The sequence below is a fragment of the Rhinolophus ferrumequinum genome, chromosome 2, assembly GCF_004115265.2.
Source record: "Rhinolophus ferrumequinum isolate MPI-CBG mRhiFer1 chromosome 2, mRhiFer1_v1.p, whole genome shotgun sequence".
In the NCBI taxonomy this organism is placed as follows: domain Eukaryota; kingdom Metazoa; phylum Chordata; class Mammalia; order Chiroptera; family Rhinolophidae; genus Rhinolophus; species Rhinolophus ferrumequinum.
In genome coordinates, this window is record NC_046285.1 from 45021322 (window position 1) to 45254576 (window position 233255).

General features: G+C 41.2%; 4 protein-coding genes and 1 pseudogene across 5 annotated transcripts; 3 read left to right on the forward strand and 2 right to left on the reverse strand.

Moving 5' to 3' along the window:
* The first annotated feature begins 25334 nt into the window (after positions 1-25334).
* On the forward strand, positions 25335-125627 carry ARHGAP31 (Rho GTPase activating protein 31). 2 transcript variants are annotated; one of them, XM_033129178.1, is made up of 12 exons: positions 25335-25979; positions 83181-83283; positions 86359-86503; positions 99159-99241; positions 100216-100323; positions 101017-101159; positions 106946-107144; positions 109534-109658; positions 114763-114825; positions 116689-117264; positions 117982-118262; positions 121954-125627. In XM_033129178.1, exons 1-12 carry the CDS (start codon positions 25880-25882, stop codon positions 124369-124371), a joined length of 4344 nt encoding a protein of 1447 aa, XP_032985069.1. In that variant the 5' UTR covers positions 25335-25879; the 3' UTR covers positions 124372-125627. The 2 variants fall into 2 exon arrangements, with proteins under 2 accessions (XP_032985069.1, XP_032985078.1); XM_033129187.1 differs by having other exon boundaries at positions 25851-25979; positions 116749-117264.
* Positions 125628-134292: 8665 nt separating this feature from the next.
* On the reverse strand, positions 134293-165671 carry TMEM39A (transmembrane protein 39A). The gene is made up of 9 exons (XM_033089996.1): positions 165339-165671; positions 163963-164149; positions 156776-156998; positions 151201-151284; positions 146733-146887; positions 140893-141241; positions 139932-140119; positions 137919-138039; positions 134293-134771 (listed from the first exon to the last, which is right to left on the reverse strand). Exons 2-9 carry the CDS (start codon positions 164073-164075, stop codon positions 134538-134540), a joined length of 1467 nt encoding a protein of 488 aa, XP_032945887.1. The 5' UTR covers positions 164076-164149; positions 165339-165671; the 3' UTR covers positions 134293-134537.
* Positions 165672-171107: 5436 nt separating this feature from the next.
* POGLUT1 (protein O-glucosyltransferase 1) lies at positions 171108-187349 on the forward strand. The gene is made up of 11 exons (XM_033090199.1): positions 171108-171261; positions 172009-172099; positions 173224-173367; positions 177606-177741; positions 179287-179408; positions 180818-180877; positions 182280-182379; positions 184025-184083; positions 185130-185297; positions 185994-186050; positions 186500-187349. The coding sequence occupies exons 1-11, from the start codon at positions 171111-171113 to the stop codon at positions 186654-186656; spliced, it is 1245 nt and encodes a 414-aa protein (XP_032946090.1). The 5' UTR covers positions 171108-171110; the 3' UTR covers positions 186657-187349.
* A 4190-nt stretch (positions 187350-191539) lies between these two features.
* Positions 191540-222272, forward strand: TIMMDC1 (translocase of inner mitochondrial membrane domain containing 1). Its single transcript, XM_033091889.1, has 7 exons — positions 191540-191981; positions 194596-194761; positions 197425-197513; positions 198020-198087; positions 215402-215480; positions 218908-219018; positions 221735-222272. The coding sequence occupies exons 1-7, from the start codon at positions 191773-191775 to the stop codon at positions 221883-221885; spliced, it is 873 nt and encodes a 290-aa protein (XP_032947780.1). The 5' UTR covers positions 191540-191772; the 3' UTR covers positions 221886-222272.
* Positions 203873-212957, reverse strand: LOC117014099 (S-phase kinase-associated protein 1-like; annotated as a pseudogene).
* Positions 222273-233255: the final 10983 nt, after the last annotated feature.

A 233255-nucleotide genomic window follows, 5' to 3' on the forward strand; every position in this document is an offset into this window, starting at 1 on the left:
TCACTCACACTGGGTTGGGAATAGGGCCAATTTCCATCAGCCAGACTGGAAAAAGTCATAATTCACAATGCACTGGGTAAAATATTCAGGAAAGTCTCGCCTTGCTAATAGAGCAAAATTAGTGTTACAAAGAACACTGCTCCAGATCTGCCTACTATATTGTAAAAACAAGACCCAAAAGGACCAAACTATGTCCAAATAACTTAAGTGTCTCCAAGAACCAGTTCAAGAAGCTTTATAGAGCTACAAAAATGTCCAGCACACAGCAAGTTAAAATTCACAATGTCTGGCATCCAAACAAAGATTGCTAGTTATACAAGGAGGCAGGAAAACATTACTGATAGGGAAAACACATTGACAAGTAATCAATCAAAAGTGATCCAGAACTGATATAGATGTTAGAATTAACAGAGAAGAACATTAAGACAGTTATCATGACAATATTCCATAAATTTAAAAAGTTAGAGAGCAAAGATATAAAAACCCAAATTGAACTTGTAGAGATGAAAAATAAAGTGCATGATAATAATAGCTTATAGGACAGAAGGGGGCAAATGAAAGAATTCTATTATAAGGTTCTTACACTACACATGAAGTTGTATAATGTCACTTTAAGGTAGACTGCGAAAGATAAATAGTGGTAAAAGTGAACTGGCATCTTTAGATGATTAATCATAGAGCTGGGAGGACTATGGTTATAGCTGGGCCCTTTGTTAACTCTCTAGTCCTGACTTCCTGTTAAACTTTGTGGTAACTTCTTGGGGAGGGATTCATATAAAATATAGAGGTCATCTTGGGAAGGCTCTCTTTCTTTTTGCATGTGGGCAGCCAGTTGAAACACTGGCTGGGAAGTGTGCATTCACACATTCCTTGGTGGTTTTGTTTCTTTTTCTTTTCCCGAATAAACTGCTCTTCTGGTGGACTACCTGGAGAATTATTTGTCTACTCTACAATATGTATATCATAAACCCTTAAGCAATCATTAAAATAACAAAATAAAGAATTATAACTAATAATGAATCAAAGAAGATAAAATCAAACCAAAAAAAGAAATTCAATTAGTCCAAAAGAAGGTAGTAAAACAGGAAAAAGGGAAAAATATAAAACAAATGAGATAAACAGAAAGCAAATAGCAAGATGATATAGTCAAACCTAATCACATTAATAACCACATTAAATTTGACTGGTATAAATACCCTGATTAAAAGGCAAAAATTATCAGATTGGATAAAAACGCAACACCCAACTATATGCTGCCTACAAAAAATGCACTTTAAATATAAAAATAATATAACAAATACATTAAAGGTAAAAGAATGGAAAGAGATATACCAAGCTAATACTAGTCAAAAGGAAAAAAGATTAGCTACTTTACAATTAGAGCAAAGAATATTACCAGGGATAAGGAGTTATTTTATCATTATAAGGATAAAGGAATCAATTCATCAGAGGAAGTAATAATTCTAAACAATTATGAACATAATAACAGTTCTTCAAAATACATAAAATAAAAACTGGTAGAGTGCACAAAGAAATAGATAAATTAACAATTACAGTGAGAGATTTCAATACTCCTCTCTCAATAATTGCTAGACCAACTGTACAAAATCAGTAAGGATATAGAAGATTTAAACAACACTAATAACAACCTGACCTGATTGACATTTATAAAACACTACCCAAAAGTAGCACAATACACATTTTTCTCAAGTGCACAGATAACTATTCTGAGTCACAAAACAAGACTTAATAAAATTCAATAGAATTCAAGTTATACAAAGTATGTTCTCTAACCACAGAGGAATTGTTAATAAATTAAAAATCAATAACCAAAGATCCTTGGAAAATCCCCAAGTATTGGAAAAATAAACAACACTATTCTAAATAACTGGGAAATGGAAGAAGAAATCAAAAGAGAAATTGAAAAGTATTTTGCACTGAATGAAAATGAAAACACAACATGTCAGAATTTGTAAGTGCCATTAACACAATACTTAAAGGAAAACTTGTAGCACTAGATGTCTATATTACGAAAGAAAGGTCTCAAATCCATGATCTCAGTTTCTACCTTAAAAAACTAGAAAAGGAAGAGTAAACTAAAGTAAGCAGAAGAAAGGAAATAATAAAGATAAAGGCAGAAATCAATGAAATAGAAATGAAGAAAACAATAGAGAGAATCAAATAAAGCAAAGGCTGATTCTTTAAGAGGATCAATAAAATGGATTAAACTCTAGCTAGACTAATCAGAGAAAAAGAAAAACAGAAAAAAATTATCAATATCAAGAATTAGAAATGTGACATCTCCACAGATTCTACAGTATTAAAAAGATAATAAGATTATTATGAATAAGTTTATGCCAATAAATTTCACAACTTAGATAAAATGGACAAATTCCTTGAAAAACATAAATTACTACACCTCACACAAGAAGAATTAGATAACCTTAACAGCCTATATTTATTAACAAAATTGAAATTGTACAATTGATCTTTGAACAACGCGGGTGTTAGGGGAGCTGACTTCCTGCACAGTCGAAAATCCACATATAACTAGTAATTAAAACCCTTTGACACCGAAAACTCCAAGCTCAGACAGCTAATGAATTCTGTAATTCACTGTCTAGTAGAAATAATACTAATTCTACACAAGATTAGAAATAATACTAATTCTACACAAATTAGTATTTGTACTAATAGCAATTCTACACAAGAAGTAATAATACTAATTCTAAACAAGATTTTCCCCATGAAAATGAAGAGGAAGAAATACTTCCCAACTCATTCTATGAGTATAGCATTACCCTGATACCAAACCCAGATAAAATATTACAAGAAATGAAACTAAGATTAATATCTCTCATGTACATAGAAGAAAAATTCTAAACAAAATTTTAGCAAATTGAAACCAACAGTGTGAAAAAGGATAATACAACATGACCAACTAAGGTGGGTTTATCCCAAGAATGAAGGATTAGCCAAACATTCAAAAATCAAACAACAATTCACCATAAGAGAACCAAAAGAGAAAACCAAAAGAGAAAAAAAAACATGTAATTACCAAAAATTGCATCCACAAAATTCAATATCCATTCCTGATAATTCTTAGCAAACTAGAAATGTGAAGGAACTTCTTCAACCTGATAAAAGACACTTAGGAAAAACCTAGAGCTAGCATCGTCTTCAATGGTGAAAGACTGAATGCTTTCCCACTAATATCAGGAACAGGACAGGGATGTCCTCTGTCATCACTTCCATTAAACATTATACATCAATACAAAAACTCTCAATATAATTTTAATATCAAATTCAACAGTATAAAAAAAGGATAATACATCATGACTAAGTTGAAATCATTCCAAGAACGAAGTGTTAGTTTAACATTCAAAAATCATATTAATAACTAAAAAGAAAAATCAGATGAAATCATATTTCTAAAAAAGAAAGGAATTCAGATTGGAAAGAAATAATAAAAACTGTCTTTATTCATAGATGACATGATTTTCTCTGTAAAAATTCCAACGCAATATACAAAAATGTTACTAAAACTAACAAATGAATTTAGTGAGATTGAAAGATATAAGATCAATATAAAAAAAATGAACTGAATTTCTATATATTAGCAATGAACAAGTTGAAACTGAAAATTTTAAATACCACTTAAATATTGTCAAAAAATATGAAAGACTTAGGGATAAATGTGACAAATAATGTCAAAGTTCTTATACTGAAAGTGACAAAACAATGCTGAGAGAAATTCAAGAGATCTAAATAGAGATATATACATTGTTCATGGGTCAGAACAATCAATATTGTCAAGATGTCAATTTTCCCCAAATTGGTCTGTAGATTCAATGTACTTTTAATTAAAAATCCCAGCAGGTTGTTTTTCTTCAGAAATTGACAAATTGATTCTAAAAATCATATGGAAATACAAAGGACTTAGAATTCCTTAAAACAACCTTGAAAAAGAACATTATTTCAAGAATTACTATAAAGTTACCATAATTAAAACAGTATGATATAAACATAAAGATAGACAGATTAGTGGAACATAATCAAGGTTCCAGAAATGAAACCATACATATATGGGTTTTTGACAAAGGCACAAATGCAATGCAGTGAGGAAAGGATGACCTTTTCAATAAATAGTGCTGGAACAACTAGCTCTCCCTTAAAAAACATATCTTACCTCACACCATTTACAAAACTTAACTCAAAATGAACCATAGACCTAAATGTAAAACCAAAACCTATAAAATGTCTAGAAGAAAACATAGGGAAAAAAATCTTTTAAACTGGACTTAAAAATTAAAACTTCTGCTAAGAAAATGGAAGAATGAGTCAGACTGAGAGAAATTTTTTTCAAAGAACTTGTCTCATAGAGGATTTGTATACAAAATATATAAAGAACTCTCAAAACTCAGCAACAAGGAAAACAACCAAGTTTTTAAAAATGGGCAACAGATAGGAGCAGACATTTCACCAAAGAAGATATAGGAATGCAAATAAGCATATGAAAAAATCCTCAACAGCATGAGTCATTAGAAATATGCAAATCAAAACCATCACTACATACCTATTTAGCATGGCTAAAATTAACAAGGCTGCCATACCAAGGATATGGAGCAACTGGGACTCTTATACACTTTTACAGGAATGTAAAATGGTGTGACACGTTTGGAAAACAGTTTGACAAGTTCTTAAAAAATTAAATATACACCTACCATATGATCCAGCCATTTCATTCCTATATATTCACCCAAGAGAAAAGAAAATATATGTCCATACAAAGATGGACATGAATGGTCTTAACACCTTTATTTGGAATCACCAAAAACGAGAAACAGCCCAAATGACCATCAAGGCTAATTAACAAACAAATTGTGCTATATCCATATGATGGAATACTACTCAGTAATAAAAAGAAATGAACTATTGATAACTGCAACAACATGGATGAACTCAAAATTATACTGAGTAAAAGAAGTCAGGAAAGAACGAGCACATACTGTGTGATTCCATTTATACAAAACTCTAGAAAATGCAAACTAATCTACAGCAAGAAAAGAAATCAAGTAGGAAACAGAATAGTTGCCTGCGGTTAGGACCTGAGAGATACAAGAGGGAGGAATAACAAAGAGGTATGAGGAAAATTTTAGGGGTGGTGGACATGTCCAATATATTGATTGTGATGATAATTTCACATGTTACACATATAACCAAAACTTATCAAATTGTGCATAACACTACGGAAAAACATGGGAGAATATTTTATTATCTACAAGTGTGGGGGGTTACCTTTATAAGTATGATTCAATATTCAGAAATTATAATAAGAATATATGGATAAATTCAAAACATTAAAAAAATTGCATGGCAAAAGCATATAAAAAGTCAAAAGACAAATAAGTTTGGAGGAAATATTTATAATTCACATTACAGAAATGGGATGAAATTCCCTGATGTAAAAAAATTACAAGTCAGTAAGAAAGATCAACAAAGAATTCAAAGTTTAAATATAGTATTTAAACTTATAATAATAACTAAGAGAAAAAGGGGAAATAATATAATTAACAAAGCACATGAAGCGCGGAAAAAATGTATGGTCTCAGTGAGCTATATTTCTCATCATTCATAGAATGGAGTCAACAGACACCGAATAAAATACAGTTATGCATCGCATAATGATACTTTGGTCAACAATGGACCACATATACAAATGATGGTGGTCCTATAAATTAGAATGGAGCTGAAAAATTTCTATCGCCTAGTGACGTCGTAGATAGTTTAACATCGTAGCTCAACGCATTCCTCATGTGTTTGTGGTGATACTGGTGTAAACAAACCGACTGTGCTGCCAGTCGTATAAAAATACAGCACGTACAATTATGTACAGTAAATAATACTTGATAATGATAATAAATGACTATGTTACTGGTTTATGTCTTTACTACACGTTTTATCATTATTTTAGAGTGCACCCTTTCTACTTATTAAAAAAAATGTTTGCTGTAAAACAGTATGCTGTGTTTTACTGTTTGCAGCAGTCTCACCCATCTCATGTTTACCTCATCTCTTTTTTCTTTGTTTTTTCTTTCAAGTGTGTTTTTCCAGGACCCATCAGTTCCAAGTCAAGCAGTTGTTTCAATCTAGTTGTGGAGGGTGCAGCTCACAGTGGCCCATGTGGGGATCTAATGGGCGACCTTGTTGTTAGAGCACTGCGTTCTAACCAACTGAGCTAACCCGCTGCCCTGTGTTTACTTCATCTCTTGATTGCATTCTTTTCTCCTGCGCTTGATTTAGTCTCATATTGTTTTATAAATTTAGTGTAGCCTAAGTGTACAGTGTTTACAAAGTCTACAGTATTGTACAGTAGGCCTTCACATTCACTCTCCACTCACTGATTTACCTAGAGCTACTTCCAGTCCTGCAAGTTCCACTCATGGCAAGTGCCTTACACAGGTACCTATACAGGTGTACCATTTTTTATCTTTTATACCATATTTTTACTGTACCTTTTATATGCTTAGATACACATATACTTACCACTGTGTTACAATTGCCTGCAGTATTCAGTACAGAAACATGCTATACAGGCTTGTAGACTAGGAGCTATACATACAGCCAAGGTGTGTGGTAAGCTATCCCAATAGGTTTGTGTAAGTGTGCTCTATGATGTTCACACAATGATGAAATCAGCTAACTTTCTCAGAACATGTTCCCTTCATTAATAGGATGCATGACTCTAGATAAATCAAGAAACAGTGGTGTAAATATAGAGTTTATAATTACAGTGCTAACCACCAAAAGAATTAAAAACGAACTTTCATAGGTTTACCTATGGGTGGTAAAACATGGAGGTGAAGGAGATGGTTAAGGAATGAAGCAGGAAATTTTTTTCTTTTTCCATTTAATACCATTCTATACCTTTTGAATTTTTTAACCAAGTGTATTACTTTTATAATAGGTATTCCTTATACACTGTTATCATTTTAGTTTTGGTTAATTTGGGTTTTAAGGCCTATGAGGAAAACATAATGTATCTATTTTTTAAGTTTTATGGTCTGAACGTTTATATTTTCCACATAAAGCTAAGCCAATTCCACAGCCTGTCTCCACATAGTCTATTTTCCAAAGAAACACTAACCCACATCCAAAAATAACAGAGGCAGTTTAAATCTTACTGCAGTGTCATGAAAACACCAAAGGGGGATTCCACTCATAATACATAACAAAACCTCTTAAAATCTCCTATCCCTGACCCTCTCTCAGTATCTTATTCCATATGGTAGGTAGCTGCTCCCAAATCTCTGTCCTTCTCCTCAAACCTCCACAAAACAGCTCCCACATGGACTCTCATCTCCTTTTCCCTACCTCCCTCCCTTCCCTTTCTGGGCCTATATCCTCTTCTAAGTCTCTACCCATTCAAATATAAATCAAGCTTCTCCTGATGTTCATTTCATCCCTTACCACAAGGATCTTTCTTCTTATTCTGGGAGAGCTAACATTATTGCCATGTTATTTCTCAAAGAAAAACAAATTCTAATTTCCAAAAAAATCTATCCCAAATGAACATTGGCGACACATCCTGCTGGAATTTAGTTACAAAGCTCTAAGTTTCTCTGCTGTAAGCATCTTATTAAAGACAGGAGCTGGGTTTTATTCATCTTTGTACGTGCTGAGCCAATGACTTGCTTCACATTGACAAAATGCACATTCACACACCAAATGCACATTGAACTGCTGAACGGTAACTTGGAATTCAGCTTTTATGGGAGAGGGTAAGGGAGAAGAAGAGGTAAGAAACAAATATTTACTGAGTATCTGCTAGGGAGCAGGCACCGTGCCTTCATGGTGGCAATATATCTTTCTACCTTCTTTTCTAGAACAGTAATTCTCAAACGGGAGCAAGAAAACAGACGTGGAGGAGTACACGTAGTTTGAAAGAGCCCTCCACGTGATGCTATTCCTGACTGTGTGTGCAAGCACACACATCAGAAAGCATTCTCATACCCCTACCACATATAAACTAAGACAGTTTTACAAATAGCGATGTGTCCAAAATACCTGTTGACCTTTAAATGTTGAGGATGGGGGAGAAAGATTAAGAACCATTGATGGAAGCTGTGTGTGGGTGTGTATGCGCGCTGTATGTGTATCTGTAAAGCATACACACTCAAAGATGCCCACTAGATGGCAAACCCACATCTCAAATGTTAACGATTACTGGGCTGCCTGTTCTGGGCATTTTAATAACTCAAGCCAAATTCCTGTAAGGCCAATATATTACACACAGTCTAAGAAGTATGCAAATTAACTTTGTGATGATGGTCTTACAAATAATTTCTAGGGATAGAGGTTAAACTTATAGCTCCACAGTTCCTAGAATCTACGATGGCTTATTTTCCATGCAAAATATAGTATTCATGCAGATAAATTAAATGGCCTTACTAGACCCTCTGATTTCATATTTAGGCTTCAAAACAAATTAATTGTGGGACTAACGTACATGACAAGGCCAGAATCTGACCCCAGCGAGTTTAACTCCAGAAGTTAGGCATTCATCATGATGCATTTCCACCTCTCACTTAGAGTGAGAGGTAAGGAGAACTGTCAGTACCCTTCCTCTGGTTTTGCAGCCTCCCTCTGTCCCTCCTCTGACCCCACATCACTGCCAGACTTAGGTGACACTTTACAGACTCTCTGCTCAAAATTCTCCCGTGACTCCCCACTACAGGATCAACTCTGGACTAGCACACACTAGATAGGCCACCAATCTCTCCCACACCCAACACTGTCTCTTGCTTTCCATTCCCTGAACAAGACACACTTCTGTGTCTCTAGAAACGCTCTTCTTGCTGTCCAGAAAGTCTTCTCCTTATTATCTGCAGGAGCAATTAGTCACGCTTCAAGTTTCCACTGTGGTCACCTCCTCTAAGATGCCCTCTCTGACTTTGCCAGGCAATCAGGCCCTCCGACTTCAATGCTCTCAGCATGCCATTTATCTCATGATATGACAATTGCCAGTGTACCCGGCTCTCCACAAGGGCATGGAGATGCTGACTTTCTCACTTAGTGTCCTCAGCACCAAACCCAGTGTCTGGCATATAGAAGACACACGATAAATTTGAGTGTAAATAGTCAGACTTTACAGACTCTCTTAAAAACTGTAGCCTTGGGGCAGACAGGTGGCTCAGTCTGTTAGAGCACAAACTCTGGGCAATGGGGCTGCCGGTTCGATTCCCACATGGGTCAGCGAGCGGTGCCCTCTGAAACTAGAATAAAGTCAATGAGTTACCACTGAGCTCCCAGATGGCCAGATGGCTCAGTTGGTTGGAGCGTGGGCTCTCAACCACAAGGTTGCTGGTTCCACTCCTCAACTCCCTCAAGGGATGGTGAACTGCGCCCCCTGCAACTAACAACAGCAACTGGACCTGGAGCTGAGCTGGGCCCTCCACAACTAAGATTGAAAGAACAACAACTTGACTTGGAAAAGTCCTGGGAGTACACACTGTTCCCCAATAAAGTCCTATTAAAAAAAACAAACAAACAAACAAAAACTCTAGCCTTTAGTTCCTGGGATATGGAAGGGATATAACTTCTCCATGGAAGCCCTTGCAGAGGTGTGGAAGGGGATGAAGGAGCCAGAGAGGCCCACTCAGGAAAGCTACAGAGCGGCTACAGTGGCCCCACAGAGCTTCCTTTCTCTGGCATCCCAAGAATAGGCCTTCAAAACATTGAAGTGTTGTGAAAAGGAGTCCCCCCATTCTGCACATCACACCATCCTCTACAATCAGGTGAATCCCTGGCTGTTTTTGTAACTATTCTCCTTGACCTCTATTGGAGCTCCTTGCTGAAATGAGCATTCATTAATGCCAATGCCAGGTAGAGATACAGATTTTACTTCCTGGGGCTCCACCCAGAGATTTCTTCTGAGATTACTTAAACTGTTACGAATTTGATCATTAGAGTAACATGTTCCAATGCAGGACTGAGGGCTAACTCTGCTCCTTAACTGTGTTGGCCGTATTAGTTTGCTAGGACTGCCATAATAAAGTACGTACCACAATCTGGGTGGCTTGAACAACAGAAATTAATTTTCTCACAATCCTGGAGGCTAGAAGTCAAAATCAAGGTGTTGGCAGGGTTGGTTCCTTCTAAGGGTTGTGAGGATGGATCTGTTCCACACCTCTCCCCTAGTTTCTGGTGGTTTCTTGACAATCTTTGGCATTCCTTAGCTTACAGAACCATCACTCCAAACGCTGCCTTTATCATCACATGACATTCTCCCTGTGTGCATGTCTGTGACCAAAACTCTACCTTTTATAAGGACATCAGTCTTATTCATCAGGGACCCATCTTACTCCAGTTTGACCACATCTTAACCAATTACATCACAACTACCCTATTTCCAAAGAAAGGTCACATTCTGAAGTACTGGGGGTTAGAATTTCAACATATGAATTTTAGGGGGATACATTCAACTCGTAACATCGGCCATATTCTCTAAAGCAAAAATCAGGACACGTGCATTGGCATATGGTTTAATAGTAGGACAGAGTGTTTGAAACCAGGACTGTCTGAGAAATATAGGGGTTTAGGGAGGATCCTTGTTAAGAGTAAAGCCAGGCATACACATGTTACTTTGAAAGGTTTTAAAACATCCCTAGGCAGATACCCAATTGAAGCAGTTCTTCTAAATACCTAGAATTAGAGCAAAAACCTGTGGCTGCTTTAAATAATCAGGTCCCAGGAAATCAGAGAGCACTTCCCATGAAATCGATTCAGTGTGAGATAGATAGATGATAGATACACACACACACACACACACACACACACACACACACACAAACACACAAACACACACCTTACTTTGAAAAAGTACACAAGTAAATGAGATTTGTTTGCATTTGACTAGCTGCTTTAAGGATCAATATGGAGAACTAAATATTTATGCATTGAGGATTGAAAAAAGCAGAATGTTCCCTGACACATATTTAAGATTTTTCAAATGCAATTTTTATTACAAACTATTAATAGTACCATTTCCCCATCACCACTAACCCCCACAAACTTGGAAACATATATCCAACAGGTATTATGAAAAACAACAGGTCTATATTATCCAACTTAAAAATGTTCACAATTTAACGGTACAATTATATACTGAGGGTAACATATCTGTAACCTATTATTAATATAATTCCTGTCTTCAAACTAATTTCTGCATACAGTGTTCTCAAGATAAGAATAAAGGGTGGCCGGATGGCTCAGTTGGTTAGAGCGTGGGCTCTCAACAATAAGGTTGCCGGTTTAATTCCCACATGAGATGGTGGGCTGTGCCCCTGCAACTCGATTGAAGGACAATAACCTGTCTTGGAGCTGAAGGGTTCTGGAAAAAACACAATATTCACTAATAAAAAAAAAAAACTTAAGATAGGAACAAAAACAGGTCTGGGGACACCAAGGATGTAAGAAAAGTGTGAGCCGCAATCAGAATCGCTTCCTAAATAGCTCACCAAAGGCACTCTATCTTCTGTGTCAGAAAGCTATTTCACAAGCGGCAAACTTACCCTTTCTGAAGTTTTCCAGGTTCCAAGCACTTAAATAAAATGTATATTGTGGGGACAGAGCCCCAGAGAGCAGTTTCCAGGCTCTTGGCCTCACGTGGAGGGGTGCTGGCTCAGGTAGTAGATGGCCATCAGCTATAACCATTTAGCCACTGGCCACTAATATAACTGCCATGGCTACGTTGGGGAGTCGAGGAGAGTCGAGGAGAGTCAAGGAGAGTCGAGGGAAGTCAGAGAATCGGTCGGTTGACAGAAAAGCAGACAGCAGGTTGCACGTCGTGTGAATCCAGCCTCCAGTGAGACTACAGTGGTATGATTCCCCTACCTATGGCTGCATGGGTGTTCCTTTTTGGCTTCACCATATCCTGTGTTCTTGTGTGGGGAGCGGGAGCTGAGACCCCGCATGACACCCCGCATGACAAATGGCGCAGCGAGGAGGGTATGGTGCCAGCTGAAACTCACCAAAGGATGGTAGAGCACTTTATGAGTACAAAAGTTCAGCTTCGGGAGGCTCACGAGGAGCGATGCCGGGAGCGGGAGGCACGGTCTGCCTGGGAGACTCGAGCCTCCAGATGGCACACCTCCCTCTTGGCCAAGGAAGGCATTGTCCTCCTTTTGTTGATCTGCTTCTGCTGTAGGCTCTGAGGATTGTGGACATTATACACCGAGGCCACCACCCACTCACACACCTGGCACGGCGAGCAGGATTCCGACCAGGTAGGAATGGAGTCTGACTCTGGGCAGGAGGTCATGTGGCCCCCACACAGTGTATGGTGTCTGGTGGCCACAGTTCTCAGGAGTTAGACCCCCAAGGAGGGGTGGGAGGACATGGATGGCTCTCCAGCCAGTGTGGAGAGCATCCTGCAGGCTCTGGCTGAGCGGTTGCCAGAGGAGGAGAAGTCTACAGCCGGCCGCGTGGGCTGGATGTTCCTCACAGCCTTGAGTCTCAACACAGAAAATGTGCTTAATGAAATGGCCCAGGTGCAGGACCAGGTGTCCCAGTTGGAAGTGCTAGAAGCTTGGGTCCGCCTGTTAGAAGAGGGGCCCCACAGTGGAGACTCTGAGGCAGAGGCAGAGGAAGCGAGTAGAGACAGCGTAGCTCCCAACCCCCAAGCCCGGCCAATCTTGAAGCAAAGGGTAAAACGTGAGCAACCTTTGGGCCCCAGGGGCTGTGACTGAGTTCACAACCTACACCCCATACACTTCCACTGAGTTGCAGGAGCTGGGGAGGCGGTACAGACAGAGCCCTGGAGAGCCAGTCTCGGCTTGGCTACTACGTTTATGGGATGAGGGCGCAGACAACATTCTCTGTTCCCCAGGCGAGATGGAAAAGCTAGCCTTCGTGACAGCGCATGCATCCCTGCAACAAAGGTTACAGAACTGCCATAGGTTGGCCCACGACCAGGGCAACCATTCTCTAATGGAGTGGCTCACTGCTGCTGTATGCACAGTATGGGGACAGGCTGGCGAGCTGCCAGACACTGTGAGTCAATGGCAGTCATATACAGAACGTATGCAAATCATCCGTGAAATGGGTATGAGACATGCTATTTTTAACCTTAACATGCAGGGGCTGGATGATGAGCTATTTACAGCCAGCATGAGAGATCTGGTTTTGGATACTGCACCTGCGAGTGCTTTTAGATCTTTGGTTGCTATTCTTACACCCTATGTAGGGCGACGGATCCATGAAATTACAACTGCCATGGCCACCCTAGGGGATGTTGAAAGACAGAGGCGAAGGAAGTTAAGACAGGAGGTCCATGCAGTTGAGACCTGGAAGCCCAAACCAAAGCTAAAGGGGCGAGGTCACGGGCCTCAGAGAATAACACGCGCACAGATGTGGTGTGATCTCGTGGCAGCAGGGGTCGATTGGAAGAAAATAGACCGACAACCCAATGCACTCCTGCTGGAACTTTGGAAACAGTTGCGTCAGGAACAGCAATTCCAGAGAAGCCTAAAGGAGAAGTCTGGGAAAGCGGGACCCGGGTCTCTCCAGGACTTCATGCAGCCGCTTGAGGCCGACTCCTTCCAGCTTGATTAGGGGTGGGGCCAAGGTACCTGGTCAGAGGGGACGAGCAGGGACTGGAGGCCCCACGTGGAACTGTCCATACATTGGTCCCCTTCTAATGTGCAGAGGGTTTTGGCCCTAGTTGACACTGGCGCAGACTGCAGTCTTGCTTCTGGGAACCCAGAATTCTTCCCCGGACCAGCAATCTGCATTGATGGCTACGGGGGAAAGACTGTGACTGTGAAAGCTGTTTCCTTACCACTGGGTATAGGAAGGCTTCATCCCCCCCCCCCCCCCCCCCCCCCCCCCCCGGTACCTACAAGGTGTATGTCTCCCCCGTTCCAGAGTATACTCTAGGGGTGGATGTGCTACATGGCCTCAGCTAACAGACGTCGGGTAGGAGAGTTCCGTCTCCGGATCCGGGTGGTGAAAGCGGTGACACGCGGGCATGCTCACCACCCTCCTCAAGTGTTGTCACAGCCCTGGCGCACGGTTACAGTGCGACAGTACCGCCTGCCAGGAGGGCAGGAGGAGATTGGTCATACAATATTGGAATTGGAGAAGGCACATATTGTGAGGCCAACACACAGTCCCTTTAACTCCCCAGTATGGCCTGTCAAGAAGCCAGATGGGACCTGGCGAATGACTGTGGACTATAGGGAGTTAAATAAGGTGACGCCACCCTTGCACGCTGCAGTGCCTTCAATACATGATTTAATGGATCGTCTGACGTCCGCCTGGGGACATATCACTATGTAGTGGACCTAGCCAATGCTTTTTTCTCCATTGACATTGCACCCGAGTGTCAAGAGCAGTTTGCTTTTACTTGGGATGGGCGGTAGTGGACTTTTCAAGTCCTTCCGCAAGGATACTTGCACAGCCCCACTATCTGCCACGGGCTCGTGGCCCAGGATTTGGCACAGTGGGATCGCCCACCCTCTGTGGCCTTGTTTCATTATGTCAATGATATTCTATTAACATCAGATTCTATTTCTGATTTAGAGCAAGCAGCTCCCTCTCTTCTCCACCACCTGAAGTCACGCGGCTGGGCGGTGAATGAGGAAAAGGTCCAAGGCCCTGGCTTATCCGTCAAGTTTTTGGGTGTTGTGTGGTCAGGTAAGACAAAGGTTATACCTGAGGCAATTGATAAGATACAAGCCTTTCCACTGCCGACCAAAGTCTTCCAACTACAGACGTATTTGGGACTGCTAGGATATTGGCAGGCATTTGTACCCCATTTGGCACAAATGGCAAGGCCCTTGTACAATATGATAAAAAAAAGGGGGCCTCATGGGATTGGACAGAGGCCATAGAGCAAGCCTTTGTTGCCACAAAACGGGCAGTGCAGCAGGCACAGGCTCTGCAAGTAGTGGACCCTGGCCGCCCATTTGAACTTGATGTTCACATAACCCAAAAGGGGTACAGATGGGGCCTCTGGCAACGGCAGGAGTGTCTCCAGTTGCGGGATTTTGGTCCCAATTATGGAAAGGAGCGGAGGTCCGCTACTCTCTAATAGAGAAACAGCTGGCTGCTGTGTACGCAGCCCTAGTGGCCACAGAAGCCATCACAGGAACGGCACGGGTGTTGGTTCGAACAACCTATCCTGTCCAGGGGTGGGGACTCAGGGACCCAGGGACCCAAAACGGGGGTGGCACAGACCATCACCCTCGCCAAGTGGGGTGCCTACTTGGAGCAACGTAGCACCCTTAGTTCAAGCCCTTTGAGCACAGAGCTACAACAGGTCCTGGGGCCTGTGGAGCTTGTAGCCCAGGCTGAGCCCAGCGCTCTGCCTAGGGGGAAGGACTTGGAGCCCTCGCCCTACAAAGAAGTACAGTCCCCAGTACCTGAGGATGCCTGGTTTACCGAAGGTTCTAGGCGAGGGGCTGCAGCTGTTTGGACGGCTGTTGGTGTGCAGCCCAAAACAGATACCATTTGGTTTGATACTGGGACGGGCCAGAGTAGCCAGTGGGCTGAGCTACGGGCTGTGTGGATGGTAATCAGCCACGAGCCCGGGCCCCGAGTTATTTGTACTGACAGCTGGGCGGTGTTCCGTGGCCTAACGCTGTGGATCCCTACATGGAAACACCAAAACTGGTTGGTAGGACACCGTCCACTGTCAAGCCATGTGGCAGGACCTCTGGGACCTATGGCAGAGAAAGGAGGTGACCCTAATGCATGTCACAGGTCACTCCCCCTTAGTTTCCCCAAGTAATGATGAAGCAGATGCCCTAGCACAGGTCCGATGGTTAGAACGGGCTCCTGCCACTGATGTGGCCCATTGGCTGCATAGGAAATTGCAGCACTCTGGAAGCTGAACCATGTGGCAGGTGAGTAGACGCTGGGGTCTGCCTTTGAAATGGCAGGAGATAGCAGATGCCTGCTATGACTGTGCCATCTGTGCCCAGGACAGCCCCCAAAGGCGGAGGCTCCCCTGGGAGACACAGCAGATTACGCGAGGGAGGGTGCCCCTCACTCGCTGGCAAGTGGATTACATTGGACCCCTTCCTAAGGCCCGCAATGCAATATACGCATTTACAGCAGTGGACACTGCTACAGGGTTGATGTTTGCTTGGCCGTGTCCAGCTGTGGATCAGCGGCATACAGTGGTCGCTCTTACACAGCTGTGCGCCCTCTATGGTCGCCCCCAAGTCATTGAAAGTGACAGGGGTACCCATTTTACGGGGCAAGAAGTGCAGCACTGGGCTGCCGGGATGGGACATGAAACAACAAATGGTTGTTTCATGCTCCATATAACCCACAAGCAGCTGGCATGATTGAACGCTATAATGGCCTTATGAAGCAAGGTCTCCAGGTGTCAAAACACCCGGATGCGTGTCAAAACACTCCGGGTGTCAAAACACTCCGGGTGTCAAAACACCAGATGCGTGACTGGGCCTCGCGTTTATGGGATGTCCTGAGAGTCCTGAATGAGAGACCACGGAAGGGAGGGCCCGCACCAGTAGAAGCTCTGCTACATCAAACGGCCGCTTCCATTCAATTACAAGTTACCACCAGTGAGACTCTGTTAAAGCCAGGCTACGGCAGAAATGGAAACATTTTGCTGCCAGCACCCACATGCTTGAAAGCAGGGGAACAGCAGCAATGGACTTGGCCCTAGCAGGTCAAAAGCCCCCACTGTCGGTGGTTGGGCCTGATAGGCCCATGGGGTTTGACTCATGATTTGCAAGTGACGCCAGGGGTTGTGGCTGAGTGGCCACAGCAAGTGACTGTAGTATACGGAGGTCCCGATACTGGGATGATTTTGCGGGGAACCTATGTGCTCTCACTATGGCCTATTATGGGGTCCCCTGTTCTGTTACATATTAAAACTATGCAAGGGACCCCAAACTCTGCCATAAAGGTCTGGTACCACAAACCGGGAAAGGTGCCAGTGGCAGCCACCCTCCTTTTCCAGAACAAAAAGCTAGCGTGTATCCTCCCAGATGGAAGGGATTTGCCATTGTTGGTTCCTAAGACTACTGTTTCTTTTCGTCCGTAGGTGCCGATAGGCTAATATGGCACAGGAACCCTCGCAGAAGCGGCTTGTCGCGTAGATTGTGAGGCGAGACCCTCTAGGGGTGGAGTGTGGGGACAGAGCCCCAGAGAGCAGTTTCCAGGCTCTCGGCCTCGCATGGAGGGGTGCTGGCTTGGGTAGTAGATGGCCATCAGTTGTAACCAGTTAGCCATTGGCCACTAATATAACTGCCGTGGCTACGTTAGGGAGTCGAGGAGAGTCGAGGCAAGTCAGAGAGTCGGTCAGTTGGCAGAAAAGCAGATAGCAGGTTGCACGTTGTGTGAATCCAGCCTCCAGTGAGACTATAGTGGTCTGACTCCCCTACCTATGGCTCCGTGGGTGTTCCTTTTTGGCCTCACCATATCCTGTGTTCTTGTGTGGGGAGCGGGAGCAGAGACCCCGCATGACACCCCGCGTGACATATATCATCTCAAACCATGTTGGAACTGGGAATAACAGAAATAAATAGAATAAAATAAGCTTACAGTCTTATAAATGTGTTTTATATGGGACAAGGGACCACGATGAGGAAATGGAAAAAAGGACCCCAAGAAATTGGATAATGATAGAGGAAACAGAAGCATTGTTGGGTAAGAAAATAAAAAAGACTCTCATTTATGTATTGAGCACCCACCCGAGTACAGGCAAAGTGCTAGGCGTTTTCCTTATCTTATTTAATCCTAACAACAAGGTAGGTATTTTGACCTCGATTTAATCACAGGTGGGGTAAGTGAGGCTCCAAGAGGCTAAGTAATTTGTCCAAGCAAGTGGACAGGAAAGTAAGCAGCAGAAGCAGGCAGGGCACCCATGTCAGCTCAGGGCCAGTGAGCCCAGAGCTGGTGAGGGGCCTGTGGGGGTCCCAGCTTCCATCAAGGGCCCCTACAACTTCTCTGTCTCGGAGGTGACTGAGCAGGAATACCAGGCTAGTTGGGAAAAGCTGGAGGGGGTTCAGGGGTGGGAAGTGCGGAGGTAGATTACGGCGCATCAGGCCTAACAACAACTGTGTATTGGGAAAACAATTTTGTTCAAGAGGGCTATTTTTAGGGATGTTTTTCCTCAGTCCTCCCTCCCCCATCTCCTCCCTTTTGTGTTAAAAGGCGCCTGGCAGATTGGTAAAGGGTTACAGGCAATGCACAGGAAACTCTGGAACACAATGAGCGGGGCGGGGACAGATCCCCACCCACCTAAGAAAGTCATTTGCTCCAGTATTCAGAGACCCTGGGGGAGACAGCTGGAACTCAGAACCACCCCTCTGCCTCTTTTAAAGAAGGCAACATGCCCAAAGGGGTGATGAATGGAGTAAAACTGGGAGCAGAGGAGGAATAAGAGGCTACAAAACAAAACAAAACACCAAGGTAGTTGAAATCAAATAGCCACGTCTTCCCCTATCCTGGGGACTCCTACATTCTATGAGGAATTCAGGTTTTTCTTCCCAAAGTTTCTGTTCACCTTGGCAATTATAAAGATACAGAGCAGGGAGTGAGAGAAGTGATTCCACACCCAGCTGCTGACAGGGACCCCAGTACCTACTGCTCTGTCCTCAGGACAAACCCAGCCAGGCCTCTGGGGGCCGCCACTTACAGGAATAGCCCCTGGAATCTTTCCCCCTTGGGCCACCAAACAGAGGCCTCCAGGCAAATGGGTCCCAATCAGACTTGGAAGCTAAGGCCAAACCCTGTACAGACTTAGATGTGAGTATAATAGTGATTCAACGCAGGGCACTTGGCTCTCCCTCTGGCCTTGTGAAGTCTCTTCTCTGCCTGTGATTCTAGGAAGGAAGTTTCCCGCTGCTGTTTGGCAGCGTTCAGTGCCCGAGGTGGAGTGGAATAAGGGGGTCTTGTGCTGCCTGCTTTGTGCATCATTTTTGAAACACTGACGATTCATTTAATGCTACACTGCAATAGGGGTCAAGGGTCATTACAGCTTTTAAAAACGCTCTGCAGAGCACACAAAATCTCCAAACCTCTGGGTTTTAAACAACATTCAATGCAAAAATAAATCAGAGTAGAACTAAAGTATTGGCGGGGAAAAATGTATTTCTGAAATAATTTCAAACTTTGTGTGCAGATGTCTCACCTAAGCTCTAATACTAACCTCTCAACTTCTACTCTGTCATGCATTTTACACTATCAAGGCATTTCCTCCTAAAGGCTCTGATATGGCCTGTCTTGCAGGATGCCATGTGGGGTCTCAGCTCCCACTCCCCGCATAAGAACGCAGGACATGGTGAGGCCAAAAAGGAACACCCACGGAGCCATAGATAGGGGAGTCATACTGCTATATTCTCGCTGGTGGCTGGGTTGGAGACACAGGAGGCAGTAGCCACATGATCCGCAACCTGCCGTCCACTTGTCTCTGCCAACCAACCTCACTTGCTAACTGCAATCCGCCTCTCTGCAATCCGCAACCCACACTCCGCTGCTTGCTAGTTCAGTCACCATCTTCTTGCTAGCCCCCCATTTTCTGCTAGCGTAGCCACAGCAGTTATATTACTGGCCACTGGCTCACTGGTTACAGTGGACGGCCAACTAGCCACAACTGATGGCCTTCCAATCACAGTTAACGGCCATTTACTACCCGAGTGAGCCTCTTTCCACGTGAGGGCAGGAGCCTGGAAACTGCACTCCTGGCTCTGTCCCCACATGGCCCTTGAAGTATAGAGAAGTATATTTTATCTTTCTCTAAAAAACAAAGTCAACCCTAACCAGCCCCCAATCTTACAAACTGGGAGTCATCTTGAACTCTCCTACATCTAGTTTTTAAACAAAATTTGAGTTTCTGAATTAGCAGATAGGTGGCACTGATCAATAATGCCATTTTATTACAAAAGTTTAGTAAGACTTCATTTTTTTGTAACCAAGTCTTTTTCATTCTTACTATTCCCTCACCTTCTACCCTTTTGACTCCCAAATGCCAAGTTGATGGTGAAGCAAATGAATCACATTCTCAGCTGGGAAAGTGAGGCTGTAAAGTAGTGTTTCCCAATGCTCTCTTTTCTCCCTGAGTAACGCAGTCTTATAACTCAAGGAATTTAAAGGAAACTGACATACACAATGCTTCAAAGAGAGAGACAGAGATAATATTGTGTATAATAATAACTATGTCTGTCTTCAACTCTTAAGTGGGGAGTGGGACCCTTTAAAGTCCACCTCCTTCTCCATTTTCATCACCACACCTGCTTGCTCTTAGAAGTCCATTTAAAAGCAAAAGTGGCTTTCGTGGTTGCAGAGGTGGTGGAGCAATGGAAGGTCAGATGACAAGTTTCAGGACCTATGGCTGGCAGGCTAAACGTTATCCCAGGTTCTAGGATTGGAAGACTGGTTAGGGTTCTTGTTCCTTCTCTCCCATCCAGTTGACCTTTCCTCCCCTCTGTTCTGTTTGATTAGAGATTGTTATTAGGACCTCCCCAACCCCACTAGGCATGCCTATTCACCACATTTGAATACTTACAAGCAACAATTTACAGCATAACCTAAATCTGGGAGTCCACAGCACAGGGAAATGCAATAATGGAGTGTGGGCTACTGACTTTCTAGAAGTCATTTTACTCTGGACATTCTCATCCGCTATCTGTTTCATACCCTCAGGGCACTGGTGCTGGGCTCAGTGTCGGGGAGGGGGCATAAGGCCTCGCCTATAGCAGAGACTTATCCACTATATTAGTCTGCTAGAGCTGCCATAACAAAATACCACAGGCCACATGGCTTAAACAATAGAAATTTGTTTTCTCATAGTTTTGGAGGCTGGAAGTCCAAGATCCAGATGTCAGCTAGTTTGGTTTCTCCTTGCCTTGCAGATGACCACCTTCTCACGTGTCCTCACATGGCCTTTTCTCTGTGGTACACATCCCTGGTGTCCTTCTGTGTTCTAATTGCCTCTTCTCACAAGGACACCAGTCAGATTGGATTAGGGCCCATTCTGATAGCCTCATTTTTAACTTAATCACCTCTTTAAAGGCCTTCTGTCCAAATACAGTCAGATTCTGAGGTACTAGGGGTTAGGGCTTTACTATATGTATGGGGAGGCACAATTTATCCCATAACACCCAACAATCAGTGACAAACTAGCTTCTTTAAACTGGGAAAAGGGAGGGGAGAGGAAAGGGGGAGAGAAAATGTACCCAACAGGAAGATGAGCTAATTCAGAACATATTAATCACAGACCATGGACAAGGAATCATATAAGAGTATTTAATTAGTTAGGAGAGAAGGGAACTCTAAAACTGTTTATTGCTAACTCTAGTTTCATGGACAAACCTTATAAAAAAAAAAGGCTAGATCACAGTGACATTAAAAGCTCCCAATACTCACTCTGTCTTCGGTATCTATTTCTTTAGAGGAGAGAAGATTTCTACCATCCTTGGTGAGGAAAGGAAGCAGAGGGCACAGTTTGATAGACATTAGTCTTAAACAGTTGCAGATAAGATAAATCACAGGCAACAGGCGAACTCTAGTGTGGGAGCTCCATATAAGTGAAGTAATTTTTACACCATGATATCCTGCTAAAGGCATAATTTATATGATCACCAAATAACTTAATTAGTCCTCCTGTTAACAGTCTCCAATTTCTATCTCTAACTTCTCTTTCCTAGGAAATCCAGAGCCCAACAGAAAAACACTTTGGAACCCAAACCTGACTTTCTTTCACAGACCCAGGGAAAGGTACATATCTTAGAGTAAGCAAGGAGAGAGAGAAAAATGGGAAGAGAAAGAAATAAGTAGAGGAAGAAAAGAGAAAGAAAAGTAGAAAAAGAGCATCCAGAACAAGATTCAAGTTCGGCACCTATCACAGGGCATGCTCAGAAATGAGAGCCGACAGGGAGCAAATGGGGAGGCTGACAGCTTTTCCGCTCTCTGAGTCAGTCTGTCACTATCTGGCTTCACTACCTGGCTTGATAAATTGTGAGTTCTTCTCACCATAAGGTGTAGATAATTGAGCATCGTCAACTAGAGAAAAAGAACCACCATGTACACATTTTGAATAAGGTTTGTTCAATCAGCCCAGGCGTAATGGATGCTTTGCCCGGTGCTCTGCATTATCTCAACCATGAACCCTAAATAACTTGAACCCAACTCGTCATGAATCAGGGACCAAAAGGTCTCAGGCTGTTCCAGACTGAAACTTCTATGATTGTGGAGTCCCTTTGGGGAATCCTCAGTGAAGCATAGAAAAGTATTAAGGCTGTGTCAAGGTCACTAGCTTTACTGATTCACCTAGGCAGTCCTGTTGTGTGACAATCTATACCTCTTGAGTTTTGATGGTGATTAAGGAGATCTAGTACATAGCTAATATTATACTGGGAAGTGTTTTGAGAATTCCCTGTAAATGACTGTTTCTGTACTTAACTGGTGAACTTTAATGTGAGAAAGGCCATTATTTAGTAAAAAAATGTAATTAGGGGCCGGCCTGGTGGCTCAGCTGGTTGGAGCTCCATGCTCCTGACTCCGAAGGCTGATGGTTCGATTCCCACATGAGCCAGTGGGCTCTCAACCACAAGGTTGCCGGTTCGACTCCCTCAAGGGATGGTGGGCTGTGCCCCCCTGCAACTAACAATGGCAACTGGACCTGGAGCTCAACTACAATTGAAAGCACAACAACTTGACTTGGAAAAAATCCTGGAAGTACATACTGTTCCCCAATAAAGTCCTGTTCCTGTTCCCCAATAAAATCTTTAAAAAAAAATTGTATGTAGTGAAAAATTAATTCATATTTCAATAAAGTCATTTAATTAGTTAATATTATTGTATCAATATGAATTGATACAAAAACATCCTAATTTTGATAATTATATTCTGGTTACATAAAATATTAATATTTGGGAAAGATGGGTGAAGGGCATATAGGAATTATTTGAGTATTTTTTTGTGTGCAAAATTTGTATAAGCTAAAATTACTTCCAAATAAAAAGAATGTTTTAAACTACGTACAGCGTCAGATGGGTAATATTGGGGTTATCACTTTGTGAGGTATATAAATGTCTACAAAACACTGCATTTTTTTGTACACCTAAAACTAATTTTAAAAAATTTGTGGGGGAAAAAAAAGAATGTTTTTAGAGATTTAAAAAGGTAATTCCCAGGGTTTGACAGTTTACCCATAATTTGTGACCGGGGGGCTGGACCCATAAAAAAGTACCTCTTCAGCCTCTCTCCTTTGCTGGCAAAGTAATAAAATCCACTGTGGGTCAGATGAAATAATGAAAGTTGTGGCTATAGTAAACTCTTAAACAAATGTTAATGGTAATAATTACAGTCTCATGTGGAGATGCTTCTCTATAAATAAAGGGAGGAGCAAGCCATTATACTAAGTACCCTACCAATATTTTCCAAGTAGCTTACAAAGTGCTTAGAAATTGCAGTCCTGGCAGTAGGAAGCAGAAAATCATTGCTGGTTTTGAGCAAAACAGACATATAACAACAACAATCCCTCAGGAAGATTCATCAGGCCTCTAGCACATAGGGTGGATGACGTGGGAAGAGACCAGACTCAGCAAACCCCACGAGGAGTTAGTCTAACAGTTGAGGAGTAAACAATCTCACTGAATGGGCCTTGAGAGGAAGAAAGCTGGAGGACAGTCATTTTGAAGGACTCATGGATTTGGGCAGGACTAGCCTGGAGGTGGGGGAGGAAGGAAAGAAATGAGTCAGAAGTTACTTGAAGATGTCTCACCAAGATGACTGGGCAATGTGGTGGTGTCACTGACAGGCAGATGGAAAATGGAAGGAAGGAGACACCATACATAGAGCTTGGGCTGAGAACTCAAGAGGCTCCACAGGCCATGCAGGTGCAAAGAGGGGCTGTGGAAGGCTGCGAAACTGGAAGACTCGTCTCTCTAAAGAGGGTGCCTCCTCCAAGGGGGCTGACATTAAGTTGGCATCAGCAGTCCTTGCCTTGTGGGAATGCACTTTCGGTGTTACCAAATCTTCCATTATTGCAAGTGAAGTCAAAAATACAGATCTGTTTTGTGAAATTTCTTAATTCTTTAATGTGGGCAATTAATTTAAAAAAATTTTTGAAGCATGGCAAGTGCCAAGCTAAACACATCTGTTGGCCAGATTCAGCAGGCAGGCTATCAACTGTGACCTCTGACAAAGAGAGAAGGTCAAGGGTCGAAGTTCATAAACTGTCACGATGATACATAGGGAGATAAGTAACTGTAAAGGGATTTAGTAACTAAAATAGTATACGTAAAGCTTTTGTCAGGTATCTGAACTGTATGAATGTCCTTAGCCTTCAAGTCTATATATGGATTTGAATTTATACGGGAAGTTTAAACCTCAAATGGTTAAATCACAAGAATTTGAGTGCTTACTGTGTGCTGAATACACAGAAGTCAAGGAATTTCAAGCCTAACTGGGGACGAAAAAATATGCCCTCTGGAAAACTTGAGACAAATTATGAAACAACCTGGGAGACTGCTTTCTCCACATTATGCTAGAATATGAGAGTCACCTTAAATCCTGGATTCCTGCCCCCATCACTTCCATTTAGCAAATTTTGCAGTAGTGTGTGTGTGTGTGTGTGTGTGTGTGTGTGTGAGAGAGAGAGAGAGAGAGAGAGAGAGAGAGAGAGAGAGAGAGAGAGAGAGAGAGAGAGAGAGAGAGACTTGAATTTGTAACCAGAAATCTGACTTCCTGGACAGTGGTTACAAAGCCACAGCCTCTTATCCTCCCCTCGGCGTGGGAGGGTCGTTAGCTGGGCTGGGGGTACCTGGGCGCCGAGACGAGGATGAGTGGCGGGCGGAAATAGCGCCCTGTCACGTTTCTCTGCGGGAATCCCTGTTTTGGTGTGTGTCATTACTCTTTTAGAAGAGTAGAAGAAAGCAGGCACCGAAATAGAAAGTGTCAAAGAGATGATGAGGAGCAGGATAAAAACGGCAGAACTTTCTTTCAGTCCCACCTAGCCTCCTCCATCCAGAAAGCCTGCGAGCCTCCTCCGGCCTCATCAAAGCGCCGTCGGTGGGGCAGGAAGCCGGCGGCCCGGGCGGCTCGGGCGCGGGTCCTCGTCGGAGAGCGGCGATTTCCTCCCGAGCTGCCCAGTTATCTCCCCCGTCGCCGAGCAGCTCGGCGGGGAGCGCGTTCTCTCCCCCACCCCGGACTCCTCAACCCACCCACCTACTTCCTCCGCTCCATACACACACAAGCACAGAGCTGCCAAAAATTTCCACCCTCCGCCCCCCTCCCTCGCTAACTTCCTTCCAGCATTTCCTGAGCTGGATGATCCTAGGATTTGTAAGAGGGGAAAAAAAGGAAGGCATTGAGGGCGGGCGAGAGAGACAGGATGCTTGCTTTTCGTTTTACTGAAGCCGTCTGAAGGCAAGATCGAGGGCGCCGGGAAGAGGACCCACGCAGCCCGGCGCGGTCCCCTCGCCTCCCGCGGCGGCCTCGGTCCCCGCGCCCGCGTCCTCTCCCGAGCGTCTCGAAAGGCGGAAAGCAGAGCTCGCCCTCTATCCCAAGCGGGGCAAAACTCCTGAAGACACCGCAGGAGCCTGTGAAAGTCCCTGGGACTACAAGTGAGGAAGTGACACTCCCAAGCGCGCCGGCCCGCAGCTGCCATCTCTGCACGGCCTCCGGCACCGCGGCCCTGGAGGAGAGCGCCGTGGATCTCCGGCTCCGCGCCGCGCGGGGTCCGTGCGCACTGCCCCGGGCCGGAGTTCTCCTGGACGCCCATGCGCCCCCCCAGAGCCGCGCTGCAGCGGGTGATCTAACCCCCGAGACCATCTTCGGCGCGGTGCCAAGCACAGGGGAGGGGGAGACGGAGGGGCAGCCTCTTTGGGACTAACTCATGAAGAACAAGGGTGCCAAGCAGAAGCTGAAACGAAAGGGAGCCGCCAGTGCCTTTGGCTGTGACCTGACCGAGTATCTGGAAAGCTCAGGACAAGATGGTAACGTACCTTCGCCTTTTTTTTTTTTTAACTTCTTTTTGTTTGAGGGAGAGGTGGACTCTCCTGGGGTGTGTTAGATTCAGTTCACAAGTTAATGTATTCCAGGCCTGTGTGCTCGTTTTACCATTTTTTTTTTAAAGAACAATGTGATTTTTAAGGTGCACAGCGCTGCCACCCCCCCGACGTGCAGAGGTGGGGTCAATCCTTTTCGTTTGTCTCACACAAGCCGTTAATGGGCAGTACTGCTGCAAGTACAGCTGGCTACCTCTGGGGGTGAGGGGGGGGAGCTCGAGAGGTCTTGATCGCACACTGGATATTGGGGAAGAGGGGTGAGGGCTGGACGTGTGGGGTAGTGATCAGTGGGCTTCTCTGGGTCCGCAATTATGACCACCTTGGTGTCCCTCCCGGGATCTCCAATTTCATCGCTCACATCTTTTTTTATTAATGTGCTGGAAGGCAGGGGGTGCGGTGGATCCTGGCTGGGGGAGTGGTTGTACAAACATTTTCTGAATTTCTGAACTGATGCCAAATATATAGTACCTCCCCCCACACCCCTTCCCAAACCCCAGACCCTTTATCTCCTCTTGACTTTCCGATCAGCATTTGGCGTGTCAGACAAGAAGAGAGTTGTATAAAGGTCAGAGGGCCTCGATTTTAAAATAGTTGAGGGTCTGCGAAAGGAAAGGAGAGGGTCTCTGTTTGCAAAGTCAGATTGGAAAAAAAGAAGGAATCCTGCAGAGTAGAGATAATTTAAACCTTTGTTGGGGGAGGGGGAAAGAAAACAATCCACACTACAATAACAGCGCTTGAGGTGAGAAGTTTTTAATCATAGGAAAGTTGGGGGAAATGAGCATTAAATGACTCCTTTTGGAAGGTTGACTGGCCCTGCATTTACCCGTGACAAAAAGGCCTTTTCTTCAGACACTTCAGTGAGAGAGCAGTCGTCCACTATATGGGCTGTGTGTTGATACACAGATACAACAAAAGAGGTAACTGAAGGGCTGTTTAACTGTTGGGAATAATTCTGCCTGCAGGAAAATAATCTCAAAAACTATGTGATTAGCTTCTATCAATTGTGTATCTCAAAAACAGCGCGAGGCTTTTGTTTTAGTTCCTTCTTTTTTTTTTTTTTTTTTTTTTTTTTTTTTAAGAGACTGAGCACCACCTAGTAATTTGCAGTGGTGTGATACTCCTGTGGTATTCTAGAGTTCAGAGTCTGCTGTGTCATTAGGACAAATGGCTTAGTATTTTAGAACTAGGGGGACCACAGGTTTCAAAACTGCGTCTTTTGACAGTGAGGCATCACGGAGTCAATTCATTTCATCCTCTCCAGCAACATGGAGAGGTAGATTTGAAGTAAAATTGCTTGGACTGAGGTTTTTTGAAGGTGAGAGAATTCAAGTATGCGTCTTAACCAGTACCCGCAGAAGTTCAGAATAAATGTCCTGAACACCTGTTTGTGGAGGAGCCTTCAGGTTACCATCCAGGGACTACTACCAATGCTCCTAGGACTCCACCTTCCACCACGTGCGTGTTACTCTGGGTCCTCCCTCCAAAAGCTCTGCGAGTTGCATTGCAAGGGGTGTCGGCCAGTCCTGCCCCATTCTCACAATGTTGTAGGTCGTAGGATGAGCCAGGAACCCCAGGGTTCTGTGAAGACACCTCGAAGGAAGCCTTAGGCAGCTTTTCTCTCATTTGCTTTATATTTTGAGATTATATATAGAGAGATATAGATAGATAATATATGTCTATATCTGTATCTATATTTCATTTGGGGAAAAAAGTAAGGGTTACAGCTTAAAGAAAAAGATAGAAAACCAGTCGGTCCCAAGGCTTCTTGCCCTGGGGAGGAGGGGAGGAAGCCCAGAGGTAAGCTGACCTGCGTAAGGTCACACAGTTAATCATGCAGGATGCGGAGGGCCTTGGCCTCTCAGGCTCCTCTCCCCTCCCTGGCTTCCATGCTTAGGCCAACATTCTCCTCTAATGATTTTTTTCCCCCTAAATTGAAAGCAGACAGCCCTGCCATAGGATCAGCAAACTTTCAAGACTGACTGGCATACCTGAATTGGGTTCAGGTTTGAAACGAAAGGAAGCTGACCCACTTAATGATCCAGGCACAGTTCTTGTGCCACGTGGGAATTAGGCACACAAAATAAATAGCTTATATAAATAAGAGTAATTAGGATTTCTTTTTTCCCACATCTAAAACCAGTTAGGTCGTTATTTCTTATTTTTGTTACAATGTAGCATGACTAAATTGTTTTCCCTAAAACAATGTGTCCTCTTTGTGGACTTTCTGAAACATGTATCGGTAAATAGACAATTAAGTCCAAGGCCTAGACTCTGCTTCCAGGGAGGAAAAGCTGACCTGGGCACTGCCCCTTTGCCCACATGACCTTGGAAGTTCATCCCAGAATCCTGAGGGTGATGAGTCAGCATGGTAACCAGGAGCCAGGAGGCTGGGGAGGGTTTCAGAAGACGGACAGCACAGTTACTTAACATTGGAGGACAAGGGTAGAGTGATGGACTCTAGAGACAGAGAAAAATAGATTCAGGTCTGGGAGTACAAGGCGGAAGAGAACAGAGATAAAGGGTAACCAAGAGAGCCCTTGTGCTTGAACAGGGAGGGAAAGCCCTGAGCTGGGGTGGAGGACAAAGCTGGTGACAATAAGCTCTACTTAGGCCACCTGAACATGGGGAAGCTATACCCCTGCGGCTGAGCACAGAGGATGAATGTCATCTATTCTGTAATTTGCTGTGACCCAGCCCTGCTACTTTCAGTTGGACAAATCTGACAGAGCAGGGTGTGTGGGTGACAAATAGGTGTTCAGCTTGGAGCGGATGTTGCTCAGGGCCAGTTGTCATCCTTAATCTTTTGGAAGCTGATGAAAAACAGAAACCCTTTCCCTTAGAAAAACACACACACTCAAATTGTGTATACAGTTTCTGCAGGCATCCACATAGATGCCAAATTCATACCCTGCTGTTGATCGTCCCTAGCTGCACACAGGCCTCATGTGAAGGGCAATTTTCCCCTTTTGCTTCTTTAACAACTTTTCTCCCGCCTGGTGAGAACACCCAAGAATGGCATGAAGTCGCTCCTGGCCAACTTGGCGGAGGCTATTCCACTTCCCTTGCAGCATAGTGGCGGCTGCCCCAACCCCCAGCTCTCCCCTGGGAACCAGATAACTTTCTCTTCCTGTCTGGAATAGAGGGAGAAGATCATCCCTTCCTCACCGCTAATGCTGAAAATAGTAGTTTTCCTTTTTTTCTTTTTGACCACTGTATACGAAGGCCCTTGCTTGCAGCTATGTAATGAAAACCACATCATTTTGTCGCTGGTGGCTGGGAGGCTGTGCATGAAGTCCTGTGAGGCCAGACTGCATCCATGAGCATTTCCTACCTCTCCCCTCTGACCCAAGTGCGCTGGGTCTTCCCACAGTGCTGGGAGATGTCAAGGGACAAATCAGAGCGCATTGTCAGGAAAGCTGTCTTCTGCTTCTGTGCTGGCCCAACTCGAAGCATTGAGGACTTTCTTACCTTTCCAAACAATCTTTGTCATGTTACTCAATTCCTGGTAAAAAGTGATATTGCTTTGGCCAGTGGTTGACCATGATGGTGGCACATTGGAATCACATGGGGAGCTTTAAAAAAAAAAAAAAAAAGGTGATGCCCAGGCCTTCTTTCAGACCAATTAAAGCAGAATCTCTTGGTGCCCGGGCATGGGTATGATTTGAAATCTAGATGATTCTGAAATGCAGGCCCAGTTGAGAACCACTGCAGCCTAGACCATTCAGAATGCACCCACTGCATGTTTGATAAGAATCGTGAGCCTTTTTATTCCTGAAGATTTTTTTCTAGTTGTTACCAGACTGAAAAGGGAAAGAAAAAAAGAAAAAAAACTTCTTTTTGATTTGAGCGATGGAAAAGGTTCGTAACAAAATACATCAATGCCCATTATAAATATAATTTTAAGTTTGATGAGAATAGGCTAGCCCCAGTATTTCAAAGACCATGAATAAGGCAATGAGCACTTTTGCATGTATCTGTTGTACATTTCTTTCACTTTGTTTATTCATTCACTTAACAGCTATGTATTAAGACACTGTGCTAGGTACTCTGGGAGAGAAAGAAACATGCTCCCCAGACTCAAGACATTTACAGTCTAGGGTATGTGAACAAACTTTCAGAAACTAGTGGCTCCATTAAGCTTTGAAGTTAGCTGTCATACCTGAAGGGAAAACTGAAGGAGAAAAATGTGAATGCTTGTTCCACAATTAAATAGACGAGACACCCAAATATAAACAGGAGCAAAGTCTTAGTAAGGAAAGTAAATATTTTTTTGTTCGCGGTAAGATTTAACAAATGGAGAACCAGGACCGGATATTGTCTTCGGCTCAGTCATGTCGATCCCAGCATCTTGCCTGGCACGTGACTATCCCCCCTGTCCTGGCTAATTCTTCATCCTTTGGGTCTCAGCTGCTTCTGGAAAACTCACACGATCCTCCCAAGTCAGGTGCCCCTGCTGGGGAATCCTGTTAGGAGTTCCAGAACCTTACTGCCTGGGGTTGGATCCCAACTTTGTCTGTCCCCAGCTGAGTGACCCTGGAACAAGTTCCTTAACCGCTCTGGGCCTCAGTTTACCTATACGTGAAATGTGGATAAGAGGACTGATGTGAAGATCAATGAATTAATATAGGCAAAGCACTTAGCAGAGGGCATGCATGTGGTAAGCTATAAATGTAGCTGTTGTTATCATAACAACATGACGCCTGGATTTGCCCTGGCGTCACCATATACCATCTGTGATTGAATGAATGAGGGCTCCAATGAAATGAGTAAATGATACAGTCAGATGAGTTCATCAGTCAGCAAGAGGGATGAGAAAAAGAATTGCTGCCCCACGGAATAGAGAGGCCAGTTCATGCAGGGCTTTCCACTGGGGAGTAGGCCAGCAGTGTACAGTGGTGGAAGAGCAAAATGTCAACCTGAAACTGAAGGGCTCTCAGAAGGATCTGAGAAAGACACCTGATCACTCCTGCACCCACAGGGAACTGAAAGAGTAGACAAGGCCTGGAGGTGGAGTTTGCGGAGACATTACAGCAACCTTGTGGGCTGAGGGGCATCCCCAAATCTGGGCTCCAAGAGTGAAACAGGAAGAATCAAAAGAGGAGACTTAAAACTCTAAACCTGGAGCAAAGTGAAGCCGAACTGTAACTTACTCTGTATAGTCTGGATATGACAAACAACCCACGTAGAGGATAGAATCCGCTCCTTCCACCTACCCAATCCCTCCCTCCTGCCCACTCTCCAGACCTCTGCCCAGAGCCCCTTGTCCACAGGCAAAGCCTCGCCCTTCCTTCAGCCCTCCCCTCCCCCACTGGCAGCTAACCTCATGCCTTCCAGCCTCAGGAGGCCCAGATGTTGGAGCTGCTGAGGAAGCCCACTCTCCTGTCACCCCAGACCTGCCCTGGAGCCAAGAGGGCCCTCTGCTCAGGCAGGAGGGAGCTGGAGGCCTGGGGCAGAAGGAAACATGTTGAAGCTAGGAACACGTTTTCCCATAGCCAATGCTTTCAGTGGTGGATAGGCTCCCGAAAGCCGTTAGAGCTGTAGTTTTTCATGCATTCTTTTTCTTTTACTCCTAAATCTATTAGACATCTGTGGGCTAGCCTGGAAACCTTTTTCTGTGGGAGTGGGGAGGAGGGGAGAACACATTGTGAATTCAGAAGTGGATTGACCAGGGCGGTTCTGAAGCACTTGCTGGGGACTGCTTGTTCCTGGGAATTCACCTCACTGCACAGTTTTCTGTGTGTGGGTGTGTGTTTGTGCAGCAGTGGGTGGAAGAAGGGGGCGGGGCTGAAAGATCCAGGACCCAGTCTGGGGATAAGAAGCTCCACCCTACTCCTTTTCCAATCCGTATTGTAACTAATTATTTTTTGAAACAAAGTAGTGATAGACCCTCTGGTTGGGACTACCTGGTTCTCATTCCCTCCAGAACAGACTGATCAAGCGTAGGCACAGGCCCAGCCTGGTCTTTGGGTTTCCGGACTCCCCTGCCCTCTGTGTGGTTCCTTTACACCCGTCTTGAGGCCCAGGAACGTGGATCTACTTGTGCTTTTTATTTTTTGCTTTGTTTTGTTTTTCACTCATTGCTTGCCATGTGTTTAAGCCAATTTGGCATTTCCCTCCTTATTCCCACCCTTCATATTTTCTTTTTGCTTACGGGTGCATGTCCCACCCAATTTTCTGAGCTATTTCTCTCTATGCCCCAACACAAATGCCACGCTTGAGTTTATTTAACTGGTCTTGCTGTTCCTTCCTCAAAGGGCTGGCCTCAAATCCTGATTGAGGTGGGATCACAGCCTGATGGGACTTCAGGAGCCCAGATAGCAACCCTTGTTCCTCTCAGCATACCCAAGATGCAATTTTAGCTAAGGCTTAAAAATAAGAGACCCCTGGGGAAACACACTGACTGCAATTCAGAGGAGCATAGATACTGGTACTAGATTTTTTTCTAAGAGCAACCTTTGGTAAAAGCATTAGGCTGCTGGATGGCTCAAGGAAGAAAGAGGAAGAGGACCTCCCCATAATAAAGGCTGAGGCCCAAAGCAGACCTGCTTATTATTTTTATTAGTAGTTAGTGTTACTATCTGCATTGGTTGCTTACTATGTGCCAGCTACTTTATACACACAAAGTAATATTTTTTGACATCTGTAAAATGGTGCATTTTAAATCCCCATTTTACAGAGGAGAAAAGTGAGATGGAAGAGGTGAATCACTTGCCAAGATTATAGAGATAGGAAAGATAGGATTCAAATCCAGGTCTGTCTGACTATCAAGGCCATGGTCTTAGGCATGACCACAATCTCCCAGTATATTTCATAATTTGGCATTTACTCTACAGTTTGCCCCCCAAAACACACACACACACAAAACCATCTCTACAAAAAATAGCTTTTTCTCCCTCTGCTTTGTTCTTCCCCCAGCTTAGATAATTAATAGTAGTAAAAACAATTCACATTTGCATAGCATTTTACCCTCTGCAAGGAGCTTTTCACACACCAATTCTAAACCTACCAGCTTTCAAGTCTAACCAGACCCCACCTTTACCTCCCAGGCCCCTCCCTGCCCACTGCAGTCACAATCCTCTTTCACTCTGGAACACCTGCTGCTTTAGAGTCAGAGGCATCCAATTTGGTCTTCCTGCTACCTGTTCCTCTGTTTTCTAACTGGTTTGGTGTGCACAAGTGGATGATGCGCTCCACTGAGGCAGGTGGCATTCGGCAGCTCACACAGATTGGCAGCTCACTGTGTGACTCAGGGTGAGCCCGTGGCCAACCCCACAGCAGTTGATTGATTGACCCTATTGCCTACATAGGAAGCCAGTGTTAGAGACCTCCTAGGAATGTTGGAACCAGGGACATTGTTGATGTGCTGGAATATCAGGACTCTAAGATTGTTTAAGAGTCCCCTCAAGGGCTCATAGCTACTCCCAGATAGAAACTGAGGCTAGACTTTGCACAGGACGCCCCAGAAACACTTTGTCTTTCCTAGTGCCTCACCAGTCACCCCTTGGAATGAGCCACATTCTTGGCGGGGGCCCCAGAACCAACTGAGTTTCTGGGATCGAGTCTCAGGCACTCTTTGTTTTAGTGCAAGCCTGGCTGATGCATACCAGATCTGGTACCACGCCCATGTCCTGATGCTGGCCCAAATGCCTTTGGGGCCCCCTCCTCACCGTCCCCAGAGGGAGAGGGGTGAATGTACCTCCCAAAAGGCAAACATATACCAGCTTTTACTGTTATAGACACCAGAAAAGAGTTTGACATATAAAATAGGATGCTCACAAACTGTACATAAATCTATAGCCTTCATGAAAGGCAGTGAGCTAATTTGTGTAATTATGCATATTTCTTTCCCTGTCTCTTTTTATGTTTTATTCAGAATCCATCCTGTGTCGGGCTCTCAGTTCAATGCAACAAATATTTAATGGGACGCTAATGTGCTAGACACTGTTGGGTTACAAGGATGCTCTCACGTTGCTCTCAGCCTAGTGAGCTTGGGGTTGTAAGACAGAAAAAGAAGTACGAGGAAGGATGAAATGAGGGCTTTGGAGGATGTTAACATGTGAGACAGGCAGCTGAGTGAAAAAGAACCATCAGCCAATGGGCTGTTTATAAGGGGAAAGTCAATAAAATGATAAACAAATATCTAACCGTGAATGGAATGACAGAGATATGAGAAGATGGGGGTGGGTGGGTTTTTGCAGACAGGAAACCACATGGTTTTGCCTGACACTCGAAATTGGTCACACCGTCTTGCACAGAGGAGGGGTGGGGGTTTGAGGGTGGGGAGATGATGCTTAAACTCTGGAAAAGGTCGTTGAAAGTGACTTTTAATGGCCAGGCTTGGTTAGGGGGACCCTGGCTGGGGGGACTGAAGCTGTCTTCAGTGGCAGGAGTGTGAATTTACCCTCAGGAGAAGGCAGAACAGCTGATACGAGCAAGAGTGGCAATTGGTTTGGCTGTGTCTGTGCCCTACCCAAGGGCAGGACAATGAGGGATTCTGTTCAAAGTCAAAACTTTTCTAAATGATGTTAACTGGTGACCTTAATTATGTTTCTTGATGAAATCTAGCTGTATGCCATACATGTGAAACCTCGACCTCTCCCCCCGAGGAAAGTTCTGTTTTTGCCCCCTATTTTATATATGTAGACCAACTTAGAGAGGTTAAGTAACTTGCCTAATGTCGCCTAGCCAGGAAATGGGAGAAGCAGGACTCAAAGGGAGTCTGGCTGACATTGAATTCCCTTTCCATGGCTTTGCCTCCTCTGGACCCAAAGAGCTACATGTCTGCTGGAAGTACATCAGGGTCTGATATGCATGGCTCCATTTTACCATGCATTGCCAAGGTGCTAAGTTAAGCAGGATTTAGTTAGACTTTGATAAAACTTCTGGCAATGGAGTTCACATCCCCAGTGTTTCAATGTAAAACATTTAAGTTCCAAATGGCAGTGCTGTAAACAGAGAGCATGCCCTGTTACCATAAGTAGCCCCTTCCAGCACTTCTTTCCCATCTGTTTCCTGCATGCTGAGTATTATTGGGAAACAATGATGTCAACTCTTCCATATAAATCTACACCTCCCTGCTTACCCCTCCCCTACAATGCATATTTTTGTTCCTCTTTCTGGCTTTTGTCTTGCTGTTCTGTTCTTTAAGGACTCACGCTTTTGGCGTCAATTGTTGGCTTTCTTTTTAATAAGTTTTAGCTATTTAAGCTTCCTTGTGGCCTTCAAAGTGCACATGCTTTTTTTGGGGGGGTCCATATTTGGAAAATCCTTTGTTTGGCTAATAGCTAGAACATGGGCCTGGTGTTAGTGGAGAGGAGCCATTTTGCTTTCTGGAAAAGCAAAGCTAGATGCAGGGTTCTGAATCCGGCTCACAGCTGAGGACACAACCCCTGTGGGGGGGCCTTCAGGGGCTGCGTTAAAGCTGTTTGGACCCTGGGCACAGAGCCTGTAGCTGAAGCCAGGAAAATATACCCATCGAGTCATCTGGTTTCCCTCACCCCAAGCCTGACTTTCAAATGGGACATGATTTCCTCAGTTCCTCTTTCTTTTCTGCCCCTAAAGACAATTTGGTTTGCAAAAGGAAAGGGGAGGGGCACTCTTGGAGGTGGGGGAAAAATGAGTTTTAAATTCTGGATCCAAGGATTCTGGACCGCTCTTTCTAAGCCTAGGGCAGAGATGCTCAATCTTTACTGGGCATAATAACTAAATATGTAGTTTCTACTTTTAAATTTTAATTTCAAAATGTAAAAGATATTAGTTAAATTTAGTACACTGTTAGTACACTATAAGGCTTAGGAATACTCTTTAAATTCCATTTCGGTCCCTTGAAACAAAAGGGACATCTAACAAAAGTTTCAAAAGGGCATTTGCGTAGGTCCTTTTTTTGGAGGGATCGGTGGAGAACATGGGGTCCCACTGCATGAGTTCCACAGTTGATAGGACTGCAAGCTGTGAAGTGTGGCTGCATGGTAGTCCCCCAGAGATTCTGTTTTCATAGGTTGGGTAGGGCCTAGGAATCCACATTTTTTAAGATTAGCTCCAGGTGATTGTGATATCTTTGGCTTACTTTGAAAAACATTGACTTAGCCCGTAGAAAGAAGCAACTAAGTGAAACCACATGATTTTTATTTTCTTCATTATACATTTTAGGTTGCCCAAATTTTCAACAGAGAACATGTATTTTTACTATTTAAATTGGAAAAAAAAATCTGTTAAAATCATTAGGGAATGGGGTGTCTTAATTCATTGCATTTTTCATAAAGCCCTTTTGTTTCAATCCTTATTTTAAACAAATCTTCATAAAGTCTGTTAGTTTGCTTTTCTGCCGTATTAGATGCAATTTAGTGAAAGCAATTATACTCTCCTATGAGAAGCAGTATAGTAATGTGGTTAGCATGCAGCTTTTTGCTGATAGTCTGCCTGGGTTCAAGTCCCAGGTCTACCATATGCTACCTTTGTGAACATGGACAAGCTGCCAGACCTCTCTGTGCCTCAGTTTCCTCATCTATAAAGAGGGAATTATGATAATAACAGTACCTATGGCACAGGGTCATTATGAGGATTAAATGAACTAGTGCACTGAATGGATCTAGTAAACCTTCCGTAAGTGTTAGCTTTGGTTATAATTTCCTAGGTGATTGGAAACCTTATCTTGTTTCAGCCTCATTACTCAGAATGTGGTTCCTGAACAATGCTATGATGTGGAAGTTGAGAGAGCTGAGAACACACATTCCAAGGAGCGCACATGTCCTTAGGGGCTTCTTCTTTTTTAAAAAAATTCTCATATATACACCCTATTATTTATTTTCTTTGATCAAATGCAGAAAAATGCTAGTTTTGAGATTCTTATTTGTTGATAAATATTTCTGGGGTGGGTCTGTGGCAAACTTTCTAAATTTTACATTTCATTAGTAATCAGAAAAAGAAAATGACCTGAAAACAAAAAAAGAAAGAAAAAAAACGAGGGTTATGGCAAAAGACTAGAATCATAATGACAACCTTCTAGTTTCCATCTGTATTTCAGGAGAGTTATAAATCTGGAAAATGAGCCTGCTTCCATCATTGATGGAACCGTGCAAGGGCTGGATTTTAGCTGTATGACATTTCCCATAGGCATATTTCTTTGCACCACAACTGATAGTTGACTGAATGACGTAGACCTGGTTCAATCTTAGCCTATATGAACAGAATCTTAGGCTAGAGAGGAAACGAATCGAGGGATCCCCACTGCACTCCTCACGGGTTCAACCCAGTATGGAGTCTGTGTTCATTTCTCGATGCTCCATTTGAAGATGGAAGCTTGTGCATAGACGTATTTAGGAAGGTGATCAGGATGGTGAAGTTAAGTCCTTTGTTACCTTTCACCCCCAACCACTGTCACAGGTTCCTCCATTATCTCTTCCCCGGAGTAGAAAGAAAATGAGCTCCTTGAAGACGGGCACCATTCTCTGTTCATCTGTGTGCTGGGTGTCTGCAGGGCTGGTTCCTGTCTAGAGGGCCTCAGGCAGGATCCATTTCCTCGCCTTTCCCAGCTTCTAGAGGCAGCCCTCATTCTTTGGCTCATGGCCCTTATCACATTACCTTTATGCTCTCTGCGCCATCCTCATGTGGTCTTCTCTCCGATTTCTTGCCTCTCTCTTATAAAGACCCTGTGAGTACACCAGAAAACCAAGATAATCTCATCTCATGATCCTTAGCTTGATCACCACATTTGCAAAATCCCTTTAAACCATATAAAGCAACATTCACCAATTCCAGGAATAAGAACAGGGACTTAAGAATGTGATTTTGGAGCGGCATTACTCAACCTACCACAATCTGTTTTCGTCACAGTGCATGGTTGGCGCAATGGATACTAATAATGTAAAAAAAGGGAATAGGGTGGTGATTATGGGAGAGGAGGAAAAGATGGACATGAGCACTTAGGAAGCATTTACCACGCCCCAGGCACTGGGTCAGCTGAGACACAGGGATAAAGAGGCATGGCCTGTCCCTGTGGGGGCTTGCAGTCCCAGGCAGGAGATGGACACATTCTTAACCGATTCTCCTCACACAAACCACGATAGGAAGTACATGACGTTACCTCTGACTCAGAGGAGCTGGTTCTTCTAAAATGAATGGAATCTGAGTAGTCTCTGCATGAAGGGAAGATAATCCAGACAGAGGGACCAATATATAAGCAGAGGTGCTGAGCTGTAAAACAGTATGGCAGGATCCACATTCTAAAAAGGAGAACAAAGAGAACAAGGGTGAAACGTGAGCCACCTATGTGCCTGGACTAGGTTTATGGGAACAAATGGCTTATTTTAAATCTTGCAGGGAAAAAAAGTGATGAAAACAAATGTGCCAGTTTAAGTAACAGATTGATAAAGGAAGAAGAATCTCAAGCCATGTTTAAAGCTACTGTGTCCTTTTTGGTATTTTTCTTACTGCTGTTGAGAAAGAATTGGGCCCCAGTCTAGGAATAAACTTCCTCCAGGTGGAGGAAAAATGAGGTGTCCCAACTAGTTTCCGAGTTTATTCCACCTAGTTACAATCTGAGGAAATTTAATTTCTCTTTGTCTTGTGGACGAAAACCAGAGTGACGTTTAACATTTCAAATCCAAGTTTTATTAAGGTGAAAAATTTTGTAACATTTCTTCCTACCTGCCTACTGGTCACACCCCATTGCACCTCTTTTTCTTCTGGTTTTCTCTTCATCCTTGTCATTCCTCCAGTTTTAAGAAACCATGGAGCAGATATCAGATCCATCATTCTTACCAATTCCACTCCCAGGTGCCATTTTGAGCCTTGCTCTGTATACTCCCATTTCACTATGGGATGACCATCCCCTCAGACTCCTGTCCTCCCCCACCTTCATACACGTAGGTCCCCATCTCCGAGAGACCTCAAGGTCCCTTAGAGGTGGGCCTCCATGTCCAGTGCCTGCCTCACCCCTGCCAGATTCCAGGACTCCAAGAACTAAAAATACTTCGGCTCTGCTTCTCCTGCTGGCAGGCACTCAGACTGATTTTGTCCCCTGTGACTGAAAAGCAGAGGCCCAGAAGGGAGCAAGACTGGCGCAATAGTCAGCCACTGCCTAAGGGGCTCCTCCCAGACTTGTGTTCACTCCGGACAATGGTCATGTCCTTTACCCCTCACCAAAATAGCTCCTCTGGCAATGCTGTGCCATCCTTTGACTCCTGAGTGGGATGGCAGGAGTCATGACAAAATACAGGATGTGATTTTAATGAGGAATAAACACCTACCACAGGTGCAAGCCATCCTCTTTCCTTCTAAAATTATAAAATTGTAAAAAAAAAAAAATTCAAACAATGAGGAGATATACAAAGTCACTTCTCACATCCTTGCAGTCCCATTCATTAGTGAACAGCCTGGGCTGGATTCATCTAGACCAATTCTCTTGGCAGAACTTTCTACACTGAGGGAAATCTGCTCTTTGCACTGTCCAAGATGGCAGCCACCAGCTACATATGGCCATTAGCACTTGAATGTGGCTAGTGCTACTGAGGAACTGAAATTTAAGTTTTATTTAATTTAAATTTGGATAGCCACACATAGCTAGTGGCTACTGTTCTAAACAGCACAGAAACCTTTCTGTGTATATACTAAAAAATACACACATCAAATGATTTTCTTTTTTCCCCACAAAGATAAAGTTACAAGATACATATGTTCTGAAATGTGCTGTTTTAAATAGCAGTGGATCTTGGAGAACTATCCATTTTTATAATTACAGTTCGATCTCACTCTTTTTATTCACTCCATGGATTCTGCTGAATGCATAGTTTTTTAAGTTTAATTTTATTTTTTAAATCAGATAGCACATTCCCGTGGTTCAAAATGTAAGAGTTTAAAGGGTATAACAAAAAAAAAAAAAATCTTCCTCCTATCCCTCCTGTCCTCAGCCTCCGTTTTCCTCAACCCAGAAGCAGCTAGTGTTAATTTTCCATAGATAATCTGTGCATGTATAATCTGTGCATTTCCATAGATAATCTGTGCATGTACAAGCAAATATATATACTTTCTATAAAATACTATAATTTAACCATTTCTTTATATGGAAAGTTTTTTATAAGTTCCATTTTTTACAAGTTCCTTATCATCTAAATACAGATCAATTGATTTAGTGTTTATTGAATATATTGTGTGAGCCGTGCATCATTTTTGTTGACAATTTCTGTTATCTATTGAATATTAATACTGCTTCCCTTTGCTTATGGAGGGTGGAATTTGTTAGCCATGTACTGTATATCTTGCTTTCCAGTATTTCTGAGGAACGTTAGCTTGGTTAATCCCTATTCTGTCAGCTAGAGTGTAGGATCCAGGTTAAGCCTGGGAGCAGGGAACATTTAGAAGCTGTTTGGTCCACACGCTGGCATATCTGTTGCATCTCAATCACAGTGCTCTGGTCATTTCAGCCAACGTGGCACAGACCACAGAGACCAAGGATGAGTGGCGAAGCAGCCTAAACAGGAAAAGTATCTGAAGTTGAACATCTATATTTTTGCGGAGAACTGTTGCCTGAGTCTTAACTAAGATCGGAAGTCAGTTAGGACCATAGCTTCTTGTGGTGGACAAGGAAAATGTCTTGAAAAGATCTTTTCAACTAGTGTCACTAAACCCTTCAATGATTTCCCAATGCCCTCAAGTCAAAATCAACTCCATAAATACCAAGAGGGTTTACCAACCCATCACACTCAGACACCTGCCTCCTCTGCAGCTTCAATGGACACCCACCTCCCCACCTGATGTACACGCACAGATAATCTACGGAAATGCACAGATTATACATGCACAGATTCTCTATGGAAAATTAACACTAGCTGCTTCTGGGTTGAGGAAACAGAGGCTTGAGGACAGGAGAGATAGGAGGAAGATTTTTTTTTGTTATACCTTTTAAACTCTTACATTACCCTGGCCCCACTGTACTTCTCGTAGTTCCTCAAAAGTGCTGTGTTCCTCTTGCCTCCAAGTGTTTGCCCATGCTTCCTTCTGTCCCACTCTCTTTTTAGCTCCACTTCGGGCCTTGCCAACTCCAGCCCTCTTTTGGGTCTCAGCTTGGATGTCTCCTCCTCCAGGAGGCCCTCCCTGACCCCTGCGAGGAAGGCCTAGGTGCCTCTCCCATATGCTCCCACTCTACCCTATACCTCCCAGTACTGCTCTTATTACACTGAATGCACCACTCTCACTCCCACCCTATTGCTGCCCCATTCTAGACTCTAGGTGACCCTGCATCCACTTTGTGAGATCAGGAACCATGTCTTCTTGTTCATCATTTTATCACCGGTGCCTCGCACAGAGGGTAGACGATGCTGTCTTGGGTCTGCGTGGTGGGATGGGATGGGGCAAATAATTGTCTGGTGTTAGGCAAATCCTCACACAAAAGGCAGGAATGAGAATTATATGAGATAATATATGCAAAAGGAATTTTTAAATGGAAAACAAATACTGAAATTATCCTGCAGTGTAGACACTTGTGCTCAAGAAGGGCTGAATTGCCCCAAAGGCTGTGTGTACTGATTGGCTATGAATTTGGTGCTTCGTTGTAGACATCACCAACTGCCACGTTGGAAGGAAATCAAGAGAGCTGTTTCCTTAAGGTAACCCTCCCACTACACACTCTGATGCCTCCCCCAGCCCTGCCAACTTCGACCATCCACTACCAGCAGAGGTTCTTCAGGGCCTTTAAATACGTCACGTGGGTGCACAGCTGGGGCTCCCAAGGTGCCCTTGTCCCTCAGTGCCAGGATCGTCTTGTGCCAAGACAAACACAGAGATAAATGAACTAGAAGCTAATGTATCATGTTAGAGCTGAAAGAGTCTTAGAAAATTGCTGTCTAAACCTCATTAAAGACTCGGAAAACCTGGGGCCCTGGAGAGTACAGTAATTTGCCTGAGAAGATGCAGCTGGCCCAGTGATGTGTTCTGGATGCTTGTTGGAGCTGGCTAGAAATAACAGGTCTGTGTGTTTCTGAGAACCATCCAGCCTCAGGGAGCCCTGAGAGGGTAGAAGAGGCTCGGGTGATGGTGCTTTTAGGAGAGAAATAGGATACCTAGGACTACCTCACAGCTTGAGAAAAATATCCTTTATTCTACAGCTGGTTAAAATTATGACATATTTACTGGTCTAGAAAGAGACCCAGCAACGTTAAAAAGTTTACAAAACAGCATATACAGTATAATTCTATTTTGGTGACTACATCCGTAAGCAAAGGTCTGGAGGAATATACTCAAAACATTATCAATGGCTTTCTCTGGATGGATGCTTTTCTCTTTTTTTGCTGTGTTGTCTGAAGTTTTTTTTAAAATGACAAACATGTATAATGTTCACATTTTGAAAAGACAAGAAATTTTCATTTTGTAAAAAGCATACACATTCCCCTAAATTATTCCAACTTTCTTTGCTCTGATTTTGTTTCCTCAAACAACTTCTGTCCATCTGCAACTTCCTCTCCCGAGTCAGGCCCTCATGTATACAGAGCCTAGACCCAGTTGTGAATTCCTATAAAATGATGCAATTGCTACTTAGCTTTACAAAGTCATGCTCTCAGAACTTGGTTGCAGAGAACAGATCACTCGTAGATGAACTTGCCAAATTCAGGTTCTGATTCTGCCAAGGAGATGACAAAGACCCCAGACCCTGGCCTGTAGTGACCACACAGAGCACCAGCTTCCCTCATGTACACACCCCTTGAAGCCCACCCTAAGACATCAGCTGGACCCACAGTCTTAACGACCAGTGCCTGTGGTTCGGGGTAATGCAGTCTTGAAAACCTTTTGCAGTGCATCCTTGTGAGGACAGAGTCCCAGAGAGCAGTTTCCAAGCTCTCGGCCTCCCATGGAAAGGTGCTGGCTCGGTTATTAGATGGCCATCAGCTGTAATCAGATGGCCATCCACTGTGGCTGGGTGGCCATCAACTGTAACCAGTTAGCCATTAGCCACTAATATAACTGCCGTGGCTATGCTAGGGTGTTGGTTGGTTGGTTGGCAGAGAAGCGGATGGTGGATCGTGGCTAACAAGTGTGGTTAGCAAGCGGATTGCAGTGAGCAAGGGGTTGTTGGCTGGCAGAGAAGCACGGATTGCAGCTAGCAAATGGGGTGGGTTGGTTGGCAGAGAAGCGGATAGCGGATTGTGCATCGTGTGGAGCCTGTGTCCTGTGTCTCCAACCCAGCCGCCAGTGAGAATATAGTGGTATGACTCCCCTATCTATGGCTCCGCTGGTGTTCCTTTTTGGCCTCACCATATCCTGCGTTCTTGTGCGGGGAGCGGGACGGGACCAGAGACCCTGCATGACATCCTTGAATCTGAGAGAGAGAGAAAGAGAGAGCTTGGATTTGAAGTTGTGCAACAAGCATGTCTAGCTGGCTGCTCTCACCACCAGCTGACATTCATAAGAGACTTACACAATACCAACAGAGAGAGAGACAAATTTTATTTTGGTTTGTAAAAGTGAGGTCCAAGTTAATAGAAGGACAGAGAACCTGCCAAGATTGTGGAGAGAGGAGAGGGGCGTAACTAACCCTTAGATGGTACCTCACAAAGTACTTTCACCAAATCATCTCATCTGTCCTTCACAAGCCTGTCAGATAGATGGAGCAGGTAATTATTACACGTGCTGTATATGAGGACACTGATGTTCCCCAAGGACAAGGAACTGGTAACACCAAACCTGTGGCCTTTACCTAGTACTTACTAGGACGCACGATTTGTATATATAGCCTGCATGTTTACAGCTCTGGATTAGGGAATCAGAAGACCTATGTATGTGTCATGTGACCTTGTGGGATTCCTTTCATCTTCCTGAGCCTCAGCTTCCTCATCTGTAAAAAGGGGATAATAGATGTCTAGCTTGCCTCATGGTGTGGGGATCTGACAAGATAATGGACACAAAAATTGTGTGCTTTGAAAATACTGAATTGCTCAAGGAATAGAAAGTATGATTAATTAATCCCAGTGCAATGCTGAGGGATATGTGTTTGAGAATAACTTTCTTTAAACAGAACTGTTATTTTAGGACTGCGTAAGCTTAATACAGCCCACAACAATCCAGCAGCCTCAATCAGTTCCCTAGGAATCTAGACCTTCTATTTTCACATCCCCTGCTTTGGGCAGATTCTCAGCTTTGAAGGTAGGTAAGTAATCAGGTTTCCAGGAAAGAGAGGTGTCCCTGACCAACTGCCTTTTCTCGCTAAACACTCCTGAATCGGAGTGAGCTTGAGTTAGGGGCTCTTCCTGAAGTAGTTGCTTGGGGACATGTATTTTAATCCTAAGAAATTGGGCTTGCCTGCTTATTTTGATGGGTATTTAAGTTCAAATAACCTTAAATCTGCACTATGCTTTTCCCATGGCAGGAGCCACTAGAGAAGCTTAGAGGGAGGGCTCCAGGGGCCCCCACCCTGCTTAAGCCAGAGCACTCTGCTTTCTTTAGTGCTATTATTTCTTTTATGCTTCCAGGTGAAGTGTATCTGAACAAAGCATTATGTGCTTTAAAAAGTAAGTTTGAAAACCACTGCTGCTTAAATCTGCAAATCAGAAAACCTGTTTTGTCTGAGGGGCACGCACCCAGCCGAAAACATTTATCTCCCATTGCCCCCACCTCACCTCCTCCTAACACTTCCCTGCCGAGATCTGTTGCCCATAGATTTGCTTCAGTACCTTTCCTTGGGGCATTCCAGGTGTTGTTTTATTTTGTTTGGGGATAAGATATTTCACCGAGAGCCTGCAGAATACACAGGCAAAGTCAATTCTTTGGCAAAAAAAAAAGGTCAGCACTCATATGTAATTTTATGTTTTATATGATATGTGAACTTTCCATTTTTAATGGAAACAGTAAAGAAGGCAGCGATGAAGGGCTTTATTATGAAGGTCATAATTTATTATGAAGGGCATTAATGCCACTTCTCTGGATTTCTGTGACTAGTTCTTAGTCTTTTTACCCTTGTGGCTATAAATGCTTCGTATGTGAACACTAGCAACATAGAATAATTTCTGGCACCACCAATGCATCCTAATGAATGTGGGAGGAAAAGGGAAGAAGAAGAAGAGACAGGGAAAAGAAAGGAAGAGGGACAGGAAGGAAGAATGGAATTGGAAGCTGGTACCGAAAAGTAACTTTAGATTTTCGGAAGCTGCCAACGTAGGTGGAAGAACCGCCTTTGCAAAAGGACGCTTTGTGCAACATAGAGTAAGAGGCCTCGATTTCCCTGTATGTAATGTAAGAATAGAAATATTTGCTTCATAGACCTCACAAAAATGTTGTGGGGGTCTGCTGAAATAGTGAATAGGAAAGGAACTTACAGATTTAAGACTGTCATCATTTTTTTTCTCTGTTCTTTGAACAGATGGTTTGAGGGATTAGCATCTTTCCCTCTTTCAATTTAATTTTGGAGCTTTGAAACTAAACCCAGCTGTTTCTACCAAGTTTTCAAATGCTAGGTCTCAATGGTTTTTCACCGGGTAAGATTCAGAATCCATATAAATTATGCCTACTGGAACTCTTAAATAATAACTCTTGTAATGAGAATAATTTAAAGATAGCACTAATGACAGCTTATGCTCTAATCTCTTTTTTAAAAATATCATCTAATAATTTGAATTGTGCCTTAAGTGTGATTTTTGCCACTCTGTAAATGCAGGTCTGCTTGATTTTTCTTGAACCTCACATTACTTAGAAAAAAATGAGTTGCTGGTCAACTAATTTAGTGCCGTTTCACAGAGCCTAAAGAAATGATACTTCCCTCTTTTTGGCTAAGGTAGCAAATTTCCAAATGATAATAGACTCTTTACATATTTTATTTACACTTCCGAAGACAGCCAGAACCTTTTTATTCTTGCATACTCCTAATTGATACTGTAGAATCAGTCTCTCAGTTATGATTATTTTGACTTAAACTTTCAACTCTCTTGTCTAAAAATTCAAAAAAACAAGCTCAGCGAGTGTGGAATGCAGTAATAATTCAATGAACAAATATGTCTGGGGAGAAAAATTGAAAATGGTAAAAGCAAGCTAAACTACATTCCAGTATTAGATGGACATCTATCCAACGACCTGTCCATTATTTATTTATTTATTTTTTTACATACAGGTCACATTGCACCAAAAAAAAATGCCTTTTCAAAATAAGCAATGCTGCTGATTTAGTCTATCTTGGGACTCATTGTTAAAAATTCTTCCCTTCTGCAGCCTTCTTTTGGGCAATACCAAACAAACATTAACAACTGTGGAACAGATGTTCTTACTAGAGAAGATTCCAGAGCTGGGCTCAAACATATCCCCAACCAGAATGAGACACCGACCACAGAGATTAATCTTCTGGTATGGGTGTTATGAGATAAAAGCACCTTCTGGATTTCATCACATATTTTTATAAAACAGTCTCTAAGAGGGTATTGGGTTTTTTTCTTTCTTTTCTGTTTTCAAGGGAAGGACCAGAAAGTTCTTCCGTTTTGTGAGCCCAAGTGTCATATAAACGCTCATTTTTGGTGTTTGGATTTTAGTTACAATAAACAGATATGCTTTCTGTTCCACTATTGTAATTTTTAAATGACATGATTTCTCTGCTGCGCTCTTTGGTGTTGATGGAAGGTATTAAGAACTCACCGCATATTGTAACATAAGACTCTTTAAGAAGATAACATTTCACTGCATTCCATGAGTTGCAGGATATCAAGCAAGATAGTTCCCATTTTCCATCTAGGTACCAATACAAAGACATATGTAACCCAAACATCGTGCTCCCAATTTCTTCATTTAACCTACTAGTATTTGTAATATTGTCCTAGTGCTGAAACATCCTATCTCCTGGCTCTCAGTAGCCTTTAATTGTAAAAGTCTGAAAAGAACCATGAGTGGTTCCTCCTGTCCCCTTATAATCTATTCCAGTGATTGGAAAACAGTGATGAGTTTGGGAGACTAGAGTGTTGTGAGAGGAAGGCATTGAATCCACGAAGGTCCAGGATCTAGACCTCAACCTAGCGGATCTTCCACCTTATTTCCAGGGAAAGGTGTACAGCTTTCAGTAAGTTGGGGAGGGAAAGTGAGAAAAAGTCCACACATGGTGAGACCAGCAAGAGAGATGAAATCATCAAGGGATCTCCCAGGCAGGAGAAGAATCAGGGAGGGGAACCACTCAAGACATCCTTAAGCCCAAACAAAGGGCTTTCTGTGTATGGTGTGGTAAATTCCACATTCATCACCCACGGAGTCTAGATTTTGATCGGAGAACAAGAGCTTCTACCATAACATAGGTTCTCAACATAGTTTATGTCCCACCGGTTGTTTCATACAGTATCTAGTATTAGATTACTTGAAGGATACTGCTGTATTCTTCATTCCACCAGGTCTTCAAATAAACCTGGACAGTTCCCAAGTCAGAGGAAACCTGCTTTTTGGTATATTTTCTGCTGAATAAGGAGCTCTATGAACACACAGCAGGTAGATACGAGGCTTTCTTAATTTTCTCCCCTTCCCTCCCTATACAAGAGGAATAGACCCCAAATAAGGGTTAGGCATTTTCCAACCCCAAATGAGCATAACTGTCTTCTGCTTGGGGTGCAAAATACTGATATCAACAACCTTGGCCCAAACACGAACCTGTTAAGTAATTATGTTTATGAACATATTCTTACCTTTGCCATTAAAAGTTCCATTCCAGTCTCTTCCCTTCCACCCACGAATCAGCATGCCCTTGTCAATCAGCTATGATCCCATCATTTTCTTTTTGTGTATCCCAAAGCTCAGATATTTGTCCCTCCTTGGCCCAGTGAGGCATGTGTATCCCTTTTGTTAATGTTTTAGACATACAAAAATTACCCCATTTCCTTTAACATATACCCTTTTAAATTATGGAAAATTTTTCAACTAATGGAAAAATTGCTCAAGTACATCTTCTTTCACCCAAGCCTGGTGACATCCTGTTCAGTAGCAATTTCATATACCTTATTTCCCACAAAATAAGACCTAGCCGGACAATCAGCTCTAACGCATCTTTTGGAGCAAAAATTAATATAAGACCCGGTATTATATTATGTTATATTATGTTATATATTACACCTGGTATTGTATATTATATTATACCCGGTCTTATAGTAAAATAAGACTGGGTCTTATATTGATTTTTTTTTTAATTTCTATTTGGTTTCTACTTTAAATACATGTGTATGTACAAGTACTTATTCTTTTTTTTTTTTTTTAAGATTTTATTGGGGAAGGGGAACAGGACTTTATTGGGGAACAGTGTGTACTTCCAAGCCTGTTTTCCAAGTCAAGTTGTTGTCCTTTCAATCTTAGTTGTGGAGGGTGCCGTTCAGCTTCAAGTTGTTGTTCTTTCAGTCTTAGTTGTGGAGAGCACAGCTCAGCTCCAGGTCCAGTTGTTGTTGCTAGTTGCAGGGGGCACAGCCCACCATCCCTTGCGGGACTTGAGGAATTGAACTGGCAACCTTGTGGTTGAGATCCCACTGGCCCATGTGGGAATCGAACCGGCATCCTTCCGAGTTAGGAGCATGGAGCTCTAACCGCCTGAGCCACCAGGCCAGCCCCTATATTGATTTTTACTCCAAAAGACACATTAGAGCTGATTGTCCAGCTAGGTCTTATTTTCGGGGAAACACGGTGTATGTGTATATATATGTTTTGTGAATATATATATATATAATATATGTAAAGTTTTTTGAAATAAATATTTTAATATTTTATTTAATAAATGCTTATCCTCATTAGAAAAGATACATGCTTATCCTCATAGCGAAATTGGAAAATATGTAAATGTTTTAGAAAGAAAACATGCTTGCATTAATTCTACCAGAGAAAGATGTAATTTACTTCCAGGTGTTTTTTTTTTTTGGTATGTATATTTTCCACATAATTGTGAATATATTATACACACACACACACTCACACACACACACACACACAATCTTGTCTTGCTTTCTCACTTAACTAGAATGTTATAAAACCTTACATTTAATATTATTTTAAGGCCCTGTAATATTTTATCATATAAATGTACCAGTTTATTTACTCTTTCCCATTATTGGACATTTAGATTATAATTTTTTAATAGTATAAAGAAGGCCACAGTGAATATTTTGATGTATATGGCTCTTTTGTTATAATATTTCTTTGGAATAGACTCCCAGAAGTAAAATTACTTGATTAAAAGGTGTACTATTAGTCAAGACTTTTTTTGGTTGGAGGTGAAGGAACTGGAACTACACAAGAAAAAAAGGAGGTGGTGGTTATTGATTCATATAAGCAAACCTTGTGGGGTGGGGGCTGGCTTTGGGGAGCTGGGACCTGAAGCTGGAATTTTAACTTTGTGATTTGGCCTTGCCTCTGGAATGGGGTAAGAGCGTTTATCTTACAGAGATACCGTAAATGAAAATAGAGATAATGCAGTTACAGCGCCTAACCCACAGTAACAACCCTGCACCATCTTACGTCAGCTTTTAGAGCCAAGATTTTGTTTATGAACTTGCCTTGTCTGGTGATTGAGCTTTTCACCCCATTACTCCTCATGGCACCTTTTCTCATTTTGGTCAGCTTGTGTTCCAAATGGGTTCGTCTTGGATGTCCCCGTTGTGCCGCCGCCCGTGCAGCCACCCGCGCAGCCACCCGCTAGCTCCTCCACCCCTCACCCCATCTTTATTTCCACTCCCACTGCTCTGCCCAGCCGCCCACCAGAGTGCGGAGAGGCCAACGTAGAAAACAAAGGGATCTCTGATCGAGAAACCGCTAGTCTGGGAAGGACGAGCTGAGGAGGGGAGTGGGCGGGGCTCGTCCTCCGTGGAGCCCTCATTTTACTCCCTTTCCCTCAAAGCCTTCCAGCTCAGGGGCCGGGTGAGCCTCAGCCTGCTCCTGTCATTTGCTCCGGGACCTGGGTTTAGGGCGGACCCTGCGTCAGGTCTCGTGTCAGGAGTGGGCTGGAGAAAGGGGCTCACGCCCTACCGGGCCCAGGTGGCGGGGTCCCGCGACACCAGCCCCCTTCACTCTGCCCACTCCCTTCCTCCTTCCTTTCCATGTCCACTCCCAGCCCGGCCCCTGCCCCTCCCGCGGCCTCCCTCCCAGCAGGGACACCAGGAATCCTTCCTAACCGACCTCGGGTGCGCACTGGCCTTGCTCGATGCCCTCGCGACGGCATCCTCAGCTTTAATAACGTCAAGGCCACGTCCATCTCATTCCTCCCAAAAGAAACAACGGCGCTTTTTTCCCGGTGCGCCTCGGCTTCCTCTCCCGCCACTCCGCCCACGGGTTTCTGATCCCCCTTTCGGCGTCGGGAACCAGACACCCTGCGGCTGCAGGGAAAGCCCTGCACCCCCGCGCGCCTAGCGCCGCTTCCCGGAACGGCTCGGGCGGGTCTGAGTCACCCACCGTCACCGCAAGGCTCCGCTCACCCAACTTTCCCAGGAGTGGGGAATTCCCCAGGGGCGACCAAAGGCTCGGACTCCCGACCGCAGCTCCGGTTGGTCCAGCACCTGCGAGAGGGTGGGGGCCTCACGCCCCAGGGTGAAAGGTGCAGACCCGCCGGTCCCGGAGCAGGAATCGAGAGGAGGGGCGTCCCTGAACATCAACAGGGGTTTTGTTTGTTTTTTAACCACATTCAGGAAGAAGGAAAACCTGTCTCATAACAGAAAAGGAAGAAATAGAGGATACATCAGAACTTATGGAAATTGTTTTAATTGCCTCACGTGACACACTGTAAATTGGGAGTGGAAAGCTTATGGAAACACCAGAGGGGGCTGGCATAGACCTGGCCTTGCCCTCTGGGGCTGGGGCTAAGCCCTGGATCTCACCAGCTGGATGGTCTTGGGCAGGTCCTGTGAGCTGCAGGTTCTCGGGCAAAATAAGCTAATCTTTAACAGAAAATACTGATATCACTTTTGTGGCTCACATCCTTACTTTCAAAGGGAGGGATGTGTTTCATCGCGATGGCCTTCGTCTATAGTGGAGAGTTCTTTTGTTCTCCCCTCCTTGTATCTGAGTTACAGTTTATTTTCAGGCTGTTGATACTGTTTCCACATTTCTTCTTCATCCTTACCCTTCCCTCCAGGAAAAGGGGGGATGGGTCCCCAAAGAGACAGAGACGGTACACTCAGGAGTGAAAAGGAAAGGTTAGCACCAGGGACCCTTTGTCACTGTGAGCAGCCTTTCTTCAGATGTAACCCATGGGGCTCCTGTCATTCCTGCTTTATAACCAAGGGATGAAGTTCCCTTTGGGTCCAACAGGGGAGGGCACTGTTACCTGTATCTGCATGTAATCCTAGGCAAAATTATTGCTGTAGAGCTTGCCTCTCTTCTTTCTTTCCCCTCTTTTTAGACTATACCATCTTCTTTAGCGCCACCCATCTCCAGGACACTAAACATTCTCAATTCCAGTTGAAATCCTCCTTGCTATCTAGTAGAGTGGTTCACATATGCAGAGCCATAGGAAAATATTTATCGGTATATATCATCACAATTTTAAGATTACAGCTGTCATTTCTTGAAAAGAACAGTTCTTTATTGAGATTATGTTCTTTATAACTTTATTTTGAACTGTCCATTCTATTATGATATAACAGTTCTTATTGTTAGTTGATACCATCTCTCAGAAAAATAAAAAATTAGTATTCCTATGTGAGTCTCCCAAATCTTTTAAAATTGACTTACAAATTCCAAAAATTCTGGATGTCATTGCTCTGTTCAATATCTAGTTCACAACAAGGTGCGAGGGCCTTCTAGCTGCCCCTCACAAGAGCATTTGCATCTATTCAAAGAAACTGCCAATATGAGAACCTCAAAAAATTCCTAAGGCGAGAGGTGGGAAAAACATATTTTGGCAGAGGGGCCTTTCTATACTCTTCTTACCTCTAGCGCTTGGTCTAGAAAAAGGCAGCACAGTTGTGTATCTGTTCTTAACTTCTGGCATTTGGCAGTTAGTATGACTTTTAGTGGACTACTCCTTTTAGTAAAACAGAGAACCTATTTTGAATGAGCCGGAGTCTCTTGCTCTTTCAGTTTGCAGATCAGCAGAATGGCTAAATGAAGATGCTATCCTTTTCCTTACATGGTGAAAATTAGGTCATGTGGGTAAGCAATGAGTAGTCCTCCTCATTTCAATAGTGGCATAGTGTGGTCTTACATGGTACCATCTTAAGTTAAGCCTCATTGGTTAGTATTTATTGAACATTCACAGGGTATTTGGTGCTAATCAAAATATCCTCAAGTCAGAGAATCACTGCTTTCTGGTAACCATGGCAACAGCAAGGCATAACTATTGAATTGTACCTACGAGGTGTGATAGAAAAACTACAGTGAATGTTTAAATTTAAAAAAAAAATTATTACAGAAAAAGACACATTGCCATTAATCCCCCTCAAAATACACCCTTTCACTTCGAACACACTTATCCCATTGTTCTTGCCACTTTCTGAAGCAGTTTTGGAAGTCCTCTTTCATGAGTGTCTATAGTTGTGCTGTTGTGGCTGTCTCATACCTGTGTCAATACAGACAGTACACAGGCACAGTCATCCCTTTTGGATGCTAAATTAAACATTTGCTTAAAATTCTTAGATTTGGGAAGTAGGGGAAAGCGATATTTTTTAGTTTGGAACAAATATTCTAGGACTACTGGACAGAAAGCCATGCCAGCTTTCATGCACATTAATACTCTACTCTTTTAAAAACACTTCCACATATGACCTCTGTTGATCTTCCCCAAGACACTGTGACCTTGTGGCAGACTGGAGAGATACTGTTTTTCTCCCTTTACAGAGAAGGAATTTAAGTGGCTTGTGCAGGGTGGCCTACCATGAGGCCACACTGCTGGGTGGGGAATCTGCTGTAAGTTCTCTCCCTCCTACTGTCTGTCTACACTCCATGATGGCCTCCGTGAGGCCCGGTGCAGGGTCCTAGAGTCAGGGGACAAGAAAGGAGGGGAAGCTCTTCTCCTGCTGCCACATGCCTAAGAAAAAATGACCTCAGGAACAAAATGACCAGGCCTGACTGCAGGCTGTTTGCCAGCTAGGGAAAAACAGCGGGGAGGGGAATTTGAGGGAAACGAGAGAGGAGCTACCAGTAATTCTCAAACTATTGTCGCATATTAGAATCACCTGGGAAGTTTTGAAAAAAACCTCAATACCCACTCAGTTCATACTGGTTAGATCAAAATCTGTAACGGTGGAACTAGGCATTGTACTGTTAAAGGCTTCCCACAGTTTTACAGCCACATTTGAAGATGAGTTGCTTGGAGCTCCTCAAACTTTAGTGGGCACACAGATCCCCCATGGGTCTTGAGAAGATTCTGATTCAGCAGGCCGAGGGTGAGGCCTGCTACTCTTTAGGTTCAGACTGAGGAGCCGCTGTGTGCTGGGTGGTCAGGAAGAGCTCCGAGAGGGAGGACAAGTTTGGGCTGGACTTGGAAGATTGCTTAAGATCTGATGCTCAAGAAGTGTGGGAAGAGCACTCTGGCCTGCGTGGTGGACAGTCAGAGGCCTGGAGGTGGGAACATGCAAGGTGTATTTTGGGGAACAATGACTGATCCAGAACAACTAAAGAAGAGAAGTTTTTCATTGATCTGATCTATATACAACTTAGCACTTGGCAGTTGACTGCCTATTGTTTTGAGTGCAGATGTGTTCTTTCCGCTTCAAGATCCTGTGTGCAGAGGCCTGTGTTTTACTTCTTCGGGTCACAGCTGGTGCTAGGCCCTCAGCATTTGCATCTGCTGATGGCTCTGCCTGGGATGCTCTGCCAGGTACTGACCCTGCTCACACGCTTGCTTACTTCCTTCGGGGCTTTAAACTCAACTGTCATCTTTGTGGAGCTCCCACTATTTAAATAAAATGTAATAGGGAATAAAATTAAATAAAATGTAATGTAAAGGGAAATGTAATAGGTTTCCACCCTATTTCAATGGAAACATCCTCTTTCTTTCCCCTACCCCTTCCACACACTTCTTCCTGCTTTATTCTTTCGTACCAGTCACCATCTAATGTATATTTAGTTTCTCTTGTATATATTTACTTTTTATCTTGCTTAGCGTCTGTCTCCTCCATTAAAAGGCAGCAGCTTCCCAGGAGCAAAAAATTTTCTGTTATTCTCTGCTGTTTCCCCAGGGCCTACAACAATATCGAACCCTCCACAAATGTTTATCGAGTGAATGAAGGAACTGAATTGAATGTATATACAGTGCTGTGGCCAACACAAGTTAATTCAACATTCCAGGATAGGAGAAACCAAAGGAATCCATCTTGCTACTGTTCCATTTTAGAAGAGGAAATGATGACAGTATTTGGTTACTAGGTAGGGAAATTTAGAAACGTGTTCATATAAATAAATTGCCCTCCCCCATGGACAAGAGATTTGCTTTCAATGTCCCATAGTAGAAATCTAGAATAAATGTTTGGCTGATCAAAAATATCAAGAACAACAACAAAAAAATATTTCAAAGAAACTTCATAAAGCCATCAATGATTAACTGAATTTTGGAGTATTGTAAAATAGAATTAATTCCAGTGAAGGAAAAATGTAAAGTCTACCAAGTATGTAGCACATTAAATGCAAGAGGTACTAGGAAGGAGAAATATAGAATCTGAGAAAAATCTGATGACATACGGGATTTGGGGGGTTGGAAGGGACTTTAAAGGTCATGGAGTCCTGATGTTTGACTCTGTTCTATCACAAGAACACCAAGTCCTGTCTCTATTTCTATATGTCCAGTGATGGGAAACTCAGTACCTCACAAAGCAGACTATTCCATCTGTGAACAGTTCCACGTACTGGAAAGCCCTTCCGTCTGTTGAGCAGTTAGTGGTATCCTTATACTAGTTTTATGACTATGTAAGACTTTCATTACCATCACATTAGAGAATGGCATTCTTCTTCTGAACAGCATTTCAAACTTGAAAGATATCTATTATATCCCTTCTCCTCCCCAACCACCCCAACTCCTCCATGTCTCTAGAAATTCCAACTCTTCTCCAAGCCAGATGACCTCAATTCCTTAATTTTTCTGCATAGGACCTTGTTTAGGGTCCACTGGCCTTCAAGGTCAGACTCTAATGAATATGTCCCAGTTTGCCTGTGTCCCTCTTACACTGTGTTCCCAAGAACAGGACATAATATTCCAGGCGTCAAGTGAGGCGTGCAGAGTGGTGTTCTCTTTCTTTCTAGACTGTACTTGTGGTAATGCAGCCTGAGATAGTTCAGCGCCCTTGTCAGCCACTTCACACTTTGGACATAGTGTGCTTCTGGTCTGCTGTAATCAGCAGGACAATGAGTGTGCCCTCAGAGATGAGAAATGGTACTCAAAATTAAATGCATTTTGTACTGCATAAAGAAATTTATAAAATATTTAAAAATTGAATGCAGTGTTTGCTCACTACATTCCCATCTGTATTTATCATTATAAAGATACACGCTTTGGGGTCCGACAGACCTAGGTTTGAAAGCTACCTCCGCCCTTCCCTAGTTGTGCGGCCTTAACCTCGCAACCTCTGTGTTCTCATTTATTAAAGGGGATAGTAATAGCCTTTTCAGGATTCTTGGGGAGAGGAAATGAAATCATGTAAGTAGGCGTCTCGCATATAACAGATGCTTTAAATGATAGCTTCTGGAAAAATAATAATCGTTATTATTCTTCCAAGAAATATCTACTGGACAATTAAATCACCCGTGGTGGGCCTTCGTGACACGATCGTGTTGCCACCTCACGTACCTTGGAAGGAATCTAAAAATCCTACAGGAAGGAAATCTGTCTGAGGATATAAGTGAGTCCAGCGTGTAGAGTCCCCGAAGGCTACACTGAGCTGGAGACTTTCAGGGTCCCTGTCATTTTACTGCCTTTTAGATCGTGGTGGCAGACAGTCACCACTATCATCTTTCTCTGCTGCTTCTGCTCCAGAACCACCTGTCAACATAGCCTGTATCAAGTCACCTGGGGTTACCTGGTGGTGCCATTGCAGGATCAGAAACACATGCATGTGCGGTGTAAACACTGCAGGCCCCGGGTCTTCCCGTGTGAAGTCCTTGCAGCCTGTGTGAGTGGGAGCCGCTGAAAGGAAACGTTCAAGAGGCCTGGGAGGGGAGCTAGAAAACCTGGAGAGCTTATTGCAGGGGACCTGGCCTGGCCTGGCCTGGATCGTTTCCTGGTGGGCCTGCCACAGTTCTGTTCCCTCTTTCCAGTTTTTTCCCCTCCTTCTTGGCCAGCCCTGAAACCCAGTTATCCACACCCTCCTTCTAGAGAGGCTCCAGTGACAGACAAAGGCCCCTCACAGAACTTCCCACCCCCATCCAGCCGTATCCAAGGTTACAGTGGGGAACTTGGAAACAGGACTTGGCGCTCGGACAGAGGATGCCCTGCGTGCCCGCTCACAGAGTTCGCGCTCATTCCACAGTGGCCAGTGAAAGGCTGCACTGTTCTGTGACTGAACCATGAGTGTATTGAGAGGCCGTGTCTGTAGTGTCCCCAACCGCAGTGTTAGCCAAGCCTCATCATGTGGGTCCCCACTGGTGCTGAGAACGGGTAAAGGAAGACCCTGTCTGGGTAAACAGAGACACTGATGAAGTCGCAGTGGAGAAGAGAATGAGGCTATGTCTAAGCAGAGAGGCATTTCCACTATCATCAGCAACCTCATAAAACCAACTGGTGTGGTAGATATTTCCATTCAGTTGACTGATTGTTTGAATTGATCGAATTGCCCCAGTTAGTATGTGGTCAGAGGCTTCAAGAAAAGGGCAGACCAGGCTCAAGGTTAAGAGCCACACATCGGAAAAATGGAGAAAATGGGGTTTGTATATTTTCTCATTTGCCTCTTCGTATCCTTAGTGGATTGAAACAGCATTTATAGAGAATCAGGGCTGCACCAGGGGTGGAGCATGGTATGGCTACTTCTACTCTTTGTGAGCAACGTTGATACCAGCACCTCAGCCTGCTGGCTTCATAGGAATGACCAGCCATCTTGCATTCCATGCCAGGATGGAATGTTCTGTGACCCAGTGTGAGCACCACCATGGTGTGTGTTGCAGCAGCCAAAAAAATGGGGCAGGGTGTGCCTTCCTTTGCTGGGATAAAAACCAGACTCCCAGCCCCTAGTGACTTTCCAGTCTTTAGAACTGTTTTGTGGTTTGCAGTGTGGATATTTTCTTTTCACCATCACATAATAAACTCTAGTTTTAGAATTGAGAAACCTGGGTTCTAGGCCTAACTTTTTGACAAACCTAAAGCAAGTCATCTCCCCTCTTGAAATCCCAGTTACCTCATCTGTCAAATGAGGAAGATGGAGATAGTCTGGAAGTGTCTGTCAGAAAGGGCATCCTATGTTTTGTGGGGAGAGGACTTGCCTCTCTATCTCTTTATCTTTCACCCCAAAGCACTTAGCAGAAGCCATTACTAAATGAACTTTGAAATGCTTTTAAATAGACAGTCATGTATACATGCCAGGCATGGAAACAGACCTATGCTCTATACGTGCAATACATATATAAAGTGTGTGCCTTTGAAAGCATCAAAAATAATCTCCACTGTCAAATGCTTGCCTCACCAGGGCACTTTAAAGCTGCTCTGCTTATCAATGGCTCCTTCAGACCCACCAGGCTGCACATTCCTTAGGAGGTGGCACGGCCGGTGGTGGGAGTGAGGTTGTTTATAATTTTTCAGAATAAAATGTCATGGGGTGCTCCTCTCAAACTGCTGACATGTTTCAAATGTCCACTTCTGATGGTCTGTCCTTGGTCAAATGAATCCAAGGGCTGCTTAGCTAAGACCTTAGGGTCCCTAAATCTCCTATAGCCCCAGGGTCCGCATGCTGAAAAGTTGAACATTGTTTGAGCACTGAATCACATTTCTGTAGTGCTCCATGCTTGAGACGAGATAAATATGTAATTTACATGGTTGTATTTGGAAAGAAAAGAAGATAATATCAGCCTTTTAATCAGTTTCCTTCTATGTGTGTGTATAGTATTTCTGCACAAATATGTTCTGAACTTCAGAACAATTTGAGAGAAAAGAATAAAAATGGAAGGGTTAGGGAAAGTTATGTTTACTATGTTTAGACTTTAAAAAATATTTTAACTTTTGGACAAAGCACTAATAAGTAGGACTCTTTGATTCCAGGTTGGATTTTGAGGGTGGGAAGAGTAGTCAGGGAAGGTACTGGGAACTTCAGTAAGCATTCATTAATTCTAGAATGGAATGAAAATTGTCAAAAGCATTCTGAATCTGATGACAAAAGGAAAACAGCTCTAACCTATTCACTGTTTCCTCTGGCTTTTAATATGCCTTCAGGCACCATCACCTTGGTTAACCATTTTGAAGAAACTGAGATTTATAAAATGTGATTTAATAAGGAATAAAAAATGTATACCAGGATTAAAAGAACAGGGCTCCATTAAGGGTTCATTGACTCAGAAGGGACCTCACTGGGCAGCGAATCTCACCCCACTCAGGGCAGGAAGACTAGAGCCAGCTTGCCTGTGGCGACATGCCCCTCTGTGAAGAGCACCATTGGCTGAGGAGAGTCCTTCCTGCTGTTGAGCCAAACAGCGCTGTCATTTCTACCTGTGGGTCCTGATTTGCCTTCTAGAGCCACAAAGACTGTGTTTTCACCTACTTCTACATGAAACCCTTCAACCATTTGGAAACAGTTCTGACTTTGTCCTAAGACTTCTCTCTGCCAGGTTAACCCCCCAGTTCCTCCAACCACTCTCCAAGTGAAAGAGTGTTCAGGCCCGCTGGCCTCCTCTTTAGCTTCCTCTGGATTCCCTGTATTTTAAGATGAGTTTCCACCCAGAGCTACAGATGTGGTCTAACCACAGCTGAATGCATGTAGAATTCCCTCTCTCTTTCTCTCTCTCTCTCTCTCACACACACACACACACACACACACACACACAAACACACACACACACACAAGTTCCAGACCCTCTGCTTCCATTCACAAGGCCTGGGCTGCGTTAGCTTTCTTGGCAGCCTTGTCTCACTGCTCACCCACATTGACTAGTTGCAGTAATTGCCATGGTTTTTGTCCCCGACGTCCTGATAGTGCAAGGCAGAGGTCAAGGTGCTTTCATAGGGACAATGAGAAACTCCATTTACTAGCCCCCTCCTTTGTGCCAGGCACTACAGTTGAAGTGTGGCAGGCATTATTTAATTCAATCATTATGGCAACTTAATCTTCATCTTCTAAGTGAGAGCACTGAGGCCGGATGAGGCTGAATAACTTGCCAAAAGTCATAGAGAAGCAGTAAGGGCCTGCTTGGAAAAGAGCCCAGGCTCGTCGGATTCCAGAGCCCACACTTTTTCTATAACCCTGGGCTGCCTTGATCAAAGGTGCTGTGTGTTCCATCTGTTGGAAACACAGCCCACCTCAGCATTCTGGTTCAAACCAGGAGTGGTTGTTGGAAAAAAAAGATTGTCCTTCCTTCTTCAAAAGGGGACTCTGAATTTCCATTAATATTAGTATTCTAGTATGGGCCTATGATCCCCATATGGGTCTTAACCTTTTGGGAAGATATTTATGTTTTCTAACTGTTGTATGATCCAGAAGGAGATAAGGTTAGCAACTGCCACTAACATATTCAAGAAGTATGTCAGGGAGCCTTTTCTTTAGCGTTTGCAGTGGTCCTGATTCTAATATACTCGAATTTGTTACCTTTACCCCAGCTATATTATTTTTAAAATAATAATGTTATTTTTCTGAGCTTCTTTCTGAATACAAACGACAAATGTTTGTTTTAGAAAATACGACTACCTTACTATTTTCTTGGAGCTATTGTCTGGCTTATATCTATGTAGTAGCACTCCACAGTCTAATGCTTGCATACGCTTATTCTGTTTACCTTCACAACAATTATTATCGCCACTGACAGCTGAGGAAAAAGAGCTCAGGGAGGTGAAGCGACTTACCTTAAGGTTCAGAGTCACCAAGAAGCAGAACCAGGAGAGAACCTAGTTCAGACTCTCATCCTGTTGCTTCTTTCTTTTCGCCAGCGTGCCTCTTGATTAGTAGGGCTTTCGATCACTACACCTTATTTATGAGAAGTGTTTTATGACAGTTACTTTGTGAGAAGTTAAGTTCGTAGTACTAAGGTAAAGGTGAAATAAGCTTCCAGTTCTAGTTAGTACTGAACATGACACTGACGTGCGCAGATGGAGGGAACACAGCCTCCGGAGGTGGCAGTGGCACTGCCCCCATTCTGCCCGGTCCTGTCATCACCAGTAGTTTTCTCAGAGTCGCTGATCAATGCTGGCACATGTGTGGCATCGTGGAGGGTGCAACCCGGATGTGCTCTAGACAGTGCCTCAACCCCCTTAAAGATGAGGAAGGATGGAGCCAGATACCGTGGGGGGACTGCTGCCCAGAACCCCTCCTATGCACAGAGTCCCATTGCCCTTCCGGCACCTTGCTGACCTCCCATACTGGTGTCCCTGGCACCTCATCTCCTGGCTCACCCTCACCTCCTGTTTGGCTTGCCATCTTGGCCCCCTCTCCAGCCTGTGGCCTGGCTCCTGCCCTGTGGCCTGGCTCTTTGGCAGGACTCCTAGCTGACCAGACACTTGCGTGACTGTTGGTTCCTTTGGCTGGGCTCCCTAAACCCTGCAAGCTCTCTTCCTGGCTTTAGACCCTCAACGGAACCCAGACACTGCCTCTGGAAACATCCAAACAGTAGCTGTCAGCTCCCTGGTGAGATGTTCTTGACAAAGGCCAGACCTTCCTATAATTAGAGAGGTTCAGCCTTGGGCCTGTGTGATCCCCTGAAGTCACAATTCTTGGGCCCTGCCAGCCAGCCATCTGCAAGTAGGGTGACCATATAATTATTATACATATTGGGGCACCTTAAAAGTGAAAGAGTGTGCTATTAATAACTTCCACTAACTCTTAAACAAAATGGAAATAAAGTCGATGGGAAATAGTTTCTGTAAGTTAAAAAATAATAATAATAATAATTTCACCTGTACAATAGGATAAACAAGGGCCATCCCTGGCCAAAGGGAACATATTCCGAGTTGTGGTCAGCCTGACTCCCCCCTGAAAACAACAAAATTGCACATTACTGCAGACAGACTCTGTACCAAGCACCACAGTCGGCACTTTATATGCCTGCCGTATTCATTTAATTCTTACAGTAATCTTATATGTAAAATGGTGCCCTCACTTTGCAGAGGAGGAAACAGAAGCTCAAAAAGGTTAAATAATTTGTTTAAGGTTACCTTTAATAAGTGATACACCCACACCTGACTCCAAAGCCTTTGTTTTTAATCCCTCCTTTGGGTCCCAACCTGTGTAATAATGGAATCAATAAAAATGAAACCTTTGGTGGAGAGACTATAGAGACATTCCCCAAATTAAAAATGAGTTATGTTCCAGAGGAACACTTGTACATTGGTGGCTTGGAATTTGAAATGCATTTTCCCATGGAAAAAAAAGTCTAAAATGGTGGTTAGGCTCAAAGACCAACCAACAAAAGTCTATGCAGACTGTAATTTCATTGTGGTCTACTTCTCTATGTAATACTGAACTGGAATAGGAAGCAGAAACCTTAGGTTTGTATCATTGTTTTTTCACTTATTGTCTGTATGACTTGGGGAAGGTTACTTAACCTCTCTGTGCTCAGGTTTGTCATGAAAATTGAGAAAATGTCTAGCATCTAAAAATTACAAGAATCATAGGAGATAATGTACATAAAAGTCCTTTAAAAAAATAGCACTTGTAACACTATGTAGGTACTGACTACCACTTACGACATTGCCAGAGGCAAGTCAGGTTTCCAAGAACCCTAACCCTGACCCTCAAAGTGGAAACAAAATCCCCTCCAGGGCAGGTGGGGTAGTGGGAGGACAGGTGACCAGGCCAGAAAAGGGCTGGGGACCTCTGGGGAAATGTGCCCTCCTCAGGTGGAGCTGGTGGCACTGCAAGTGGGATAGGAATTGGGAAGAGGGATGCAGGAGGAGAAGGGTGTGGAGGGAGAAGAACACACAGCAAACAAAGAAAGGTCCAGAGTCATGAATTATTGGGTACATCAGAGTGAATGAGAAGTGGAAGTTGGGGAGTTTGAAGAAGATGGTAAACCTGGGCCTGGGTCTGGAGTACAAAGCCACTGAGACTCCCAAACAAGAACTTTGTGGAGCTTGAGGTTCATTGTTTTGGCAGCAATATGCAGGATAAATGGGGACAACAGAAGACCGCAATGCAAATGTGAATTATAAGGTTGGTCAAGTAATTCAGACATGAACTAATGACGTTCTTCTTTGGATGGTAGTTATGGGAATGGAGAAGGAACAAATCAAAAGATCTTATAAACTCAACATAGAAAAGATGTCAGTTTCCCCTTAAATTAACTTACAGGCTTAATGCAATTCCTATCAAAATCTCAGCCAGATTGTTGTTGTTGTTTTGTTTTTTACATAGACAAGCTTTTTCTAAAATGTATATGGAAAGCCACAGGCCCTCAAATAGCTAGAAGAAGAAGAAAATGGGAAGACTCAGTCTACCCAATGTTTAGGCCTTGTACAGAGCTACACCATAACGGCACTGTGGTACTGGCAGAGAGATGGACACAGACCAATGGAACAGAATAGAGAACCGGGAATAGCCCCATGCAAGTACACCCAACTGATTTTTGACAAAGGTACAAAAACAGTGCAACGTAGGAAGGATAGCTTTTTCAAAAAATGGTGCTAGAGTAGCCACCGGCCAAAAAATGAACCTCGACTTAAACCTTATAAAAAATTAACTCAAAATGGATCATGGACTTAGATGTAAACTGCAAAACTATAAAACTTTTAGAAAAACATTTAAAGAAAATCTTTGGGATCTGGGACTAGGCAAAGAATTCTCAGACTGCACACTAAAAGCACGATTTATAAAAGGAAAAAGTTGATCAATTGGAACTCGTCAAAATTAAAAACCTTTCTCTACAGAAGACCCTGGTTAAGAGGTAAAAAGACAACCTACAGAAGGGGAGAAAATATTTGCTAACTACGTGTATGACAAAGGACTATATGTAGAATGTATAAAGAACTCTTAAACTTTAGTAGTAAAAAAAAAACAAAAAACAATCCAATTAGGAAATGGGCCAAAGACATGAGCAAACATTTCACTGAAGGGAACATGTAGATGAATAAGCACAAGAAAATATGTTCACCATCATTAACCACTAGAGAAATGCAAATTAAAATCACAATGAGATACACGTCATGTAGTCATTTCTAACTTTGCTGAGCCACACATTTATGGCGTACGTTGAGGGTCTGATGTGTAGAAATGAATAATTTAGCCGGCAAAAGAAGTGCACCGTGCGTATTGCTGCCTAAATAGTGGACCTCAAGCCCTTCTCCACAAAGTTCTTCTTTGGAAGTCCCAGTGCCTTTCTACTCCAGAGCCAGTGGCCATCTCTTAAGGTGACTTGTTCTCCTCATTTTATCATATAAATTAAGTGTTCTAGTGATATCCCCAAATTTGGATATCCACAAAGATCTCCAAGGGCATTGCTCCCTAATGCCATATACAATTCCAGTGGGTTTTAGTGACTTCAGACAGTAATTAGAGGAGTAGCTCCAGTGTCTATGAAAATTGGCGTCATTTGACCCCATCAGCACAGAGCCTGGGCCACTGACCAGCTATGTGATGTGACCAGGGACCTCTTTCTTGTCACAAGGGACTCATGTTCCTCTTCTGGAAATTAGAATGATAATGCTTACCTTACAGGATATTGTGAGGATTAGATCAAAACTCACGGATGTGAGGTACCCAGCCTCGTTCTCATCAAGGGTGTGGATATTGTTTCTGTACACAAGCCAAGGCTGCAGTCTCCAGGAGGAATTTAAGAGACTTTCTCTGGAGTAGTTTAATTTTGTTGACCATATGGCCAAGAATATCTGAGACAATCCCATATTTATTATGCTGCCTTGCTCTTCTCTTAATATGCTAAGGCTTGTCCAAGCACGTATCTCGATTGAAAAACCCATCACTGTAATAACCAGAAATCTGCTACCTCTCAGGGGTCTCCCAGATGTTCTCTCACTTTCTGACATGAGACTTAAGAGTTCTGGGCACTCCTGGAATGTTGATCTAAACCATACCAGAACCCACATAGCAACCTGGTCCCCACCACTTTCTTATGATGTTGATTGTTTTACTTTTTTATATTCATTGTCACATTCCTCATACTAGAGTCTCTATGTTTCACAGCCTGATTTCCTATGACTCAGTGAGTGTGTGTGTGTGTGTGTGTGTGTAATAGAATGTGTAGTATGGCTCTATGTGCTTTGGAAAAGCAGTTCTATCGTAGGCCAACAACTTCAAGGATTTTTCTGCTAATAAGCCCTCATCTTTATCTAGCTCTAGCAGTACTCTTCTAAAAACAGACTGAGGTCATTCATGTGTAAATGGAAACACACCAAGAAAAAAATTAATACCAAATGTACATCAAGATCAAAAGAAAAATAAATTTCTCAATGGAATACTCAAAGCTATGCAGAGACTGTTAGTTACTGATGGTTCACATAAAATTGAAGGTCAGAGCATGTTTCAGTAAAGTTCTGAAAAAGCCAGGGACCAGCCAGAGGCTATGATTTGAGAATCCCATAAAGATAACTTCCCAGAAAGCCAGATGAATCCTGAATTACACAGGGAATATGTTCTCCCAAAGCACTGTAATAAATGCAAAATATAAGTAGGAGCATCAAGATCAATGGAACATGGGACCTTCAACCAAAACATTTTCATTTAAAAACAAATACACAAAATATTGTAATGAAATTAGAGCCATGAAGTATTGGATTACAAATTAACTTTGATGAATTTTTAAAATCAAAAATATATAGACACATCATGACAAATCATTCTCCTGATGACCATTTTCGGGTGAGTCTACAGAGGTTAAGTGTGACTCCTCAGGTCTAGTTTCATTCATTCATACATTCAATCATGCATTCATTCAGGAAATTGTTATCGAGTACCTCGTAGGTGCCAGGCTGAATTCTGAAAAAAGGAGCAGAGTAATAGGCTGGTTAAGAGTGGGATTCAGGGTCAGAGAGACTCAGCTTAAATACTAGCTTCATGACATGCAAACCAAATCTCTAAAATGGGATCGTTATTACTTGGCTTGCAGAGTTGAATGGATTGAATGAAGTAATACAAACGAGATACTTAACACAAGGCCTGCTGTGCAGTTAATGTTCCTAAGGAAAAGCGGGAGGTGGTACTCCAAAAATTTATACTCACTAGATTCAGAGATACCCTGGTCTTGCTCCCTCCTTTTTTAAAAGATTGCTGCAAAGATACCCCCACCCATCCACACACTCACACAATCAAAAATATACTTGGTAGCCAAGGGGAACAGCCACCAGGAGGTGGGAATATGCAGAGTTGGGTGTAGAAGACAAACCCCTGGGAAGAGAAATCCTGATTAGATATCAGGACTGGCATCATCCTGGCTCTCTCTCCCTTTTCTCCCAGAGACCACGTCAGGCAATTAGCTACCCCTTATCTCTACAGGGAGAGGAGTCCACAGACACTTTTGGACATCCAGATGCCTCTGAGCCATTGAGGATTCTGCCTCCCTGACACATCCAGACCTGCTGCTACCTTACCCCTTGCCCAGGTCCTCCTCATGTTGGAGAGAGCTAAATCGTGAGAAGTGTCCCATGGAGAGGCCTAGGGTTGGCCAACAGGGCAAATAGGAGACAGGGAATAGTGGCTGTGGCTCTGTGAGTATAAGGCTTAAAGGGAACACTGCGGCAGAGCAGGAGGCAGCAAAGACTGGGAGATGGACTCAGAAATAAGGTTGCCGTGTGTAGCAAATAAAATGCAAGACAGTTAAATTTAAATTTCAGGTAAACAACAAATCAGGTTTTAATATATGTCCCATACAATACTGGGGACATACTTACACTAAAAATTATTCATTATTTATCTGAAATTCAAATTTTCAGTGGTTCCATTAAGTTTAAGTAAAAGAAAGTTTCCTATATACAGTAGTCCTTTTTCTTCAGCACGCTTCTTCTCTCCATTCCCCTTTGCAGGTTCTGAACTTACCTCTCTCTGAAATTCAGATTTAACTGGGTGCTGTGTGTTTTCTCTGGCAACCCTACTCAGAAAAGGAATTAGGAGAACATCCTCAATTTCCCTGTACACCCCACTACTGCTAAAGGATGTGGTCCAGGGCCTTGGAGTAGATACTGAATCAAAATCTCCATGTGCAGGGAATTGGTGCTGGATGCTAGGAATACAGAAATGAGTAAAACAGTCCCTGATGTAGGGACCTACTCACTCTAGAGGACCAAATAATCACAGTAAAATAATAATAGAGGATAATAATCACAGTAAAATTAACAATGGCAGTGGTCAATATTTATTGGGAGTTTACCGAGACATTGTTCCAAGCACTTTGCAGATTATTTTATTTAAATCTCACATCTACCCTATGAGGTAGATTTTATTATTAACTGTAGTTGATAAATAAGGAAACTGAACATTATAAGAAAGGTAACCATATAATTTTTTTACCCAAATTGGGAAACATTTTTAAGTGAAAGGGATTACTATCCATAATTATACAGAAAACACAGGCGTAAACTGGAAGTGACCCAGGACACCAGGATTATGGCATTGACTTACAGGAGATGCCTAGGTCTCAGTGGTAGAAAGCGGCAGTGGGCGGTTTGGAACCTAGGCAGAATGGCTCCAGAACTTGTCTCCTTTACCAGGAACAGTAGTGGAGGAGGTTCATGTACATGAATTCCCTCCCAGTAGACTCAGAGCCCTCAAGATGGGGCCTCCTGTTCTGCTTTCCATTGTGTCCTTGGCACCTAGTAAATAGTACCCAGGCGTAGAGTGGGTGCCAAAAAATCCTTGATGGACAAATGAATCTGGGAAGCCTTCCTGGAGAGGGTGGGACATGAGCACAGCGTGAATAATGGAAAGGACTAGGGCAGGGACCCTTTCTCTTCCTTGATCTGTCCCTGTTCCCAGATGCTTGAGGGAAGATAGGTGAGAGAGGGCCACTAAGTGAGCTAAGCAAGTGATTCTAAACCAAAATGTTGGGACGTGAACAAGGAGAAGTCTGCACTCTAGACAAAGTCATGAAGGTCTCTGTCAGCCCTTGTCCACCTCTTTTATGTGAACAGCCAGGTGCCCACTACCTGTTCTCTCCAGTCCATTTCAGATCCCCTAGATTGAAAATTCATCACATCACCTGGGTCTTGACCCGTCAACTGCCCTCCAGTGGGTCCTGTGGCACCAGGGCTGCTTGGTCCTCGATATAGAGCTGATACTCCCAGTAAATCTCTGGGTCTCTTCACCCAGCTCAGGCCTGCTTTCCTCTGTGTTCCCACCAGAGCCCCTGGCCTGAGGCTACCCCGTAACCCCATCCAGCCACCCTGAGAGGCCCCTCAGAGCCTGCCACTTCCCTCTCTCTTCGGGGAATTTAAGCCTGGAACAATCCATTGCGAGCCTACACCCTCTTTAAAGAGGAACCTTGAGGTCTTTAGAACAATAAACAAACCCCTCCTCTTTGCTGAGGATCAGCTACTCACTTTTTAAGAAGGGAAAGCAAATTTGTAGACGGGGAGAGACAGCTTCTGGCAGCTGCCTCCCTTTTCTCTCTCTCCAGAAAGATATCATTAAACCCAACTGACTCCTGCCTGACAGCTGTAGAATGAACAAGAAAGGGCTCTTCCTGACATTTTTGTTCTACCCGCAATTTAACTGCATGTCATTGAACTAACTAAACTGTAAGCTGAGGTCACGGGCCGTGTACTGTAAGTATCAGATACTTCTTTGAAGCCCCAAAGTCTGGCGCAGTGTTTTACATGTGGGCATCCAATAAACATACTTAATTCGGTTTGGTTGCTAAGAGGGCGCCTAAGTTTAAATACCCTAAATTACTTCTGACACCAAAGGGTAAACTTCCTATAGACTCATTTTTCTGGCACTGAATCATGCAGGTTCAACAGGTGGTCTTAAGGTCCCTTCTAACTCTGACATCTCAAAATTCCTGGATTCTAGTCAATCAACCGTCGGAGAGCAGGAATCGAGTAGGAAGTAGATGCTTGGGGGTGGGAGTGAAGTGGCTGGAAAGGAGAAAATAAATACGGAATTGGGAAGGGAAAAAGCACTGTAGATAAAGGAGTGCTTTGCATCTCATCTGGTCCTTCCTAAGATGATGTCCTCTTGTTGTGTCCTACGTGAGGTCCAGCTGATGCCTGTACATCTGACCCAGTCTTTCCTTTCACTTATTTGTCTGTGTATATGCTCTGTCTTGTTCCAGCTATTGCTGCAGGCACAAGACAATTAGTAGACAACTAGTAGACCAAGAGGTCGTGGGCCATCTCGTATAAGTTGAGTAAGATAGACATAGCTCTACATGGAGTTTATGGAATAGAAAAAAAGATGTTTAACAACTTAAAAACAAAAACCACTCAATTAAGTATGAAGTGTGCACCAGTTACTCTAAGACTATCTACCAAGTACACCCTCCTTTTGGGAATCAGGGATGGCTTCCCGGAGGAACTAACTAGAGGTGAGTCACACAGTGTCTGGATTTTTCCCCAGAAGGTCTCTCTGCCTCTAGTTTCTCCTCACTGTAATTGATCCTGACAGACCTTTGAAAACATTGATTTCTTGCCATCATTTCCTTTATGGAAGCTTTGCAGTGGCCGCCTTTTGTGCAAGTTTGAGGAGAGACTCAGTCTCTATTCAGAGCCTCACCTAGGCTGTTGTCCCCAGGATGGACTGTTGGCATCCGATGTCCAAAGCACCCCAGAGGCATCCCTGATGCCTTCCATGTACCCAAGAAAAGAGATCCGAACCTGAGCTTTATCATTTAAAAGCTGCCCATTCCTGTGCTGCCGTTGGATGGGATATGACTGCTGACATTTTCTATTACAAACAGCAGACAGAAGAATATTCCAATTCTGAAGCTGGGTGAGGAAAGGGTGAGGAGAACAAAAGTTAGACATTAAAGAGATCTGTTGGCTATCTAGCTCCTCTAACTCTAGAAATAAATGTGACTGAGTGGTAAGCAAGCATTTTCTTTACTAGTTGTCTACATCCTTTATATACTATTTATGACTTCCTCCTTCTTTGTGCCGTCTTCATCACTGAGCCTTCATCCTAAATATACCTACTGAATGTTACTTTTAAAGACAGCATTGAGAGCAGGGGTATAATAACCATGAGCAAGGTGAGGAATGAGCAGGTTCCGTGACTGCAATGGCTCGTTCTCCATAGGAGACGTTTCAGAGAATACTTAGTACTTTTGGAGCTGCAAAACCTCAGGGTAAAAGCTTGAGTGTTATTATCCCTTACTGTTTTAACGAACCGCAGCTCACTACCAATTTTTGCCTTATTTTACGGAAAGGATAATACATTACCTGCAAAGGTAAAGGTAACGTCTCTGCAGGAGCAGAACTTTTTGTTGGGATGTGTCAGAGATTCCAAGAGAAGGTTTGGGGAGGGGGGACTGTTAGTGTCCAAAATACTCTATATCATGTCCCGAAAAGAAACTATGTTCCCTGGGGCCGCAAAACAGAAACTCATAGAAATTAGACTATCTTGATTTGCATCATCAAATAGCGTCCAGAATTCTTGATAACACAGCAGAGATTTGTGTCCTGTTTTGGCGATTTGTTCTATTTGAGGTTACAGGAAAGGCTCTAGAGAGGACTTAGCTGGGTTCTGAAGGATACAGGAGCATGAGGGTGGGGGTGGGTGGAGGGGAGTTTGTTCTAGAAGTAGGAGAGTGCAAAGGCATGAGGGGTGGTCTTCAGGGAACTGGGGAATTGAATGAGACTAGAGAGGGTGGTGTTGGGGGAAGGTCACAAAGAATCCAGCCCGCCCTGCTGGACCGTGTGTTCTTCACTAGGAACTCACACAATCAGATCTGTGTTTTTGAAAGCTCATTCTGGCAGCTGGCAGGGTGAGAGATTGAGGAGACTCCTAGCCCTAAAATTCCCAACAATGTCACTGCTCTGCCATCTCCCCAACCCTTTCATGTTCAATTTCTCCATGAGCTCCTCCCAAATTCTTTCAACAAACTTTTTTAAGAGGACCTTTATCAGAGTTTCTCCAAGGGTAATCCTGAGAATTTACAGGGGATCCTCCTGGAGTCTGCACTTAAAGCTGCTGAAAGTCTCTTTTTCACGCCAATGTATGAGAACCTCCAGGAGGCTGGCTTCCAGGCAGGCCTCCCTGCCTGTTCCAACCATTGGATATGGTCATCCCTCCAAGCCCCGAGTCCCGTGGTAAATTCTGTGAATTCTGTAGATTCAGAGTCGTAAAGCATGAACACCAAGGAAGTTTCAAGTACTAATAGAAGGGGATGCGATTTGGTGATTTTTTTTTTCCTTTTGCTCATCTATATTTAAAATGTTTTCTACTTGTAGTACTTGTATAATAAGAACAAAAGTTAAATAAAATAAAGTTAATGAGAACCTAGTATTTGTAAGCACTGAACAAACTCATGGAAGAAATGTATTGCCCCAAAAGGGTTACATACAGCAGGGAAGTGCCGCTGTTTTCAGCAGGAAAGAGAGGCCTTGTAACAACAGGAAGCACTGGAGGCCACGGTACCCAGGCTTCCAAGCAAAGCTGTTCTGGAAACAATGGCCGCCTGTGGCTCAGGAATATTGGGCAGGAAATGAAAGGATGCTGGGAGGCGGGGGTGTGCAGGGAGGAGCTGATAAGCGCTACCTGGCCCTTCTTCACATAGACCTAGTGGGCCACTGATGAAGTTGTTTTTTTTCTAAATGCTCCTCATCTTTCATCAGCAAAATTCATTTTAAAAAAACAGAAATGAAAAAGAACCCATGGTGCCATAGGTCTGGAATCCATTAGGAAGCTGAGCCTCCTGGGAAACCAGAGGTACAATAAGCCAGAGAAGGTATTTCTTGCTCTCAGGGCATAGTCACATCAGTCAGGGGACCTTCAGATGACCTCAGTGCCATTTAAAGCTAAGTCCCTGGAAAACTCCAGCCTCCATAATAATGAAAATAGCATTGGGGTTACTAGGAGTCCAGCTATACCAAAGGAGGTTTATATGCATAAACCTTCTGAGACTGAAGTTTGAATTTATTTAACACAAATTTCCATTTAGATGGGTGGGGCAAGTTGGAGAGTCCTTGACAATACAAGTGAGAAACAAAAACACAACTAACAAACAAACAATGATGCTAATGCCTGGCCCTAGAAAACCTAGGCCTAAACCAAAACCGGTAGGAGTGAGAGCCTGAACATTGCAAGCAGAAGTCTCAAATCTGCCTTCTTAATTTCTAGCCCAGCTTCTTCTCCCCAACTTCATCCAGGAGGTTCACAGGTCAGGGGATGTTAGGCCTGAAGAAACAATAATAATCATCTAGGTCCAGAACTTGCTCCTTGGGTTTACGAAAAGTCTGAGGCTGGGAATGGCTAGTTTCTGCTGGAGGACACAGCTTGTTCCGGTGGCTTTAGATGATATGTACATAGCACCTAATACCTGTGAGATGCCCGGGGGACTTTAAAGAGAACAGTACTTTCCTCAGAGGTCTGAAATCTAGTACCTTGGAGGTCAGGACTAGAACCCCGGTTTCTTAACTTTTTGTCTTAAGTCTTTCTCTCTCGTCAGGGTGTTCTTAGACATGAAATCACCTCTAATTTTGCTGCTTTCTGGTCTTCCCCAGACCTGGTGTGTGCCTCTGTTTCCCTAGTGTGGAGGTCATGCTTATAAAATGTACTGGAAAGTTCATGAACTTGAGATTCAGATAGGCTCGTAATTGCACCCCAGGTTTGCCATTAGCTGTTGGGCTGTGGACAAGTCATCCAACCACACCACATCTTAGTTTCCAATCTATAAAATGGGACTAGTAATACCTGCACTTCACGGTTGTGAGAATTAAATGAAATAATGATTGTTAAGCATGAGACCCCACATAATATTTGGTTAGTGCATCCCATGACCACCCACTAGGCATGCAAAAAAACAAAAAAGAAAGAAAGAAAAGGTGGCCTAGACACACTCCAGTGAGAAAAATACTTACATTGCCCTCATTCTTAAGATGATTGGTGTTAGTGAAGCATATAATTCAAGAAGCAGGTTTATTTTCCCTGTTTATCTCTCATTGACCTGCTCAGCTCCCATCCCGTCTCCCGCTGCTCTCTCTGGGGCATGTGTGGTCATCCTCTTCATCCATCAGTAAGAAAGAGCCTCCATCCGTGCCATCCCAAGAAGCAGGGGGCAAGAAAGAGAGAGACTACTAGTCCAGAAAATAAAGTCTTGATTGGGTGATTCAAGCTGACTGTGATCTTTATGCACTTAAACTGAGTTTTTAAGTGATTTGTTGACAATGGAAAGGAAACTGAAGCCCATGAGCCGTGCCTGAAAGATTTTTCTGTCATCTGTGAGCAGCCCTTTGGGATGAGTGATGTCTACTCCACAATTCTCCTGAGAACAAATCCAGTGGGAAGGATGAGCCATAAAATTCTTTGTAAATGAGGCAAAGCCTAGCAGCCTCCATTTTCAGCAACGGGACAAAATCCTTCAGCACAGTTCCTGTGTACAAGGTGAACAGGGCCACCTCTAAGCCCAAGGCCACGTGGGGGCTCTTGGGAGGTTTGTTTTCTAAGTTTGAAGTTGCATCACTCATCATACCCCACCCTTTTTCTCTACTCAGCACCACCCTTCCTTGAGGCCACAATCACCACCCTACCCCAAACACATCCCCACCAGAAGCCCTTGTGACAGACCCTCCCAGGCTGTTTCCATTTGCTCATTAACTCACTGATGATGTGTGGTCCCAAATATTTTACCACCCTCAACCAGCCTGGTATCTTGAAGTCAAAAAGGCATTTATCTTCCTCAAAGAAATTTCAGGGAAAGAAAAAAAAAAGAAGATCCTTCTCTCCTCCTTTTCATTCTTGACAAAGCATGAGGTCCTTTCCACTGATCCTAAAGAGGCACCTTATTTTTTATTTTTGGAGTGATATATTTGTGGTAAGTCTTTCCTCATAGTCCTCCTGAGTGTTTTGTAGTAGGGGAGTTTTATCATAAAGGTCGTGTTCTAGAAAGATTTGTCTGGCAGTAGAGATCAAGATAGAATGAAATCTACCTAGGCTATCATTAAAAATTCCGCCAATTTATCTGGATGCTTCTCTTCCCCCTGACTGGTCTAGTCAGCATTCCTGGAATGCATTACATTATTTCTTGCTATCCCCCCATGTTTATACCCTTCCCTGCTCTGGCCCCACCGGACAGTGGGTGACATTTGCTAAGTGCTTTATGAGATGCCAGGCTATTGTATTATTGTGTCACAGGTATCGTGTCATATCACATCATAGCTTCTCAAATCACCCCTATGAACCAGTGTCAGAGTTCTTATTGCATCGCCTTCATTTGTCCTTTTTTATCCATGTATCTCGCAACATTGTGAGCCCTTCAGGGGGAGGGTCCTGTCTCAGCATTCTCTACCACGTGCCCCTCATACAGTTGGCTCTCTATAAATGCACAGTCTGTTCTTGTTCAACACTTAAAAGCCCTGCCTGACTTCCCCCACCATGTGTAATCTTTTTAGAAGAACTTCTGTCACATTTTTCGTGCCTCTCTAAGGCCCTTCACATATTTTGCTTGATATTTTCATACGGGCCAAGTTACTTAATACCTCTGAGCTTTAGTTTCCTCCTTTATAAAGCAGGCATAAATACCCTCCTCATAAGGTGGTTGTGAGGATTGCAGTGGGTACAAATCATGGGCAAATGTGTAGCACTCAGGGATTGGCACATAGCAGGTGCACAGTAATTGTCCATTCCCTTCTTGGCTTCTTGAGGACAAAGATCTTATTCACATTTTTGTAAACCCTGGAGCTACATAGGCCCTCCATACATCTGATTTGGTAGAAGGAGTAGTGGTTGGGAAGGAGTGGGTGTATTGATAGTAGAGACCTAAGGGCCCTGCTGGGATGCGTCAGGGTTAGAAGCAGAGGGAGGACCTGGCCACTTCCACAGGGCAGAGCTGACTTGATGTGGCATCTACCTGAGACCCTGAAAGTGAAGAGGGGCGGGGACTCCAGGATGCAGTCTGCCATCAGGAGCCTAGTCCAGCAGCGAAGCAGAGCTAGTCCTTGGCCACACCAGGCCAGCAGGTTAGGCAAATACTTCTATTTAACAAGGAGTAATTTCCGCAACCGGGTCGTTGGAAAGAACTTCAACAAACATTTAGAAATTGCCTCACTCACTCTAGAAAGCCCTCCGGCTTCTTTAATGAAACTTGTTTTTCAAAAACCAATTTCTTTCTTTAAAAAAAATTATTTGTGCTACATCCTCATTACAAAAAAAATTCAGAAAAGCAAAATGAAAAATAATAGAAAAGCAAACATTATTTGTTTTCTACCACCAAGATGTTAACTACTATTAACATTTCACGGTGTGTCATTTTTATCATTTAAGATATTGGGAAGGATGGCATAAAACAGAAACAGTCACTCTATACTCTTTATACTTGTATATCTCTTTCATTTTTGAATCTTTAAAATATTTTTCCTACTTTTATTGAGATATAGTTGACATCCTTCACTGTGTAAGTTTAAAGTGTATAGACTACTGGTTTGACTTACACATATTGTGAAATGATTTCCACAGATAGTTTAGTTAGCATCCGTGAACTCATACAATTAAAAAAGAAAGCAAAATAAGCAACAAAAATGTTTTTCTTTGTGAGGAAAACACTTAGGATTTACTCTCTTAACTTTTATATATATCAGACAGCGATTTGAGCTATAGTTATGCTATACTCATACATTATGTCCCTAGTACTTATTTATCTTGTCACTGGAAGTTTGTACCTTTTCCTCACGTTTTTCCAATTCCCCCTCTTCTACCTCTTTCCCCTGGTAACCACAAATCTGATCTCTTTTTCTGTGAGTTTTTGTTGTTGTTGTTGTTTAAGATTGCACATATAAATGAGATCATACAGTATTTGTCTTTCTCTTACTTACTTCACTTAGCATAATGTCCTCAAGGTCCATCCATGTTGTCCCACATGGCAGAATTTCCTCATTTTTTAATAGTATATATATGTACCACAACTTCTTTATCCATCCATCTCTTGCTGGACACTTAGCTGGTTTCCATGCTTGGCTGTTGTAAATAATGATGCTATGAACGGGGTCTTTTATAGTTACTGTTTTTATTTCCTTTGGATATTTTCCCAGAATGGACTTGCTGGATTATATGGTAGTTCTATTTTTAATTTTTGATGATTCTCTATATAATTTTCTATAGTGGCTATACCAGGTTACAATCCCACCAACAATGCACAACAGTTCCCTTTTCCCCACACCCATGCCAGCATTTGTTATTTCTTGTCTTTTTGATCATGGCCATTCTAACAGGTGTGAGGTGATACCTCATTGTGGTTTTGATCTCCCTAGTGACTATGATGTGAACATCTTTTCATGTACCTGTTGGCCTTTCGTATATCTTCTTGGAGAAATGTCTATTTAGGTCCTCTGCCCATTTTTAAACTGGATTATTTATTTTTCTGCTATTGAGTTGTATGAGCTCTTTATATATTTTGAATATCAACCCCTTATCAGATATATGGTTTGCAAATATTTTTTCCCATTCCATAGGTTGCCTTTTCACTTTGTTGATTGTTTCTTTTCCTGTACAGAAGCTTTTTCATTTTTTCATTTGATGTTTTCATTTGTTGTTTATTTTTTTATTTTGTTGCTTGTGCTTTAGATGTCACATCCAAAAAATCATTACCAAGACCAATGTCAAGGAGCTTTTCCCTATGTTTTCTTCTAGGAGTTTCATGGTTTCAGGTTTTACATTTAAGTCTTTAATGCATTTTGAGTTAATTTTTGTAAGTGATGTAAGACAGGGGTCTGGTTTCATTCTTTTACACGTGAGTATCCAATTTTCCCAGCACCATTATTGAAGAGACTGTCTTTTCTCCACTGAGTATTCTTGGATCCCTTGTTAAATATTAGTTGATTGTATATGTGTGGGTTTATTTTGGGCTCTCAATTCTGTTCCATTAATCTATTTGTCCATTTTCATGCCAGTACCATACTGTTTTGATTACTGTAGCTTTATTGTATAGCTCAAAGTCAGAGGTATTTTTCATTTTTTTAAAAATCAACATATATTGCTTTTGTAAGTTTTTCAAAAGGAATTTAAAAATAGATATTAATCACTAGGTGTTGAACACCTAAAAACCATCACCACCATAAGGTAGGCTGTAGTGGTAGAATTTCAGGCATTTGGGTAGTCAACGGCAAGGAAACAATTAGCTATCCTCAAATGGTGCCTCCATACATGACCACCAACTCATGGGACCTGCGCTCCTGATGGGAAGGGTTTTTTATGTAGCTTGGTGCTGTTTCTATGCCTCCTCAATTGTGGTACCATGAAAAAAAGTGTGGGCTTTAGAGTCAGACAAACCTGGGTTTGGTTCCCACCTCTGGCATTACTAATATACTGTATGGTGTTGGGCAGCTTACCTAACCTCTCTGAGAATCAGCTTTCACATTTTCAAAATGGAGAATTTTACCTGTTTTGTGGATTGGCTATGATTATAGAATGGAGAAAACTTTTTTTTTTTTTTTTAAGAAAGCACCTAATGCACTGTCTGACACGTAGTAAGTGTTTTCTTAAGCGTAGTAAGTGTAAGTTGAGGGACCCAGGTAACAATGGAACATGGAAAATGGGCATCTGGAGAAAAATGACCAGTCTTCTGTTAAGCAAAACATTTCAAGTGCTCGTGTTTTCAAGGCTCTTCTAGATGAATGAGACCCAATACTGTCCTCAGTGCTCCTTAGTAATGGCAATGACAAAGGTACAGGCAACACTTAACACCTACTGAAGGCTTGCAATAAATATTTGTTTAATTGAATTTTTGATGAAAAAAATTGTAGAAAAGGTAATATATTTTTATTGTTCAAAATTCAAAAATACAAAAGAATATACAAGGGGAATATACAATCTGCTTCTTTCTCATAGCCCTAGCCCCAGCCCCCCAGTTCCTTTTCCTGTAGGCAACTAAAGTTATTCCTTTCTTATGTATCCTTCCACAGATATTTAACACATATACAAATGAGTTGTATATCTATTCTTTTATGCTCTCATTTGAGAAAGTAGATGGTAGTCTAATATTATGCTGGTCTTCACCTTGTTCTTTTTGCTTAACAGTATACCTTGGAGACCGCCCTACATCAGAACATGAAAGTGCCATCATTCTTTTTAATGATTATATGGATTATTCCACTATGTGGATGCTCCATTCCTTATATAAGCAGCTTCCCATCGATGGGCAATCTTGTGCTATTACAAAAATTGCTGCAATGAATAACCTTGTACATATGAAAATGTTCTAGAATTGGGGTAGTAAAAAATGTTCTGAAATGTGATGGTTGCTTAATTCTGTAAATGCACTAGAAACCACTTAATTGCATACTTTGAAACAGTGACTGTTACAGCATTTGAATTGTATCTCAATTTTTTGAAAGGTCAAAAGTTACTCCCCCTCCCCCCCCAAAAAAAAAACAAAAAACGGAAAAAAGGAAAGAAAGGAAAAAGGAAACTTCTCTCCAAGGAAGACAGACCAAAGCCTGAACATATTCTAAATTTTTTTTCTTTAGAAAATTAAAAGGCAGTTAATTTGCTTTTTTAAAAAAACAGAGAACATTAAACTTTAAAAAATAAATAACACAAACTTTCAAATTTTTCTTTAATTCCACATTAGGCCAGGAGGAAGAGGGTAGAAACAAAATAAGGAAGAGAAAGAATCAAAGAAGGAAACATGAGGGTGTGGGGGTACAGCGACGTCTGGGCAAGCTGAGACTCATAGAGGCTGGAGTGGAGCATGACACAGAGATGCAGTTGCAGGACAGAGAAGGGATGGGACAGAAATAAAGAGCAGGGACGAGCAGAGGGGGAGAGAAATTATGGGAGCCACTGTGACAGTGCTTAGCTTCCCCGAGGAGGAAGCTAGGAGGTTCTCTGCCGACAACCAAGAATAATGAAAAAGTAATTGAGATCTTTACTTCATCTCTTGAAAAGAATGCAATAGAGCAGGCTCATTGCCAGCACAGCAAAGCTTCTGAAGTCCTCATCTCTCCCCTGTGCACAGCAGCAGATTCTCAAAAGATTTCTTCCCTGTGTAGTGGCTCATCTCCCCACAAGTATCAGTTCTTCTTCACCCACAGCTGGCTCTCTGTCCTTTCTCTCACTTCAGTCAAGATGATGAATGTATTTATCATGCCCAAGTTTCCTCGGCTTCTTCACAATACCTGCCTCCTGCCTCTTCCCTGCTTTCTCCCACTGCAAATTAGTTTGTAGTGCCTAAAGGAATCATACTCTATGTGCTCTTTTATAGTCTGGCTTCTGTCACCCATGTGATGTATCATGTCTTGTTATTGCCGAGTGGTATTTCAATGTGTGTATACACCACTAGACATTACTTTGAAGATGAGGACACACAGAGTAGATGAAATCTAAAGAGGACAAAATCCAAAATGGGGAGGGAGGGGTGCCATATATCACTGAAACACAAATGCAGTTTGCACTATGAAAGAATTCAGCTGCCATGACCACATAACCAAATAAAATTGTGTTTGTTCTAATCTCTGTCTCCAGATCTGATCAGGTTCCGGCCACACAGGGAACTGGGGCAGCTTAGCAGACTTTACTTCTTGGGGGGGGACTCAGAGAAAGGATTTAGCTTCTGGCTTTTTTTGCACTAAACCCTTGAAGAAGATACCGTGTTTCCCCGAAAATAAGACCTAGCTGGACAATCAGCTCTAATGCGTCTTTTGGAGCAAAAATTAATACAAGACCAGTATTATTTTATATTACATTATATGACCCAGTCTTATACTGTAGTAAAATAAGACCTCTCGTATTAATTTTTGCTCCAAAAGACTCATTGGAGCCGATTGTCCGGCTGGGTCTTATTTTTGGGGGGAAATGGTAGGAATTGAGGAAAGAAGGGTCCCACACTATTTATAAGTATAAAAGATCTTTTAGTTGTACCAAGTTGGATCAAATGAGACAAAGGACGTTAAAAATGTTTTGTAAACTGTAAAGCGTAAATCAAAGACAAGGTTTTCTTTTCCATCAGAAACCACATCAAGATTTATTTTGTGCTCAAATTAAAATTTAATGTTTAAGATTGCTGATCCAGGAAAAACAAAACAAAACAAAAAAGAGACTTAGAGAGCCATCAGTGAAACAATTCAAAGAAGTTATGATATTATATTATAATCAGCAACTGTGTGTACCTCTGTAGGAGGAGATTTAAAGTTCTTTGCGTCCTTGATAATTCTCACAGAACTAGCTCTGTGACTCCAACCCCAACGTAACTCCTTCTCATGCCTAATTGACAATGGAACCTTTCTTTCCATCTATAACTACTCAGCTATTTTGTATCAAGCTTCTACCCTGTTCAGAATCCTATGGTGTCCCCAGTTTGGTTGGACCCCAGGGACAATAGTGTAAAGAATTTTGAGACTTCAATAAAGTCTTAGTAGCTCCTGCAACACCATCTACCTGTATTACCTTTAGACCCCTGCTACCTTAAGTGTGGGGTTCAAAATGGCAATATCCCTAATCACCTGGGAATTTGTTATAAATGCACATTCTTGACATCTCAGACCCGACTGGAATCTGCATGTTAACAAGATCCCAGTAATTTGTACGCACATTAAAGAATGAGAAGCTCTGGTCTAGAATAGTGGTTCTTCAACTTTGGTGTGCCTCAGAATTTCCTGGAAGCAGCTGCTGCTTCTGGATCTGATTTAGGGACCACAGTCTGAGAACCACTGCTCTGAGCTATAGAGCTACGTAGGATTAACAGAGATTAAGCGGATCCCTTCCCATTTATTGAGTATGATGGGGAATTCCTATACCTTCCATCTCAGCCTGAGATGAGAATCCAGGAAAGCTGACTCTTTAGGGACTGCGACCATGCCCCTCCCATGGGTTGTTTTAATACTGGCTCCTGTTTAAACAGAGCCATGGATCAGAGGTCCTAGGGCCCCTGTACCAAAGGTAGAGTAAATTTATGGCAGAGGCTCCATCTGGGAATTTGTTTTGCCTGTCTTTAAAACAAACAGAGCCTGAGGTGCTGCAGCTGAGAGCTGTGGAATGGGAGGTCCCTATCTGAAACAGGATGGAACAGGCTTGTGACCCTGCACGGCCTCTTTCGTGGAGTGTTCTTTATGAAGTCCCTTCAAGTCCGAGGCGTTTGCCTTCAAGTTCTCCTTGGGAATGCTCAGAGTCCACTTGTGCCCGCACGGCACAACAGCCGTATGCTCTGGCACAGACACACACTGTGGAACACACCAAGGCCAAGCGTAACTCCAGGACTGCTAACTCAGAATCAGTCACTGTAGGATCCTGCTGCCTTTGTGTTACGAAGATTCACTTAAATGCATAGAAGGTAGACCTCAGGGGAGCAAAATTACCTACAAAGAGAAACATTTAACCAAAGAAGGACACAAAAGCCATTCTGAATAATAGACATGCAGGTTGACTGGTCACAGGTTGGTCAGCTCTACCTCAGTGGCTCATTGGATGAGAGGAGGCAAACTGTTTTCACCAAGATTGCGTCTCACAAATTATAAATTTACATCATAGATAAGCTTCAAATAGAAATACTGGCATTGTATAATGCTTGTTATACACCAGGGTCTGTGCTAAATTTTTACAGGTATTACTTCCACCCTAGCTATGAGATTAATGTCACTGTTATCCTCATTTTACAGGTGTGGGAACTGAGGGACAGAATTATTACATAGTTTGCCCAAGATTACAAAGGCAGGTTGGCAGCCTAACCTGTGCTCTCAACTGAGCACCTAAAATTATAATTAGTAGTTGAAGGAAATGCTGGGGAGTTGTTAGAAAGTAGGTGAATCTTCATGTGGCAGGTTACAGAACACCAGCTCGGTGTGGTGAGGAAAGAGTCAACCATTACTGTGCACAACAGGGATTGAAAAACCAAAAAACAATTTTGTTTAAACGTTGGCACTCTGCTTGCTTGCTTATTTTATTTATTTATTTATTTACTTATTTACTTACTTACGGGCATGAGGGTAGGAGACAAAAACCATGTTTCCCCGAAAAATAAGAGCTAGCCAGACAATCAGCTCTAATGCGTCTTTTGGAGCAAAAATTTATATAAGACCCGGTATTATATTGTATTTATATTATATTATATTATGTTATGTTATGTTATGTTATATTATATTATATTATATTATATTATATTATATTATATTATATTATATTATATTATATTATATTGTAGACCTGGTCTTATAGTAAAATAAGACCAGGTCATAATCAATTTTTACTCCAAAAGATGCATTAGAGCTGATTGTCTGGCTAGGTCCTATTTTTGGGGAAACACGGAACCTAACTAAGAACGCTATTTTATACAACAGATCAAAGTATAGCTCTTCTGGTTGAAGCCAGGCAGAGGCTCTGCCACTCTCCTGCCCACTCTCACATCCCCTCCATCACATCCCATGCCTAGTCCATATTTACTCAGAGGGAATGGATCCACCTCATTGGTCTTTGGCCTCAATATTTCCAATCCCAAGGCCACTCCCTGGGGGTAACTAAGAAGCTTTTCCCTAGTTACAATCCTGAAAGACAGGTGCAAAAGCATACGTGTGTCCTGGACGGAAGTGGTTCTGGGGATGCACGGCCTTTGAGAGAGGGGCAGAATACTTTAAGTGTGACAAATTTTACTGAGCACCTAAAATTATAATTAGTAGTTGAAGGAAATGCTGGGGAGTTGTTAGAAACTATTTTAATAGCAAATCCAGGAAGAATTTTGAGTCTGAATGCTTGGTGTCTACCCATGTAAAGATCAAGTCCAGTTTGGAATTGCATGCAAGCATGATTATGTGCATTAAGCATTAATAGATTGGCATTAGTCTAATCTAAGGCATTAATGCATTGGGTATGTTTTGGGGGAGTGAGCACAGTGCTAACTCAAGCACTAGTTTATGGAGTCAGTTTCCACACTACCTCTATGCTTGAAGACTTTAGAGTCTGAGGCTTGGGTAGTTTTATACCAAGCCACCATCCATAGCACTCTCCAGAGGGACCGCAGGTGGCTCTGCCCAAGGAACAAAGTGGCAAGTGACTTGCCACTCTCTCCATGCCATCTAGAAGGCTTATGGCTATCATTCTCGGTCACTGAGCTAGCTGGGCCAGTCAGGATCACCACCAAGGAGAGAACAGCATAGACTCTTCTACCCGGGACCTGAATGTCTGGAGTGGCAGAAATTCAAGAGGCCATGTTGGTCCCTTTTACATATGTGGTGCATTCAATCAATTACTGGATTGACCCATTTGATGGTGGTGGTGGGATGGGTGGTTCTCACCTTAAAAAAACAAAACGAAACAAAACAAAACACTTTAACACTTTAACCTTAAATCCCCTTTACATTCTGGCAGATATTCTTCTAGGCTCTTTTCCTTTGCAATATTTTTTTACACAGCTGAATTCACAATATGTATTTGATTTGGGGTCTTGTTTTTCTTTTGCCTACTTATAGCATAAGCGTTGTCCCATGTGTTAATTACTTTTCATAAGCAGCAAGTAATCTTGAGTGAGGAAAGTAAATTTATCTGCACCTTGGTTTCTTCCTGTGCAGAACAAGAAATGGTTCTTCAATTTTATCACACAACAGTCACCTGGAAGGCTTTTTAAAAGACAGATTGCTGGGCCCCACCTCCAGAATTTCTGATTTAGTGGGTCTGGAGAGGGGCCTGGGAATTTGTATTTCCAACAAGTTCCCAGGAGCTGCTGATGCTGCTGGTTAAGAGACCACACTTGGAGAATCAGTGAAATGAAGAGATCGAGTTGTGGGATTTCCAACTATTTACAAAATCTAAGTGTTTGTATATTTTTCAAATTCTTAATTAAAAAAAAAAACACACACTCAACTCTTAAAACATGTGAGTTTTCTGAACTTTAACAAAACCCCGTGTTTTTTTAAGAAAATACCAAAGAACATCTACCACTTACAAGTAATTGTTTCCATTTGTAACTTACATGCAGCTCTTTTTGAAGTTACCTGGATTTTTAAAAGGATATCTTTAAAGAACAGTCAGCCTTATATCTAATACTTCATTTTTTTTTTAATTTTCCTTTTCATAGTTCCATATGTATTGAAGAGCTGTGCAGAATTTATAGAGACTCATGGCATTGTGGATGGAATTTATCGGCTTTCAGGAGTCACCTCAAACATACAACGGCTAAGGTAAGCTAAAAGAATAGCCCCCAGAAGAATTCTCCCACGAGTCTTTCTCTGTCTATATCTCTGTCCTCGGGTGTGGGGAGTATTAAAAACCTGAAGGGACTGAGGGAAGTGTGGCAGGGAAGAAGTCAGATGCTGATGTTTTGAGATGCCTGTTCTTAGTCTAACCAGGAAGTCCTTTAGTCTGATGTAATTCTTTCCAACAAAAGTTCCTGAGAGCTTTCAATCTGTTTCTTTGTCTTGTACCAGATTTGCCCTCCTTAGGTGGATTCAGTTGCACTCAAATGATTTTAATTACAAGTTAAGGAAACCTGGTTTATTATCATTCACTTGCATGCCCAAAGCTCAGTTAGATCCCGTTACACAGTGTTCAGAACTTAGAGATGGATGTTAAGTTATTCTGTTGGCACACACTCAACATTTGATAGTTCATATGGTGGAGAACTCAGAAGCTTGCATGATTGTGCACGTCTCTAATTGATGCTGGTATTTTAAAAATTATTGATAGATGAATGATTTCCAATTCTATGGATTTATCCTAAGCAATTCTAAAATTTATCCTGGAATGTTTTGGAAGAAATTTCTATCACATTGAATTTAGAGGACAATAACCTTCACACAAAATGCAAACATGTGAAAGACAGTTTGGGGAATGTAATCAGTAATGTTGTAAAGATTTTGTAGGGTATCAGATGGGCACATGTCTTATGAGGGAGACTACTCCATGAACGGTGTAGGTGCTTGACCACTGCACTGTACACCTGAAGCTGAAGTTGAATAATGTTGTATGTCAACTGTAATTTAATATATATGTAGTCACAGGATATGGAGTACACCATAGGGAATAGGGTCAATGGAATTGTAACAGCTATACATGAAGTCAGAGAGGTAGTAGATTGGGGGAGGGGTGTTATCACTTTGTGAGGGGTAAAATGTCTAACTATTACATTGTTTTGTACACCTGAAACTAATAACTAAAAAGACCACACGAATATGTGTGTGTGTATTTTATATGTATTATATATAAAATAAATATATAGTATATATAGAGGGTAAACATATGTAGTGTACAGAGCATATACACTATATATACAGTGAGTGCCAAAAAAATATATATAAGTGAACGCTTTGGTCAACTAATCAGAAGTGTCTGGATGCTGATGATTTTGTAATTTCAGAAGTCAAACATGACTTGTATTCATCATTTATTATCAGTATATGTTGACTATTGACTAATTTTAATAGTTTTTTTCCCTTAAAATGTGTATATATATTTTTTGGCACCCTCTGTATATACTGTTCTAGGACTAACACAATAGGTTATGTATTTTGGATATTGTTCTTTAACACACAAAAAAGCATATTTATTAGGTGTTATTTTTATGTATTTATTACACATTTTAATTATAAGTGTAGACTTAAAACAATAAAAACATTCTTGTGACAGGTTTAGTATATAAAATTCAATAGATTGTGCAGGTAATTCATTTTTTTGTCTTCCTCCTCCTATTTGGTTTTCTGCCCTTCCCTCTCAAATTTCAATTTTAGTAAAATTATACCGAAGGAATAAAACCTACTTTTTACTTGGTGAGAAGTGATGGCTGTTTAAAAAATAACTGGTTTATTGCAACAACCATAGATTTTAACGAATCTATGTGCTTACATACTTTCACTAATTTACTAGTGTGGCATTTTTTTAGAGTTTCAACAGCAAATACTTTTTATTATTATTATTATTATTGGGGAATACTGGGGAACAGTGTTTTTCCAGGACCCATCAACTCCATCTCAAGTCGTTGTTTTCAATCAAGTTGTTCTTTTTCAATCTAGTTGTGGAGGGCGCAGTTCACTGGCCCATGTGGGAATCGAACCAGCAACCTTGTTAAGGGCTCACGCTCTAACCAACTGAGCCATCCAGGCACCCCAGCAAATACTTTTTCAGAGCTAAATACTTAGCTCTGAAATATACTATACTACAGTAGTTGATACCGTGGAAGGACACTTGGGTGGTGGCCAATTCTTTTTCGTTTCAGGACTGACCTTAGCTTGGACAAAGGAAATTTTGGGCTAAATAAATGAATAAGCTTAGATTATTATTGTTCTACCCTCTAGAAAAACACATGCTTATGAATATATGAGGCCATTGCCTGGTTTTCTTTTCAAGACCCCACTCAGTTCCTTTCGAGTTCTGGCAGTAGCAGGGATTTCCCTACCCCTCATTAAAGGGGCAAAACCAGATGACAGGAGAATGGGCAAGCCATTTTGAAATGCTGGTTCTGGGAGTCCCGTTGACACTGTCACTACTTCTTTGATCAAATGAATACTCTCAAGAAAACTAAATTCTCTTCTATATTAAAACTCAAATTTATCATTTTTTAAACAGATTTTTCACTTTCAAGTATACGTTCCTTGAGGCAATGTGTTCGTGTAGCCTTGTTAGGATATGTTTTTAAATTAGAAACGAGGCCAGGAATCTGATGATGTTCCCAAACACCCCACTATAGATTGTTTAAGAAGATATTTATAGGTTCATCTATCCTGTGGGAGTCACTATCAGGCAGCCTAAAAGGTTCAATTCAGCATCAAAGGATCGTTGATTCAAGTTCTCAAATATTGCATTTGAGTCTCCAGATAAAACAAGTTTGTTGACATGAATATGTGGAGGTGAGTGATAAGAATCTGACTCACCCTGGTTTTGGTCTCTCCTCCAAGAAAGAGAATTTCATGTAAAATAATATTTTGGAAAAACTGAAATCTCAACAGGACATTTTTGGCAATTGTTTTCTGATTTCCCCACTGTTCATAACTGAGACTGTGGATAGAATGCCATGAGAAATCCATTTGTAAATGGGCATTATATCTTTCTAATTACAGCTGCTTTGGCCGGGAAGATCCAGACCTGAAGTGGAAGTCTTCCCGTAGCTTTTTTGTGCCTGGAATAGAAAGTCTTGTCGAATCAAGGTCAAAGATATAGTCAGATCAGCAGTTTAGGGTCTTTTTACCCCTAAGCAGCCAAGCAGCTGCTGACAGGGGACACATGTTCCCGGGATTGTTATGTCTCCGTCTGTGTTGTTTCAGGCAAGAGTTTGGCTCAGATCAATGTCCAGATCTGACAAGGGAAGTGTACCTCCAGGACATCCACTGTGTGGGCTCACTCTGCAAGCTCTACTTTAGGGAGCTGCCCAACCCCCTCCTGACTTATGAGCTCTATGAGAAATTTACGGTAAGTGTTCGGATGTTCATTATGGTTCCTGGGTGGCACACGTGGATGGGCCAAAGAGAGTTTCAGCACTAAAATAACAACAGTAATACTTGCCAGAGGGTTGACATTGTCTTAGCGTGGTGATGGAAATAAGATGGTATATTGAGGAAAGTAGCGTAGTGGGACTGCTTGCTAAATGTTTCCTTTCTTAAATTTTCACAATCATGTTTGCTTGTGTTCAGAGCTGGGTTAAATTATCTCCAAGTTTATTTAACCAAACGTACCTCACTGCGTAGGGAGGAAACTAAGAACCAGAGGAGTGAAATGACTGGCTTAAGGTCACACAGCAGGACAGGACCCTGAGACTCTAGATGCTATACCCACTGCTAGTTCATTTTTATCAAGCTATTCCTTCTGTGTTTCTTTGGGGGTGGGGGTCGGGAAAGAAGTAGGTGGGTAGAGAAGGGAGGGAGAACAAACAGAAGTCAAGAGAGAGGTCAGAAAGCTGGGAAGAGAAAAGAATCTGGTAAAAGAAGCCAAGAGGGAGTGCACGATGGGCCAGTGAGCTGGGTTGGTGGAGGATGGATGGACAAGAGCAGAGCACTTAAATAGTAGCAACTGTATTGTCACCAAATAGTACACCCATAGGAAAAGTGGAGAGGAGAATAAATGCTTAAAGGATGTTTGTAGAGATAGCATTAAAAATAGGGCTTGAATATTTGCGGCAGGAGTGGAGGTACAGAGTAGGTGGAGATTTAAGTTTAACCAAGGTTGAGGTTCAGTCAGCAAAGCAGGGGTGAGGGAGATGAGAAAATATTCAAGGAGTGATTGAAATAATTGACCATGGAATTCTGTCTGAATAAGAAAGGAAATGAGGGCATAAGGCAGGTATGTAAGTGAAAAAGTAGATCAATGGATTATTCATCCCAGTGTGGTCAATAGCCTGTTGGAGTGGAGTGTGGTCAGAGGGGATGTTTGAAAACAAGATAGTGGGAGTTGCAATTAATAGTAAGGACTGGATCTAGGCTATAACCATGGGAAGGAATCTTTGTCATGGCTCTTGTAGTAAACTTATTTTGAGCATATAAAGGTTCTTCCATTTGAAATGATATAGGAATAAGGAAATGTATTTTTAAAATTGGGTTTGGGCCATTACAATATATTTAAGAGTTTTCGTTGATAGAGGGAAACACTCATAATGGTAATTGGAAGACATAGATACACAGTTGTATATGAAGACATGATTGAAAAGAAAGGCGTTCAAAAGATTAATAACCATTTATTTTAATGATGGGATTACAGATAGTTTTCCCTCCTTCCTTATACTTTAACTTTCAAAATCTTACCTATTAAAAATATATTAATTTGAGGAGATCCAAGATGGCTGAGTAGATAAACATGTGCCTGCTTCTTTCCATGAACACATTTAAATTACAACTAAATTATAGAACAATCAACCTGGAGAACCAACTGAAGACTAGCTGAACAGAAGTTTTGTGACTAAGGATATAAAGAAGAAGACATTTACACAATTAGCAGGAATCACGTTAATAATGAATGACACTTGAGTGATTCCATGGGAAGTAAATGGACCATATTAAAATAACAACAACAATAATAATACTAATAACAACAACAAATAATAACAACAGTAAATGGAACCCATCTCATGGTCAAATTGTCAAAACTGAAGAGGCATACAGTATGCCCTCAATCTATAACTAAACGTTATAGTACTAGACGCAAAATACAGAAAAGTGAGACAGACAGCAAAACTTGGGTCATGATAGCTTATAGATTAGAAATGATCCAGTGTGATTTTTTTTGCTTAGTGAAGGCCCATAAGATCTAACTACCTCCCATTTACCCACCTTTCCTTTTGAAAAAAATAAAAAATTTGGCCTTGACTGCCACGCAAGTTTATGGTCTTGCCCCATTCGCAATGGTCCACATTTCAGCAAGACAAATGATGACACTGAGACTTCTTAGGAATGAGCCTTCCTAGCACCATGGGACCACATTATCCAATCAAAAGGTTGGTCATCAGTGCATCCTTTGGATTGATTTATGACCAGAAGGGGGAAATGTGGATGAAAAAGGAGCCACATACTAAACTTGACAAACTCAGGAAGTCTAGCATGGGAGGCCCTACAAACTCAGAAACCAAAATTAACCACATAAGATGGCCTGAACATAAAAATTCCTAACTAAAAACAGGTCATAGCCAGTAGTCACATCCTTGGCCTGAAGCTTCCTTGACAAAGGTCAATCTTTACCTTAAGTAAGTCTGTCTACTATCTTTTTGCATCTAAGATAACATACCCTTGGAATGTCAGAGTAATCTCTTTTTCCAGACCCCTCAGGGCACAACCCATCACATGAGAGCACTAGACTACAGAACTCATTTTTATCTTATTCATCAAATACCATCTCTATGTGCTGTAAATGTTAATTGCTAACTATCCTGTGCCTACCAGTGTAAAAGAAGTATTGTCTCTCCATTTTAATTTTTATCCAATCCTAGAGATTTCCCCTCTTTGCTTTCTCCCATCGCCTTAAACTACCACCAATGGATTTCCTTACGTCTCCTCCTTTGATTCTAATGTATAAAATAAACTGCAAAACTACCATTCTCGAGAGCATTTTCTTAATCTGTTGAGATTTTGCTTCCTGGCAATTGCTATCGGGTTGGAAAACAGAAACACAAAACGGGCTGGCCTTAAATCTCCATGTGGTGATTGAAAATCAGGAGGGGTATCTCAGCTGTGGATGTTCCCGTGGAGGAGCAAGGGATCCCAGCCCTACACTAGGAGTACTGGTGCTGGGAAGAGGAGCCCCCACAACATCTGACTTTGACAAACAGTGGGGATTCTCACCATCTTGGTGGGACAGAAGGCCGCAGAAAAACCAGGTGTCCCCTTAAACAGCTCCTGCACAGACTCACTCGCAGGCATTCCCCTTAGCCACTGGTGAAGGGACAGTGACTTGGGGTGCGTCAGACATACGGAGGACAGACTGAGGTGTGTAGCTTCAGAGTGAGGACTGGAGGACAGTCACCATTTTCCCTGTGTGGGGTCCTTCTCCTGTGCAGCCTGCAGGCAGATGCCATCTTTCCTGTGTGGGGCCCTCCCCTACATTGCCAAATCTGAATCTGTCTGGTGAGCTCCACTGCTTTACCCTGGTGACTCTGTGGGACCTCACCCTACCCAACTCCCCCAGTGCCAGAGGCACTTTCTCTGTGAGCAGCCAGCTCCATCTGCATTGCACTCTTTCTTGGAAAACTATTGGAGTCTGCAGGACCCAGGCGGGTGGGTCCTGGCCTCGGTGGACTGGCCTCCGAGGACTGGCCTCGGTGTGCTTTGAGACTTTTGCTAGGTAGTTCCAGGCTCAGCACTGGCACCAAAACATTACATTAACCTAGTGAACAAAACTCTTCTCACTCTAGTGATTCCCTGACACCCTGCCCTCATCCAACTTGTGTATTGCTTGAGGCTTTATCAGTAGCTGAACCTTAAGGGAGCCAGCAGGTGGCAGCAGGCCTCAAGGTGTCTGGCTTTTTGTGGAGCTACCCCAGCCATGGTACTGGTGGCAGCCCTTCTTGGTTTGCAGCATGGCCTCTCCCATGTGCCTTCAGGTTTAGCATGGGCAGCGAACCGCAGATCACTTTGCATCTCCTAACAGGTAGTACCTGGTCAGTCACAGACAGTGAGTGACCTGGGCCTGCATTGGAACCCCTCCCAAGAGGCCCCAGAACCAACATACTTGGAGGTTGGCTTCAGACCACAGCAGAGCACCACCCAATTAGCCCCACAAGGTGCACACACAAAGGACGGTTTCAACAGGCACAAGAGCTCGCTGGGGCAAATCCCACTCAGTGGGGTAAGCCACCTGTAAAGCAGTCCATAAGCTGTGGACATGGCCAAACCCCATAGCCAATCAGCCTGAGGTTCAATCTTACTGATGTGCCAATAGCAATTAAGGCTCACCTATAACAGTAGGGAACACGCAATCCACACAAGGGACACTCCTGGAGCTTTCAGAGCAGGTGACCAGGGAGACTGTGCCAGGGCCCCATAGGGCACCTATTACATAAGCCACCTGGCCAAGACTGGGAGATATAGCAGATCTAACTAACATAAAGAAACAAACAACAGAGAGGTAGCCAAAATGAGGAAACAAAGAAATATATTCCAAATGAAAGAATAGGAGAAAATTTCAGAAAAAGAACAAAACAAAATGGAGGCAAGCAACCTACCAGATACAAAGTTCAAAACAATGGTTATAAGGATGCTCAAGGAACTTAGAGAGAACTTCAACAGAGATAGCAAGCATAAAAAAGGACATAGAAATCATAAAAAAGAACCAGTCAGAAATGAAGAATACAATAACTGAAATGAAGAATGCACTACAAGGAATCACCAGCAGAGAGATGAAGCAGAAGATAGATTTAGCGATTTGGAAGACAAGGTAGCATAAAACACCATTGGAACAGCAAAAAGGAAAAAGAACCCCAAAAAACTGAGGATAGTTTTAAGAGACCTCTGGGACAACAACAAGTATAACAACATTCACCTCATAGGGGTATTAGAAAGAGAAGAGAGAAAAAAATGATTGAGACCATATCTGAAGAAATAATGACTGAAAACTTTCCTAACCTGGCAAAGGAAATAGACATACCAGTGCTGAAGTGCAGAAAGTCCCAAATAGGATGAACCTAAACAGTCCCACACAAAGACACATTACAATTAAAATGGCAAAGGTTAAAGACAAAGAGAGAATCCTAAAAGCAGCAAGAGAAAAGCAACTAGTAACTAATAAGGGAGCCCCCATAAGATTGTCAGCTGATTTTTTTCAACAGAACATTTGCAGGCCAGAACGGATTGACATGAAATATTCAATGTTATGAAAAGCAAGGACCTACAACCAAAGGTATTCTACCCATCGAGGCTATCATTTAGAATCGAAGGACAGATAAAGAGCTTCCCAGACAAGTTAAAGGGGTTCATCACCACCAAACCAAGTTAAAGGGGTTCATCACCACCAAACCAGTCTTACAAGGAATCTCAGTGGGATGTCTTTAAGATGGAGAAAAAAGAAAAAGATCAAAATTATGAATAATAAAATGACAATATACCTACATATAGCTATATAGATATATATCTAGCAACAATTACTTTCAGTATAAATCAATTAAATGTTCCAATCAAAAGACATAGGAGGGTTGAATGGATAAGAAAACAAAACCCTCACATATGCTGCCTACAAGAGATTCACCTCAGATTTAAAGACACACACATACAGAAAGCAAAGGGATGGAAAAAAATATTTCATGAAAATGAGGGGGAAAAAAAACAAAAAAAGCTGGGGTAGCTATACTTATACCAGATAAAATAGACTTTAAAACAAAGGCTATAACAAGAGACAACGAAGGACCCAGTAATCCCACTTCTGGGTATTTGTCCAAAGAAACCCAAAACACAATTTTGAGGGGACATGTGTATCCATATGTTCACTGCAACATTGTTTACAATGGCCAAGATGTGGAGGTAGCCTGGGTATCCGTCGATGAAAGAATAGATAAAGAGGTGGTACATATATACAATGGAATATTGCTCGGCCATGGAAGGGAATGAGTGCATGCTATCTGCGGTGGCATGGATGGACCTGGAGGGTATTGTGCTGAGTGGAGTGTCAGACAGAGAAAGACAGATGCAATGTGATTTTGCTTATATGTGGAATCTAAAGAACAAAATAAACAAAACAGAAACAAACTTATACAAAAAAAAAAACATTTTGATGGTTGCCAGATTGGGGATGGGGGGAGTTTAAGGGGGTGAGTGAAAAAGAGGAAGGGATTAGAAGTACAAATTGGTTGTTACAAAGTAGTCATGGGGATGGAGGGTATAGCCTAAGGAATGTAGTCAATAATATTGTAATAACTATGTATGATGTCAGATGGGTACTAGACTAGTCAGGGGGAATCACTTCTTAAATTATATAAATGTCTAACTACTATGCTGTACACATGAGATTAATATAAAATAATATTGAATGTCAATTGTAATTGAAAAATTTAAAAAGGAAAGAAAAGGTGAAGGGGAATAAGAGATCCAAATTTCCAGGTAGAAAACACATAAGTCATGGGGATGTAAGGTAGAGCATGGGGATATAGTCAATAATACTGTGATAGCTTGGTAAGGGGTCAGATGGTTGCTGGACTTGTCATGGTGATCACTTCTTTAGGTCTGTAAATGTTGACTAACTATGTTGTACGCCTGATACAATAGTGTATGTTAGCTATGTTTTTAATAAAAATCTTTTTAAAAATACAACTAATTTTTTTTTAATGAAAATAATTAGGCCAAAACACACAAAAAACTTGGACAGAAATGTTGATCACTAAAGAAGACCACATATACCAGGTGAGGTGGAAGTACCAGTGGTTAGGGGACCTGAAGCTATCTAACAGGTCCTTGAAATCTAAGGCAGAAGGCAAATGAACCTCTGCGTGGCTGTCATAAATAATGGTAGGATCTGACCACTGAAGCACAGAGGAGTCTTTCCCAGGAACCAGGAGGAAAGGTTGTGGGCCTCATGTGAGTCTGCCAGAGATTATAATCACCATCAGCATATATGAGTATTTCCTCATATTTAAAGTAGTCCAACTCAATGAAAGAAAATTTGGAAAATGGGGGAAAGTAGAAAGGTACCTTTGATCTCACCTATTAAAGACCAAAGACAACTACAGTTAACATCTGGATATTTTCTTCATTCTTTTACTCCTTGCATAGTGTTTTTGTTGTGTTTTGTTTTTCCAAATCAAAATAAAATTTTATTGTAAAAGATAATGTAATACAGAAAAGTATAAAGGAGAAAGTATACATCACCCGAAAGCCTCCACCCCAGGCATATCTGCTATTAACATTTTAGTAGACATCCTTATATCTCTCTCTCTCTCAAACTCTCTCCTCACCTTCACTCCTCAGACTATATATTGCTGTTTTTGCAACGTTGTTAATTTAATAATGTGACCGTCTTTCCATATTAACAAATATAAAGACACTATTTTTACAGAGTATTCACTCAAGTGCAATGATTTCTAAAACCAGTTTCAGACTGATAGGCATTTTTGTCCATCAATGCTTTGCTTTTATACACATATTTGTATTTATATATTTATATTTATACTTTTGTTTGTTTATATCTTTAGGGGGAAAATCATTTAAATAGATTTACTGAGTAAAAAAGTTCTTATTTAACATTTTGTTACATATTACCAAATTGTTCTCCAGAAAGACAAGAGTGCTCTTTTCCCTTCAACCTTGCAAACACTGGATATTTTCAGTTTGTTAAATTACTTGCCAATCTGAATCAAACAAAAATATATCTTATTGTTGTTTTAATCTGTGCATAAGACTTTGTTTTCTATATAGTTTTAATTGTCTTGGTACAATAGTATCATCCTTGAGAATGATAGAATAGAATATCTTTGTGTAAAGAATTGATTGATTCTATTGTAACTAAATTTTATTCTATGATAGTTGTGGATAGATAAGAATTCTTATCTAGAAACTTCAGAAATATAGTTTCTTCTCAGATCTTATTTATAAGCTCAGAACAAAACCCATATTTATCTGTCCCCACTTCGGTTCCCTGACACTGCTAATCTTTCTGATCTACCACAGCAACAGAAAAATACCAAAGCAATATTATGTATTGTCAACTTGTCATCAGATTTCAAGGAAATCTAATATTGTATTTAAACATAGTTAATTGACACTAAGACATAAAATAAGAATGTTTTGTTGTGACAACTGACTTCTACATAAGTAGGATCTAGTGAAGTTAACTATGTTGTAGAATTTATCATGTAATAGGTTCCTTTGATCACAGTAATGAATTAGGATAATATAAGCAAACCTTCTTGGAGGACATTGAAATAGCTCTATTACACTGTTACACATTATTACTGTGATTTATTTAAACCCACTTGCACAGCTAAGGTAGAATAATATCTTGATGGAATAATAACAGAATTAGAAAAATATTTATGGCATAATAATAATGATAGTAGCTTCCAATTGTTGAATGCTAACTATATGATAAACTTTTCACAAATTTTATTTAATTTAATCCTCAAAATAACTCTGTGAAGTAGGTTTTATTGTCTCTCTTACAGATAAGTAAATTGAGGCTGTTGGCTGGGGTTGTACAGCTAGTAAATGGAAGTAAAGATTTACCATTCTGTCTTCATACTACCACACTATATTAAGTAGAGTTAACAGCTCTGAAATAGACTCAGGTATTGAACAACTTAATGTGAGATTAAGAAAGCATCCCAGACTAATGAAGGAATAATTCAGTAAACAAATAGTTAAGAAAGTAAACGATTTTAAAAAGTAAACATAATTTAGTTAAGAAAGTAAATAGTTAAGAAAGTAAACATAATAGTTAAATAGTTAAATAGTTAAATAATTCAGTAAACAAATAGCTATCCAGTTAAGAAAATTGGATAACTGTGGCAAGAGTGGCTCTTTCATAGTTTTCTATTAGAAGTATATATTGGGGGACATCCCAGAAAGTCATTTTAAATTACTATCAACAATTCCTAAAATGCTCATATTTTATTAATACAGTAACTATTTCTAGGACTCCATTCTAAGACAATAGTCAAATGTGCAAAAAATAGTTGATTTACAAGTATTTCATTGCAATATTTATAATATCAAAATTTTGGGAGTACCTACATGTCTAACAAGAAGGGATGGGCTAAATAAATGATAATAAATCGTAGCTGTGAAAAATCACATTTCTGAAGAGTAATTTAATGGCCACAATATAAAGTTAAATGGAAAAAAGCATAGATGCAAATAAATCGGAAATGATCCCAGTGTTCATATTTGGTGCTGGGAAGCCTGGGCACATTGTTTCTTTTATGCTTCATCTGTGAGTGAGTTAATAGTAGTTACGTCTGGATGGTGGGATAACAGGTGATTTTTTTTTTCCTTCAGATTTCTTTTTTAAATTTGGAGTACATGTTTATTAGTTTCATGTGGCTGCTGTAACAAATTACCATAAACTTGGTGCCTTAAACAACAGAAATTTAGTCTCTCAGTTCTAGAGTCCAGAAGCCTGAAACCAGTTTCACTGGTCTGAAATCAGGTGTCAGTAGGGCTGTGCTTTTTCCAGAGGCTCTGGGGAAAAACCCATTTCTTGCTTCTTCCAACTTCTAGTGGCTGTCAGCATTCCTTGGCTTGTGGCCGCATCACTCCTATCTCTACAGCTGTGGTCCCGTTGCCTTCTCTTCTGTCTCTGTCAAATCTTCCTCTTTTTAAGGAGACCTATGACTGCATTTAGTTAAATTCAGCCACGCTGGTGTTCCCACAATGGAGGTATGGTCCTCAGATGGTAATGGCCTGGAAGTGTGGCCCAAATATGGCTGTTTGGCATTTTCAAATGCAAAGCAAAACATGGACTCATTCACTTACTCATTTCATTCAGCAAATGTCTGTTGGGCACCTACTATGTATACTGTGTATGGCAGGCACAGTTCTAGGTACTGGGGATTTCATGGTAAGCAAGACAGATAAAATCCTTGCTCTCGTGAAACTCACGTTTTAATGAAGGAGATAGATGACAGACAAATTTAAAGCATAGCTCTAGAAGGAGAACTGTTGATAAGTATCATGAGGAAAATTAATGCAGGTATGGGGGAAGAGAACGATGGGGCCTGCTATTTTGGGTAGGATAATCCAAAGTCTCTGTGAGGTGATATTTGAACAGAGACAAGGATGAAGAGAGGGAACACGTTGTGCAAATATTTGGGGGAAGAAGGTGTTACGAAAAAATAACAGGTGCAAAGGCCCCAGTGGAGGACTTGCCTGAGCTTGATGGAGGGGATATGTAGAGGCCCGCATGACTGGCACGGAACAAGCAAGGAGGAAAATGATGCATTTGCAGATGGGCTTGCTTCCACAGGAGACAAAGACGAATAGGTATAAAGACCGTGGGTTGCCTCTGGAGACTGAGAGTCTGCAGTTGGAAGGAAGACTAACTTTATTCTGTGTAGTCCCTGGGGTCCTTTGCATTTTAAAAATTATGTGCATGAATTACTTTTTTATCTAATTGCTCAAAATAACTTAAAATAAAAAAATAATTTTTACACAAGTAATACAAAATAAAGGGCGAGGGCTGAGTTGTAGCTGGGGTGCAGTTGGAAGGGAGAGCCTCAGGTTGTTTGTCCACCCTGTGGACAGGGCTGCCCAGGCTAAAAATAACTGTACTTACTGTTCCAGGAGAGAAACAAGGACCTAGAGAGCTTCTGAATAGGATTGGGTGCGATGCGGAGAGGCTGTGAATCATGAGATAAACACCAACCCCAAATGGGACCTACAGGCATCAGGGGATGAGCCTGCCCTGCCTCTCAGAGACCAAAGATGACTAACAACTTCCTAAAATATTAAAGGAACTTTCCATGTGGGCTGTTAAATTCATCTACACCTTTATTCCCCAGACACATTTTTAGAATGGGGTGGGGTGGGGTGTATGTGCAAGCTTGGCCGAGCTCTTCCTAGCTTTGCACGGAGATCCCACCCCTCCCCCTTTGCAGGACAGAATGTGGGATGGTCCACACTGCATTCCGCTGCCCCTCCTTCCCCTGTAGCTTCTTTCCCCTTTCTCCCTTTGTGAGGCTTTCCCTGCTCTTGCAGCCAGAGTCCTCTTCACAAATCTTGTTTTCTAAATGACCACTCCCGGGAAGAGAGCAGAGGTGTCAGTGCGCTTACTCTGGCCCCATTCATGTCCTCACCCTCACCATATCTCAAAAAATAAGGATTGCAGCAGAGATCGTGCTTATGTTGGCTCTGTTCTCCAGCTTGCAAACCCACCAGAAGACGGGGACACTTGTGACCGTGACCCTCCCAGTCCCACCCTCCTCCCCAGTTCTGCTTTGGAAATAAACTCTAAAGTTTTCCCATGTAGAGAGTTTTGATTGCCTTTAAAAATGGTAAGCTTCTGTGTATATATTTTACTTCAATTAATAAAAAAAGTAAAAAACAAAACAACAGAAAAAAATCTTAGTAGGCAAAGCCCTGGCAGGTAGGGACATGGAGTCTAGTCATTCAACAAATCTGTGTGCCAGGCACAGAGACTCATCATGTCCCTGCAGTTAACAAACTTACGTCTAGCGAGGGGACAGACAGTAAACAGTAAGCCTAATAAATAAGTACATTATATAGACTACAGAATGGTGGTGAGTGCTGTGGGAAAGAAAATGGAGGCGAGCGAGGGTGGTTGGGAGGTCCGGGCTAGGACAGTGCCTTAGAGTTGTCAGTTAGAGCAGAGAACACACAGCAAGTGTGGTCTGGCATAGGGCCTGGCAAACAGAAGGTATCCAGTGAAGTTATCCTTCCAGAAGGTATCCTTCCACTTTTCTGTGCCTAAAAATTCTCATAACAGAGTATGGGTTTCACCCTTTGTACACAAGCGAGCAGATGACAGCTAAAGACTGAACAGAGGTGAACAATACAAGAAAACCACACCCCACAATTAGGATCTATTTTGGTAGTATGCAGGGGGCAGTATTTACCAAATTAAAGAATATATTTTATGATTATGTTTTTCATTATATAAAAATGCCACGCAAGTTTCCAGCACCAGGAGGAAATAGAAGACTATAAGTCACATAGGCCTATGGATTCAGGACCATGAGGATTGGAGTGAGCCCACGAGCTGCTTTTAAATTGTACCTCGATCTGGGTAGCGTTATGTGGTTACATGCATATGAAAGAACTCATGGCGCTGTAGCTTAAGAGTTGTACATTTTTTAAATATTTGTAAATTATACTTCTGTAAACAAAGATATGATTACTACTGATCTTGAACTTAGGTACTGCTCCCATGATGACAGTTCTCTAGCACTCAGCCACTGCACTGGGAAGGGGCCCTGGAGCCTGGGCAACGGCAGGAGAGAGTCTCAGGATTGCAGGGGTGCAGGGGAGTCTGCACAGTGACGCCTGCATGGTGTGAAAGCCCCGGACAAGCCTGTGATCACTGCCTTTACTGATGTCCCTGCCTCTCCTAAGGGCACTGGGTTGAGGGGGGAACAAAATACCCCACACAGGAAACAACCAGAGAGCAACACAGAGAACAACCAGCGGCAAAGCCGCTGGGTCTCAGGGACAAAGCTCTTATCCTGCTAAGAAGGCACATCTTCCCTGCTTCCCAGCATCTCTGACAGGCAGCGCTGAGTAACGAGGTCAAAGAATAGTCTCTGGCTAGGTGGGGAGTGGCTGTTTGCACCCAAGAAGACAGCTGGCTGAGTAAACATGGAGCCACTCTGTCATCTCCCCATCTCACCCCGTCTCCCTCTGTCTCTGTCTCTTTAATCTCTCCCAGTGTCTCTATGACTCTGCCACACAAGACACACCCAAGTTTCTACACCCTCTTTACCAGATACCTAATACCCATCTGAGGCCCCACGTAGACACAAGCAACCCACACGATTTTAGTTGTTTGTTTTTACTAGAAAAGTATACCTCTTAGAAGGATGATCTCTAGGCATGGTTGGGAGCCTGACGTACCAGAAGCCTAAGTAAAACAGGTGGGTTTTACTTAGACGCAGGTGGGTGTCCACCCTCTCGGGCTCTCACTGGGTTCCTTATGTTCTTCTCTTCAGGAAGCCGTGTCGCATTGCCCAGAAGAAGGCCAATTGGCCCGAATCCAAAATGTTATCCACGAACTTCCCCCGTCCCATTATAGGTAAGAATCCTTGGTGAAACAAATTTGTAGCCTCTTAGTGTGGTGTAATACCACAGATGCAGGCTGACATCATATAAGGGGACAAATTCAGTGGACAGTGGCTTTCTTGAGGCATTTTGAGGTGGCTAAACAGGTCACTTTTATCAGAGTGAGTTGGTGTCTGAACAGGGACATTGGAGGGAAGGGGCAGCCCGTGTCCCAGGGTACCCCTCAGAGTCCACCCTGATTCTGATCATACAGTGATATCCTCACAGTGATATCCTAGGTTCTTACCCAGATTCATAGCATAACCAAATCTATGGAACAAAAGATGATTTATAAACAGGGTTTGACGGTAGCCGTTGAGCATTCGGCTGAATGTTCTCTCTGTTCACTCGTCAGTATCATCCCTTCCTTTCATTTCCTTCTCAGAATGTAGCCCCTAATCTTACCACCTTTCCCAGGGTTCCCTAAGCCTGCCCATCTTTTACAAAGGGGCAGATTTTGATGTAAGAAAGAACTTCTAGCAATAATAGGTGTTATTCATCCACGAAGGAACCTCCTAACAAGGATGAAGTTACCTGTAGCTGGAAGAATTACAAAAAGAGATAAGAGCTGGTTTTAGAACTGTGTGGAGCGACACTGCCCTGAGCATCAGCGGAAACAGGGAGCCACTAAGAACTCTCAGGCTCTGGGTGCTGGATCTCCCAGTTCTCTCTCTGGCTGGCACTCCAAGGGCCTCAGCTGTCTTCTGACAAGACCATCCCCCTTACCCCCCCAGGCCAGTATGCTGAGGGCCAAGAAAATTACTTCCATCAATCTTCATAACTTCCTGATATCCCTCCAGAATTTATGACATAGAAATATTTAGAGTCTGTCAAATCCAAATATAGAAATTATCTCCAGATGTCAGGCTTCACACAGGCACTGAAGTTTCTAACTTTGTTGTTGTTGTTGTTGTTGTTGTTGTTGTTGTTTTAAATGAACCATTATAGGACCTTGGAATACCTGATTCGACACCTGGCCCACATCGCCTCCTTCAGTAGCAAAACCAACATGCACGCCAGGAACCTGGCCCTGGTGTGGGCGCCAAACCTCCTCAGGTAACCACCATAACCTCACTTTCTCACCACCCCCGTGGGCTCCAAGCAGCCCACTGATTCCTCTGAAGACTGGAATCTTCAAAATTAAAGCCCCTTGAAGACAAACCTGTAGCTAAGTCGTCTTTTGTACCACATGTGAATTAAACGTGATTTTAATAGCCTAAGTTCTTTGCCTGCTAACCTGGAAACTCTGGGTTGCAAAGGCATTTTCTGGCTATACCAGGATGTGGCTAAAGTGGTGGGTCTGTGTGTTATCATTTCTTGAAAAGGCCTTTCTTGTCTCTGGGGCTTATTGGCTTTTGTTGTTTTTGTTGGTTTCACAGCTGCTTATAACCTGAATCAACTGCTTCATATGACTTCATAAATGATGACCTGCCCCACAGAACAATTGGGTGGGGGTGGAAGGAGATCCTATGAAGAAAAAAATAAATTCCTATATATTCACTAGTACAGTGTTTATAGTCTTGCAGTGCACAATTCCTGGTAATTGTTTTAAATTTGTTCAGTGTGTTGGGATTCATAGCCTTTGGAGAGTCCCTTTAATTGGTCTTAAATAGTTAAAATATTCTACAGATTAACAAACCATATACATTGAGGAGGTGGGGCTTGTCCAAAAGGCCCACTGGCTTCCCTTTACTGCTTCAGATTGTAGGGCTGACTCACTCAACCGAATGTCTTCTTTCCACGATTTAGGTCCAAAGAAATCGAAGCCACTGGTTGCAATGGAGATGCAGCCTTCCTCGCTGTCCGAGTCCAGCAGGTGGTGATTGAGTTCATACTGAATCATGTGGATCAAATCTTTAACAATGGCGCACCCGGGTCTCTGGAGAACGATGGTAAAAGCTCCTCCTGGCATACACCCCACTAGCCCATCCTTGTTTCTTGCCTTAGTTATGGGGCCCAAGAATAAGTTAGGCTGGCCTTGGTTCTAGCTCTGAGTATCGGCTGTGTGTGTGTGCTGTATGTGGGTCAGTGTCTAGGGATTGGGCATATATACCTCTGTATGTGTACAGCGAAAGTGTGAGGCGTTTGTGGGTGTCTGTGGATTGCTTCGGATCAGTCGCATTCCTGGCCTGTCCCGTGAATGCGGCATGGTGACCTGGAATCCTGTTCTGTTGGTTTTCGTGCGTCCTTAAACTCTTTGAGTTATTATCTAGAAGCACTGGCAATCTTCTTCTCTTTAACTATTAGATTTCATCTTTACTTGCAGTATAATATATTTCAGAAGATCCTTATGTCTTTATCTGGAAGTCGTAAGTGAATGAGTTCATATTCATATGTATATTCAGAATGCATTTTCTTCCCAAGCATTTCTTGAGTGCTTACTTTGCTCTGCCGTGTGTACCAGGCACGATGCACACAAAAATGAGTGTGTGTTTCTGTGTTTGTGGGCATGCATTAGCGACAAAGACAGAACTATTTCAGGCTGGATGTTAATGGGATGCGAGATACTATATTTCAGTCCTATCGCTCTTATAACGGCATAATCCTAGGAGTCAATTGTGTGATGCTGTTTGAACTCATGTGAGCCTAATTTGTAAAAACCAGAATCCAGTTGGTCAAGAAGCCTGGCAACTACCATTAATGTCAGAGTGGTTTTCAAACATTAGCTCACATCATACCACCCAGAGGGCTTGTTAAAACACAGACTACTCGGCCTCAACCCTAGAGTTTCTGATTCAGCATGTCTGGCGTGCTGCTGAGAATTTGCATTTCTAACAAGTTTCCAGGTGATGCTGCTGCTGCATCAAGTCCGCATTTGGAGAACCCGTAGTATATGAGAGTGGTGTCAGCTGATCAAAGCATTCTGTTCCAGTTTAGCTAGTATATTTAAAAAAACAAAACAAACAAACAAACAGAAAGTATAATCATCAGAATAATCAATTGCAATTACCATCAAATTTAATTCCTGGTATAATTGTTCCCACCCCATTCTGTCGTCTCTGTGGTTTATGACCTTCCTCTAAAATTTTTTTTTTTGAGATAAAATTCACATACCATAAATTTCACTATTTTATCATTTTAAAGTATATAGTTTGGTGCTTTTTACTGCATGTATTCAGAGAATTGTGCAGTCATCACCACTATCTGATTCCAGAACATTTTCATCACTCCAAAAAGAAACCCCATGCCCATGAAGCAGTGATACCACATGTTCCCCTCCCCCTAGGGCCTGGCAACCACTAATCTACTTTCTGTTTTTATGGATTTACCTCTTTTGGACATTTCATGTAAATGAAATCATACAATACATGGCCTTTTGTGACTGACTTTTTCCACTTATGGTATGTTCTCAAGGTTCATCTATATTTCACATGTATTAGTATTTCATCTCTTTTTATGACTGAGTAATATTCTGTTGTATGAATACACCACATTTTGTTTATCGATCATTCATCCGTTGATGAACATTTGGGTTGTTTCTATTTTTGGGTTATTATGAGTAATGTGGCTATGAACATTCATGTAAAAATTTTTGTGAGCATATGTTTTCAGTTCTCTTGGTTATATACCTAGGAGTGGTTGACATTTATTTTATCTTTATTTTAACTCCCCATTATAGATGTATTATTTATTGTAAGCTATATAAATCTTTTTTGAAAGTAAATAAGAAGTAATGTACATTCATTCATTTGTCCTTTTGAGTCAACCAATAATTTATTGGGAACTTATTCTATGCCAAGAACTATTGCAAGCACTCCACATACATCATCTCATTGACTTATCACCACAACCGTCATAAAGTTGGTATCAACCTTATTTTATACGTGAAGAACCAGAGAACCAGAAAAGCTTAGTAACTGCCTAATATTGAACCTAAGGTCGTCTACTCTGTGCTCTTAACTCTGTACTGCCTCTGTGAGGAAAAAACAGGAAAATAGGTAAATAAACAATTGTGTTTTATTTGTTATTAATGACTTTGGGGAAATATTCTTCTAGATAGCAAATCTCAGACATGATTGTTAGTGTTAAGGTTGTTCCTAATTCTAACCTGGAAATACCTGCTTTTTTATGACCATTGCCTTAATCATCTTTTGTCTTGCATATCGAAATCCAATTTACTCTTTAAAAAATTGTTTTTTAATTGGGGAATATTGGGGAACAGTTTGTTTCTCCTGGGTCCTTCGGCTCCAAGTCATTGTTCTTTCAAGCTAGTTTGGAGGGCGCAGCTCAGCTCCACGTCCAGTCGCCGTTTTCAGTCCTAGTTGCAAGGGGCACAGCCCACCATCCCATGGGGGAATTGAACCAGTGACCTTGTTGTTGAGAGCTTGTGCTTCAACCAACTGAGCCATCCAGCCTCCCTTCTGGAAGTTCAGCAACAGCTCGTTGTCTTCAATCTAGTTGTGGAAGGCGCAGCTCACTAGCCCATGTGAGACTCGAACGTACAGCCTTGTTGTTCAGAGCTCATGCTCTAACCAACTGAGCCATCCGGCCACCCCTACCAATTTAGTCTTAAGCCTTTAACACTTGATTGCCTCCAATACTTATTATTTAATGCATTTCATTTAAATGTCCTTGTTATGAATTTGCATTGAGTTTGGTAAGGTATCATACTTAATGTTTACACAAAATGGAATAAGTCTTCCCTCTGGAATTTAAGATTTGGAACTAGAGTTCTACTGCAAACTGGGAAGATTATAAAAGTCATAGAATCCAATACCTTTAATAGATAAATGAAAACAATTGAGGCCAGAGAGATTGTGATATACCCAAGATTCATTATGGATATACTCAAAGTATGCATTAAGCACTTCCTATGTGCCAGGCACTGTTCTAGACACAGAGGACGGTGTAATCACACAGACAGCAAAGATGCTGCCCTGCCTAGAGCTATGGTCTGGTTGGGAGGACAGGCAATAAATAAGTTTACAAATAAGTACATTATCACTTCAAAGGCCATAAATGCCATGACATCAGGGTAAAAAAGACATCAGGGTAATGGGATGGTCAGTGACTTGGGGGTGTTAGTTGAATACAGTGACCATGGTCTCTGAAGAAGTGATCTTTGAACTGAGACCTGAATAATTAAAGGAACCAGTCACATGAGCAATGTTCCGAACACAAAGAACAGGGAGTGTCAAAGCTCTGAGGTGGACAGGGGCTCACAGTGGAGCGGGAAAGTAGGCCAGTGTGGCCAAAGCCATTGTGATCTCCAAAGTGGGCTGTTCCACCCTCGGGAGCACCAGAGACCAAAGTACTGAAGTGTGGGTATTAAAAGAAACGATTATAATTTTTTCATGTATTTTTATTGTAACTTTATAATTTCTATGATTTTGTATGTTTCCTATTATACATAACACTAATACAGTGGTAAATATGTATAATTTACAAATATATACATATATACAATGGTAGTATACATTCAAAAATTTTACTGTATATCTATGTCAGTGGGCAAAGAGGAGAGCGAAAGCAGACGGAAGGTCCTTGTAGGTGTTGCTAAGTGTTTGGTTTGTACTCAGTGAAAGCATTGGAGGACTTAGAGCAGGGAGTGCAGGATCTGAGCATTCTGGCCCAGATCTGAAGGACAGACTCAAAGGCAATAAGCTTTTTAAGGAGACAAGTTAAGTAGCTATGACAGAAATCAGGTAGAAAATCATGGTGGCCTGGACTAGCATGTTAGCTGTGGAAAGGAAGAAAGTGACTGGCTTTAGGATACAGAGAGGGTGCCAAAAAACTGTATACACATTTTAAGAAAGGAAAAAACTGTATTAAAATTGTAATACTCAATATATACCGAGAACAAAAGATGAATATGAGTCATGTTTGACTTCTGCAGTTACAAGAGGTGCTCAAAGTGGTTACCATCAGCGTCCAGACACTTCTGATTACGACGAACTACTGTTTGAGCAACGTTGACCAAAGTGTCAACTTGTATGCATTTTTTTGGCACCCTGGTATTTTGGAGGTAGAATTATAAGACTTGATTATAGGCTGGATGTGGGAGGAGGGGGGTGCATCAAAGAAAGGAATGGGTGAAAAATAACTTCTCCAGGTTTTGGGTTACGCGAGTGGGTGATCCATGGTGCCACTTACCAACTTGGAGAAGATAGGAGAAGATACTGGTTGAGAGGTGAAGAGCAGAAATCACAAGCTCTGTTAGGAAATGCACAGTTAGAGATGCCTATTAAACATCTATGCAGAGACGATGAGTAGGCCTTAGGATACTGGAGCCTAGAACTACGGGGAGAGGTGGGCACTGAACCGAGGCCTCCCGACCCTGCAGTGTACGTTATTCCATCGTCCCAGTTGCTCCCACAGTGATTTAATTTTTTAAGAAACAAAATAATAAATAATCTACAATCTATGAACAGATATTGAAAGCAAGTTAAATTGAAATATTTTAACCTCCTTTGGATTAAGTAGGAAAACCGAGTTAAAGTCACCAACTTGACTGAAACGTTTTTAGGATCCGAGATTCACTTCACTGCCATCCTGCTGAATGACTGCCACGCTACCCTCCCTGAAAACACTCCAGGGTCACAGCCTGCCTCCTCTTTCTACAAGGCCCTTTTCCAGTGATTTTATTTCCCTCTACCCAGAGAGGGTCATGCTCTGCAAAGAGAAATAGTGCTATCAAGGTCCTTCCTGAAAACGAGGTGAATCCTATACCAAAATGATTTCCTAGCCTCAGTGGGCCCAAGTGACCACTGAGTCTTTTCACACCTTCCAAAGTTACAGAAAACTGGCAAGGTTGCCAAAAGACTAAATTGAGGCAAACTTAGACCTCTTCTTTTTTCACTTAGATCAGGGTTTCTCAGCCTGGGCACTATTGGCATTTAGTGCTGGTTAGTTCTTGTTGTGGGGCAGTGTCTTATGCATTGTGGCCTCTACCCACTAGCGCCAGTAGCATTCCCGCATATACTTGTGACAATGAAAAATGTCTTCAGACGTTGCCAAATGTCCCTGGCTGGAGGGAGGGTGTGCAAAATTGCCCCAAGCTGAGAACCACTGACTTGGAGGAAAGAGATAACCCTGGACACCAGTGATCTCTCACCATCACTTCTATTTCTATAAAAAACTATAGAAGGAAAGGATTAGCTTGCATAAACTAGAACGTGATTGGGTAGTACGTGAATAGCCTCTTATCTCTTAGAGAATAGTATGTGCTGTAAAATGTCTTTTTACTGTAGAGATATAAGCCTGGGTAATCTAGGGAAAGTACAGGCTCCAACCTTAAATTGTCTTGGAGCCTCTGTTCTCCAGCTGCAGAGAGAAGGGGCAGTCTCCTGCCTTACTCTCGCTGAGGGAGGTACCTCTGTGGCTGGACAGACATTCCCACCTGGCCAAAGCACTAGGAAGTTTCCAGGATTAAAGACCCACTAATGGTTACTATGGGCCACAGTAAGTGCTCGATAAATATTTGCCATATGAATGAATGAATGAATGAATGGTTCCTCTGTGAAAGTACAGTAAGTGCAGTTTACCGCCTGAAACCTGTGTGCCCTCTGGCTATTCTGGCCAGGAGGGCTGTCAGTGTCGGGTGTGCAGACTCTACCCCAGTCCCTACCATGCCCAAGAGGATCTCCTTGTCAGGTCAGGAAGGGAGGGGCTGTGGCTAGGGAATCTGGCTGGACCAAGGCCTCCCAGGAGTCCATGAGCTCTTCTCTCCTCTCTACAGAAAACCGGCCCATCATGAAGAGCCTGACCTTGCCAGCCCTCTCCCTGCCCATGAAGCTGGTGAGCCTGGAGGAAGCTCAGGCCCGGAGCCTGGCCACTAACCATCCTGCTCGGAAGGAAAGGAGGGAGAATAGCCTGCCTGAGATTGTCCCTCCCATGGGCACCCTCTTCCACACTGTCCTGGAGTTACCAGACAACAAGTAAGTGGCATTCTTTGAAATTCTGGGAGATGTTGGGATGGAGGGGGACAGAAGAGTCAGCAACATGGTCTCAGGGCCATGATGGCAGCATGGGTTGGGGATGCAGTCTGGGTTGGGATGAAAGGAAACATTCCAGAAGAGAAAGGATCTATCGCCACAACTCTCACTCACCAGTGGTTGTTGCCTTCACTCACTGCCCCGTAATTATCAAGTCCCCAATCTCCCACCAGACATTCCCTAGAACCAGGATGGGAGTGGATCTCATAGGTATTAGCTGGTGCAAAAGTAATTGCAGTTTTTGCAATTACTTTTAAACCGCAACTACTTTTGCCCCAACCTAATATGAAGAGTCACGACTAAAATCTCTTACTCCTTAGTTTAGACAACACAGGCTTGACATTTTCTAAAAGCACTTTGCTAAAAAGAAAAACTTGACTCCCTCCTCCCATCCTTCACTTCCATGGAACATTACAAAAGGCATAGAGATGAAAGGAGGACAAGTTGACAAATAGTGCCACTCTAGATTGGGAACTCTGGGTGTGCAGCACTTGGAGATGCCATCTCTGGCTTCTCTTCTTCCTCTCGTACCTGTCAGAGCTGTCCCTCCCCTCCAAAAATACATCATTTTTATTCCTAGGATCAAAAACATCATTTTTATTCATAGGATCTTTGCTGTCCTCATTTCTCCCTCTCACTTCCTCCGTTGCAGTCCTGCTCTCCACATTTCCCTCTGCCCATCTCCTTCACAACCCACTATAAAAAGGAGGCAGCAATTGAAGCAGGAGTCCTAAGTTCTAGGCAGACAGTAAGTGGCGGGGCTGGAAGGCAATCTGCATTGCCACTTCTGTCATCCTCGCTATTTAGTCAGTGCAAAGAGGTATGAAAACAGACATCTCATACCTCGTCAGTGTCCTTCCCCAGATGTTTCCCTTTGGAGAAAGAGCACTGCCACATTGCACAACTGTGTGTGTGTGGGTGGGGGCAGGGAGGGTATCTGTCATACTGCATGTTATGGGAATGGCAAACCTGGAACTCAACTGGAAAGAAAGCCTCCATTTCCTGGCGTGCATGAACAGTGCTCTCTAGAGACTGAGCCCCTCCGCTCCTCCCACCAAATTCCTGGAGAAGAAGACTTCCACCCAGGGATTAGGGAGAAGAGTACCTCAGTAGGACCATCAAGTGCATTTTCCCTGTGCCTTCAACCACACCTGGGCTGCACCATACCCCAGTTTATGCCATCCTGTCAAATCCACCCCATGGCCAAGTGCTTGAAAAAAACAGGCCAGATCCAAAACCACCCAGCACTACAGATCTGTCTCTGATTAATGGTAAAAACATCTTGGGCTTGAGATCTGGGTGCTATATGAGACCTCTGTGGAGAAAAAGTTCTTCATGGAAACCCTAAGTTACAGGCTTTCATCCTGCATCTTGATGAAGTCTGAGGGCTGGGCCTCTGTGGTGACCCCTGGTGGTGACCCCTGGTGGCACCAGGCTCCCCAGATCAGTCCAGCACTCTTTTCCCGGCCTCCTACTGAAGCAGCCTGATGCCAGGTATCAGGGAAATGAGAGACCCACTGCCTACCCTGGGCATTTCTTTGCAGTGACCACTGACCTCACCCAGCAGCCTTCAGTTCTCCCAGGCCAGACTCTTTTTCAAGTTGCTTTCTCATACACCCCCTTTGCAGTCCACGAAAGTCTTCTCTAGCCCTTTCCTCACTTGCGGATGTGACAGCAGCGTGGCCCACAGTGCAGGGAGCATAACAGGACTGAGGTCTAGTGTTTACTCCTGTAAACACTAGGTACCTCTGAAAACCAAGGGCTAAAGTGCTTACCAGAATTCCCAGAACTGTGTGGTTGCTTGTGATCTCTGAGTCTCCCACTGATCCCTGCTTCTGTTTGCCCCACCCCTGCCTTTGTTCTGGGAATGTGGTCCTTTGTTCTGACTCATGAAAGTGGAGCTTGATCCTCTAGGGCAGGGGTGTCCAAACTTTTTTCAACGTTTTTTACCAAGGGCCATATGCGATAAAATACACAAACAGCCGGGCCACTCACTCGAAGTGAAGTACGTATTGCCTCACCTGGTTTATTTAAGTAAACTAAATATATTTTTGGAATCTGCTGCGGGCCAATTAAAAATGGATTGCAAAAAAAAATAAAAAAAATAGATTGTGGGCCGCAGTTGGCCCGCAGGCCGCAGTTTGGACACCCCTGCTCTAGGGCATCACTAGATAGGGTGAGAGTCAGGCTCAACTTGGATTTTAGAGAGGAATTTCCTGACGTGCCAGAGCCATACATAACTAGAACATGATTGGGATATTCCTTCTCAATTTAAAAGTCCTATTGAGATGACTAGTTACCAAACTAACCCCGTATGGCTTGGCTCTTTTAGAAGAAAGCTCTCCAGTAAATCAAAGAAGTGGAAATCAATATTTAATCTGGGACGTTCTGGATCAGACTCCAAATCAAAGCTGAGTAGAAATGGGAGTGTGTTTGTGAGAGGACAGAGGCTCTCAGGTAAGAATCAACAACAGTTATGTTTACAAGATTTTTTTCCCCCCTAATTCTGCTTCTTAAGTCTTTGGTTCAATCACATTCAACTTACTAGCCCTGAAAGAGAAACTGATAAATTAACTAGTGAGTCTTTCTGGTGTTTTCAGATAATTTTAGACTTACAAAAAAAATTGCAAAACTACGAGTATTACACAGAGAACTCGTATACTCTTCACACAGCCTCCCCAAATTTTAACATACTGTATAACCGTCATACAATAATCAAAGCCAGAAAATTCATGTCAATATAATACTATTAAATAAATTACAGGCTTTATTCATATTTGGCCAATTGTCCCACTCATGTCCTTTTTTTGGTCCGGGATCCAGTCCAGGAACCCACATTGCATTTCATGGTCATGCCTCCTTCATCTTCTCCAATCTAGGACAGTTTGTCAGTCTTTCTGACCATTTATTTTGTAGATACCTCAGTTTGGGTTTTGCTGATGTTTTCTCATGATTAGATTCAGGTTATGAACGTTGTGTCTGTCTCAGGGCATCGTATTAGGGGGCAGATGATGTCAGTATCTTATGGCTGGTGAGGTTAACTCTGATCACTTGGTTAAAGTGGGGGTTCTACAAGGTTTTGTTCCTGTTAAGTTACTATTTTTTTTCTTTGCAATTAATAAGTATCTGGTGGGAGATAGTTTGAGACTATACAAATATCCTGTTTCTCATCATACTTCTATCCATGAATTTTAGCATCCATCAATGGTTCCTGCCTGCAACAGTTACTACTGTGGTGTTTGCCAAAGGGTCTTTTTCGGTTTCCATTATTCCTTCTACATTCATGAATTGAACTCTACTATGAGGAAGATCTGTTCCTTCTCCCCTAGAGTCAAGGTCATGATTTTTAAAGAGACGCTGCCCTGTGGGAATTATATCTTAGTAGTGAATAAGAATTAAAGCAGGAAGGAACTGAGGGACCCACCTTACAATGGGGAATATAACCAATCCTGCTGAATATTGAGTCAGAAAGGGAAGACCAAATAAATTTGCCACAATGACCTTTAGTATTATAGATTAAAGGTATGATTTTTTAAAATGAGGATAGTGGTTATAAAAACAAGTTATAAAAGGTAAATGTACGAATGCAATGAGCAAAGCTTGATGGGATCCTAATTTTGTTGTTTTAAAAAAAAGACTGCAAAAGATAATTTGGGGGATGAATACATTGTGTACTAGAATTATAAATTTTCGGAGTGTGCTAATGGTCCTTCAGAGATATATGCTGAAGTTGAAGTATTTAAGGATGAATTGTCACAATATTGAAACTCACTTTCAAATGATCCTGCAAAATATAGATAAGTAGGTAGATAATGCAAACATATGGCAAAATGTCAGTATTTGGTACCGACCAGGTCTTCAACTTTTCTGAATATTTGAAGTTTTTAATAATAAAGATTTTGGGGTGGGGGGGAAATCAATGCCTGTAGGAAAAAAGAGAGAATATTTTTAAGGACTTTCCTCAATCCCAGTGATCATTGTATGCCAAGGATCATAAAGTAGAGATGTTAGAAAGCTTCACATTTGCCTATTGGAGTAATGAGGGATGACACAGGGCATAGCAATTACAGTGATTTAGATTGTAAATAATAGCAGATCCAACTCAATTGGCTTACACAATGAGGGACTGTGTAGGGACATGCAGATGTAGGGAGGGCTTTGGGGTGGCTCCGTCTCCTTCTCCATGTTTTCCTCAGCCGGGCCTCCCCCTGCGCATCGGCTTCATTCCCACACTGGCTTCCTTTGCTGTAGTAGTAGTTCTAGGCTTCACCTTGGACTATCACTATGTGCAGAAGGAGAAAGAACATCATTTATGGTACCTTGTTCCTAAGAGCAGGCACCCTTTTTCCCAGAAGCCCCTATTACACCCCTCCCTCTCCCACATCTCAGTTGTCTTCCCTGAGTCACATGGATCAATCCCGATGGCCAAGGGAGTGCCCTGTGCTGAATGGTGTGGCCTGTATTCCTGAACCAATCACTAGCATGAGGAAGGGGCTTACAGTCAGATGCACCCAAGAAGTACAAGGCCTCTGTGAGAAGGGGGGAAGGAAATGGATCCTGGGTAGGTGTCCACTATATGCATTATATAGGAAAATGTGTCTTGCACAAAATGGAAAGATAGCCCAGGTGAAAAGGGCAAGTTGCCACAGGTAGATCAGATACAAATCAGAAATTAGGATTCTCAGAGGAGAATCTGAGGGGAGGAGTACCTGGCAAGAAACTCCTGATCTAATAAGAGATTTGCTTAAGCACATCAAAGAGAATTTCAGTTACGGAATCAGTGATAACGATGAGAAAGAAGTAACAAAAAGTCAAAAACGACAGAACAAGACAATCAAGCAAAAAGAAAACAAATGATTTGGCCTTGATCTTGACTTAGGAAGATATCCACCCCCTGTGTGGTTTTCAGAAGGAAGAAGTCCAAGGTCCTGGATCAAATGGTGGTAAACTCCCAGAGTACACAGCCTGTCTCCGGCCAGGGCTGCTTCTCAGCCTGGCTCGCCCAGAGTGGGTCACACCCACAGCAGCTTTGCTTCAGGAGGTCTATGCTGAAGTCAAAGTACTGGTCTTTTTATAAAGCTCCGCAGGTTATTCTGATATGCAGCCAGGGTTGAAAACTGCTGGTCTAATATCTCATGAGCAAATTAATCAGAGATAGATCAGCAAACTGGTTGAATTTTGATGGGATGCAGGGGTGAAATTAAAGAACCTTCAGTGTCAATAGAAATGGCTGTCTGTGACCTTGACTATTGCCCGAGTGGCCGCTTTTCACCAGAAGAATGTTGCTGGAACCTTAGAAACGAAAGACTGGGGTGTGGCGGGGGGAGCTTATGGTCCTAATCCACCAGCGTGGTCTCTGTAAGTGGCACAGGGACTCACTATTTGTTGGAATATGCATGTGAGAAAAAGTGAATCAGTGGATTGATGTATTTGACTAATTTTTAAATCTTTTAAAAAAATTTCATAACTAAGGAAATTGTAAAAAATTGACTCACCACTGTAGCATTGGGGATTTTCGGGGGAGGGGGGAGCTGCAGGTGAAGGGGTGTTTATCCATATTTAGAAAATAGAACTAAAATAAGAACTGAAGGACAAAACACACTAAATGAAGATGCATGAATTCTGGGGTCTCCCAGACACTGGTGCATTGAAATTTGTATATTATCAAACAGATTCCAAGAAACCCTCCAAAGTGAACTCCTTTGAGCGGGAAAATCCCAAAACCATAGGGATAGTCTAAGAGAGGGGACTCAAGGACCCAAAGACTGCCAGAAAACTGGCGGATGCATCTCCCTGAGACCAAGGTCTCAGACAGAAAAATATAATCTAAATATAGTCATGGGCCAAGGAGCCCCGAGTGGTTAGTTACTATCCAGAAAAGGGGCCAGGGAATCCTTGGGGACTGTTCCCAAAAGCAGCTGCTGTGATCACCAAGGCCACGTGGAGCTGCACCATGAAAAAGAGTCCAACAACGGAAGGTGAACACCGATGGCGCTGTAGAACTGTCGCTCACCCTCCATGACACTCAGCGTCACGTGGTCGCTGCCCCAGAAAGCTGACATTGGAAACCCAGAGGAATTCCAGCAGTCCTAGAAAACGAAGGGAAGAGCTTGTTTTAGAATACATGAATGGAAAGGATGCTGGCCAGGCAGTTAGGAGAATAAATCAGTTTATAAACTTGTAGAAATAGCAGATCTTCATAGAATAAGAATTCGGGCTTAACTATTGCATGGAAGGAGGTTGAAGGCAATCTTGCCATCCCCAAGGGTTTGAGTAAAGATGGCTGCGTCCTCCCACAGCACAGTGGGCCCCAGGCAGAGAGAAGCCCGAAGCCAGGGAGGCCAAGGGACCAATTCAGAGCCTCTCAGAAGGAGCAGGAGGAATAGGGGGGAACTTTAAAAGAGGGACAAAATAGCCCCATGTGGGTTAAGGCCAACTCGGACTGCTTCTGGAATCATCTCCTGCGTTTCCCTTTGTTGCTGAGCCCTGGTCTATCCTGAATAACAACTATAATAATACTCATAGTTAGCTTTTTATTGAGTGTTTACCCTATCCTAGGTTAGTACAACTTACTTATTTTATATGCATTACTTAATTTAATCCGCACAACAGCTCATGTTTTACTCATTTTATACATGTGAGAAAACTAAAGTTTAGGAAAAGTTAGCTGCCTATCCAAGATCACACGGCCCAAATGTGGTAGAGTTCAGATTCAAAGCCAGATCTGTCTGAATCTAGTTACCTTAAAGCCACAAGTGCTGGGGCTCCCACTTAGCTTCCAAACTGCCCTCTTGCCCCTCCCAGCAAACTTGACCCAGAAGGAACTACCTTCCAGCTAATTCAGCTCTGTGGAAAGAGATGGTATTTATGAAAGTGCCTAATCCTGTGTCCGGGATAATTTTTTACTTATTTAAGCCATACTCTTCCAAAAAACCTGCTTAGGTGGCTTATAGAGATGCATAGAGTCCATCCGGCACATAGTGTATGCTCAAAAAAGGTTTGTTTGTTTGATATCTGCTCCAGAGTGAGGTTGGTGGGTGAGATCCTTGGGGAAATGGCCAGTCTGCAGACCTCCAGGAGCAGAGCTACACATGGGAGAGAGGTGACTCCATTTCCCCTGGTCCCTCTCAAATTCCTGGGTGCTGAGAGAGAATGGCTGCAGCCAAGAATCCTGCTCTCCAGCCTGCCAAATAGTAGGATTGCCTGGAGTCTCATGGATTCTACCCTATGGATGAATTCTTTGAATCTTTTTTGTATAATAAAGTTGGTTTCAGGACTCCTCATTTGCCAACAGCTAGTATTTGACAAAATTGTAATTTACCTACAAAATGTTAATAAAACTTTGATCTACAGATGCCCTGTTTTTATCAGGTCAGTCCATTAAGAAAGTAGGAATATCTAGGGTGGGGTGGAGGAATGTTTCCCAAAGGGGAAAACTATAAATACTTGAAAAACTTTCCTAAAGAAAATTTTCTTGTGTACTGACAGCATGACCTATTGTTTTGAATGCTTCCTCTTACTATGCATGTTCAACAGGGATATTTTTTTCTTTTGTCTTTAGTGGAAAAAGCTACTATCCGACCAGCTAAAAGCATGGACTCGCTGTGCTCAGTGCCTGTGGAAGGTGAGATTTTACAGTTGTATTTGGAACTGGGGATTACAGCTGGGAGACTGGAGGTCCCACACCAGACTTGCCTTCATAAGCCTGCTCATCCCCTGTCATAATCATGTACAATCCCCCAGTCCCAAATCCCTCTCTCACCCTTCCTGAACTCAAGGGGTTCACATAGCCCTTGCATTAGCCTCCACTACTCCGGGGCGAGGCTTAGAGGGACATCCTCTTTCTCCAGCCTTCCTCTAACCACACATGGAGACAACAACTATTTTACGTTCACACCTGAACCAGGTAAAAGGGCAACACCTGAAAACCAAGGCAGAAGAGGCATAAAGAAGAGTTAAGCCCTGGTTTATAGCTCAGATTTTGTGCCTAGATGCTTATGTGTCTTGAATTTGCATGTTTCTATAGGTATTAGCTTCATCATACTTGTCAAGTCACAATTTTGAGTTGGTAGATTCATTCATTTATTCATTCATTCATTCATTCATTCATTCATTCATTCATCAATAAACATTGATAGGCACCAGCCTGGCATGTAGCTGGTTATCCCTTGTAGTAGCTGTGCGTACAGTTGCATGCAAGGTACCACCTATCACTGAAGCAACACCTCACCGCGTTGGTTCTTAATAGCTGTAGCCTTCAGGGCTGACTGGCCTATAACTCACTTTCTGCTAAGCAGCCCACAGCACTGCTACAAGTTACAAGGGACAGCAGCAGACTAAACTCCCCATATTTAGCCCACCTTTCCAACCCCTTTAATACAAAACATTTTGCTCTTTGATAAATGAAGCAACTGAAATAATACAGAAAATCTTTAGAACAACTTTTAAAGATAATTCTAAACTTGTAAAATACTCCATGAACTCTTTTTAAGCTGACTCAATACTTTTAGCAGTTTCTCGCCTTTATAGTCATCTATTTGCTTTAGTTTTGAAACCTCTTGAGGCAGGTCTTGCCCAGTTTTACAGAATTTAATATTTCAAAATCTGGGTTACCACTTCCATGGGTGTTGGGCAGGTTATCTAACCTCTGGAGTCTCAAGTTTCCTCATGTGTTAAAGGAGATAATTATACTTTCCTTACAGAGTGGTCATGGGAATTTTAAGCCTAATGTTACATAAGATGTCTCGCAGAGCACTTAGTATCTAGTTGGGAATGATTTTCCAGATCCCGGACAACTCACTTGTCATCTCCCAGTTTATTAATGTCCCATACAGATTTTTCTCTTCTGTGCCTTCACTTCTAAGTCAGTCAAGAGGAACTCGCTCCTCACAACTGGGCTTTCTAAGAGAGTTAATTTCCATTTCTAGCTTTATCCTCTGAATCAGCAGGAAGAAGCCTGGGAAAAGGGAAAAAGGTCTAGCCAGAACAGAATTTGTTTGCTTGCCTGGAAATCAAACCCGTGTTTGAGTCTATCTGCCAGAGGAGGCTTAACACAATAAGTTTTAAAGTAAAATAAGATTCTGTTATTTTGCCCTTTTTGTCTTCTTCACTTTGAGCAAACATCATCTCCCATCTGTCTTTATTTTTTCATGATCTACATTTAATGCTTGGTGGATGACTGCTGTTTTCAATCTTAGCAGTGGCCTTCTTTTGGAAATTGCTCTACCTGGAAAGTTTAAAACAGGTACATATGACCCAACAGCAAAAAGTCCTATCCGGGGACATCGTGACAAAATTCTGTGCACATGAGAAGATGCTTCCTCCTGTCACCTAAATGTTACCTACCTGTCATTAGGGCAGCTGTGCCCTTATTAGAATGCTATGCCTTTCCAGGATTCAAATGTTGCGTGCCTTCCCTTACTGGAAGGCTGTGCAGTTGTGTATGTGCCCAGGCTGCTGACTCTGTGCTTGTTTGCTTTTTCGTTAGGGAAAGAAACCAAAGGAAATTTCAACCGAACAGTCACCACCGGTGGCTTTTTCATTCCAGCAGCGAAAATGCAGGCGACCAGCACTGGCAGCTCCTGTGACCTCAGCAAGCAGGAGGGCGAGTGGGGCCAGGAGGGGATGCTGGCAGGAGCTGAGGGGGGCTTCCCCATGAGCAGTGACCGCAGCCAGCTGCAGGGCGCTCGGGCCCGGCCCCCTCCCGAGCAGCTGAAGGTGTTCCGGCCCATGGAAGATCCTGAGAGCGAGCAAACAGCCCCGAACATGCTCGGCATGTTCTACACCTCGAACGACAGCGCCAGCAAATCTGTGTTCACCAGCGGCCTCTTCCAGGTGGAGCCCTCGCCGCGACACCAGCGCAAGGCCCTGAACATCTCCGAGCCGTTTGCCGTGTCCGTACCGCTCCGCGTGTCCGCTGTCATCAGCGCCAACAGCACCCCGTGCAGAACACCCCCAAAGGAGCTGCAGTCTCTCTCCAGCCTGGAAGAGTTTTCTTTCCAGGGCTCAGACAGTGGAGGGTGGCCTGAAGAAGAGAAGCCACCGGGAGCTGAGACTTCTACAGGTAAAGCAGACAGGAGAGGCCGCTGTCTTGCCATTGCAAGAGATTGAAAACCAGACCTGAACTTGCTGAAACATTGCAAGACCATGTAGTGAAGTGGTGAAGATTGTGGGCTCTGAGCCAGACTGCCGGTCAAGAAGCTGTCAATCATAATCATAATCCGTCTTTGTAGCCTGGTGTAAATGACAGATTTCTGTGACCTTAGGCAACAGGCTTGACTTCTCGGGGTCTGAATTTACTTATGTCTGAAGTGAAGGATGGGGGTAAGCAGGGTTTCCCAACTCGGCGCTATTGACATTTGGGGTGGGGCAATTCTTTAGGGTGGGGGACTTTCCTATACTTTGTAGGATATTTAGCAACATTCCTGGCTTCTGCCCACTAGATGCCAGGCACCACTCTACTCACGCACTTGTGACAACCGAAAACGTCTCCAGACATTGCCAAATGTCCCCTGGGGAAGGAAGGAGCAAAATGGTCTCCAGTTGAGAACCACTGGACTAGAAGATCTTCAGGGTCCCTCCCACTCTGGTAGTCAGTTACTCTGGGATCTGAGGACAGGACATTACGGGGAGGAAAAGGTAAAGAATGCGAGGGAGCAGTGAGCTGGGAGAATTCCCTCCGTCCAGGTGAAGCAGGACTAGTCCAGGACAGTGACTGTGCTGGGAATGGCCTCGCTTAAAATGACGTCTCCTTCAGTCATACCTCTCATTCTCATTGCAGCTTCTGCACCTAAGAAGATGTCTCTCGAGGATGCCAAGCCAGGACCGGAAGCAGTGAGGACAGTGGAATGCAACAAAGGCCTTTCCCTGGAGCCAGGAGCCCAACTGGAGGAAAAGCAAACCTCGGAAATTTCCCTGAGCAATCAACATTCAAGTGAATTGGAGAAGAGGCCGGATGCAGAGAAGGTGGTGGAGGAGGGTCGAGAGGCTGGCCAGATGGAGTCCAGTGGTCTGCAGGAGAGTCCCAGGGCCAGAGCTGAAGCAGTGCTTCTCCCTGAGATGGTAAGGTGCATCCACTGTCCGGTCCAGCCAGTAGGGTCCTCTCTTTCCCAAGGGCTCTTGGTATAGCTTAAATCAATATTTTTTTTTTTTAAGACCCAGTTTCTGCCAACATGATTTTAGGAGACAACTTTCTAATCAGGTCTGAGATTTTTTTCCCCCCAGAGGTCCTATAATGATGGGAAGTAACCATCCAGCTCAGATTCCCTAGGACAGACTCAATTCTAAATATTTCTGACCTGAAGTCACCTTAAACATGTCCTTAGAATATGATGACATTCAACCCTGGAAGTAGGACAAAATCTGCTTATTATATCCTGGTCCCAAATATGATGACCATTCAAAGAGCCAGCTCTCTTTTTACAGACATCCTAGATGGATAGTTGTCTGTGTTTGTTTGTAAAATCTTCTGTAAGGTTTCCAGAATCCATTCCTGCCTCTTGTGGCTTCTAGAGAAGTTAAAATATGATGCCAGAGTTTACCTCTCCCACTTCTTAGAGATGGAATTTTCCAAAGTTTTTCAGGATGTCCTTGCATAAGGTGAAGGTGTGGGAGGTTTTCCAGAGACATCCATGGAGGAGTCCTGCATTTGGGAGGCAGCTCTGTGACCCGGAGGAGTGTGCCGGAAGAGGAAAGGAAACTCTTTCCTTTTCACTTATTTCCAGGGACTGGGTTTCCAGGACATGCATGAAAGACCCATGTGCTGGGAGTTAGGGCCGTGCAGGGGCACCATATGGCCTTAGGAGGCTGACGAAGGGTTCCTGTAATACGTACGTGCATTTGTAGAAGAAGGATGCAGAGATTATTATAGGGATTTAATTCTAGGAGGGATCAAGCATGAGTAGCATTGCTTTAAGAAACAGATACCTATATGGAGTACAGCATAAGGAATAGAGTCAATGGAATTGTAATAGACATATACGATGTCAGAGGGGCAATAGATTGGGGGAGGGAGGTTATCACTTTGTGAGGGGTGAAGTGTCTAACTATTACATTGTTTTGTACACCTGAAACTAATAAAAGAAAAATGGGGGGGGGGGGGAGAAATAGATAGCGCTGCAAGAAGAACTAGGTTGGGTTCATGGGAACATGAAGTTATCAATTCACTCATTCATTTAAAAACATGTGTTAAACACCTGCTTTGTGCCAGGCACTCTGCTGAGCACTGGGATCACTGCAGTGTATAAGAAGCTCACCGCCATCCCTGTCATCTTGGAGCTGACAGCTTAGTAGGGGAAAGATCACCAAACACGTACCTTTCAGAGTTATATAGAAGTATGGGGTTTTGTTGGAGCGTGTCACAGGAGGACCCAACCTAGTCAGAGGGAGAAGGGGGTATGAAAGAGTCAGGGAAGTCTTCTCTGAAGAATAGATATTTACATTGAGAATTTAGCTAGAAGAAAAGGGTAGGGGGAAGAACAGAAAGGGAGACTTCCAGGCAGAAAGAGTAAGATGTGTCGTGAGTCTGAAGTGGGAAAGAGCACCAAAGATTTAAGCAATGGGAAGAAGGCTGGAGAGTGGGAGTGTGGGCCAGAGAAAGTAAGGCTCTGGGGAAAGCAAAGGCCGTGGCAGGCAGGGCAGCTTGAAAGGAATTTGGAGATTAACCTAAGGGCAGTGGAGACTTTGCTGATTTGTTTAGAATGTGATCTCCTAAAGGTCACTTTATTCTGTGAGGAGAATGGCTTGGAGAAGAGCAAGAGAAGAGGCAGGGATGTCAGCTAGGAGGCTCAGGTGTGCAGACCAGGTTAGAAAAGATGGTGGCTTGGAGTAGGGGCGGGCATTGAGGCTAGAAGTGGAAGGCTTTAAGAGCTGTTTCGAAGGTAGAGTGAACAGGACTTGGTGAAGGATTGCATAAGGAGTGATGAAGAAGAAAGAATCAAGGATACCTCCTGGGTTTCTGATGGGAGCAAAAAGATGCACTATGCTTCGGTTACTGAGGTGGCAGAGAGTGGAGTGGAGGAGAGTTTCGTAGAAGTTCATTTATTCATCTAAGTTTATTGATTTCTTATCAAGAGATCAATTAATGTAGGTACTGAGGAGAGTAAAGAGATGAGGAAATGGCTGCCCCTGCCCTGAAGGAGAGCACAATCTAGTAGGTAAAATAAAAATGTACGCAAATAAATGCAATACAGTAAAATCAGATCTTAAAAATATTCCTATCTTTTGACCAAGTAATCCAATCCTGGAGAGTTATTTGAAAGATATAACTCAAAAGAACACAATTGATTGCATTTCATTTCAACAGGCCCTAGCAGCTGCTCACAAGTATACCAGGCACCATTTGGCCTTGAGGAATCAAAGACAGATGAACACAATCGCTGACCTCTAGGAGCTTACAGCCCATTAGGAAAGATGAGACAAGCATCAAATTAACTGTAATATGAAACGGCCCGTGATCAGACCTAAGTGAGCAGTGATGTCAGATTGGCAGTAGGACAGACTTCTCAGAAAGGCCCATATCCCACAACATGGAGATGCCTCCCTAGCCTGCTTCTCCTTGGGACGGAATTAGGCTTTGAGACAAGAAATGAAAGGAACGGAACTTCAAACGAGGCCTCCCTTCATCCTTTTCATGTCTGCAGCCTGGGCTTTGTGTAGGGAAAGGGAGGAGTCAGACAAAGAGAAGCTGGACTTGAAGGGAGAAAAGGACAGTAACCAAGATGGAGGAGAAAGCATCCCATCACATTACCAGTGGTTATCTGTGGGCAGTAGAAATAAAAGACTTTGCTGTCTTTGTATTCTTCTTTCTTTTAATGTGTTAATTTTTTCCATGTGAAATATGTATTTCTTTGTTAATAATTTTAAAAAGCTATATTTATTTATTTGCCCAGCAGTTTTCAGGGCAAGAGTTAACATTTTCATCCCACTGGGAGAATTTTGTTTTGTGTGCCATCTGGTAAACCTAAGGTTAAATAAGACCAGGGATTTTGTTTGTTTTATAAGGCAACAGTACACAGGGATTAAATGCTTATGTTCTGATGTAGACACAGCTGGATTTCAATCCTGGTCTGCTGTGTGATTTAGGTACATTGTTTAATCTATTTGAACATAAGTCCCCTCATCTCTAAAGTAGAAGTAATTATAGTAGTGGGTATTTCTTAGGGTTATTGGGAAAATTAAACAAGAAAATGCAATTAAAATACAGTCGTCCCTCATTGTGGGGGGTGGGAGAGGGGAACCCATACCTACCAAACTTCAGCATGCTTAAGTCTTTTATAAATGGTGTAGTATTTGCATATAGCTAACCTACGCACATTCTCTTGTACACTTTCAATCATTTCTAGATTACTTATAATACATAATATAATGTAAATGCTATGTAAGCAGTTGTTATATGTATATTGCTTAGGCAATAATGACAGGAAAAAGAGTCTGTACATGTTCACTACAGATATCGTAGGCCTAGCTACGTAGTACCCATCAGCAACAAGGTCACATTTTTCCCCTCCGTATGTTTGATCTGGGCTTGGTTGAACGGGAGAGTGAGGAACCCCTACACGGAGGGCCCATTGTATGTTACGACACATGGTAAGCACTAAATAAATACCCAGTTGTTATCAGTGCTATATCCTTTATTTGCTGAGGTAGCTCAGCTTGGCACTGCTGCAATCCCTTCACGGTCCTGGCAGACAGTGCGGATGTCAGTACCAAGAGTCCTTGGTTCTAAAATAATCAGTTTCTTGTTGTTTTTCAGGATGAAGATGATCTGGCCAGTGCCCTGATCTGGCCTGAAATTCAACAGGAGCTGAAAATCATTGAATCTGAGGAAGAGCTCTCCACATTACCGCCACCTGCGGTAAAGATCAGCCCAACTCAGCCCATTCTTGAGTCAAGTCCAAGGCCTTTTGCTTCCCTGGAGCCTCCTGGGAGCTTGTCTTGTGGCTCCACCCCAGCTCCAATCTCCCCTCTGGAAGAGTGGACTAGAAATCCAGCCAATCAGAGCACACAGGGGGCTTCCACGGCAGCCAATAGAGAAAAGCAGGAGACAACCAGCAACCTCCATAGATCTGAGCCTGAAAAGGGCCCGCACACAGACCCCACCAGCTTGGCTCCTCTGGAAGTTGTTCCATTTGAGACAGCTTCTCCACAAGCAAAGGTGGAGGTGGGAGGCCCAGGGAATCTGTCTCCTCTGCTCCCACCTGCTCCACCTCCTCCAACTCCTCTCGAGGAGGCCCCTCGAGTCCAGCTATCAAAGGGTGGCCCTGAGAGAGAAGACTCATCCAGGAATTTGAGGACAAATCCATATATAGACCATCTGAAGTCCAAAGGCAGTCCTGGGATCCCCAGTCTTTGTCAGGGAGATGAAGCCTCTCCAGGACAAAGTGAGAAGCAAAAGTCAAAGAGTGCTGTTCCCGAAGGAAAAGGCTCTGGTTTTCCAAGCCCAACAAGGGAGGTTGAGATCTCCCCACAAGGAGAGGGGGATGTCGCCCATTCAGTACAGGAGCCCTCAGACTGTGATGAAGATGACACTGTGACAGATGTTGCCCAGCATGGCCTGGAGATGGTGGAGCCCTGGGAGGAGCCCCAGTGGGTGACAAGTCCCCTTCATTCCCCCACCCTGAAAAATGTTCAAGAGGCCCAGGTTCAGGGCCTTCAGGCCCACCGATTGGAAAAGAGACTTTCCCACAGGCCTAGCCTTCGCCAGAGCCATTCTCTAGATAGCAAAACCACGGCTAAGAGCCAGTGGACTCTTGAGGGTTCCTCTTCCAGTAGCTGTGCTAATCTTGAAGCAGAGAGGAATTCTGATCCTCTGCAGCCCCTGGCACCCAGGAGACAGGTTACTGGATGGGATGAGAAAACCCTGAGATCCTTCAGAGAGTTCTCGGGCCTGAAAGGCACAGAGCCTCTTCCCAGCGAGAAAGGACCAGGTGCTTTGCAGCCTAAACCAGCAGAAAGCAACTCTGTAAGCCTAGCTGAGGGAAAGGAACTGGGGACACACCTGGGACACTGCAACCCTCAGATTGAGCAAGGTAGTGTTCCTGGGCCAGAGAGCAGCAAGGAGAGTTCACCTAGTACACAGGACAGCACCTTGTCTGGAGAGCATCCCCCAAAGTTACAGCTGAAGAGCACTGAGTGTGGGCCCTCAAAAGGGAAAAATAGGCCTTCTTCCCTCAACTTGGACTCTGCCATTCCTATCACTGACCTCTTCCGGTTTGAGAATGTGGCCTCATTGGGTTCACCTGGAATGCAGCTCTCTGAGCCAGAAGACCCAAAGGTCACATGGATGACCTCAGCTCACTGTCAGGTAGACCCCTGGAGGGTTTACTCCCATGACCCTCAGGACCTGGACATTGTTGCTCATGCCCTGACAGGCCGCCGTAATTCAGCTCCCGTGAGTGTGTCAGCTGTGAGAACCTCTTTCATGGTCAAAATGTGTCAGGCCAGGGCAGTGCCAGTGATCCCCCCCAAGATTCAGTACACACAGATCCCACAGCCCCTGCCCTCTCAGAGCCCCGGGGAGAGTGGGGCTCAGCCTCTGGAGAGGAGCCAAGAGGAACCCATCTCAACGGGTGGGACTGCTCAGAAACCTGTCAAAGATGATTCTCTCTCCTCCTTGGAAAGCCCAAAGGAAGAGAAACCAAAGAACGACACAGGAGCCATGGATGCCACTGCGTCCCACATGTGCGAAGGACCCACCCTTTCTCCAGAACCAGGTTTAGCTAACCTGCTGTCCACCCAGGATGCAGTAGTGCAATGCAGAAAGCGCACATCAGAGACTGAACCATCTGGGGACAACCTTCTTTCTTCAAAAATAGAGCGACAATCAGGGGGTTCTAAGCCTTTCCACAGGTCAAGGCCAGGACGACCTCAGAGCCTAATCTTATTCAGTCCTCCTTTCCCCATTATGGACCATCCACCTCCTTCATCCACAGTGACAGATTCCAAGGTCCTGCTGTCCCCTATCAGAAGTCCCACCCAGACGGTGTCCCCTGGCCTTCTTTGCGGGGAGTTGGCAGAAAACACGTGGGTCACACCAGAAGGGGTTACACTTAGGAATAAAATGACCATTCCTAAGAATGGCCAGAGACTAGAGACCTCAACCAGCTGTTTTTACCAGCCCCAGCGCAGATCAGTGATTCTGGATGGAAGAAGTGGGAGGCAAATAGAATGACATCAGTTCACCTGCTGGTGTCTGAAAAAATGTCATGATTCATCTGGAAGTTATTACAGGGCCAACTTGTCATTATTGCAGACACAGGTTATCCAAGTTTGTGCTTGTTTTGGGCTCTTCTTCTCTTCCTTAGCCTTTTGGCCATTATTAACTAGTCCATTTGTCAGAAGAGAGGTCAAGGGAAGGACCAAGAGATGAAATTTAGATAAGTCTACATGAGCAGGCAGGAAATGTCAGGTGTGGGAGAGGATGAAACACTTGCCTCCAGTGAGATTTAGGGCTTGCTTGTGAGTTGCATCACTCCCCTGTTGCCATTATCTATTACTGTTGAGAGCGGGATGTGATAATGACTTTTGAAAGAAAGAAATCCTTTGTCTGTTGGAAAATGTTGCTACTGAGGTTTGAAGGCCTCTTCTTGACTTCATACATTTTAATGTTCTTTAAAGCGTGTGTTCTTTTAGACCAGTTTTCTGATGAGCTTTATTCAAGTGTACTATCCAGAATAGGAGCAAATTTGGAAAAGCAAACTAACGTACACTTAGATATCCAAGTGGGTGTATTTACCCTTGCTCTTTCCCGCGAATTCCTGCAGACCTGCCCAGGATGGCTCCATATACCAGCACAGAAAACCAGAATCCATACTCGGGAGCAAACTCGGAGACTGGCACAATCTAAGAAGACTTTCTGGCTCTGGCTTTTATTAATTTGAGACTCCAACTGCCGCTATCTTGACCTCTGATTTATAAATCCAGTAGCTGGGCAGGGTGGGTGCTAAGCCGAGGGTTACCTCAGTGAAATGTGCTGAATCTTCATTTAGATAGGTAGTAGTGAAGTGATCTGCTTTCATTCCAATATCAGAGTTCAAGAACAGGATGTCAGCATAGAGAAAAAAGCCTCACATGTAGGCAGAACTACACTCCAAAGTGAATGTGTATAAAGTGGTGGGGCATTTGCAGAAAATGCCTCTAGCTCAGCTTCCCTAGTTATAGACTAAGCTGGGACGGGAGGACAAGAGGTGAGGCGGAGCTTTGGGGGGGGGCGGGGACAGCCCTGGCAGGGCGGCCATCACCACGGCCATCACCACCGCTTGGTGCTAGCTGCCCTTCTGAAAATATTTCATTTCAGCCAGTGGATGCCTTCCTTTCTCCGTCTCTCCACTGCTCAAGAACAGATCTGAGGCACCCTTCTGTAATCCCCTCCATTCCAGGCACTCACACTGGCCTTTCTCCTGTCTATATAAAAGCAGAAGCAATAAACCAATCTGATTTTATGTCAGTTATTTAGAACTTCAAATGGTTCTTTCCTTTTCAGCTGGAGAGAGGAAGAAGAACTAATATAACCTGGTGGCAGATTTTTGGTGTTCCTCTGAAAAGGGCTTCACAGGAGCCCTTCTCAAGGCAAAACTCATCAAAGTATCAACACTCTCAAACATTCCAAGACAACTATCTTGTTTGAGAAACAGAAAAAGAGACCGATTTTTAGCCCTGTGCACCTCTTCTCAGGTTCAAGTCTGGCTGAACTCTGTCCAGAAGCTCAGTCATTGCAGAAATTTCTCTAAGGGCCAGCAGTACCTCTGGGCCGGTCTCACAACCAAGACTGGTACTGGGCTGGGGAGGGGATGATCTCACCTCCTCCAGTGAGAAACTGGAAGCTGATGCCCTACAGCAGAATGCAGACTCCCCTCCCTTCCCTGATAAAGCCTTACAAGCAGTTCTGAAATCTCATCCTATACCTTTTAAGCCAGTGTCAATGGCAGGGGTCATTGGCAGGCCCGCTGATGAGTTCTGCTTTCAGAGGCACTGAGATGAGTGAGCAAGGGGAGCGGCTAACTGGCGTTTGGTGAGTGCTTTTGCATTCTCATTAGGTGAATAAGACGTTGGACCAACAGCCAATGAGATGTCAACCCATAAGACAAGACCTAGGGTGTAGCATTTCCCCTCTTCTAGGGAAACAAGGTGAAGAAATATAGTGGTGCCAGATGAGAAAGGCCATGTTCAGGAGATTTGGAAAGCACATTCCTGCCTTATCAGAAACGTGGGCAGATAGGCTGTGTATCCATTCACTTCAGCGCATTGTGACATCTACTCTTTGATAAAGACCATGTTCCAGGTAGAATGTGAGAGAGAGAAGGAACTGCACTTTGCTCCACCATCAGAACTCTGAGCTGAGTAGTGAAATATTTAAACTATTTTGTGATTATTTAAAATTCTTGTTTGTATCACGTAGAGACTATATTTGGGAATAGGCTGAGAAGCCACTATTTACCTATTAACAAGTGAGTTCAATTTGAGGCACCCATTTGATTTATTAAATGGCTGCCGTGTTCCTTAGACTGACATCTTGCAATTGTAGCATCATCTTCAGGAGCCTAGTGGGTACGTGGACGTCATCAGGAGACACAATGACAGCTCTCTGGAGATATTCCCTACTGCGACCTTTTCTAGCCACTCAATCCAGGAGGCCTTGGAAGCGGACTCCCTTCTCAGGCATTGTCCTGCTGCTGAAGTATGGACTTCCCCTTTGGCTGTCACCAAGCCACAAGCATATTCCTAAACTTCCTGTGGGTGGGGCTAGCCTGGCACTGAGGAAATTCCGTTCCATGACAAACTCATTATATTTTCCCCTAAAGTTGTTCCCCAAATGCTCTGATATTACCTATCTGGTCACTCACTTGGGACTGAGAAATGAACCCCCTGAGAATGGCTGGATGGGGATCAGATGGCCGCTCCCATCCAGGGGAGGGACGGAACAAGGCCCAGCTGTTTCTAGGAGGATCTACATGGTGCCTTCGAAAAGGCTGCAGAATCAAATTCTCAAAGGGCTACTTCAAATCAACCATCAATCCTCAAAATGGAGGTGGCTGGTTTTAAATGTTGAATTTGAAGTGTTTTCTTTCGGTATTAATGCTAGCTTAAGATAATAACCTATATTTATTGGCAAAATGACCTTCTCAGGCCAACTTTTTTTTTTTTCCCCCCAAAATAGACCAACTAGAGGGAATTGGTCTTTATTCTCTGCTTCATATGGAATATGAAGAGACCGGACCAAGAACCCGTTAAGACACTGTTAGCTTAATCTAAGCCCTAACATTGAAAACATTGGCCAAGTCAAAATTCTGGATTCTGGGGAAATTAAAAATGTAAACATCCTCCTCAACAGATACTATTTACCAAGAGAGTAGAATTATGCCGCTGGGTAGTTTAGAACTCTTAAATCCTTGAAGAGTCTAATGAAAAAAGGGAAAGGGATGGTAGCAAATGAAACAGCCTATAAACAACCAGAAGCTAGACTTAGAACCATTAAGCAACCAAATGAAAGGGGAAGGGGAAAGCATGTAACAACTAGCATCTTTTAATAGGATTGTTAATCCTGTTCAAGTTACCTACTGACTAATCAAATTAAACACAGTGGCAAATCCAATAGAAAGTACTAGGGAGACACTCAGGCATTAAGATTTTTGCTTTGATCATTAAAAAAGAAAATCAGAGAGTAGTAACAGAATAAATAGTCCTGAGGTTTTGCGTCATCTTCACTGGTTTGGTTGTGAAGTCCTGTTGAATTTCTGCAAATGAGTGAGGTGATGTCAGTGTTCCATTCTCAAGAGAGGGTTTTAGAGACGAACATCATCACACAATGGGTTAATGCCTGTTGATAATGAAGTCATAGGTCCAAGATAAACTGTAACTTTCACGTCTAATGTTTAGCACATGATAATCACATTTAACTAAAAGTGGGTGGGAGTCATTTGTCCACACAGACCTTGGGGTGCTGTCTGAAGAGGTACTGGGGAACATGAGTCATTTGTCTGGGATTGGAATGGGAGAAGTTCAGGATAGAGCCAGTTCCCACCGGGATTGGTTAGGGGCTCATCCTGGCATGGCCCGTGCTATCTGATGACAACATGAATCTGGGGTGTTGCCAGGAGTATGATTTTAGGCACGTGCGGCAGGAAGGGCAGCTCATGGACAAAGAACATGACTTGTCAACACCTTTTCTAGCAAAGTCAGGCCAGAAGAGGGAGCCAGCAGCTTTCCAAGCACGAAGAGGAATGGGAGATGGTAGAAGGGTGACTGCCTGAGACCAGTGTCAGTCCAGATTGAATAAAATTGGGAAACACCAGATTGGTTGGCACACAGCCGATCCTTTAGTAGCCTTGAGGTTTGTGAGCAAGGCAGGGACCACTTCTCTATGAGGATGAAGGAGGATATAACTAAATATAAGAAACCCACGAAGTACATTAGCCATGCCATTTTACTGGATGAGTACAATGCTTTGCAATAACTTAGTGCCATAGTACTTCCTGGCTTGTAATTCTGCAAGGTAAAGCACTTTTTCAAAGGAGTCTATTAGAAAGCCACATGATTTCATCTGTTGAGCTCGACAAATGTTTCCAAAGATATAATCAAAATGTTTATTGATTAAAAAGTATAAATATTAAACCTATCCATAGAGACATTTAAGTGTAATTAAAAGATTGTTATGCTTTTAAAATGTACTCTAATAAATGATATAAAATGTAATGCTTATGATGGCACTATGAACTAGAGGAGGACATGGGGTCATCAAAATCAATAATAGGAAAAGTATATGCATCAGGCTCATCATTCTAGTTTGTTCTGTTTGATGTCATCTTTCATTACTTCAAGGTTTGATTTCACAGCAAAAGTCCTGATGATTTGCTTCAGTAATTTTTTCTTGTTTTTATTTTACCTCTTAACTGTCAAACATTTACAACTTCACTTTCTTACAGTTGCAATCACACGTCACCCAAGATCCCCAGGATAGATTAATGGATATTGTAATGAAAAATTAGAAGAAAAGCTATTGCTTCTCAAAACTCTGCAGCTTAAGAAGTGATGTGGGTCCACCTACACAGAAGTGAACTCAATTTTTCTATTACTTGACTCAATCAAGGGGGACTTATTTGAGTGTTTAATGATGCACTGGGCGGGAGGAAAGCAAAAGTTTGTTGTCTTGGCATATATTATCACAAAAAGGGGGGGGGGTGCTGAATGGGTCCAAATGACAGGCCTTTAGAAAAAACAATCGTGCAACCTAAGCTAGTGATATTTGTGGTAAAAATATCATCATCAAGGGGATAAAAATACTAACATTTTGGCAACAATATTCTATTTAGAACTTTACACTACTCAGGCCTGCTGTTGTCATTCACCACTGCTCTAGATGCTTTTTCTCCTATGTACTCCCAGATCCCTGCTCTTCTCTGTTTCTCTCTCCTGAATGTTTCCTGCCCCGAAACTGGCAACACACAGTTGCCCTCACTCCTAATCATTCCCACAGTTGTTCTGGAATCATTCTCTCCTTACAGTCTCTCATCCCTGAGTGTTGTCTCTGCTTCCTGGATTTCAACAAAACTTGACACCCCCCTGAGGACACTTCTTTCCCTGCACAAAAAGGCTGCAAATTGCTCCCAGGTTACACAGCAAAGAACTTGAGAAGTTCTCCAGTTTCCCACTTATGCACTAATGCATCTTCCCATCTCAGAAAAAAATTTCTTACTACCAAAGTGTGGCATCCAGCTGTTTTCACCTTTACCATTCATTCTTTAAGGCCACGATGCAGTGCTTGTCCCAGATTTCCCAGTCTTTGGCACCAGGCTCCCGGGTTCCTCTCTACCTCATGTCCCACCATCATTCTGGATGACTTCAGTGTTCCTGAGGAAAACCCACCCAACACCCTTGTCACGATTGCTTACAGCTTTTACTTCTACTCAATCTGAGCTATTTCTTCCACAGTTACCCAGTAGGCTGTTCCACAACCTAGAAAGAACTCTGTGATCCTAAACTCCCATTCCATTCTCAGAACTTCTCTCCTTGCTCCTTTATTCCTTCTACTTTCTCAAGATTACTAATGCCTGGCCCACCCCAACTCTTTCTGACAGATAATACCCCCACCAGACTTCATTCTTCCTTCTCTAATCTTTCCAGACCCCAAGGTGCATCATCTCAACTATTCTCACCAGCACCATTCATTCCCTTGACCACAAGTCTTTAGCCTCCAAACTAGGCACACCCCCAAACTAGGACCAGGACCCTTACCACCCCTCTTCTCTACTCTTACTGTCTTTTGAGTTAGACCAGAGAAAATCATAAAACCCTGAAATTTTTGGTTTACCACCTCAGCATTAGCTTCATTCCCAAAACTCACAAAGGCTATTCTATTCCAAGCTCCTCCTACCGGACCGCCCCCACACCAAACTGATAACTGCTTACTTTACCAGAAGTTTACACTATCAGATGTTTCTTCTACCTTCCACCTCCACTTCCCCTTATCCATGTGTGTCCCTAACCTCCCTTCTGGCTCGGAGGACGTGCTATTCCTCTGTCCAAGAACCCTTTTCTCCAATTCATTACTTCATTACAACTCACTATGGAACTGCAACCTGACCACCACCACCACTGCTCAATTGAAATTTCTCTTGCTAAAGTCACCAATGATCTAATCACCAAATCCAACAGTCAATTCTGTCTCTTGACCTCCCTTATATATGATGCTGTTGATCATTCCTTTTCTTGAAACACTAGTGCACGTCTTGGACTTCCATTTTCTTAGTCTTGTTCATTTGAAAGCTTCCTCATCCTCACCTTTAAATGTTGTTATTCACCAGAATTCTGTCCTTCCTTCTCTTTTCACTCCACACACTTCCCCTACATTTTCTTATTCATGCTCATGGCTTTTTCTATTACTCACACAGTGGTGACCCTCCCCCGCCCCCACACACATGGACTTTTTAAATAGTTGATTAACGGGTCTCCCTAATGCCTCATGGACATCCCCCCATTCTCCAAACCTATCCTATATATTGCTGCCAAAGTTGTCTAAGATAGGATAGTGGTTCTCATCAAAATCATCTGGAGAGCACATTAAACAGACTTTTGGGCTCCATCCAGTTGACTCAGGTTTGGGATAGTGCTTGAAAATTTCCGTTTCTAACAAGTTCCTGATGAGGTGATGCTGATGCTGCTGGTCCAGAGATTACACTTGGAGAACCCTGGACCTGAGACACCTTTGAGTCTTAAGTCTTCAGCTTAAAATCTTTCACGAGCTGTCTTGTCTACAAAAGTTCCCAGACTTGTCTGGTTAGGAATTACTTGTGAAAGGGGCATATTACTGGGCTTCACCCTCAAGATTTTGACTTAGTAGGTCTGATGCAGTATCCAAGGATCACCCCTTTGGGAACTTGTTACCTACAAGATAAAAATCCAAACCCCATAAAGAGGAAGTCAAGTCCCTCCGTAATCTCTTCCTTGCCTAGCTCTCTAGCATTATTGAACTAGTTATTTAAAAACCCAGTGCAAACCCATGCAACTTTGTGGATATCCTGTTCCCACTGCATGAATCGCCTATAAACATGGCAAACTCCTAGCCTGTCTCCAAAATGCATCATTACTGCTGCCGTGAAGCCTTCCCTGACACTGCAGCTTCCGAGTGAAGTTGATCACCCTTTTCTGCATTCCCTCTGTATCTGTATATTCTTTACTGAACACTTTTGTATTCCACTTATTGACTCGTCTGCCTTTTATTAATGAACTCTGAACATCACTATTTCTGGCACCCAGCAGGTCTGGCACATAATTGCTTGGTAATAGAAATGGGGTAGGGGGTGGTGGTGGTGACTGATAGGGAAGGGAGGGAAAGCAGCTCAGGGAATTGAACATGGAATCAGTGAATGATACTGAGGAACATTTTCATCTTGCTCATGCCTGTGAAGTCCCCTTCTCTACTCTGACACATGTACCTACCTTAAGCCACCCAGACAACTGATGAAGCATCTTTTCTTTCCAGGTATTTTGCTACACCATTTTTTCCCACATACCATTTAATTTCCCAACATACAAACAATGACAAAAAAGGCCATTCTTTAATGGGTATGTATCTCCAACTATCACTAAGCAAAGATGGATAGGACATACAGGTAATTAGTAATTTTTCTTTCCCCCATCTAAATGTGGCACCTACAAATGGCAGATGAAATAAGTAGGAGCATGTTGAACTGAAGGATTTTATCTTCCTGCGGCTATCATATCTGGAAGGAGAGGGGGGCATCGTGCATTCCATTAGCCAAAATTAACTTTCTTTCTTGTAGTCACTCATTTATTTAGCTAGCCTGGCATCTGGTGCTCCTGCGCCACTCCTTTAGGATATGGCCAAGACAGGTTAAACCAGAAAGGGGAATCGTGACAGCTTACAAGACTAGTCTATTATACCTAATAAGTTACCTGGGCTACTTTTCAATAATAGAACCAATTTGGAGCGACTTTGATGAGAACTCTTTGTGCCCAGGCCACCCATTTTGCTTTCAATTGTCAAGTAATCTCATCAAAATATATAGTCAAAAGAAGCGTATCTTCAAGGTCCTAAGGAAAGATTAAAGATGGCATCTTTACTGCCCTCCCCCACCCTAGGAACCACTATATTTAGGCTGAACCACTTTACAAAACAATCAAAACACTGGGTATCTTACTATTTCCCCAATATACCAAAACTGTTCCCACCTCAGGGCACTGCCCTTGCTCTTAGTATAACACGGAATTCTCCCCAAAAGCAATTTACATGGCTCAGTATTGCTTTACCTGGTCTTTGCTCAAAAATAATCTCAAAGATGTGTTTTAGCAATGCCATTACTAGCACTTTCTATGTCCTTGACCTGACTTGTTTTCTCTTCACCACTAACTACTACCATCAGGAGACATTATATTATATATAAATTTATTTACGGCACAATTCACACCCTCGCCCCCAAACACTGTAAATTCTATGAGGGTAGAGCCTTTGCATTTCTTATTCACTGCTGTATCCCCAAAAACTAACAGTGCCTGGTGGTCAATATATATTTGTTGAATGACCGAATAGACTGAATGCCAAATAGTGTAACTTAAAAAAATAATAAGTACATGCATCAAAATAGTTAAGGAAAAACCGGTTCATTTCAGCATTCACCTTGGGTAGCTGTATACACATCTACTCTTCCCAATGCTGCCTTTGCTAAAAACCTGCTGGGAACTCTTCTGCAAAACTTGTTTTCAGAGCCAGTTTATGAATTACATGATTGGTCGTTTTACTTCGTAAGTCATATTGTGTTTCACCAAAAGCTTCAGTGTAAAAATGCCAAACCGAGCACAGAAAACTTAGTATACCTCAGGCTCGCAAGAGAAGGCCTCAGGAGTTCAGATGACTAGTGACATCAATTGACTGAGTAGATCGCCTCTCAAGAACATGGACTGAGAAAGTGTAATGCTCACAGACATGAAGGTTCTACAGTATGAAAGGGGTAACTTCTTGTGATTTACTGCCACTCATAACTCCAAACATGCTACTGTAGGTGGGCTGCTGCTAAACAGCGTCCATTCTTCCGGTGATTCGGAATCTTCACTCTGCTCATGCTCAGCCCACATGGCATTTGCACTCATCACTGCCCACTGATCGGGCACACACCATCTCCTTCACGAGTGTGCGCATTCTAAAGACTGTCTTAAAAAGTATTACTTCAAATACTAAACACAGCTAAAAGGAAAATCTTTAGAGGCAAAAGAAATAAAACCAGGAAAATGACAGCAATACCCTGAGTTTCCGGATAGCAGCTTATTCAAAAGGACATTTAAATGTCACATAGCAGGAGAGAAAGCTGAGTTTTTGTCTCAGAAGTACTTCCTCCCAGTAGGCAACAAAGGGAATCCCACTCAGGACTATAACCCGTCTCTCCCATGTATACTAACACTATTAGCCAGCCAAATACAAAGAGAACGGGCGCTATCAGACAAGTCCTCTGATCTGCCCTCTGCAGCACTACAGCCCACGGAGGCCTAATGAGAACTGGGATTGAAAGGGCAAACCAACGGTTCTGTGTCAAGTGATGTATGAGATGTGTTCATAAAGAATGAGTTCTTCTGGAGCCATACAAACAAATCGATTTCTTTACTGGAGAGGCACACCTCTCATCTGTATATTATTCAAATAGACTAACGCATGAAAGATCACATCACCTTGTTTACGGATACATTTAATATCCCTTACCCTTCCCACCTTTCAAAACATAATAGTATACAAAATATAAAATATCTTAAATATTTATAAAAATCGCAAGAAAAAAATAGAACGTATGAAAATATTTTTTATCTGAGTTCTCCCTCATTGTTGAGAGGCACTTAGTTGGCCTTGAGTTCGTAACTGCTGAGTGGGTAGGAGTACGCTCTGCCTAATACTATTCTGTCCCGGAGGAGCTTAAATAAAACATAGTAGTTGCAGAAGAGGATGAGAGCCATGGAGAGGGTGTGGTTCCACTTCTCCGACCGCAGCAAGGAATACAGCTGGTACAAGACGACGCTGCCCTCAATGAGGATGAGCAGATTTAACAGCCTTAATGGACGATGAAATAGGAACTGGAAGGAAGTTAAAAAGCAAGACGTTATTTCATACAAAAGTCTGTAGTTATTCTTGTATTTTTTCTAAAATAATTTCATATTTATAGGTTCCTATATGCAATAACAAATAGATCTGCTTATTTAATATCAGTCAGGCTATTTCTTGCTGTAGAGACCCAAACCCTTTCCTTTTTTGCTCAAGGAATAAGGAAATACATTTTATCTCAATGCCCGTGAGATATGAAAAGGGATTATATCCAAAAGAACTCTGCCTCTAAAGGTTTTTTCTTAGATTATATCTTAGGTACGTATTTAAGATAGCCAAAAGTAAATTTATTTAAGACAGGCTGGATAAAGATCAAAAGGGAAATATTTTAGTCTTTGCAACTCAAGAGGCAAAAAGTGAGACTATTATTTTGTGGGTACTTAAGATATAACCATTTAAAACTTATTGTTAGTTTGTGGGCTTGTCTAAGACATAAACACCTATACTAGACAAGTCTTGGGGAAGGAGAGGTATTACAAATTGAAATATCAATACAATCATTTCTCAATTTTTCTTTAAACTGTTTACCCACCATGGTCACTAACTCAAATCCTCTCTCTACACCATATATTTCTGGTGTTTTCTTTCTTTTCTTTCCTGGATATTGAGTAGTAGGTGTACAGAGACAGGATGAGGAAGGATGGAAAAATCAGTCAGAATTAGAGTTTGGCTAAAAACAGGGCTCACCGTTTTCACTCTAACAAAATTCTTCACTCTAAGAGGCTAAATCGTGGTTTACTAATAAAAATGTATTATGCATAGAAAGACAGAGGTCATACGTTATAAACTGCGATAACAGTAGTATGGCACACCTAAAATAACTAATTTAGGGGCGGCCAGATGGCTCAGTTGGTTACAGTGAGAGCTCTGAACAACAGGATTGCCGGTTCGATTCCCACATGGCCAGTGAGCTGCACCCCCTGCAACTAAAGATTGAAAACAGCAACTGGACTTGGAGCTGAGCTGTGCCCTCCACAACTAGATTGAAGGACAATGACTTGAAGTTGATGGGCGCTGGAGAAACACACTGTTTCCCAATATCCCCCCCCAAAAAAGGTCAGTGTTCATAAATAAAGCTCTATTGGAATACAGCCATGCTCGTTAAAAATAAATAAATAAATAAATAAATAAATAAATAAATAAATAAATAAATAAAATAACTAATTTAGACCTAAAGGCTCAAATCTGAGAATAAAGCCAAATTATCAAGACGGCTCTGAAAGATACCCAGGTTCTCAGGGTCCTTCATCAGAAGGAAGAAAATACCTAACCTGGGTTTTATTACATGATATCCAATGACATCAATAATATCAGAATTAATATTCTGAAAGGACTCGGGCAATTTCAGATTCTGTGGCAATTATAAGAATTGTAATTAAATGTGCTAGTAAGCTATAAACTTGAATGAGTAGAAAGGACAGGCTGTAAATTCTGACAGCTATAGGTCACAGGCACCTTTTAAATGAGTGTTCTCAAACTTCAGTGTGCCTAAGAATCATTTCCAAACATGTAAATGCTGCAAATCCCTAGGATGCTTCAGAGATTCTGAATCAGAAGTCTGGGGCAGGGATCCTGAATCACTGTTTTTAATAAAGAGTGAACCAGGTGACTTATATCCAAGTGGCCCAAGGACCACTGTGAGAAGCAATGATTTACCTGTTTGGCCATGCACAATCAGTAATAAGTTAACTTCCCTAATCCTTCTTCTTTGGATTCCACCCGATTCTTCAGCTGACCAGTGCTAGCAAGGAAAATACTTGTTTTTCAAGCAGAAAATTCTAGTATCTGATTATTGTAGGTTTCAGAGGACAGCAAGGGCCAACAGAAGTAATTAATGGCCTCTGGAATTCAGCAGGCTGAATGAAATATTCTGTATAGAAACCAAATGCTTAAGTAGTTGTAACTTAAGTCCACTCCTCCATCTTAAGGCAATCTCACAGGCATCTAGGAGATGCTTACAGTTTCCTCATTCCAGGGTCTTTCATCTTTCCCATGTTCTTCCCAACCCTCACCCTGCTCCAACCTCCATGGTATTTACAAGCATCCTGCCCTGATGTACGTTCCCAGTATTTAATTGAAAGGCCCTTAGTAGCAAACACCTGCAGAAAAGTAAGTCTATGATGGAGGGATGTATGAGAGAAAGGGATTCAGGTTATTTCAAATAAAGATCTCCAAATCTTTTTAAGAATAGGACCTCCATTCAAAGGCAATGCACTGCACTATGGGCGTTTTTACTAAGAACGATCCCTGATCAAATATATGGTGATGGAAGGAGAACTGACTCTGAGTGGTGAACACACAATGGGATTTATAGATGATGTAATACAGAATTGTACACCTGAAATCTATGTAATTTTACTAACAATTGTCACCCCAATAAATTTAAAAAAAGAAAAAGAAAAAAAAAAAAGAACGATCCCTGCATGCACCTTCTTATTCCCGTTCCCATTAATCAGCTGATCTTTCTGTTACAAGGAAATACTTCTGTCCCCTAGAGCCAGAATTTCTGGAAAACTGAAAGATCAAATAGAACATAATCTGAGGTGTAATCTCAAATAGGACAGAAGCTGGGTTAATGGGTGTCTATTGCTTTTTCCTTTTAAACTTTTAAATCTTTTTCCTTTTAATTTAGGAAAAGGTAAAAGTTAGGCTGTAGATTATGGCATCTGTCTGACTTTCAGAGAAGTCAAGGTATTTTAAGGAGATGATACATATGACAATACCAAAAAAAATATACCCCATTGTATTACTATATTAAATACGGCTTAAGGATACACAAATATAAGAATACCATTAAACCAAACTATTACAAGAAAACTGCAAGATGAAAAGGGAAAGTCTTCAATAATTGTGTGCTTGTTTCAAGTAATATTAGATTCAACAAATTCCAATGCAGTTAGAGGAACCAACTAAGCTGATGAAGTTGGGATAATGGTATCTGACCTTCCAACTGCCTTTCAGAAGACATTTTCAAAGGACAAGAGCCATTGTTAGAGTAGCAGCAGTAATTACCACGTACTAATTCCCTAGTATGTGTTACACAATGCTAGATGCTTACACATACAATAGCCTCCTCACACCCCTACGCTTATGTTTGAAAAGAAATAAGCGGTACTTGCATAAAAGCGGGCATGGGATACGTCTGAAGGCACCGCGACGTTGTAAGGCCCCATGGCTCTATATAAGCATCTGCTGTGTCGCACCAGTACCCCTTGAGGCCATATTGTATTTTCTGACCAACTAAGGGAGAAAGAAATGCAATGTTAGCAAATTGGTAATTACAGATAAGACAGTGTCTGGCAAGGCCAGCTATATTTCTATGGAAGGGATTAAATATTCAAGGCTTCATGTGCCTGAATTCTGAAAATAGTTATTCCATGGTCAAACTGGAAGGAGTTAAAAAGGATTTGTTATTATAACTTCATTGGCATACAGTAAAGAGAGGACGCAACGTGATAGTTAACTCAGTGGCAAAGGACCTAAGAGGCTTAGGAGAACGAGCAAAAATAAATGTGTAAGTAAGGCATCTAGGAGCCAGAAAATCAAGTGTAAGCAGGTGGACTGTCATCTCAATCCCAAGTGAGCAGAGTCTATCGGTGGAAATGCTAGAGGGAGCAAACAAGAGAAAGTGGATGGCTCTAAGAGGAGTGGAGATAGTAACAGGTTACTGTAAAATCAGATCCCCAAAAGCTATGCAGAAAATGAGTTTATTTATTACGTACTTCAAATGCTTCATATATGTAAGAAGCTACACAGAAGAACACAGAGACACACAAGGTACTGACACAGACTTCTTTTTTACCGATTTCTTGGTTTAATTTTTATAGAGGTTTTTCTAGGAAAAAGAAGCTACGGAAGAAGCTTCATTCTTTCCAGCACCAATGTAATGGAGTTGGGGTGGGGGTGGGAATTTTCAGGTTAATTTTTTTTTTTTTAACCTAAGTTAATTCATCTCTTCCTGATTTTGGAAGTTAGTTTCCTAAGGGAAGAACTGGGACAGCATTTTAGATATGTTAAAAAAAAAAACAAAAAACTTCTAGCACCCTGAAGCTTTCCCAGTTCAGAAAATGTTCCATCGGCCCTGCTCACACTTACCAGCATTAAAGTGACGATACACCTCATGGCCATGTGCCATCAGGAGCCTGAAGATGTACAGTACTAGGACTGTGGATTGTATTTTCAATTTTTAGTGAAATTTGTCCTTTGCCCACAGTCGGGTTTCTTTTCAGCCTGGCCCAATCTCTTTCAGTTCCTGGGCTTGAAGGCCTGTGCTAATCTGTATCAGACATCAAGGCAGATAATTGAAGGGAGGACTCTGAGAGGGAGAGGGGAAGGGAAGGTCACCTCAATCTGTCCCACTTAATTAGGAGAGAATTTCTAGGTGATGAAATTTGTGAAATGTTCAAATTATAAAAGGGAGGAAGATGAACAGGTCCAGATCTGAGAACAAGGTATGATGAAGGGTTCAGCAGTGAGAGAACAAAAGGATTCTAAAGTGAGCCATGTTGGATCTTGGGATCATGCAGAGAAATGACTGTTAAGGGGACAGACACAATGAGAAGAATACTCAGAGAGAAACCATGAGGGACAGTTTTTATTTAAGTAAGGGAAAAGCAAGGAAATATCCATTAGTGAGTTTAAAAAGAAAAAATTAATTAAAAATGCAGGCAAGAAAAATTACTAAAACACATGACCATGTATTAGAAATAAAAGATGAGAGAAGCAAATTCCAGCTGTGAGATGATTAGCTAGCAACTATTTAGTTGTGGCAATGAAGTGAGAAGATGAATTTTACAGTCTTCTAAAGAGAATTAAAAATACATCATGATTCTTTGAATTTGGGCAAAGGGTTAAGACTGAAAGAAAACTCCAAGATTATAGCTTGGGAAACAAGTCAGACACTCTAGAGTGACTGGGCAGTTGAAAGGTAGGAGGCATTTAGGAGAAACTGGGGATGGTGGTGGAAATGAAATTAATGTCCCCTGTGTTCGGTTTAGTGATAAGAATCCATGTAGACAAAAACTACAACTGAAATGTTCAAAGCCAAGAACAAGAATGGCATACAAAGCAAATAAACATGACCAGCAGCATGGAGAAAGGTGTCGTGTGGTTTTAACCTCCAGCCTACTCACATGTGCTGGGGAGCATTGCTGTAGGACCCATGTTCGAGCTTCTGCCACTTGCCCAGATGAGCAGCTGATTTATGCAGCAAATCACAGTATTTGGATGGCAGCAGTTGTGTGGTGAGCATGACAAAAGCATTGATCCACACCATAATGAGGTGCTCACACGACCAGCGCATGTCGTAGTACTGGGTACTCTGGAAGAGATCAGAAGAGAGAGAAATGATCCATGCACTGGTGAGCGAGAAGGGAGAGATGGGTGTACATATGCCCCGCAGACAAATGCCATACTGAGTCACACATGCACTGGTTGTCCTGCTGTCCGTGCAGAAAGTTCAAGAGCAGAGTCCTCCAAATCCTTCAACCTGACTTCCTGGCTGTGTGAGTTAGGGCTGGGAGGGAGAGGCAATTATGTTTTAAGTGCTTCCTTTCTAGAAGAAGTGAGTGCTCCCTGTGAACGACCACTCCGGCTGCAGATGTGCTTCTCAGTGGGTGAAGGGCACTAAATGTCTCAAAAGATTTTGGGCGCAAGTGACATCCGGACCATTTGTCTTTTCTACTGAAGTAAACCAAAGTTTAGATAAAGGTTAGATGAAAATCAAGGCAACTCCTGATAACCATGTTAAGATCGATCACAGTAGGCTACATTTGACTGAAACCTCGGTCCTCTTAAACTACTCCACACTGATTCTATTGTAAGTACGTTTTTTTCTCCCTGGAAACTAGAAAAAGAAAACTTAAAAAAAAAAAAAGGAAAAGAAAAACAGAGGGGCCACCACGGGTGCATCACATGTATGGAAATACCTATCCGCCAACCAGGAGCGGTATTAGTGCACTCCAGATGCAGCCGAACTCCACCATCCAGGCTGCCAAAGGGGAGACAGAGAAAAGGGGGATTAAATAAGAAATGCCCAGTTTATGCCATTCACACACAAATCCAGGAAGCACATGAAAGCACATAAGCACTTACCTTCACAAAACACAGGGGGAGAAAGGCAACATAGTAGGCACTGAAGAGGGAGTTGAAGAGAACTTCCTTGATTCTGTGGTTGAAATCTGCTTTCAGACATTCTACTTCATTGCGGATGAGGTCTGGAGACAGGGGGCAGCTGTGGGTGGGGATGGGCGTGGCGTTATTGAACTGCTCTTTTAGAGACTCCAGCAGTAAGGACAGGAAGTCTTTGGATTTAGCCAAGCCACCCACAGCCGAGGCACTTTCCTCTACGGCCTGGTGCTGCACCACGTAGTTATAGTCTGTGAGGAGAAGATGAGCTCTGCTGTCTTGGTGGAAACAGCACAGAGGAACATAAACACCAAACCTGTAGAAAAGGTAAATGTGAGAATGAGACCACAGGTGCCCCCTAAGATCCGATCTAGTAACTGTGTGAGTCAAACAGTCACGATTCACTCGAGTAAACAGAAACATAAGGGGGACTTTGCTGATGGTAAGTTCACTATTTGGGAAGCTCTTTAACTAGTTTCTTCCCACAAAGGCCATATGCATTCATTGTAGAATAAAGGAAAACTACAGAAAATCAAAATGACAAGATATAAATCATCTAGAAATAATTATTTTTATAATTGGGTATATAGACTCTATACTTTTTCCTTTTATATGTTTAGCCTCATACAGTATAAACTGTTTTGTAACCTGCTGTTTTAACTGGGTGTGTTGGGCATTTTCTATTGTCATTAAATATTTTTCTGTTTAACAATTTTTAAAGATACAGTATTTTCATACCGATGTACCATAATTTTACCCATTTCTCTCTTTTTGGAAACTTAGGCTGTTTCTTACTTTCCACTACCATAAATATCAATGGGATAAACACTTTCCTACACAGATCTTTGTGGACATCTGATAATTTTCGAATGGTATGCCCTTCACATCCAGTTTGGTGAGGGGCTACCCTGTCTCTCTACTATGTCACCCACCTGACTCCCACAAGCTCTCCTAGTTCCCCTAGTTTCTCTACAGATCTCACCACTCCATATATTTTCCATGTTTACTAGGTTTTTATTTGGGGTTTTTATTCCCCTTGGCCTGTCCTCCCCTCACTACAATGTAAACTCCATGAACCAGAGATTTTAGTCTGCTTAATTCACTGCTGTATCTTTGATGCCTAGAGAGTAGTGGCTGAAATATACTAGGCACTCAATAAATATTTGATGGACTAATGGAAAAAATTCCAGAAGTACAACAAATTTCTACAATTAGAACTACTTGGTTAAAGGACTGAATATTTTCAAGACTTTTCATAACTTCTTGTAGTTACTCCAACCTTTGGTTCCTAAAAAATTTTTTTAAATACTTCCCTAGGTCCTCATTAAGTAACTTCCACATTGTAACTGAGGTATTGTAAATAAAATGGTCCTTTCACTGACATAAATTCTGATATGAAAAAGAGCAAATAAAGATATATTTAGTTATACATTTTATTTTAAAAAATTAACAAATGTCACTTGTTCATATTTTCTATAGAGGGAGAAAGGATGAGCTTATTAGTAAGAGAATGGTTAGCAGCAGCTCCGACGTCTACCGCGAATGTGCCCTGAGATAGTAGGGTGGGAGGGGGGAAATGTAGAAGTATCGGGCAGAAGAATTCACACATGTACAAAACTGTGAAGACCAGAGAAGGCTGTAAGCTGAACATTGCTGAAACACAGACTGCACATGGAGGGGTAGGGGTATATGGCTGGGGTGTGTGGTAGATTGCAATAATGGTCCCATTTCTTTACCCTTCCTTGTAGTTTCACCTGTCGCCACGTAAATACACAGCCCTCATTCTGTGGGTGAGGTGACCCTGCCCTGTCGCTATAACTTGGCTCAACAATGTGACTTATTCCGGCCAATGGGATAGCAAAAGACATACTGTAATCAGAAGCATGAAATGGACTTGCATACTGAGCTTGCTCCTTGCCACTGTCAATTTCATGTGGTCACATCCAGGGTAGTCTGCCAGAGCATGAAAGACCTGTGGAGCAGAGCTGAGTTGTCCTAGTTATCTAAACTGACAGCCAATCAATCCTACATATGTGACTGAACACAGCTAAGATCAGGAAAGTCTCCTGACTTCCAGCTGACCCCAACACATGCATAATAAATACATATTGCAGTATGCTACCATGATTTAGTGGTTGTTTGTTACAGAATTTTGTGGCAGTAGATAACTGATACAGCATAGAATGAGAGAAACTGGAAAGGTAGCATCGAAGGCTTAGACCATGGAGTGCTTTGTAAGATAGAGGAAATAATTCATTCAAGAATTTTAAAGAGGGTTTGTAAAATGATTCAACTTCGATTTTGAAAACCATTCTAGCTACAATGAAAAATGGAATGGAGTGCAAGAATGGATTACCAGAAGACCAGATGGAGCTTTAGAATGTAGTAGCAGAGATTATGGAAAGCAGTGGACTAGATATAAGATAAACACACGAGCTAAAACTGTTAGTCTTTGGACTAATTTATCCTAAATTGAGAAGCTATTTTAGATAAAATTTTTAAAAAAGGAGAAAAAAAAAGAGAGACAGAAGAGTCCCTTTCTTTTTTAACCTATGGATAAATAAGAAAATAAAGATGTAGTTATTGCCATTACCTAGTATTTTAAGTTCCTCATACCTAATTTTTAAATTGAAGTTAGATAAAAGTTAGATTATACAACTTTTAAAAAGTAAAGATAAATATATTCCAACCTAAAATTTGTTTAAATTACTTGCTTATTTCATTGTTTTACAGGGGTGTGGAAAGCCTCCAAGAATAAGGAAGCTTCTTTATATACCTAAATTGAAATGCAAGTTTGCTGGCCCTTTTGATGATGGTAATCCTCTTAAACCTGACCAAAATATTCCTTGACATATACATAATTAGCCTTTTGAATCTGATATGGTTAACCTTCCAAATGATTCGACCAGCTATTATTGGTAAATAGAATAACAATCACTTGTTTTCTTTTCCCCCCCTTTTTTCCGCCCCCACCCCGTGCTCCGGTTCAAGCCATTGTGTCTCAGTCTAGTTGTTTAGGACACAGCTCCCTGGCCCAGGCTGGTATTATGAGCCAGTCGGTAGTCGGTGGGCTGCTCACAGCAGCTCACGGCAGCTCTCGCCGGCTGCTGGCCACTCATGACGGCACACAGCAGCTCACGGCAGCTCACACCAACCTCCGGCTGCTCACGGCAGCCCAGCTCCAGGGAGAGCCGTTGTTCACAATGTTAGCTGTAGAGGGCGCAGCTCACTGGCCCGTGTGGGAATCGAACTGGCGACCTAGGCGTTAGGAGCACGGCGCTCCAACCACCTGAACCACCAGGCTGGCCCACAATCACTTGTTTTCAACTCAAGGAGCTGAAATATTAATCAAGAAATACTGAAACAACTGATACAGAATGTAATATACTTTATAAGAAATCTGAATCGTAAAAATTTATGTTTATAACACAGAAAATTCACTTTGTAGGAGAAAGTTAAGTGAGACAGTTGCTCCACAACTGAGCTGATGAGTACCTTAAATAATTGTTTAAACAATATAATTAGACCTACCCATAGGACGATCAATACAAAGCCTCTTCCTGCCATCCTTGCTTTGATTTTATACTATGTGACCACCCATATAAATTCACGCTTACACTTCAGCATCATAAATGGTATAAAGCAATGATTCTCAAACTTGAATAAGCATTAGAATCATCTGGAGGGCTTGTTAAAAGACAAATTGCTTGGCCCTACTTTCCAGAGTTTCTGTTTCAACAGGTTTGGGGTAGACTCTGAGAATTTCTATTTCTAATAAATTTCCAGGAGAGGCTGACGCTGCAGTTCTGGGAACCACACATTGAGGCCTACCAATTAGAGTACGGAATGGTTCACACAAGGGCTCTGGAATCCAACACATCTTCTCACTTAAGCGACCACGGGAAAGTTTTTAAATCTCTTCAACTGTCTTTATCTGTGGCAAAGGCTGCTGATTGTCTGCCAATAGCCACTGTTCTTCCGCTCTTCCACAGCAACAGAATTTTTAGTTGAGATACAGCTGCTCTATTAAAGACTTAATTTTCCAGCCTCCCTTACAATCTATCCTTCTTAGGAGCAAAAAGATAGCAGGATCCTGGGTCCAGATACCATGGAGCTACCACAGCTACTCAAGATGACTTACACACATACTATATAGGAAAGAGGAATCAACTTCGAACCCTTTTAGCCACTATTATCTTGGATCTGTTATAGCAGACTAAATGCACTGCATCCTGGGTTCCTGTGATAATTTCATTAGGTGATGTTCATAAGCATGTAGCCCAGCACTTGACACATAAAGAAAGCTCAATAAATGTTTGCTATCTGTAACCATTCAATGAAGAAAGTATGGGCCAAATGTGTACAAGTTAAACTATGCAAAAGTAGTAGTTAGTTTAATAAGCCAATATGTATAATAAGATACCACTATACACTCATCAAATACGTGAACATTTAAAAAATGGAAGACATCAGATGCTGACAAAAATGTGGAGCAACCGGAACTCTTATAGAATTGGTGGGAGGATAAATATATACAACTTCTTTGGGAAAAGGTCTGGTACATTCTTATAAAATAAAACATATTCCTACCTTATGGCCTAGCAAGGCCACTCCTACATATTTCTCCCAAGAGAATGAAAACATCTTTACAAAAAAAACAAAGGCTCATCTAAGAATGTGCATTACAGTTCTATTTTTAATACTAGCCCAAACTGGAAACCACCCAGGCATTCAAAAATAAGAAAATAAACAAATTGTGGTATATTCACAGAATGAATATTACTGACATATGCAACTACATGGATGAATCTCAAAAACAATAGTCTGAGTGAAAGATATCTTACACAAAAGTGTACATAATGTATAATTCCATTTATAGGAAAGTCTACAACAAGCAAACTAATCTATGGTGGAAAAAAATCAAAACAGTGGTTGCCTCTGGGTGGCGGGGGGGGTTGATAAAAGGGGGCACAAAGGAACTTTATGGAGTAATGGTGATGTTCTATATTGGGATAGTGGTTTAAGTTACACAGGTATATGCATTTATCAAAGCTTACAGATGTACACAAGATTTGTGAATTTTATTGTATATGAATTCTACTTTAAAAGAGAAAACTGTAAACAAACATCAAATTCTAGTTATTGATATGTCTATGCTGACATATTTGGGGGGAAGTAAACTGAAGTCTGTGATTCAACTTAGAAATGCACCAAAAATGAGATAGCTTGATGGAAGGAAAGAGGAATAAATGAACAGATATGTATTATATAATTATAGTAAAATACTAATGGGCAGACTGTAGGTAGGGATTGCACAGGTGTTTGCTAAAAAATTTTCAACCTTGTGTTTAAGCTTCCAAAATAAAACGTTGGTCAAAAAAAGTATATAAAATTATAGGGCTTTAAATATGGCATACATGAACACAAAGAGCAAAGTAATTTGACCAAAAGGGTAAGAACGGTTGATCCAGTTCATTCAACTAACATTAACCACCATTTATGCCAATACAGCCAGTATACGGGGCCTTTATTTGATGAACAGAGCTAATTAAAATATATTCTCCATTGGTAATAGAGCTGTACTCTCAGATTTCCCAGGACAGTCCGGATTTATGCTATTGTCCAACTGTATCCCAGTTTAGAAACTAAATTATAGGGTCACCCTACCCACTGATTTTTTTCCAATTTTCTGAACTCTTGGTTTATATTTGAAGAATTTCACTTTCCTCTCTTTTATACTATTGTTTGCATGACCCAAATCATTTCTTTAAAGACTTACAAGAAAATGGTAAAACTGGAGTACTCACGGGTAGCCAAGGAAAAGGAGATTGAGGACTGAATGACTTCGGAAGAGATTGACGAGTGTCCAACAAAGGACCCATCCGCACAAAGTGAGTAGCACCAAGCGAGCTGATATCAGAACCATGTAGTGAATCATAGATGCGGCACCCGCTTTAGTGGCCTGCAAGTTTGGAAGCACCAATAGGAACCTTTTATAAATGACCTTATTCAAAGCAATGTGACTCAAGTAAGGACGGAAAACTGCCCCACCCCACCCTATCTTCCTCATTCTTAAAGATTCAGACATCTCCAGTCAGTTAGTTGTTTCTTCCTTGTATTCCCACAGTGCCTCATACAGAACTCTTTTAAGTTCTTATGATATTACCTAATTTTTATTCTTACATTAAGGCTTCTCAAAGGCTTCTCCATGAACCACATTCATCAGAATTAGTGGGCTGCTTATTGAACATGCAAATTCCTGCTGTCTTCCCTCGCCAGATACGGGGAACAAAATCCCGAGTCAAATAACCTGTATTTTAACAACCCACCAAATGATTTCTATGTACATAAAGACAGCTAGCCACTGATTTATCTGACTCCAGACTAGTTATAATGGCATCAACAGTAGCAACAGTTTCTATTTTTCTTTGAATCCTTCCCTCAAATTCGTTTGCTGAATTAATGTTTAGTAACCTACTGAAGCTTCAAAAAATAATCAGATCTTCTTGGACAAATCCCTATATAAATAAAAGTTTCCTTTTTGACTTCTGCAAACATGGAAATAACATATAATCACTTCCAATTCTTTACATCACAGCTGTCCAAATATTCTTCTTTAATTCCAAATCTTTAAAACTGATTAAATATAGGAAGACAACATACTTGTCTGAACATGAAGCTCTGCAATGTCATTTTCTTTCAAAATGGACTAGAAAGGAGAGAATAAGCAAAATACAGGAGAAAATGATAGACTCCTACCTTGTTTTCCCAAAAATAAGACCTAGCTGGACAATCAGCTCTAATGCGTCTTTTGGAGCGAAAATTATACTGTACTATATACTATATTATACTATACTTATACTATATTATATTATATAAGACTGGGTCTTATACTCAAATAAGACCAGGTCTTACATTAATCTTTGCTCCAAAAGACTCATTAGAGCTGATTGTCTGACTAGGTCTTATTTTTGGGGAAACACAGTATAACCTCTAAAACAGCAGTATCAGAACCCAGAAAGGGGAAAAAATTTTTTCTGGAGTCAATAACATATGGGAGGGGATAAGGAGCTTTCCAGGTCCCTCCTATATATCCATTTCTTAGTTTACTCAACATACTACATAGCATATGTAATATATATATATATGCAATATATACTACGTATTTATAGTTACTTATGAATGCAAACAATTGTATTAACATCAAGAACTGCTTACGCCTTAAATTGTAAAAAAGGCTCAAGCTGTTCTTAGCTAGAGCAGGGCAGACAGTTGCATATCACTCCCCTGAAATATACCTCTTGCCAATGTACCTCATGTTTCAAAATCTAGGGAAGATATTTCAGCCACTGGAATTAGTCCACTGCCTCCACTGTCAAAAGTTTAGAGTTAGAAATAAAAAGGCTGCTTCTGCCCAATATCACCAGAGCAGCTTGGGTATACTTATCAATTTTGCTTTATTCCAGAGTCCAAGCTCTTAACCACTGTGCCTTGTGTGACACATACTATACTAGGTCCTAGGAACCCAGTGGTAAGCAAGATGAACAGGACCTCTGTCTTTAAGAGGCTGCCCAACCAAAAAAGACACAAATTAAACTTAGATATTTACACAAATAATTATTTTTACAATTGATGATGTGCTACAAGAAAAGAGTAAGCTGCTATGGAGAACAAATAAGAAGAAGCTCTAACCTAGGGAAGGCTTCCTGAGGGAGTGATATTTCAGCTGAGATCTAAAAGATAAGCAAGAATTAGCCAGGTAAGAAGTAGAAAAATATTCCTAACACTATGTTGAGTGAGAGATACAGGATATAAAACTGTATACAGATAATGCTCCCCCCAAATATATGTATTTTCTATATGCATATGAAGAGTAGAAGGAAATTTACCAAAATGTGATTTTCTCAATAACAGGGTACTAAATAATGTTTTTAAATGTCTTATATTTTAGTGTTTTCCAAGTTTTCTTCAATAAAATGTACTATTTTTCTATTTAGAAAAACAATTTTTTAAAGAGTTGCCTCAGGTTGGTGAAACAATAGCTGAATAACTTTTTGGTCTTGTGCAACAAATAGAGAAGTAGAGTTGGCCTGGAGGTGAATAAACAGCCTATCTAGTTGGAGAGGTATTCCTCTTGGAGTAGTATTTAGCTTTCTGAATTAATTACCTCCAGCCTCTCCTTAAAAATGATTGGTCTTTCTCAGAGTAGGGATCCTTTCTGTGATATAACCAAAAAAAAAAAAAAAAAAAAAAGGCAAACATTTTAATAGAACGAAGGAAAGATGATTTATGATGGGTATTATCCATCAAATTTAAATATTTTAGAAAGAGAATCACTATACAGCTTTCATTTTAAATTTCTGAATGGGTAATATATTCACATTGCTTAAAATACAAAACGTGTAACAGTGTTTGTAGCCAAGTTTCCCTCCTACTAGTCCTATCTCCTAGACACCAACTAGGCAGCCCATTATTAGTTTGTATGTCCTTCTAGAGATAATTTATTCATATATAAGCAAATATATTTTGTTCCTTCCACCTGCCTTAAACACTGTTCTGTACTTTGCTTTTTTCACTTAATATCTCAGGTCAGTATGTGAAGACATTTTCATCTTTTTAACAGCTGCATGCTATTCCATTATGTTGATATACCATAATTATTTAAACATTCCCTTTCTGATGGACATTAAGGTACAGATTCAAGTCTTTGATTAGAAATCTGTTTACAATTAACCTCAGTATTTTGTACTATAACAATTGTAGGTTTCTTTAGAAAACCCAGCTAATATACTCTCCAACTAAGCTTATGCAAAAGCTGTTAAACTATTGTGACACCATTAGTAAAAAAAACAGCAGAGTACTTCAAGTTAGTTAGAGTCCTTGTAGGGCCAAGGTAGAAACCCCAGTTATGAAGGATTTACACACTAACTGGATATACTAATATGACACACACAGTACCATTTCTAAGCAACTGAAGAGATGAAACAAAATCATTCCCTGCTGTTTTAACAGATGTAAACATAAAACTCCATTGAGTTCCTCTAAAGAAAGAACATAGGTTCTCAATATATCCAAAAGTAAGCTTCTACTTTCATGACCTAAATAAAGAACCTGGGAGAAAAGGTTATAGACAGCCTTTCCCACTGTGAAAAACATGATCTACCAATGTTTTTTAGTTAACTTCAAATGGTTTTCATATTATGACTTAATATCTGTAATCACTCTGTGTTTGTAGAAAGAAGATTCCTGAAAATTAGAGCTAACAGACCCAAAGACTTTCCATATATGTTTTGGAAGAAAAAAGTTGGCCCTCAGTTATCTGTGATTATAGTAACTATTCATTTAAAATTTCACAGTGAATTATAAAGTCCAAGATTAAAATTATTAGCCACTTTAGCTAACATTTTTTTGTTGTTATAAGAATCATTTATAATGCACAAGATAACAAAATCTTAACAAAATACATTTACCTTCCTCCCTCACTGGAGTTTACAAATATAGTGTTTCAGGGCAAAGGGTGCCACGATTGTATTTGTATTTTTAAATGCTCACACTGACTGCTATATGGAGAATATATTAATATTATAGTGGAGCAAGATCAATTAAGAAGCTATTGCTTTTGACTCAGGTGAGAAATGATTGAACACGGTGAATAGCAATGGAGATGAAGCGGCCAGATTTGGGATACATTATACCATCAGCCAATTCTATAAACAACTTAATTTTTAAAAAGATATTAATAATGTCCCAACTCTTTCCTCCACTGAGCACTAAACATAGATTTTAATCTTTAAGACTAGTTCTATGCCAATTTGTATGTTGCCATTTTAAAATTTCAAGTTTTAATGAACTGAAACAAATGTCTCTTGCTAGCAACTCCACAAATGATACACAAATAATTTCAAGTGAATATTACTTGAAACAATAATATTGTTTTAGATGCAACTGTTTATTTACATAAAACTCTTCATATCAAGTTACCTAAAATTCATCTTACTTTTACTGTTAACTATTAAAATTAGAAAATATTGTACTTAAGAACTTGGAAGCTAGAAATAACCTCTTCCCAAATGAGATTTCTAACAATTCTCTTGAGTCATTAAATATACTGTAGGAAAGCCTTTTAAAAAGAACTAGCACGATTCATGTAGAAATAAAGAAACTAATTTATAATTGTATTCAAATTATATTTGGACACTTCATGTTTTCAATCTGAACCTATTCTACTATCTAACTCCAGCTACAAGTGATAGAATATAGTGAATGAGCTGTTACCTCTGAGATGAGGGCCCACACAAGCCTCCTTGCAAGCATCACTGTGATGAATGCTGCCAGGTGGTAATCAATGAGATGAAAATTCTGTAAGAGAAACAAATAATTTCATCAGAAATAAATAAACGTGTAACCAGTTTTAACTATTACAGGAAGAGGTTTGCCCCCTCAAAAGATCTTCCTTAGGTGATGTACCTGACAGTTACAGACCACGGGAATCTGAGAGATCTTGAAGAGACCACCTATCTTCTACTTCTCCTTTCGTGACAAGTTGCTTTAACTTCTCAAACACTATTTTAAACTACCTGGAAATGTATTCCTCTCCTTTTTGTAAAGCTTACTATATTAAAGGGAAAAGATTACAGTTTGGGGTTAACAAGTGATAACCTGCAGGATTATGGCAAGAATAATTTATCTAAAATGCCATATTTGTGAGTGTCAAATTTAATGGATCAGTTGGAATTGCCAGTCTATAGGAATTACTATTGTTGGTGTCTCTTAATGCAATCCATTGGTAATCTACTAACCTAAATTCCCTACTCGCTGAAACATCAATTACATTCAGTCTTTCTCCTTACTTTGATTTAAAAACATGTCTTATATTTGATCTCTTCTTCCTATAAAATGATAGCATTACCTACGTGCTAAACACAGTTCCTTCTAGTTCTAAGTCTGTATAACTATAACTGTGATACTAAACAAATGAAGTCATTAGCAACCAACAAAATCGGGATGTATTTTCATTTTGATGGTCAAAAGGCCTGTAGGTTTCCACAGTTCTGCTTCCAGAATAAAAAGTTGAATTTCTCAATTCATTCAGTAAATATATAGTAGGCACCCATGACGTGCCAAGTATTCTTGACACTGAGGGTGCAGTGCTGAAGAATGAGACAGGGATCTTGCCATCCTGGATCTTACTTTTTACTGCAGTGTGAGAGGGCAAGGGGGTGGCAGAGCTTACTAGTTCTCTCTCTTCTGCCATCACAGCAGAATTTAACTGGGCACTGACTCCCAGCTAACTACAGAATTATTTCCCAGCCTCCCTTGCAAAAACTACTTGTAAATAAAGGAGGTGAGAGGAAGTAATGTGTACAACTTCCAAGCCATGCATGCTCTTAAAGGAAGGAGTTGTCTCTTTCTCCTTTCCTCCTTCCTGTCAGCCAGATTATGATGACAGGACTTGGAGTAGCTTACTTTGGACCATGGTTGAGAAGCATGTTGGGGGTGGCAGAACAATAGACACAAAGAGTTGCCACAATGGCCTTATATCACCTACCTAATTTTTATTTAGTAGGGAAATAAGCTTCTTTTCTCTTTTAGCCACCCTGTTACAGTAGCTAAACCCTTATCTTTAATAAATTTGTTTAAGGGAGAAGGCTAATGACAATAAACAAGCTAAGAAGTAAAAGCATTTCAAATAGTTGTAACTGCTGGCAAGAAGTAAAAGTGATAAATAACGACTGGGAAAGGGGGTGCAGAGCCAATTTAAATTGGTTGTTAGAGAAGACAGTATTTGGGCTGAGAACTAAATGATAAAAAAACACCAGCAATATCTGGGGCGACAGTGCCTAAGGCAGAGGAAGAAGAAATCACAAAGCCCCAAAGGCAGGAAAATAGACGTACATTTGAAAATCAGCAAGAAGGCTGAAATGAGGTAATGAGCAACAAAAGATCGAGTTTATATATGTTTTTCTGTAATGGGAAGTCATAAAAGTGTTTCAGGCAAAGGGTGCCACGATTGTATTTGTATTTTTAAATGCTCACACTAATTGCTATATGGAGAATATATTAATATTATAGTGGAGCAAGATCAATTAAGAAGCTATTGCTTTTGACTCAAGTGAGAAATGATTATGGATTGAACAGGGTGAGTAGGAAAGGAGATGGTGTGGCCAGATTTGGGATACATTTTAAAGGTGGAACAGCCAGAATGTCATGAGAGTGGCTGACCATACGCTCCTCAGGTCATTTCCTTTCCCCCCTGACTATCTGTTTTGGATTCTAACAATACTTAGCCCTTCTTGGTTTTGAGTCCTCCTTGCTCACCCCACTCCTCCAAAGTAAAGCAAGCAAGTTCCCTCAACTCCCTAGCTAATGTCTAAGGGTCTTATTTAGGCATCAACAGTCCATCTAAGACGTTTTTTTAATAGCAAAGGATTTAAGTGCCGGGCCAGCCGGGTGGCTCAGGCAGTTGGAGCTCCATGTTCTTAACTCCGAAGGATGCCGGTTCGATTCCTACATGGGCCAGTGGGTCTCAGCCACAGGGTTGCCAGTTCGATTCCTCGAGTCCCGCAAGGGATGGTGGGCTCCACCCCTGCAACTAAGATTGAACACAGCACCTTGAGCTGAGCTGCCACTGAGCTCCCGGATGGCTCAGTTGGTTGGAGTGCGTCCTCTCAACCACAAGGTTGCCGGTTCGACTCCCGCAAGGGATGGTGGGCTGCGACCCCTGCAACTAGCAACAGCAACTGGACCTGGAGCTGAGCTGCGCCCTCCACAACTAAGACTGAAAGGACAACAACTTGAAGCTGAACGGTACCCTCTACAACTAAGATTGAAAGGACAATAGAAAGCTAAAAACTTGACTTGGAAAAAAGTCCTGGAAGTACACACTTTTCCCCAATAAAGTCCTGTTCCCCTTCCCCAATAAAATCTAAAAAAAAAAAAAAGATTTAAGTGCCTAAAGTATCTTGTTATTAAGCAAATTTTGTCACATTCTAAATCACTGAAAATTGGTTATCTACTTATGATTAACTCTATAAACCGGAATATTTGATTAATCAGAGAACTCCACTCCTGATTATTCTGAATAATTTACCATACTACTTCTAGCTTTTATGTTTCTTAGGGTTAAGACTCATTCAGCCAACTGCTTGACAGCTAGAACGATACTGTACATATTCAGATATACTTTTTGATAATTATTAAGATCTTAAAATGGAAAAAGAAAAACCTAATATGTAAATGTGACACATTTCTGAGTCAGATGTGCATGACAACTTAAAAGAGACAGCCCACCAGGTGAGGTCTGAGTCCCTTCTAGACATCCCAGTGAGGCTGCCACCTGCTATGCATGAACACCGGCAGTGATACGAAGTAACTAGGTCTCTCACAGCCCATTTATCTTTGAGCAGCTCACTGATTCAGGCCCCTTTCAGACTCATGGGCTAAAATCTTACCTTATTTGCTATTCCATGTGTGTTACTTTTAGCTCCACAATTAAACTGTGAGCTTTGTGTGAGCAAGGGTCATAGGTGGCAGATAAGTGAGAAAGTCCACACGATGACCTCCTTTAAGTGTGCCTTCCTCTACTACAGAATAGAAAGCTAAAAACTATGAACGTTCTATATTTGATTTAGTTTCTGCCAAACAGGTATCTCGTAAAACTTGAACTGAGAACTGAGTGAAATGAGGAGAGTGGCAAGTGAAAGGCAGCCATTTATGGTGGTGCATCAGCGCCAAAGCATCATTCTGGAGTCAGCAGTGTAGCAGCAGCTCCTGACTGACAGGAGCACTGGCTCCCTTCGTTTCAAGGAAACATTTGTAGGGGACTTATTTATTTATTTATTTTTAATTAGTTTCAGGTGCACAAAACACAGTAATAGTTAGACATTTATCATTTATATCCCTCACACAGTGACAACTCCCCTCCCCCCATCCACTATCCCTCTGACATCGCACACAGCCATTACATTTCCACCGTCTCTATTCCTAATGCTGTACTCCGCTTCTTGTAACTATATACATATATAAACTTGCAGTTGACATTCATTATTGTTCAGCTTCAGGTGTACAGTGCAGTGATCAGGCATCTACATCTTCTGTAGGGGACTTTTAAAAGAACTTTCATAAGAAATGGCTGACTGGGAAAAGAGCTTTTTGATTAGCCTGAAAATTCATTAAGTGAGAAGTTTTCATAGGATGTCAAAGTGGAAATTGCATAATGACCTACGCAACAAGTAATTATGGAGTAACCATAGATTAAATACAGAAAGTAAAGCATAGCAGATAGGTCTAGATTTGAGTGCTCACTGTGTCACTATGTGATTTTGAGCTAGTTGCATAATTTCTAGGTCTCGTATTTCTCACTTATAAAATGGGAGTCATACAGTAGTACCGACCTATTTTTACAAAGAGTAAATGAGATAATCACTGCAAATAACCAGCAAGTATCTTAATAAGTGTTTGCCAATGTCACTGTTAAGATAGTGAGGTATTTATAGCGTGACATAGCTGGAAGAAGACTTAAAGATCAGCTGATCCAAACTCTTCATTTTATAACACTGTGTCCAAAGAAGGATGAAGTACAGTTCCTACACTCAATAAATTCATAATCCAGGTGGGGAAGAAAGACTATTAAAAATAAAGCATACAATTTGGCACTAAATCACTATAATTCTTAAATGAAAAAAGTGAAATTCTTTTCACCTGATATTGAATCGATAGGTGGTCAATGTGGAAAGAAAATTCTTAATAGTTAATTCCTGGAACAACCAAGTGATACAAATATTTAAAATAAAAATGTTTATTCCCTTTCCATACTATCTTGAAAATTTTGGTCCACATTTCCTTTCTATGTTCACCAGGCCAGGGAAGTTTTCTAATCATTTGTAAGTCACGGACACATAAACTACCCAGGACAATAATGTTTCTCCTAGAGCATATCTCCATTACCCATCCAAATCTGCCACCACCAACCACTTATCTGTCAAGTGACCTGACTAGCCTTACCCGTTATTTTACACACCCACCTATGGAGAACCTTCTCTGCATCAAGATGATCACAGCCCTCCGAAATAACTGGAAAGAAGGTAGAAGAAACCTACAATATATTGTGATGTACTTTAGCAAAGACAGCTAGTTTTGGTCTCAATTTTATTTTTGTAACAGTCCAATTTTACTCAGGGTAACAATTAACCCAGTAAAAGAACTATATTTTCCAGCCTCCCTTGCACCTAGGAGTGGACACAGATAAAATGATGTGCGTCGGGCCAGTAGCAACTCTCCTTTCTAATTCCCTTTGCTCTTTCCCCTTTCTTGCTGACAGGGATGGACCACAGCCAACTTGAAGGCCACACGTTGGAAGACAGCTGCCTCCATCAGCCTGGGTCCCCTAATCGACCAAAGGTCCTGCCAACCAGGGCCACTGCCTCAAACTGTTGTATGTTTGAAGCATTATACAATTTTGGGTTTATTTATGCTACAGAAGCTACCATTATCCTAATACAGACATAAAAGGGTACAGTTCCTGGAATTTAATCATGTTGGCCCCTTAAACTTCCGACAATTACATGGTGTAGAGAAAGCTAAATATCAAAACCTTCTGTGATATTATAATACATCATTTAAATGTTTTCTGCATTTTTATTTATGTTTTTCTTTCCTCCAGTCACAGACCGAAGCCAGACATTTATTATTTGAATCTTACGACATTATATTTCTGAAAGTAATCTGTGGTTTAACAGAAAAACATTTTATGAGAAAAAAAATTAGTAAGAAAAATAATTTCTGCACATAGTTTTCCAACCAGTTTCTTGGCTAAGTAACATGAAGAACTTAAAGGCTTATTAAGACTTACCAAAGAAGTACAAGAAGCAGGATGATTGTAAGGATACCACCACACTGTTTTATAGATGTTTATGTACTGAATGAACAGAGCCACCAGCAGGTAGATGAAAAAGAGAAATTCAAAGAGCAGGCTCCCATCCACAGGCAAATCAGGAATTTGGCAATGACGAACAGGACCTGGGGTGATTAAGGCTGTGATAGGTGGGACCGGAAGGCCAATAGCACTACCATTCCTGAAAGAGAAAACGAGGGTTAACGCCAGTAGTGACGCCCTGCAGTGTCACAGGGCACGGGGCCCCTGCTTCCTTCTCCACCTACCCTTTCACTGTTAGCTTTCCCCACAACTCTGTCCTAGGATCTTTGGCTCGTGTCTTCTCCCTCTACACACTCTTTCTCAGTGACCTCCTATGCGGCCATGACTTCCATTACCTTCTACATGCTGAAAACTAAAATTTCTTTCCATAGAGATTGCTGCTGAGTTCTGGACCATGTTATCAAGCTGTGTACTGGACATCTCTGTGTTCTCCTCCTGCAGTCCTGACCCTAGTTCATGTCCCACCCAGTTAGCTGCCCACACCAGAAACCTGGGGGTCATATGAGAACTTCGCTTCTAACTCACCACATCCAATCACTCTCTAAATCTTATATATTCCACTTTATAAAACTTTTTCCAAACTGTACCCTCTTCTCTAAACCCCACTGCCTTAGTTCAAGCAGTTACTCTTTTTCATCTAAAGTACTGCAGTAATCTCCCTAAATTCAACTCCACTTTCACCAAATCCTCCAATCTGCCTTCAGAGATCTTTCTAAAGTGAAACTCTGATAGTGTTACTCTCTTGCCTAAACCCTTTAATGACTTTGCACTGCTGATAGGATAATTAATACCCAGAAATTTTTAGTATGTCCCATGAATCCCTCTGCTTACCAGACCAGCTCCATCTCTTATCACAATTCCACATGCACCCTACACAATATCCACACTATTTGCTATCTGTGAAGATGCATACTATTCTTTTGTACACACCATTCCTTTTACCGGCAATACCCTCCAAAACCACCTTCCTTAACTCCTCACATACACTTACTGACAAAATCCTTCAAGACTTAAAATGGTCAAGCATATCCTACAAGAAGCTTACTCTGACTCACTCCATCAAAACTCGTTCATATCTCCTCTGTACTACCATTACACCTAAGCTATGCCTCTATGCAGGGAAAAACAGAAGACAGCAGGAAAAGAGGAAGACCATATGTGAGATGGATGGACTCCATAAAAGCAGCATAGGCGTGAGTCTGCAGGAGCTGTCCTGTTAAGTATAGGACACTGTGGACATCACTCATTCATAGTCTTGCCAGGAGTAGGAGCTGACTCAATGGCATATAACATATGCCTTTACTATATGCACTCTTCATACTATTATATAATGTTTTTGCCTACATCTACGTCTATCAGACCACAATCTTAAGGAAAGAGACTGTACTTTTCCTAGTTCACTGCAAATATATACTTTTAGGTTGAGAAGATAGCAGACCAATACAGTCATAAAAGAGAGCGCGATCTCTTAAAACACAAATTAAAATATACAGGTTTTAATCCCTACCTTCTTGTTGTTTTTTCTTCCAAGCTATTTTATAGGTCAGAAATAGCTGGGCTATCTAAAACGATAAGATGGAGGAAGGGAATATAACTTCCCAGTATTTATATACCTGGAAATAGTCATAGAGATCTAAGAGAGTACTATGGCTTACAGAACAAGGAAAAGAGGCTTGGTTTAGATACTTCCAAAGAAGATTCCAGGGAAGGAACAATATTAACATTACCATTCAACTCTAAAATTTTCAAATATAGAATTCTAGCATTAGTATGTGACATTCACAACACTTCTATAACACACAGGAACGTGAACTGTGCTCATTCTGCACAGTTAGGAATACCATGGCAGGGTTGCCAGATGGCTCAATTGGTTAGAGAGCGAGTTCTCAACAACAAGGTTGCCGGTTCAATTCCCACATGGGATGGTGGGCTAGGCCCCTGCAACTAAGATTGAAAACGGCGACTGGACTTGGAGCTGAGCTGCGCCCTCCACAACTAGATTGAAGGACGACTTGGAGCTGATGGCCCCTGGAAAAACATACTGTTCCTCAATTTAAAAAAAAAAAAAAAATCTTAAGAAAAAAATTGAAAAAAAAAAATACCATGGCAGAAAACTTAGAGGAGCTAGAAGGGAAGAACAGGGATAGGGGTGGGGGTGGGGTGGGGTGTCAGAAAAAATTATAGAAGTTTCTTCCTCTCATTCTTCAATAGAACAAGCTTACCAAGGAGTAGGTTGTGATCTATCAGGTCTCCCAACCTTACCTGCTCAATCATAAACCAATCATTACCACACCACAGCCCTCTCTCTGATCCACGCAGGAGATGGACCACAGCGCTGCACAATCCCAGGAGACAACATTCACACAGAGTGCAACATGAGAAGTGCCCTCTGCAGTTGTACAATTTGGTGAACTTGAATGGAGGGGATTAATGCCAGCAGCTGATCTATTCCCTCACTCCAGTTAATCATAAGATACGAAATAAAAAACTCTGATGAGAAGTTACAAGGTTAGGAGCCCTCTATTCTACAACAAAATCGAAATTCTAATCCCTCTCCAGTCAAAAATACACCAAGGGGGAAAGCATGCTAAATTATTTGTTATGATTTAAAGGTTAAAAAGGTTCTTACAGAATTTTTTCCCAAGTGAAGACTAAGGTGCCTCTGCAGTTAACAAAGTCAATAACATGCTGGGCCTCAAGAAAGATATTCAAAACGAAGGACAAAAAATCTACACTTGTGGTAGTCTACATATGGGGGCTATTATACTTCAAGAGAAAACAGAGACAAAGGTCAAATAAAGTGATTAAGAGCATCAATGGGAAAGAGCTAGTATTCCTGTTAAGTTGAAAGCTCAAGAAGAGATATGATCAAAGTTCTTAACACACCCCACATAAAAAAAAGCTTAAATAAACAGACGTGGTCAATAATTAGTTGACCACAGAATCATAGAATATTAGTTACAGTGGTGTTATTTAGAGAAAACAAAAGTATTATTCCTCTAACAGGATATAAAATTAGATTCAAGAAAAGCAAAGTGACACAAATGTTTGAAATACAATGTGGGCAAGTTCTACTCCCAGATTTTCCACTAACCTGCTGTGGTCTTTGAGAAAGTAACTTTATATCTCTGAGCCTCAGTTTCTTCATCTATAATACAAGGGTTGGAATAGATTCTCTTCAAAGAACGCGTCTCGATGTTAACACTGAATATTCTCTTTCAAACTGCGCTGCAGATCCCCAAGACCAAGCCCAGACTTGATGATTTGCTAGGAGCACTCATAGGACTCAGCATACAGTCATGTTCACAACTCAGATTTATCATAGCAACAGGATACAAATCAGTCAGCAGAGGAAAACTACGAGTAGATGGGGCAAAGTCTGGAGAAAACCAGGTGCAAACTAAGAGGCCTTTCTCAGTCGAGTCACATAGGACGCACTTAACTCTTTCAGCAACGACTCTTGACAACACGTGTGAAGTACTGTCTACCAGGAAGGCTAATTAGTCAGTGCCCAAGGTTTTTACTGGGGGCTGGCCATGGAAACACTCTCTGCCTAGCAGTACCGAAATTCCAGACTCCGAAAAGGAAAGCAGGTGTTCAGCATAGCTAACCTAAGAAAAGGCTGCTTGCAAGGCTCGCATCTGGGAACTTGACTGGAAACTGATAGAAAAGTTTCCCTGAATAATAAGAGTGGCTCATTGTGCCTACATTTGCACAAACAATGTGGTTTCTGCTGAACATCTGCTTTGTCCTTGCACGTAAAATTTGCGTGCAGGAAAGACTGAGCATAGCAGGCCTAAGATTGGCTTTTATGGAGCCAGCAAGCAGCACAATTTAAGCAAATGGATAAAGTAAGAAAGCTTCAAAGGAATAAAGAAGAATAAGAAGGAATAAAGCAGTGATCATTTGGATATGCTCAGGTGATATTATTAATAAAGTACCTGCAAGGACAAAACAAAGAAACACTCCCACTTAGTCCTTCTCAAATAAGATTCTCAACTAAAAGCTCTCTAGAAAACTCAAAAACACACAGTATATCCCCCTCCTTTAGAAGGCAATCACCTAAGCACATTGTCCCAAGAACAAATCCCTGCTCCCCACAGGTAGAAAATGGGACAGAGAACTATGGATTTCAATCTTGACTGTGTTACCAAACCAGCTCTTTGACATTCTCAAGTTTAACTTCACCAATCGGGCCACAAACACCTATCAAACAGGCATAAATGCTCTCTTCTCCAGCTGACCTGTCTTGCGGAATCAAATATATCATCCAAAATAATATCACACTTAAACAATTATCTGTTTCTCTCTTTACAGACACTCCAGAAGTGAGTTCTCCTTGTCTGGACACTTTTTTTGTACACATACACATCCTTCCTAAAACTATATTTTAGGCTGTTTATCACTGGGTTTTTTCCATATTTTTTTATACCCCATCCCAGGTTTTATATAATACCCTATTCTAGACTGCTTCTTTCCCATCAAGAAACAAATATAGAAACATCTCCCAAAATAACCCCTTTAGGTAAAAATATCACAAGATAGTCACTTAATAACAGTGACTTTTCAAACGATATGACCTTCCATCTTTATTCTAATCTGTTGAAAAATATGTTTTTCTCCCCACCACCCAATTAAATGCTAAAGAAATATATATTCAAGGAGAAAAGTAGGTAGAGAACAGTCGATTAAGACAACCATGATTGGAACCATTGAAAGCCAGAAGACAGAAGACAGAAGAGCTACAAAGAAGGCAGAGAAAAGAATACATGATCTAAACCCACCTAAGAGCAGAGATAATTTCCAAATGTTCCTAGTTCTTCCCAGTACTCTATTTGCAGAGTTCAAGTGCAAGCAGGATCATCTAGGAATGTAGTGTTCAGCTCTTTTTTTAATAGCAGAACACTTCATTTTTCCTCCCCCAAAAGATATTTTACATGGTATTCCAATATTTGAAACACATAAGCATTAGTCTGATTAAGAGAGGACTAGGAGGGCCGGCCTGGTGGCTCAGGCAGTTAGAGATCCATGCTCCTAACTCCGAAGGATGCTGGTTCGATTCCCACATGGGCCAGTGGACTCTTCTTAACCACAAGGTTGCCAGCTCAATTCCTTGAGTCCCGCAAGGGATGGTGGGCAGTGCCCCCTGCAACTAAGATTGAACACAGCACCTTGAGCTGAGCTGCCGCTGAGCTCCCGGATGGCTCAGTTGGTTGGAGTGCTTCCTCTCAACCACAAGGTTGCCGGTTCGACTCCCGCAAGGGATGGTGGGCTGCGACCCCCTGCAACTTGCAACCGCAACTGGACCTGGAGCTGAGCTGCGCCCTCCACAACTAAGACTGAAAGGACAACAACTTGACTTGGAAAAAAAAAAAAGTCCTGGAAGTACACACTGTTCCCCAATAAAATTAAAAAAAAAAGAGAGAGAGAGAGAGAGCGAGGACTAGGTAAAAAAAGAGAGAGAGGACTAGGCGAAGCCTGGACCTGCCTGCCTGCCTCTTTCTTCCTTCTACGCGCTCGGGACACTATAGTAGCCCCCGGGACACTGAGGAGGGATTCTGTGGTTCAGTCTGAAAACCTTATTATCTAGGGGAATCCTCAAAGCCCAAGTAGAAAAAAGTGAACAAAGACCTGCTGGAGTTAATACAGAGGCAGATCTAGAATTGTTTAGCTACATAGAATCCTAGCTAGGCACAGCTACGATTTTCTATTGCAATTTTAAAGTACTGAATCACTAAGTTGACAGTATATATTAGTAAAATTAAGGCATACATATGCTTCAAATAGAAAACATCCTTCACTTCAATATCTACAAAGGGTGCAAAAAATATATATACACATTTTAAGAAAGGAAAAAACTATATTAGAATTGTTTTGTTATTGGTATATATTGAGTATTAAAATAATACTCAATATATACCAATAACAAAAGATGAATACAAGTCATGTGTATACATTTTTTTTGGCACCCCCGGTATATTAGACAGTACCTTTCTTCAAAAGCATTTTCACATATTCTCATTCTTTTTATTTTTCTTTCTTTTTAAAAATATAAAATAATACATGTTGTAGAAATTTTGGAAAATTCAGGGTAAAGTTTTAAAAAGTTACTTCAAAGCTATTTCTTTTATTTTCATATCCTGCTATGAAGCAGATAGTATCATCATTTTGAAAGGGAGAAAATCCAAAGAGCAGAGTGAAAAATAATACTCTGTAATCTGTACACATATATAAACATAAAATTTGGATAGAAAAATTAGTATAATGAGAATCAGAAACTGGAAAAATCCCTCCAAATTGGAATTTCAGGGACAACCCCCAATGAAATGACAAATTCAAAACTGATTTTGAAGACACAGGAGAACTTGGGTTGGAAAGTCAGAAAGAGGGAGAGCAGGCCAGGAAGAGAGAAGTGCACAAATAATATAAGTAGGGCCTGAAAAGACAGCAGCAGTAGGGATTGCTAGATTTGAAAATTAGCATCAAAGCAAGAGAAAACTGTTCACGGAGGAAGCAGAAGTTAGCTGGCAAAAATTATCCTAATCAAAAGCCAACTCTTTCCATCTCTACATGATTGAATCTCCTGATGAAGTTAGTTATCCTGGATTAGAAATAATTCACCCTAACTTTTAAAAATTAGGAACGGAGATAAATTTCCATTAAAAAAATAAAATTCTTTATTCTCATACAACATGACATAAAAAATCTTAAGATGTTTAGGTTACAGCTGACAGTTTATTAATTTCAAACAATTTTTTGAACAACGAAAAAGAATCCTGGTGATTAAACGATTACATTTGCCTTATACTTTAATTCATTCCTCCCTTCTTTTAATAGCTATTAATAAAAAGGTGATGACTAGAATTTGGGTTATCAGCCACAAGTAAGAATTGGACTGCTTTCATTTTGTAGGTCCTATACCACAACTTCTACCTCCCAAGTATTCTGAAATACTGAGCTTTCAGTCTTCAAGGGCAGGATTTCTACTTCAGTGTCAAGAAGTCATCTTCATAAACAAATACCTGAACAGCATAATGACTTCTATGTTAGTCTTACTGATCACAGGATATAAAAAATTATGGATAGTCTTATTTCTTCTTTACCTGTTTCTAAGGCCTGTTCCATTGCCACAGCCCCCACCAACCAAAGTCTGTAAAGAAGGTAAAGCTGAACGGCTTAGCTGCTGCCGACTAGGGCCCCTCCTTCCACCGGGCATGTCCGGGAACCAGTCTGCTTCCAGTGCCACCTGTAGTTGCAACCCAGGTTAATGGTGGTCAACCTGTTTCAACTCTGAACAATAACAAAAAAAAAACAAAAAACAAAAAAATTACATATCAGTTTACTATTTTAAAACTAGGCAATGTAACAAAACAACCAGAAAAACTGAGACAGCAGGGCTTGTAAAACCAGATTTTCAAGCAAATGCTCTCAGTGTCTATTACTTTATACTAATGAAAGGACTATTCAGACTCTATTGGGTCAGGTCAGAAGCCTAAGTTCTGATGTAAGCTCTGGTCAGCATTAGGGAAGCCACAATTTGTGTATTTTGTCAGTTGACTTATAGCATATGAAAGATATTACAATCAGGTAGACGTTTACAAGAAACACGTGATATAAGCATTTCCAATTCAAATGTAATATTTCACAGCAAGCCACCTGAAATACAGGAGAATCAGCACTGTCCAATTGTTAGGTTTTGTTAGGGGACCTGGTTCTGACATCAGATGTGTCACATATTATCTGACTATCTGAGTTTCTTTCTTTATCAGCAAAAACAAAGTGTTCCCTGTCCTACAGAGGTTGTTGTCAGGAATGACAATGATGGACAGAAGTACACTAGCAGGACTTTTAACTCTTTAAAACTGTTCAAGTGGTATCTCCATATGTTAGAGTGAAAACATTGAAAGGAGCTCAAGTGGATGCCCACTCCAGAAAAACTGCTGTAAAGTCATTTAGAAATTACTGAAACTGCAGGATTAAAAGAGAAGAAACAGATAAAGACCCTCACTGAAAAGAGTAAACTGTGTTTTCCTCCATCTATAAGAAAACCACGTTTCCCCCAATATGGATACCAAAATGTTTCCTAAACAATACAACTTAAAAACTAAAGAATGACATACTGTTTAAAACAAAACAAAATAAAAACCCTGGCTTTCAAAACGTTACTGTAGACTGTTCCGATGTTCCTTCCCTATTCCTACAGCTTTCGGTTGTGGATTTTAACAAACACCAGGTGAGACAAAGCATTCAAACCGTTGGATGTAGGTAGGAGCTGACGAGCAAAAGGAAAGAAAATGGAGCAAAAGCATTGGGATGAAAGAAGCGAGAGGATGAGGTGGGGGTAGGTGGCTGGCTAGAGACTACAAACTTGAATAGACTGGCCCCTAAGGGGGAAGACAAAGCAGTCCCCGCTGTGCAACCCGGAGGGCCGAAGCAGGCCCAGGACAGACGGACACCGCGGCAGCTCAGTAATACTCACGCATGGAGGAGACCCCGCCGGTGGGGCTGGATCGCTGGGAGGAAGCGGCAGCTTTACAGGCTGGACCCCAGGCAAGTGAACTCCCTCCCCGCGTTGAGGCGCTTCCAAACCAGCTGCTTGTCCGCAGGCTGTTCCCGCCCAGAGAGTCGAAAATCGGTGTCCAAGCTTCGAGCTGTCAGACCCAGACCTAGACCCAGACCCTGAGTCAGTGCCAGTCAGAGCCAGAGCTGAAGCTAGAAGCAGATCCCGACCCCGTCAGCACTCATCCTTAGCCTCCATTACCGCGGAGCACAGCAGACGTGGCAGCGCACGGCGATGACGTCATCTCCGCGACGGTCCAGAGCCCCAGCGACGAGGTGGCCCCCGGAACTACACATGCAGCTCCCGGAGCGAGCACCGTAACCCCTCCTGCGTGCACCTGCGCAGTGGGATGCGCCTTCTCTGCGGGGCTCGTGGCTCTGTCTTCCCGGCCAGCTCTGGCTAACGTATTTCCTCCTCGGGCCTGGGTCAGCCAGCCTGTAAGAAGGGTTCTTGTTATTTCATGGACTCCAAGTAACAACGGTGTGCAAGTTATGACTTCCATTTTACAGATGGGGGAGGTTGGGAGACGTCATCTAAGGTCACGTCACTGCTAAGGAGCCAAGTCGCGCAGTCTTGCTTCAGTTTAGCATCCAATGGTGCACTTACTGTAACGTGAAAGGCTAGATAGATGCGGGAGTTACAAAAATGACTGCCACGAAGAGCTCACAGTCTAATGGGAGAGACAAGATACCAGGAAAACAGTAATTACAATTTATTACAATAAATGCAACATTAAAATTCTGTCCAAGGTCCGGAGATAGCATGCAAGACAGCGTAATAAATTCTGTGCAATGATAGTGGTGTCAATATCAAGAAAAGCTTCACAGAGAGCTTGGGACTTTAAAGCCAGGACTCCAAGAATGAATAGGTGTTCACGGGAGAATGGATTTCTAGTAAAGGAAGTAGCAGATAAGAAGGTAAGGAGGTGGACAACATCATGATGAATTCAGAAACTGCCAATAGTTTGGTGTTAGAAGAAAAGTAAAAGTGTCAAAAGGAGTATGATATTTCTCATTCCAGAGATTTTAAGCACCTTAAGAGAAAGCCCTTTGTATCAAGTGTAGTTAGTTAGTTAACAGTATTAGTTAACTGTTATTGAGAGTTTTTTGTGGTACCAGATACTAGACTAAGTAGCTTTATATATTTCATTTAAATCTCATAATGTTTTTATATTACCATCGTTCCGATTTTACAGAGGAAAGTGAAATTAATTAAGAGACGTTCAATAACTTGTTGAAAATAACACAGAATTTAGAGCTGGAATGACCAGTATCAAAACCACAAAAGTTAGTAATATTCCCAAATATTCTTACTGTCCTAATGTACCACACAGAACTTTCATTCATGAATAGATACAATGCAACACTTTCATTCATGAATATATAAAATTGAACACAGATCATTGCATATTTTCATTGTTTTCACCCGTAGGCGTGAGGAATTTTGCACATTTATTGTCATATTTGCTCTGTTAACTGTTTCCTAGCTTGCTACATTGAAGCTCCTTTACCACTTTTCTGTTGGCTCTTCAGCATCCATCTTTCATTCAGCAGTTATTTATTTAGTGACTACTGTGTACCAGGCACAGTATTAGTAAACAAGACAGATATGTCTTTGGCCTCCCGGAGCTTATATTCTAATGAGGGAAACATTCATTTAATAAATAAAATAATTGCAGATTGTAAGTATTATGAAGAAGACAAATAAGGGGATAAGGTAAATGATAAGGAGAGTGCTCTTTTGGGGGGGAGGGATATATGTCTGAGGTATTGACATTTTAGCAGAAAGCTGAATGTTGGGAAAGAACCAGAGATGCAAAGATGGGAAAGAAAAGCAGTCCAGATAGAAAATAAAACTTATGCAGAGGTTCTAAGGTGGGTAAGAGCTTGGCATGTTTAAGAAACTTAATATAAAGCTGTATAGCTAGATCGTGATGAGCAAAGAGGAATATGGTGTTAAGAAAAATTCCAACTTCCATGGCTGAAAGTCTTTTTTAAAGAAAGGTTTTATGGAGCCAAAAATGCTAGCCAAAAAGAAGACTGGGATTGGGGCATGAAGTCAAAAACCACCAGCAGCTTGGCTAGGTGGAAAAGACATACACATCCATCATACTAGAGTTTTGCAAGTTATACGTCAAGGGGGGGAGAAAGATGTAAGCCGTTCTGAAAGGGTTTGCATTAACTATAGGTAAAGGGGATGGGAGAAGGTGAAGGGGGTTAGTTCTGGGATAGGCTTAGCAGAGTCCACCAGGAAGAAGTGTCTGCTCCTGTGGATTAGCTGTGGGCAGTTAAACTGGAGGCCAAATGAGTCCGGGGCTTGTGCTGCTTGCACCGTTCAACCAGTAGACCGACACAGGAGTTGGGTCATTTAATAATCATTTATTATCAGAGCACCGATGGTCTGAGAAGGCAGTGGATTAACACCTCCAAAAACTGCCTTAACATTCTCAGACTAGTCTAGGAAATTTAAGGGAAAATCTGGGCCTTCCTCCGGAGGCTACATGATGGTTCTAGAGGTCTGCATGGAGCCTCCCCTCTGGCGATGTGGCCCTCCAACATGCTCACCAACCCAGGAACAGTGATGACAGTAACCTGGAGAGAATGCTAGGCCATAGAGATGGTAACAAGCAACCCCGGGGGAGAGGGACGGGGGAGGGGACATTGTGACTAGTAAGCAAGCATAAGTTTCAGGATAATTATCTAAAGCAGGGAACTGGGACAGGGGACATCCTAAGCTCAGAAACTGGGACAGAGGACATCCTAAGCTCAGGAACTGGGACAGGGGACATTCCAAGCTCAAACTGCAGGGAGGGGGTTGATCAAATGTTAAGCTCTAGGGCAGGGAGAGGCCAGGCCTCTTTTTTGAGGGGTCCCAACCGGGCCCTGTTCCAGCAGCAGACAGGAAATTTTAAGCACTAATAAGAAATGGATAATTGTGAAAATAGCCACCTGGAAATTAATCCTAAATTCCAACAGATATACTGGGATGTGAGCATTCTTTTGTCAGAGCTGATCCACAGCTATGAACAGGGTAACTGTTCTGTCTCACACTCTCCCACCACTGTAATTTTAATTTAGAACATCTCAGAATGGTTTTTCTTATCAGTGGCATGAAGTGAATTTGAAAACACAACCAGGAGCTTGAACATGGAGCATCTTTTAAACCAGTGTTTGCATTTTAAGATAGTGGTTGGCATAGGACTTAGAAATCTGTAGTTTTCATAAGCTCCAGGAGGATTCTGGCACTATTCACACATAGGAATTACTGGAATAAAACACCTCACCTGTTGAGGAAATGAAACTTATTTGGATTCACATGTTCTGTATTCCTCCCGTGTATAGGATCCACTTAACTCCCAATCTCACTGCTCTTCTTCCACACAGTAAACATTGCAAAATTGCAGAAAATACTTATCTGTTTTCTTTTCAAAGACATTATAATGCAAGATGATTTTCGTTTTCTTCTGATCACAGTAAATGAAATGTAGAAAACACTTTTATTATTAAAGTCTTAAAAATTATTCGCCACTATATTTATTTTAGACTAACTTTGAAAACGAGGGTTATTGTGCTGTTCATCTATGTAGTACACTGCTTTGTTCTGTACTTTTGAACATTCATTTTGAAGTACTGCACACCTTTCTGGAAATAAAAGAAACTTTGACTAAAGTTTTCATTTTGTCGACGAAAAGACATCCAGCCTGAAAGAAAGCCTAAAAGAGTTTACTTAAGCCAAATTAGCGACAACTGCAGGAAGCAAAATCTCAACAGATTGAGAAAATGCTCAGCAAAATGGCGGTTTGCAGTTTATTTTATATGTAGAATCAAAGCAGGAGGGTTACAAGAAATCCATTGGTGCTAGGTTAAGAGGTGGGAGAAAGCAAAGTGGGGAAATCTCTGGAATTGGATTAAAGTAAATTGGAGAGACAGGCACTTATTTTACATAGGTGGGTACGGGATAGTTAATTGTTCACTTTTTACAGCACAAAGAGATGGTAATCAGGGGACAAGAATAAGAATGAGGGACTCCCTCGTTTCCTGCTTTGGTCCGGAAAAAGGGATTACTGACATTCCAAGGCCGTGTTATCCTAGATGCAAAAAAACGATAGGCTAATTTAAGGTAAAGATTGGCTTTTGTCAAGGAAGCTACAGATTAAAGATGTGACTTCCCGCCATGGCCTACCATAGGGATTTTTAGGTACATGCCGTCCTATGTGGTTATTTTCAGTCCCCTGAGCTTGTCGGGTTTAACCTGTGGCCCCTTTTCTGTCCACAATTTGGAATCCTGAAGAAGTCTTGTATGGTATAGTGTTGGAGATCCATTTTCTCCTCTTGCCCTGCCTACTCTCCTAGAGTGAGTGATATGGCCCATTCCTAAATTAACCAACATTATTTTATCTTACACCATTTCTCAACATGCATCCTAAATTCTACCCTCCACTACCATCGCCTCAAGTTTTACCCCCCACCTTCTGCAAATTATGGCTTCCCCTTTTTTAGTGACTCCAGCACAATATTCCTTCATTGCAACATTTCCTTTTTCAGCCTGGAATATACCCTTCTTACCCCTTTCTCCAGATTTCCAGTTAATATTGATCTTTGCCTCCAGTGAAACCAGAAGCGTTTACATATTGCCTTAAATTGTAAATTATCTTTGGGGAAGCATATTTTTCTTCCCACTAGTTCTAAACTCCTCAAGGACACAGATCTCATCTTGTTGTCCATGTATTTCCACAGATGTCATTATGCACATATTATTCAATGGATAGGTGATTGTAGTTGTATGATCATTATACATACCTATATATCTATATTGTCCAGTAGAACGTTGTCCACTGATATTTTTCCATGTCTAAGTCACCCCAATTGTTGTAAATTCCTATTACAAAGAGACCTGTGCTATGCTATTTGCAAGCCCTTGAGGTCTAACAGTGCTGTACACTACAGTGTGGGGTCTAAAAAAATACTACTTTTCCTCTCACCTTCTAAGTTCTTCTAGCTGGGCTAATAATTAAATTAACAGATTAACAGGAGAAAGTCAAATGGGGAATTTCAAATTTTAATTTACACAAGCATGAAAATTCCAAAGGCAGACAACGTTGGGTATATGTTGGACATTTGGACAAAGGAGAAAAAGAGGGGAGTGGGGTCTTTGATTTTAGAAGTGAGAACGGGCGATTTACAGGTAGTTGAGGAAGAGGGGAACACACAAGGCCTGCAAATTCTTGCTAGGCAATTCGGAAACAATGGGACCCGCCGCATATCTAGCTAGGTAACAGGCTCCTGCCTGATGCCCTCCTATTTACCATACTTGATTCAAATTAGGCTAAGGCAAACATCCTAAAATCCCCTTCCTGGAGTAGGCCTTTCCATCTGAATCTCTCAGGCAGCAAGGGGGCGAATCAAAGGTTCTTTCCGAGTCTTTTTTTCTTAATAAACAGCTTAATAAAAATCTCTCAAAAGGCAAAACTTCTGGTCCCCTTCAATAGCTAACCAAATAGCTTGGCTCTAAACAAACGCGCCCTCCCGGAACACCGCCTTAACAACGGCGGAATGGGAAGCCCTCCTTCCCGGCGAGCATTCCCAGGGAAACTGCACCACAGGTTGGGACTTGGGGGCGCGGGAGGCGGAGCAGCCACCCGCCATCTCTGTGTGGGCGGCCGTCCGCCCACGTGGTGCGGCTCCCACGGCCATGTTTGTGCGGGGCGGTGCTTCCGCCAGCGCTGCAGTGGGGCACTCCGCAGGGGCTCGGCCCGCCATGGAGCAGTGGGCGCGCTCCCAGCTTGGGCTGTGGTTGCTGTTGCTACTCCTGTCCCCAGTGCCGGGCCGCCAGAAGGAGTCAGGTGGGCTGTGGGCGGGGCCGAGCCTGTCGCTGGGTCTCGGGCTCCGTCCAGAGGCGCGCTCCCGCCCCCCTCGCTCCCCCGGGCGACCCGCACCCGGTTGATGTTGTGGCCGCTGTAACGCAGAGCTGGGCAGAGGGCACGGGGGAGGGGCGCCTTGGAGCGGAGAGTGAGTGTCTGGGTGTCTGGCGCTGCGGCTTCTGCCCAGGACCCTGGAGAGTAACCTGTCCTCCGGAATCCGGAGTGATGCTGGGGAGGAGAGGGAATTCCTCAGCTCACCCATAGCGGGCATCTCCCGCGCTTGGCAACTCTGCACCTCCCTAAGACACATTGTGGGATAATTCGTGGTGGCCCTGCATGAGAGAGAGAGAGAATGTGTGTGTTCTTAGGCCATTGTCGGAAGAGATGAAGGGAAGGTGAATGTCTGTGACTTTCAATTGATTCTGTTTATTGGACTCAATTTGATTAGTACAAGGTAGAGAACCATGCCATTCACCAGTTTATCCGTAGCCTTGGAAGTGTCAGGCATTAAGAAATTTCCAGTTTCTTGACAGCCCAAGTAGAGGAGCAGACTTCACATAAGTGCTGGAGAGTTACAGAATGAATTCTTCCTGGCATTCTTTTCCACCAGTGGGATGGGAAGGGGGTGTCTAAATCTTTCGGCCTTCTGTTGGTTCTGCCTGCCTGCTTCTAGCAAATAAGAATGCTCAGGGGTATTTTGTTAACCTTCATTTACTTCACTTTTTGAAGGTTCAAAATGGAAAGTATTTATTGACCAAATTAACAGGTCTTTGGAGAATTATGAACCATGTTCAAGTCAAAACTGCAGCTGCTATTATGGGTGAGTTCTTTGATTTGTCTTTGAGAATTTAGTTCTCATCACAATGAAGTCCCCTAAGATCCCCAAGAGACCTTGGTTGCAGTTGTCAAAGAGCCAAGCATATTTTGAAAGCCGATAGGTTTCTCGAAATGGATTTCCTATTTCTGGGGGATAAAAATGCCCTGGAGTAGGAGAGGCACAGGTGGTCTCCCCGCATCGCCACCACTAACTCTGCGGGAACTAGCAAATGTACTTGTTTGTTTTCCTCGCCAGCCTGAAAGCTTCTTGAGATCCAGGTCTGTGTCTTATTCACTGTTGTATCCCTGGTGCTAGCTATCAGCAAGTACTAATAAATACTGTTGAAGGAATGAACATATTTTTAAGTGAATCTAATCATACTTTTCCTGTTGGTTATTTTTAAAGTATGCAAATCAGGACTGGAGTGGGGCATGGAAGAAAGATTACTTCAAAAACAATAATCAAAAAAAAAAAAAAAAAAAACAATAATCAGGTTCTAGTCCCACATCTACTAATCATCCCCATGGCAAGCCACTTAACTTCCCTGGGTCTCAGATTACCCATCAGCTAAATATCAGGGTCCTTTAAGCGCCTCATCATGTTATTCCATGACTCCTCAAAAAGTTCACCTGATGCTTATGAAACTTATTGAAAACTTGCTATGTACTGAACTTTAAAAGGGATACATTTTTGGTTATTGCTGTTAGGCTGCTAGAGTATGGGGTGGGTGAGGGCCAGACAGACCAGAACAAGGGAATCAGGCAGTGTCAGACTGCAAAGCGTAAATCATACCTTCTGTGGGATTCAGTGAAGGAAAGGTGAGTGGGATTGCCGTGACTGGCATCAGTAGGAAAGGTGGAATATGTATCAGGCAAGGGAGGAGCAATCCAGATAGAGGAAGGAAGAAGAGAAATTGACTTGCTTTTTCCTTTTTGTGGCTTTGTTGTTGATGATGTTTTAGATTACCCATGGTGCTTCTGGCGGAAAGGGTACTCATTCATGCTCTCTATTCTTTCCCTCAACTTCCTGTCTTCTCTAATACTAAACCTAAACCAACAGAAAGGAAGTAGGTAGAATGGTACCACTCTCTCGACCTGCTTTCCTTGATGATATCCATTCTCCCCCAGGGTCATAGAAGAGGATCTGACTCCTTTCCGAGGAGGTATCTCAAGGAAGATGATGGCGGAGGTAGTCAGACGGAAGCTAGGAACTCACTACCAGATCATTAAGAACAGATTATACCGAGAAAATGACTGCATGTTTCCCTCAAGGTAAGAATTATGACATAAATATATCTTCTGACCTTATTATACCTGGGCTTACTTGGTACTGTTCTTATAGAGAAGTCAATTAAAGGGACCCATAGGCAAATTCCTCCTCACATTTCAGAAGATTGCAAAATAACGACAAGCTCTTTATTCCTGGGAATTTTTCTTGCCTACTCCTACCTTCCTTTCTCCTATATTAAAGCCTGTCTCCTCTCTTCCTGGGGCTTGGACGTATCATTGGTTGTACTGGCTGTGGCTCTGCCCCTTCTCATCCCTCCCGGGATATACGTAGTAGCTGCAGAACACAGGCTGATGAGACCTAGCAGGAGTGAGCTGGGCGGAAAGAGGAGGAGGAGCACTGATTGAGTGTCTGTCAAGGGCTAAGTATCGTTCTAGATACCAAATAGTGGGGGGGAAGTCAAGAGGGACTTGGGCTGCGGATTACTCAGGCTACACTAGCCATGACTTAAGGTAACAAATCAGTGGGCTGAGGCCTGGGGGCGGGAGCAGGGAGGGTCCAACACTGAGCTTGGGAGTTGGGTTTAGGCAGCATTATATACAACACATGATAAACATGATAAATCTCCCTTTTAGGAGTCTTTTTTTTTTTTTTTTTAGGAAACTCAGATCTTTATAAAATTATAAAGTACAAAATTCAGAGTGCATGACCTTCTTTTAGCTAAGATCCTCTTTCTAAACAATATCTATGCTGTCATTAAAAGTAAAATAAATGAACAGTATTATAAAAAACATCCATTTTGACATAAGGATTTATATATTTGTTCTTAATGACAACTTTATTACAAATTAATACATTTTTCCACAAAAGTATATAAAAACAGCAACAAAAAGGAAAATAAAGATTACTTCATATCCCACTACACTGAGGTAGGTAGTCACAGTTACCTTGTAGTTATTGAATGTCACAGGAAAATAAAGTAGTAGTGGGGAAAATCATTGAGGTATTTTAAACAGACATTTGTTTCATTACATGGGACAATAATAGAGACTTTAAGTAAAAATTATGAGCATAGAGGACTTTCTACAAATGAGAAAGAAAATATGACTATAGATATTATTGGACTTTGAAAGCTTATCCAATGTTTAACAGTTGGTGAACTATTTACAGATGAAATTAAATACTTTCAAAGTTTCTGAAAGGCTCATACCTCTTATTCCAGACCTCAGAGCATTTCGTTCAGGATCAGGAGCTCTTAGAATTGTTCTTAAGAGAGTACAGGACCTTTTATTGACAATGAAATAGTTTACATTTCAAATGCATGGAAAGTTCCTTATCCCAACTACACACACAACTAAGGAAAACGTCGTTGGACAGAACTGAAATAGAATGAAATATTCAGACCAGTGCTCTTAAATGAAATGGACACGGTTGTGTTATATCTCAGATTTCCATCTAGCCAACAATAATATCTTTCTAGGTCTAGAAACTTTTAATTCACCCAGTTTCAGAAACCTGTATGGCATTTTAAAAATTCAGTTATGGGCAAAACAAAATATAAACTCAATTTTCCAGATGAGCTGAGAGATTTTGCTGAGGAAACAGAGCCCTATCTTATTAACACGAGGTGCATCCCTTCAGAAACGGAAAATAATGGCATTTATAAAATTATTCCTTTAGTGAGATATGGTTGACATAAATTGTGTACATTTAAAGTGTATAATTTGATGTTTTGATGTAAATATATATCAAAATAATGGTATCTATCCCTGTCGAAAGTGTCCTGTGCCTCTGGCTCTCTCACACCCCTCCCTTCCTCAGCCCCCACCCCCTAACCCCCTAACGCCATCCTCAGGCATCCATGGGTCTGTTTCCTCTCATTATAGACTATTTCCAAGAGTTTTGCATAAATGGAATCATACAATACGTGAAAGAACGCTGTTTTCAAAGCCAAATGTGAAAGAAAATAAATGTTTTAGCTGTTACATATAAATGTACTGCAATAGTATATTTTTTAAACTTTTAAACTAGTTTTATTTTTTTAGTATCAAAGTAGTGTTACATGCATGTGGCAAAGTATTTCGATAACTCAGAAAGGTATACAATGAAAAGGAAGTTTCTCTATTCACTTAGACCCCAGACTGCTAGTCCTCCTCTCAAAAGACAACCACAATTACAGGTTTCTTGTATATCCTGCCAGAAATATGCATATACAATTATCTAGACTCATCAACAAATTAGAACATGTTATGTCTTATGTTCTGCAACTTACTTTTCTTTTTCATGTAACAATAGATTTTGAAATTGTTCCATAAGAGTAGGTGGAGAGCACCTATTTCATAGCTGCATAATAATCCATTGTATGGATTTCTCTAGTCTTCTATCAGCAGACATTGAAATTATTCCTTAGCACTTCCCTTTGATTTCTGACTAATGCCAACAGCGCAGCACTAACATCCTTGTGTGTCCACCTTTGAGCCTCATGCAAATATATCTGCAGGTTAATGCGTACAAGTAGAATTAATCAATTAATGTGTTTTTTAAATCTTCATAAATAGAAGCAAATGGTCCTCCAAAGAGGTTATACCTATTTACACTTTCACCATCCTGGATCACAGGCTCAGAATACACCTGACACCCTCACCAGCACTGTATCTGATTCTTTGATCTTTGCCAATGTGATTGATGAAAACTGGCATCTAGCTTCACTAGATTTTTTTCCTTTCCTTTTTGTCATGGTAATACTGTGTTTACTTATTATTTTGGTTGAAAAATGTTTGACATCCAACATTGTGTAAATTTAAGGTGTACATGTTGCTTTGATACATATTGATAGATATTGTAATCTGATTGCCATCGTAGGATAATTAGCACCTCTGTCATGTTATGTAATTATCCTTTCTTTTTAGTAGTTGGGATAATTAAGTTCTAGTCTCTTAGCAAGTTTGATGATTATAATATAATACTGTTGTCTACATTCACTACACAGCAGGTCTATGAATATCGTCATTTCATTCAATGTCATTTCACTATAACACTGATGTAGGTCGGAGTTAAGTTATATCAATTAAAATTAGCCCATGGTAAAATTGGTTTCATTACACATCATTCTGCTTAATGTTGCAGAACCTGTCGGTGATAAGTGAGGACTTACTGTACTGTGCATTAGACCTCTAGGGCTTATTTACTACTCAGTGTAAGTTTGGACCCTTAGACAACATCTGTCCTGTTCCCCATCCCTGATCTCCTGGCAACCACCATTTTATTCTCTATTTGTACAAGTTTGGCTTTTGAGTGTTTCTTTATTATTAATACTGTTTAGCATCTCTTCTTATGTTTATGGACCATTGATATTTTTTGCAGTTATCTCCCTATATGTAAATCAGGGAGATAATCATTTGTTTTAAATCATTTGTTTCCATGCTGCCAGAAAATTTTGGTCAAGCCTTGGAATATAGCCCCCAGTATAGTGCTGGTCAGGACCTCAAAGGATGGGGCAGAAGCTAAGCTGTTCGTGTATCCTCTCTTTCTTCCCAGAAATCCTCTGAGGATTGCCCAGTCAGAATGCTATATTACAGTTTTCGTGATTGTGTACATAACACTCTTTCTGGTTTGCAAAACTGATTTTGATAGTGTTCTGTATTTCAGGTTGAAGATAATGAAAGCTTTCCTATCTTTCCACATAAACTGTGAGACTTAATTATAGTGGAAATTAAAATAATGTCTTGTGATAAGCAAGCCTAAGGGATACAATTAGAAAATTAGCCTTTCCAGTTCCCATCAGAATTTGTCTCTGGCTTACTAATTAAAGTATTCTTTATAGGGGAAATAAAGAACACTGGGAATGAATAGAAAATTGGTGGTAGCAGTTGCAATAATACTCCCTTCAAACTTCTGGTGATTCAGTTGGAAGTTTTATTTAGTATTGGAAGCTGGAGCAGTGTAGCTAGGAAAGATAGCTTGTACAATATGAAAGAGTGGAGCATTGCTTTCAGGAGACTTTGCAGTAGGCCGATGATCTGATCACTGGCTTGTCTTTATTATTATTATTATTATTATTATTATTATTTAGTTTTAGGTGTACAAAACAATGTGATTATTAGACATTTACACCCCTCACAAAGTGATAACCCCACCAAGTCCACTACCCATCTGACATTGTTCATACATAGCTATTACAATGGGATTGTCTTACTTTAAAAGTGTCCATGGGACCCTGCCTTGTCCTAGAGCAGGCCCTAGGTGAGTGCTCTGGTGAATCTGTGGTATTTCTGGTTGTCAGGTGTAGTGGTGTTGAACACTTTATTTTGGAAGTTATTGGACGCCTCCCTGACATGGAGATGGTGATCAATGTACGAGATTATCCTCAGGTTCCTAAGTGGATGGAGCCTGCTATTCCAGTCTTCTCCTTCAGTAAGGTAAGTATAGGGCGAGCCATATGAGGGGATGCAGGGTGGTCCTCTGGGGTACGAGCAGGAGATGCTTGTCCTGTGATAGAGTCTAGTGGGTGATGGTGAGGATGAGGCCTGAGATCCAGGAATGAGCCTGTGTTCCTGTGAGCTTCACAGACTTGAGTAGTAAGACTGAGGAGATGGGGTTGAGGACCTGTAAGTAATGTGAGATTGCTTAAGTGTTTACAGGGCTAAGGATGGAGGGCACAGAATGACAGAGGCCTGAGGAACCTGTAGGACATTGGAGGTGGGATTCTGAGATCCTTGGGAGAGAGAGACTCAAGAAAGCTTATGGGCTTGGAATTGGGGAATGCCTTCAAAAATATTTGCTGAGCTCCTACAATATATACATCAGCCACAGTAATGAGTATCATCTGGCCTATCTGTCACTGTATCTCAGGGGCCCAGCATGGCTCACAGTGAAATCAAAGGTGTTAGGTAACTCCGCACAGTTTGTGCCCAAGCAGCACATTGAGGGACTAGGCCTGGGATATCCAAGAGGGATTTGTGAGGGGGTGATCTTTGGACCCAGTTATGCAGGGATAGGAGTACTAGGACACGTCTGTGGTCTTGGAGTACTTAGGACAATTAATATCTTGCCAGTGCCCAGGTTCTTGTGGATGGCGTATTGGCAGGGATGGGCCTTGGTTCCCTAGAGACTAGTTATGAACACATTTGGGGGCGGGGGCGGGGGAGGCTAGAAGAGAGTGGACAAAGGTCCTATGGGGGAAGAATGGGTTTGGGAAAACCCTATGGACTTTGAGAACAGGAACATCATCTCTGATTTGGTTTTTCCAAACCAGAGGGACATTTTATCCCCACTTTTTCTTTATCACAGTTTACTGGACAGTCTCTCTGGACTTGTCTATTTCCTGTATTGCAAGTGGGCTGAGGCTACATTTGTGTTGCGTTTACCATGGGTTTGCCTCATTTCTCAAAAACGCTTGGTCCCATTGTCATGAAACCCTTCCAGAAGAACAGATAGAGGCTCCCATGTAAGTCAGTAAGGACTTTGTTCGTTATTTATCTGTTGTTTCTGTGGATAATAAAGTATGACCATCAGTCAGTATACTAACTTTCTTTTTATCTTTACTTCCCTCTCGTTTTTTTTTCCTTTCTTTTTTAACCAGTACCTCTTAGTTTCCAAAAGAGGGATTTTATAGTAATTGTGCAGCTTCTACGAGCAGCTGTTATGTCTGAGCTTCTTGATAAATCACACACCATTTTTTAAGTATTTGAGAGAAGGCAGATAGTATATTGCATGTATAATTCCAATGGAAGAAACACCGTGTTTCCCTGAAAATAAGACCTAGCCCAACAATCAGCTCTAATGCGTCTTTTGGAGCAAAAATTAACATAAGACCCGGTATTATATCATATTATATCATATTATATTATTATTATATTATATAAGACCCGGTCCTATATTATAATAAACTAAGACCGGGTCTTAGTGCTGCTTCTCCCTCTCTTCTGAGACTGATTTGGAGCAACCTTTTGTTTCTGTCGAAGACATCAGAGTACCATGATATCATGTATCCTGCTTGGACATTTTGGGAAGGGGGACCTGCTGTTTGGCCAATTTATCCTACGGGTCTTGGACGGTGGGACCTCTTCAGAGAAGATCTATTAAGGTAGGTTCTTTAGAGAGGTTCTATTTGTCCCTTTTTGTGGGTCTTCTTGAAACAAACGGTAGAGTATAAACAATTACTTCCTTTAAAATGACTAACTTTAAGTTAAAAATAAAAGACAAACTGTACATAGCACAAACAATTTTTTATGTGTATAAAAATACTTACATATCCATAGGAAAAGAACAGAAGAACTTACACTAAAGTATCAGCAGTGCTTCTGTGGGAGGGATTATAGGAGCCTTTCTTTTCTTCTTCAACTTTTTCTGTGCTTTTAAGATTCTCTAAATAAGAGTGAATTACTTTCATAACTAGAAAACAAAAAGAATGACCACGTTGTAGGGGAGGATAGAACATTACTTGGAGGACCATAAGTATACTTTATAATTTAGAGCTAAGTCCTTTAGGTGGGGGTGGGGTGGGCATAAATGTCCCATATGTGTTTCAAGGACAAGCTTGCTCCAGATCCTCTCTGATACATAACTGAGACATGCCTTGGCCTGTTGACTCTATCCTTCCGTCATTTCAGAATTTAGATTGTTCAGGTCATCCAAGCTGCAGATGTTTCTTAACCTAGTTACATTTTACATGAATGATTTAAAGAACATTGGCACTTAATTGGAAGCAGGTTAACACCTCCAAAAACTGCCTTAACATTCTCAGACCAGCTTGGGGTTTTTAAGGGAAAATCTGGGCGTTCCTCCAGAGGCTACATACATTGGAGTCTTCCCTCTGGCCATGTGATTTTATGGTGGAGTCAGCAACCAAGGAACAATGATGGGGTTAGCCTGGAAAGAATGCTAGGCCATAGAGATTGTGATCAATAAACCCAAGGGTATTAATCATAAGTTTCAGGGTAATTTTTTAAAACAGGGAAGTGGGTGGGACGGGACATTCCGAGCTCAAGCCAGAGAGGGCTGTACTGTGGGGGTGCCATCCAGGCCCTGCTTCATTAGTACAGTTTCGAGAAAACCAGGGTGCTTTGCAAAATCACATTAATCCTCCTACGTATCCAAAACATGAAGTCAGGGAGTGATTTGTTTTCTTGCCCTCAATTCAATTTCTAATATTTTCTGTGGATCTCTTCGCATATTATCAATAGCACTCTACTTGAAATAGAGAAGAAATACTCATTGTATTAAATACTCACAGAATTAAATAGCCTAAACATGTCATGTAGTGTTTGGGAATATTTCTTTTAAGAATTTGTATATGTCACTGGCTAGCATCACCAGAGGAATGAAATAATAACAAAAGGGAACGAAATGTATTCCAGGCCTTTTTCTTTTGAATAGCCTTGCTCAGACTTATTTAAATATGTAAAGCTCTGAACTAATCCTCAGAAATGGTTAAAACACATCCTTATATAAGTTAAGGAAAAAACATAGAAACTAATCAAAATCTATTTTTAGGTCAGCAGCACAGTGGCCATGGAAAAAGAAAAATTCCACAGCGTATTTCCGAGGATCAAGGTGATTATACTTTCTGACATTTTACAAATATATTCTTCCAGTTAATGTGTAAAATATAAGTAATTTTGAGGATGTAACAAACTCTAGTTCAAAAAGAAAGCCAAGATAACTAAGAAGAAAAAATGGAATCACAGAATTTTACACTAGAGAAGAATGCAAATTATTTGCCCAAATCACTCTTAACTAAAATTCAAAAAAGTAAAGTTCATCCAGTAAATTCAGCAGATATTTACAGAGTGCCATGAGTGTGACGGGCATTGAGTATGTAACACTGAACAGAACAGATGAGGTGCCTTCTTGCCTAGGAGTTTACAGTTTCCTAGGAATAGCTTGTGATCTTGCCCAGTCACTCTGCTTGTTAATGGTAGAGCAGGAACCATCAACAGATCACCTGTTTCACCAGACCATGTGGCTGCCCAATAGTGGTAGAGAGCATAGACTGAGACTGCTAAACATGGAGAGGGAAGCAGGGAAACAAGAGAGGAAGAAGGAAAGGGAAATGGTTGAGGAAGGCCCCTTTCTGTGTTGTTCAGCTCCGTATCCCCAGTGGCAAGGACAGTATCGGCCACATCAATACAGAATGACTGTGTATTGAACGGATGAATATAAAAGAGACTGTAGAGAGAGAAGGGTTCTGTAGTTTTCTTGATGAGTCCTTTTCAGAGATATCATCCTCTATTTACATGGGCAGTGGACTTTAAAGTACAGATGGGCCAATCAGCCAGTGCTTATTATAACTTACCAACTTCTCTGATGCTCAAACCTTGAGATCATAGATTCTTCACTTGGGATCCTTGTGTAGACTTCAAGGGTTTTAGGACTTCCTTGAAGTTATAGAGGGATGTGCATTTTTCTAGGGGAGGGGTCCATAGTTCTCTTCAGATTCTCAGGGGGTCCGTGACCCTTCCATATGTCAAGACCATCTGCTACTTGGACCATAGCTAGGACTTGTTCTCCACAGAGTCTTTTAGTTTTCTTTTTAATTTAAACATTATACTGGACTTTACAGAGCATACACAACAAAGTCTTGTAGCTATTTCGGTGAGTGGTGATTACCTAGTCACACAGCTATGGGTATTAGTAATTATAGAGGCGACACGAACCCTCCTAAAAGGGAAATCATTTCCTAGGATATGGCTGTAGTGACCAGAACAATTTTAAAGACTAGATGCAAGCAAAGAAGGGCCGAATACTCCCCATCCCTGAAGGGTAAAGTGGGGACAGCCCAGGACCACCTAGATGCTGCAGTATCCAGTATCCCCCTCTTCAACTATTAAAGTAACCAATGAGTTGTCCATCTGTGTGTACTGTCACTGCATTGGGTCTGATTACTGCTTACCTTCCAAAGATTGGGAAGCATGATGTAGGGCACATAATTTTATGTCATGTATTTCTTTTATAGGACAAGTCCAGAACGAGATCCTCTCATTCTTCTATCTCGGAAAAACCCAAAACTTGTTGATGCAGAATACACCAAAAACCAGGCCTGGAAATCTATGAAAGTAATCACCAATCATCTGAATAGAAACTACGGCAGTGAAAATTTTCACTCAGAGAGCATTGCCACCTGGGTAGAATTTCAGATTTATCCCACCTGTCAGTGGTGGGATAAATGTAGCGAAGGTTCCATAAACTAGTATTAGCATTTATGTAAATTATTCTTTTTCAAACTCATTGCTTTTCTGGCCCACATTCTCAGTAGTGTTTTATACTACTTTGAAGATTTAAACCAGAGATTACCAACTTTTTATATAAAGGACCAGATGGTAAATATTTTAGGCTTTGTGGACCGTGAAGTCTCTGTTATAGTTACTCAACTCTGCCACCACAGCGTGAAAGCAGCCATAGACAATATGTAAACGTATGAGCATAACTGTTCTAACAAAACTATTCATGGCACTGAAATTTGAATTTCATATAATTTTCATGTATCATAAAATATTCTTCTTTGGATTTTTTGTAACCATTTGAAAGGTAAAAATATTGTTACCTTATGGGTTGTATACAAATACAAGCAGGGGGCTGGATTTGGTCTATGGGCTGTAGTTTGCCAGCCCCTGGGGTTCTCAATCCTGACTATGCAATCCAACTAGAGTATTTAAAAATGAATCAAAAGAATCAGACTCTCGGGGGAAGAGGTCCAGGCATCTTCATTTGTTTAATCCCGCCCCAAGTGATTGTAAGGTGAAGCCAACAATGATTGGCTTCTTTGGTTTGGAATGCATCTCTGTCCTTTTAACTCTGACTTCTCGCCTTACTCAAAGAACGTTAAGCCTGAAACGTACTCATTTGAAATTTCCATATTCCATATAGGATAATATAAAAAACTATTTTAAACTCCTTGTGGGAAAAACTAAGTGTATATTTGAAATGTATGTATTTATTATTGGATAGTTTTAATCAAATAGGAGCAAATAAAGTTTAAGAAACTTTGTTAAAAAGTTAAAATATGAAAAAATGTATCCGTTTAGCAGAACAGCTACTGTGGGAGATTGAAAAGCAAACAAGATTTGTTCCCTTCATTGGAGTTTACCATCTGCTGATGTGGCTGGAGTATGCTTAGATGGGGGTCTCAAACTGAAGTACCCCCGAGGCTACAGGCATGAACAGGAGAGAGTGCTAGAGGTCCACTCATTGCTGCCAAGGGAGACAGGAGCCTGGTTTACCAGACCTTCCTCTTTCTTTTTATAAGAAAAGTTGGAAATCTGGATTTTTGTTAGAAATATCCTGCCAGCTATAGGTGTTGGCAGTGGTTCGAATATTTATTTCAAATACTTTGCATGGCCAACAAAATTTGTGTGTGGGCTACACCTCTAAACCCACCAGCTGCATAAAGTGAAATGTGCTGCAGGCATTGACCTCTGAGTTCATATGGCTTAAGAGGAGCTTAAACTCTAAAATCAGACAGAGCCAGGTTAAAACCCTAGTTCTTCTACAACTTAGGGCCACGTGACCCTGAGCAAGTCTCCTATCATCTTGAAGCCTTGGCTTCTTCATCTATAAAATGGGGTAATAATGCTTCCTGACTACGTTTATTATGAGACTTAAATGAGGTCATATTGATGAAATGTTTACAATGCTTGCTGCAAAATGGTCTTCCATAAATGCTACTACTGCTAATATTAATAACTTTCTTTCCACTTAAAGGATACCTTGGGAAAGCCAGCTGCTAAGGATGTCCATCTTGTGGATCACTGCAAATATAAGTAAGACTTCCCGGACTCCTGACTCTTGGTTTCCCTATTGCTTTTGGAATAGCAATAGGGAACTTTAATACCAGGGTGAGAACTTTCATACCCTCACCCAGCTGGCATTTATGAAAGTCACAATAATTCCTTTAGCTGTCATTTACTGACAGCCTGCTGTGCATGAGGCTCTGGCCTGAGTTCAGTGGGAACTGCAGAGACAAAGAAATATGGTCCCTGTTTCTATAGAGTTTGTGTGCTAGTAATCAAAGTGATGGGATTCCCTCTCTCCACACCCCACCCAGCCAATAGCTGAAGTCAGATGAAGTATTTATCAGGTTGATAAAACAGTTGAAGGTTCAACATGAATAAAGCATCTGTAACTGAAATATCATATTTAAATTCCAGAACTAAGAATTAGATGAACAGGTCAGGAGGGCGTAGTGGGGAGGTTCAGAGAGATGAATGCTGTTTACGCTACACAATGGGAACTACAGGATAGAAGCAACTCTGGTTGGAGACCGGGGTACATGCATGAGAAATGTTGAAAAGAAAATGTTCTTTCTAAGATAGCTTTTTTCTAGGCGGTATTTCTTTGAAGGTTGATTAGGTATGTCTGATTGACCTCTCCAGACTTCAGAAAAAGAGGGAACACAGGATGACTTTGACCAGATGGGGTACCCTACGGGAAAAACAAGGCTGGGGGTGGGGCATGATGAGTTAGAGACATTAGGCTTAGAATAGCTTGTAGGAAAGGGTGAGGTATCATTTCCATCCGAGCCTTTTGTCCTCTCTACCCAGCACCCAGCTCCTGCCCCTATTTAGCTCTGCCTGCAGAAAGTATCCCCCTTACTTCATCCTGTCATTCACAGGAATAAGCTATAGCCCCTGCTAAAAGGAAGGAGTTTATTGAAATCACAGGGCCATGCTGATGTGTCCTTAAAAAATGAAAATGGAAAGAGAAGGGAGAAGAGTCATACAAGGAGAGAAGAGAAGGGATTAAGGAAAAAAAGGTCATATTTGTGGTAGTAGGCATATAATATCAAGTGTATTTTGCTCTTTCCCAGGTATCTGTTTAATTTTCGAGGTGTAGCTGCAAGTTTCCGGTTCAAACACCTCTTCCTGTGTGGTTCACTTGTTTTCCATGTCGGTGACGAGTGGCTGGAATTCTTCTATCCACAACTGAAGCCGTGGATTCACTATATCCCAGTCAAAACAGATCTCTCCAACGTCCAGTAAGCCGCTCCCTCTCAAGCAGAGTTTCTGCTGAGTCCCACAATCTACCTCTAAGTCCCCAGCCATTGCAGGCTTTTCCTCCTGATGACTTTTTCCATGGAAAGCTTTTTAAAAATTTTTTGTTCACATAGATATTAATTGCATTATTATCCAACTGGGCTATAAGTGGGATTTAATTTGAAACAGTGCTCTAGTGCTAGTTCCAAATGTAACATTCAGGCAGTAGGCAGTGAAAAAGATCTAATCTCTTAAACACTAAAGATAGCTATATTGGATCTTATTATATTGTCAAAGGAACTTTGAAATACATTGTGAGAATCGACCCCAGTGAAGCTGAAGCACGTTTCCTCTCATGATGGAAGCTAGGAAGAGGTAGGTAGGGAGAGAGGCCAGAGCAGGAGACAGGAGGGAGATTTTTTCTTCACTATTAAATTTTGATGTATATCATTGAACCTTTCTCTATTTTTCTTAAATATGTCCCCAAACTACAACAGGTTGCCTTTAGCTTGTGTGGGGACTTTTTTGTTGTTTTTATTTTGTTCCTGTGAAGACTCTGATATCTTTCCTTTAAAAAGGAAATTATCCACCATCCACATACTTAGAGATTTATCATAGACCTCCATCTATGATCTTTTTGACTTAGGACTAATGAGCTTGATCTATATTTCAGAGTCTAATAATTCTTTCCAATTTAGGGAGCTGTTGCAATTTGTAAAAGCAAATGATGACATAGCTCAAGGAATTGCTGAAAGGTAAGTTCTGTTCATTTTTCATTTTCTACTTTATCATCCCTATTTTGCCTTAGCTAAAAGAATATGAATATTGTTACCATGGTGATATCTGGATTTCATCTTTATTATACAGAGTTAATCAGAATTAAACCTCTCCTGGGGGAAAAACACACATTGACACATGCCCCAAGCCCATCCTTTATAGAAGTAGTCTGAAATCTTTGAAGTAACTAAACAAGTACATTTCTGAACATCGGCTGTTTACATGTTTGTTTTTAAGAAAAAAATTAAGTTCTATTGCTAAGCACACGTGTGTAGATATGATGGCTAGAGGGTTAGTTCTGAGGATCAAAAGAGTTAATTCATATAAAGTATTCTGAACAGTGCTTGGCACAAGGTAATCACTCATTTTAAGCTATTAATATTATTAAATGCTGTGCTTTAAATGTTCTTGTTAATATTGTCTCTAGGGGAAGCCAATTTATTATGAACCACTTGCAGATGGATGACATCACCTGTTACTGGGAGAACCTATTGACTGAATACTCTAAATTTCTGTCCTATAATGTAACAAGAAGGAAAGGCTATGATCAGATTGTTCCCAAAATTTTGAAAACTGAACTCTAATAGTCATCATTGGACCATAGTCCTCTCTATGGCAGCAGATCTCAGAAATTCTGTGGTGAGAAGCTTACCATGAGTGTGGCACCTATACCTTGAATACTGTTATCAAGCCAAATATCTGGTTTTCCTTATCATGCTACACCCAGAGCAACTCTCAAGAAAGATCCAAACTGTGTATAATACAGATGAAGCAGCTCAACGCTTGGCTGAATAAGGACCAGAAATCATGAGATGTGGATATTGAATCCGATTCTACCTTTCGTTTTCTTCGGACCAATCACAGCTTGTGCCTCAGATCATCCACATATATATGTCCATCACTGTGAAATTGACTGTGTCCATGGGATGATGTCTTGTCCCAGTGCTTGGAGCAGAAAATCAATTATTTGGAACTAGTACAACTCACCACCGCAATTCTGCATTTACTTTAGGCTTGATTTTTGTTACTATATTTTAATGTAGGAATTCCTATAGGATTTGTGAAAAATACTTGGGGGTCATTTCCTGAAAGGTCTAAGGAAGCAGTAGTTGTGCCATGCAATGACGTAGTTCTCTTTTGTAAAAACATAAACTCTTTGGTACTCAGGAAGTTTCTATAATGCCACATACAAAGGGGCCAGTTGCATGAGTAATTATTGCAATTGGATCTCAAGTTCCCTTTTTGTGCCTTCACACCCTTTTTATGGTCTCTTCAAAAAAAGGACAAAACCTCTTAATAAATTTAGGAAGTAGTCCTCACTCTTTAAAGGAACTATGCTATGCGTAGAACAGCAACACTTCACTGTTTGCACTACCTTAATTATTTTTCCTCCTGAAATTGGCAGCAATCCATACTCTCAATGTGTGGATTTTGAGAAGGAAGAAAGGGACCTCCTTTTCCTTTTTTAAAAAATACATTTGGATAGCATAGTTTAATCGCTCAGGATGCTCTTGCTGACATAGTTAAAAATGAAGAAAAATTGTTAGATTAAAACTTATGTAGTCTGATGACTCAGAACCATCCTTGTTCCTTAAGCCCAACCTTTTCACAGAGGAATCAGTTCTTTCCCTTTGACACCTAAGAACTGTTTGGTATTAATTGGTTTCAAAATTCATAAATGTGAGAATCAGTCACATAAAATTAGGATTTTATTCCATTTGTGAGAAATGTATTTGGCCTTTTAAACTCCCACAAAACTAAGCCTAAGGACCTTTTTAGAGGAGTTGAATATCCCTGGTAAGATCGTTGCATGGAATAAGGCAGACATTTAAAGTTAGATTTTTGTTTTTGAGTATTAAAAATTCATGGGGATGGTGTCAAGGTGCTATAAGTGTAGCGATAAGCAATCCAGATTTCTGAGTTATACTGTGGTTTTGCCTTGTCAATATGAGGTCCTAGTAGATGTTAGCATTCTCTCTATATTTTAATTTCCTTCTCACTAAACTAGGAACAAAATGTTCTGTCATTTGGATTAAGAGTTGAAACTACGTTTCCCTGGGAGTGTTTCCCATTTTGCTTCACATTCCAGCTCAAGCATCACCTTCTCTCTGAAGCCTTTCTTCATTCCATTGGGCAGTTAGGGGCAATCGTAACACTTCGCTCATGCCTGTATTATATGACATCCCATTGCACTGCAGTTCTTTGACTATCTCTTCTACAGTTCTGTGAGCTTTTTGATGGGTGGGAATAATGTCTTACTTATCTCGATATCTCCATTATCTAGTACAATGCCTCACAGAGTAGATACTAAAGTGTTGTTGGAAGGATGGATGGTTAGATGGATAAGTGGATGGAGACAGTTGGCCTAACTAGATCCTATTTACAGATCGCCTAACCCTTGGCTCCAAGGGGGACTGGACAAGACTAACAATTGGAACAATGCAAATTCTCATCTTTCCTTTACAGTCAATAAGGGCATCTTTGTATTTAAATATAGCCGATGTTATTCAGATTTTATATTTACCTTTTACCTCAGTGTAGATGGTATGAGGATGGTGTATGACAATATGTAAAATGTTATGTTTTTGAAAATAATTTTTATCTCCATAACTTTTGAAAGTTGTTTGTTGTTAATACTAACTGGGTCCCAAACTTACTTTTCATCCTCAGAGAGCTAAAGGCCACGCTTTTCTTCAAGGAAAGAGAACAATTTAGTTTATTTGAATGAAGTGGGATACTTAAGTAACACAAGGAATGCTTTTCTTTATTTGGCAAGTATCAGCTGTGTGATGTCAGTGTCCCACCTTATTTGACTGTGTCAGGTCAGGTTCCCCTAGTTGCTAAGAACAGAAACTGCTTCTTGTTAGATTAAGGAAAATAACTTATTAGAAGTATATGAAGACATCTCAAGGAATTTAAACAAGTTGCATAACATTTGGAAGAGTAGGAAGCAGGGCAACTCCAGGAATCTCAGCGAGAGTTTTAGATTGTCTCTAGAGTGCTGCTGTGTTCATTTCCAGAGATTGCCAATATTCCCAAGATAAAAAAAATTAATAGGCTCCTTTGGGTCAGCTCCGAAGAGGATGGTTCCCTACCGTTTACCCCTAGAGTGACTAGGAACAGGAACATGCAAGATACACAAAAACCCATCTTCGCCGGCATCTAAACATGCTTTCACTTAAGATACTGTATCCCGAGGCAAGGTGTAAGTGAGGCAGAGGAGTACAATTACAATTACTCATTTAATATTAAATGCTTTTTGAGCAACTGCTGTGCACCAATAGTGGGAGCTAAGAAAATGTTTACAACAGGCTCCTTAGCATGAAGGAGCTCTGTAGGTAACAATATAAGAGGCATCATAGGTAGAAGATGATTAAAGTGACATGAGGCCAGTTATTTATAAAGCCAGTTATTCATAAAGACAGTGGATTTGGAGTCTAGAAGAATTTTCATCTGGTGTAGATGGGAACATTAATGAAGGTAAAAATTGAGTTACGCTTTGAGGGATGGGTAAATGAAGTGATCCATGGTAATTCTCAGAATTCATTCTACCTGTGGAATGGAACCAGTTTTTTTATAATAAACAGTCATATATAATAAACTGAAATATATGTGACAAGGGCAATACCTGGTGTACCTGGCTGGGAAAGGAAAACTTTTGACCCCTGGGAGAAAATTCACGATGGTGAAGATTCTGTTGAGTTCTATGAGCTGAACTCAGCAACAAGGGCTGAGAGTAGGACAATGGTCGTTTGAAGCATGGTGTGACTACGGAAATCCTTCCCTGATACCTTTACTCTGGTAGCAAATGCACATCCTGGGGAGGAAAGAGCTGTGTGTGAAACACAGTGGCCTAAGTAAACCTCATAACATCTTTTGGTTTACCATTGCTCTGAGACTTCAAAAGGCAGACCACAGAGGAGGAAGAGTATTTCGCTCATGGTAAAAGAAGGTAAAGACCCAGGGGCTTGCAGAAGCAGGAGTGTGGGAGGGTGACAGGTAGAGGCTGAGGAGTTAGGATGGAATAGACCGACAGTGAGCAGTAGCCAAGGGTCCGGGGACTTCTTGAGGTACTAAAGGGCAAAGGGAACCTCATAAATGAAGCTCCAGTTACCTAAAGGAGAAGGCAGCTATGGAGTTAGTATAATTTGCCTGTTAATATGACCTTTGTATCCACAGGGTAGTGAGTCCTGGTCACATTTGAGCTGTGTATAAATTATACTTCATTACTATCTGCCCAACACTCCCGCCCTACAATTTCAGATCCTCCCTCATCCCAGAATGATTCTGGGGTAATCTCAAGCATTTAGCATTTTCTACCTGTAGACTAGACAGACTCCACAGCCATTTTCTTGGACTTTCAGGTCTTAGGACTTGGTCCAGCTGCCCACCTGTGCCTATATTGGATAAGTGGCAAGTTGGAGGCAGAGTCAAGAGTCAGAGTGTCTGAATTCTCCCACAACCTTCATGCCAGACACTGCTAGGTCCTGGACATATACATCGTTTCTGCTATCAAAACTGGCCTAGTGAGACAGCAGCAAATAGGAAGTTGTCATGCAATGTAGTGAGTGTTATGATGGGAGCTGAATCTAATCCTGTCTCCCAGTCACCAGAAATCTTCCTAGCACTGCCACTAAACTCAGCTAAGTCACGAAGGCAGTCACTTCGCTTGCCTTATCTATAAAATTCCAGCTATCAAATTCAGAACTCTATTTACTATTTACTAAAAAGCTTTTAATTACATCTAGAGGGGTAGGAACTGGCACATACAAGGGGTTATGTTTGGTAGCAAAGATTTGATGAAATTACACAAACCAGTTTGAGAGTATTTGAAATTCATTCATTTTAATAAAAACTATACCTCAAAGCCTATGTTAGCAGAGGCTGCACTGACGGGAAATTATTGCTGGACTATCAGACACTTGCTAGAAATTCCAAAAACTCTTTTGTCTTTTGAGAAACAGTAGGTAAAATCCACCTTGCGAAGAACTGCCCAAAGCTGACTCTTCAAAACAGTGTTCTGGAAATCTCAGCGTATCTGGCACCAAGATCCATCCTTACGCCTCGGTTCTTTCCGGAAGCCAGAACTGAACGAGTACTGGTGGATCCTGGCCAGCCCAGGAGGCTCCTCCTGCCGTGATACGGTGGGTTGGGTTTGTATTTGCACAAATTGCCTTCCTCTCCGTACTCCACTGGTATTGAAGACTGCACTTTCTTATTCTTCTGTGTGAGGTTTCTGACGTTTTAAATACACTAAACTACTTCAGCCTGTGACCACATCGAGCCGCCTGGAAGCTGCCCAAGACCCGATTTACGTGGTCCAGGAGGCGGGCCGGAGGCGGGGCCAGACGGAACTGAGTTTGGCTACTCGCTGTTAACTCACTTCCGGACCGCGGTCATGCGTCCCGCCTCCAACCGGAAGTTCTTTGAACTCAGGCTCCGCCGTTTGCCCCGCCTTTTTGTCTTTGCCCTGGTTGGGGTGGGACTTCCTGTCTCGTGTATTCAAGGACCTCCAAAGTGAGGCCGGGTACTGAGGGCAGAGGTGTCAAGACCTGTGGCCACGGATTAGTTCGGACCTAGTGCCCCGGTGTTCACCTACTCGTTCTTGCAGTTACCCTTACTGTCCTCCCACGGCGTCTCCGGGAGGCCTTGGTGCCCCGAGAACCCAACGTGTGTCTGTCTGCAGGTTCCGTGAGGGCCATGGAGGTGCGGCCGCCGGCGCCGCGGCGCTTCCTCTGCAGGGCGCTGGGTCCTTTCCCTCGGGTCTTTGCTGCCGAAGTTGTGGCCGCCGATTCTGCGGCCGCCGAAGCGAAGGTCCTTGTGGAGGACCAGAAGATGCCTTCCTACGTCCCAGAGCCCCAATACCTGGAATCCGGATGGGACCGCCTCCGGATGCTGTTTGTCAAAGAGTAAAAATGCCTAGGGTCTGTGGGGAGGGGCTGCGAGGGAAGTGCCCTGCACCCTGGGTCATCCTGGGGTGAAGGACCCCAGGGTGGTGTGGTTTATTTTTAAATGGAGTTTGGGGTTCTTATATTTGTACCCCAAGCTTGCATCCTAACAGTACCATTTGGTAGTTGTGTTGACGGGACGGCTTTTAAATGGTAAGGGTGAGACTCATTAAGTCAGAGCTTTTAGAGCTATTTAGGGAAGATAGTTTTAGTGTAATACCTTGATTTTAGATAGAAGAATTGGACAGAGCTAATTGTCAGAATTGACCTGGAACCCACATGTGCAGGATCCCACTCTGGTATTCTTTTTCGTATTTCACTTGATCCCAAACTTTGATAATTCATGACTGTTAGCCCCACTCCCCTCCAAAAAAATGGAAATTGGAGAGATGGCAGAGAGAGTTGTAAAATTTTTATTCTGCCAAATAAGGAATACTATATAAAAAACAGCACCTTTTGTCTCATGTTATAAAAGAAGATATTAGCTGGATTAACAAATAAGGATATTTCAGAATAAAGGATAATCTTTCGAATTGAACTAACTTTAATGAAAAACTCAAGATATTTCATTCATTCATTGATTCATTTCATCTATTCATTAATTATTGGGGCAAAGTTTGCCGTTTCATGAAGTACTTTATCATACTACATTGTGTTAACAAGTGGTGAAATTAATTTTGAAACTTTATGATGTTGCTGAAATAGTTGGGGCAAGGGAGTTTGCAGAATTGTATTTAATTACTTTATTTAGATTTCATCTTTATGTTAAAGATAACAAATTAGATTTCTCATTGGTTCTTCCAATATTTACTTGAGGTGCTTGTGAAAGCCTATGCAATATATAACAGAAGAGAGTTATTTTGATCAGCTTTATAAACCACAGAATGTTGGAGCTGAAAGAAATTTGAAAGGTAATCTAGTGTAACTTTCATTCTTCTCTCCATTGTGGATGAGGCCAAGGTTCCTAGAGATTGTGATCTGGCTGCAGGTCACTTAGCAGTGGGTGACAGAACCAGAATCACAACCCCAGTGTTGTTATTCAGAGTTGAGGACCTTTCCACCACTGTGCCTTGTTTCTTTTCCATCATTTATTACCTGTTTGGGCCAACCATATAATTTCTTAGAGCTCCTATTTCCATATCGTTAAAATGGAGATAAATATCACTTATGTCATAGAATTTTTCAGATGAAAAGGAGACCAAGCATATACATCTCCTGTTTGTTAAATCTTAAGCTGTTTTTAAATTTTTTTCTTTCCCGAGTTCTATCATAGACCTGTATTTTCTGTAAATGTTTTTGATCTTACTCACTATAAAAGATAAAATATAAAGTTCAAATTATGTTTTTTCCTGTTGAAATAAGTATAAGAATTACAGTTTTTTTGTTTGTTTGTTTTTAATTAAAGTTTATTGGGGTGACAATTGTTAGTAAAGTTACATAGATTTCAGGTGTACAATTCTGTAATACATCATCTGTATGTCACGTTGTATGTTCACCACCCAGAGTCAGTTCTTCCATCACCATATATTTGAAGAATTACAGTTTTCTAAGAGATTTTATTGAGATTTCTCTTTGGTAGAGGCAGAAACTGTAAAGACTCACTGATTCTGATTTCAGAAATGTGGTTATTGGCAATCAGAATTAGATAAACACTTAATACAGTTTGTGAAGAAAGCAAGTTAATAATGTAAATAATTAACATTTAGTAAATTACTTATCTAGTAGGGTCATTATTTATGGTTACTTAATACTTACAAATGTAGCTATTTGTTAGAGCAATTTCTGAAGGACATCTTGGAAGCTACATTAGTGGTTGTAGTTTCTTATGCTTTTGAGAGTAATAAATTGAATTAAACAGTAGTTTTTCCATGTTATTTAGGTTGGTCTGTACTGCCCAGTGCATCATGAGATTTCTCATTCAATACTTTTTATAGTACAGGCCCATCTAAGCATGACATAAAAGTTAAAAGTATTAAAAAAGATAGGGTTTTGATTTCTTTTTTTTACATCTAAGATTTCATTCTTGCGTACATTGCCCTTAAATCCTGTAAGTGTGTGTAATTTTCAAAAGTTACCTTAAAATTCAAAAAAGGATATATCGATCTCTACGTCCAACTCACAAATTCTTCCTGTTTCCAAGGATACAGTGTAGTTATGATGATCATCAAATAAAAGCACCTTTAAGAAAAGCCTTTTTATTGGGGTATAATATGCATCTAGAAAAATGTACATAAGTATACTGATCAATGGATTTCCATAAACTAAACATAACTGTAACCAACACCAAGAGAGTTACCCACATCCCTGAAGCTCCCCTCTGCCCCTTCCAGGCACTGCCTTCCCAAGAATAACCAAACACTAGACTAATTTCTAACAGCATAGATTAGTTTTGGCTGAAATTTGAGTTACTTGTAATATAACTGCACTATTTAATTTATCAGAAGATTTCATTGGTTTTCCCCCATAATGAAAAATGTAGTCATGTTAGCATTTGGGATAATTTTGATCATACTGTCTTTTGGAGAACAATATACGTATACTAATCCCAAACAATATTGTCTTTTTGATGTTTTAGTGAACAGCAGAGAACTTCAGAGGAACTTCAGAATATTTATAGGGCGGCTATTTCAGCTGGCATCATTGGCTGGGCATATGGGGGAATACCAGCTTTTATTCATGCTAAACAGCGCTACATTGAGCAGAGCCAAGCAGAAATTTATCATAACCGGTTTGATGCTGTGGTACGTACTGGTGTTCTTAAAGTATTTGAGGGCACAACCAATTTAGCAATTCACTTTACACTTAATCATTTAGTGAAGTGGTGGGTTGGGAGGGTTTAGGATGTAAAGAAACCAAGTCTATACTTAGTAACAATGAAAGTAATAATGTTAAGGTGTATACGCATGGCTTGTCAGACCACTTATCTTCAGAAGGGATCTCCATTATAGCTCTATTTCCTGAAAAATATTTCAAATCTGCTAAATCATCAAGGTTCTGCTGTGGCATATTTACCCTATTCACAAAGCCTCCATGGAGTATACTAGCTAATACTAAAACAATAATTAACATTTATAACTGTACAGTTTATAGAGTTATAGAGTACTAACTCATTTGTTATATCTTAGATCTGTTCATCAGTGCTGTTGTATTAGTGAGGGAGTTATAGCTCAGAGCGTTTTTGTTTTTTATTTAAAAATTTTGTCAGACTTAAAGAAGTTGCAAAAGTAGTACAAAGAATTCCTATATACCTTTTACCCAGATTCTCCAAATGTTAACATTTTACCACATTTGCTTTATCATTCTTTCTCTGTATAATAGATAATATTATTTTTTTGTGAACTGCTTGAGAGAGTTATAGACATGATGCATACTTCGGCGTATATTTCCTAAAAACAAGGACATTCTCGTATGACCACAATATAATTATATAGATCAGGAAATTAACAGATAGAGTACTGTTATTTACAGACCTTATGTAAATTTTTTTAGTCGTCCCACCAGTATAATCTGTGGTAAAAATAAATAAATTAAAAAATTTTTATTTCTGGTCCTGGATCTCATAAGGGATCAGATGTCAAATTCGACTGTCATGCCCCTCTAGTCTGTGTCTTTCTTTGACTTTCTTGACCTTCACATTTTTGAGCACTGTGGCTATTTATTTTGTAGAATATCCCTCAATTTGGATTCGTTTGATGTATATTTATGATTAGATTTTAGTTACGTGTTTTAGCAGGGATACCCTAGAATTGATGTTGGATCCTTCTCATTACATTATATCAGATGTAATGGAATTATATCGGTATCATGGAAGCCCATGATACCTATTTGTCCCTTAACTAGTAATGTTTACTTTATTCACTTGGTTAAGGTGGTCTCTTTAAGGTTTATCCACTGTAAAGTTACTATTTTTTCCCCATGTTATCTTATGGATACTTATTTGATACTTTGGGACTATGCAAATATCCTATTTTTCATCAGATTTCTACCCTCTAGTTTTAGCGTTCAACTATGATTTTTGCCTGAAACAGTTTTTACTCTGGTGGTTGCCAAATGGCCATTTTCTAATTCTGTCATTCCATTTATATTTATTAGTTAATATTCTGCTATAAGGAAGAGCTTTCACTTCATCTCTATTTATTTATCTATCTATTTATAATTTATTCAGTAAGGACTCATGGATTCTTAGTCTGTAGATTTATAATACATTATTATCATCATTAATTTTGATACTCAAATTGGCCTAGATGTGGACAGTTGGAGCCCCTTTTAGCTCACTGTGTCCTTTTGATATGTCCCAATCATTCTTTCAGCACCTTTACTTTTTAGCACAGCACGGTATTCCTGGCTTATCTTTTACTTTTCAAGGGGAATGAGCCATTTCAGCAAGGAGTTCTAGTTTCTTTTAGTGGAAAATGGTATTTAAAAACCAAGATCTGGTGCTATGTATGCGCATTGCTGCTGGGGGATCATAGCTTTGAGGCCCAGTTAGGGAGTCAGTTAGGAAAAGTGTGTGTGTGTGTGTGTGTGTGTGTGTGTGTGTGTGTGTGATTTATATTCGTATACACATTCCTACACACATCTGTATCTATTTCTATATTTGTCTACCTATTTATTAAAAGCCATGAGTTTATACTGATACCTTTCAGGGTTTTGACTTGCCCAACACCATATAATAGTTAAGGATCCAGTTTGGGATTCTTTCAGTCTTTCAAAATCCACACTTTACCCTCACAATATTATACCAGACTTGCTTTCATGGTGGCCTAGTGAAAATGGGCTGTGGAGACAGACAACCTACCTTCCAATTCTGACTTTATTCCATATTGGCTGAATGATCTTGGTTAGAAACTTCCTCTCTATGCTTTAGTTAAAACTAAAACACCTGTCTGAAGAAACTATTGTAAAGATTAAATGAGGTAATATATTAACTCAAGTTTTACAAAAAAGGTGGTCTGTATAGATTAGTTTTTTTCTTTCTCTGCTTCTTTCCTACACATCCTAGGAAAGGAGCAGAGGAGGAAAAATCCTTACCCTTTATCATTTACTCAGTTTTTCTTTTTCCCAAGATTTCTTGGAAAAAAAGAAAAAAATCATGTCTAATACTGATTTTATATCTGTCATAGTATTTGCCATATAGATTCTCAGTTGATACTTAATTGATTTATTACTTGGTTGACACTGGCAATTTTTAGTTCCTTTTCCATCTCCTTGATAGAATAGAATGCACATGGGACTTTTGCTTAAGCTTCAATACTTCAGGAATGATATTTCTAGAGATTTTTAGTTGTTTCTATCTGTTTAAGTGTCCCTGCCTAATCCATAGTTGACATCCCCCCACCACAGTTTTAGAATAATGAGAGGGTTAAGCTGTCTTGGAACCTCACAGCCTTTTTATTAACTTTAGCAATCTGCACATCGTGCTGCCATGCGAGGCTTCATCCGGTATGGCTGGCGCTGGAGCTGGAGAACTACAGTGTTTGTGACTATATTCAAGTAAGTTCTCTCTGAATGGTGACAAAGGGTCTTGGTATTCTTTTATGAGCACATCTTTTGAGCAAGTGGGATTGTGAAAACTGAACACCCACGTGAAAGTGATTCATAATATGTTTTTCTTAAGAACTGTTACCTATCTGTGTAAAAGATCGGTCCAGTTGAAGTTTTGCATTCATGAGTGGAGGTCTACCAACTAGTGTCAAAATCAATACAAGGTTTCTAAATAAGAGTAATTCTATAAAACTCTTCTTTATGTTTCTATTTTTAAGTGAATATTTATTCCAGAAATGTGATTGGGTTTTGGTTCATTTATTAGAACAAGATCCACCTAGAAGCCCATAGGCATATTAGCAATCGGAAACACATTGAAGCACCCTAGACTAGGACCAGGGATGACAAAGTAGCCTTTTCTATACTAATGTATCTCTTTAGTGAAAGTTGAAATCAAGAAAGTAAATGGGATATGCTTTAAATTTTATGTTTTCCTCCTCCTCCCTTCTTCCCAGCACAGTGCACACTGGTCTAAATGTATACCGAAATAAAAATGCCCTAAGCCATTTTGTCATTGCAGGAGGTAAGACATTTTTGTTCTTGTTTTTGTTTTTCAGTCTCAAATATGGTTTAGGAAATATGTAAGAATCTATAGGTCATAGCTACTGATACCACATCTTATTCAACATTCATGCAAAATGTATGGAGAGCATTGTATTTGGGCCTTGGTATACTTGGGGAACAAAACAGAAAAGGTCTTTGAATTCATGGAGTTTTACAATATAATGTGGATGGGGAAAAAACAGGTTGCTATGGCTGAAAGAACCAAATAGGTGGGACAATGGGATTTAGTGTGGACAGGGTGATCAGAGAAGGAAGGCCTTTCTGACCAAGTGACATTTAAGTTGATACATGAAGAATGTAAGAGAGCAAGCCTTGCAAAGATGAGTAACCTAGGCAGAGGAAACGTCAAGGGCGAAGACTCTTAGGGAAGACGTTTTTTCAAAAGCAGGATAATATAGCTGGAGCATAGTGAATGAGGGAGAGTGGCTTAAGATGAGATTGGTGAGGTGAAGTAGAAAGGGGCCAGATATTTCATGGTAAGAGTTTGGATTTTATTTTAAAACCCTATGCCTATGGTAGATATTTAAAGTGAACATGAAAAAAAAGTATAGCTGTCCCTCAGTATCCGTGGGGGGTTTGTTCCAGGACACCACCCTCCTTAAGCTCCCCACCCCCATCGGATGCCAAAATCCACAAATGCTCAAGTCCCTTACATAAAATGACGTAGGGTTTGCATATAGGCTACAGCAAGGTGTGCCCACACATACATCACTTCAGTTGCATGGATTCAGCATAGGGCTCAGCGCATGGCAAATTCAAGTTTTGCTTTTGGGAACTTTTTGGGATTTTTTTCCCCCAAATATTTTCGATCCATAGTTGGTTGAGTCCACAGATGGAGGGCTTGCTGTATTAAAGTATTATTTTCAGAAATGTAGTTGAAGTTAACTACCATATACACTCAAACACTCACTGACTCATGTACATTCTCTCACACATAAAAACACATATACTGCACATAAAATTTTTAAACTTTTTATTTTTATAATTTTTTTTTATCCCCCCTTCTTCCGCCTCTCACCCCTCACCCCACCCCACTCCAGTTCAAGCTGTTGTTTCTCAGTCTAGTTGTGTAGGACACAGCTCCCTGGCCCATGCTGGTATTATGAGCCTTGTGCTCCCCCTGGTTGAGGCAGTCAGTCGCCAGTCGTTGGTCGGCCAGCTGTTGTTCACAATCTTAGCTGTAGACGGTGCAGCTCACTGGCCCATGTGGGAATCGAACCTGCGACCTCGGTGTTAGGAGCACAGTGCTCCAACCACCTGAGCCACCGGGCCAGCCCTAAACTTTTTATTTAGAAATAATTTCAAGGTTAAAGAAAGTTGCAAAAATAAAAGTGATACAAGGAGCACCATTTAATACAGAGATTCAGCTCTTAATATTTTAGCCCATTTGCTCCATCACCTGTGCTGTATTTGGGGTACACTCTATGTATATGTACACATGCACAGACAAACATAAATATACATGATTTGAACTTAACATTTTAACAAAAAAATTTTAAATATAAAACTAGAAATAGACATTAATAGCACTGAAGCAGCTAGAACTTGCCCTTTTGAAACCTGAGAACATTTTTATATGGGTATTCTGTAGGTTCAAGTGCCTGTATCCAAACCAAACTCTTCCTCCCCCTAGTTCCATACTTGTCCATGCTGTTAGATTCTCTATCGTCTACCCTGTTAAATTCCAAAACTAGAAACCAAATAATGATGTAGTTCTTCCCTTTATTTCCCTCTGTCCAACCTTCTAGTCCTATCAGTTATATTCTTGAAATGTATATGGGCTGTCTCACCTCCTCTTTGTTCCTACTGCTACTATCAGGTCTTCCCTGTTTCTAATCTTGGTTCTTTCCACCTCCACTGTTTTCTTAGTTACTTTTTTGAAATATGAATATGATTGTAGTGCTTTTCAGCTTGAGATTCTTCTATGGTTTCCTATCACTCTAATGTTGGTTCTTGATATGGCCCCTGCATTCTTGCTCCAGCCTCTGGAATCTACTTGGATTTCTCAAACCCAACATATCTCTTGCTTTATATGTATTGGTCCCTCTTCTTGAACCCATCTTCCCACTCCCATAACTAATTTTGTTCAACTCCTACTTAACCTGTCTTTCAAGGTTCACCTTATCTGTCAGTTTCAGCTTCTCTAGAGAGTCCTCCCTAGCTCCCATTTTTCCTATCTGGAGGTCTGTTTAGGTGTCTTTACCCTTTGTTCCCATAATTCACTATAAACAGTTTTATCAAAGCACTCTGTTGTAGCTGTTTACCTGTTTTGATTCCCTATTAGATGATTTACTTGAATTCAGAGAAAGTGTTTGCCTTTTATATCATAATTGTTTAACATACAGTGGAGTAGAATAAATGTCTCTTGATTAAATATAAATATTAGTAAAATGATAATAGAAAAATGTACCTGATACAATATATAATTTTATTTCAAACCAGCAACCAACATTGAACTTAATGGTGTAATACTAAAGTTATAGCTCTGAAGTCAGAATCAGGTCAAGGATGTCTCCCCTTACCATTATTATTTGGCATTGGTCTGGGCATTCATAAAAGTATATTTGACATCTCGAATGTTTGAATAAGGAGCTTGGCAAATTCTCTCCCCCAAAAGCAACAATAAAACTGGACAAAATTATCAAAAACAACCATTTAAAGATGCTTTAAGTTGACCACAGTCACAACAAATTGAGAAGCATTTATTCAAGAATTTCTATTGAATCTCAGTAAGAACAATGGCAGTCAGCAGTGTTTCGGCCTGGGGCTGCTCCCACCTCCCAGCTCCATTATGTAGAAGTTCCACCAGGGCAGAGCAGGCTGAGAGGACCAATAGTCCTGCTGCTTGCGGTGGCTGTCCTTATTTGGAGCAGAGCACCATGCGTACAGGTGTTGCTGAAAACAATTACAAACAGTCAGGGAAGGACACTACCACACAGCTAATCTGAGATTTTTGATACTGTTTGGGGCAAGCAATAGACTGGCAGATGAGGCAGAATTTTAACAGGGATATCCAGGGAACAAGACAGCCAAGAGAACTTTAATAAGATTCTACTAACCCCTAGAACACTGGAAAGTTGTGCACACGTGTAACTATCCATGCACACTCAGGAGAGTTTGATGAGAGCCCTGGCAGGCTACTTATCTTTGGTTAATTGTGAGATCTTGTGAATACAGAAAGTAAAAGCCAGAAAAGATTTATAAATTGCTTAAACTTTGAATGCATTCTTCAAGCCACAGACAGATCCATTGATAAAAGGTGGAAGCCTTACTGGCTTAAGATGTTTAAGGATAACCTCTGACAAATCATTGGCTGATGCTAAGCTGGTGTGATTCCTAGGAAGCCAGACATAAAAATAAATCTGAGTAGAGACATCAGTAGCTGCACTTGATAGAAAAAGATATTCTATAGAATTGGTCCAGGCAAGTCATTACATAAACAAAGAATCATAGCCATGCCCTGGGTATGGGGATGTTTCAAATCCATAGTTGCTATAATTTATTACCTAAAATGTCCAGTTTTCAACAACAACAACAAAGTCACAAGGCATGCAAAAACAGCATAAAAAAAGCAATCATTGTCTGTGTCTGACAGGGCCTATCTGTTAGACATAGCAGACAAAAGACTTCAAGCCATTTTTAAAGAATTAAAGTATGATGACAATGACTTGTCAAATAGAGAATACCAATAAAGATAGATATTATAAAAAAGAGTAAAATGAAAATTCTAGAGTTGATAAATACAATACTGGAAATGATAAATTCACTGGAGAAGAGGAACTCAACATCAGATTTGAGATAGCATAAGAGAATCAGTGAACTTGAAGATAGATCAATATGGATTGTGTCTTGTGAAGGGCAGCATTTAAAAAATGAAGAGAAATGGATAAAACCTAAGAGATCTATGGGACACCATCAAGAATGCCAACATATGTGTGATGGGAGTACTTGATAGAAAGGGGCAGAAAAAGTATTTTAAGAAATTTTGGCCATAAACTTCCCAAATTTGATGAAAAACATTAATTCACATATCCAACAAACTCCAAGAAGAATAAGCATGCAGAGATTCACATCTGGACACATAATACACTGTTGAAGGATAAAGAGAAAATCTTGAAAGCAGCAAGAAAAAAGAACTCATACAAGGAATATCCAATAAGATTAACAGCTGACTTCTCATGAGAATAGTGGAAGCCAGAAGCAGTAGATTGACAAAGTGCTGAAAAGAATAAGCTTCAATCAAGAACTCTATATGTAGCAAACCATCCTACAAAATTGAAGGCAAAAATAAAGACGTTGTCAGATAAATAAAGAGAATATGTTGATAGCAGACCTGCCTTACAGACATACTAAAGGAATTTCTTCAGGCTGAAAGGAAGATACCAGATGGTAATTGGGATCTACATGAAGAATTAAAGATCATTGATAAATATAATTATATAAATAATTATTAAAGGCAGCATAAACGTATTTTCTTATCTAAAAAACAGTTATGTAAAATAATAAAATTGAAGTGTTGGGCATATAACATTTAAAGCTATATATGACATTAATAGCACAAAAGAGAAGGAAGAAATGGAGACATATTGGAGCAAGGAAATAATAACTTGATTCCACAGGAAGAAATGAAAAGTACTAGAAATTGTAAATATGTAGGTTAATATATATAAAATAATTTGTAAATCTATTGTTTCTCCTTTCTTAACTGTTTTCCCTTTAACTTTAAAAAATACATATAGTTGTGTAAAATAATAATAACATTGTATCGTTGTTTTGAAACATATACGTAACAAATGAAAATATAGCACAAAGATGAGCGAAGAGTGGAGCTATATTGAAACAATGTTTCTGCATTTTACTGGAATTAAATTAGTACTGATCTGAAGTAGATTGTGATAAATTAAGATGTATAGTGTAATCCCTAAAGCAAGTGATAAGGAAGTAACTTTTAAAAGTAGCGACAAGGTCAAAAAGGAACTAAATACGATATATAGAAAACAAATAGCAATGGCAGACCTAAATCCAACAATACCAATAATAACATTAAATATAAATGGATTAAATATCTCCATCAATAATCAGAGATTGTCCAACTATATTTTAAAACATTCAGCTATATGCTATCTATAAGAGACATACTTTAGGTTCAAAGAAATAAAGAAGTTGAAAGTAAAAACATGGGAAAAGATAAACAATGGAAACAGAAAAAGAGCTTGAGTGACTATACTAATATGACAAAATATACTTTAAGACAGAATGTTAGAGACAAAAGAAGACCTTTTTTGAAATAAATTTTTATTGGGGAACAGTATGTTTCTCCAGGGCCCATCAGCTGCAAGTCGTTGTACTTCAGTCTAGTTGTGGAGTACGCAGCTCAGCTCCAAGTCCAGTCGCCGTTTTCAATCTTTAGTTGCGGGGGGCGCAGCCCACCATCCCATGCAGGAATTGAACCGGCAGCTTTGTTGTTGAGAGCTCGTGCTCTAACCAACTGAGTCATCTGGCTGCCCCAATACCTTATTTTATTTAAAAAAAATTTTTTTAATTTTTGTTTATTTTTTTCCATTTACTACCTACTATGTAACTTACTTTTTATTGAAAGTATCTTGCATTCATGATGTATGCTTTCTGGGTTTTACATTTTAATGTTAAACGTTAAATTTTCTTTACATGCAAGTGGTGTAAATGGTTCTCCCCACATGGGTCACCAATTATAAAAAGATGACGTACCACAAGAGTTGTCTTTTTTTAATTGAAAAGCTAACTGTCTAGTTATATTTCCCCCTAAACCACAAACTGAGTAGTAACTGAGACTCTAGCCAACATATTCAAAGCTGAGAGAATTAAAAATGCAAAAACAAGTCCTCAGATCCAATTAAGGGAGTCCTACTACATACGGGCTAACCAATACCAGTGGTGCTCCTTGACTCCAGGAAGCTGGATGACATCCTAATAACCCCCACTCAGAACATTTATCTCAAGAAGGTTTTTCCCAGCTTCCAAACTCATGAATAAAGATAATATGTTGTTAATTCTATTTCAGAAAACTTTTGCAAGTAGTTTTATTTACAATGCCAACTTTTAAAAGGTCAGTTAACTAGACAATAAATTGCTTTACAGAAAGAGGGAAAGCCCAAAATGCCACTTCCTATAGAGAACCCACAGTTCAGTTTTATTCAGAGCAAAGAAAAAAAGAATACTTTGATCATACTGGAAGAAACTCAGCCAGCCATCGCTTTGGAATCTGTACCCAATACATGTAATCAGGACAACATTCTGCTAATACAATTGATTTGCTGCTGCATTTGTCTACTGTTTATTTAATATTAACAATTATAAACAGAGCAGTGCAACTAGTATTTGGAGCAATCCTTACAGTGTTACAGTGTCAGGCACAACATTTCACTTCTCTTCACACCACTGGCTCTCTTTGCGTACCTGGGCTTCCTCTTCTTCAGTAAAGTCGTTTTTTTTTTTTTAATTAAAAGTTTATTGGGGTGACAATTGTTAGTAAAGTTACATAGATTTCAGGTGTACAATTCTGTATCACATCATCTATAAATCCCATTGTGTGTTCACCACCCAGAGTCAGTTCTCCTTCCGTCACCATATATTTGATCCTCTTTACCCTCATCTACCACCCCCCGCCTCCCCTACCCTCCGGTAACCACTAAACTATTGTCTGTGTCTATGAGTTTTTGTTTCTCATTTGGTTGTCTCGTTCTTTTATTGTTTTTGGTTTACATACCACATATCAGTGAAATCATATGGTTCTCTGCTTTTTCTGTCTGAAGTAAAGTCATTTTTGATGTTGAAGGTCTTGCGAATCTCCTCAGTTTTCCCCTTGATCATATTGGCAACAGTCTTGCATGTAACATCAAGCAAACCTTTGATGTCTAAGTAGTTTGCAATCAGAATAAGCTCAAAAAGTGTTCCTTGGTTGTAGCGTCCAGCACGAGGAGGGTTGTGGGGAGGGAGAAAGATGGTACAGGGCTAGGAAAAGACAGTAGCCATGAATAGAGTGCAAGCTGGGCCAAGGGGCTGCAGCCTCAAGGACTGGCCCCTAACCAACGCGCGTAGTTTTTATTAGTAAATTTCTAAAGAGGTAAAAGATTGTTAATCTCAAGATCTGTGTGTTAGCAGCCTGCAGGCCGTCTTTCCGAAAGTTCCCATTGTGTTCCAGCTTGTACTTTGCCTTCACACACACGCCCATCTCCAGGGAATCCATTGAAGGGGAGGGACCGATATAATTCCTTCGGGTCTCAGTTTGCTGAGACTTCCCCTCAAAGGAGCTTTTCCGATATCCCCATCGGCCTCAGTTTGCTGAGGCACTCCCTTGTGAAATCCTGGGAAGAGCGCTGGGGAACAAACGCTTAGGCAGCTGTAAGGCAACATCTCCCCCTTTTTGTTTTCGTACTAGTAGAAACACAGACTTGGCAGTTTCCTCATTTACCGCCCATCGGAGGGCTTGTCCACACCTGAGGACTAAACAAAATAGAATAAGAATAATTAACAAGTGCAATTGCACCCGCAAATCCTCCACCTAGGGTTTTCACCCAAGTGAGTGGATTTAAATGAGATAGTTCTTCCGCAGCCGTGGAAAGCGTCTCCTCTCCTGGGAGGAGTGGGAGCGTGGCATGAGATATTTGATCTACTTCTTGTTGTAGCTGTAGAATATCTACAGTAAGGTTGGGAGCATGTCCCCCGAGATGAGCTCGTACCTCCCACCACGGGGTCCTAGTTTGGTTGTAAGAGAAAGGAGTCACACAGTAAGTGGAAACATTCCAATCACATTTTAAAGTAATCATGGTATGGAGACTTTCTAATTGATCTCCAAGAGAAACTTCAGTTGTCTCCAAATCAGCTACTCTAACACTAATTTCTTGATCAACTCTAATTTGTTGATTCCAAGTCTCACTAGCATTTTCATGCCATTCTTGTACGAATTGGGTTGTTTGTACAGTCTGATGTAGTGCTACTCCAGAGACTGCAGCCACTGTGGCTATTGCTGTAATTCCCATAATTGCTGCAATCAAAATTCCAATAAATCTTTTCTATGTAAAATCTTACGAAGAAGTTGTAGAACAACATGAACAGTTGGGGAGCCTTCCCACACCCTAGGAACTTGGATTGGTATCCATAAACCCCGTCTTCTTTTTAAGATCATAATTTGGTTTTGGAAGGGATTATAAATTGAAGAATTAAGGCATGTAAATAAACAACATTGAGGGCTTTCAGCTACTTTTAAAGTTGGATTAATTGTACGCTTTCCTAATAAAAAGGCAAAAGGAATTTTAAGACAAACTTGTAAATCAAACATTTGTGTTTTTTCAAATCTAAAGGTATCTTTTTTGTTTTTATCTTCAGTATAATTTCCTTTCCAGATCTTATTTTTTCCTAGGCTTGAAGCCACTTTCCATAAAGTTTTTTGTAATAGGCCTCGGATGGGTTTGATCATTCTTAATTGAGGTGGCGCAAGAACCTTATCCTTCCAAAAGATAGAAATATTAAATGGGGATTTAATTATTTTTGGAAAGCCTTGACTGAGCAACTGTTCTCTTAGTGACTGAGGGTCAGAGCATTTTAAGCGAGAACATACACGGAATGTGATCCCATAAGGGCCCCAGTCGACTACAGTGAATTGGGAATTATTAAATAACACCCGATTTAGGCTTCCCCTACATTCTTCCCTATGAATGCAGGAATGTGTATCAATCCAATTATTTTGAGGACATGGATGAAGGGAAGGAGGAAAACTATGAGTGTTTAACTCCTGTGTCTGAAATCCTTTACCAGAGATCATAAACAATTCCTTATAAGTGTCATTTCCTTCTCCCTTGGGAATTACCCAAGCTTGATCAAAGAGAGGAAGACACAGAGGGATGGGACCAATGCAAATGGGTGTATATAAATAGCCTAGAGCTGTATGGCCAGAAAGAGTAAAATTTTGGCCTTCTTCCTCAGGAAACTCCGGACCTCTTTGATCTTCTGGTCCAGGAAACCAAGAACTATCATTAATATAAATAAGAGGAGGAACATCATTTCAAGTTACACGTGTCAATAATGGAGGATTGAGTAAATAAGCCCAAATAAGTAAAATTCTTGGCTGCAACGCCAAGTGGGAGGCAACTTACTACAGAGATGACCGCCAACATGGACAAAAACATATTGACGTCGGTTTTGGGAACTCTCTTTTTAATCAACCTGTTTTCAGCCATGTGAGCCAACTTTTTCAGTTGCCCCCAAGTGGGAGGTTGGACACTGGTCGTCTGTGCTCTCATCTGTTGCATCACGGTTCGAACGGGGGTTGAGGGCTCTGGACGAGTGATTGGGTGAGCAGGTTGGAAGGAGAGGTTGGACTTCTCCATTGTTGGAGGTTCCACCGTCTCCGTGTACCCTGTGAAGGGTTTCAGCCAAGTGCGGTTTCTCTTTCGCTGGTTGCTGCTCATGGTATAGTTGAACACACCGACCAGGTATCCACAAAGGTTGTTTTTCAGTACCTGGAGAAATACAAGCAAAGCCTCGTCCCCATGTCAATAAAGTTCCTAGTTGCCAGTGATTAGTGTGAATGTCCTTCCACCGGATAGGCACATTTTCTAAAGGTTTTGGACTCCGGAGACTATTAAAATGTCTCTCAGCTGCAGTGCATCCAAGGTGAGCCTTGGTGTCTGAGCCAGATTAATTCAAAAATTTTGAAGTAAACATAGCTCTTGCTAATTGTATATGCGGGGGTCCCATATTTCTCCCCTTTTTTGTTTTTGTGATTGTTTTTTCAGTGTGGCATTAGCATATTCAACAATGGCTTGACCGTGTGGGTTGTAAGGAATACCAGTGGTGTGAGTAATGTGCCGTTCAGTACAGAATTTTGTAAACTTGGCACTGGTGTATGCAGGGCCGTTGTCTGTTTTGATTGCTAGAGGAAGCCCCATAATTGAAAAATAGACAAACAAGTGGCGTATTGTGTGGGCAGTAGTCTTGCCACTTTGAACCGTAGCTACAAGGAAGCCAGAAGCTGTATCGATGGTGACATGTACAAAGGACAAACGTCCAAAAGAGGGAATATGAGTTACATCCATCTACCAAAGGGCATTAGGTACAAGACCTCCAGGATTTACTCCTTCAGGGCATTCCTGTGGAGCGTTGAGAATCTGACAAGTCTGACATGTTTGAACAATCTGTCGCACTTGTTTATTAGTGATAGGAAACTGAGAGCAAAGACCACCAGCATTGGTGTGGGTCAAAGAATGGAAATGTGTTGCCTCGGTAACATGGGCACTCCCTATTAATGAGTCTGTACTAGCATTACCTTGAGTCATAGGACCAGGTAATGTAGTGTGAGCTCGGATGTGGGTGATAAAGAAAGGGTGTTGATGATTTCTCACAATCTGTTGGAGTTGGGTAAATAAAATTTGAAGAGATTGATTGGAATTATTAGAAAGAGACGCCGTCTCAATACTTTGTACTGTATGAACAACATAAGCAGAGTCAAAAACAATATTTAAAGGATCTGAGAAAGTTTGTAAAGCGATTAAAACTGCTACCAACTCAGCCTTTTGTGCTGAAGTACAGTTGGTGTGAATAAGTTGATGACCTTTTTTGCTGACAATTACTGCTTTACCATTATTAGATCCATCTGTAAAAACTGTAAAGCCTTGAGGAATAGGAGTCTGAGTTTTTTAGGGAAAATCCAATTAGTTTTTAGGAGAAACTGAAATAACTTATTTTTTGGGTAATGATTGTCAATTATTCCAAAAAAGTTACTAATAGCAATTTGCCAAGATTCAGAATAAACGTTTAAATGTATTGTTTGTTGTTTTTTAAAGGGAACCACTATTTTACTGGGTTCTTGTCCATTTAAATGAAGTATCCTAGTGCGAGTTCGTGATATGAGTTCTGAGATTAACTCTACATAACTCTGAAGTGACCTAACAAAGTTGTTAGACAGAAAAAGCCACTCTACCAAGTCATTTTGTTGAACAATTACCGCTGTAGGTGAATGTGGAGTAGGGAAAATTAACATTTGTAAAGGCATGGAAGGATCAATGCGTTGAACTTGAGCGTCTTGAATTATCTTTTCAACCATTTCTAAGTCTTTGTTGGCCTGAGGAGTTAGGGTACAGGGACTGTCTAGTTGGGGGGGGCCACAAAAGACCAAATAAATTACTGAGAGCATAGGTGGGTATACCCAGAGTGGGACTTATCCAATTAATATCTCCTAACAATTTTTGTAAATCAAAGTAGAAATTTGATCTCTTCTAATTTGAACTTTCTGGGGTTTGATAGACTGACGGTCCACAATTGTTCCTAAATATTGGACCGGTGTTGTAGTTTGAATTTTATTTGGAGCAGTGTAGAGTCCAGCCAAATCAAGTTGTTTTTTAAGTAATTCAAAGCATGCTGCTAAAAGCTCTATAGAAGATGCAGCACACAGAATATCATCCATATAATGAATAATCTTGGAAATTAGTTCTTACAGGTTGTAATGCTCTGGCTACAAAAAGCTGACAAATTGTAGGGGCTATTAAGCATTCCTTATGGGAGGACTTTCCATTGAAATCTCTTTATAAGTTCCTTATTGTTAATTGAAGGAACAGAAAAAGCAAATCGAGGACAATCTTGAGGATGTAAAGGGATTGTATAGAAACAATCTTATAAATCAATAACTATTAAAGGACAATTTTTTTGAATCATAGAGGGTTGTGGGAGCCCAGGCTGTAAAGTACCCGTGGGCTCAATTATAGCATTGATAGCTCACAGATCTGTGAGCATTCGCCATTTTCCTGATTTTTTCTTAATAACAAATACAGGGGAATTCTACGGACTAGTAGAAGGCTCTATATGATCTTGTTCTAACTGAATCTGTACTACCTCTGTTAATGCCTCTAATTTTTCCTTAGAGAGGGGCCACTGTTCTATCCATAGAGGCTTATTGTTCATCCATTTAAGGGCTACCAGAGTCCGTAGCTATTCAACAGTGGCCCCTATAAAAAAGGTTTTTGTGTTTTTGTCAAATATCCCAATCCTGTTCGTCTTTGGGGGTTGAATTGGCTGAGTAATTCCCTGATTAAATTTTCCTAAACCTTTTTGTTTGATATCCCATTCGACTCATAATTTGTTGACTCAGGACTGTATTGTCCAGGTGGTATCCAAATTTCTGACTTCCATTGTGTAAGTAGATCTCGACCCCACAAATTAACTGGAATGTCTGCAATATAGGGCTGTAAAAATTCTTTTTGTCCCTCTGGCCCAAGGCAGGGAAGAATGTAGACACTTTGGCATAAACCTGAGGCTTGGCCCACCCTAATTGATCTTGGGTGTTTTCCCAATGGGCACTCCCTAGCAATTGATCTTTGACAAGAGCTATATTATGAGCCTGATTAAGTCTAGCTTGGGTTTCAGTACCATCAATCCACCAAGTTTTAAATTGTAAAAACTGGGATGAGGAAAGACAAGTCTTGGCCAGGGTGTTCTAATCTGTGGGAATTAATTGACTGCCATCAGCTGCACTCATGGTGTAAGACCCATAGTGTAAGGAGAAGTAGGGCCGTATTGAGTCATAGCCTCTTTGAGCTCTTTTAGAAGTTTAAATGAAAATGGCTCATGTAAAAATTCTTGAACAATACTGGGGTGATCTAGATCCTCGTCAGGTGTTATACGTTCACGAATGACAACAGGAATGGTAAATGCCTCTAAATCTCTTTCCATTCTAGCCTGTCTCATACCTTTTTCTACTGCAGACAGAGGCGCGTGCGAGCCTCCTGAAGGAGGGGGAGGTGCGTGGGTGGTGGAGAGAAAAGGATTAGTATTTTCCCCAAGCTGCAAGGGTGAATCTAATTTATCTGCTGTTAAAACAAGCGATGTTAGCAAGTCAAGCAAAGGGGCTGAGGGAGGAGGACAGTCCTCCAAAGGTGGATATAGTGACTTGGGAATTACGGTGGGAGCTTCTAGAGACTCTTCCCCCTTTTCCTCAGATTCCTGTACCTTTCCTTTTTCTCTTTTATCTTCCTCATCAGTTTGTAAAGGTTCTAAAACTGACCGGATTAATTTCCACGTATCCCAGATGGTTACTGGGAAAGAAACTCCTTTATCATATAATCCACGGAGTTCCATACCAACTTTTTCCCATGTTTTTAAATCTAACGTCCCTAAGTTTGGGAACCAAGGACAATAAGTTTCAATTACTTTGAGAAGCTCCTCTAATTTCTGATCTGACATTGAGCTCCTCTAGCCTTAAGAAGGTGTTTAAGCAAACAAATATAAGACCTATATTGGCTATTAACATTCCCTATTATGTATAGAGAAAAGGATAGAAAGAAAGACTTTCACTCCAAATGGATTCAGATGCCAGTCTGGCCGTGTCCCTCGCGGGACTTTAAGATCGGTCTTTGGCTAAGGTGAACCCGTATAAACCCTGGGCGTGGTAAACGCCGTCAGGCACTGTCACCGTTTTGCCTTACGACCTAGACCACGGAACCGCAGATTAGGGCCCACAAAAGCTCCGTAGCTATAGCCGTGGAATTATAAATATACACTCACACAGTCACTCTCTTGCATAAAGAAAGAGAAAAATTCCCCGTTTACCTTGGTTAAATTCTCTGAGAGTTACCCTACTTTCTTCCAGTAGTTGTCGCGCCCTCTCCCGGGTCCCTACTCCGTGAAACCTCTGAATTTCGACTCAAAGTCGACCTTCCTTCTTGAGCCCCACAAGTGAGTCCCAAAATCGGAAGCCCCAGAATCGGGGGCCCCATGTTGGGCGCCAGATGTTGCGTCCAGCACAAGGAGGGTTGTGCGGAGGGAGAAGGGCAGCACAGGGCTAAGAAAAGACAGTAGCCAGGAATAGAGTGCAAGCGCAGGGCCAGGGGGCTCAGCCTCAGGGACTGGCCTCCGAATCCGGCCAACGCCTAGTTTTTATTGATAAATTTCTAATAAAAACGATTGTTTTTGAGGTCAACGATTGTTGACCTCAAAAACTGTGTGTTAGCAGCCTGCTGGCTATCTTTCCGAAAGTTCCCATTGTGTTCCAGCTTGTACTTTGCGTTCACACACACACACATCTCCAAGGAATCCATTGAAGGGGAAGGACCGATATAATTCCATCGGGTCTCAGTTTGCTGAGACTTCCCCTCAAAGGAGCTTTTCTGATATCTCTCCATCAGGCCTCAGTTTGCTGAAGCACTCCCTTGTGAAATCCTGGGAAGAGCTCAGGGGAACAAACGGTTTGGCAGCTGTAAGGCAACACTTAGTCAACTTTTGGGAATTTTTGGTCCCAAACAGGGATATCATCTGTGCTTTTCTTGGTTCTCATCATCCTCAGGAGGTGGAGTGTTATCCTTGGTGGTGCACCACTGAATGACCTTTTTAAATATTGCTGCATTAACATTCAATAGAGGAACTGGGTCATCATCCATTCCAAAATCTTTCAACATGGTCTTGATAGTCACAGAGTGTTTGGCAATTTCAACATCAACTTCAGATATCTCTCCATCAGAACTCTGCAAGTTAATTGAAGGCATGAAGCTCGGTCTCAAGGAGACAGTGGTCCGTAAGCTGACGAGAGCAGGGTGGCGGCAGCACACACAGAAAGGAAAAAAGATAGAGAACAAGGCCACTCCTCAATTACCTGTATTTTAAAAAGAAGAAAGATACCAAATGAATAATCTAGCTTCCACCGTTAGAAACTAGAAAATGAAGAGCAAAATCTAAAGTAAGCAGACAGAAGAAAATAATAGAATTAGAGAAAACGCAATGAAATTGAAAGAAAACAATAGAGAATCAATGAAACTAAAAGTTGGTTCTTCGAAAAGATCAACAAAGTAGACAATTCTTTGGCAAGACCAAACGAGAAAAAAAGGGCACAAATTACCAAAATTCACTCAAGAAGAAATAGAAAAATCTAAATAGCCCTATAACAAATTAATAAACTAAATAGTTAATTTTAAAATCTTTTCACAAAGAAAAGCTCAGGACCAAATGGCTTCCCTGGCCATTTGAGAAGTCTCTTTCACAAACTTCCAGAATATAGAGGAAGACTTCCCAACGTATTCTATTAGGCCAGTATTATCCTGTTACCAAAGCCAGATGAAGATAACAAATGAAACAATAGAACACTGTCCCTCAAGAGTATATACACAAAAAACCTTAACAAAATAGTAATGAACAAAATCCAACAACAAATAAGGATTACACACCATGACCAAGTGGAATTTATCCAAGGAATTCCAGGTTAGTGTAAATGAAAAAGCACTTGACGAAAATCTAAGATTCATGATGAAAACTCTCAACTAGGAATGAAAGGGAACTTCTTTAACGTGAAAAAGATCATCTACGAAAAATCTACAGCTAATGTCATATTTAAAATGGTGAAAGACTGAAATGATTTTCTCCTAATACTAAGAAGGAGGCAAAAGTGTATACACTGTATTCAAGCATATGCTTGATATGAATACACTTGTATTTGGCATTATACCGGAAGCTTTAGCTAGTGCATTCAGGCAACAAAAAGAAAAAGCATCCAAATTGAAAAAGAAGTCAACTGTCTTTATTCATGGAAAACATGATCTGGTGTAATAGAGTCTGACTATTTTTGATGTTTGGCTGCCAACAGCTTCTAAATCCCACCAATCCTCCTTCCCTCCCTTTCCCCTTTTTTAAAAATAGCCTTTAGTTTTTAGAACAGTTTTAAGTTCATAGCAAAATTGGGCAAAAGATACAAAGATTTTCCATATACTTTCTCCCCTCCCACATATACATAGCCTCTTCCACTATCAACATCCCTCAGCAGAATGGTACATTTGTGACAATTGAAGAACCTACATTAACACATCATTATCATCCAAAGTTCATAGTTTATCTTAGGGTTCACTCTTGGTGTTGTACATTCTATGGTTTTGGACAAATGTATGATGATAATATCCATCATCATGGTATCAGAGAGTATTTTCACTGGCCTAAGAAGCTGTGCTCTGCCTGTTTATCCCCCCACTCCACCCTGCCCCTGCAACCACTAATCTTTTTACTGTCTCCATAATTATGCCTTTCTCAGAATGTTATATAGTACGAATCATACAGTATGTAGCTTTTTCAAATTGTCTTTCACTTAATCACATTTAAGGTTCCTCATGTCTTTTCATGAGTTGATAGTTCATTTCTTTTTAGCACTGAATCATACTCCATTGTCTTGAACGTTCCACAGTTTATGTCTCCATACCTACTGAAGGACATCTTGGTTGATTCCAAACTTTGACAATTATGAACAAAGCTTCTGTAAACATCTGTGTGTAGGTTTTTGTGTGGACATAAGTTTTTAACTCTTTTGGGTAAATACTACGGAGTGTGATTGCTGGACCGTATGGTAAGAGTATGTTTAGTTTTATAAGAAACCTTCCAAACTGTCTTTCAGTGTGGCTGTACCGTTTTGCATTTCTACCAGGACTGAATGAGAGTTTCTGTGGTGTCAGTGTTCCAGATTTTCGCTATTGTAATAGGTTTTTTTAAAAAATGTTTTATTTGGAAGAAGAGACTCAGAAAAAAAAAAGACCAAATTTATTACTGTCTCTGAGTAATGAAATTAAAGGTGATTTTTGTTCTTGTTAAACATTTTAGAAAATGTAAAAAAATGAATATATGGTACTTAAATTAGAAATATAAACTTCAGATGTTATTTTTTTTCTTTTAAATATTACTACCTGAGATGGTATTTGTTGTGTTGTGCATACTGTAGTAAAATAAGAAAATGAATGACCATCATGGATGTGTAGAGTCCCAGTGGGAGGGAAAGAGGACCCATGCACCCGCCACTAGGTGGCACTGTAAGCCAAATGGTGTCCGCTTTCTGGCCTGCCTGAGATGTAGTATAGCCGTACTGAAAGGGCAGGGCTGGGGGAAGGCATAAACGGGGTTTTGTTGTTTATTTGGAGGAGGCTTTCCTTGAAGAAGGAAGGAATGAAAGGGGTGGAAGTGAAGAAATTACAGATTTTTAAGGGGAGGTGGGCAAAATTGAAGCAGAATGGGAAGACGTTGGATCCATAGAACCAGATGGAGGAATAAGGTTCGTAAAAGGGACATTTCTTCCTTTGAACCTGCAGAATGGAAGAGAAGCTAGCTGTGTTGGCATTTTAGATCCAGGACATCTAGGTTATGTGGATATATTAATGTTGGGTTCAGAAAGCTTACTTTAGGTATTTATGTCCTTTTTATAGAAGGAAATTTTTTAAATGGAATTCTGGTACTTAAAGATGATTTAATACTGCCTTTTTTCTGTGTTCGTTTTTAAATAGCTGTCACAGGAAGTCTTTTTAGGATAAACTTAGGCCTGCATGGCCTGATGGCTGGTGGCATAATTGGAGCCTTGCTAGGGTAAGTGTTAACATGGTCAGATTCTAAATTAACCAACTTTCATTCATGCCTTGTCTTTTAAATATCTCATTCATTTCTAAAGAACAAATTTAATACTTAGAGCCTATAAAAGATCTCTAGTCTTGTATTGGTAGTAGCTTTGACTATCCAAGTCTAATTCTAGCCCAACTGCTGCTGATTTATTAGATTGGTGCAAAAGTAATTGCGGTTCTTGCAATTATTTTTAACCTTTTAAACCGCAATTACTTTTGCACCAACCTAATACTTCCAGTTTTCACTGGGTAAAAACTGTTTAAATATCACTAACACCTGAAACTATTTGTAACTTAAACAAAAGTACTTATAAGTAGCAGGGAAAAGGAACAAAAAGCAGTTAAGAAGTACATTCTATTAAAAAAAAATTTGTTTCAATTTTGTTTAATTTCATAAATTAAAAAATTTTTCTTTTCTAACTTTTTTCTTCTCTAACTTTTTACTTTGAGAAATTCTGAACCTACAGAAAAGTAGAATGAATTAGTACATTGAATATCCATATACCTTTCACTTAGATTCACCAATTGTTAACATTTTGCCATATTTGTTTTCTATCTCTCTCTCTGTATATGGGATGTGTGTATATTTCTTTCCTCTTTTTTCATTTTGGTAAACCGTCTGAGACCTTATAATTCTGTACCCCTAAATACATGGGAGTGTGTATCTCCCAGGATAAAGAACATTGCCCAATGGTATCACAATACAATTATCACAATAAATAATTTGGCATTGATTCAATACAGCTATCTAAGATAGGTCTATATTCCAAAATCTTCCATTATTACAAAAATGTGTGTGTGTAAATTTTTTTTAAAACCCAGGGTCCAATTGTATGTTACATTTAGTTGTCATGTATCTTTAGAGTCCTTTAATCTAGAACACTTCCACTGCCTTTTTTTCCCCCAGAATATTTCTCAATTTTTTGGTTATCCCTTCATGATTAGATTTAGGTTTAATGTTTTTATCAGGAATACAACGTGGGTGAAGTTTTGTTCTCAGTGTATCATTTTATGTCACGCATTATAAGTGATGTTAACTTTAATTACTTGGCGTATTAGTTTTATATTGCTATGTAACAAATTACCACAAACTTAGCAACTTGAAATACCACCCATTTATTATATCACAGTTCTGTAGGTCAGAGTCTTGGGTGGTCTCAAATGAATTCTCTGCTCAAGGTTTCACAAGGCCAAAATTGAGGTGTTGGCCAGGCATGCTTTTATCTGGAGGCTCTGGGGAAGAATCTCTTTTCAAACCATTCAGGTTGTTGACAAAAGCCTTGTGGCTATAGGTCTCCGTTTCCTGGGTGGCTGTCAGCCAGGCATCACTGTTCCTAGAGGCATCCACATTCCACCTCACAATATCCCTCCATGTTCAAAGCAGCAACCAGCAACTAGCATTTGAATCCTTCTCATACTTCAAATCTCTCTGACTTCCACTCTAGCACCAGCAAGAGAAAATTCTCTGCTTGTAAAGGGTTCACCCAGATAATCTTTTTGATTGAACTGATTAGTAACCTTAATTACACCTGTAAAATCAATTTGCCACATAATATAATATAATCATGGGCATAATATCATATTCACAGTTAAGATATTAGGGCAGGACAATTTGGGGGGCCATTTGAGAATTCTGCATAAATTTCTCCACTGCAGAGTCATCTTTTCCTATTGTGATTAATAAGTAATCTGTGGTGTGTGACTATGTGAATAGCCTGCTTTCCAGCTATCTTCTAGTGATTTTAATGATCCGTGCTATAATCAGTTATTACAAAGGTGATTGCAAAACACTGATTTGCTACTTCGTGTCATTTCTTCTGTTCTTACTAGTTGACATTCATCTGAATAGAAGAGTTCTCCCTTCCCCATTTTTCTTAATTCAGCATGTCCTAATCCATTTCTGACATTATTTTTGTTGTATTGTTAATATACCAGCTTGGTTTGAAGGGAAAAAGTATTGAAGTTACCAAAAATAATTTTTTTCATTGTGGTGAAAAAACCTATAAAAATTACTATCTTAACCTTTTTCCCCCCTCATTTCAGTATTTTTATTTAATTTGTTTTTAGCAATTTACATATCTTCCCAACCTTTCTTTTAAGTTAGTGTGACAGTTTTCCATAATAAACTACTGAAAGAGAAGCTTTGGTCAAGAATGGAATGAAATAGCAAAAACCAAAACAACAAAACAACAAAAACAAACAAAATCCAATCACTGCTGCTTTGAAAAAATCAACACTTTTCACCAATTATATTCAAACAAAAACACACAAACAACATTTGCAAGATATGTGTCTTCAGTGTTACCTTGTGGCTGGCTCTCCACACCATCATGCAACATAAAAATTACTATCTTAACCATTTTTAAGTGTACAGTTCAGAGGTGTTAAGTATATTCACATTGTTGTGCAATGGATCTCTAGAACTTTTTCATTTTGCAAAACTGAAACTCTGTACCCATTGAACCCTAATTCTCTCTCTCCTTGCCCTTCAGCCCTTAGCAACCACCTTTCTATTTTCTGTTTCTCTGATTTTGACCACTTTAGATACTTCATGTAAGTGGAATCATAAATAACATTTGTCCACTTGTAACTGGCTTATTTTTCTTAGTATCATACTCTCAAGGTTCATCCATGTTGTAGCATGTGTCAGCATCTCTTTTTTTAAAGCTGCATAATACTCCAGTGTATATATCATGTTTTCTTTATCATTCATTCATCTGTTGATGGACATTTCCACTTAGCAGAAACAATTTTTAAATGAAATTACTGAAGTTGTAGTCAGAGGAAATTTAAATTATATCAGAGTCAAAAACTCCTTTTCTTTGAGGACATAAGAATGAAACCCTCTTCATTACTATAATTATCTAAATCAGTTTCTTAACGGGTAACCGTTGGCATGTGGGTGAGACTGTTGTGCCAGACTTTTGAATTTTAGGATGTTTTGGTGGCTCCACCCCCAAAAGCCAGTAGCATTCTTCACCCAACCAAAAATGCCTTCCATAGATCCTGCCTCCTAGGGCGTCTGGTACCATTCCTGTAGTTAATTTTATTTCTGAGAAACCTCCAATATAAAGCTACTTACTAGAACTTGTCGTAAATATATATTTTCCTGGTTAATTTTTTGGTTAAAAACAGAGCCAATTTATAGACCTATTGGTTTTTATATCAGTTAATTTTAGGAAGTTTCAACGATTGTTTTTCTCTATTATTGAGAGCAGGAAGGAAATTGCATTTTTTTTTCTTTATTCCACAATGATGCATTAATTGTCATGTTCCTGTACCTGTCAGTTACCAGGTGGTTCAGTTGGTGTTGCTCATGTCCTAGCAGAGACGGTCACACAATGTGTGGTCTGATGGTTCCGTTTTCCCAAGCTTTCCCTCTGCTTCCCCCTCAGCACTCCTATAGGAAGCCTGTTGATGGCACTTCAGAAGTACTATGGTGAGACCGTTCAGGAGAGAAAACAGAAGGACCGAAAAGCACTCCAGGAGCTGAAACTGGAAGAATGGTAAGAAACAGGTTAAGACTAGGGCATTCGACTCTCCTAGCAGCAGGCCTTAGATAGTGGTGCTCTCTTAACCCAAGTACTCTAAACTGCCACTCAATTCAAAGAAGAGTTCATTTTTACTGAGTCCTTCAACTTCTACCCTACCTGGTCTTTCATCTTTTTAATTAAGTAGAATGGGAAATGAAAGACTAATTTTATTTTTAATCTGAGGAGGATCTTTTTTCTCCCCTTCTCTCCCCTCCTCCCCCACCACTCCGGTTCAAGCTGTTGTTTCTCTGTCTAGTGTAGGACACAGCTCCCTGGCTCATGCTGGTATTATGAGCCTTGCGCTCCCCTGGGCTGAGGCAGTCGGCCTCCAGTCTTCAGTCGGCCCGGTGGGCCGCTCACAGCAGCTCACGGCAGCTATTGCTGGCCGCACGTGAAGGCTGCTGGACGCTCACGCTGGCTGCCAGCCACTCATGCTGGCCACCTGCCGCTCATGGCAGCACACGGTAGCCCATGACAGCACACGGTAGCCCACGACAGCACACAGCCGCTCATGCCAACCTCCAGGCAGTCCAGCTCCAGAAGAGTTGTTGTTCACAATCTTAGCTGTAGAGGGCGCAGCTCACTGGCCCATGTGGGAATCGAACTGGCAACCTCGGCTTTAGGAACAGGGCGCTCCAACCACCTGAGCCACTGGGCTGGCCCCAGGATCTTTTTTTAGATACATTTTTTTTTTTTGAAAACTGAAAGTGTAAATTACATTTGGTTGCATATATTTTTGTTGTTGTTGTTTTGTTTTACTGCATATGGAAATTACAGAAAGAAAATGCACAGCAATGAGTGAGATTTACTGGCTTTCTTTGGAAGGTGATGTCCCGGTTTACACGTACATCTATCAACAATATGGGACATGTTCCGACTCCACATTCAAAGATTCTACTTCTTGCTGTGGATGCAGAGGAATTAGGTAGCTATAGTGGCTGTGCATGGACTGGAAGCCACTGAGGGGGATAAGAACTTTCACCTGTTCCACCTAGTCCTCCCCTTGGGTACAGTAGTCAGACTGATACCAGACTTCATGCTGATTCTTTGTAAGATCAACATAACAGGCTGCCAACTATCACTCCTGGTACAAGTGATTGTCATGGTTCAGTTTCCTGGCTACCTAAAATGACATCTGCTGCAGCTGCTGCATTGGTAGTTGAATAGGTAAGCAGTCATTTTATTCTAGGTTTTTATTTGAAACATCGATTTGTGGTACACACACACACACACACATACACACACGCAAATTCTTAGTATCTATAAATCTGTTGTCCAAAGACTTAGGTGCTATAGAAGAAAAAGCATTGATTTTGGAGCCCATGAAACCTTGAAAACAAGGCTTAAATACTAGCTAAACTATTAATGAGTTCTATGACCGTAGATATTTTTCTTAACTTTAAGCCCTCAGTTTCTCGGCCATCCTAAAGGCAGAAATCACACCCATCCTGCTCAATATATGTTTGTTTCATTCCTTTCTCTTCTCCATTCTAAGAGGGTGGATGGGGTATGAAGTTATTTATGTACATTCTAGGAAAAAGTACTTAAAATTCTGAACGCCAGCATAAATTTTAATATTATAGAGAATTAAAAGCATGAAAGCATTAGCTTATTTCTAGTTCTTAGATATAAAAGACTTCTTTTTTAAAAAGGAAACTTTGAGAAAGGAGTTAGAAAGGTAAGGAAAGTATATTGGCTGTTTGAATCTGATATAGGAAGTTATGGAGAATTAACATTTGGAAAATATGAACAAATAATTTTATTCCAGTAAAAAAAAGAAACCAGAAAAAGAAAACGACAGAAGTCAATCAGTTATTTGGAGATGGAAAAACCTCAAGAATGGGTAAAAATAAAAATAAAAATTATAGTAATGAAAATACTTTGGAAGAAGGAACTAGTACCAACAATGTATAGAATATAAATATATATATATGTGATATTTTAAGGAGAATTAATAGTTAAGAACCTTTTATCTGTCTGCTTCTTTGCTTGAAAATAACTAACTATAGGGAAATCAAAATGAGAGTCTAAAAAATTGTCTCAGTGAGCAGAAAATGTAGAAAACTGGCTACAGAGATATGGAAGAAGAAACGGTCAAATCTGGTTGTGAAGAGTTGAGAAGAAAGTCATAGGTGATGTTGATAATCACTTAAAGGAAGACAGTAACACTTGATTTAGGAAAAAGAACTGATCTGTTATTTGGAAATTAGATTTTAAATCCTTCTAAATATACATCTATAGTGTTGTCCCATTTGATTTTTTGGTACCAAGATTACCATTGTTACAGCCTCTGTGTGGTTCCTACAAGGTCTGGCAACAGAGTTTAACAGAGTGGCAGGGGGCTCACATCCTCTGGACCCTGAGGGCAAGAGGACAGCCAGGTTACAAGGCTCACACCTTAGCTCAGGGTGCTTCAACTCCTGCTCGTCACCCCTGCAAGGGCTCTGGAATATGTTACGGATCAGAGCTGCTGCCAAGGCAATGTTCTTTTTGGTAATATGAGAATTCTAGTTGGCTTGTGAGTGGGACAGGTTAGGAGAGAGAAGAAAGTCATTGTATTTGAAGTGCAAGGAGCAGTGTTTGCTTATAAGTTGCAGGGAGAAAGAGACAAGTGCTATTTAAAAAAAAAATCTAAAAATTAAAGAAACGGAGCAGTACTTGATGTATCCTTTTCTTTCTCTGATTACAGGAAAGCTAGACTACAATTGACTGAGCTCATTCCTGAAGAAATTGAAAGTAACCTACAGAAAAATCAATCCACGGATGATGCTAAGAAAATTGAAGCTCTGCTAAATCTTCCTAGAAACCCTTTATCAACAGATAAGCAAAACAAGAACTGAAAATGTTCTGGACTTGAAACTCACTGGAGAATTGAAGGGGTCTATGTTGCCATGTCCATTGAATGCCAGTTGTCAGGCTACTCCTTGGTTAACCTGCTGACACTTGTAAGCACTGGCACCTGCAGTGGCAGTGACTTGCTCTTAATTTTTTTACCAATTTTTTAAACCAAGAATTGGGCTATTGTACTCTCACTTTACTTATCCTTAAATTTAAATACATACTTATATCTATATTGATCAATCTGTACATTTGACATTATATCTAGATTGATTGATAAACACACACACCCAAGGTCAGAAAATTAAATTCACGAACTTCCTCCAACGATGTTATTATCCTTTTTTGATATCAGAGGGATTGGACTATTCATTATGAATTTGTACCAACTGGACAAAAGGTTAACCAAGTTTACTTTTGGAAGTGCTGTAAAGGCTACGTGAAAAAGTTAGATGACCTGAACTTTTCACCAACAATTCATGGCTCTTGCATCACGACAATGCACCAGCTCATGTGGCACTCTCTGTGAGGGAGTTTTTAGCCAGTCAAAAAATAACTGTATTGGAACACCCTCCCTGCTCACCTGATCTGGCCCCTAATGACTTCTTTCTTTACCCAAAGATAAAGGAAATATTGAAAGGAAGACATTTGATGACATTCAGGACATCAAGGGTAATATGACGACAGCTCTGATGGCTATTCCAGAAAAAGAGTTCCAAAATTGCTTTGAAGGGTAGACTAAGCACTAGCTTCCCAATGGGAGTACTTTGAAGGTAACCATAGTGATATTCAGCAATGAGGTATGTAGCACTTTTTTTAGGATGAGTTCGCGAACTTAATTGTCCAACCTCGTATATTTTTTTGGATTTTACAACAGTACATTAAAATTTTGTGAAAAAAATTTCACAGAAGATTAGAGTTGAATTCTACAGGTTGTATATATTCTTTAAAGGGGTACTCTAGGAATCACTAGGAGGAGGAGGAGAGAAAAGAACAAGGTAAGGCAAATGGTCTTGGGTCCTAGAATCAGTATGGGCCTAAATGTGTAGTCATGTTTTGTGTTTCGTTTTAATAAAAGTGAATGATGATCTCTATACTATTTGAAAAAATATAAATTTAACAAAAAGGAATTAGATAAGCATTAAAGAAACAGGAGGACTTTGTTTCTTCTCTCAGTATTGCTGACAAAGTATCTACACTGTATTATGAAAGAGTTACTTGGACTATATACAGTCTGTACATTCCAGGAGCTTGCTGCCTTGGAATTTACAGCTGTAGATTGTAACTTTTACTAATTGGGGGGATGACTGAATTAAGTGTACTGGAGGGAAAAAACTGCTAATGCTTTGTTTTGATGTTACACCTCTTAATTGCTACTATGAAAATACTGTTGTTCACAGGAGCAAGGTTTATGAAGCAGCTAGTATGGTGGCTAAAACCCCTGGCTCTGTAGGCTTGGAATCCCAGCTATGTAGCTTCGTAGACTTGCAATGTAGCAAAGTCCTTTAAATTTAAGTCTCAGTATTCTCATCTGTCAGATGAAATCCTTTCTACCTCAGAATGGGTATTAAATGAAATGATCCATGTAAAGCATAGCACAATGCGCTGGCACACAGGGCATTCTATAACAACAAATAGTTATGAGGATATGAGAATGTCTGCACCAGTATGTTTTCACCATGATTTACATGTTATTACCACACTCTGTAAAGCATGTTTTTTCAATTATCCCATTTCAATTATCCCAGTTCCTGACAATTTGGCAGTCAGTCTGCTCAGTTTCATTCACACCCACATTTAGATTAAACTTTTGAACTAGAAAATATAAAATTAGATGATTGCTTTTAAAACTAATTTTATTCATATCACAAAAATATCAGAATAATAGAATAAAAATACAGCTCTGAAAAAATAGTACTAATACATTTATGAAATGTAATAAGCAATAATTTAATATAATTTATTTGAATATAAATAAGCTGTCTCTTAGATTTTTCTGTTTTATGACTAATTATTTCTTGAGAACTTTTGATCATAAGGATTATGAGTCTAAGGATTATGAGTCTTAACTAAATGCAGCAACTCCTATTTTTTCGTTTGTTTCTTTAAGTTCTTATCAGTCCACCACTTTTATTTTCTTCAGTGATTTTGTTCTCAGAGCAATTATTTAAAAGTAGTTCTGTTCCTTTGACTATGTAGCATAATCTAGTCCCTTTATAGCTACCAGAATTAAACATTTTAAATCCAGCCATATTTGAGAAACTTGGTCAATTCTTGCTGTCCAGCCACAAAATTTCAGATAGGAATGTCTGATTTCCCCAGCTAAGTCAGTCTACTCCTGGTCCAATGAGCTGTGGAAGGCAATTTCAGAGAAAGTAGAGTCATGAGTAAATAATATAGGGACAGCAGTTAACTGCTTCTTTCTTTTTCAATTATCTGCTGATATTAGAAGACCCCAGAAATACCAAGGAAAAGCCACTTTAGGGATCTAAGGAAGCCCCATGGAGTGCTATTTTCATTACATCAATCAACTACTAAAGAAAGCTTACTGTTTACTATACAGGCGTACCTCAGAGATGTTGCAGGTTTGGTTCTAGCCAATCATGATAAAACAAGTATGGCAATAAAGTGAGTCATAATCTTTTTGCTGATGGAGAATCTTACCCCTTCAATTTGTAAAAAGTGCAACATCTGAGTTTCTAGTCAAGATGGTGGAGTAGATAAACACTGTGTTTGCCTCCTCCCATAAGCACGTTAAAATTACAACTAAAGTATAGAAAAATCAACCTGGAGAGCCCTCTGAAAACTAGCTGAACAGAACTCCTATAACTAAGAATATAAATAAGCCATGTTGAGACTGGTAGGAGGGGTGGAGATACAAAACGGGCTGGCCACACACCGGTGTATGGTGGTTGAGAATTGGGAGAAATATCTCAGCTGTGGAAGTTTCCCCCTAGGCGCGAGGATCCCCAACCCCACACCAAGCTCTCTAGCCCGGAGTCCTCCAGGAATAGGAGCCCCCACAGCATCTAGCTGTGAAAATCAGCAGGGATTCTGATCATCTAGGTAAGATGGATGAAGGCTGAAAATCCAGATGTCCTCTTCAAGGTCCTGTACACAGACTCACTTACAGGCACTCGCCCTGGGCTCTGGCACAGGAACAGCAACTTGGGAGGCACCAGAGACATACAGGGAAAGACTGAGTTCTGTGGCTTCAGGGCAAGGGCTGGAGGGAGAGCCTCCATTATCCCTGTGTTAAACCCTCCTATCCGTGTAGCCTACAGGCAAGTGTTGTTCTTTCTTGTGTTGAGCTCTTCCCCGCAAAAGGCCAATCTGAATCTGCATTGGCCTGGTGACTCCGGCTCACCTCACCCTGGTGACTCCTTGGGACCCTGCCTGACCCAAGTAGTGTATAGTCCAAGTCTCCTTCAGCAGCTGAGCCTTATGAGGAGCCAGAAGGTAGCCTCAGGCCTTGGGGTACCCTGGGTCTTTTGCTGAGCTGCCCCAGGCCCAGTACTGGTGACAGCCAGCCTTCATTCACAATGTGGCCTTTCCCATGCACATTCTGGTCCAGCACAAGCAGCAACCAACAACGAATCATTGTGTAGCTCTTACTAGGTAGCCCTGAGCCCGTCACAGGCAGAAGCTGACCTGGGCCTGCACTGGAGCCCCTCCCAAGAGGCCCCAGAACCAACATACCTGGAGGTCGCCTTCCAACCACAGCAGAAAACTACCTGATTGTCCCACAATTGGCACACCCAAAGAGTGGTCTTAGGCACATCAGCATTCTGGGGCAAAGCCCACTTCATGGGGTCAGCCCCCACATAGCAGTTCATACGCTAGTTATGGACAATCCTCATGGTCAGCCTGAGAGTCATTCTCACTCACTGATATGCCAATGGCAATTAAGGCTCAATTACAACAGGAAGGTCCACACAACCCACACAAAGGACAGTCCTGGAACACCCAGCACAGGTGAGCAGGGAGACTGTGCCACTGGGCCACACAGGGCATCTGCTACATAAGGCCACCTACCTAAGGCTGGGAGGCATAGCAGGTCTGCTTAATACGTAGAAACGAACACAAAGAGGCAGCCAATATGAGTAAACAAATATGTTTCAAATGAAAGAACAGGAGAAAACTCTAGAAAAAGAACTAAACAAAATGGAGACAAGCAACCTACCAGACACAGAATTCAAAATGATGGTTATAAGAATGCTTAAAGAACTTAGTGAGAACTTCAACAAAGAGATAGCAAGCATAAAAAAGGACATAGAAACTATAAAGAAGAATCAGCTAGAAGTGAAGAATACAGTAACTGAAATGAAGAATGCACTGGAAGGAATCACCAGCAGACTAGATGAAGCAGAGGATCATATCTGCGATTTGGAAGACAAGGAAGCATAAAACACCCATTGGAACAGAAAAAAGATAGAAGCATTAAAAAAGAAAAAATGGGGATAGTGTAACGAACCTCTGGGACAACATCAAGCATAACAACATTACATCATAGGGGCACCAGAAGGATAAGAGGGAAAGCAAGGGATGGAGAACATATTTGAAGAAATAATGACTGAAAACTATTCTAACCTGGCAAAGGGAATAGACATACAAGTCCAGGAAGTACAGAGTCCCAAACAAGATGAGGCCCTCACCAAGACACATTATAATGAAAATGGCAAATATTAAAGATAAAGAGAGAAACCTAAAAGCAGCAAGAGAAGGCGACTAGTAACTTACAAGGGAGATCCCATAAGACTGTCAGCTGATTTCTCAACAGAAACTTTGCAGCCCAGAAGGGATTGGCAGGAAATATTCAAAGTGATGAAAAGCAAGGACCTACAACCAATACTACATAGCAAGGCTATCAATTAAAATTGAACGTAAGATAAAGGGCTTCCCAGACAAGAAAAAGCTAAAGGAATTCATCACCACCAAGCCAGTATTAGACTTCTTTAAGATGAAAGGGAAAAAACCACAAATATGAATAATAAAATATCAATAATCACTTTCAGTGTAAATAGATTAAATGCTCCAATCAAAAGACAGGGTAGCTGAATGAATAAGAAAACATGACCCATACATATGCTGTCTACAAGATACACACACACAGACTAAAAGTAAAGGGATGGAAAAAGATGTTTCATACAAATAGAAATTTTAAAAAGCTGAGGTAGCAATAGTTATATGAGACAAAATAGACTTTAAAACAAAGGCTATACTAAGAAAACATTACCAAAAAAAAAACTGTAGACCAATATTCCTAATGAACATAGATGCAAAAATCCTCAACAAAACATTACCAAATAAAATTTAGCAGTACATTAAAAAGATCATACAATGGTGTGGCCGGTTGGCTCAGTTGGTTAGAGCACAGTGTTCATAACTCCAAGGTCGCTGGTTCAATTCCCACATGGGCAAGTAAGCTGCGCCCTCCACAACTACATTGAAAATAATGACTTGACCTGGAGCCGATGGGTCCTGGAAAAACACACTGTTACCCAATAATCCCCAATAAAAAAAAAATCTACCTCAACAGTTAAAAAAAAAAAGAAAGATCATACACTATGATCAAGTGGGATTTGTTCTTAGGATGCAAGATTGGTTCAGTATCTGAAAATCAATGTGATGCATCACGTGAAAAAATTGAAAGATAAAAATCATATGACCATATCAATAGATGCAGAAAAGCATTTGACAAAATCCAGCATCCATTTATGATTTAAAAAAAAAAACTCAACAAAGTGGGAATAGAGGGAACATACGTCAACATAATAAAGGCCATATACGAGAAACCCACAGCTAACATTATACTCAATGGGGAAAAGTTAAAAGCATTCTCCTTAAGATCAGGAACAAGACAAGGATGCCGACTTCTGCACTTTTATTCAAAATAGTATTGGAAGTCCTAGCCACAGCAATCAGACAAGTAAAAGAAATAAAAGGCATCCAAATTGGAAAGGAAGAAGTAAAACTCTTATTATTTTTGGATGACATGACACTATATGTAGAGAACCACAAAGATTCCACCAAGAACCTGTTAGAACTGATAAGTGAACAAAGTAGCAGGATACAAAATTAATATTCAGTAATTGGTTGCATTTCTATACACCAATAACGAACTGTCAGAAAGAGAAATTAAGAAAACAGTCCCATTTACAATTGCATTTAAAAAAATAAATAAATTTAACCAAGGAGGTAAAAGACCTGTGCTTGGAAAACTATAAGACACTGAAGAAAGAAGTTGAAGAAGATACAAACAAATAGAAGCATATATCGTGCTCATGGATAGAAAGAATTAACTTTGTTAAAATGTCCAAAACAATCTATAAGTTCAGTGCAATCCCTAGCAAAATACCAATGGCATTTTTCACAGAACTAGAACAAATCATCTTAAAATTTGAATGGAACCACAAAAGACCACTAATAGTCAAAACAATCTTGAGAAAGAACAAAATTGCAAGTATCTCGTTCCTGATATGAAACTATACTACAAGGTTATAGCAATCAAACAGCATGGTACTGGCTTAAAAACAGATACGTAAATCAATAGAACAGAATAGAGAACCCAGGAATAAACCCACGCCTGTATGGTCATTTAATCTATGACAAAGGAGGCAAGACTATAAGGTAAAAATATCATCTTCAATAAACAGTATTGGGAAAACTGGACAGATACATGCAAAAAAAATGAAACTGGACCACCTTCTTACAACATATACAAGAATAAACTCAAAATGGATTAGACTTAAATATAAAACCTGAAACTGTAAAACTCCTAGAAGAAAATATAGGCAGTAAACTCTCTGTTATTCTTAGTGATATTTTCTCTGATATATCTCCTCAGGCAAGGGAAAGAAAAGAAAAAATAAGCAAATGGGTCTACATTGAACTAAAAACTTTTTGCAGAGCAATGAAAACGAACAACAAAATGAAAAGACAACTTCCTGAATGGGAGAATATATTTGCCAATGATGCATCTGATAAGGGGTTAATATCCAAAATTTATGAAGAACTCATACAAGTCAACACCAAAAAACCCAAACAATCCAATCAAAAAATTGGCAGAGGACCTGAATAGACATTTCTCCAAAGAGGACATGCACATGCCCAATAGACATGAAAAGATACTGAGCTATATATACAGTAGTACCAGGTGGGTATTAAACTAATCTGGGGGAATCATTTCATAAATTATATACATGTTTAACCACTATGCTGTACAGGTGAAACTAATATAAAATAATATTGAATGTCAACTCTAATTGAAAAATTTTAAAAATGCAACATCTCTGAAGTACAATAAAGCAAAGTGCAATAAAATGAGGTATGCCTGTATACATAAGAAAACCTATTGTATTTTAAATTACAACTTTCTCATAAATATTTTTTGAACATTTTACAAGTTAACAGTGGGAAGTTAACTGTTGTTTATGTCAGTTAGTCTATGTAAAATTGGTTTCATCATAAATCATTTCACTTAAAGTTGCAGAACCTATTGACAACATTAAGTAAGGAGTGTGTGTGCATGCATTAATAGCACAGAGCTAGATTAATAATGGAAAAGAGCATCAGAGATAGGAGGAAATATGGGCTCTGGCCTTTATAATTCAGGTCACCTCTCTGGGCCTCGGTGGTCTTGTCATTAATGGAAATTGGTTTCTCTAATGTCTTCTCCAGCCCTAAAGAATTGTGTGTTTCTGAATTCCTTGATCAAGCTCACCAGAGCTACTTCTGTCCCCACCATATTCCTCTAGTCACTTTCTGCAAAGCTACTGAAATGAAGAGGCTCCTAGAGGGAGGCAGCCAAAATGGGGAGACAAAGAAACATGTCCCAAATTAAAGAACAGAACAAAGCTTCAGAAAAAGAACTAAGTGAAATGGAGATAAGCAACCTCACAGACATAGAGTTCCAAACACTGTTTATAAGGATGTGCACTGATCTCAGGGAGAACTTCAACAGAGAGATAGGAAGCATAAAAATGGAGATGGAAACCATGAAAAAGAACCAGTCAGAAACAAAGGATACAATAATGGAAATGAATATATTACAGGGAATCAACAGTAGATTAGATGAGGCAGAGGATCCAACCAGCAATGTAGAAGATAAGGTAGCAGAAAACACCCACTAGAACAGCAAAAAGAAAAAAGAATCCAAAAAGTTGATAAGGGTTTAAGGGGCCTCACGGACAATATCAAGCGTACCAACATTCTCATTTATAGGGGTACCAGAAGGAGAACAGAGCGAGCAAGAAATAATGACAGAAAACTTCCTTAACCTGGTGAAGGAAATAGACATACAAGCCCAGGTAGCACAGAGAGTCCCAAACAAGATAAACCCAAAGAGGCCAACACCAAGACATACCATAATTGAAATGCTAAATGTTAAAGACAAAGAGAGAATCTTAATAGCAGCAAGAAAGTTAAAGCGCAGTACTGCAGTGCTCATAACACCCAGGTTGCCAGTTCGATCCCCACATGGGCCAGTGAGCTGCGCCCTTCACAACTAGATTGAAAACAACAACTCCACACCTAGATTGAAAGCAACGACTTGACTTGGAGCTGAGCTGTGCCTTCCATAACTAGATTGAAAAAACAACAACGACTTGACTTGGAGCTGATGGGTCCGGAAAAAACACTGTTCCCCAATACAAAAAAATTTTTTTTTAAAAGCAGCAAGAGAAAAGCAGTTAGTTACTTACAAGGGAGCCCCCATAAGAATGGCAGCTGATTTCTCAACAGAAACTTTGCAGGCAAGAAGGGAGTGGCAGGAAATATTCCAAGTGATGAAAAGCAACCAAGTGATGACATACAACCAAGATTACTCTATGCAGCAAAGCTATCATCTAGAATTGAAGGACAGGTAAGGAGTTTCTCAGACAAGAAAAAGTTGAAGGAGTTCATCACCACCAAACCAGTAGTACACAATCTTAGAGGGACTTCTTTAAGATGGGAGTGGGGTTAAAGATGGGTGAAAAGGGAAAGGATTAAGAAGTACAAATTGGTTGTTACACAGTAGTCATGGGGATGTAGGGTACAACATAAGGATTATAGTCAATAATATTGTAATAACTAGGTATGGTGCCAGATAGGTACTAGATGTATCAGGGTGACAGAACGGGATGGGGTTGGGGGCAGGGTGAAAAAGGTGAAGGTATTAAGAAATACAAAGTGGTAGTTAATACAGTATGGGGATTATAATCAACAATGTTGTAAAGATCATATAAGGTGCCAGATGGGCACTGGAACTACCAAGGGGATCACTTCATAGACTGTCAAATGGTCTGTACACCTGATGCTAAAGTAGAATAATACTGAATGTCAACTATAATTAAATATATAGGTATAGATAGTCACAGGACGTGGAAAACAACATAGGAAAGATAGTCAATGGTATTGTAGCAGCTATGTAAGTTGTCAGAAGGGAAGTAGCTTAGGGGGTGGGTTATCAGCTTATGAGGGGTTTAAATGTCTAACGATTACGTTGCTTTGTACACTTGAAACTAATAAAAAAAAAAAAAAAAAGAGGCTCCTAGAGAATAGGTACAAGGCCTGACAACTATGTTAGTGAACTTGCCACCATGCGCTTACATTGGCAGCACTGTACAAGCAGCTCGGTAAGGTTTCATAATCTTAGTATATCAGTGTCTCACAGCTGTGTTCATGTCGACATGTAGTGGTATCTTGCTGAGTGACATTCATTGTTGTTGTTGAGTGTTTAGGTTTGCCATCGCAAGAATGTCTGAGCTTGAATTAGAGCAACGAACAAACATTAAATTTCTTGTTAAACTTAGCAAGTGTGGAAGTGAAATCAGGGACATGTTAGTCCAAGTTAATGGGGATAATGCCATGAAGAAAATTGCAGTGTACAAATGGATTAAATGCTTTTCTAAGGGGAGAGAATGCGTCATTGAGGGAGAGAGGTCAGGGCGGCCAGTAACAAGCAGAACTGACAAAAACATTGCTAACATTTGCCAAATTGTGTGTCACAATCATTGGCTTATTGTGAGAAGCATAGCAGAGCAAGTAAACATCGATAGAGAAACAGGAAAATCTTAACTGAAAATCTTGGCATGATAAAGGTATGTGCAAAAATGGTCCCGAAGGAGCTCTTGCACCACGACAATGCACCAGCTCACACGGCATTGTCTGTGAGGGAGTTTTTAGCCAGTAAACAAATAACTGTATTGGAACACCCTCTCTACTCACCTGATCTGGCCTCCAATGACTTCTTTACCTGAAGATAAAGGAAATATTGAAAGGAAGACATTTGGGTGACACTCAGGACATCAAGGGTAATATGATGACAGCTCTGATGGCCATTCCAGAAATAGAGTTCCAAAGTTGTTTTCAAGGGTGGACTAGGTGCTGGCATCAGTGCATAGCTTCCCAAGGGGAGTACTTCAAAGGTGACCATAGTGATATTCAGTAATGAGGTATGTAGCACTTTTTCTAGGATGAGTTCACGAACTTAATTGTTGGGTCTTCGTATATGAAGGACAAGGTGGGATAATCCTGGCCATCTGAGGAAGTTCCAAGAAGCGTTGGATCTGAGATACAGGTGAGTACTTCAAACCCTAAATTCCCAAAAGTGGAAAGTATTTTTTTTAATTTTATGTAATTTATCAAACAGATGTTCCCAACTTGAGGTCACATTGTTGATATTAATCTTGATGGCTAAAAAATATAAAAGAAAGTCCAAATTAAGAGAGAATTTAGGGCAAGTCTGACCATTTTTCGTACATGAAATATCAAGCAAATATTAAGCACCAGCTATCACCAAACAATCAAACGTTATTGATCAAGGCACTCTTCTATGTGTGGGGCAAACAAAGATGTATCAGGTATGGCTGTTCTTCTCAATAAGCCTTCAAGTCAGTAAAGAATATAAGACATGGCACATGAATGTAAACCCAAGTTGGAATGTGATATGCTGGAGACACCATTGCCACAGCAGTTCCGAGGGAGAACTGCTTTAACTGTACGAGACAGCCACGGAAAGCTCTGTGTAAAAGATTGGATTCAGGGCTTCATCATTTAGTACAGTGAGCAAGTATTTGAAGTGAAAAGAAAACAGGATAGGAAACTGAGAGATTGCTGTGGGGAAAATATGTTAAGGCTGCCAAAGTGTCGTCAAAGAGACCTGAGCTTGATGTCCTGTTTAAGTCCTGGTTTTGTTCCTCCTCTGTCTGACCTTAACAAATCACTTAACCTCTGGGAGCCATGGGTTCCTCTCCCACAAAATCAAGATAGATAGATCTTGTTCATAGACATTTTTATGAGACTTAAATGAATTAATGCTTTTGCAAAACACAAGCTGTTACATAATTCTCAGGTGTTATATTTCATCTTGTGTTTTTCAAGATACCTCT

Excerpts from the sequence above, each read along its gene's own strand:
- TIMMDC1 (XM_033091889.1), top strand. The coding sequence starts at position 191,773 with ATGGAGGTGCGGCCGCCGGCGCCGCGGCGCTTCCTCTGCAGGGCGCTG. Across the intron at positions 194,762-197,424 it reads ATAACCGGTTTGATGCTGTG|CAATCTGCACATCGTGCTGC; the intron begins GTACGTACTGGT and ends TATTAACTTTAG. Across the intron at positions 215,481-218,907 it reads ATAATTGGAGCCTTGCTAGG|CACTCCTATAGGAAGCCTGT; the intron begins GTAAGTGTTAAC and ends CTTCCCCCTCAG.
- POGLUT1 (XM_033090199.1), top strand. The coding sequence starts at position 171,111 with ATGTTTGTGCGGGGCGGTGCTTCCGCCAGCGCTGCAGTGGGGCACTCC. Across the intron at positions 172,100-173,223 it reads AACTGCAGCTGCTATTATGG|GGTCATAGAAGAGGATCTGA; the intron begins GTGAGTTCTTTG and ends ATTCTCCCCCAG. Across the intron at positions 180,878-182,279 it reads GCGTATTTCCGAGGATCAAG|GACAAGTCCAGAACGAGATC; the intron begins GTGATTATACTT and ends TTTCTTTTATAG.
- TMEM39A (XM_033089996.1), bottom strand. The coding sequence starts at position 164,075 with ATGCCCGGTGGAAGGAGGGGCCCTAGTCGGCAGCAGCTAAGCCGTTCA. Across the intron at positions 140,120-140,892 it reads TCCCCCTGTGTTTTGTGAAG|AGTACCCAGTACTACGACAT; the intron begins GTAAGTGCTTAT and ends GATCTCTTCCAG. Across the intron at positions 134,772-137,918 it reads TATCCCATGCCCGCTTTTAT|TTCCTATTTCATCGTCCATT; the intron begins GCAAGTACCGCT and ends ACTTCCTTCCAG.
- ARHGAP31 (XM_033129178.1), top strand. The coding sequence starts at position 25,880 with ATGAAGAACAAGGGTGCCAAGCAGAAGCTGAAACGAAAGGGAGCCGCC. Across the intron at positions 83,284-86,358 it reads TCAAACATACAACGGCTAAG|GCAAGAGTTTGGCTCAGATC; the intron begins GTAAGCTAAAAG and ends GTGTTGTTTCAG. Across the intron at positions 101,160-106,945 it reads CGGGTCTCTGGAGAACGATG|AAAACCGGCCCATCATGAAG; the intron begins GTAAAAGCTCCT and ends TCCTCTCTACAG.